At 49.6% G+C, this 275038-nt stretch overlaps 19 protein-coding genes, 3 long non-coding RNA genes, 1 other non-coding gene and 1 pseudogene across 65 annotated transcripts; 11 read left to right on the top strand and 13 right to left on the bottom strand.

The window, feature by feature from the left end:
- Positions 1 to 10033: 10033 nt before the first annotated feature.
- On the bottom strand, positions 10034 to 11515 carry LOC145514184 (interferon lambda-3-like). The gene is made up of 6 exons (XM_081511397.1): positions 11506 to 11515; positions 11215 to 11402; positions 10865 to 10942; positions 10409 to 10552; positions 10220 to 10303; positions 10034 to 10132 (listed from the first exon to the last, which is right to left on the bottom strand). The coding sequence occupies exons 1-6, from the start codon at positions 11513 to 11515 to the stop codon at positions 10034 to 10036; spliced, it is 603 nt and encodes a 200-aa protein (XP_081367523.1).
- A 2701-nt stretch (positions 11516 to 14216) lies between these two features.
- LOC145512292 (interferon lambda-4-like) lies at positions 14217 to 15682 on the bottom strand. The gene is made up of 4 exons (XM_081505893.1): positions 15635 to 15682; positions 15013 to 15084; positions 14481 to 14555; positions 14217 to 14315 (listed from the first exon to the last, which is right to left on the bottom strand). Exons 1-4 carry the CDS (start codon positions 15680 to 15682, stop codon positions 14217 to 14219), a joined length of 294 nt encoding a protein of 97 aa, XP_081362019.1.
- An 8540-nt stretch (positions 15683 to 24222) lies between these two features.
- LOC145513712 (interferon lambda-4-like) lies at positions 24223 to 25977 on the top strand. Its single transcript, XM_081510712.1, has 6 exons — positions 24223 to 24250; positions 24517 to 24695; positions 25110 to 25181; positions 25267 to 25410; positions 25639 to 25713; positions 25879 to 25977. Exons 1-6 carry the CDS (start codon positions 24223 to 24225, stop codon positions 25975 to 25977), a joined length of 597 nt encoding a protein of 198 aa, XP_081366838.1.
- Positions 25978 to 29557: 3580 nt separating this feature from the next.
- On the top strand, positions 29558 to 31039 carry LOC145514183 (interferon lambda-3-like). Its single transcript, XM_081511396.1, has 6 exons — positions 29558 to 29567; positions 29671 to 29858; positions 30131 to 30208; positions 30521 to 30664; positions 30770 to 30853; positions 30941 to 31039. The coding sequence occupies exons 1-6, from the start codon at positions 29558 to 29560 to the stop codon at positions 31037 to 31039; spliced, it is 603 nt and encodes a 200-aa protein (XP_081367522.1).
- A 39330-nt stretch (positions 31040 to 70369) lies between these two features.
- LRFN1 (leucine rich repeat and fibronectin type III domain containing 1) lies at positions 70370 to 82656 on the bottom strand. Of its 3 annotated transcripts, none has more exons than XM_081516464.1 (5): positions 82523 to 82656; positions 80046 to 80078; positions 77714 to 77768; positions 75858 to 77300; positions 70370 to 72119 (listed from the first exon to the last, which is right to left on the bottom strand). In XM_081516464.1, exons 4-5 carry the CDS (start codon positions 77261 to 77263, stop codon positions 71213 to 71215), a joined length of 2313 nt encoding a protein of 770 aa, XP_081372590.1. In that variant the 5' UTR covers positions 77264 to 77300; positions 77714 to 77768; positions 80046 to 80078; positions 82523 to 82656; the 3' UTR covers positions 70370 to 71212. The 3 variants fall into 3 exon arrangements, with proteins under 3 accessions (XP_081372590.1, XP_081372591.1, XP_081372592.1); XM_081516465.1 differs by lacking the exon at positions 82523 to 82656 and adding an exon at positions 80497 to 80806; XM_081516466.1 differs by lacking the exon at positions 82523 to 82656 and having other exon boundaries at positions 75858 to 77028.
- A 3976-nt stretch (positions 82657 to 86632) lies between these two features.
- LOC145515015 (large ribosomal subunit protein uL16-like) lies at positions 86633 to 87360 on the bottom strand (annotated as a pseudogene).
- A 4257-nt stretch (positions 87361 to 91617) lies between these two features.
- On the bottom strand, positions 91618 to 107732 carry GMFG (glia maturation factor gamma). Of its 16 annotated transcripts, XM_081516445.1 has the most exons (11): positions 105697 to 105716; positions 100435 to 100471; positions 98862 to 99098; positions 98059 to 98208; positions 97470 to 97621; positions 95984 to 96080; positions 95836 to 95885; positions 95346 to 95395; positions 92699 to 92781; positions 92004 to 92077; positions 91618 to 91781 (listed from the first exon to the last, which is right to left on the bottom strand). In XM_081516445.1, exons 4-11 carry the CDS (start codon positions 98105 to 98107, stop codon positions 91710 to 91712), a joined length of 627 nt encoding a protein of 208 aa, XP_081372571.1. In that variant the 5' UTR covers positions 98108 to 98208; positions 98862 to 99098; positions 100435 to 100471; positions 105697 to 105716; the 3' UTR covers positions 91618 to 91709. The 16 variants fall into 16 exon arrangements, with proteins under 16 accessions (XP_081372571.1, XP_081372579.1, XP_081372570.1 ...); XM_081516453.1 differs by lacking the exons at positions 97470 to 97621; positions 100435 to 100471 and adding an exon at positions 107596 to 107712 and having other exon boundaries at positions 98808 to 99098; positions 105697 to 105877; XM_081516444.1 differs by lacking the exon at positions 100435 to 100471 and having other exon boundaries at positions 105697 to 106242.
- SAMD4B (sterile alpha motif domain containing 4B) lies at positions 102687 to 139334 on the top strand. Of its 3 annotated transcripts, XM_081516435.1 has the most exons (16): positions 103000 to 103115; positions 106307 to 106593; positions 106809 to 106981; positions 113911 to 113969; positions 116564 to 116966; positions 125805 to 126275; positions 130566 to 130805; positions 131365 to 131474; positions 131631 to 131717; positions 132465 to 132810; positions 133545 to 133630; positions 134124 to 134242; positions 134816 to 135014; positions 135209 to 135332; positions 136824 to 136907; positions 137118 to 139334. In XM_081516435.1, the coding sequence occupies exons 5-16, from the start codon at positions 116771 to 116773 to the stop codon at positions 137144 to 137146; spliced, it is 2091 nt and encodes a 696-aa protein (XP_081372561.1). In that variant the 5' UTR covers positions 103000 to 103115; positions 106307 to 106593; positions 106809 to 106981; positions 113911 to 113969; positions 116564 to 116770; the 3' UTR covers positions 137147 to 139334. The 3 variants fall into 3 exon arrangements, with proteins under 3 accessions (XP_081372560.1, XP_081372558.1, XP_081372561.1); XM_081516434.1 differs by lacking the exons at positions 103000 to 103115; positions 106307 to 106593; positions 106809 to 106981 and adding an exon at positions 102687 to 102828; XM_081516432.1 differs by lacking the exons at positions 103000 to 103115; positions 106307 to 106593; positions 106809 to 106981; positions 113911 to 113969 and adding an exon at positions 102687 to 102828.
- A 149-nt stretch (positions 139335 to 139483) lies between these two features.
- On the bottom strand, positions 139484 to 144435 carry PAF1 (PAF1 component of Paf1/RNA polymerase II complex). 6 transcript variants are annotated; one of them, XM_081516436.1, is made up of 14 exons: positions 144118 to 144435; positions 143564 to 143614; positions 143373 to 143465; positions 142940 to 143061; positions 142780 to 142846; positions 142594 to 142695; positions 142408 to 142513; positions 142245 to 142313; positions 142058 to 142161; positions 141853 to 141969; positions 141627 to 141755; positions 140308 to 140413; positions 140109 to 140199; positions 139484 to 140027 (listed from the first exon to the last, which is right to left on the bottom strand). In XM_081516436.1, the coding sequence occupies exons 1-14, from the start codon at positions 144162 to 144164 to the stop codon at positions 139618 to 139620; spliced, it is 1614 nt and encodes a 537-aa protein (XP_081372562.1). In that variant the 5' UTR covers positions 144165 to 144435; the 3' UTR covers positions 139484 to 139617. The 6 variants fall into 6 exon arrangements, with proteins under 6 accessions (XP_081372562.1, XP_081372563.1, XP_081372567.1 ...); XM_081516437.1 differs by having other exon boundaries at positions 143564 to 143593; XM_081516441.1 differs by lacking the exon at positions 142940 to 143061.
- A 281-nt stretch (positions 144436 to 144716) lies between these two features.
- MED29 (mediator complex subunit 29) lies at positions 144717 to 148121 on the top strand. Of its 2 annotated transcripts, none has more exons than XM_081516461.1 (4): positions 144717 to 144944; positions 145474 to 145532; positions 145809 to 145893; positions 147889 to 148121. In XM_081516461.1, the coding sequence occupies exons 1-4, from the start codon at positions 144729 to 144731 to the stop codon at positions 148102 to 148104; spliced, it is 576 nt and encodes a 191-aa protein (XP_081372587.1). In that variant the 5' UTR covers positions 144717 to 144728; the 3' UTR covers positions 148105 to 148121. The 2 variants fall into 2 exon arrangements, with proteins under 2 accessions (XP_081372587.1, XP_081372586.1); XM_081516460.1 differs by having other exon boundaries at positions 147819 to 148121.
- Positions 148122 to 153155: 5034 nt separating this feature from the next.
- LOC145515617 (uncharacterized) lies at positions 153156 to 157423 on the bottom strand. The gene is made up of 3 exons (XR_014060941.1): positions 157261 to 157423; positions 154990 to 155155; positions 153156 to 154653 (listed from the first exon to the last, which is right to left on the bottom strand). It is a non-coding gene; the product is annotated as an uncharacterized LOC145515617 (long non-coding RNA).
- Positions 154568 to 157129, top strand: ZFP36 (ZFP36 zinc finger CCCH-type). Its single transcript, XM_081516442.1, has 2 exons — positions 154568 to 154660; positions 155491 to 157129. Exons 1-2 carry the CDS (start codon positions 154637 to 154639, stop codon positions 156442 to 156444), a joined length of 978 nt encoding a protein of 325 aa, XP_081372568.1. The 5' UTR covers positions 154568 to 154636; the 3' UTR covers positions 156445 to 157129.
- A 2756-nt stretch (positions 157424 to 160179) lies between the features above and the next one.
- Positions 160180 to 160272, bottom strand: TRNAI-UAU (transfer RNA isoleucine (anticodon UAU)). The gene is given in 2 exon segments: positions 160180 to 160215; positions 160235 to 160272. It is a non-coding gene; the product is annotated as a tRNA-Ile (tRNA).
- Positions 160273 to 161557: 1285 nt separating this feature from the next.
- On the top strand, positions 161558 to 174146 carry PLEKHG2 (pleckstrin homology and RhoGEF domain containing G2). 4 transcript variants are annotated; one of them, XM_081516431.1, is made up of 18 exons: positions 161558 to 162261; positions 163044 to 163312; positions 163391 to 163491; positions 164535 to 164601; positions 164736 to 164782; positions 165020 to 165170; positions 165505 to 165642; positions 165823 to 166023; positions 166736 to 166828; positions 166949 to 167035; positions 167637 to 167670; positions 167762 to 167863; positions 167958 to 168005; positions 168084 to 168122; positions 168284 to 168300; positions 168470 to 168646; position 169915; positions 171281 to 174146. In XM_081516431.1, exons 1-18 carry the CDS (start codon positions 162159 to 162161, stop codon positions 171334 to 171336), a joined length of 1731 nt encoding a protein of 576 aa, XP_081372557.1. In that variant the 5' UTR covers positions 161558 to 162158; the 3' UTR covers positions 171337 to 174146. The 4 variants fall into 4 exon arrangements, with proteins under 4 accessions (XP_081372557.1, XP_081372556.1, XP_081372555.1 ...); XM_081516430.1 differs by adding an exon at positions 168764 to 169685 and having other exon boundaries at positions 169769 to 174146; XM_081516429.1 differs by adding an exon at positions 168752 to 169685 and having other exon boundaries at positions 163041 to 163312; positions 169769 to 174146.
- A 1203-nt stretch (positions 174147 to 175349) lies between these two features.
- RPS16 (ribosomal protein S16) lies at positions 175350 to 178127 on the bottom strand. Of its 2 annotated transcripts, none has more exons than XM_081516462.1 (5): positions 178028 to 178127; positions 177792 to 177893; positions 175823 to 175919; positions 175667 to 175714; positions 175350 to 175544 (listed from the first exon to the last, which is right to left on the bottom strand). In XM_081516462.1, the coding sequence occupies exons 1-5, from the start codon at positions 178073 to 178075 to the stop codon at positions 175399 to 175401; spliced, it is 441 nt and encodes a 146-aa protein (XP_081372588.1). In that variant the 5' UTR covers positions 178076 to 178127; the 3' UTR covers positions 175350 to 175398. The 2 variants fall into 2 exon arrangements, with proteins under 2 accessions (XP_081372588.1, XP_081372589.1); XM_081516463.1 differs by having other exon boundaries at positions 177843 to 177893.
- A 98-nt stretch (positions 178128 to 178225) lies between these two features.
- LOC145515608 (uncharacterized) lies at positions 178226 to 183588 on the top strand. The gene is made up of 6 exons (XM_081516427.1): positions 178226 to 178244; positions 181040 to 181197; positions 181328 to 181372; positions 182372 to 182515; positions 183018 to 183079; positions 183171 to 183588. Exons 2-6 carry the CDS (start codon positions 181087 to 181089, stop codon positions 183241 to 183243), a joined length of 435 nt encoding a protein of 144 aa, XP_081372553.1. The 5' UTR covers positions 178226 to 178244; positions 181040 to 181086; the 3' UTR covers positions 183244 to 183588.
- A 2718-nt stretch (positions 183589 to 186306) lies between these two features.
- On the top strand, positions 186307 to 212934 carry SUPT5H (SPT5 homolog, DSIF elongation factor subunit). 10 transcript variants are annotated; one of them, XM_081516408.1, is made up of 30 exons: positions 186307 to 186358; positions 186624 to 186701; positions 192107 to 192272; positions 195641 to 195706; positions 196247 to 196258; positions 196766 to 196835; positions 196952 to 197020; positions 197129 to 197194; positions 197483 to 197513; positions 198393 to 198461; positions 201260 to 201511; positions 202670 to 202759; positions 202867 to 202937; positions 204525 to 204630; positions 204860 to 204953; positions 205042 to 205178; positions 205602 to 205757; positions 205857 to 206003; positions 206850 to 206996; positions 207083 to 207208; positions 208082 to 208166; positions 208493 to 208612; positions 208694 to 208796; positions 208880 to 209007; positions 209099 to 209204; positions 209672 to 209830; positions 210149 to 210317; positions 210433 to 210636; positions 212343 to 212438; positions 212513 to 212934. In XM_081516408.1, exons 2-30 carry the CDS (start codon positions 186627 to 186629, stop codon positions 212654 to 212656), a joined length of 3264 nt encoding a protein of 1087 aa, XP_081372534.1. In that variant the 5' UTR covers positions 186307 to 186358; positions 186624 to 186626; the 3' UTR covers positions 212657 to 212934. The 10 variants fall into 10 exon arrangements, with proteins under 10 accessions (XP_081372534.1, XP_081372535.1, XP_081372539.1 ...); XM_081516409.1 differs by lacking the exon at positions 196247 to 196258; XM_081516413.1 differs by lacking the exon at positions 209672 to 209830.
- A 1836-nt stretch (positions 212935 to 214770) lies between these two features.
- TIMM50 (translocase of inner mitochondrial membrane 50) lies at positions 214771 to 221941 on the top strand. 4 transcript variants are annotated; one of them, XM_081516419.1, is made up of 11 exons: positions 214771 to 214902; positions 215821 to 215977; positions 216506 to 216537; positions 216753 to 216774; positions 218474 to 218532; positions 218627 to 218746; positions 219118 to 219222; positions 219322 to 219420; positions 220064 to 220220; positions 220562 to 220668; positions 221730 to 221941. In XM_081516419.1, the coding sequence occupies exons 1-11, from the start codon at positions 214795 to 214797 to the stop codon at positions 221829 to 221831; spliced, it is 1068 nt and encodes a 355-aa protein (XP_081372545.1). In that variant the 5' UTR covers positions 214771 to 214794; the 3' UTR covers positions 221832 to 221941. The 4 variants fall into 4 exon arrangements, with proteins under 4 accessions (XP_081372545.1, XP_081372547.1, XP_081372546.1 ...); XM_081516421.1 differs by having other exon boundaries at positions 214771 to 215213; XM_081516420.1 differs by lacking the exon at positions 216753 to 216774 and having other exon boundaries at positions 216506 to 216541.
- A 3637-nt stretch (positions 221942 to 225578) lies between these two features.
- On the top strand, positions 225579 to 235510 carry DLL3 (delta like canonical Notch ligand 3). Its single transcript, XM_081516418.1, has 9 exons — positions 225579 to 226903; positions 227031 to 227312; positions 228470 to 228527; positions 229443 to 229685; positions 230601 to 230818; positions 231655 to 231877; positions 233643 to 234222; positions 234730 to 234814; positions 235304 to 235510. The coding sequence occupies exons 1-9, from the start codon at positions 226835 to 226837 to the stop codon at positions 235307 to 235309; spliced, it is 1764 nt and encodes a 587-aa protein (XP_081372544.1). The 5' UTR covers positions 225579 to 226834; the 3' UTR covers positions 235310 to 235510.
- LOC145515606 (uncharacterized) lies at positions 229149 to 233805 on the bottom strand. Its single transcript, XR_014060936.1, has 3 exons — positions 233621 to 233805; positions 232203 to 232366; positions 229149 to 229658 (listed from the first exon to the last, which is right to left on the bottom strand). It is a non-coding gene; the product is annotated as an uncharacterized LOC145515606 (long non-coding RNA).
- Positions 235511 to 236485: 975 nt separating the features above from the next.
- Positions 236486 to 239618, bottom strand: LOC145515607 (uncharacterized). The gene is made up of 3 exons (XR_014060937.1): positions 239318 to 239618; positions 237111 to 237173; positions 236486 to 236740 (listed from the first exon to the last, which is right to left on the bottom strand). It is a non-coding gene; the product is annotated as an uncharacterized LOC145515607 (long non-coding RNA).
- Positions 239619 to 239721: 103 nt separating this feature from the next.
- Positions 239722 to 247465, top strand: SELENOV (selenoprotein V). 2 transcript variants are annotated; one of them, XM_081516423.1, is made up of 6 exons: positions 239722 to 240560; positions 242023 to 242047; positions 242178 to 242231; positions 242344 to 242418; positions 242514 to 242613; positions 247347 to 247465. In XM_081516423.1, exons 1-5 carry the CDS (start codon positions 239773 to 239775, stop codon positions 242601 to 242603), a joined length of 1032 nt encoding a protein of 343 aa, XP_081372549.1. In that variant the 5' UTR covers positions 239722 to 239772; the 3' UTR covers positions 242604 to 242613; positions 247347 to 247465. The 2 variants fall into 2 exon arrangements, with proteins under 2 accessions (XP_081372549.1, XP_081372550.1); XM_081516424.1 differs by having other exon boundaries at positions 242514 to 242618.
- A 3021-nt stretch (positions 247466 to 250486) lies between these two features.
- LOC145515605 (alpha-ketoglutarate dehydrogenase component 4-like) lies at positions 250487 to 252520 on the bottom strand. The gene is made up of 2 exons (XM_081516426.1): positions 252436 to 252520; positions 250487 to 250857 (listed from the first exon to the last, which is right to left on the bottom strand). Exons 1-2 carry the CDS (start codon positions 252518 to 252520, stop codon positions 250616 to 250618), a joined length of 327 nt encoding a protein of 108 aa, XP_081372552.1. The 3' UTR covers positions 250487 to 250615.
- Positions 252521 to 266253: 13733 nt separating this feature from the next.
- Positions 266254 to 267578, bottom strand: LOC145513064 (EP300-interacting inhibitor of differentiation 2). The gene has a single exon (XM_081508180.1). The coding sequence runs from the start codon at positions 267454 to 267456 to the stop codon at positions 266806 to 266808; it is 651 nt and encodes a 216-aa protein (XP_081364306.1). The 5' UTR covers positions 267457 to 267578; the 3' UTR covers positions 266254 to 266805.
- Positions 267579 to 275038: the final 7460 nt, after the last annotated feature.

Below are 275038 nucleotides of genomic sequence, written 5' to 3'. Positions count from 1 at the left end.
AAGCCAATTTCAAGAGGTAAATTTAATAGTTATATAAAATGCAGATTTATTATCTGACAGATATGGAGATCAGAAATCTAGAATGGATCTCCCTGTGCTAAAATCAATGAATCTCACTGGGCTAAAATCAAGCCTTCTCCTAGAGGTTCTAGAAAACAATCTGTTTCTTTGCATTTTCTAGTTTCTAGAGGCCACCTAAATTCTTTAGCCTGTGGCCCCTTCCTTCTTCAAAACCAGCAACATAGCATCTTCAAACCGCTCCCTGACTTTGAAGGATCTTTGTGATGACACTGAACTCACCCAGATAATGCAGGATAATTTCCTTATTGTAACGTCAGCTGATTAGCAGCTTTTATTCTGCCACCATACCTCCCCCGTTCCATGTAATATAACATATCCACAGAGACTAGGGACTGGGAAAGGGCATCTTTGGGGGGATGTTATGCTGTCTATCACAAATTAGTATTTGATTTTCCTGAAAATAAGTTTTCTTCTCTTTTATGTGAAGATAGGTGCTACCCAAGCTGTCTGGGGCTCCACAGTGCGAGGACCCAAGCTTCTTCTATATTGTTGCTCCATCATCAATATGTGGCTTCCTCTTCATGGTCCAAGATTTCTTGAACTCCATCCTTTGCATCCTTACTCCAGACAACAGATGGAGAAAAGCAGAGAGGGAAGAAGAGAATGTTCCATTCTTTAAGAGCTCTTTCTAGAAGTGACACATGATACACCTGTCTCCACCCTACTGTCAGAACTTGGTTATAGGTGAGCATACAATGCCATAAGAAGTTGAGTTGTGGCCTTCCCTGGTGGTCCAGTGTTGAAGAATCTGCCTGTCATTGCAGGGAACACCGGTTTGATCACTGGTTTGGTCCAGGAAGATTCCACATGCAATTAAGCCCACATGCCACAACCACTGAGCCCGCGTGCCCTAGAGCCCAAGCTCTGCAACGAGAGAAGCCACCGCAATGAGAAGCCTGTGCACTGAAACTAGACAGTAACTCCTGCTCCCTGCAACTAGAGAAAGCCCATGTGTAGCTATGAAGACTCAACACAGCCAAAAACTAATTAATTAATTAAAATTTTAAAAAAGATTAACCATATGCCTGGTGGAAAGTCAAGTTTCCTGTTCCTGAAGGAAGATTAGATATTGATGTATTAGATACTGACTAGATATTGAGGTATTGTCACATTGCTTGGGTAAGAGGCAGGTTGAGGGATGAGAGTCTACAGTCACATAGGACACAAATCTCCAGGGGGAAAAAGGAAATTCAGCCTTTCCACCACCTGGGTACAGTAGTGGGAATTTTGACTGTGGTAGGCTGATCAGTATCAGTATCAGTTCAGTCACTCAGTCTTGTCCGGCTCTTTTCGACCCCATGGACTGAAGCACGCCAGGCTTCCTTGTCTATCACCAACTCCCGGAGTTTACTCAAACTCATGTCCATCGAGTCAGTGATGCCATCAAACCATCTCATCCTCTGTCGTCCCCTTTTCCTCCTGCCTTCAATCTTTCCCACCATCAGGGTCCCACCTGGGTACAGTAGAGGGAATTCTGACTGTGGTAGGCTGATAATGGCCTCAAAGGATATCCAGGTCCTCATCCTGGAACCTGTGAATGTGACCTTTTCTTGGCCAAAGAAACTGCACATGTAATTGAATTAAGGATTTTGAGATGAGGATATTGTCCTGGATTAGCTGTGTGCCTGCTAAGTCAGAGACTGGAGTGATGTTCTTTGAAGATAGGTAAGGGGCCATAAGCCCAGGAATATAGGGGGCCACTAGAAGTTGAAATAGGCAAGGAATCGAATTTTTCCCAGAACTCTCCCTAAGGAATCAGCCGTATTGATACCTTGATTTTGGCCCTCCAAGACTCGTTTCGGGGACTTTTGTGGTGGCCCAGTCGTTAAGAATTCCCCTTGCAATGCAGGGAATGCGGATTCAATCCCTGGCCCGGGAACTAGGATCCGACATACTGTGGAGCAACTAAGCCCTCACACCACAATTACTGAGCCCCAGTGCCGCAACTGGAGAGTCCATGCAGTGCAACAAAAGGTCCCACACGATGCAACTGCATGCTTCAACTAAGACTCGATGCAGCCAAATAAATAAATAAAACATTTTTAAAGGACTCATTTTGATGCAAATGACCAATAAGCAGGTGAAAAGATCGCCACTAATCATTTGGGGAAACAGTGGAAACAGTGTCAGACTTTACTTTTTTGGGCTTCAGAATCACTGCTGATGGTGACTGCAGCCATGAAATTAAAAGACGCTTACTCCTTGGAAGGAAGGTTATGGCCAACCTAGATAGCATGTTTAAAAGCAGAGACATTACTTTGCCAACAAAAGTCCGTCTAGTCAAGGCTATGGTTTTTCCAGTGGTCATGTATGGATGTGAGAGTTGGACGGTGAAGAAAGCTGAGCGCCGCAGAATTGATGCTTTTGAACTGTGGTGTTGGAGAAGACTCTTGAGAGTCCCTTGGACTGCAAGGAGATCCAATCAATCCATCCTAAAAGAGATCAACCCTGGGTGTTCATTGGAAGGTCTGATGTTGAAGCTGAAACTCCAATACTTTGGCCACCTCATGCGAAGGGTTGACTCATTGGAAAAGACCCTAATGCTGGGTAGGATTGGGGGCGGGAGGAGAAGGGGACGACAGAGGATGAGATGGTTGGATGGCATCACCGACTCGATGAACATGGGTTTGGGTAGACTCCGGGAGTTGGTGATGGACAGAGAGGCCTGGCGTGTTGCAGTTCATGGGGTCGCAGAGAGTCGGACATGACTGAGCGACTAAACTGAAACTGAAACTGAATCATTAGGAAAAATGCAAATCCATTTGGTTTTTTTCTTAGATTGATTTTACTTCGGCATGTATATCATTAGTTGGTTTATTTATTCATTGATCAATGGACACACTGTGAGTGAGATGGAGCCAGAAGCGTGCTCTGGGTAGGGGAGGGGTCTGGCTTGACTCAGGTATTTACAGATTCCCTCTGGCTTCATGTGGGGATCAGACTAAGGGTTCACAGCAGGACTGGGGAGCACAGGGAAGAGGCTGCTGCCATGGTCCAGCTGAGAGAGGGTGGACAGGAGCAGGGTGGGGCTGGTGAGGGAGTAAGCAAGGGTCCAGTGCAGCGTATTCTTAAAAGTAGCATCAACTGGACTTACTAACTGGATGTGGGAGATGGGAAAAAGAGAGGAACCAAGGATGATTCCAAGGTCTTTGGCTTGGGGCTCTGGAAACATGGAGCTTCCATTTACTAGGATAAGAAAGATTGTAGAAGAAACAGGCTTAGGGTGGAGAAGAGCAGGAGTTACATTTCTGGCATGATAAATTTGAGAAGCCCTTTAGATATCCAAATGAAATTGTCAGTAGTGAGTTTGATGTATAAGCCTGGAGTTCAGGAGTGAGGTCTGGAGAGCTAAGTTTGGGAGGTGTATCAGTCAGTGCGTGCTGTGTAATAAACAACCACAAAAATCTCAAAAACACAATAACCTTTGACTGAGCTCAGCTCTCTGCAGATGAGCTGGGGATGGCTCTGCTGACCTCTGGGGTTGGATGATTCCGATCAGGTTCAGTTGGGTGGCTCTGATTCAAGCTGAGGGTCTGGATGGCTCAGGTCTGAGGCCAGACTAAAGGAGAGCAACAAGCCAGGAGAGCTCATCTCATCTTCAGAGCAAAACCCCAGGAGAACACAGGAAACCCTTGAGGCTTCTTGAGGACTGGACTGAGAACAGGCACATTGTTGTATATCGTTGCATATAAATACCATTGGCTTTAAAAAGTCACATGGCTGGGTCCTAAATCAAGGGACAGAGAAGTAAACTCTGACTTCAGTGAGGCCATGGGAAGGGTGTAAATGCAGGAAAGGGGAAGAATATGTACCAAGAATTCAATCTGCCACAAGAGCCATGACTATAGAGATGGGATTGGGTTCCAAGCCATGAGAATAGATACATGCATCACAGATAGATGAGAGATAAGCACTGTGATGAGCCCTGGATGTTTCAGGAGATGGAAAATCAGAAAAGAAACTGACAAGGAGCCACCAGAGAGAGAGGGAAAACCAGGAAAGTGGGAACCAGAGAAGAATGTGTTTCATGGATCAGAGAATGATCACCCATGTCAATTACTGCTGAAAAATCAGGAAACATTGGTCTGAGTATTAACCATTGGGTTTGGCAATGGAAGGTGGATTCTTAACCACTGGACCAGAAAGATCAGAAAGATCCCCTGGAGATGGAAATGGCAACCCACTCCATTATTTTTGCCTGGGAAATCCCATGGAAAGAGGAGCCTGGTGGACTACTGCCCATGGGGTCACAAAAGAGTTGGACATGACTTAGTGACCAAACAACTATATCTATATCTGTCTATATTGTCTATATCTATATCTGTATCCAGTCAGAGTTCTGTTTCTCTGGAGAATCCTGACTAATACAAGGAGGCAGAGAAATCTGGTAGCTGAAGTGGGTATAGGATTGAGCTGGAATTTCTTTATTTTAATTTTTAAAATATTTATTTTATTTATTTGGCTGTGCTAGTTCTTAATTGCAGCACGTGGGACCTTCAATCTTCATCTAAGCATGGGAGATCTTTAGCTGCAGCATCTGAGGTCTAGTTCCCTGACCAGGAATCGAACTTGAACCCCCTACACTGGGAGCATGGCGTTCCAGCCACTGGACCACCAGGGAAGTCCCTATTTTTATTTTTTATTTATTTATTTTTTGACCACATTATGGCAAGTGGAATTTTAGTTCCCCAACCAGGGATCAAACCCATGTTCCCTGAAGTGGAAGCTCAAAGTCTTAACCACTGGACTGCCAGGGTTCCAGTAAGTAAGCACATTTACGATATGTTAGGAGGAGATATTTGCTGGGAGGCGAGGTGGAAAGTCGAGCACTGGGACATCAGGACCACTAGGGCTTCCCTGGTGACTCAGTCGGTAAAGAATCTGCCTGCAATACAGGAGACCCTGATTTGACCCCTGAGTTGGGAAGATCCCCCGGAGGGGGACATGGCAACCCACTCCAGTGTTCTTGCCTGGAGAATCCCCATGGACAGAGGAGCCTGGTGAGCTACAGGCCATGGGGTCACAAAGAGTCAGACACAACTAAGTGACTAAGCACAGCACAGAGGATTTGCAAATTTTAAAAAATATTTACTTATTTGGTTGTGTCGGGTCTTAGTTTTGGCCCACAGGATCTTTTGTTGTGGTGCATGAGCTTTCTAGTTGTGACTCGCAGACTCAGTAGTTGCATCACACAGGGTCTGAGATATTGTGGGATCTTAGTTTCCCAAACAGGGATTGAACCCACCTCCCCTGCATTGCAAAACAGATTGTTAATCTCTGAACCACCAGGGAAGTCCTGGGATTTGCTATTTTTAATGGGTTGTTGATGTGGGGTTTAAGGGAAGTCTACAAGGGGGCTTCTGGGAAAGGTCTTCCTTAGTGATAAGCAGGACACATGGATATTTTTTCCTTTTTCTTCCCAAAGGATTTAACATCTGGAACTGTGGTAGCCACCTTACGACCTGAGATGATCAAACCTGAGGATGCAGCTGAAATGCAAGGCTGAAAGATGAGAAGAATTTGAATTATTAGTAACATTAGTGTGATTTTCTGAATTAGCCAACTCCTGATCTATCTTACCATCAGGTTTCTTGTTGTATGAAATTACAAAGTCTTGATTGTTTAAGCAAGTTGAGTTGAAGTTTTCTGTTATTTAAGAAAAAAAAAATCCCTGTAAACATATTTGCATTTCATACATAGTAAGATTGTTCCATTTGTTCTACAACCACATATGATGTGACAATATTTCATTTAAAAAAATCTGTAAGTCCTGAAGAAGTTAACAGGCATTCACCAAGCTCCCAGCAATGGAAGAAACCACCCTCTTCTAGCTGTCAGTGGTGTTCAGAACCATGGAGAGTGGATGCTGATCCTGCCTTCTCAACCCTGGGTACTAGCTCTTCTTATGGGAGTTTCTGCCAGTCAATCCCTTTCTAAGGACCATTATTCAAAAGATGGCAAGGGAACTTTTAGGGACAGAGTCTTTGTTGCTATTGACTTATCAGCTGGTCCAGTTTGGATCTGAACTTGAGCTGGTTTCTTTGCACAATGATAACGCTAATTTATCCTGTCTTTAAAGTCAGAGTTGGAGGTAAGAACTTAAGATGTTTTATATTGCCTTATCATTCAAAATATCTTCTTCCAGGGGACTTCCTTGGTGGTCCAATGATTAAGAACCCACCTACCAATGCAGCAGATGAGGTTTCAATCTCTGGTCTAGGAACTAAGATCCTACATGCTGTGTAGCAACTAAACCTTCGCTCTGCAAAAGAATAGCCCTTGCACCACAACTAAGACCAGACACAGTAAAAAATAAATAAACATATCTTCTCGTCTTCCAAAGAGAGGAATCCATTTCTTGTAGGAAATTATTAATCTCTACCCTATTGACCTCAGACATGGCTGTGTTACTTGTTTGGGCCAATGAAATGGGAATGGAAGTGAAGTGATCTGTATCATTTCTGAGCAGAAGTTCTATGAGCCAGTGCATAGTCCATCATGTACTCTTGTCTCTCTATTCTCTCTAAGACCATCAAAGTCCAAGATAGAACTGCGCTTTCATCTTGGATCCCAGTGAGGAGCTGAGAGTCAACCTACTCAAGATGGTTGCATTGCATGAGTAAGCAATAAACCTTTGTTGTTATAAGCCTCTGGTTTGAGGGTCATTTGTTACTGAAGCATAACCCAGCCTAAGCAGACCGATACAAAAGTAGTCAATGAGAATATAGTTGGTGAATCCATGAGGATTTGTGAGAAGACCCCAAAGAGAGTATAGAGAAGAGAAATGAGAATCTAGGACAGGCCCCCGAGACACTCCAGTATTCAAGAGATAGGAAGAAGAAAGAGAACCAGAAAATGTGACTGAGAAGAAACAGGCAGACATGGAAAGAAGACAAGGAGAGGGTGGTATCACAAAGGTCAAAGTAGGAGAGAGTTACAAGAAGGAGTTACTGAGGAATGGGTTAGATGCTGCTGAGAAGTCTTCTAGGGTGAGAAATGGAGAAGCAATTGCAGGATTTAGCTATAAGGAGATTGTTGTTGGGGAGTGCAGATCTGGGGACAGAAGCCAACTGTAGGGGTTACAGAGACTTGGACTCGAGAAGGAAGTGAAGCCAGAAAAGGGAGATGGAGAAATAGTTTCAGAAAAGAGGACAGATTAAGAAAGGGATTTAATAAAAGAGGAGACTACTGATGGGCAGGTACTTGTAGAAAGGAAGTTTTGGAAAATGGAGGCTAAGAGAAGGATAATTTATGGAGGAAGGACATAAGAGGGACCAGGATCAGGCACTGGTCCAAGTTAGGAAGAAAGGTGGCTCATTGATCTTGATGTGGAAGCAAGAGGAGGGTGGGGACAGGTAGGGTGTGGTATAGATGTTGTGGAATTTCTACCTGGTAGCTTCTGTGAGGAAGAGAGCAAAGTAATCTGTTTGGAGAGAGAGAAAAGACATGATGGAGTCACTGATAAGAGGAAGCAGAGAAGACTTGGAAGAGTTGGAGTGAAACTTTCAAGAAACAGAGGTTTGAAGGAATAGTTATGTCATTGGGATTGGGGTAGGCAGAAGACCCTGTTTCCCTGGATTGAAGCCCCAGGTTATTCATCTTCCTGCCCCCCTTCCATGGATATTGATTATGAGGACTCTTTGCAGCTTTGTATCAATGACAGTCTTGGGTATGGTGGAGGCATAACAATCCCATGCAGCCAGAATTCGTCAGCTCTGTGGGAAACCTGCCTTTCATTTCCATGTGTATCATTAAGGATGCTTTTGGCTGCACGTAACAGTAAGTTTTGGGCTTCCCTGGTGGCTCAACAATAAATAATCCGCCTGAAATGCAGGAGACACAGGAGATGTGGGTTCAATCCCAGGGCTGGGAAGATCCCCTGGAGGAGGGCATGGCAACCTACTCCAGTGCTCTTGAATGAAGAATCCTATGAATGGAGGAGCTTGGTGGGCTACAGTCCATAGGGTCGCAGGGTCAGATATGACTGAAGTGACACAGCACAGCACAACTGTAAGTTTTAAGTCGACTGGCTTAAAAAATAATTTGAACTTGTTATGTTACACAAGGTAAAGTAATGCATATAGACACAAAAATCCTTAACAAAATGTTGGCACATAGAATTCAGCAGTACATCAAAAGAATTATACCCTACCACCTAAGGGATTCATTCCAAGGATACAAGATTGGTTCAACATTTGAAAACCAATCAATACAATTCACTAAGACAGGCTAAAGAAAAAAAACACGATCGTATCAATGAAGAAAAAACATTTACCAAACACAAACATTCACGTATGATTTTTGAAAACTCTTAGAAAAAATAGGAATGAAAAGGAACTTCCTCAACTTGAAAAAGAGCATCTTGGGACTTCCCTGGTGGCCCAGTGGCTAAGACTCCATGCTCCCAATGCTGGGGGCCAGGGTTTGATCCCTGGCCAAGAAACTAGATCCCACATGCAGCAACTAAGACCTGGCACAGCCAAATCAATATATAAATTTTTAAAAAAGAAAGAAAGAAAAGAAAAGAGCATCTACAAAAAAACCACAAAAAACCCTACAGCTGACATTTACACTTAATGGTGAAACTGAATGCTTTCCCCCTAAGATCAGGAAGAAGGCAAACATAAAAGAGGAGACTACTGATGGGCAGGTACTTATAGAAAGGAAGTTTTGGAAAATGGAGGCTAAGAGAAGGATAATTTATGGAGGAAGGATATAAGAGGGACCAGGATCAGGCACTGGTCCAAGTTAGGAAGAAAGGCGGCTCATTGATCTTGATGGGGAAGCAAGAGGAGGGTGAGGACAGGTAGGGTGTGGTATAGATGATGTGGAATTTCTACCTGGTAGCTTCTGTGAGGAAGAGAGCAAAGTAATCCTCTTTCACCCTTCTTACTCAACATAGTAGTGCAGTCCTATCCATGGCAATAAGGCAAGAAAAGGAAATGAAAGACACATAGATAAGAAACAAAAATGATTTGTAGCCAACCCAATTGTCTACACAGAACAATGCTTACAGTGGAACTAAATAATTTTTGGTGATAACTTCCTCTGTGATATTTCTCCCAGCAAATCTCCAATCTGACAAGCCATCCCAGGTTCAGAACCTCAGGTGGTTGAGGTGAATGAACCATAAACACAATTTTAACACATATCCTTAGAAATACTCACAGATACAGACTGTAGGTCCATGATAAAGACATTGTCCCACTGATCTGACGCAGACACAGCCACCTCTAGATATCTTATTTCTTAATGTAATGACAGTTGTGGTGCAATAAAATCTTCCCTTGTTGTGGTTGGAAAAATCCTTAGTGATTCTTTCACTCCTTGCTCATTCATTCTTTTATATTCTCTTTTTAAAAATTATTTACTTCTTTATTTTTGGCTGTGCTGGGTCTTTATTGTTGCATGCATTATTTCTCTAGGTGCAGAAAACGGACTACTCTTTGTTTCAGTGCATGGGCTTTTCATTGCAGTGGTCTCTCTGTTGCTAAGCACAGGCCCTGCGTGCATGTACTTCAGTAGTTGCGCCTCAAGGGCCTACAACATGTAAGCTGTAGAGTGCTACCTCAGTAGCTGTGTCCCACAGGCTTAGCTGCTCCATGGCACGTGGAATTCTCTCCAACCAGGAACTGAACCACATTCCCTGCACTAACAGGCAGATTCTTTTCCATTGTGTCACCAGGCAAGTCCCTGTTCTTTCATATTCTCTTCATTTCTCTCTTCCCATTCCCCCTGCCACATATGCAGTCACATATTCAGACACATATAAACAAGGTCAATGTCATGAGCAACTAGTTTATTTTCACACATTGTATAAAAAGTGTAAGAATAAATATAATTTAGGGGCTTTATAAAAAAATAGGAGTCTGGAGCCAATAATCCAGTGGAGGTAGTTGGTGCATAAAAAATATCTAAGAAGGTAGGACAGGTTGCAGGCGGGTCTCCGGGGTCAGACACACTGGTCTCCACTGGCAACACATTTCAGGTCCCGGGTGAGGAGGCGGAAGAGGTTGAACATCACAGAGGCTTCGAGGCAGTCCTGGGACTCCTGAGGGGAGAGAGGGATGGCTCAGTATCTCCCACGCCTGGGATCCCAGCTGCCCCAGACATCAGTTTGCCTTCTCTGCTCACTCACCTTCTTCTGGGCCTCCTGGAGGCGGTGCAGCCAGTGGTGGAGGCGGCCCCGGGGCCTGGGGCCTGCTGTGGGCTGAGCTGGGACCTGTGGGCAGAGCAGAGAGGGGTGAGGCTGTGAGGCGGAGCCGGGGACCGAGGGGGACGTCCGGCCGGTCAGAGCCCAGACCCGGCCCGGGGCCCCAGCACTCACACAGGCCTGGAGCTTGGAGTGGATGTGCTGCAGCGTGAGAAGGGGCTGCTCCAGGCTGGGGCCCAGGGATGAGTTAGCCATGGCCTCCAGGACCGTCAGTGTCAGGGCCAGCTCTGCCTCCAGAGCCACGGGGCGCTCCCACACCTGAGGAGGAGACAGAAGACACGTGAGAGCTGCACGTGAGAGAGGGACAGGTGAGGGGACAGGGGAGGGGACAGGGGAGGGGACAGGGGAGGGGGGCAGGGGAGGGGACAGGGGAGGGGACAGGGGAGGGGGCAGAGGGAGGGGAAAGTCAGGGTCAGGTGACAGACACAGTCCACGTGGTTGGCTGAGGGGAAGCGGTGGGTGAGGACTGGGGAGGGCAGGGAGAGAAGGACAGGTGAGAAGGAGGAGGTGAGGGGGCACCTGCAGAGCCAGAGCAGGTGAGGGCAGGCGGGCCTGACTCTCCCAACTCACCTGCAGGTGCTTCAGGTCCCGGGACCTGGGGAACAGGCGGGAGCTGCAGTCCCAGTCCTTCTGCAAGGGCGAGTCTTCCTAGAGAGCAAGGACAAGGTCGGATCACAGCGAGAGGGACGGAGGGGGGACCCCAGGGAGACCGGAGGATGGTCAGCAACAGAGGAGGGGAGGTCAACTTCCCAAAGGGTGGTAGAGGCTCATCCAGTGCAGGACAGGAGATCGCCCACTGCAGGGAGGGGGGAGGTCAGCCCCGTGGAGGGAGGGCAGACCCGCCTGCAGCCCAGGTAGTCTAGGAGCCCACAGGAGGGGGATGGGGGCTCACCCACTGCAGGAGGGGTGGGGAGACTCACAAAGGCATCCTTGGCCGTCTTGAAGGCCTGCAGCTCTTGAGGGGACAGAGACTTGAACTGGGCCATGTGGCAGCCCCTGGCAGGTGGGAGGGCCCTGGGGGCAGGGGACACAGGAACTGCTCCTGCCCTGCTCAGGGCCACGGTCATCAGCATCAGCACCAGCATGAGCGTGCAGTCCGGGGCCATGTCTGGTTAAGGAAGGGTAGAAAGGTGAGGGGAGGGAGGGCGTCAGGGAGTGAGGGTGCAGGCTCTGGGGAGGTGAGGGTCCCAGACAATGACGTGGGGGCTCACCCAGCTTCATTCCTGCTCTCTGGTCTCTGTCAGAATGGGGGATCAAGTGTCCACTCTGGGGCTGTTGCCTGGGATCTCAGTCTTGTCTGGCGTCTCTGACTTCAGCCTCCTCTTCTGGATCTCGGCTCGTTGCTCCGTTCGTGTCTCTGAACTTCCAGCTCCGTCTGGTCTGAGGTGTAACTGCTGCCTGAGCTCCATGGTGGAGCTTTTAGCCTGTGCAGCTGGGCAATCCCAACTGATGTAGGAAAAGTGAAAACACAGCTACAGGCTAACACTGGGAAAGCCCAGAGCAGGGTGGAGCCAGTGAGCCAGGTGAGCAACTGAGCGAAAGAGAAACTGACATTGATTCGTACTCACCTCCGAGGAAGTGAGTAATGAAGACAAAATCAGGACTGGAGTAGCTTCAGCCCCACAAGGGCGGGTCTCCTGCAGAGACCAGGCTGATTTAGGACTGGGGCGGGGGGGGGGCGGGGAACAGAGGGATTTTCTCTTTTGCAGATGCCCCAGTGCAGGGAGTAGAAGGAAAAGGCACTTGTACAAGGTGTTACCATGAACAACCTGGATCTTCCAAGAGGGAGGCTGTTCAGAGGATGGGAGAAGATCCAGGGGTGCTGTTGAGGGTGGGGAGAGGGGGTCAGAAAGGCAAAAACACTCTGGAACTAAGAGAGGAGACCAGCTCCTCCCCACCTATTGATAGTGATAGAATGGGGGAGGGATGGAGTCTGCACTAACCTGTTCTCTGTCAGTCACAGAGGGAACTGGGTTGTGACTAAGACTTCAGAGAAATCATCTGGGTTTGAGAAAAATGCCTTTATTCACTAAGTAATTATTCACTCCCCACTTTCGGTCAGACCCTCTTTAAGGTGCCAAGGAAACAATATTGAAAAAAAAAAAAGATGTAAAATAATCCTTCACGGAGCTATTTACAAGAAAAAGGTACCAGAGAGTATGGGTTGAGGGGATTAGGCATGTGGGGTGTATTATGTTAGATAACATCAGATAATGGAAAATGAAAGAAATGAACCAGGGTTGAGAGTAGAGTGGAAGAGAAAGTTGACACTAAATCAGGTAATGAAATGACACTTCAGGGCAGACCTAAAGGAAGTGAGGGAGGGAGCTCTGTGGAAATCTGAGAGGGAGCCTTCTAAGAAAAAGGAACAGTCAGTGCAAAAGGAAAAGAGAGAGAACCTCCTCCTTTCGTGAGCCTGTCTCTCTCTGCTGCAATGTGGTCTTGAATACTCGTGATAGCACCATGTACTCGTGTAAGCACCATGCTTACCTACATTTTAAATACAGAAGATACTGCAGGGACTCATAGAGGTTAAGAAAGTTGTTTAAGGTCACACAGCAAATACCTAGTGAGGGCAGGATGTGAACTGAATTTTGTCTGACAGCAGACAGGTAACTACTGCACTCAACAGCCCCAGTATGGCTAGATCTGGACTTGGAGGGAATGGATTTCTCCAACAGAAAGTGTGGAGTCCTGGAGAGGGTGGACCACAGCCCTCATCTGGGAATATCTATGAGCTCCAATGCATAATCATGTTTCCAATGCAACCACAGGGATGTGCCTTGGGCACCTACCAGTGTTCTGGTCAGTTTCTGTCAATTGCATGCACCTTATATCAGGGGAGAAGATATTCCTACAACAGTGAATCATGAAAATTGACTGTTCATCTGAAAATTCCCAAATACTGTTTCTCTTAGAAAGGAGGTTCAGTGGAGTGGTTAGGAGCATTGGAGCTGGAGTTAAATATTCTGGGTTCAAACCTGGTTCTGATCACTACCTATGTGACCTAGGGAAACAGCCTTTGCACTTGGCTACAATAGTTGCCCATCCACAGGTCAGGACAAATGAAAGAAGTACAGTTTTTGTGCATTTGTGTGTGTGGTGATTTAACAGAGACCAATTATTAAGACCATTCTGTGACTTCAGCTGGAAGCTTCAGAAACATTATGTCAATGTATATTACGGCAAGGGAAGTGTAATAATGTCATGGCATAGATGAAAAAACTGAGTCTCAAAGAGAAGCAATTTGTCCAGACACACAATTATGCAGTGGCAGGGACAAACCGAAACTCAAGTCACCTGATCCCTGTCTCAGCATTTTGTGAAAAACAGCCCTCCTCACAATGATCACAGGAGAAACAACCAATAGAAATGCAAAAAATATTTAATAATTGGCAATAATTTAACAACAGAAGACAGAATAGCAAATACACACAGAAGCATCATCAATACAAAACACACAAGTTACAGAATTTAAAGAAAAACAAAAAACTGCTTCTCAAGACTTTTGGCCCCTTCACTACCCAGTCCCTCAGGGAATGAGGCCTCCCCAGCTGGAGCTCCAAAAATCACATTCATGGACTCTCAAGGCGACCACTGAAGGTTCAAAGCTGGGATTGGAACCTATCATTGACAGGGGTTCCTGTAACTACAGAAGTAGAACCTGGTCCATGGTCCGTGGTGGTGGTCAGCGACCAAGGCCGACACAGACTCCAGTCTTTTCCTGGGAGGTTCTTAGGGCAACGCATCCCACGGGAATACCGCTGGTTTCGGGGGGAATCCTCCTGTCTTTAGGGAAAGGGAGCTACTGGCACCAGCGCAGGCAGCTGAGAGACCCCCTGGTTCAGTGAGACCACGGAGGAGGGAGCGCCCGCAGCCAGGCGCTCTGAGCGCTCCGGGTCCAGGCGGAGCGGCGGCGGCATTACAGACAAGGCCCCGGGCGCGCCACTAGCCGCAGGTCCCACGCGAGCAGGTGCAGGAGGTGGAAGATGACGGTGGCTTCGTGGCACCGAGGCGAGTCCTGCAGCCCGGGAAGGAGACAGAGCGGGGTTGAGTCAGGAATTTCCTTCCTGAGAGACACCCCCCCTACTCCAGACCCTCAGGGCTGCAAGCCCGGCCCCTGCCCCGTCTCCACCTCCCGCGGTCGTCCCTGCGGTCCAGCCGCGCTCCCGCCGGCTCCACTCACAGCTCCGCGAGTCTTGGGACGCCTCCCGGGCCGCCGCGGGGACCTCCTCCAGGAGCCTGGCCGGGCCAGCTCGAGCTGGAGCGGGGAAGGAGGTCAGCGAAGGCGGTGGAGACCCGAGCCTCCCCTCCCCTCCCCGGTGACTCGGGCCCTCACCGGCCGCAGAGCAAAGCCGGGAGGATGCGAATCGTGTCCGTGCCCGTCTCCGGGCTCAGTGGGACAGATTCGCAGTGGGGGTCGTGGCCCTGAGACCAGGGGTGCAGAGCGAGCCGGGAGCGGCGCGGGGCCAGGCTGCCGAGCACTCACGCAGGCCGCCACGTCCCGCTCTGCGGCCGCCAGCAGCTCCAGGGTCTGCCCGACGCCAGGGAAGAGCTCGGGGCTCGGCAGGCTGCTCAGCACGGCCTGGGCGTCGGCGAGGTCGCGGGCCATCCGGCGGAGCATCGCACAGGACTGCGGGGACCGGGCTGGAGTTAGACGGGGCGGCGCCCGAGCCTCCCCCCACCACACACACAACCCTGCTGGCCTCGAGCCTCACCGATGGCCAGCGAGGGTTCCTCTTCGGGCGGATCGAGCAGTTTTGGGGCCCCCAGCTCAGCGTCTCTTCTTCCTGCGGGACAAGAGCTAGGGTGAAGCAGGGCCTCCTGGCCAGGGCCCCTGGAGCACTGGGACGTCGAGAATTCCTGGACGTGGATCAGGACTAGTCGGGACGGTGGTGTTTTTCGTGTCCCGAACCAGGCTGCTCTCTGTTCAGCGAGCGGAGCTGTAATGCTCCTGCCTTCCCTGTGTGGAGCCGGCGCCTTGACGTGGAGCTAAGTCCTCCTGGAAGGGGCGCCCCTCTGTGACCCTCACCAAGGCCATACGGCCAACCACGGGACACCCGGGAAGACGTCAGAGTCACAGCTGTGGACCCTGAAATCAGAGATGTGCCTGCTGGACGCTAGAACACGAGCGCCCCTCGGGCCAAAGTCTGGTGTCTCTGAGCCTGGAGGGCCCAGGTTCGGGGGGTCCGGGGGGAACAGGGCCTCTGAGCATCACTCACATATGGTCCCTCAGTGCCTTGACAGCCAGCAGCGCCCAGGGGTCCAAGGAGCGATAACGTGAGAAGAGGCAGTGCCGGGCTCAGTCACGTCGGGGTATGCCACCACACCCACAGTCACCAAAACCCACAGCCCGACGGGTGCTATGGCTGTGCCACTCCACCCCATCTCTGCTCCTGCTAGAGGACACAGGTGTCAAGGAGCCCAAAGAGAATGCCCTGAGTCCAAGCCCCTGCCTCTGGTTAGACTGGCACAGGGGCTGCCCCTCACAGCATGGACGCTGATCACACCCAGGGGTAGAGACAGGGAGGGTCCTGACACCCCTCCTACCCTCAGCTCTCTCCCCTCACTTCTCACCTGCACTGTGTCTTGGGTGCCTGGCACTGCAGCAAGGCCTGTCTTCCACTGGCCTCTGGGTGGTGTCCAGAGTGGTGCCCACCTGGGTCAGCGGTGTCTGCACCCTCCATGGTGGCTTTTAAGTGTTTCAACTGGGACCAGTGAACAACCGGGCTTCCCCAGTGCACGGTAAGCTTTCCCAACATCAGTGCTGGCCACTGGCCAGTGGCCAGTGTGTGTGGACTTTACCCATCTTTGGCCAGTGCCAGCGATGACTCTGCCTGACCCTTGCTCCTGAGCCAATTGCTACTGTTTGCTTTCTGGACTCTGTCTTTTCTGTGTGTTTATCTTTCTTTTGCTCTCTAGTGATGAACTGAAAGCACTCCATTGCCTTCAATTGGAAGTTGCAAGCTTCGCAGAGGTACCAATGCAAGTGCCTGCCCTCCAGGAGCTCATACTAGGGTTTCTAACGCTTGGTCTTCCATCACTCTCTTTTGTCATTACATCCTGTCTTCTCTCTGTTTTTTCTTTCTCTTTCCTTGCACAAATATCCCTCCCTTCTGTTTTTCAGCTTTTTCCCCCATCTGAGTCTTAGAAAAATTCTGTCTTCCTTAGAGTATTATTTCGTGTGTGTGCGTGTTAAGTTGCTTCAATTGTGTCTGACTCTGTGATTCCATAGACTGTAGTCCGCCAGACTCCTCTGTCCATGGGATTCTTCATTCAGGAAGTGCTCAGCTGTATCAGCTATAATTATTGTTAACAATGGTTGAGAAAAAAATGTCTGCAATTCCAATTTTCAACAGCAAATGAACAATATTTTATAATTAGTAAATGAATAAATATTATTTAATAACATTCTATTAAATGATATGTAGTCCTTTACCAACTACCAACTAACAGGCTTGGTTGATCCACAGTATGTAGGATCTTCCCAGACCAGGGATTGAACCCATGCCTCCTGCATTGGGAGGTGGATTCTTTACCACTGAACCACCAGGGAAGCCCTGCATGTTTAGTTTTTTAAGAAATGACCAACCTTGTTTTCCAGAGGGGCTATACCATTTTGCATTTACACCAGCAATGAGTGATCAATTTCCCGTATCCTCACTAGCATTTGATGTTGTCACTATTTTTTTAGGCATTCTGATAGCCGTATAATTGTATCTCATTGTGGTTTTAATTTGCATCTCTCTAATGGCTAATAATGTCCAACATCTTTTCATATACTTATTTCCCAACTTTCACTCTTTGGTGAAATGTCTCTTAATGTCTTCTGCCCATTTCCCAAATGGATTGTTTAATTTTTCTACTGTTGAGTTTTGAGAGTTCTTTATCTATTCAAGATACTAGTCCTTCATCACATGAGTGGTTTGCAAATATTTTCTCCCAGTCTTTAGCTCATCTTTCTGTCTTCTTTTTAAATTAATTAATTATTTTTGGTTGTGCTGGGTCTTCATTGCTTCACAAGGGCTCTCTCTGGTTGCAGTGCTCTGGCTTCTCATTGCAGTGGCTTGTTGTGGAGCACAGGCTCTAGGCACATGGACTTTAGTAGTTGCAGCACTTGGGCTCAGTAGTTGTGGCTCACTGGATCTAGAGCATGGGCTCAGTAGTTGTGGAGCACAGGGTTAGTTCCTCCCAGGCATGTGGGATCTTCCTGGATCCAGAATCGAACCCATGTACCCTGGATTGGCAGGTGGATTCTTATCCATTGTACCACCAGAGAAGTCCTTTCTATCTTCTTAACATGGTCTTTCACAGAGCAAAAGTTTTTGATCAAATTCAGTTGATCAATTTTCCTTTTCTGGATTAATCCCTTTGTCTACCTCTAGACCCTGAAGATGGTCTTCCTAAATTTTTCTAAAACTTCTATAGCTTTATGTTTTACATTTAAATCAGTGCTCCATATTGAGTTAATTTTTATTTTCTTGTGAGTTTCAGATCAAGGTTCATTGTTTGCCTTCAGTTCAGTTCAGTCAGCTCAGTCGTGTCCGACTCTTTGCGACCCCATGAATTGCAGCACACCAGGCCTCCCTGTCCATCACCAACTCCCAGAGTTTACCCAAACCTATGTCCATTGAGTCAGTGATGCCATCCAACCATCTCATCCTCTGTCGTCCCCTTCTCCTGCCCCCAATCCTACCCAGCATTAGGATCTTTTCCAATGAGTCTACTCTTCGCATGAGGTGGCCAAAGGACTGGAGTTTCAGCTTCAACATCAGTCCTTCCAATGAACACCCAGGATTGATCTCCTTTAGGATGGATTGATTGGATCTCTTTGCAGTCCAAGGGACTCTCAAGAGTCTTCTCCAACACCACAGTTCAAAAGCATCAATTCTGCGGTGCTCAGCTTTCTTCACCGTCCAACTCTCACATCCATACATGACCAATGGAAAAACCATAACCTTGACTAGACGGACTTTTGTTGGCAAAGTAATGTCTCTGCTTTTAAATATGCTATCTAGGTTGGCCATAACCTTCCTTCCAAGGAGTAAGCATCTTTTAATTTCATGGCTGCAATCACCATCAGCAGTGATTTTGGAGCCCCCCAAAATTAAGTCTGACACTGTTTCCACTGTTTCCCCATCTATTTCCCATGAAGTGATGGGACTGGATGCCATGATTTTAGTTTTCTGAACATTGAGCTTTAAGCCAACTTTTTCACTCTCCTCTTTCACTTTCATCAAGAGGCTCTTTAGTTCTTCTTCACTTTCTGCCATAAGGGTGGTGTCATCTGCATATCTGAGGTTATTGATATTTCTCCCAGCAATCTTGATTCCAGCTTGTGCTTCTTCCAGCCCAGCGTTTCTCATGATGTACTCTGCATATAAGTTAAATAAGCAGGGTGACAATATACAACCTTGACGTACTCCTTTTCCTATTTGGAACCAGTCTTGTTCCATGTCCAGTTCTAACTGTTGCTTCCTGACCTGCATACAGGTTTCTCAAGAGACAGGTCAGATGGTCTGGTATTCCCATCTCTTTCAGAATTTTCCACAGTTTATCGTGATCCACATAGTCAAAGGCTTTGGCATAGTCAATAAAGCAGAAATAGATGTTTTTCTGGAACTCTCTTGCTTTTTTGATGATCCAGCAGATGTTGGCAATTTGATCTCTGGTTCCTCTGCCTTTTCTAAAACCAGCTTGAACATCTGGAAGTTCACAGTTCACGTATTGCTGAAGCCTGGCTTGGAGAATTTTGAGCATTACTTTACTAGCACGTGAGATTAGTGCAATTGTGCGGTAGTTTGATCATTCTTTGGCACTTCCTTTCTTTGGGATTGGAATGAAAACTGACCTTTTCCAGTCCTGTGGCCACTGCTGAGTTTTCCAAATTTGCTGGCATATCGAGTGCAGCACTTTCACAGCATCATCTTTGAGGATTTGAAATAGCTCAACTGCAATTCCATCACCTCCACTAGCTTTGTTCGTAGTGATGCTTTCTAAGGCCCACCTGACTTCATATTCCAGGATGTCTGGCTCTAGGTGAGTGATCACACCATCGTGATTATCTGAGTCGTGAAGATCTTTTTTGTACAGTTCTTCTGTGTATTCTTGCCACCTCTTCTTAATATCTTCTGCTTCTGTTAGGTCCATACCATTTCTGTCCTTTATCGAGCCTATCTTTGCATGAAATGTTCCTTTGGTATCTCTAATTTTCTTGAAGAGATCTCTAGTCTTTCCCAATTGTTTGCCTATGGATGTCCAATTTATCCAGCATTGTTTTTTTAATTAATTCATTTACTTATTTTTAGCTATGTCTGGTCTTCATTACTTCACGGACTTTCTCTAGTTGCAGCAAGTGAGATCTACTCTTCATTTCAGTGCATAGGCTTCTTATAGTGGTGGCTTCTGTTGCTGTGGAGTAGGGGCTCTAGGGGGCTTCAGTGGGGGCTTCAGTAGTTGCGGTTCCTGGGCTCCAGAGCACAGGCTCAATAATTGTGCACAGGCTTAGTTGGTTTGGGTCATGTGGAATCTTCCCAGGCCAGGGATCAAACCAGGTGTCTCCTGCATTGGCAGGCAGATTCTTCACCACTAAGCCACTAAGGAAGCCCAGCCTTGTTTTTGAAAGAGCTATTTTTTTTTTTTTCTCCAGTGAATTGCTTTTGCATGTATTAGTATATCTAAACACGAGGAGTGTCATACCATGTGTATTGTTCTCAACAATTTCCTCTTTTCACTCTATGTCTTGAAGATTTTTCCAAGTCAATACATATAGATCTACTTTATTCTATTTAAAGTCCGGCTTAAACTGGGGTTCATGAACCACCCCTACAGTAGGATTCAGGGGAGGGTGAGCTTGCATGGGAGAAAGTTACATCTCCTTCTTCACTAACCTCTAACTGAAATTTAGCATTTCTTTCCCTTATGAATGTAAGCAACAAACTACAATAATATTAGCAGAACTTGTGACTTTGTCATAAAAGAAGGCACAGATATTTCATAGCATATTACAGATATGACACATGTCTTGCAATATCGTTTACTCCTATTACTACCTCAAAAGTATAGTAGTTGTTAAACCTATTGGTCTATCTTGTACTTAGATCATTGATAAAGAGGCATATGTATCACTTATTGCAAATTTACTTCAATGTTTTGGTAACTGTGTTTCAATATAATCAGTTTTCTTAATAGTCCTGTGTATTTAATTTTATGTCTTTAAAAACATGTTTCTGGGAAAAAAAACACATTTCTGAATCAATAAGCGATTACAGCAAGGTGGCAGGATATAAGATTAATACACAAAAGCCTATTACTTTCAATGAACAATTTGAATTTGAAATTAAAAATACCGTTTACATTCAGCATCCCCAAAAATGAAATACTTAAGTGTTAATACAAATCTAACAAAATATAAACAAAATCTGTATGAGGAACACTATAAAACTCTGATGAGAGAAGTAAAAGAACATCTAAAAATAGAACTCTTCTATGAATATGGATAGGAAGACTCAATATTGTCGAGATGTCAGTTCTTCCTAACTTAATCTATAGATTCAATGCAATCCAATCAAAGTTCCAGAAAGATAATTTGTGGATATTGACAAAGTGAAAGTTTAAACAGAAACTCAAAAGACCCAGAGTAGCTTTCACGGTATTAAAGGAGAAAAACAACATTGGAGGACTGACAGTCTCACATTAAGACTTACTATAAAGCTATAATAATCAAGACTCTGTTATTAGTGAAAAGATAAATAAATCAATGTAACAGAAGACAGTGCCCAGGAATAGACCCACACAAATGCAGTCAATTGATTTTTGAGAAAGGACCAAAGGCAATTCAGTAAAGAAAGGAGTCTTCCCACAAATAGTATTGAAACAACTGGATAGGGAATTCCCTGGTGGTCCAGTGCTTTAGACTCCGAGCTTCCATACAGGGGGCAAAGTTTCAATCCCTGGTCCGAGAACTAAATCCTGCATGCCTCAGAGTGTGGCCAAAAATAAATATAAATAAATAAACCTAGATGCAGACTTTGCACATTTTCACAAAAATTAACTTAAAATATATCAGAGACCTAAATGTAAAGTGCAGAACTATAAAACTCCTATAATGTAGTATAGGAGAAAATCTAGGGAACCGTGGTGATGATTTTTTATATACGCTGAAAGCACAAGACACAGAAGAAAAAAAAATTGATGAATTAGAAAAATTCAAAATTTCAGCTCTATGACAGACACCATTAAAAGAATGAAAAAGTTACTCCCTTTCTCTCCCCTAGTCTTAAGAAGCGTGACTTTAACAAAAGACTGGAAAGAATATCAATGCCCACCAATAGGAGTTTGGGATTGGTTATTCAATAATCCCATTAGATTGGAAGCCTTGCTAGTAGTACATGCAAATTTTCTTCCATCTGCCCCTCCAAGTTCATTCTTCTCACTTCTCTAGCCTCCTTTGGGCCCCAGAAGCTGGCCTTTGGCTTCTGTTGAGTGCAGCCAGTGGGGAGCCTGGTAATAGGGCCTGAGAGTGGGGAAGCAGAATAGTCACTGTATTTACTTCTCTTTTCCTCCACCTGTGTGTATGACTCTCTGCTTCCCAGGGCAGGTAATCCCTCCCTCCCCTATCCGCTTTCTTCAGGCTTGGGGATGACAGCCCCACACCGGCTGGGCCCCAAGACCTTGAACTACTCCTCCTCTGCTCCCTTTACCATCCAATCCCTTGGTAAACACTCCTGGTATTAAACCACTTCAAATTAGCCTAAATTGATTAGGCCATCTGTTTCCTGCAGGGGACCTCACTGATACAGTATAATTAAAGATGTGGGGGAATGCAAATGAGAGATAATGGCAAGACACATTACATTACAATGGTAAGCAGGCTACCAAACTGTATACAGACTAGCTCCAACTTAGCAGAAATTGTTCATAGAGGAAAAAAGAAAAAAAAAAGGAGGATTAGCAACTAACTGCTAAAAAGATTACCTCCAGGCAGTGGGATTAAAGACTTTTTTAACTCTCCAAGTTGTATGTTTTTTTAATTGTCTGAATCTTTATAACAAATGTGTTACTTCAATAATCAGAAAACATACACACAAATCAATATATGTAACATTTCTATACATTGGAAAAATTGTTCCAGAGCTGGGGTGAGAGGAGACAGGGTGAGGTGGGTGGTGAATTTACAGATTTTTCTTTTTCTCCCTTACGCATGTCTCTACTTTTCAGGCATTATCCAATGGCCCCGCATTACTAATTTTACCAGGAAAAGTAGTAGGTTTTATTATTTATTTATTTAATATTTTTATTTTTTTATTTGGCTACACCAGGGTCTTAGCTGTGGCATGTGAGACCTAGTTCCCTGACCGGGGATCGAACCCAGGCCCCCTGCATTGGGAGCCCAGAGTATTAGCCTCTGGATCACCAGGGAAGTCCCTTTTATTTATTTTTATTTTGGCTCTGTTGCGTTTTTGTTGCAGGCCTTCTTCAGTTGCAGCCAGTGAGGGCTACTCTCGAGTTACAATGTGCAGGCTTCTCATTGCAATAGTTTCTTTTGTTGCGAAGCATGGGCCCTAGAGCCCTGGCTCAGTAGTTGCGGTGCATGGGCTTTGTTGTCCCTCAGCATGCGGAATCTTCCCAGACCAGGGATGGAACCCACATCCCCTGCATTGGCAGGCGATTCTTTACCACTGAACCACTAGGGAAGCCCAGTAGATTTTATTTTTAAATCAAAACAGAGACTGACGGAGACACACAGAAACAGAGATACTTGAATGTTTGTGATGTTGACTAAAAAACTAGTCACAACCTAAAAGTTGAGTTACATTTTATTCGGTGGAAATTTTCAGGACTTAAGTCCAGGAGGTAGCATCTCAAGTAGTCCTGGGAGAACTACTCGGAGGAGGTGGGAGGGGGAGGGAGTCAGGTTACATTGAAATTTGCATCAAGGGGCAGGTAGTCTGAACATCAAAAGTATTCTTGTGAATTAAAGAAAATCAGATACCACAAGTCAAGGAATTTAGCGCTTTTCCTTGTATGCAAAGGTGGAAGCGTCTGGACTCTCTGAAACCATTCCTTTCATATGCATCTCCACTATCTGGGGTCTGTATTCCTAGTTCCTCAGAGTTCACTGTAGGGAGTGTTTACAGCTTGATGGCTGTCGGATGTTTTTCTCCTTCCTGGGCTCAGAAATTCACATTTGGAGGGCCGGAATCACCGATGGCTATGACATCCTTGTCTATTGATATGGCAGGAAATACTCCATTTCTCTGTGAGAAACAGGAATAAGAAACAAATGAAGTTCCTGACAGAGACAAAAACAGGACCAAAGAGGTGGAGACAAAAGGGGAGGTGAATAGAGTGGGAAGAAAGAGGAACAGAATTAAATGAGGACAGAAAAGGAAAGAGAGGAGGCACTAAATCAGATATTGGTGGTGGGGGGCGGTTAGTTATGGCTTAGAGATCAAGCTTTGAAGCTGGTTTGAGAATGGATTCAAATTCTGCCTCTGCCGATTATGAACTGCGTATCTTGGAGAAGTTCCTTCGTCTTACCGTGCCATAGTTTTCCCATTTGCAGATTGGAGGTATAATAGAACAATTTTTGCAGTGTCATTTTTTGAACATTAAGTGAGATGAGTATGTATCAGTACCTTGAAACAGGGCCTAGTAACTGTATAAGAGCTAATCGGCATTATAGAAAAGAGATAACGACACCCAGGGTGATGAAAGTGAAAGGATACAGGAAGGGACTGGAAGTGTTGGCAGTCAGCTGGGGTGGCATCATTGCTGGCATTGCCCCACTGTGGGTTAAAGTCCTCACATCCCTGCCTACAACCCTCTGGGCCGATCAATGGCTAGCACTGACGTTGGGAAAGCTTACCCTGCACCAGGGAAGCCCGGTTGCTCACTGGTCCCAGTTGAAACACTTAAAAGCCACCATGGAGGGTGCAGTCACCAGCGACCCGGGTGGGCATCACTCTGGACACCACCCAGAGGACAGTGGAAGACAGGCCTTGCTGCAGCGCCTGGCACGGAAGACACAGTGCAGGTGAGGAGTGAGGGGAGAGAGCTGAGGGTAGGAGGGGTGTCAGGACCCTCCCTGTCTGTCCCCGCCCCGGGTGTGATCAGTGTCCATGCTGTGAGCGGCAGTCCTTGTGCCAGTCTAACCAGAGGCAGGGGCTTGGACTCAGGGCCTTCTCTTTGGGCTCCTTGACATCTGTTGCTTCCAGCAGGAACAGAGATGGGGCAGAGTGGCACAGCCGCAGTGGTCGTGGGGTTGTGGGTCTTGGCGACTGTGGGTGTGGCTGCCGACCCCGACGACGTGACTGAGCCTCAGCGCTGCCTCCTCTCACACTATCGCTTCTTGGACCCCCGGGCGCTGCTGGCTGTAAAGGCGCTGAGGGACCGATATGTAAGTGATGCTCAGAGGCCCCCTGGCACGGTCGGGCTCAGAGATGCCAGTCTTTGTCCCCAGGGGCCCTGGCGAACTAGAGTCTAATAGGTCATGGTGGATCTCAGAGTCCAGAACTGTGACCCCCGACCCCTTCCCTGAGGCTCTGCTGGTCGGTCATACAAGACCCTGAAGAGCATCACAGATGGGACGCTCCCTCCAGGCGGACTCGGCTCAACGTCGAGGCGCAGGCTTGGCACACAGAGTGCGGGTGCCTTTCAGCTCAGCTCACTCATCAGAGAGCAGCCTGGTTCGGGACACGAAAAACACCACCGTCCTGACCAGTTCTGATCCACGTCTAAGAATCCTCGACGTCCCAGTGCTCCAGGGGCCCTGGCCAGGAGGCCCTGCATCACCCTAGCTCTTGTCCCGCAGGAAGAAGAGACGCTGAGCTGGGGGCCCCAAAACTGCTCGATCCGCCCGAAGAGGAACCCTCTCCGGCCGTCGGTGAGGCTCTAGGCCGGCAGGGTTGTGTGTGTGGTGGGGGGAGGCTCGGGCGCCGCCCCGTCTAACTCCAGCCCGGTCCCCGCAGTCCTGTGCGATGCTCCGCCGGATGGCCCGCGACCTCGCCGACGCCCAGGCCGTGCTGAGCAGCCTGCCGAGCCCCGAGCTCTTCCCTGGCGTCGGGCAGACCCTGGAGCTGCTGGCGGCCGCAGAGCGGGACGTGGCGGCCTGCGTGAGTGCTCGGCGGCCTGGCCCCGCGCCGCTCCCGGCTCTCTCGGCACCCCTGGTCTCAGGGCCACGACCCCCACTGCGAATCTGTCCCACTGAGCCCGGAGACGGGCACGGACACGATTCGCATCCTCCCGGCTTTGCTCTGCGGCCGGTGAGGGCCCGAGTCACCGGGGAGGGGAGGGGAGGCTCGGGTCTCCACCGCCTTCGCTGACCTCCTTCCCCGCTCCAGCTCGAGCTGGCCCGGCCAGGCTCCTGGAGGAGGTCCCCGCGGCGGCCCGGGAGGCGTCCCAAGACTCGCGGAGCTGTGAGTGGAGCCGGCGGGAGCGCGGCTGGACCGCAGGGACGACCGCGGGAGGTGGAGACGGGGCGGGGGCCGGGCTTGCAGCCCTGAGGGTCTGGAGTAGGGGGGGTGTCTCTCAGGAAGGAAATTCCTGACTCAACCTCGCTCTGTCTCCTTCCCGGGCTGCAGGACTCGCCTCGGTGCCACGAAGCCACCGTCATCTTCCACCTCCTGCACCTGCTCGCGTGGGACCTGCGGCTAGTGGCGCGCCCGGGGCCTTGTCTGTAATGCCGCCGCCGCTCCGCCTGGACCCGGAGCGCTCAGAGCGCCTGGCTGCGGGCGCTCCCTCCTCCGTGGTCTCACTGAACCAAGGGGTCTCTCAGCCGCCTGCGCTGGTGCCAGAAGCGCCCTTTCCCTAAAGACAGGAGGATTCCTCCCACCCCCACCCCCTGCCCACCCGCCCAAACCAGCGATATTCCTGTAGGATGCGTTGCCCTAAGAACCTCCCAGGAAAAGACTGGAGTCCGTGTCTGCCTTGGTCGCTGACCACCACCTCGGACCATGGACCAGGTTCTACTTCTGTAGTTACAGGAACCCCTGTCCCATGACAGGTTCCAATCCCAGCTTTGAACCTTCAGTGGTCGCCTTGAGAGTCCATGAATCTGTGACTCTTGGAGCTCCGGCTGGGGAGGCCTCATTTCCTGAGGGACTGGGTAGTGAAGGGGCCAAAAGTCCTTCTGAGAAGCAGTTTGCTTTTTTTTTATTTTAATTCCATAACTTGTGTGTTTTGTATTGATGATGTTTCTGTGTGTATTTGCTATTCTGTCTTCTGTTGTTAATTTATTGCCAATTATTAAATATTTTTTTTGCATTTCTATTGATTGTTTCTCCTGTGATCATTGTGAGGGGGGCTGCTGATCACAAAATGCTGTGACAGGGAAATCAGGTGACTTGAGTTTCAGTTCTGTCCCTGACACTTCATAGTTGTGTCTCTGGACAAATTCTGTTTGTTTCAGTTTTCTCATCCATGCCATGGCATTATTGCACTTCTCTTGCAGTGAGTAATATACACTGAAATAATGTTTCTGAAACTTCCAGCTGAAGTCATGGAATGGCAGTAATAATTGATCTCCATTAAATCATCACACATATAAATGCAAAACAATTGGACTTTAAAATATTGTCAAGGAACTTCCTCGGTGGTCCAGTGGTTAAGATGCCGGGCTTCCTGTGCAGGGGGCTTGAGATGGATCCCTGGTTCGAGAATTAAGATCCTATTTGCCCCACTGTGGGGCAGTATTCTTGCCTGGAGAATCCCAGGGATGGAGGAGACTGATGGGCTGCCAACTATGGGGTTGCACAGAGTCAGACATGACTGAAGCAACTTAGCAGCAGCAGCAGGGGCAAAAAAAAAAGTCTGAACCTGTGGATGAACAATCTTTATGGACAGCTACAAAGCCTGTTTCCCAAGGTCACACAATTAGTGATGGTCAGAGCCTGGTTTGAACCCCAGAATCTTTATCTCCAGCTCCCAGCTCCTACCTGGTGTCTCAGAGAGTAAAGAATCTGCCTGCAACAGACGAGACCCAGGTTCAGTCCCTAGGTCAGGAAGATCCCCTGGAGGAGGAAATGGCAACCCACTCCAGTATTCTTGCCTGGAGAATCCCATGGACAGAGGAGCCTGGTGAGCTACAGTTCAAGAGTTCAAAAAGATCTGACGTGATTGGACTAACACTTTCACTTTCTTCCCAAGCTCTTAACCACTCCCCTGAACTTCCTTTGTAAGAGAAGCACTGTGTCGTTTAAGAATTTTGAGGTATTTTGTCAGTTTTCAGGATTCCTTTTAGCAATGTCTCCTCCCCTGATATACTGCTACTGCTACTGCTAAGTCGCTTCAGTTGTGTCCGACTCTGTGCGACCCCATAGACGGCAGCCCACCAGGCTCCGCCGTCCCTGGGATTCTCCAGGCAAGAATACTGGAGTGGGTTGCCATTTCCTTCTCTAGTGCCTGAAAGGGAAACGTGAAAGTGAAGTCGCTCAGTCGTGTCCAACTCTTAGTGACCCCATGGACTGTAGCCTACCAGGCTCCTCCATCCATGGGATTTTCCAGGCAAGAGTACTGGAGTGGGGTAAGGTCCCTGCAACTGACAGAACTGACCAGAACACTGGTAGGTGCCTTGGGCACATCCCTGCTGTTGCTTTGGAAACATTATTATGCATTAGTGTTCAAAGATATTCCCAGCTGAAGACTTTGGTCCACCCTCTCCCTGGAATTACTAATGAAGGAAAGAGTGGGTGGGAGGAATAGTCAAAAGGACTCCACACCTTCTATTGGAAAAATCCAACTCCCTCCAAGTCCAGGAGACCTAACCACACTGGGGCTGCTGAGTGCAGTGGCTATTTTCTGGTTTCAGACAAAATTCAGTTCATATCCTGCCCTCACTGGTTATTTGCTGTGTGACCATGAACAACTTTCTTAACCTCTCTGGGTCCCCCAACCCCACCCTCTGTCTTCTGTATTTGAAATATAGATTAAAGCATGGATGTCTTTGGTGCTATCGTGAGTATTCAAGACCACACTGCAGCAGAGACATAGACAAGCTCACAAAAGGAGGAGGTTCTCTCTCTTTTCCTTTTGCACTGACTGTTCCCTTTTCTTAGAAGCCTCCCTCTCAGGTCTCCACAGAGCTCCCTCCCTCACTTCCTTTAGGTCTGCCCTGAAGTGTCATTTCATTACCTTATTTAATGCAAACTTTCTCTTCCACTTGGTTCTCGACCCTGGTTCATTTCTTTCATTTTCATTATCTAATGTTATCTAACATAATACATCCCACATGCCTAATCCCCCCATCCCATACTCTCTGATACCTTTTTCTTGTAAAAAAAAAAAAAAAAAAAAACTCCATGAAGGATTGTTTTATGCCTTTTTTTTTTTTAGTGATCTCTTCCTGGCACCTTAAAAGGGTCTGACCCAAAGTGAGGGAGGGGGTGAGTAATTACTTAGTGAATGAATGAAGTCATTTTTCTCAAACCCAGTTGATTTCCCTGAAGTCTTGGTCACACCCCAATTTCATAGCAGATCCTCCTATTCCTGTGCCTGACAATCAGAGAACAGGTTAGTGCAGGCTCCGCCCCTCCCCCATTCTGTCACTGTCAGTACCAGGTGGGGAGGAGCTGGTCTCCTCTCTTAGTTCCAGAGTGTTTTTGCCTTTCTGATCCACTCTCCCCACCCTCAACAGCACCCCTGGATCCTCTCCCATCCTCTGAAAAGCCTCCCTCTTGGAAGATCCAGGTTGTTCGTGGAAACACCTCCTATAGATGCCTTTTCCTTCTACTTCCTGCACTGGGGCATCTGCAAAAGAGAAAATCCCTCTGTCCCCTCCCCACCCAGTCCTAAATCAGCCTGGTCCCTGCAGGAGAACCCCCCACACACACATCCCTTGTGGAGATGAAGCTGTTCCCGTCCTGATTTTGTCTTCATTACTCACTCATTACATCATTACTATGAATCGATGTCATTTTATCTTTCGCTCAGTTGCTCACCTGGCTCACTGGCTCCGCCCTGCTCTGGGCTTTCCCAGACTGGGCCTCCCCTGGTGGCCACTGTCAGCCTTTACCTGTGTTTTCACTTTTCCTACATCAGTTGGGATTGCCCAGCTGCACAGGCTAAAAGCTCCACCATGGAGCTCAGGCAGCAGTTACACCTCAGACCAGACGGAGCTGGAAGTTCAGAGACACGAACGGAGCAACGAGCCGAGATCCAGAAGAGGAGGCTGAAGTCAGAGACGCCAGACAAGACTGAGATCCCAGGCAACAGCCTCAGAGTGGACACTTGATCCCCCATTCTGACAGAGACCAGAGAGCAGGAATGAAGCTGGGTGAGCCCCCACGTCATTGTCTGGGACCCTCACCTCCCCAGAGCCTGCACCCTCACTCCCTGACGCCCTCCCTCCCCTCACCTTTCTACCCTTCCTTAACCAGACATGGCCCCGGACTGCACGCTCATGCTGGTGCTGATGCTGATGACCGTGGCCCTGAGCAGGGCAGGAGCAGTTCCTGTGTCCCCTGCCCCCAGGGCCCTCCCACCTGCCAGGGGCTGCCACATGGCCCAGTTCAAGTCTCTGTCCCCTCAAGAGCTGCAGGCCTTCAAGACGGCCAAGGATGCCTTTGTGAGTCTCCCCACCCCTCCTGCAGTGGGTGAGCCCCCATCCCCCTCCTGTGGGCTCCTAGACTACCTGGGCTGCAGGCGGGTCTGCCCTCCCTCCACGGGGCTGACCTCCCCCCTCCCTGCAGTGGGCGATCTCCTGTCCTGCACTGGATGAGCCTCTACCACCCTTTGGGAAGTTGACCTCCCCTCCTCTGTTGCTGACCATCCTCCGGTCTCCCTGGGGTCCCCCCTCCGTCCCTCTCGCTGTGATCCGACCTTGTCCTTGCTCTCTAGGAAGACTCGCCCTTGCAGAAGGACTGGGACTGCAGCTCCCGCCTGTTCCCCAGGTCCCGGGACCTGAAGCACCTGCAGGTGAGTTGGGAGAGTCAGGCCCACCTGCCCTCACCTGCTCTGGCTCTGCAGGTGCCCCCTCACCTCCTCCTTCTCACCTGTCCTTCTCTCCCTGCCCTCCCCAGTCCTCACCCACCGCTTCCCCTCAGCCAACCACGTGGACTGTGTCTGTCACCTGACCCTGACTTTCCCCTCCCTCTGCCCCCTCCCCTGTCCCCTCCCCTGTCCCCTCCCCTGCCCCCCTCCCCTGTCCCCTCCCCTGTCCCCTCCCCTGTCCCCTCACCTGTCCCTCTCTCACGTGCAGCTCTCACGTGTCTTCTGTCTCCTCCTCAGGTGTGGGAGCGCCCCGTGGCTCTGGAGGCAGAGCTGGCCCTGACACTGACGGTCCTGGAGGCCATGGCTAACTCATCCCTGGGCCCCAGCCTGGAGCAGCCCCTTCTCACGCTGCAGCACATCCACTCCAAGCTCCAGGCCTGTGTGAGTGCTGGGGCCCCGGGCCGGGTCTGGGCTCTGACCGGCCGGACGTCCCCCTCGGTCCCCGGCTCCGCCTCACAGCCTCACCCCTCTCTGCTCTGCCCACAGGTCCCAGCTCAGCCCACAGCAGGCCCCAGGCCCCGGGGCCGCCTCCACCACTGGCTGCACCGCCTCCAGGAGGCCCAGAAGAAGGTGAGTGAGCAGAGAAGGCAAACTGATGTCTGGGGCAGCTGGGATCCCAGGCGTGGGAGATACTGAGCCATCCCTCTCTCCCCTCAGGAGTCCCAGGACTGCCTCGAAGCCTCTGTGATGTTCAACCTCTTCCGCCTCCTCACCCGGGACCTGAAATGTGTTGCCAGTGGAGACCAGTGTGTCTGACCCCGGAGACCCGCCTGCAACCTGTCCTACCTTCTTAGATATTTTTTATGCATCAAAACCAGTTTTTTTAATTTATTGCCTCCAAACAATTATTTATTTATGGATGACATTTCTTAAACTCAGACCCAGTATGTTTATTTTTCTACTTTTTATAAAAAGTGTACAAATAAACAATGAGAAAATGATACTTCCTCTGGTGTGTGTCTCTGTGTTTCTGTATGTGAATTTTTTTATTTTTTTATTTTTGCTGCCATAACAAATTCTCACAAATTGAGTGACTCCACAGAACACAAATTCATTATCTCACACTTACAAAGGTCAGGAATCTGGGTGGGCTTGGGTAGTTTCTCTGCTGTGAGACTCACAGGCTAAGTCGAAGTGTGGCTGGCTGGGTAGTTTCAAAGGCTCAGGAAAGGATCCCCTTTCAAACTCATTTAAGTTGTCAGCAGGATTCTGTTCCTTATGGTTGTCAGACTAAAGTTCCATTTCCTTTGCTGTGATGGCCCATCCTTAGCTCTTGGTCCATTAATGAGGACCCTAGATCTCAGAGTCAGCAATCGTGACTCAAATCCTTCTTATGCTTGCAGTCCCTCTCATTTCTCCCTTTGCCACATTTCTCTTCTACCTTCAGCCTGAGAAATTTCTCTGCTTCTAAGAACGTGTGTGTAGATTGAGTCTACTCAGGGAATCCAGGATAATCTCTCTATTTCAAAGTCCACAAATCTTAATTACATCTCCAGATCCTTTAATTACACGTGCATGTGTAATAGGATTTATTCATAGGTCAGAGATGGGGGGGTGGGCGTCTTTGGGGGCCATTATCGATCCTCCCACAGTACCTATGTGATGGTGTGACAGTGTCACTAGAAAGCATTCTTTTTTAAACCTCTTCTTTTTAATTTAATTTATTTTAAATTTTCATTATTATTAGTGTTTGTTTTTTTTTTTAAGCCATGACTCGGCATGTGGGATCTTAGTTCCCCGACCAGGGATCACACGTGCATCCCTTGCATTGGATGCACAGAGTCTTAACCACTGAACCACCAGAGAATTCCCTAGAATGCATTTTAAGTAAAGTAATATTAACTAAAAATGCCTTAATAATGAGAACATTCATTACTATACAGGATGAGAAATCTCAAACAGTGGGGTCCATTTAAGCTGAGCTGTTCAGTATGGTCTCCAGATCACATGTAGCTATCGTGTATTTGAGAGGTAGCCAGTACAAGGGGAGCTGTGCTCTAAGTACATGATATCCTCCAGAATTTAACGACTTCTTGTTTTTCTTATTTTTATTTTTTCAGATGGTGCCTGCCAAGTTTCTCCACTGTACAGTTACTACTTTTCTCTTTGGAGTAAATAAGGATGTGGGGAGACTTTGATACCATGTAAATCCCTTTCACTTCTCAAACTCTGACCCATTTGTTTTAGCATCTATTGATGGAGTTCGCCTTACTGTTACTGTGCTGATAAGTCGATTCAGTCGTGTCTGACTCTTTGCGACCCCGTGGACTGTAGCCTGCCAGGCTCCTCTGTCCATGGGATTCTCCAGGCAGCAATACTGGAACGGGTTGCCATGTCCTCCTCCAGGGGATCTTCCTGACCCAGTGATAGAATCCGCGTCTCTTATGTCTCCTGCGTTGGCAGTTGGGTTCTTTACCACTAGTGCCACCTGGGAAGACTGAAATAAGTGCTAGTTACTCAGTTGTGTCCAGCTCTTTGTGACTCCGTGGACTGTAGCCCACCAGGCTCCTCTGTCCTGGAATTCTCCAGGCAAGAATATTGGAATGGGTAGAGCACCAGCAGATGGCTTCTCTGCCACCATGGACTGAACCTTGACCCACCCACAGTGGGTACAAGAGACACTAGTTCTTCCCCAAGACCAGAAGACATTCCCTGGATGCATCCATTTGTGCGGGATGCACGGCCACAGAGTATCATCTCGGGTGGTCAGCAGAAGACTTGATTCCTGGGTCGCTTTGGTCAATGACCCCCACATACCAGGAACCAGTCTTACTTCATAATTGCGTGGGTTCCTCTGACCATTACAGGGCTGGTCCTCTGATTTGAATCTTCAATGCCTTTGGGGGATTCTATGAATCTGTCACTCTTGGATCTCCCCACCTAAGCAAGTCTCATTCCCTGAGGGATCTGGGGATCACACATGTCAAAGTTCCCAGTTATAATACTCTGGTCCTGCCACTTATGAGTCCCCATGTTTGCAAACCCCGTGACTCTGGTGGTATTCTTTTCTCCTGGTGTCAGTTCATTTTCATTTATTAAGTAGTGTTACACTTACTAGTGGGAGCAATCATTCTGAGATAGTGAGAGTAGAGGAAGTCTGACTTTGAACTTGGACCTGAATTTGATACCCAGATGGGACATTTATCTGCTGAGTGACTTGTTGTAATATATTTACCTTTCCTGGCCTCTAGATTTCTTCATCTGAAAATAACCTAAGGGGACTTCCTTGGTGCTCCAGTGACTAAGACTCTTTGCTCCCAATGCAGGGGGTCCGGTTTTGATCCCTGGTCAGGGAACTGGATCCCACATGCCGAAACTAAGAGTTCGACTGCCACATCTAAAGATCCTGTATACTCCAACGAAGATAGAAGATCCATGTGCTTCAACTAACACCCAGCACAGTCAAATAAATAAATAATAAAAAATTTTTAAAAATTTTTTTAAAGAAAAGAACTTAGGGATACCTCTCTTCGAAAGTTTCATTTATTCATCTCTGCCGCCATTCATTCGTCCACTCATTCGACACAGATGGTGTTTCCTAGTTGCCTGTTATTTGCCAGTATTGTGGATACAGAGCCACAGGCCCCCGTCCTCCCAGGAACTTCAGTCTGGGGAGGATGCTGGTTATTAAAATTTGAGAAACAGAAAGAAGGCCAGTGTGCTGGAGTCCAGAACTCCTCAGAGGGATGGCTGGGAGTGAGAGGTTAGACAGGCAGATCGGGACCAGGGCCTTGGCCTTTGGTGTCTATGAAATTTTTAATTTTGGATTTTTCTGTAAGACACACAGGGAGTCATTGCAGAGTTTTAATCAAAGATACAACTGCTCAGACTCATGTTTCTACAAGTTCAGACCTCAGAGGAGGAGAGCCCCCTGGAGTACCTAAGAGCGGATGAGGGAGTTTGGGTGAGAGATGATGGTGACATATATTCAAGTAAAGAGGTTCTTCCATAGATTAGAAACAATATACGCCAAGAGATTAGCATCTCATCTGATGGACAGAAGTATCTCAAGTCTGAGAAAGGATGATGGTCGTGGTTGAAAATGCAAGCTCTGAGGTCAGAGAGATCTTGGAATCTTCACGCTCACTTAGTTACCGTGTGACCCGGGGCAAGTCAGTTAAGCTTTTAGTTTCCAATCAGTAAAATAAATTATAATATCCTGCCCCCATTGGGAGGTAGTGGGAATTAAATGTGTTAAATCATGTCAAGTACCAAGACACAATCCCTGGCATAACATAAGTACTCGTTATTAAATCAATTTATCATCATTAAAATTTTTTTTCTAACGTGTGAACTGTCGAATAAGAGAAGAAGCTCTATCTTAACGCCCTATCTCTAAAATGGTTAAAGGAGACACCGTTGTGGGCAGCCCAACAAAAATTTCTCAGGTCATCCTTTTTGGCACAGCCCCCTCCCCTCATTATTCTTTTCTTAAAAAATAATTTCTATATTTTTTTATTTTTGGCCGCGAAACGTGGCTTACTGGGAACTGCATCAGGGATCAGGGATTGAACCTGTGACCCACGCAATGGAAACATGGAGTCCTAACTACCGAACCGCCTGGGAATTCTTCTTCCCCCTCCGCTCCATCAAAGTTATTCTTGAGTGACATAACCAGCCTGCACTAGTACTCCTGCTGAGGACTAGCGTAGGCTTGACCAGGTGACTGTATCAGCCACGATCCTCTCAACCCTCTAGGGAGACCAAATGATCAGATGGGGCAAGGGATTTATTGAAGCAACAACTGTGCAAAGATACGGGTGCATAGCTAAGGGAAACCAACAGAGGGCAGCACCCCCGGCCCAGCCAACAGCCGGAAGCTACCACCGTTCCTAAACCTCCAGAAGGGACCTGGGAGGGAGTGATTCCCAGTCCCCTGACACAGATTCTTGCAACATCACTGCTGCCAACCCAGCCGCGAGCTAGTCAGGAGAGTCAATATCCACCTGCTCTCTTTTCCTCCTTCCAGTTTTCTGCTAATACCTCCCATGGCTGAACCCAGCTGGAAGGCAGAAGGCAAGGGAGTCCCAACGAATGTAATCCACACACCCCCACCTAGAGCAGAGCGGAGAGTGAATCTAGAGGGAAAAGAGAGGACGTGTTTTGGGACTTCCCTGGCGGTGCAGTGGTTAGTACTCTGCGTTTCCACTGCAGGAGGATGGAGTCCTCCTGGTCGAGAAATTTAAGATCCCCTCATGCCACAGAGCACGCAAAAAAAAAAAAAATAAGAAGCAAGACAAGACACTTTTCACAGGGGTTGGATTCTGACCCATGCTGAGGGAAATTTGGCTTGAGAGGAGGTGACTGCTCTAAGAAAGATTTTATGATCTTTCTTGTGGTAGGCTGAAAAGCAACTCTCCCAGAGATATCCACAGCCCAACCCTGGGACCTACGAAAGCGACCTTACTTGGGGAAGGAAAAAAAAAGATTTTTTAAAGATGTGATAATTAAATTAAGTATTTTGAGATGAAATTATCTTGAATTATCAGGCTGAGATGGAAATGCTCAGGCAAGCATCATCATAAGAGAGATGTAAAGGGAGAGCCCCTAGGAGAGATGGTCCAGTCACTGTGGGACCCCAGAAGTCATCAAGAAATGTCCTCCCAAATAATTTTGTCCACTTACTCAATTAACATCTGCTCTGTGCCAGGCCCCGAACTGGGTGATGAGGGGACATCGTGATGACAAAGAGAGGCCAGGTCTTGCCCTCACGGAGTTCCCAGTCTGGTTACTCTCAAACTCGCCAGCACTTGATTTTTGTTTATTTTCTTTATTTTGTTTTGTTTGTTTGTTTGTTTTGGGTTGTATTGGGTCTTTGTCATGGTGCTCTGGCTTCCCTATTTCAGAGCATGGCTGCCATGTGGGATTTTAGTTCCCTAACCAGGGATCAAATCTACATCCACTGCATTGGAAGGTAGATTCTTAACCACTGGACCACCAGAGAAGTCTCAGCACTTGGTATTTTTAATCCTTCTGTTTAAAGTCATTCAGGTGGATGAATAATGGTGTCTTATTGTGATCTTGTTGTTGTTGTTTTTCACTCACTATGTCCAACTCCTTATGACCTCATGGACTGTAATACCCCAGGCTCCTCTGTCCTCCACTATCTCCTGGAGTTTGCTCAAACTCATGTCCGTTGAGTTGGTGATGCCATCCAACCAGCTCATCCTCTGTCACTCCCCTCTCCTCCTGCCTTCAATCTTTCCCAGCATTAGCATCTTTTCCGATGAGTCGGCTCTTCGAATCAGGTGGCCAAAGTATTGGAACTTCAGCTTCAGCATGAGTCCTTCCAATGAATATTCAGGGTTGATTCCCTTTAGGATTGACTGGTTTGATCTCCTTGCTGTCCAAGGGACTCTCAAGAGTCTCCTCCAACACCACAGTTTGAAAGCACCAATTCTTCGATTTTAATTTACATTTCCCTAATGACTAACAATGATGAGCATGCTTTCCTATTGTTATCTGCAATCCATATATCTTTGTTGGTGAAGTGTCTGTTCGAACGTTTTTTTTCTCAGTTTTATCGGGTTCTTTGGCTTATTACTGAGTTGCAAGTTTTCAAAAACATATTCTGGATAAAACGCCTTTATTCAAAACTAGTTTTGCAAATATCTTCTCCCCTTCCATGGCTTGTCTTTTCATGTCTTCACCTTGTCTATTTTTTATGTATAGTTTATAAGTATTCTTGAGATACAAATGACATATAGTAAATGGCACATATTTAAATTTACAATTTGATCACTTTTGATACATGAACTCATCTGTGGAACCACCACCACAATCAAGATAATAATCGTATCACCAGCCTCTCTAGTATTGTCCTGCTACTTTGTAATTCTTCCCTTCCTTGCTAATTTTTTTTTTTTTTGCGTCCCTCAGCACCCACCCGCACCGCTAATTTTTTTAAATAATTAATTTATTTTATTTTTGGTTGGGCTGGGTCTTCATTGCTGTGCATGGGATTTTTCTAGAGGCTACGAGCGGGGCCACTCTGAGCTACAATGCATGGGCTTCTCATTGTGGTGGCTTCTCTTGTGGAGCACAGGCTGTAGGTGCACAGGCTTCAGTAGTTGCTGCTTGTTGAGTTCTAGGGTGTGGGCTCAGTAGTTGTGGCCCACGAGTTTAGTTGTTCTGCAACATGTGGAATCTTCCCGAAACAGGGATCAAACCCATGTCCCCCTGCATTGGCAGGTGGATTTTTATCCACTGTACCACCAGGGAAGGACCCGCACCCCCCTTGCTTATTAACCGACTTCTGAATAAGTCAGAAAAGGATCGCATAGTGGGTGACTCACTTAAATCATTAGGACTTGGGCCCCAGAAACCGCTCACACTGGACCAAGCCTTCCTCTGCAGGCTGAGGCAACACACATGGACATCATTAGGCAGAGAAACTGTTCATCTGGGGGGCTTTTTCTCTCTTATTTTATTTTTTTATATTTTTGTTGCTTCCATGATACATTACCACACATTTATCCATTTAAACTAACATGTTTATTGTTTTACAGTTTCTGTAGATCGGAATTTTGAGTGGGCTCCACTGGGTCCTCTGCTTAGGGTCTGTCACCAGGCCAAAATCAAGGTGATGTCAGGGCTGCCTTCCTTACTGGAGGCTCAGGGGAAGAATCTGTTTCTAAGCTCAATCACGTTGCTGGCCGAATTGTCCCCACAACTTTAGGGCCGAGGTCTTGCTTCCTCCTTGGGTGTCCCGCAGGAACCGGTCTTTACTCTTAGAGGCTGCCTACATTCCTTCTGGTGCTTTCTATGCAGGCCCCTTCCAGCAACCCTAGGTGGAATCCTTCTCACACTTTGAACCTCTCTGATTTCCCCTTCAGGATCAATTCTCTGACCTCAGCCACAGAAAGTCCTCTGATTTTATAGGGTTCATGGGATTAGACTGAGCCCACTCATATAAGTCCCCTGTCGGCTCAGACAGTAAAGAATCTGCCTGCAGCGTGGGAGATCCAGGTTCGATCCCTAGGTTGGGAAAATTCCCTGGAGAAGGGAATGGCAACCCACTCCAGTATTCTTGCCTAGGAAATTCCATGGACAGAGGAGCCTGGTGGGCTACAGTCCATGGGATCGCAAAGAGTCAGACACAACTGAGTGACTACCACTTTCGCTGAGATAACCCAGGATAATCTCTCTCTTTTATTGCCTGAAACATCAATTACATGTGCAAAGTCCTTTTTGCATGTAACATACTTCTGTCACTTTTTTTTTTGGCCATGCCACTCGGCTTGGGGTTTCTTAGTTCCCCCACTAGAGATTGAACCCAGGCCCTCGGTGGTGAAAGCGTGAATTTCCCTGTCATTCACTTCTGTCTTATCCATCCAGCAACTGTCTTAGGCCCTGTTATCTCTTCCAATCGACCTGCATTTGCTCAAACTACCTCAGCCTCTCAGTCTTCTAGATTCACCACAATTCTTCACTCAACCCCTACAATCTGGCCCCCAGCCTCACCTGCCTACCCTGACTGCCAGTGGTGAAGTTTTGGGGCAGCCTTTTGTTGATGGGGCCAGAAGAGTTAATTGGTTAAGAGGCATCCTTTCCAACCTCCTTCCACTGTGTCATCATGAAGCTGGAAACCAAAAAACCTTTCTCAGACTCCTTTCCAGTTAAGCTCTGGATGCAAGTTAGTTTTGGCCAATGAGGTGTAGTCTAAGAGAGTTAAAAGAGAGGAGTGAGACATAGACCTTCCTCCCACTGTCTTGATTTTGTTCTGCAGCAGGATCCCAGTTGGGCTTCCCAGGTGGCACTAGTGGTAAAGAATCTGCCTGTCAATACAGGAGACACGAAAGACTTGGGTTCCATCCCTGGGTTGGGAAGATCCCCTGGAGTAGGAAATGGCACCCCACTCCCAAATTCTTGCCTGGGAGATCCCATGGGCAGAGGAGCCTGGAGGGCTATAGTCCATGGGGCCACAAAGAATCAGGTACGACTGACCACACACATGCACACACACACAGCATTCCAGTAAATTTCTACCGATTCACAAGTGTCAAGAATCAGTAGGTCAGGACTTCCCTGGTGGTCCAGTGATTAAGACTCTGTGCTCCCAGTGCAGGGGGTACAGGCTCAATCCCTAGTCAGGGTTAGATCCCAATGCCAGTGGCTCGACCAAACAAGAAGCAGTAGAAAAACCTCATAATCACTGAGTCCCAACACAGGGTATACGGTTGAAGTCATCAGTTTCAATGATAACCTTGTGATCTTCCTTCCATCTCCACCTGTTTGTGACAGAGGGATCAGTCAGGGTCCAGTCAGGAAAATGGAACCACTCTAGGTTATTTCAGGCAAGAGGGTTTTAAATTCAGATATTTGTGCAACTGGAGATGATCACTTGACTACTGAGCGAAGTAAGTCTGAAAGTGAAAGACAAATACCATATCACTTATATGTGGAATCTAAAATGTGACACAGATGAACCTATCTATGGAGCAGAATCAGGGACATAGAGAATAGACTGGGGGTTGCCAAAGGGGAGAGGTGTGAGAGAGGATTGGATTGGGAGTTCGGGATTAGCAGATGCAACCTGGTATATACAGAATGGATAAATAAGATCCTAGTGTATGCACAGGGAACTATATTCAACATCCTGTGATAAACCATAATGGAAAAGAATATGAAAAAGAGTATATATATATATATGTTCTCTTTTGTATTCTTGTATATGTATACATATATACATGTGTGTATATATATATATATACATGCATGCATGCTAAGTTGAACCCACATCATATATATACATATATATTAATAACTAAGTCACTTTGCTGTAAGCAGTAATTAATACAACATTGTAATTCAACTATACTTCAATAAAAAATAAATTTTAAATACATCAGTTCAGTTCAGTCGCACAGTTGTGTCTGAATCTTTGCAACCCCATGAACCACAGCATGCCAGGCCTCCCTGTCCATCACCAGCTCCTGGAGTTTACTCAAACTCATGTCCATTGAGTCGGTGATGCCATCCAACCATCTCATCCTCTGTCGTCCCCTTTTCCTCCTGCCCTCAATCTTTCCCAGCATCAGGGTCTTTTCCAATGAGTCAGCTCTCGCATCAGGTGGCCAAAGTATTGGAATTTCAGCTTCAACATCAGTCCTTCCAATGAACACCCAGGACTGATCTCCTTTAGGATGGACTGGTTGGATCTCCTTGCAGTCCAAGGGACTCTCAAGAGTCTTCTCCAACACCACAGTTCAAAAGCATCAATTCTTCAGTGCTCAGCTTTCTTTATAGTTAGATTAATTGGTTGCATAGGTGTTGCAAGCCTGGATGAGCAAAAAAAAAAAAAAAAAAGATGTCAAGATAACCCAAAGATAGTAATGGAATAAATCCACTATCACCCCTGGGTCTGAAGGAGCAAAGGAAGTTGGGTGGTACTCCCAGAATCCAGGGTCTTAGAGATGAGACCCCACTTGGTGGATTCCAAGATTACCAAGAGCTGGGGCTGGGACCTCCAAGGAGGCACCAAGGCAGTTCAGCTCTGGCCTCTGAAGGGAGCCCCTGCAACAGATGCCCAAGCTCCAAAAGGAGAACTGTGAAGATGATTTTCTGATGTCCAAATGCAGGTTCCCTGCAGCTGGTTCTTTGATCATCCAAGGTGCTTGACATATTATCCTGCTGGTATATTTGTGGCGGGAGGAAATGTACAAAGCAGCTAGGACTGGGAACACTGAAGTATTCCAGCTGAGACTAGAGCTATCCATTGTATAGTAGATGCCATGATAAATGACCCAAACTCCCATTCAGGAATGACGAACTTACTTCTCCAGGTGTTAGGAATGCTTAGCCGTCAGCTCTCTTTAGGAATTGCCTGGGTTGAATAAAACTGCTTTGCCTAAATTCACACCTCACTCCAGTGTAGCCAATGACTAATGAACAAGGAGATGTAAAGATCCAGGAGTCCAACAGGAGTCCAACTCAATACAGGAGTGCAACTCAAGACAATTTGAACAGCCATCCAGAGCCTCCGGAAGGTCAAGAGAGGTCTTTATTGGGAATACATCACAGCCCAACTTCTTCTCTGCCCAAGCCTCGTTCAATCCCCTTGCTTTCACAGGTGTTGATCTCAAGAACCCTCCCTAGTGTTCTCCTCAGGCCCCCAGCCATGATACACAGAGACTGAGAGGATGTGGACCTGAAGGAAGTTCCTGCTCTCTTCTCTCATTGGCAGAAATTAATCAGAAGATGGCAAAGGAGTCTAGGCAAATGTAGTTTGTAAGCTTTCAGCCCTATAATCACAGAGCAGAGTAGAGACAAATGAGCTTGAGGCTGAGACTACAGATGAATAAACAGTCTTCCCAATATGCTCTTGAATTCAACAGTCCTGCAATAGTCTCTTGAATCCCATCTTCTGTCTGTGGCAGAAATAGCAATATCTGGTTCAGTTCTGCAGCATTGTTTGAGAATCATTTCTGGAGGCCAAGCCTACAGCTTTCTCTTCTGAGCCTTTAAATGATTTTATAAGTGTATTAAGGTTCTCCAGAAAAGCAGAACCAATAAGAAATACAGATACAGATTTAGATATAGATAGAGTCAGAAAGAGAGAGACAGAGATTTATTTTAATGAACTGGGTCACATGACTATGGAAATTGGCTAGTCCAAAATCTGTAGGGTGCACTGAAAAGCTGGATATCCTGGAAAGAAGGGATGTTGCAGTTCAAGTCCAAAGACATTCTGCTGGCAGAACTTCCTCTTGCTCAGAGAAGGTCAGTTCTTTTTTCTATTCAGGCCTTCAACTGATTGGATGAGGCCCACCCTCATGGTGGAGGACAATCTGCTTTACTCAAAGTACACTGATTTAAATGTTAACCTCATCCACAAACACCCTCACAGAAACATCCAGAATAGTGTTTGACCAAATACCTGGGCACCATGGCCCAGGCAAATAGACACATAAAATTAACTACCTAATTTTTACTATTACACTCCTTTCTGTCTGGAATAGCTAGACTGGTTTATTCCTTCTAGAAATGAACCCTGACTGATATCAGTATTGGTCTTTTCACAAGACACTTGTTAACTGCTTCAAAGTCTTTCTCTTTACAAAGTCTCTTTGTTAAGGGCTGAGGCGAGTCAGATGGATAATCTCAGGTGAGATCACTGGATTCAGGACCCAGATCTGCCACTGACTAGGTATGTGCCTTTGATCAAATCATCTAACCTCTCTGTACCTTGCTTTCCTCTGAAATAAAGGTAAAAATAACACCTAACTCATAAGGTTGTTGAAAATCTATGGTTATTTAACACATCTAAATCACAGAATAATTCTCAGCACATCATCTCTGCTCGATAAATGTTAGTTATCATCATCACGAGCATCATCACCTATCCATGTTCCTGAAGTTTTATTGTCCACTTGAGTTTAATGTTTTCTCCATAAACACTGGAATATAAGGACTCTTGGCCAGTCTTTCCAAGAAGTTCTGAACCAGAAGAGGGAAAAAAATCAGTAAGGGTGGGAACAGAGACAAACAGATAAATAGATTCAGGCTGGGGGCAATCCAGCTACAAAAAGACTTCAAGAAAAAAGCAAGGGCAACTTGTTTCTGTGGAAAATCTGCACTGTTTAAGCTAGAATAAAGATGGATATTTCAAAATCTTCAAGGCATTTTGTAACCACCAATGGAATAATTTATTCAGAAGAGGATCAGCAATGGACACTAAAACCTTTGGGTGAAAAGTTGTTGGATGGGAGTTCTCTGGTGGTCCAGTGAGTAGGACTCTGACCTTTTACTGCAGGGAGCATGGGTTCAATCCCCAGTTGGGGAACTGAGATCCCACAAGCTGGGTGGTATGGCAAAAAGTAAACTAAATAAAATATTTTAAAATTTATTTTTTAATTGGAGGAAAATTGGTTTACAATGTTGTGTGGCTTTCTGCCAACAACAATGTGAATCAGTCATAGTTATTTATATATATATATATATCCCCTCCCTCTTGAGCCTCCCTCTCCTCCCTCCATCCCATCCCTCTGGGTCATAAAATATTTTTTTTAAAAGAAATAAAAGTTGTTGGAGCACAAGATATTCACACAGTCTCCAGTATAATCCCACCGATGACTCATTAACTAGAAGGAAGGAAAGAAATCTTTACAATGGAGAAATCTGGTGGACTCCACCTAAACCCAAGGACTTCCCAGGTGGCACAGTGGTAAAGAATATATCTGCCAATACAGGAGACACAAGAGATGCAGGTTCGATCGTTGGGTCAGGGAGATCCCCTGGAGGAGGACATGACAACCCACTCCAGTATTCTTGCCTGAAAAATTCCATGGATAGAGGAGCCTGGCGGGTTACAGTCCATGGGGTCACAAAGAGTCTGTCGCGATCGAGCACAAACACACACACACCTTAACCCAATCAGCAAAAAAGGAGATAAACTGACAGCATGTCCCTCGGGATGTGATATACCGAGGACACAACATCATCTCTGAATTATTCTGGCCAAAACGTTTAACTTGAATTGAATCATGAATAAAGAATTAAACAAACCCAAGCCAAAATACCCTACAGAACAACTAGCTTGGAGTCTTCAAAAATGTCAATGTCATAAAAGAAAAAAAAAGGCTTGTGGAACTGCTCCAGATCAAAGGACGGCAAGAGAGATGACATTCACATCAAAATGCAACGCACAGTCCTTGACTGGATAGGATCCTGAATTTGAAAAAATATGAAGAACAAAGCTATTGTTGGTATAACTGGATACATTTTAACATGGAGTGCATATTAGGTAATACACAGCTGATCCTGTTACTGTAATGTTAAAATTGTAGAGTATTGTGATTTAGGTAGGAGGTGTCCTTGTTTCTAGGAGCTTCAAAGACAGTGTTTAGGTGGGAAGTATTGTAATGTCTGCAACTTACTTTCAAGTGGAAGAGAGAAAGGAAATTAACAGTGGTGAATCAAGGTGAAGGGTATATGAGTGCTCATTGTGTTACTTTTGTAACTTTTCTATAAGAGTGAAAGTTTTCAAAATAAAAAACTGGAGGCAAGTCAACAAGTATATTTTTTTAAACTTCTTCCACATTCCAAATGATTTTAAGTTTTCTTTTTGCTCCTTGGAGTGTTAGCCAGAAGCACATTCATTCAATTCTTATTGAGAGCTTATTGTGTGCTCGGCATTATTCTTAAGGCACTGGGGGAGCAGTGGTGAACAGAACACCTAAAAATCCTTGCCCTCATAGAACTGTGGCAGTCTAGTGGAAAATGCTTCTCAAGCTGACATTTCTGTCATTCTCCACACCAGCACACTCACCACCTGGCTACAGGTGTGTGGCAAAGACTGCTACTGGCCTAGGCTATATCCAACCTCTACTTCTTTAGTAACAGAACCCTGATTTAATGGCAGATGGCAATGCTGCTGCTGCTGCTAAGTAGCTTCAGTCGTGTCCGACTGAAGCGTGTCCGACTCTGTGCAACCCCATAGACGGCAGCCCACCAGGCTCCCTCGTCCCTGGGATTCTCCAGGCAAGAACACTGGAGTGGGTTTCCATTTCCTTCTCCAATGCATGAAAGTGAAAAGTGAAAGTGAAGTCGTTCAGTCACGTCCGACTCTTCGCGACCCCATGGACTGTAACCTACCAGGCTCCTCCATCCATGGGATTTTCCAGGCAAGAGTACTGGAGTGGGGTGCCATTGCCTTCTCCAGATGGCAATGGTCCAGGCTAAAAGATATTTACCAGTCTCCCTTGCAGTTAAGACAAAAAAAAAATTCCTCAAGTCAAGGAATTCCCTGGTGGTCCAGTGGTTAGGACTCTGAGCTTTCACTGCCAAGGGTGCCAGTTCAATCATTGGTCCAGGAACTAAGATTCCACAAGCCTTGTGGTGCAGCAAAACAAACAAAAACTCTCGTCATTGGATGAGGCTTCCAGGAAAATTTCTTAAAGGGAATAGGCAGCTGGCAGATACCCTTTATGCCCTGTATCCTTCCATGTAATCTCTACTTTGAATATGGCCTGGGCTCCAGCAAACACAATGAATGAAGAAATTTTTTTTTTAATATTTATTTATTTGGCTGCCTCGGGTCTGTGGCTTGCAGGCTTAGGGATCACTAGTTGCAGCACAAGGGCTTAATTGCTTCTAGGCATGTGGGATCTTAGTTCCCCAACCAAGGATCAAACCCACATCCTCTGCATTGCAAGGCAAATGCTTTACCACTGGGCTACCAGGGAAGTCCCAAGAAATGATCTGAAGATTGGAATACATTGCTGAGACCGGCAGAGCAGAAGGCTGAAAGGAGCCTGGATCCCTAACATGGAGCTGAAATACTAGCCCTGCCTCTGGATTTGTTTTGCATGGGACAGAAATAAACTTCTATCTTGCATAAGTGACCTCTGTTCTAACAGTCAAATATAATTTACAACTGACACAAGAGCCCTTAGGAACACCAACAAACTAACCAGAGCTGATGGGGAAACTGTTAATGATGACACTGTTTATTGAGTGCTATCTACATGCCAGGTATGGATTTAAGTATTTTGCATGCATTGATTTTTCTAATCGTCGCATCAACCTATGAAATTGTTGTTCAGTCATTAATTCATGTCCCACTTTTTGTGATCCCATGGACTGCAGTGTGCCAGGCTCCCCTGTCCACCACCATCTCCTGGAGTTTGCTCAAATTCATGTCCATTGAGTCAACAATTCTATCTAACCATCTCATCCTCTGCTGCCTCCTTCTCCTTTTGACTTCCATCTATCCCAGCATCAGGGTCTTTTCCAATGAGCTGGCTGTTCGTATCAGGTGGCCAAAGTGTTGGAGCTTCAGTTTCAATCTTCTTTATGGTCCAGCTCTCACCTCTGTACATGACTATCAGTTCAGTTCGGTTCAGTCACTCAGTCATGTCCGACTCTTTGCAACCCCATGGACTGCAGCACACCAGGCTTCCCTGTCCATCACCAACTCCCGGAGCTTATTCAAACTCATGTCCATTGAGTCAGTGATGCCATCCAACCATCTCATCCTCTGTCGTTCCCTTCTCCTCCTGCCTTCAATCTTTCCCAGCATCAGGGTCTTTTCCAATGAGTCAGTTCTTCCCATCAGGTGGCCAAAGTATTGGAGTTTCAGCTTCAGCATCAGTCCTTCCAATGAATATTCAGGACAGATTTCCTTTAGGATGGACTGGTTGGATCTCCTTGAAGTCCAAGGAGCTTTGACTCTATGGACCTTTGTCAGCAAAGTGATGTCTCTGCTTTTTAATACACTGTCTAAGTTTGTCATAGCTTTCCATTCAAGGAGCAAGCATCTTTTAATTTCATGGTTGCAATCACTGTACACAGTGATTTGGGAGTCCATGAAAATAAAATCTGTCACTGTTTCCACTTTTTCTCCATCTATTTGCTGTGAAGTAATGGTACAGGATCCCATGATCTTAGTTTTTTTAATGTTGAAACAACATTGAAGCAAGCCAGCTTTTCACTCTCCTCTTTCACCTTTATCAAGAGGCTTTTTAGTTCCTCTTCACTTTCTGCCATTAGAGTGGTATTATCTCCATTATCTAAGGTTGTTGATATTTCTTCCAGAAATATTGATTCTAGCTTGTGATTCATCCAGCCTGGCATTCTGCATGTTGTACTCTGCATATAAGTTAAATAAGCAGGGTGACAATATACAGTCTTGTCGTATTCCTTTCCCAGTTTGGAACCAGTCAGTCACTCCACATAAGGTTCTAACTATGGCTTCTTGACCCTCATACAGGATTCTCAGGAGACAGGTAAGGTAGTCTGGTACTCCCATCTCTTTAATAACTTTCCACAGTTTCTTATGATCCACACAGTCAAAGGCTTTAGCATATAGTCAATAAAGCAGAAGTAGATGCTTTTCTGGGACTCCTTTGCTTTCTCTATGATCCAGCGAATGTTGGCAATTTGGTCTCTGGTTCCTCTGCCTCTTCAAAACCCAGCTTGTACATCTGGAAGTTCTCTGATGCCTAACTTGAAGGATTTCGAGCATAACCTTGCTAGCATGTGAAATGAGCACAACTGTACAGTAGCTGGAACATTCTTTGGCATTGCCCTTCTTTGAGATTGGAATGAAAACTGACCTTTTCCGATCCTGTCATATTGAGTGCAGCACTTTAACAGCAGCATCTTTTAGGATTTGAAATAGATCAGCTGGAATTCCATCGCCTCCACTAACTTTGTTCGTAGTAATGCTTTCTAAGGTCCACTTGACTTCACACTCCAGGACGTCTGGCTCTAGGTGAGTGATCACACCATTGTGGTTATGCGGGTCATTAAGATCTGTTTTGTATAGTTCTTCTGTGTATTCTTGCCACCTCTTCTTAATATCTTCTGCTTCTCTTAGGTCCTTACCTTTTCTGTCCTTTATCATGCCCACACAAAAACTTGTACATAAATGTTCATAGCATCATGATTCATAATAGCCAAAGAGTAGAAAACAACCCAGAGGTCCACCAACTGATGAATGAATAAACAAAATGTGGTATATCCGTACATACGAATATTATTGGTCATAAATAGAAAACAAGTATTGATCCATGCTACAATATGGATGAACCTTGAAAATATCATACTAAGTAAAAGAAGCCAGACACAAAAGATCATATGCTATATAATTCTATTTGTATGAAATGGCTGCTGCTGCTGCTGCTAAGTCGCTTTAGTCGTGTCCAACTCTGTGCGATCCCATAGACGGCAGCCCACCAGCTCCGCCATCCCTGGGATTCTCCAGGCAAGAACACTGGAGTGGCTAGAACAGGCAAATCCATAGAGACAGAAAGTAGACTGGAAGTGTGTTAGTCACTCAGTTGCGTTCATCTCTTTGCAACCCCATGGACTGTAGTCCATCAGACTCCTCTGTCCATGGGATTCTCCAGGCAAGAGTAATGGAGTGGGCTGCCGTTTCCTTCTTCAGGGGGTCTTCCAACCCATGAATAGAACTGGGGTCTCCTGCATTGCAGGCAGATTCTTTACCATCTGAGGCACCAGGGAAGCCCTAGTAAGTAGACTAGTGGTTGCCTAGGGTGCAAAGAGTCAGAAACAGCTTAGCAACTAAACCATCACCACCAGGGCTGTATGTGAGGGGAAGAGATTGAGAAGAAATGGAGAGTGACTGACAAAACATACAGGATTTCTTTTGGGGGTGTTGAAAATGTTCCAAAATTGATTGTGGTGATGGCTTTGCAACTCTGTGAATCTATAAGAACCATCGAATTGTACTCTTTTGTTTTACATTGAAGTATAGTTAATTTACAATGTTGTGTTAGTTTTGTTTTGTTTTTTAGGAATTTTTATTTTCCCAATTATACTGTCAACACCAAGATTGTTTTGGGGAGAGAGGAACAGCCTCCTCAGATGAAAGGAGATGTTTCCACTGGCCAAGGAGACTAGGTTGAGGTGATGTAGTCGCTGTTTAAAGGACCCTTTTATTATATTTTTTTAATTTTCTTTTTTAATCTGACTAGGCTGCACAGCATATGTGATCGAACATGCATCCCCTACATTGGAACCGTGGAGTCTTAACCACTGGACTGCCAGGGAAATCCTAATGTTGTGTTAGTATTGAACTGTACACTTTAAATAGGTGAATTACATGGTGTGTGAATTATATTTCGATAAAGCTGTTACCAAAAAAATATGTAATATAATGTCAGGTAGGGATACAGACTCCTTGCCACACCATCTGCCAAGCTCCTGTGTCCATGGAATTTTCCAGGCAAGTGGGTGGGCATTTTTTACTCCAGGGAATCTTCTCAAACCAGGGATCAAACTGTGTCTCCTGCATCTCCTACAATGGCAGACAGATTCTTTGCCACCGAGAATCTGCAGTTTGAAGTACATAAGACAGACTTGAACATAAAGCCTGGAGCCACATAATAATTGCTTGCGTAGGTTGCTTCACCTTGCTGATCCTCAGTTCCCTCATCTATATAACTGGAATAATAATTATATCTACTTCATGTACTTGTTGTGAGAATTAAATAAAGAAGGTAACAATATCTGGGAGATAAAAAGTGCTCAATAAATCTTGGGTTTTGTTGTTTAAAAAAGGAGAGGGAGAGAGCTACAAGAGGTGGCCACAAAAATGGAAAGCAGTCATTTGGTGGCCTTTGCAATAAAATGCCTCTTGGAAAAGAATCTATGGAACTTCCCCGGTGGTCCAGTGGTTAAGACTCTGCACTTCCAATGCAGAGGGCATGGGTCTGATCCCTGGTGAGGGAACTAAGATCCCACATGCCTCCTGGCATGGCCAAAAAAAAAAAAAAGACTCAAAAAGAGTCGGTATATGTATATGTGGGCTTCCCAGGTGGTGCTAGTGGTAAAGAATCTCCCTGCAATGCAGGAGACACAGGAGATGCAGTTTCAATCCCTGAGTTGGGAAGATCCCCTGGAGGAGGACATGGCAACCCACTCCAGTATTCTTGCCTGGAGAACTCCATGGGCAAAGGAGCCTGGTGGGCTACAGTCCATGGGATCGCAGAGTCAGACACGACCAGCGACTAAGCACAGCACAGCATACTTCAGTAAAAATCTATTTAAAGCCTCTGGTTCTTTGGGGGATGTTGTGAAGGACGTTCCTGGAGGCTGGTCCTGACCTTTAGCGATTCTAAGCAGCAGGTACAGGGTTTTTCTCCCCAGAGAGGCCCTCTGGTGTGGTTGGAGATTATTCCAGGCTTTTGGCTTCCCTGATAGCTCAGTTGGTAAAGAATCGAGACCCCGGTCAAACCGGGTCTCGATTCCTGGATCGAGAAGATCCCCTGGAGAAGGGATAGGCTACCCACTCGTTTTCTTGGGCTTCCCTGGTAGCTCAGCTGGTGAAGAATCCACCTGCAATGCGGGAGACCTGGGTTCAATCCCTGGGTTGGGAAGATCCCCTGGAGAAGGGAAAAGTTACCCACTCCAGTATGCTGGTCTTGAGAATCCCATGGACTGTATAGTCCAAGTGGTCGCAAAGTCAGACACCACTGAGCGACTTTCACTTTCACTTTGCCTTCATAAGCTGCCACTCTGCCCTCTCTGATAATCTACAAGCTTCCCAAAGTCTTTAACTGAATGTCTTTACTGCTCTAGTCAGCATGGATTCTGTTGTTTGCAACTAAGAGCCCCGACAGTTATAGACAGGAAGGGGTTTATTGAAGGGACAGTAATAAGGCCATTTGGTAGAGGACAGAGGGGTGAAGAGGGAGATGAGGTTAGGAGACCTGGAGGGCCAGCCCTCACAGGGCTCTGTAAAACGTGGTAGGGGTTTGGATTTGCTTCTGAGTGAAATGGGAGCCATGAGAGGCTCTTGAATAGAAGGGGGAGGTAATCTCTATATGTGGGAGACAGACTAGGGTGACAGCGAGCACCAAGGAGGAGGCTGCTGTGATTGTCTGAGCCGGAGGTGAGCATAACACGACCAGGATGGGGGGTGTGGAAAGGATGAGAAGTGAGTAAATTTGGAAACACTTTGAAAGTACCAGCCAGCAGGATTTGCTGATAAATTGAAAACAGTATGGGCTAGGTGTGAGAAAGAGACAGACAGACAGACAGAGGGAGAAAGAGAAAAATCAAGGATGACTTGATGGATACAACGAAGCCTCAATTTTATCAACAGGAAAAGGAAAGCAACATTGCATAGGTTCATCTCAGGGAATCTCTCTAATGATGGATATAGAGCACTTAGCACATTTCATATACCACCCTCATCATTATTTATTATGGGAGGTGTTTGAGACAACTCATCTAAACCCATCTTCTTTATTCTGGCACCCCCCCCCCAAACCCTACATATGTCCCCTGGGATTCCAAGAAAGCCCTCTGCCATGCTCCAATTTATTCAAAAACATCTATTCCCTTATTTTGTGCTCCTCACAAGGAAAATAGGGGAGACTCAGGGCAACGTCCTCCCTTCCCACCATTCCATGGATTCTAAGGATTGGCCTGTCCAGGGTTCTCTTGGAAGGATCCCGGGATCCCTATTCTAGCCTCCTTTCCTTTTTATTTATTTACTTATTTGGTTGCTCCAGGTCTTAGTTGCAACACAGGGGACTTTCAATCTTTCTTGCAGCATGCGGATCTTTAGTTGCAATATGAGTAATCTAGCTCCCCCACCACAGATCGAACCCTTGTACCCTGCATTGGAAGCATGGAGTCTTAGCCCCTGGTCCACCAGGGAAGTCCCTAGCCTCCCAAATTCAGCTTTTCTGGTACTCTCCCAAATTCAGTGTTTCATCTGTCATCTCCTGGCCATGCCCACCGAGGCTTCCCCAGGCTGGACCAAACTCTGACAGCAAATTCCAATGCAGCTAGCGTGTTTGTTTACTTACATAAACTAGGATTGTCCCTCCAGCCAATCCAGTGGTTCAGGGTCTTTGTTTGCTTTACAATCACTTAGGGAACTGTAAAGACACCAGTGTCTGGGCTGCAGTCCCAGAGATTTGATTGGTCTTAATTGTTACACTCATCAGTGGTGCTCTCAAGCTTTAATGTTTATCAAAATCAGCTGGAGTTCTTGCTAAACGCTAGGAGACTGGACTCCACGACCAGAATTTCTGATTCAGTGTAGCTCAGAGAATTTGCATTTCTAAGAAGTTCCCAGGGGACTTCCCTGGTGGTCCAGTGGCTAAGAAGCCACCTGACAATGCAGGAGATATGGGTTCAATCGTGGTCTGGGAAGATTCCACATGCCAAGGGGTAACTAAGTCTGTACGCCACAACTGCTAAGCCCACGCACCTTAGAGCCTGTGCTCCACAACAAGAGAAACCACTGCAATGAGAAGCCCACGCACCACAACTAGAGAGTAACCCCCGCTCGCTACAGCTAGAGAAAGACTTTGCAAAGCAACAAAGACCCAGCGCAGCCAAAAATAAATAAGTAAATAAAAAATTTTTTTAATTAAAAAAAGAAGTTCCAGGTGAAGCTGATGCTGCTGGCCCAAGGACCACACTTTGAGAACCACTGCTCTATACCAAGAGGTGGTAACTTATAATGGTTAAAACTCTTGCTCCTCAAGTGTGATCCACAGACCATCAGCATCACCTTGGGAGAGTGTTAGAAATGCAGAATCTCAGGCCCAACCCCCCCACCTACTGAATCAGAAATCTGCATTTTAACAATATCCCCAGGTGATTCATACATATGTTAAAGTTGAGGGAGTACTAGGTTCAATCCCAGTGCTGCCTATTATTAACTATGAGATTAGGAAGTGGCTTCTTGAGGTCTTATTTTCCTCATCTGTAAAATGAGAGTAATAATACCTACCTTATAAGGACATAATCAGGATTAAATGAGTTAACCTAACTATAACAGTGCCTAGCATCAGATAAGCACCCAATAAATATTTGCTATGTTTGCTATATTATCAACTTCCCAGATGTTTCTAATGTGCAGCTGAGGCTGAAAAACACTGAGCAAAGCTAAAAGCGGGCCCCCCTGGGGGGCCTCAGGAGCCATGAAGATATTGATGAAATATGAAAACAGATTGAAATGGAGATGCATACACCCAGATAGAGGCCAGAGCCGGAAAACAGACAGTGGCAAAGAGCCAGAGTCTGAAACCCAAGAAGTCAAAAGCTGAACCGAGGGACTTCCCTGGTGGTCCAGTGGTTAAGAATCCGCCTTCCAATGTAGGGCACACGGGGTTCGATCCCTGGTCTGGTCAGGGAACTAAGACAGCTAAGCCTGAGAGCCGCAACAAAGACCCAGTGCTGTCAAAAAAAAATAAAAAGCCGAACCCAGGCTCACCCAATGAGGGAGACAGAGATTCCAGGAGAAAAACACCCATAGAGAAGAAGTACCAACCCTTTCCACAGACAGAAGTTAGAAGCAAAGCTGGGCGAAGCCGACCTCCCTCCCCTGATCAACATCCTTCTGTCCATCCATCTATCCCTCTGTCCAATCCATGGCCCAGCCATGACTGTCCTCTCCCTGCCATGTCCTTATCCCTTCAGCCTGTCCATCCAGCAGGTAGGGCCACAGGTCCAGCTGTAGTCCAAGTGGCACATTTAGGGGCACACACCTGGGAGATACAACTGTGTTGTGAGGTTTGAGTCCCCAGGTGTTCAAGAGAACAGCTCAAGCTCACCATCTTTGTGAGCCTCCCCCCCTTGAATGTTGCTTCCCAGGTGGTGCTAGTGGTAAAGAACCTGCCTGCCAATGCAGCAGACATAAGAGACATTAGTTCGATCCCTGGGTCAGAAAGACCCCCTAAAGGAGGGCATGGCAACCCACTGCAGTATTCTTGCCTGAAGAATCCCATGGACAGAGGAGCCTGGTGGGCTACAGTCCATAGAGTCACACAGAGTCAGACACAATTGAAGTGACATAGATGCATGCACCCATGAGTGTTAAGCAAGTTCTCAAGTCAGGCACACCTGGGATTGAGTCGGACTCCACCACTTATAAGCTGTGTGGCCTAGGGCAGTTTGCTTTGCTTCTCTATGTCTCAATTTCCTCATCTGGACAATGGGAAATAGAACTAATATGTCTGACTTAGGTCCTGAGACTGTCCTGAGGATTTAGGGGGATAACACAAGTGATGCGTTTAGAACAGGGCCTAGTATAGGGTAAGCATTCAAACATCACCACCGTGGTTTATGACTTCCTATTTGTCCTGCTAAAAGCTTACCTCCAGGGCTCCCACTCTCAGCATGTCTCTCTCAGGTCCTCTGTGGACTCACACTCTCCTTCACTGGGAGATAACAGAGAGAGCTCTTACTATTGAGGTCTATCCCCCCTCCCTATCCCACATGCTGTGGGCTGAGACCCCCTCCCACTCTGCCCATGGTACAGGTTCATTAACGTATGACGAGAGAGGGACTTCCCTGGCGGTCCAGTGATTAAGAATCCCCCTTACAGGGGAAGGGATAGTTAGGGACTTTGGGAAGGTAACGTACACATTTCTATATTTAAAATGGATAAGCAACAAAGACCTATTGTATAGCACATGGAACTCTACTCAATGTTATGTACCAGCCTGGATGGGAGGGGGGCTTGGGGGAGAATGGATAACCGTATATGTATGGCTGAGTTTCTTCAGCCATACACATACAGGTGAACTTTCAGTTCACCTGAAAGTATCACAACATTGTTAATCGGCTATACCCCAATACAAGGGGCTTCCCTGATAGCTCAGTTGGTAAAGAATCCACTTGCAATGCAGGAGACCCCGGTTTGATTCCTGGGTCAGGAAGATCCCCTGGAGAAGGAATAGGCTACTCACTCCAGTATTCTTGGGCTTCCCTTGTAGCTCGGCTGGTAAAGAATCCGCCTGCAACGAGGGAGACCTGGGTTCGATCCCTGGGTTGGGAAGATCCCCTGGAGAAGGGAATGGCTACCCACTCCAATATTCTGGCCTGGAAAATTTCATGGACTGTATAGTCCTTGGAGTCACAAAGAGTCGGACAGGACTGAGCGGCTTTCACTTTCACCCCAATACAAAATCTTTTTGGTGTTAAAAATAAAGAATCCCCAATGCAAGGGATGTAGGTTCAATCCTTGATCGGGGATCTAAGATCCCATATGCCATGGGGTAACTAAGCCTGAGCTCCACAACTAGAGAAGCCTGCACTCTGCAAGGGAAGAACCAGCACAGCCAAAATAAACAAACAACATACATATATAATGAAAGCATCCTCAGGGAGTTGGTGGACATAGCTCCTGCTCGCCCCCCAACAGGATGGGAAAACTGAGACCTGCCGCAGCAAGCGAGGAGTTGGAGGAGCCTAAAGATGGGTATGTGTGAGGGTCAACGCTGAGCAGGACAGTGGGGTCAGGTTAAGGGGGACAGGAGACTCTCAAAGTCAGGTTGAAGACAGAGAGATGAGGAGACACATCTGAGTGGCGCAGGTGGTTGGTGCAGGTGGCGGGCACGAGCAAGGAGCAAGTCAGAGAGGAGAGTCCAATGCAAGTCCTAACTCTCCTGCCTCACGGGGGCGCTGCCTCACCTGGCCCTTTCATCCGACTCTTCTCCCCAGCCTGTCTAACCTGTCTCTCCTCACTTTTCTCCCTCCCCTAACTTCCCCTCAACTCCCTCACGGCCCCAACTCCTGCCCCCTTCACTCCGCCTTCTCACAGGTTCTTATCCAGCTGTGGCTCCCCTCCCCTACCTTGTCCACCTGCCCCTCTCAGTCACTCCTCACAGATTCACCTTCACCCTCTTCAGCTTTATCCTTCCGCCTCCATCTTTTCCCTCTGTCCCCTTTCACTTGTTCTCCACTCGTCCCCTCTTCTGTATCCTTTTTGCTAACATGGGCTTCCTGTTTCCCATAGAGGGGTCCCCTCAATGCCCTCAGGGCTTCTGGGCACCCTGGGCAGGGCTGAGCAGGGCTGGGGACCTGAGGGGGCAGAAGGGATGTGGGGTCAGCGGGTCTTCTCAGACCTGCGAGGGAGGGGTTGGCAAGAGGTGGGGATGAGCGGCTGCCTAGGAGATGGAGGCCCCCGGGGCTGGAATCCGGTGGTGGGATCCGAAGTTCCTCAGGGCAAGTAGGTAGAGCCAGTCTACCTCCCTTACCCCAGTTGACCCGAAGTGCCCCTTCCTGCCATCTCCCAGTCTCTGCCCGTGTTCGCCTCTTGGGTCCCTCCACCTGCCCCGTCGCCGCCGCCCAGCCTGCAGTGGGGCTCCTGAGAGACTCACCAGAGATTTCAAGGTGGCTCCGTGGGCACCGAGGGAGGGGTAGGCAGTGTGAGGTGAGCTGAGACCACAAGAAATGTGCCCTGACTCAGCTCTTCCCACCCCCAACCTGGGAAGCCGTGCCTTCCCCTTCCTGTTTCCCAACCCTGCCTGACCACCCAGGACAAAATTGGCCAGTTTTCGGAGCACTGTGAAAGGAGAAAAGCAAACTGCAGAGAAATACGTGACCGATGCCACTTTTGTAAAACAAAAGGAGAATATGTGCGTGAGTCCGCATTTCATATAAGTGTATAGAAAAGGCTGTGAGTTAATGGTTATCTAAGACAGTTGGAGTGGGGCAGGGAGGGGCGGAAAGGGAGGTAAGGAAGAAAGCGGAAAAGCTGAATGGAAAAATACTCATGCAATCTCTTGTTCTCCTTTTAGTACATTTATTGCGTAAAAAATTTTAAATTTCACGATACTATAGACTTACAAGAAGTTGCAAAAGTACTACAGAGAAGCTCCTTGGACCCACTGTTACCTAATTGTAGCACTTTCCCAAAACTAGGAAACTGACATTGTCACAATGCAATTAACTAGACCACAGACCTTATTGGGACTTCCTCAGTTTTCCAATGCACATTTTTTTTTAACTTGTGTATAATTTGGTGACATTTATATCACATGTATAAGATGCATAAGTACAAAAATCAAGATACAGAATTATTCTGAATTTCCTGGCAATCCAGTGGTTAAGACTCTGCACTCTTACTGCCAAGGGCCCAGGTTGGATCCCTGGTGAGGGAACTAAGATCCCACAAGCCCCAAGATGTGGCCAAAAAAAAAAAGATACAGAAATAGAGTCTCACCACAAAGAAACAACCAAGTGCCATTATATAGTCACACCGTCCCTCCTGTTCTGTTACCCTTGACAACTACTAATCTGTTCCCTATCTCTATAATTTGTCATTTCAAGAATGTTATATAAATTGAATCCTATAGCATGTAACCTTTTGAAATTGTCTTTTTTCATTCAGCACAGTGCCCTTAAAATCATTCAATTTGTGTATCACTAGTTTCTTTCTTTTTATTGCTGAGTACCGTTCCATTGAACGGATGTGCTGATAATGGACTATTAACCATTCACCAGTTGAAGGACATAAGGATTGTTTCTAGTTTGGGGCTACAACAAACTAATCATATTAACTAGTTTAGCTAGTATTAAAAGGGCTAAAGAACTTCCCTGGTGTCTCAGATGGTAAAGCATCTGCTTACAATGTGAGAGACCCGGGTTCAAACCCTGGGTTGGGAAGATCTCCTGGAGCAGGAAATAGCAACCCACTCCAGTATTCTTGCCTGGAGAATCCCATGGATGGAGGAGCCTGTAGGCTACAGTCCATGGGGTCACAAAGAGTCTGACGCGACTTTCACTTCAAAAGAGCTTAATGGGCTTCCCTGGTGGCTAAGTGGTAAAGAACCTGCCTGCCAATGCAAGAGAGGAGGATTCGGAAAGATCCCTTGGAGAAGGAAATGGCAACCTACTCCAGTATTCTTGCCTGGAAAATCCCATGGACAGAGGAGCCTGGCGGGCTACAGTCCATGGGGTTACAAAAGAGTCGGACACGACTTAGTGACTAAACAACAACAGTTTAATGAGCTATTGAAGCTTCCATGAACATTCACATCAGATTTTTATGTGAACATGCATTTTCATTTCTCTAGGATAAATGCCCAGGATCGTGACTGCTGAGTAATGCAATGTAAGTGTATGCTTACTTTTTAAGAAATCTCCAACTGTTTTCTAGAGTGGCTGTACCATTTTACATTCCTATAAGCAATATATGAGTTCTAGTTTCTTTTAATTCTCACCAGCATTTGGCTCTCTTATTGTTATTATTAGGATTAGCCAGGCTAGTTCGGTGTGTACTGCATGATGGATCATCATTTTATCATGATTTTAATTTGTATAATTTTAATTTACATCTTCCTAATGGCAGGGCTTCCCAGGTGGCTCAGTGGGTACAAAATCTGCTTGCCATGCAGGAGATGAGGGTTTGACCCCTAGGTTGCCAGAAGATCTCCTGGAGGAGGGCATGGCAACCCACTCCAGTATTCTTGCTTGGGGAAATCCCATGGACAAAGGAGCCTGGCGAGCTACAGTCCATAGGGTCGCAAAGAATCAGACACAACTGAAGGGACTGAGCATGCACAATGACAAGTGATGCTGACATCTTTTCTATGTTCATTTGTCAACTGAATACACCATTCAGTGAAATTTCAATGTTTTTGCTGCCTGTTTTCTAACTGGATTTTTGGATTTTTTTCTAATTGATAAATTTTAAGGGTTTTGCAATGTATTCTAGACACTAGTCCTTGTCAGACATGTCGTTTGCAAATATTCTCTTTCAGCTGCTTATTTTCTCATCATTTTAACAGAGCCTTTCTCAGAGTAAAAGTTTTTTAATTTTGATCAAGTCCACTTGATCCTTTTTGTTTTTTCAAGGATTGTGCTTTTGGTGTCAAGTCTAAGAACTCTGCCGCACCCCAGATGATGAAGATGGTCTTCTATATTCTCTTCTAAGTTTACAGTTTTACATTTTACATGAAGATCTATGACCTGTGTTTGTTTTTTTAATGAGATCCTTTTAATTTTTTTTTAATTTTATTTGTTTAATTTTGGCTGTGCTCAATCTTTGTTTCGACACAGGTTTTTCTCTAGTTGTGGTGCACAGGCTTCTCATTGCAGCGGTTTCTCTTTTTCCCAACCACGGGCTCTAAGGCACGGAGGCTTCAGTAGTTGTGGCACATGGACTCAGTAGTTGCAGCTCCCAGGCTTTAGAGCACAGGCTCAATAGTTGTGATGTTTGGGCTTAGTTGCGCCACACCATGTGGGATCTTCCCTGATCAGGGATTGAACACCTCCTGTATTGGCAGGCAAATTCTTTACTACTGAGTCACCTGGGAAGACCTGACCTATTTTTTTTTAATTAATTTTGATTGGAGTATAGTTGCTTTACAATGTTATGTCAGTTCTGCTGTACAGCAAAGTGGATCAGCTATACATATATTATGTGTGCTGTGCTCAGTCATGTCTGACTCTGCGACCCCATGGACTGTAGCCCGCCAAGCGCCTCTGTCCATGGGATTCTCCAGGCAAGAATACTGAAGTGGGTTGCCATTTCCTCCTCCAGGAGATCTTCCCAATGCAGGGATCAAATCCTCATCTCCTGCATTGACAAGCAGATTCTTTACCGCTGAGACACCAGGGCAGCCCATATGTGTGTGTATATATATGTATACATACATACATACATACATACATAGATATATACCCTCATTTTTTGATTATCTTCCCATTTAGGTCACAGAGCATTAAATGGGGCTTCCCAGGTGGCGTTAACATTGAACAGAGTTCCCTGTGCTATACAGTAGGTTCTCATTAGCTATCTGTTTTATACATAGTCATGCACATATGTCAATCCCATTCATTCATTGCATCCCACCCCCTTCCCCTCCTTGGTATCCATACATCCATTCTCTATGACTTTGTCTCTATTTCTGCTTTGCACTATGACCTGTTTTGAGTTAACCTTTGTATGGGGTATGAAGTTTAGGTCCATGTTCATATATTTGCCTACTAATATTCAGTTGTTCCAGCACCATTTGTTAAAAAGACTATCCTTCCTTTATTGGATTGTTTTTCAGTCTTTGTCAAAATTCATTTGGGCATACTTATGTGGCCCCATTTTGGGGTTCTCTATTCTGTTGCATTAATTGATGTGTCTGTGCTTCCTCCAGGATCACGCTGTCTTGATTACTGTCACTATCCAATAAGTCTTGAGATTAGGTAAGGTGAGGTCTCTAATACTTTTTCTTTTTTAATATTGTTTTAGCTGTTCTTTTTCTTTTCCATATAAATTTAAATATAACAATCCATATAAGTTTTAAGATAAGTATGTGTGTATATATACCAAAAAAAAAAAAATCTTGTTGGCATTATGAGAGGAGTTACATTGAATTATAGATCACTCTGGAGAGAACTGACATCTCTACTACATTGAGTATTCCAGTTCATTAACACCATATGTCTCTACCTTTATTTATTTCTCCTTTGATGTCTGTCTGTAAAAAAGAGAACAAACTTGATTCCAATTGGATCTATGCCTTTAATGCTAACCCTCTGTGCTCTGTTGCCACTGCTTCCTCATTCTGGCTCCGCATCTTTGTAAAAGAATGTTGCCTCTAGCCTGAAACAGACATGACAGGCCATTCTCAAGCCTCTGATCTTTAAAGATATAATCCTTTCCCTTTCATATAGAGATTAAAAGTTGCAAAAAGAGAAAAACATTTGTCTTGTTGGAGGTTTATAGGATTGTTGTAATTAAACCTACAGTGAACAGCTGCAAGAACAAAGGATTCCCATACCAAGAAGCTTGTAACAACCAACCTTACTCAGCTCCCCTTTTAGTATAAAAGGAGCTTGAATTCTAACTCAGGTAAGATGCTTCTTTGGGGCAGTACTCCACCATCTTTTTGGTCTGCTCACTTTCCGAATAAAGTCACTATTCCTTAACCCAACAACTCATTTCTCAATCTATCCACCTGTGGTGAAGCAAGCAGCATGCACATGGACTCTAACATTTCATCAGAATTTTGTAACTTTTAACATACAGGTTCTATTCATATTTTGTTGATTTATAGCTAAGTGGGTTTTTTTTTTAGCAATTATAAGGGGTACTGTATTTTTAATTTTGGTTTTCAATTGTTTCATGCAGCCATGAAATTAAAAGATGCTTGCTCCTTGGAAAAGAGGCTATGACCAACCTAGACAGCATATTAAAAAGCAGAGACATTACTTTGCCAACAAAGGTCCATCTAGTCAAAGCTACGGTTTTTCCAGTAGTCATGTATGCATGTGAGAGTTGGACTGTAAAGAAAGCTGGGCCCCGAAGAATTGATGCTTCTGACCTGTGGTGTTGGAAAAGACTCTTGAGAGTCCCTTGGACTACAAGGAGATCCAACCAGTCCATCCTAAAGGAAATCAGCCCTGAATATTCATTCATTGGAAGGACTGATGCTGAAGCTGAAACTCCAGTACTTTGGCCACCTGATGGGAAGAACTGACTCATTGGAAAAGACCCTGATGCTGGGAAAGATTGAAGGCAGGAGGAGAAGGGGATGACAGAGGATGAGAAGGTTGGATGGCATCACCGACTGGATGGACATGAGTTTGAGTAAGTTCCGGGAGTTGGTGATGGACAGGGAAGCCTGGTGTGCTGCAGTCCATGGGGTCACAGAGTCAGACACGACTGAGCAACTAAACTGACTGATCATTTTGAATTAGTGTTTTGGGCTTTCTTTGGATATATACCCAGAAGTGTAATTGCCAGGTTATATGAATGATAGTTTTATTTTTAGTTTTTTGAGAAATCTCTTTACTGTTTTACACAGTAGCTGCACCAATTTATACTTCCACCAACAGTGTAGGAGAAATCCCTTTTCTGTACATCCTCTCCAGCATTTGTTATTTGTGGTCTTTTTGATGATAGCTAGTCTGACAGGTGTGAGGCCATATCTTATTATGGTTTTGATTTGCATTCCCCTAATCAGTCCTGGGTGTTCATTGGAAGGACTGATGTTGAAGCTGAAACTCCAATACTTTGGCCACCTCATGCGAAGAGTTGACTCATTGGAAAAGACCCTAATGCTAGGAAGGATTGGGGGCAGGAGGAGAAGGGGACGACAAAGGATGAGATGGCTGGATGGCATCACCGACTCGATGGACACAGGTTTGGGTAGACTCCGGGAGTTGGTGATGGACAGGGAGGCCTAGTGTGCTGCGATTCATGGGGTCACAAAGACTCGGACACGACTGAGCGACTGAAATGAACTGAATGGTTAGCAATGTTGTGCATCTTATCATGTGCCTGTTGGTCATCTGCAGTTTCTCTTTGGACAATGTCCATTCAGTTCTCCTGCCCATTTTAAAACTGCATTGTTTGTTTTTTATGATGTTGAGTTGTATAAGCTATTTATATATGTTGGATGTTAATCCATCATAGGTCACATCATTTGCAAATATTTTCTCCTATTCAGTAGTCTGTCTTTTCAGTTTGTCAGTGCTTTCCTTTGCTGTGCAAAAGCTTTTATGATCACCTAATTTTTTTTTCTTTAGTCTGTTAATATGGTGGATTCCATTGATAGATTTTCAAATATTGAACCTGCATTCAGTTCTTCAGGAACTGACTCATTGGAAAAGACCCTGATGCTGGGAAAGATTGAAGGCAGGAGGAGAAGGGGACACCAGAGGATGAGATGGTTGGATGGCATCACCGACTCGATGGACATGAGTTTGAGTAAGCTCTGGGAGTTAGTGATGGACAGGAAAGCCTGGCATGCTGCAGTCCATGGGGTCCCAAAGAGTCGGACACGACTGAGTGATTGAACTGAACTGAACCTGCATTCATAGAATAAATCTCCAGTTGGTCACTGTATATGGCCTTTTTAAAAATATAAAACATTGGAATTCCATTCTTCCAGTAAGGTTATCTTTTTCCTCCTTAATTGTGGTAATATATACACACATAGTAAAATTTGCCACTTTAAACTTTTTTTTTTTGTCCATACCTCGGAGCTTGTAGATCTTAGTTCCCTGACCAGAGATCAAATCTAAGCCCCCTGCAGTGGATATGTGAGGTCCTAACCACTGGACTGCCAGGGAATTCCCAACATTTAAACCATTTTTGAGTGTATAATTCAGTGGCATTAAGTAAACTCACTATATTGTAAACCATCACCACTATCTGTTTCCAAAACTTTTTCAACATCCAAACAGAAACTCTGTACATATTAAGCAATAACTCCTTCTCCCATGCTCCCAGTCCTGGGTATCTGCTAAACTATTTTCTGTTTCTATAAACTGCCTATCCTAAATATTTTCTATAAGGAGAACCACACAATATTTGTCTTTTTGTTGTTGTTGTTGTTTAGTTGTTAGTCATGTCCAACTCTCTGCAACCCCGTGGACTGTAGCCCACCAGGATCCTCTGTCCATGGAATTTTCCAGGCAAGAATACTGGAGTGGGTTGCCATTTCCTTTTCCAGGGGATCTTGCTGGCCCAGGGATCAAACCTGTGTCTCCTACATTGTCAGGCAGGTTCTTTACCACTGAGCCACCAGGGAAGCCAAGTGTAGGGCTTGTAGGCCTGCAAGGTACAACCCAACAAAGATCAACCCAGATTGAAGGAAGTAAGACAGGCCCACTTCCCGGTAGGGAAAGCGTCAAAAATCTTGAAGACATGTTTCAAAACTACTACAATCTGCTTTCTGGCCATCAAATATTTACATTCCTTCCACATGCAAAATTCACTCATCTCTTTCCTCAACCTCGAGAGTCTCATCTATTTTGCATCAAGCTCATAGTCAAAGACTAGGACCTCATCATCTAAGTCAGAGCCAGATGCTGAGGAGTCCACCCTCTTACAAGGACACAGGGTCTCTCAAGCATCTCTGAAGGGAATGAAGCAGGTGCAACTGTTTGGGAGAACAAGATGAGTATTTAGAACTACCCGTTATGATAGCCAACAGCCACATGTAGGAATTAGATTTAAATTAAAGAAAAATGAAAGAAACTGATATTTCACTTTCTCCATTACACTAGCCAAATTGTAAGCACTCAACAGCCAAATGTGGCTAGTAACTACCATATTGGACAATGCAAATACAGAACACTTCCATTATTGCAGAAAGCTCTATTGAATGGTGCTAAATAGACAATATAAGCACAGATGTGCCCTGTAGTGACTCAGAAATCCTGCTCCTGAATAGGGATCAGGATTTAGTTGGGGGTCTCCCAAGGGCATGCCCTGAGCCAAGGGTACAAGTAGTTTATCTGGGAAGTAGCCCCAGGAAATTCAAGGCAGTGGGAAAATTGGGATCCAAGAAGAAAAAGCTGAGTTCCCCAGTGGCCTAGTAGTTGGGATTTACTGCTATTCCTGCTGGATTCAATCCATGGTCGAGGGATGAAGTTCCCATAAGCTTCGTGGTGTGGCCAAAATATTTTTTAATTTTTAAGAAAAGAGAAAAAAAGGCAATAAATGGTGCAGAGTGAGACACTTTGGGTGACCCCTTAAATTTTGCACCCTAGCTATCTTGCTTCCTCACGCTAGTCCCAACCCCCAAAGGGTGACCACCATGAACAACTAGAGGTCATTCCTACCAGGGACCCTTTAAGGAGTTTAGGAATCATGTAATGCACACCTCAGAACTGACTCACCAAAGAAAAGGAAACAGAAGTACTTCATCCCAAGCTCCTGACCCCCACTGGTTGAAGACTGCCCCTGGAGAATTAATCTTAGCACTTCCTGTCCCACATGCAGACAGAAGAAAGACTTCAGATGGAGAAGCAGAAAGACACAGGGCACATGAGGTGGGAGGTTGTCAATGTGTGTGGGAACCCACTGGATGTACAAGTGAGGGAGAAAATGAGCTGAAGGGATACAGTTGGGGCACCAGGTCAGGGCTACAGTTGTTCCTTTTCATTCTCTAAGTCCTGTCCAACTCTTTGCAACCCTATGGACTGCAGCACACCAGGATTCTCTGTCTTTTACCATCTCCTGGAGTTTGCGCAAACTCATGTCTGTTGAGTCAGTGATGCCATCCAACCACCTCATCTGCTGTCGTCCCCTTCTCCTCCTGCCCTCAATCTTTCTCAGCATCGAGATCTTTTCCAATGAGTCAGCTCTTTGCATCAGGTGGCCAAAGTATTGGAGCTTCAGCTTCAGCATCAGCCCGTCCAATGAATATTCAGGACTGATTTCCTTTGGGATTAACTGGTTTGATCTCCTTGCAGTCCAAGGGACTCTCAAGAGTCTTCTCCAACACCACAGTTCAAAAGCATCAATTCTTTGGCACTCAGCTTTCTTTATAGTCCAACTCTCACATGCATACATGACTACTGGAAAAACCATAGCCTTGACTAGATGGTCCTTTCTCAACTAAGTGATGTCTCTGCCTTTTAATATGCTGTCTAGATTTCTCGTAGCTTTCCTTCCAAGGAGCAAACGTCTTTTAATCTCATGGCTGCAGTGATTTTGGAGCCCAAGAAAATAAAATCTGCCACTGTTTCCATTGTTTCCCCATCTATTTGCCATGAAGTGATGGGACTTCCATGATGCCATGATCTTAGTTTTTTGAATGTTGAGTTTTAAGCCAGCTTTTTCACTCTCCTCTTTCACCCTCATCAAGAGGCTCTTTAGTTCCTTTTTGCTTTATGCCATTAGAGTAGTATCATCTGCATATTTGAGGTTGTTGATATTTCTTCCGGCAATCTTGATTCCAGTTTGTGAGTCATCCAGCCCGGCATTTCACATGATGTACTCAGTACATCCTAGAAAACCTCCCACAGAGAGGATGTGTGTGAGCTTCATGGTAATGGAGAGCTAAAGGCAACCTAAGCGTCCTTCACTGGGGAAATAAATAAGTGACAGACTGTTGCGGGCACACCATGGAACACAATGCATCAGTTAGAAACAGACAGCTTGATGTACACTCCTATATGGAGAGATCTCAGAAACATACTATTAAGCTAACAAACAAACAAAAAAAGAGGGGGAAGAAAACAGAAGATTTATAGCCCAATCCCGTTTATGCAAATTGGAAACATATACAATTCAAAACCACTAAGTATAAAGCTACATCTTTGCAGCTATATATCAAGGGCATTAAAATGGGTGTCTGTGAAGGGGAGGGAAGGTAGGGATTGGGCATGAAGCTGGGGGTAAAACCTTAGAGGGTCTTTCATGGACCAATGGTGATTCTATATTATGATCTGAAGAGTATGATTAATATCTTTCTGCACCTAAGGGCCAAGAAAAAAATAAAGGAATGAAAAATATGAAGTTCCTGTACATCAGAGCAATTCCCTTCTTGCTGCACAATGTTTATTACCGCAAGGGATGATGACAGCAAAGCAACCAGACTCTGCCTGCATTCCGAAAGCCCTCCTCACTGCCTGCTTTCCAGGTAGCCCCAGCAAGTGCTCTTGCCCTGCAAACAAGGAGCCCTCTACCCTTTCATGCTACCCAGAGGGGAAGAAAGGAAAGCTAGGCATCTTGAGCCCCAGAGATTTCTATCTTCTACTTTGGCTGTACACAGAGTAGGGAGTAAGTGCATGGAACTCCATTCAAACCCCAACTCTGCCATTAAACACCTGTGGGACCTAAGGTTAAGTCACTTTATCCTCCCGTGCCCCTGTTTCCTCACCGGTAAAATGGGAGTGATCATAAAAATAACTACCCACGGGAATCTTTGGGGCATAAAATGAATGGGTTCATGGAAAACACTTAAACCAATGGAGGAAGCTTCCTCTCTGCCACTCCAGCAGCCTCGCCCACACCCACCCCACTCCAGCCCCTGCCCTGTTGTGACAGCTTCCCACCTCTCATACTGCCTCAGCCTCCATCAGGGGCTCCCCAACATCCCAGGGATTCATAGGAACGTCTCCGGAGCTCTCCTGGGATTTCAGATTCTCTTTCCTTCTGGGTATAGCGCTCAGCTCACCTTGCCCCACCCATACCCATCAACTCACCTGGCTCAGCCAGCTGGCCCTATCCCCTCATGCCTTTCAAGTCAGAGCCATTTGCCTTTTCGCCTCACAAACTTCAGCCAGGATGGCTCATTTAGCCTGGCTAAATAGCTGAGCTATGCAGCTGGAGAAGCAGTGGAAATTTGACCATGGCTGCAGCATGGACGCTGGTTCTGGTGGCCATGGGGCTGGTCTTGGCCAGAGCACGTCCTGTCCCCACCACAACCAGGAAAGGCTGCGACACTGGCATGTTCAAATCTCTGCTGCCAAGGTGAGCTGGTGGCCTTCAAGAAAGAAAAGGATGAGAATTCCCTAGTGATCCAGTGACTTCCCAGATGATGCTAGTGGAAACATGAGACGCAGGTTCGATCCCTGGGTCAGGAAGATCACCTGGAGAAGGGAATAGCAGCCCACTCCAGTATTCTTGCCTGGGAAATCCCATGTACAAAGGAGCCTGGTGGGCTGCCGTCTATGGGATCACACAGAGTCGGACAGACTGAAGTGACTTAGCAGCAGCAGCAGCAACCTAATATTTTTAGTTCTCCCCTCTTTTCCCAGAGCCACACAATCGGAACATGTGACCCTAGTCAAACCAATCAGAGCCCTTCCTTGGGATTTACTTTTATTTAGGACTGGAGGAGATTCTGCCATTTTACCTCTGGGCTATGGTGCTAGGACTGAGTCTGTGTCTGTAAATAAAAAGCCATTTTCCCCACTACATGCAGTGGAAGGGGACACATCTGAGCTGAGACAAGTGGAGAAGAGAAATGAATGGGAAGAGTGTCGTGATGGAGTTGAGCCTCGGTTCCAGTCTCTAAGGTCAAATTCCTTATAGTTTTGCCCTTGATTGCCTCCTTTCTAACTCTAGGAGCCAACAAATGCACACTTTTTAGACCTAATCAAGTTAAGCTGACCTCCTGTCACTTGCAGCCGAGACTCTGGCTAATACACTTCTCTGAAACTCTGGGCAGGGTCAGGCAACTCTTCTGTGCTCTGATAGGCTTTATGTTTCTCCCATCACAGCCCTATTGCCATCTGTCTGTCTGAGCTTCAGGAGGGCAAGGACTGGAGCTGTCTGGGTCACTTTTGGATCTCCAGTGTCCAGCACAGGGCCAGGCACAGAGGAGATGCTCCAACACTCCCCTTGAATGATATCATGCCCTGTCTCACCTAATGTACCTATTTCTTGGGTTTAAAGCTCTCAGTTTGGGCAGGGGGGTGGGCTGGGAGAATGTTACTGCCATTGATAAATACTTCTCTGTTAAATGAAAGGCCTGATATTACAGAGGAAAGTGGGGGCTATCATTCAAAGGGCTGACCTAGGGACCATGTGGGCCCCAAATATGTCAAAAGGTGCATGCCAAGTTCTGAGGTGGCAGTTCCTGATTTTTCTGTGAAGACAGGCACACCTCAGTCAAAGCTGAGTTCTTCACAGAAGTCAAGCCAAATACTTCCCCAGCTGAAACTCACAGCTGAGAATAAAATCTTGACTCTTGACCACAGCCCACAAGGCTCGGCAGAAGCTGCTTCCTGCTTGCCTCTCCCACTTGCTCTCCTCTCACTCTCCCCCTTACTTCACTCCAGACACACTGCCTCCAATATACTAAGCACACTCCTGCTTCAGGGCCTTTGCACATGCTATTCTCTTTGCCAGGAATGCTCTTCCCTGGCTCTTTCCATGGTGGATTTTTCTCAGCTCCAATATCACCTTCCTTCATCTTCCAGTCTAAAGTAAGTCTTTCACCCAGATATAGAGAACAGACGTGTGGATACCGGGGCTTGATTGGGGGGAGGGCAAATTGGGAGATTGGGATTGACACATGAGCACAGCCATGTATAAAAGAGATAGATAGTGGGATCTTGCTGTATAGTGCAGGGAGCTCAGCTCAGTGCTCTGTGGTGACCTAGATGGATGGGATGGGGTGGTGGGAGGTCCAAGAGGGAGGGGATGTGTGTATACTTGTAGCTCATTCCCTTTGATGTACAGCAGAGACTAACACAACACTGTAAAGCAACTATACCCCAAGAAATAAATAAAATAAACCTCTCAGTCATTCCATCCCATCACCCTGTTTTTTTTTTATTTTTCCCCTGTACCTGCAGCCTACAGGTTAATATCTTTGACCAGGGATTGAACTCTGGCCGCCTGAATTGGGAGTGAGGAAGTCTTAACCACTGGTCCATTAGGGAAGTCCCCCATCAAAATGAGAATGTTTTCATTCTCCATGTGACACTTATTCACTACCAGACACTCATAATTTACTCGCTTGATTCGTGTCTCCTGCCTCTAGAATATAAGCTCCATGGGGCAGGGGTCTCTTGTTTCATCTATTTTGTTCACTGCGGTATCCCCTGCACAAAGCCAGGTACATAGCACATGCTCAGTAAAGCTTTATCTGGTGGAGCAGAGACAGTACAGTTAGACAGTTAGGTGTGCAGGATAAGAAGGCAGTAAATTCTCCAATCATGGCTCTGCCGTTTACAGACTGCATGATCTTGGGCAAGCTGCTTACCTGTCTGAACTTGTTTCCTTGTCTAGAGAACGGGGTGCACAAGGCCTCTCACCTTCTGAGATAGCCCACACTCCATGGAGTGCGTTTCCCTCTAAATAAATCAACTTACCTAGTCTAAAATAAATAAGAGGGTGCACACACTGCACACATCTGTTTTGGAGTATAGACGTGATCACGCTTCCTCTCTGAGTAAGTCCGTTTTGTGCTTTGTGCCAGGGGCTGAGCTGCACGCTCTATTCATGCTTCAGGGAGGGTTTGTGAGCACCACGCCTGGTGTGTGGGAAGCCCTCAGTACCCAGGAGTCGTGATGACTGACACAGATAAGTGCGGCTGGGCCACTGGGTGATGCCGGCCTGTGATTCTCTGGTGCCTCTGTCCTTGCTGCCTCCCACCCTGTCTGCCCAGATCCATCCCCCTCCCTCCTGCTCCGTTTCTATTTCTGTCTTTCTCTCCTCCTCCCCAGGCCTCAGGAGGCTCCTAGCTGGCGTGAAGCCTTCTTCCTCCTTCCCCAGGATCAGAAAAGTTTTCACTGCAGGACCCATCCACCCCCCGCAAAAAAAACTTCCCTTCCCCAGCCACAGCCCACACTTGTCTGAGAAACTACCCCCCCTCCCTGACACCAACCTCTGTGCCCTCAAGTAGACCCCTTCTCTACCTCCTAAGATCCCTCAGGTTTCAGCCAGCGTGACCTGTGAACCCTTTCCCATATCCCCTCTCCCACCAGGCTGGCTTTCGATACCCAGGCTCAGCTAATTAAGGTCCTTGGGGCCATTCCCCAGCCTCCAGACACAGACATCAGAGGCTACATTTTGTAGTCGAGTGGAACAGATACTGAGGTCAAACTGCCAACTCTCCTATTTCTTCACCAGGGGAGCATTGGACAAGTGACTTCACTTCTCCCTGGTGTAGATTCCTGTCTGTAAAATGGGGCCGAGTGTATTGACCTCCAACAGCTGTCCAACCTCAGAGAGATGAGCTGTGCTTAGCACAATGCCTATGTGGAAATGAACACTCACTAGTTGCTCTGCACTAAAGGCTCAGAAGGCTGCCTGCCGTTTTAAATCCCAATTTTGTTACCTTCTGGTTATGCGACCTGGAGCAAGTTGCTTTAATTCTGGACCCGTTTTCTCATCTATAAAATGGGGTCATGGCACTGATGTCCTAGGGTTGTTGTGAGGATTAAACGATTTAAGTGCTTGGCAGTAGTAAGCACTCATTAAACCTTAGCTATTGTTTTTTTTTTTTTTAATATATTATTCCCCACCTCTAAGTCTCTCAAAGGGTAGGAAACTGCAAATCTCCCTGATCGCAGTCAGCCGTCCTACCTTTAGTCTCACTTTAACAGTCCTAATGCTGTAATCTAGGCCACGCCCCCCCAACCTCCCAAGACACAGGAACGCACACAGAGGTCAGCAGAGCGGCCTCAGACACAGAAAAAAGTTTAATTCTCCTGCGGCGGAGGGTCCCGGCTCCGGTAGCGAGGGGGATTTGGTTTTGGATTTTGTTCCTGTGGGGATTCACCTGGGAATAAGAGGAAGGAGTCGGGGAGAGTCTGGTCCTTCCGGTGGGACCTGCCCGGGAGAATTGTGTACTGGGGGAGATAATCTGGTGAGACAAGGAGGCTGGACGCCATACGGGAGGGCAGAGGGAGAACAGACGACGGGACAGAGAAAAGAGAGACGAATAGGAAAGGACGTAAGACAGAGACGACAGAGGGCGGGACAGAGACAAACGAAGGGAACAGAGAAAAGGGGACCCCAAGCCAGACCCGACGACGGGACCAGGGAATTGAATGGGGGGTGGGGGGCTTTGGAGGCCGCCGCGGGACAGAATAGGATCTAGTCCAGCCAGATACGTGAAATGGGCCCCTCGCCCCTGCCCCGGGTCCTGGGCGGGGGGAGGGGGCTCGTGTCTCAGTGCTGCAGTGTCGAGGGGGCCCTGCCCCTCCCCGCGCTTCGCTGTGTAAGGCACCGGCTCCAGCGAGGTCCGCGAGCGCGCGGGGGGAGGGGCAGGAGGGGGGCTTGGAGTCCACGGGGGAGGGGAGCCCGGCGGCCCGCCCTCAAACCCCCCTGAGCGTGGGGGCATGGCCTCGAGCCACAGCCCAGGCAGTGCCCCCCTCCCTCCAGGGAGAAGGGTGCTTCTCCCCTCCGGTCGGACGACGTGTTGGCTCGGCGCTTTCACCCCCGAATCCTGCCCTAAATGTCAGGGCGGCTGGGCGTTTGTCCGCGGCACCCAGGCGTCCCGGCGCCCGACCGCCCGCCGCTCACACGGTACTTTCCAGCATCCACTCGGTGCTGGTAAAGGCCAGGCGCGCCCTGGCGGAGCCCAGCCCCAGGTCTCCGTCCTCCCCGGCCGCGCCCCCTCCGGCCCCGTCCAGGTGCGGCGTGGACCGGTGGCGCTTTGTCCGCCGGGCGCGGCGCGGGTAACTGTGGCTCTGGAAGAGCGCCCCGTAGTCCCCGTCGAACGAATAACGCTGCTGAGGCCTTGGCCGGGCCAGGGCTCCCCCAGGAACCAGAGCTAAAGTGAGGGGCGGTGAAGCTGGCGGTCCCAGGGCCCCGGAACGGCTCCTCCGAGGGCCCGCCGTGGCCCGGGACTCCTCCCCGGAGGTTTCCTCGGATGGCAGCAGGCACAGAGAGGTGGCCGAGCCGCCCAGGGAACGTCCAAGGACCGCCTCCGTTTCCGCGGAAGCCATGTCGGGCGCCGCGGCCTTCGCCTCGACGGCCGCCGCCACAGCCGCCGGAGCCGCCACCTCTCGCAGCGCCTCGTAGCGGTCGGGCGCCGGCGGGGGCGGGGCCTGCGTTGCGCCTGCGCCGTTGGTCTGCGAGCACACGTGGCTGACCCGTGGAGGCGACCTGGAGGTGCCCTTGACCCGGCGGCCATCCCCATCGCCGTAGACCTTGTAGCGGATCATGAGCAGAACGATGAAAACGAGGACGGAGGCGACAATGACACCCCCGATGGCGATGATCATGGTGCCGCCCAAGAAATGGGCCCTCAGCGGGCGACAGGGTGCTGGATCCCCAGCGGTGGTAAACTGCACGCAGCCCACCACTCGGGTGGCCGGCAGCGCCGTGGCCCCATCGTCGTAGACGGCCAGCACGCACAGGTCGTAGGCGCGGCCCGCTGCCAGATCATTCACCAGGAAGGTCTGGCTGGTGGATGGGATCATCCTGCAGGAGGGGGCGGGATCAGCGCGGGGTTAGCTCCACTCTGAACCAGGCTGCTTCACTTGCATGCCCCCACCACCCATGGGGACCTATCCTTGCCTCCCTACCAGTCCTTTACCCCCTACTGGGACAACAGCAGCCACTCAAGGAACAAATTCCCACCCTCTCAGGACCTTTGGTATAGGCCACGCCCCTTATCTGCATGCCCCGCTGTCAGACCCACTCCCCACCCGTGTTTCACGGTAAATTTCAGCCATTCGTCTTCCCTTATCTATATATCCTGGCCCCTGCCAGGGAGGAATGCTACAGCTTGTATGCCCTGCTCTCAAGGGGCTTGCTCCCTAGCAATGTCTCATTCCTACTGGGACAAGTGTCATTCAAGCGCTCTTATCTACATATTCCCACCCTTTAAGGGGATGGATGTTACAGGCCATGCCCCCTTACCTGCAAGCCTCACTCTCACTGGGGTGGAGTAGGAGATTAACTCATACTCCTAGTCTACTCCTACTGGAACAGTGGATGCTCTTCTAGTTCCTCTCTTCTACATGTTCCTGCCCCTTCAAGGAAACCATGATACAGACCACTCCCCGTCATTTGCATATCCCACACTTGGGTATACATACACCTCTCCTGGCAGCATCTATCTTATGGGACAATTTCCAAGCCCCTCCACTACATATTCCTGCCCACCAAGGGGCTAGGGCTAAAGGCTACTTCCCTTCTGATTGACAAGTGCCTTCCAAGCCACACCCCACAATGGCCCAGGGGAGATGGTTCCCCTACTGGGCCTAGGACCATGTCCACTCTTTGCTGTCATGCACTGTACCCAGATATCAGAGGCAACCACTTTATGTGCATGCCCTGCCCTATACTACCCGAAGGCACTATACCATGCCCCCAGGTAAGTTTCATCCATAATTGGGGCAAATGTAGCCAAGAAAGCATGCCCCTTTCTTGCCATGGACCCCTGCCCTCAAACAAGCGGCAGTGTAGAGAAGTGGTTAAGCTGACAAAGTCTGAGAGCCATGATGCCAGAGTTTGAGTTTCTCTTCTGCTGCTTGCTAGCTCTGTGACCTCAGGCAAGTTTTTTAACCTCTCTGTGTCTCATTCCCCCACTAGAGGTTATTAAGAATTCCTACCCCATAGAGATGGTGTGAAGTATGATGAGTTAACATCCCCAAAGCCTGGCACTTAATAATTTCATTAACAGCTGGCATCCCACCCGATCCTGGCTTTGCTGTGGCTCACACTCTCCTACCAGTTGCTTTCCTCCCTGTCTATGAGAACCATTCCCCCTGGGCCTTGCCCCTCTTCTGTTGGGCACATCCCTTCCATGTTTGATGTTGGCTAAGCTGGGACTGCCACACCCACACAGATTTGCATGCACTCAATCTTACAGGCTCTCCTCTCCCACAAAGCTCTTAGTGGGTCATCAGAGACATGAACCGCCTCTTCATCTGCGTGGGGACCATGCTGCAGGAGCACCATCTCCTCTAAAGGCCATGCCCCCACCTCCTCACGCCTCTTAACTCTCAGAAGCATCACCTTCCCTCCAGCCACACCACCTTCTGGTCCTGAAACCCACCTCAGTTCTCCAATTCCAGAAGTTTCTGCCATCACCAAGAGCCATCCTCCCCCCAAAAGACTACACAGCAGGGGGCCCACCACCTCTCCTACTCTCCCCCCTGCCTGCCATTTCCCAGACCACTGCCCCCCCCCCTCCTCCATCCAACCTTGGGCCCCTGGCTGCAAGTCTTCTTCTTCCTCTCACCTTCCCTCTCAAAGAGTCTTGGGCTCCTTTTGCTCCTTCCCCTAAAATAACTAGTTGCTAGGGTCTCCCCCCTTTTCAAGGACAGAAGCTGGCTCCTTAAGAAAGCTTGAGCCCATGTGTCTCTAATTGGCTGTAAGGTCCAAGCAAGCCGCAGAGCAGGCTTCTGGTTGGCTGTCAACTCCTCCCATGGCAGCAGTGAGGGAGTTAACCCCTGCAGTGCTGTAGCACAGGCGCCGGCAATGAGGGACAGAGGACTGGGACTGTGTGGCCCTGAGGGGAAGGGAAGAGTCCTAGGGTATGCTGCCCAGTTGGAGACAGAGGGCCATCAACATCTGCAGAAATGCTGGGTCTGGGGGCTCATGAACCTCCCTCTACCCCACCATGTAGTGACCATGGGTTAGAGAAAGAAGGAAAAAGAGGAAGAGGTGGAGAATCACAGAAACCAGGAGCTGTTTACACAAATCTATTATCTCTCTCCCCTAATCCCTGCCTGGCAAACAGTAGTCACCTGATAAACAAGTGTTCAATGTAAAAAGGGCAGAATTGAGAGTTAGAAGGGTAAGAGCTGGAATCTTGGTTTGCTTTCTGTGTGACCTTGAACAAGTGACTTCTCCCATTGAGCCTCAGTTTCCCTGTCTATAAAATGGGAGGGGGTATCATAGCTGCCTCACAGTGAAGCTGGGAAAGTCAAATGGAGTAGTATCCTTTGGTGGTACCTTATAAAAGTTTTTGTTTTGTCCATTTGTTTGCCCTATGTTTTAAAGACTGGGCCAGTGTCTTATCCATCTCAGTAGGCCCAGGGCCCAGCATGGAACTGGCACACAGTAGGCATTTATTCAGTGTTTGGTGACCAAATTCAAAACAAGAAGAAAATGAGCATGACAGAGACAAGAGAAAAGGAAGGCATCACCTCATTCAACCAATGATGGGAAAGCGCCTACTGTGTGCCAGGACGGTGGCCAAGAGAACACTGGGTGAGGTGAAGATGGAAGCCAAGAGGCAGGCTTCTTGGTGTGGGTCTAAGCACCCACAAGATCAGGAGCTACCCACAGATGGGGAAATGGCTCCACCCCCTCTGGAGCACCCAAGATATGTCATACACAGGATTAAACATTCAGCAAGCACTCTGCAACGTGCCTAAGGGAGGCAGAGCTGGGACAAAGCAGAGACACGCATGGAGCCCACAACCACTGAGCAAACGCTGCTGTGTGCCAGGTCAATTGCTGTGAGCCACACTACCGAGATGGAGAGACAAGGCAAGGCCAAGACTGAAACTCATCATATACTCTCTGCCTCCTTCCTCTGGGCAGGGCTTGGTCTCTTGGTCTCCTTGTGTCCCTCGCGCCCAGCTGAGGGTCTGGCACATGGCAGGGGCTTAAGTTCCTCATGAGAGCAGGAGGGAGAGAAGGTCCAGACAGACAGACAGAAGTGAGAGCAAGAGAAAATCAGAGATGATGGGGAGAAAGTACCTCTTTAACGTTGGTCTACACCATAGGGATCTGTCCACGCCAGGGCAATGGCTTCTAACCCAATGGATGGTGAAAATAACTTACATCCTTTTCTCATACTTTTCTGTTTCTATATTGTACCCAGTGTGTTGATACAGTAGCCTTGTATGTGATTTCTAAATATAAATGCAACTGTAACTATATATGTGTCAGTATATTTCCTGCTGACAAGGTATGTGATCAAACACCTTTGGTAAGCAGTGATGTAGACCCTGGGCTCCATGAGAGCAGGGACCATGCTGGGTGCATTCATGGTGATAAATGGCTCATGTGGGTGCTCCAGGAGGATTTGCAAGATGTGTGAAAAACAAAGACAAGAAATAGAAAGAGAAGGAAATAGGGCAAATGGGAGCCAGAGACCACTCTACAAGCCCATCTAGAACCCCAGCTGAGCAAGAAGGCCTAGGGAGGCGGAAGGAGGGCCCCTGAAGCAGGAGGAGGTCTGGGGAATCTAACACCCACCTGTAGACAAGGGAGTCGTCTGCGGAGCTGTTGTACTGCACCTGGTACATGCGGATGCCAGGCACGGGCCTCTGGGCCGGCCAGCGGATGAGCACAGAGTTGGAGGTAAGCTCGGCTGCCACGAGCCGGCGCTCAGCCGCCGACTCATTGGCTCCAGGTCGGCCAGGTGTGGCGATGTCCGAGGAGCCAGGCTCCGTGAGAGGTGGCGGGGCAGCAGGCGGGGGTGCCATCAGAGGCAGCGGCACCACGCACACCTCCACGGGTGCGGTGGCTTCCCCGGCGGCGTTGGAGGCGATGCAAGTGAAGGTGCCGCTGTCCCGCAAGGTGGTGATGGTTACATCCAGGGTCCCATCCCCCCGGACCCGGGTCCGGCTCGAGTTCCCCAGCAGGCGCCCGTCGGGTGCCACCCAGTGCACCACGGGCTCAGGGTCCCCCACGGCGCGGCACCGCAGGCTGACCGCCTGGCCCTCCACCACCAGGGCCCGGCCGCCCGCCTGCCGCGTGATCAGCGGAGGCTCACACAGAAACTCCTCCTCAGGGATGGACCAGAAGTAGCGGTCGGTGAGGTGCTCCGGCGTGGCACACGTCTCCAGGTCGTCCTCCCTGGTCAGCCGCCGCAGCCACAGCAGCTCACAGTTGCAGTGCAGGGGGTTGCCGCCGAAGCTGACCGTGAGCGGCGTGGGCGGCTTGGGTCCGGGACCTTGGGACCTCAGGAAGAGCCCATCAGGGGGCAGTTTATGCAGGCGGTTGGAGGTCATGTCCAGGCGAACCAGTTTGTGAAGCTGCACAAAGGTCCCTTCGGCGATGTGGTCGATGAGGTTGTGGTCCAGCGTGAGGGTGTTCAGGTTCACCATCTGGCCCACAGCCTCCCAGGGCAGGGCCTCGAGGTTGTTGTAGGACAGATCCAGGTCCTCCACGGTGGACAGGAAGGCGTCGAAGGCAGCCGACTCCACCCGGCGGATCTGGTTGTTGCCCAGGATCAGGTGGCGGAGGTTGCCCAAACCCCGGAGCTGGTCGCCTCGGACCTCTGCCAGCCGGTTGCTGTCGAGGTGCAGGGCGCGGAGGGCGCGCAGGTCCGCAAAAGCGCCGGCCGCCACCTGGCCAATGGTGTTCCGGGAGAGGGTGAGGTGTACCAGGCTGGTCATGTTGGCGAAGTCTCGGCGGCGAATGGCTGCGATAAAGTTGTCGGTGAGCCGCAGCTCCACCACGCGCCGGTCGATAGCCGGCGGCACGAAGAGCAAGCCAGTCTTGGCGCATAGCATGGTCAGCGTGGGCGCCACGTTCTGGCAGATGCAGCGGCCAGGGCAGGGCTGGCCCCGTGATGCCCCCGCCCAGAGGAGCAGCAGAAAGGGCAGGGCAGTAGGCGGCAGCGAGAGGAGCGCTGAGGAGAAGGGGCCCGGAGCCATGGTGCAGTGGGGAGGCGCGAGGAGCGAGAGGTGAGACCTGCAAGGAAGGAGAAGGGTCAGCCAGGCGTAGGGCTTGACCACCCACCTGGCCACCCTGGGATGTCCTGCTCAGAGCCTGACCCACATACATCCCTTCCTGACAACCGAGTCCTATAGGACAGGGACAGGACTGACCATCAGCGGGCATGCACTTGTGAACAGATCATATCACTTCCATGTTGTGTGGTAAATTACCACTGCCCCACCTCTGAGGGTCTAACCCCCACCTCTGCCCCTCTTCCAGGAGCTCCCACACCTCTCATGACCTCTCAAACAGAGTGATGAGATCTGGTGTGGCCTGTGCCTTCTAGTACCCACTAAATATTTTGAAAAATCACTGCTGACTAGGGTTTAAAGTCATGGATTTCAAAGCAATACTCCCTGGGTTCAAATCCCAGCTCTGACACTTACTAGCTGTGTGATCTCTGACAAGTGTCTGAACCTCTCTGAATCTCGGTTTCTTCATCTGTAAAATGGAGACAAAAACAGGCCTTACCTCTGTGAGGATGAACTGGATTAATGAGCATAGTATACTCAGAACAGTGCCTGGCACACAAAATGTGTTCAATACATGTTAGTGTATAACTATTATTATCATCATCATCGAGTGTCCAGTAGGTACCATGCATAGAAATGTGCACTATTATTAAGAGCAAGGGCTTTGAAATAAAATAGATTCGGGTTCAAGTCCTGGCTCCCCAACTTGCTAACTCTGTGACCCCAAACCAATGATTTGCCCAAACTAGGCCATAATTTCCTGATTTGTAAAGTGGTCTGATAATTGTACTATCGTCATTGGGTTGTTGCAAGAGTTCAGTGAGCTCATTCATAGGGGTCATGGAGCATAGGGCCAGGCACACAGTACATATTCAATAAATGTTAAGGGTAACACCCTCCCCCACCTTTGGCAATGGGGAGGGGGGATTGTGCTGAAGGTGGGAGAGGCTGAGAAAACAGCAGTCTCCCTGCTCAGTCTTGGGAAGTCCTTCTCTGAGCCTGGTTTCCTTCTGGCCTCTGTTGAGGGCCCAAGCAGGGGGCAGACTTTCATGCTCACATTAATGGGGACAACACAAGGCCCTATACATGCCTACACACACACACACACACACACACACACACACACACAATCAGGCTGTGCCTCTGCTCCAGGCGCACACACACACACACACACACACACACACACACACACACACACAATCAGGCTGTGCCTCTGCTCCAGGCAAAACCTTCCGGCTGGGATTCCCCCTGCAGCAGCTGCAGCCCACGACATGTCAGCTCTCATCACAACACAGGGTGGGTGGGGGGTGAAGAGGAAAGGATGGGAAGGGGGTGTCCCTGACACTGTTTTCACCCCACCCCATGCCCCAGTCCCTGCTGGCCCACCTCCCGGGAATCTGCAGTTTGGGGCTGTGGCCTCATGTGGCTCTGATCCTTCAGCCCACGGGCAAAGGGACCGAGAGAGTCAGAGAGAGAGAAGAGACAGAGAGAGACAAGGGGGAGGGAGGGATGAACTGGCAGACACAGAGACAGAGTCAAAGAGAGACAGAGAAAGAGAGAGACAAAGAGACAACAAGAGAAAGAATCTGAAAGACAGGTAAAGAGACAGGGAGCAAGTTGGAGGCAAAGAGAGAAAAACTGAGTGGAGGAGACCCACACAGAAAAGAGAGACTGAGACATCGAGATGGAGAGACAGGAAGAGAAAAGAAGAGTGTTACACAGACGAAGACCAGAAGAAAGAGACTGAGGAAGACAGTGATGGGGCTGAAAACAGAAAAAGAGGCAAAGTCAGAGCATCGCTTCATGTCTGAGCAACCACCACCCCCCCCTCCCCACTAATTGCCATGCACTCCCTCTGGGACACTCACTGCTCTACATCCGACAGAAAATCCGGGCCTGGGAGGTGGCGCTCCTGAAGTAGGAGGCTCAGCTCTGCACCTGGTGGCTGTAAGCTCTCTGGGGCTCAGAACCTCTATCTATGAAACCAGAAGGCCCACAGCGAGTGTGGGACTCAAATTGAAACAGTGTAATACTAACAATGAAAATAGCTAATGTTTATTGAGGCAGCATGGCATTGCCGGACACAATCTGGCCCCCAGCTGCCCAGGTTCACGCTCCAATTCCCTGCCATGTGACTGCCTCTCTTTGGGCCTCAGTGTGTTCATCTGTCAAATGGGGATGACAGCACCTACCTCATAGGATGATTGTGAGGATTAAATGAGACAATCCGCTGTAACATGCTTAGAGTAGTTGCTGATGGAGTAAACACTATATACATGTTAGCTGCTGTTAGTGTTAAATGATCATTTGCTCTGGCTCTCTCTCAGCCACCAGTAGGTCGGATTAGCAGGAGATGGCCCCACATACATGCACATACACACACAAAATGGTAAACTATATCCACGCCACCATCCAAATGCAGGGTCATTTCATGTCAGGAAACTCTTGCCTCCTTTACTAACAGGAGGAAACTTCCCTTTTCTGACCACTTTTCTCAGTCTAAAAGGGGATATCTCCAGGCCTGAGAGCCCACCTACCACCCACACCATCGTTCTACAAAGCTCTTACCTAAACAAGACATTCCTGACCTTGTCACCAACCCCCAGCCTGGGGGACACCTGGCCCCTCAGGACACTGCCATACTTGCCACTAAAATTCATACAAGGCAGCACTCCAGGCCTCTGGCTCTCTCAGAGTAAACCCAATCACTTCACATCGCTCTCCCAGCTGGAGGGACCCCACTCACCTCTCTTCAGGCAGTTAGGGCCTGGGCCAGAACCTGCAAAGGAACAAAGCACACTGTTAGCATTCTTCTGGCTCGGCTCCCCAGACCCTCCTCAGAGACCATCTCAGCCCAGGAAGCCCCTGCCATGACCACTCTCTCAGCCCTCCTGCTGTAGGTTCTGCAGGGTCTCAGGTGGACCCAGGAAGTCACCTCTGGAAATCAAGGAGTCTGAGCCCCAGACTGTTCACCCTCCAAATCCCAAGAGCCTAGGACTTTAGTCTTTTGTCCTCTGGGGGCTCAAGAGGCCGAGATACGCCCCCACCTTAGACCCAACAGTCCAGGTCTCAGTTCCCTCCTTCCTCAAGATCCAGGAATCTGGTCCCTCAGCTCTCCTTCTCCTTCAAACCCAGGATGCTAGGCTCCCAGCTTCCTCCTTCTAGAATTCACATCCCAGTCCCCCAACTTCAAAGACCTGAACAGTAGCAGGAGCTGGGGGACGATCAGAAGTTCCCATCTTCGCCATCAGACCATGGTCACCCCAACACATGTGGACATGCCAAAACCCACATGGGCCCACAACCCATGACTCTGTATCTGAATTCCCATGGACACAGCAGCATGATCTGTGTGCCCCCACCCTCCGGAGGCTCTTGGTCCAGCATGTGGACACACTTGTGTCCAGGGATCCCAGCATACCACAGGTCATGCCACGTGGGCCCCCATCTCGCTGGGCCCAGAAGTGGGGTCAGCCCATGTCAAGGACACAGGCACATGTGCACATATCATCCTGCATGTATGTATCTGAACATACACAACCCCACTCTTCAGATACCAACACAAATGTGCAAATGGACTCAGAGTACAGACACAGACCCTCGAGGTTGACACACCTGCACACAACCACACATACAACATTGCCTTTTCCCTTGCACACTCACACACAGAGGCACACACACAACTGTGAAACCCATGTGTCCCCTGGTGCATGCATCTATAACAAAGCTACCCTTGCACACTCACCAACACACATGTAAAAGATGCTCACTCACACAAAGATACACAGGTGCACACTCTTAAATACCCAACACACTCATGCAACTTCATGTACCCCCAGTATGCACGGTCACAAAGCTGGTACATTCCCACACCAACAGATGCACAAATGCACACACTAGCCTATACACACCTCACACACATGCACAGAACCACAACTGGAACAGACACTGACAAGGCTGATACACATTCAAACAAGCACATAGGTACAAAAAGATCCACCTTTGCACAGACACTCAAGAGATGTTCACTCATAACAGGCACATGCTCACATAACTGCCCTGTAAGGGATTTACACACTTACAAATACACACAAAATATTGAACCCCGCTGGCAGAGTCAACAGATAGGCAGAGAATCACACTCACACACAGTCATGGACACACATCCCTCCCAGCCCTGAGGCACCCCCGCCCCACCTACTTCCTAGGCCAAGGAAATCCTAACACCCCTCCCTCCCAGCACACCCCCTTCCCCAGCCAGGTCAGAGTTCAGAGGGTTGGGGGCCTGAGCTGAAGAGCACCTGGTCAGAGGCAATCCTCCCACCAGCAGCCCAAAGGTCCCCCAGCCTGGCCATCTGGATGTGGGCACCTCCGGCCCCATCTGCAGAGATCTGGCCGGTAGGGGACTGAGGTGGGATGGATGGGAGAGGGCCGGGTCTGCGTCCCTCCCTCGGGCCCATCTGTCCACCCCTCGGCCTCTCATCCCTCCATCTGTCCACCTACCGGCTGCCCATCCCCCCTCCCCCAGCCACCAGGAAGGGGAAGACATGGCCGTCTCCCCCAAGGACCGCCGAGAACCCCCCCCACACAGTTGACATGGACAGAGGGAGCGGCAAACTCCCCTCTCCCAAACCCATACAGAGGCCCCACCAGGCGCTGAGCCTCAGCACGCCTCCCACCCCCCGCCGCCGGGAACCTGACATGGACGCACAGACACACACCCTTGGAGACATACAACCCGCAGACACACACACACACAAATGGACACCCGAGCGGGCACACCCGGCTCCACAGACCCTGGGATGGACATCCAATCCGGACACAAACACCCAACGCAGCTAACCGCGCGAACACACTCACGCGGGGGTGGGGGAGGGGGAGAACCCACACCTGGGCACACAACCCACGCACACACACCTGCACACAGCCCCTCCGATGGGCGCGCGACAGCCCCCCAGACACACAGCCGAAGGGGCAATCACCCGGGGGGACACACACGCACGGCCGGACACAGCACCTCGGCTCGACACCCGGCACACACCCGGATGGCCACACAAGCAGGGCGCCGCACACGCCGGCGCCGGGCACACACAGGGCCGCGCGAGCGCACGCCGGGCCCGCCGCAGCGCCGCGGACACACACTCACACGCTCGCACGCTCACACCCGCGCTCACACCGGCGCCCCCGCCCGCCGCCTCCCCGGCCGCTGCGGGCCGCGCTCACCCAGCCCGGGGGGGGCCCGGGCCCGGCCCCGCCGCCGCCGCCTCGCTCCGCGCCATGGTGGGGGGAGGGCCGGGGGAGGGGGCGCGGTGCCGCGGGGCCGCCTCCCTCCCGCCTCCCGCCTCCCGCCCTCTCTCCCGAGCCGCCGCCGAGCTCCGCCCTCCGCGCCGCCCGCCGCCCAAGCCCCGCCGCCGCCACCGCCGCAAGGGGGGAGGGGGCGCAGACCCGAGGGGCCGGGCGCGGCGGCCGCAAGCCCCCGACCCCCGCCCCGGGGCCCGCCGCAGACCCTTCTCCACTGCGGAGCCGCCGGCCCGCCCCCAACCCCTCCCCAGCCCCACCTCCAGCCCAGCCGGCTTCCCCAGAGACCACCAGACCACGCCCCGACTGGCATGGGGACACTTGCAGCCCCAATGAAGACCTCGGATCTTGTCCCGATACCCAGAGGGACTCCAGATCACGTCTTACCGCCTTTGAGAACCCAGACCATGTTTCTCAGCCACCCAGGACCACAAACTACGTCCTGCTCTCCTTGGCGACCTCAGACTGGGCCCCACACCCATCAGGGACCCTAGACCAGACCTCCCAATCTAGGGGGACCCCAGATCGTATCTCAGCATCCAAGATGGTGTACAGCACCCCTACCAGGGACCCTAAATCATACCTCAACATTCAGGTGGACCCCTAGACCACACTTCATCCCTCAGGGACCCCAGATCACCCCAACATCCAGAGTGGATCCAGACCATATGTCAATATCTGGGGAGACCCCAGATCATGCCTCACTCCCTTGGGGGACCCAAACCATGTTCTATAGCCACTCAGGACCACAGACCATATCCTACTTCTTCCTGAGGTGCCTCTATGCCCCTCTACCCTCTCAACCTCAAACAATTCTCTGGCCCCCAGTAGAGACTCTAGACCATGTCTAACTTCTAGGGGTGCCAAATATAACTCTTTTCCTCATAGGAGACTCTTAGACTTTTCCAGTTAACCCCATTAGATCCCAGACCATCCTCCCCTCCAAGGTAATCCTTGGTTGCCAGAATGCCCAATTTGCCCCAAATTCTTGATCATCTTCCCCACCCATGCTGCCCTCCTGAGGACCCTGCCTCACCCCTGTTCTTATTCTCTCTCTTGAACCCTCCAGGCCCTTCCCCCTCCCTGTGACTTCTGTGGAACTGAGAATTCTTTGTTCCTTTCTTGTTCAGACCCCTTTGCCTAACTCCTACAGAACAGCTAACCCCCAGAAGGTGAAGACAGGGGTTGAGATGGTTGGATGGCATCACCGACTAGATGGACATGAGTTTGAGCAAGCTCCGGAAGTTGGTGATGGACAGGGAAGCCTGGCGAGCTGCAGTCCATGGGGTTGCAAAGAGTCGGACGTGACTGAGCGACTGAACTGAGCCCCTCTTCCACTGGCTATCTCAGACCACTCTCCATCTCTTTTTGAGATATTCTGGCCTCTAGACCCAGCAAGCTCTCCCCTCAAAATCTTATTTCATGGGACTTTCCTGGTGGTCCAGTGGCTAAAACTCTGGGCTTCCAATGTAGGGGGCCAAGTTCGACCTCTGGTCAGGGAACTAGATCCCGTATGCTGTAACTAAGATATAAGGATCCCACATGCCACAACTAAGACCCAACGCACCCAAATAAAAATAAATAAATAAAGGGGAAAATCTTAAAAAAAAAAAAATCTGTCTTATTGCAATCCCTTAGGTCCCTGGTGGCCCAAATCCCTCCCATTTTGGATCCCATTTGGATTCCAAGGTCTTCCCCTAAACCCCTTCTCTAAATTCTTCCTACTCACATCATCACATGGAGCCTGCCCTGCATCCCCAGATCCAGGACATCTCTGCAGAGCTTCCCTCTGGGGAACCTCACTTTAGTGAACCCCTCACAACCCTTAGATCCCCCTGAGGATACTCACAGTACCACTCCCCACCCCCAAGTCTCTAGATTTCACTCTCTGCACCACCATCACTGGCTTCCCTGGTGGCTCAGTGGTAAAGAATCCGCCTGCCAATGCAGGAGACTTGGGTTCCATCCCTGATCCAGGAAGATCCCCTGGAAAAGGAAATGGCAACCCACTCCAGTATTGTTGCCTGGAAAATCCCATGAACAGAGGAGCCTGGCGGGCTACAGTCCATACAGTCCATAGGATTGCAAGAAGTCAGACTTAGTGACTAAACAACACTAACCACCACCATCACCTCCACCACCCAGGCACCATTCCCACCTCTCACCCCGATACTGGGTGCTCGCTGCCGGGACATGGAGGACTAGGGCTGGAAGGACAGATGTGGGAGAACAATAACAATAATGGCAAAATTGGACAAACGCCCAACCCTACTATGTACCAGGATTGGATCTAAGGGCTTCACATATATAACTGCACTCCTTTTTTTGGTTAAGTTGCACACTTTATTTTTTAAATAATTAATTTTTGGTTGCGTTGGCTCTCCTTTGTTGTGCATGGACTTTCTTCAGATGCAGTGAGCAGTAGCTACTCTCTAGTTGTGGTACACAGGCTTCTCATTGATGTGGCTTCTCTTGTTGCAGAGCACAGACTCTAGAACACGCTGAGGGCTTCTATAGTTGTGGTGCACGGGCTTAGTTGCCCTGAGCCATGTGGGATCTTCCCCCACCAGCGATCAAACCCATGTCCATCCTCCCCCCCACACACATTAGCAGGCAGACTCCCAACCACTGGACCACCAAGGAAGTCCTCCATTCATTCTTCACAGAAACCGAATGAAGAGGTCAAATGACTATGCCCATTTTACAGATGAGGAACATTGAGCCACGGAGAGGTTGAGTCACTTGCCTAAGATCACATAGATAGAAAGTGGCAGAACAAGGTGGAGGCAAAGAGGAAAGAGGATGGGGCAGGTCTGAGATGGATGGGAGTGGAAAAGGGGGGTGGGGTGAGAAGATAATAAAAACAGAGACAGGGACATCCCTGGTGGTCCTGTGGTTAAGAATCTGCCTTGCAATGCAGGGCACACTGGTTCAATCCCTGGTCTGGGAAGATCCCACATGGCTCAGGGCAACTAAGCCCATGCACCACAACTACTAAACCAGTGCTCTAGAGCCGAGAGCCACGAACCGAAACTACTGAAGCCCTAGAGCCTGTGCTCCACAACGAGAAGCCACCGCCACGACAAGCCCACTCTCAGGAACTGAAGAAAGCCCTTGCACAGCAAGCAAGACCCAGCACAGTCAAAAAAGAAACAGAAGATGCCACATGCCTCGAAGCAACTAAACCTCTGCGCCACAACTAATGAACGCACGTGCTGCACAAAAGATCCCGCATGACACAACTAAGAACTGTTGTTCAGTCACTAAGTTGTGTCTGACTCTTTGCGACCCATGAACTGTAGCACACCAGGCTTCCCTGTCCTTCACTATCTCTCTGAGTTTCCTCAAACTCATGTTCATTGAGTCAGTGATGCCATCCAACCATTTCATTCTCTGTTGCCCCCTTCTTGTCCTGCCCTCAATTTTTCCCAGCATCAGGGTCTTTTCCAATGAGTCAGCTCTTCCCATCAGGTGGCCAAAGTATTGGAGCTTCAGCTTCAGAATCAGTCCTTCCAATGAATATTCAGGGTTGATTTCCTTTAGGATTGACTAGTTTGATCTCCGTGCTGTCCAAGGATCTCTCAAGAGTCTTCTCCAGCACCACAATTCAAAAGCATCAATTCTTCGGCACTCAGCCTTCATGGTCCAACTCCCACATCCCTACGTGACTACTGGAAAAACCGTAGCTTTAACAATACAGACTTTGTTGGCAGAGTAATGTCTCTGCTTTTTAATAGGCTGTCTAGGTTTGTCATAGCTTTTCTTCCAAGGAGCAAATGAATATGATAATAATAATAGAGACAGAGATAGAGAAATAAAGAGCCTGAGCCCAGGCAGAGATAGCCTCACTCACAGAGCATGTCTCACCCTGTGATCTCTGGCTCCTGCCCACCTTTTGACCTCATCCCTGACCACTGTTGTCTTACAGCCTCAGTAATGAATTTTCTCTTCCTCCAACATAACATGTCATTCCAGCCCCTGGGCCTTTGCACTCCTCCCCTTCCATGGCTGATTTCTTCTTTTCATTCAATTCTCTTTTCTTTATTTTGACAGGAAATAGCATTTATTGGTGAGTATGATTAAGGAGGGGACAGCGCTGATGCTCATGAGTGCAGGGCCCGCCATTTGTCCAGGGGACCACGATTTGTATTTGACCCCACAGCCATCCGGGATGAGCTGCTTTTCTGCCACCATGTTTTCAAATTCATCGGCGTTGAACTTGGTAAATCCCCATTTCTTGGGGATGTGGATCTTCTGGCGGCCAGGGAACTTGAACTTGGCCCAGCGGAGGGCTTCAATCACATGCTCCTTGTTCTGCAGCTTGGTGAGGATGGATCTTATGACCTAGCCAATGTGGACCCTGGCCACTGTACCCTGGGTCTTTCCAAAGGCACCGTGCATACCTGTCTGCAGTCTATCAGCTCCAGCGCAAGACAACATCTTGTTGATGCGGATGACACGGAAGGGGTGGAGCTGCACTCGGATGTGAAAACCATCTTTGCCACAGCTTTTCACCATGAACTTGTTGGCACAAATCCCGGCAGCCTCCAGGGCTTTAGAGGAGAGCTGCTCATATTCATCTGACACCATGTGGCCACAGAGTGGGAACTCATCCACTTTGGCCTTCTTATGCCCCACGTTGAAGATTCGGATCTTAGCATCAGGGACACCTCGGCAGAAGCGGGACTTTGGGTTGGCTTGTTCTTACAATACCGGTAACACCGGGCGGGCCGGCGGCCCATGGTGACACCAGGATCTTCAGTGGTGTGTTGAAGGGAAAGAGAGCTTCATTCAATTCTTAATTCAAATGTAATCTCTTCAGAGAGCCCTTCCTTTACCATGACCAAGTTATATCCTCACTGTCACCAGTTGTCCCGATGTCTTCAGCTTACTTTGAAATACTTTAAAAGTAAAAATAGATTAATGAATGGGGAACTTATCTAGTGGCTCAGACTCTGTACTCCCAGTGCAGGGAGCCTGGGTCCGATCTCTGGTCAGGGAACTAGATCCCACGTCCCGCTACTAAGACCACGTGCAGCCAAATAAATAAATAATTTTTTAATGAATTAATGGATGGATAGATGGATGGCTATGTGATAAAGCAAGAACAGTCAAAATGTTATTCTAGAATCTAGGTGGTAGGTATATGGGTGTTCACTGTAAAACTATTTCAGCCTTGCTACATGTTTGAAATTTTTCACAATAAATGTTGGCGGGAAGAAACTGGAGGACTCTTCTAGAGACTAAAGAAGCAACAACAACAACAACAACAACAACACCCAAACAGGTCCCACCCTGTTTGGGATTTCTGTTGTCCCATCATCTCATTTTATTTCCTTCATAGCCTTTATCACTCTTGGTAACATTCTTGCTTGCTTGTTTGTTTACCTATTTATTCATTTGTTGCCTATTGTCTCTTAATTGAAATGAAAGCCACCTGACATGTGGCACGCACACCAGTTTTCTCCAGTCCACCAAATTTCTCCAATAGTCTTGGCACCAGTTGTTGTTTAGTAGCTAAGTCTGTAGCCCACCAGGCTCCTGTGTCCATGGGATTCCTCAGGCAAGAATGCTGGAGTGGGTTGCCATTTCCTTCTCCAGGGGATCTTCCTGACCCAGGGATTGAAGCCACGTCTCCCACATTGGCAGGTGGATTCTTTACCATGGAACCACCTGGGAAGCCCAATAGGTGCTTGGTAAAAATGTGTTCTTGAATTCCTCTTAGGAGAGGGCCTGGGAGCTAGAGCTGCTGCAGACTCACTGTAGAGCCTACCCTCAGGAATAAACACGATCTTCCAGACTGGGGCCACTAGAAGGGGAAGGATTTACCCCAGAGGCAGGGGGATGCCCCATGAGGTCAGGAAATGTGAGTTGGCCTGAAAAAGAAGGCGACAGATGAAAGCATATAGTGTGATTATTTCTCTCTGGCCTTAATTCCTGACCCAGACCTCCTAAATAGAGATCCAATCTAATGCTCCGAAATTTAGGCCCCACCCTGAAGCATAGGCTCCACCTCTTGTCTCTAAAGCCCCATCCCACAGCAAAATCCCTGCCCTATCTGACCTAAATAAGTAACACCCCTCAAGCCTAGGTCCCACCCTCACAGCCTGAGCCCCACCCTTTACCTTAGACACCATCTTAAAATTTGTAATATTCATGTTTCTTCAGTCTGGGTCCTGCCACCACCCAAGCCCCACCCCTCTATCCTAGCCCCACACCTCCACCTTAGACTCCACTCCAAAAGAGTCAAGATTTCAGCCTAGGCAAGGGCCCTTCAGGACTAATTTAGAAGCCCCATTCTCAACTCTAACCTAAAGTCCAGTCTTCACCTATTCAACATAAACCCTGCTCACTTTCAAGGGGGAGAAGTGCCCCAGGGAAAACCTAGGGAGCCTGGATCTGTGGGAACCTAGAAGGGAGGTTTACTTTTTTGGGCTCCAAAATCACTACAGATGGTGACTGTGGCCATGAAATTAAAAGACGCTTGCTCCTTGAAAGAAAAGCTATGACCAACCTAGACAGCATAGTAAAAAGCAGAGACGTTACTTTGCCAACAAAGGTCTATCTAGCCAAAGCTATGGTTTTTCCAGTAAGTCATGTATGGATGTGAGAGTTGGATTATAAAGAAAGCTGAGCACCGAAGAATTGATGCTTTTGAACTGTGGTGTTGGAGAAGACTCTTGAGAGGCCCTTGGACTGCAAGGAGATCAAACCAGTCCGTCCTAAAGGAAGTCAGTCCTGAATATTCATTGGAAGGACTGATGCTGAAGCTGAAACTCCAATACTTTGGCCACCTGATGGCAAGAACTGACTCATTTGAAAAGACCTTGATGCTGGAAAAATTGAAGGCGGGAGGAGAAGGGGACAACAGAGGATGAGATGGTTGGATGCCATCACCAACTCAGCGGACATGAGTTTGAGCAAGCTCTCGGAGTTGGTGATGGACAGGGAAGCCTGGCGTGCCGCAATCCATGGGGTCACAAACAGTCGAACACGACTGAACGACTGAACTGAACTGAACTGAATTGAGAAGGGAGGTTGGTGGAAAGAGAGAAAGAGGTTCCCAGTTTGTATTACCCCTCAAAGGTGTGGCCGCAAATGAAAAGCCACAGCCCCGTTGTGCCCACTTTTCATTGTATAGCAGTATTCTGTTCTGACCTCTCTGATTGGTCCCTCCGCAAGCCCTCTAGTCAAACCTACTGTGCATTGGACTGCCCTTCAGAGTCACCCTCTCTTATTGATGCTTGCTTTCCAAACTCCCTGCTCCTGATTGGGCAAATCCTTGTACATGCCTGTCTCTGATTAGAGCATTTGTGAATGAACCTGGAGGCAGACAGATGTTCAACTGTGAGCGAGTAGTAGTGAGAAAAAGAAGAGATAGAGGAGGAAGAGGGGGTTCCCTGAATCTCCTGTCTAAGAGAGGGAGTGACCATTGACCACAGGATAGCCTTGGGTTAAAGTTCTGACCGTACAGACCACTGGTTGTATGACTTTGGGCAACTCTTTTTGGTTTCTGTGTCTCAGTTTCTTCATTTGTAAATTGGAGATAATAATGATACCTTCTTCAAAAATAATTGTAAGAATTAAATTAGTTGTAAAATGCTTATAGAAGTACTAAGCACATAGGAAGCCCTCAGAGTATTAGCTATTATTACCCATTTCATTGTGTAAGTTCATGACCTTGGACAAGTCCTTTTGCCTCTCTGACCTTTGCAGACCAGGAGTTGCTTGACTTCTTCATTCAATGACCCCTCCCATTCCCTCATCTTTAGCCTTCAGGGACTGAGGCTGTGAACAGAGGGAGGAGTAGAGACAACCCTAGCAGAGAAATGGGGTGGGGGGTACCAGCATAGTGAAAGAGAAGGGTTGAGCACCTCAACCCAAGCCCCACCCCCAGAAAATTGAGGACCATTGGGATCTCTCTATGGCCCAGTATAGAGTAATTCTATCCTGAATCCCTCAGGCAAGGGGCGTGTCCTGATTGGAGACGAGGGGGCAAGGGATGGGACAGGGTGGGGCAATTGATGGCTGGTGTGTTCAGGCTGGGAAGCTGGAGGAAGGGTTGGAGCTGGGCTTGTGGCCCCTCCCCCAGGAACGACAGGACTGGGGGAGGGGCAGCCGGGGCCCAAGGTCACTCTGTCATTGTTACCATGGCAACAGCCACCTCTCAACTGGGAACCTGGAAAGGGGTGGGGAGAGGGAGTTCCCAGATCCCTGAATCTGGGGGTAGAGAGAGGAACACTCAGAGATCTGGAGGGAAAGCAGAGCGAGACAGTGATTCAACTCCTTGAAGACCTACCCATCTCAGAATCCTCAGAGCCTGGTACACTGTGGGTGCTCAATAAATGTCCCTCAGAAACAGAAAGCCTGAGAGAATCAAGTGACCAAAGATGAAGAAAGAAAGAAGAATCGCCACAGGGGGAGGCAGTGTCCCTTTCCTGCCTCCTCAACTTTTCATGCTCCTCAGGGGTCCTCTGAGAGTTCTGATTCCTCTTAATCTTTCCCAGACCTGGGCCCACAGGCCCACCCAACCCCGCAGATCACTCACCCCCCAGCAACCCCCCAGCAACTCCCCAGCCCCTGAAGCTATTATATTTGACATTTACAACAACTGCAACAACTTTTCTGCCTTCAAAATCTTCCTGCCTGGGGGATCACTGAGAAAACTAGCATAGGTGCAAACTACTGCCTGCAAGGGTGGGAAGGTGAGAGGTGGGGAGACAGGCCCTCGCCTCCTTTACTCTCAGGGTAAATGTGTCCTTGTTCCTCTTGGAACAAGGCCCCTCCACAGATTCAGATATTCCCCCAATTCCTCTAGGAGACCCAGGCCTCCCTCATTTCTCCTTAGGAAACCCTACAGGCCCCTCCCTTTCTTTCAGAGGAACAGGTATGGTATCCTCCTTGTCCTCCCAGAACTCAGCAGGCGTCCACTGGCTCTGCCTGCCCTCTGCTGGTCTAAGACTGGTACTGCAGGACTGCCACCTAGTGCCCACAATGAGGAACACAAAACTGAAGCAGAGTTGAGGGTCTCTGAGATGTTGCATTTTAATTTCTTTAAGGTCTGGGGTATTCAGGCCCTAGGGGGCTTGAGTTCAGGTTCCCGGCCCAGAGGTCAACGAAAGAAAGACAACTTCTCTTTGAGCCAGGCTTCGGTGAGGTCATCAGTGGTGCGGATTTCAAACACCTGCAGAGAGAGAGGGTTCAGTTTTATAATCCACTCAGGAACTGACACAGTAAGGGCTCCAGCCCTCCTTCAGACCCAGAAACCCAGCTCCCTCCTCCCTCGGACCAGGAGTCCTGACCCGCAGTGGAGGAGCTCCAGGGGTGGAGTCCCCCACCCTCCATCAGCCCTCAGATCCCAGACTCTCCTCCCTCACACTCAGGAGCGTCAGCCCCGGACCCAGACCTTTGTGAGCTCTGCTGTCTGTACCAGCCTGTTTTTGCTCCCTGCGTACATCATCTGTTGTTCAGGCTTGCAGCCTGTGTGAAAAATAGAAGAGGAAAGCATAACTGGGGGATGCCAAGGTGTTCTCTAAGGCCCTGGTAATGTCCTACCCTGGAAAAGGAAATGGTAACCCACTCCAGTATTCTTGCCTGGGAAATCCCATGGACAGAGGACCCTGGTGGGCTACAGTCCATGGGCTCGCAAAGAGTCAGACACGACTTGGCGACTGAACAATAGCAGTGTCCTACAGGCCCCGGAATTTTCTAAGAGTCCCAGGAATTGTTCTAAGGAGGTCCCTGGAGGCTACAGAGTCTTCAGATTTGTTTAGGGGCTGGAAGTTATTCTAGGGTCCCTGGAGATGGTTTAGGGGCCAGACAGCAGTTGCCAGTAAAAGGAAGAGGTGAATGTGCTTACACACCTCAAAACTAATGAAGATGGGGGTTTGGTGCCCTCACCTCCACCCCACTGCCCTCTCAGCATTCACTCATCACACACACCACACCCTCACACAGGCATCTATACACACACACACAGTCACACACACAAAATCACCAGTCACGTGCACATACACACACTTACACTCAAACACACAAGCTTACACATCCCCACAAAGAATCTAAGACCCCCTTCTCAGGAGGAGTAGAACTGTGTCTCACCCACGGGGCTGGAGAAGATGAAACACAAGGGGTAGGACACTCGGCCATCGGCGTGCACGTACTTGTAGCTGTAAACCACGAACCTACAACAGTGAAAGGGAATTCAAGCTCAGGACTTGGCCTGGAGCTCAGGCCTAATGCTCATTACCTGAGACCACAGCCTAGAAATCTTGCCTGAGTCTGAGAACCTAGGGCTAACAACTGAGACCGAGAGTACTGGCTTCAAACACAATAAATGATTTAAAAAATAATAATGGGGGAAAATAATAATAATAGGGGAATTCTTTGGTGGTCCAGTGGTTGGAAATCAGCCTACCAACGCAGGGATCGTGGGTTCAATCACTGATCCGGAAAGACCAGTGCTGCATGCCACAGAGCAGTCAACCCTTTGCGCCATGGCTATTGCGCCCATGCTGCAACCTACTGAGGTGCACATGACTAGAGCCTGTGCTCTGCAACAAGAGAAGCTACCATAATGAGAAGCCCCCGTACTGCAGCTAGAGAGCAGCCCTCACTCACCGCAGCTAGTGAAAGGCTGTGCATAGCAACGAAGAACCAGTGCAGCCATAAATAAGTTTTTAATTAAAAAAATAATAATAGTAAATGCTAAATAGAATTACCATCTGCTCCAGCAATCCCACTACTGGGTATTTATCAAAGAAAATGAAAACAATAATTCAAAAAGATATATGCACCCCATATTTATTGCAGCATTATTTATAACAGCCAAGAAATGGAAAAAACCTAAGTGTCCATTGACGAATGAAAGGATAAAGATGATGTGGTACACACACACACACACACACACGCATATGCACACAATGAAGTACTATTCAGCCATTAAAAAAGAATGAAATCTTGCCATTGCAACATGGATGGCTCTTGGAGGCCATTACGCTAAGTGAAATAAGTCAGACAGAGAAAGACAAATGCCTTATGATTTCACTTATATGTGGAATTGAAAAAATAAAAATAAAGAAACAAACCATCAAGTTCATAAAGAGAGAGAACAGATGAGTGATTGCCAAAGGTGGGAGTGGGTGAAATGGGTGAAGGGAGTCAAAAGGTACAAATTTCCAGTTATTTTATTTCCAGTTATTTATTTTAAATAAGTCCTAGGGATGTGATATACAGCATGGTAAGTATAGTTAATAATGCTGTATTATATATTTGAAAGTTGCTAAAGGAGTAGATATTAAAAGTCCTCATTGTAAGAAAAAAAAATTTTTAGAAACTACATATGGGGACAGATGTTAACTAGATTATCATGGTGAACATTTTGTAATACAGTATATACAAATATCAAATCATTATGTTTTACACCTGAAATTAATATATTATATGTCAAATATAACTCAACAAAGAAAAAAAGTTTAAGAAAAAATGGTTTTGGAACTTCCCTGGAGGTGTAATAGTTAAGACTGCAGAGGCAGGGGTTCGATCCCTAGTTAAGGAACTAAGATCCCACATGCTGAGTGACATGGCCAAAAAAAAAAAATAGTAAGTGCTTATTTGATTATTCATAACAACCCTATGATGTAGGCACTATTATTATCCCCATACTACATATGGGAAAATTGAAGCCCAGAGACTAAAGCCATTTGCCCAAGGTTCTATGGGTAGATTTGAACCCAGGAAGCTGGCTGGTAGAGTATAAGTGTTCAACCATTATGTTTTACTGTCCAGTAGTCTAGAATCAGGGGCTGAGACCAGGGTCAGCTATATAATTTCCCAAATCCAGTACAAAATGAAAATGCAGGGCCCCTTGTAATAAACACAGGAGAAAGCCTTTTTCCCTTTCTTCTGCCGTCTCTCTCCAGACTGATCTTGGTCTTTTAAAATTTCCTATTTCAAGTCATGCTATCTTGGCCATGGGGACACTCACGGAGGGAGTGAAAATGCTCACGGGCACACCCTGGAATTTATCTTTCAGGAGTGAGTGCCACTCCCCTATCCCTGACACTCCCTGAGTCTGCAATTAGGCCCCCTGCCTAGGGCAGAGGGCACCAGCCATCACTGGGCAATGTGGGAGTGGGTAGCTGAGAACCCATCTAGGGCTGGAGGTGTGAGCTGAAGGAGGCTCCAAGCCCCCAGCACAGGCTCCACTGTCCTGTCAGATTTCACACAAAACACAGATTCAGAGAGAAAACTATAAAGAATTTCAAGACAGCAGGCATCAAACCCTGCCTTCAAGGCTCCCTTCTGGGTATGGGGCCCTGTGTGATTGTACTTGTCAGATGCCAAGAGACCAGTTTTCATAGAAGTGTCAAAAAACTCTTCCACACACAAAAAGCACCAGGCTCCTCTGGCTTCACACAGGATTCTCCCCAATCATTAAAGGTCAAATAAATCCTTTCCTACTCAAAGTCTTCCCAAGCACTGAAAAATAAGGAAATTTTAACTTTTTTTTTTTTTAATGAAGCAAGTGCAATGTTGAGACCAAAACCTGACAAAGTATGTACTAACATCACGTATGACTATTAGCGTAAAATTCTGCAATAAAATTTTGGTATACAAACCAAAAGTCCTGTGACAGGAACTCAAAGACATAGTTTCAAAGTCCATGAACAAGACTGGACCCCAAGTAGTCCCTCAGTCTGTATCCCTCCATGGCCTGACCTTCCCCTTCCTTTTTGCCCCAGGATACCTGGGCTGTCTCTCAGGCAACTCCATTTTTAGTTCCTCTGGAGAAATATTCTGTGAGGGGTGGGGGGAGGAGAGAAAAACAAATAAAAGACTGCCATTAAACGAACATGTACTCTGTGCCAAGGCACTCATCCAAGAAACACACGTGGATTATTAACCCATAGATCTCTCCCAAAACCCAAAGGGGTAGGTCCTGTTATTATCCCCATTTTACAGGTGAGCAAACTGAAGCCCAGAGGTGTTAAGACACTTGCTTTTTTCTACACAAACTACAAGGATTAAATCACTGTATTTACAGACAACCCGTAGAGGTAAGGACTGTTATCACCATTTCACAGATGAGGAAACAAGAGACCTATACAGGCAGAGTCTCTCGCCTAGGGTTTCAGCTAGGGAACTTGACTTCCTGGTTTTTCTGGCTCCCAACGCCAGGCTCTTAGCATCAGTCACAGTCCTTTGGGTCTCCCAGGCCCATACCCCCAGCCCCTCACCTGAAATTCTTCCTCCAGCACCACCATCTGCCGGTCTTTGTCCACCTTCACTGAGGAGGGAAGTCATACGTGGGTTAGACACCCCTTCCATCTGTCCCTATGCTTCCCCCGCCCCCACCATTCGTTCAGGAGGGAAGATGACACTCACTTATTATGGCTGCATTGTCCGTCTCTTTTCGGAAGCGGAATTTCCTCAGCTTTTCCTTTAGCTCTGGGTCCACCTCACACACCACCAGGGAGTCGGACTGCCAGAGGAGCCCAGTTAAAAGCTGAGTTGTCTGGCCTCAGCCCTGCCCCTTTCCCCAAACCTCAGTTTCTCCATCTACTAATAACGAGGAGGGGCCCATAGCCCATAGATTGCCTTTGTGAACGTTGGGAAAAGGCACCCTTTCCTCTGGGGGGATGCCGCCCCTTGATGACCAGAGGCTGGACTCGAGCCCTCTTGGCAGGTGCCCTTGGGCAACGCCCAGGGAGACTCGGGGATCTGCTTGCCTGGGGCTAAACCCGGAACCGCCATCTCTCTTCCCCCAGCCTTGACCTCCCATCCACAGCCTGACCTTCACCCCAGCGTCCTCCCAGCCCCAGTCCCACTCCAGCCCCTAGCCCTTCCCATACGACCCTGGCCCCCGACCATGACTTTTCTGTCCAGGGGCCTCTTCTTTTCTTGGTTCCGCTGTCTTCTAGGGGTGGGGACCACAGCTACAGGGGGCGGGGTGTGGGGTAGGGGAAAAGTTTCATCCAACACCACATCCTGTTTATGCCCATTCTGAGACAACTGTCACAGATGGCTCCTCCCTCTCCTTCCTTCCCCTCATCTGTTGGGACCTCCCAGGCTTTGCAGTTACCCAGATTGGGGTTCAAGTGCTGCCTGACTGTGTGGCTCTAGCTAAGTAACTTCACCCCTCTGATTCAGAATTGTTATGAGGATAAAATAACTTCACATGTCTCCCAGCATGGTGGACAACACCCAGTACACCATAGGTAGTGATGAGCTCTTTTTTTTTTTAATTTTTATTGGAGTCTAGTTGATTTACAATGTTGTGTTAGTTTCAGGTGTACAGCAAATTGACTCAATCAACTATACATATTTGCACTCTTTTTTAGATTATTTTCCCAAGTAGATCATTACGGAGTATCGGGTGGAGTTCACTGTGCTATATAATAGGTTACTATTAGTTACCTATTTTATATACAGTAGTATATACATGGGAGAAGGCAATGGCAACCCACTCCAGTACTCTTGCCTGGAAAATCCCATGGACAGAGGAGCCTGGTAGGCTGCAGTCCATGGGGTCGCTGAGCGACTTCATTTTCACTTTTCACTTTCACGCCTTGGAGAAGGAAATGGCAACCCACTTCAGTGTTCTGGCCTGAAGAATCCCAGGGACGGCAGAGCTTGGTGGGGTCGCACAGAGTTGGACACAACCGAAGTGACTTAGCAGCAGCAGCAGCAATATATACATGTCAATCCTGATCTCTCAATTTGTCACCCTCCCTCTTTCCTCCCTGGTAACCATAAGTTTTCTACATTTGTGATTCTTTTTCTGTTTTGTAAATAAGTTCATTTGTAACATTTTTTTATATCCCACATATAGAAATATCATGTAATATTTGTCTTTCTTTGTCTGACTTACTTTACTCAGTATAACAATCTCAGGGATGGTCCATCTGTGTCGTTGCAAATGGCATTTTTCATTCTTCTTTATGGCTGCATAATATTCCATTGTATATATTGATATGTACCACAACTTTTTTGGAGTGTACCACATGTTCTTTATCCACTCCTCTGTTGATGGACATTTAGATTACTTCCATGTTTTGGCTATTGTAAACAATGTTGCATGTACCTTTTCAAATTATTGTTTTCTCCAGCTATATGCCTAAGAGTGGGATTGCTAGATCATGTGGTTGTTCTATACTTAGTTTTTTAAGGAAACTCCACACTGTTTTCCATAGATACTGTACCAGTTTACATCCCATCAACAGTGCAGAAGGGTTCCCCTTTCTCCACACCCTCTCTAGCATTTTTTTGTTTGTAGACTTTTTTGATGATGGAATGATAAGCTCTTTAACTGTTCCTCCAGGAAGCCTTCCTGGATTCCACTACCCCCTAATCTGGAATATTTTAATTCCAGAGCTAAAAGGAGGAACTTAGAAATGTTTGCTGATCAAACTGCCACTTATTAGGTTGATGGGAAAATGGAGGAGAAAGAGGAGACTCACCAGCACTCAGATAATAGTGCATTTTTTTTCTGCAGTTATTCAACCTCATGGGCCTTATGATGGGCACTCCAACAATGGTGTTTAATACTATCAGACCAGTACCTCCTTTATTATGAAGAGCATTTTGTGTTGTCCTCTCCAGTTCCCATCCTGGAATGAAATTCCTAGATAAGGCAACCTGTTTATACACATAAATTCTCCCTAAAATCAATATAATGTCCTAACTATCATATAAAGTAGAAATAAAAGGGAAGTAATTTATGAGAACTCCCTCTGTATTTCTATGAAAAAATACACACAAACAATAGAGAATGTTCAGAGGACCTAGCTTCATGATGCCTGGCCCGCTGTGCTGAGTTCCCTCCCACAGCAGTAGGCAGATCCCACCCTCTCTAACCTCCTCAAGGGCATCATTGCAGCTACCCTGCTTCTCCCTGTATCACCAATATCCTTATCTCTACTGGATCTTTCCCCTTGGCCTACACACCATGATAAGTCTTAAAAACTAAAATCCCTGGGACTTTTCTGGTGGCCCAGTGTTTGAGAATCCACTGCAAAATCCCTGTTTCCATTGCAGGGGACACAGGTTTGATCCCTGGTCAGGGAACTAGGATCCTGCATTCCATTTCAGCCAAAAATAAATAAATAAATAAATAAAATTTAAAACTAACCTATAAACTTTATCTTTCCTGCCTATTCACTTCCTTCCCTTTTCAGCAAGACTTTTTGAAAGAATTGTCCACACTCACTGCCTCCAATATCTCCTCCTAATTTGCTCTTCAACTCTCTCCCAGCAGACTCACTCGTGTCTCTCTCCAATGACAAGGACCACCAACGACCAACGTCAGAGGGCCACCAAGGAGCTTTGTGGCACTGGACCCAATAGTCAATTCTTAATCTTCATCTGCCGTGCCCTGTCAGCTGCATCTGATATCATCCATCACTCCTGTGCCCAAAACACTTTCTTCACTTGGCTTCCAGAACACGACCCCAGCCTGGATTTCCTCTTGCTCTTCTGGCTGCTCCTTCTCAGTTCCTTTCTTAAAATTTTATAGAAGCATAGTTGACTTACAATGTGTTAATTTCTACTGTATAGTAAGGTGATTCAGCTAAACATATATATACAATCTTTTTCATTTTTTTAGTTACACCATGAGGCTTGTGGGATAAAAGTACCCAGAGTAGGAATTGAACCCGTGGCCTTGGCAGTGAAAGTGCGAAGTCCTAACCACTGAACCACCAAGGAAGTCCCTCATATTCTTTTCCATTACAGTTTATGACAGGATTTGAATGCAGGTCCCTGTATTATACAGAGGAGCTTGTTCTTTATCCATTCTCCATGTAACAGTTTGCATCGGTTAATCCCAAACTCCCCATCCATCCCTTTCCCACTGCTCTCCTCCTTGGCAACCACAAGTCTATTCTCTATGTCTGGGAGTCTATTTGTTTCACAGATAAGTTCATTTGTGTCATGTTTTAGATTCTACATATTAGTGGTATCTTATGGTATTTGTCTTTCTGACTTACTTCACTTAGCATGACAATCTCTAGGTGAACCCATGTTGCTGCAAATGGGATTATTTTATTCTTTTTTATAGCTGAGTAGTATTCCATTGTATATATGTACCACATCTTTATTCACTCCTCTGTTGATGGACACTTAGGTTGCTTCCCTGTCTTAGCTATTGTAAATAGTGCTGCAAAGAACATTGGAGTGTATATATCTTCTTGAATTATAGTTTTCTCTGAATATATGCCCAGGAGTGGGGTTGTAGGATCACATATCAGCTTCCTTTTAAGAGTCATGTGTTCCAGGGCTCAGCCCTCAGCCTGCTTCTCTTTTCTATCCTCCTTCCCATCTTCCTGAGAGCATCAGTCTTTTAGTATTCAAAGGGGGATACCCTAATTATTTCCCCTGGGCCTCTCTAGGCTCTTATGTCCGTCCAACTGCCAGCATGACTTCATCTGGATGTCTTGGAGTCATCCTTGACCCATCTCTTTCCTCTGACAATGTACCTACCTTAAAACCTGCCAGCTCCGAACTTCCAAATATAACCAGAACTGGCTCACTCCTCCCCTTCCACAGTGTATATTCTGCCCCTGCCACCTTCAGCTTCTGCCTAAACTCTCATAGTAGCTTCCTCACTGTTTTTTCTGCTCCCACCCCCCTCCCCACACTCTGTTCTTCATAGGACTGTCAAGAGAGATCCTAATAAAACCCAAACCAAGCCAGGAATTCCCTGGTGGTCCAGTGATTAAGACTCCATGCTTCAACTGCAGGGGGTATGGGTTCAATCCCTGGTCAGTGTGAACTTCACACACTGTGCATGAAGCCAAAAAAAAAAAACAAAAAAAACCCCAAACCAACTGACATACCTGTTCACTCAATACTCTCTCATGCCTCCAGTATTATCTGCGTAAAAGCAAAAGTCCTTATAGTGGCCTTAAAAGCTCTTAATTATCTGCCACCACCCCTCCTCTGTTACCTCCTGGATCTTGTCTTTCAATACTCTCCTCTTTGCTCACTCCTCTCCAGCCACACTAGCCTCTTTCTGGTTCTGTGAGTGATCTTGACAACAGGCCTTTTCACGTGCTGGCTCCTTTTTCTTGAACCCTCCTTCCTTCATGGTTCACCCCTTCACTCCCTCAGATTTCTGTTCAAATGTCACCTGATCAAAGAAGCCTTTTCCTTATCTAAAATAGTGCTGATCCCACCTCTCCATCCCCTTAGCTTGCTTTAATTTTCTCCATAGAACTTATCACCAAGTTACATTGAAATATACCAAATAAACATTGAAAGTATTGTCAGGCAAGTGTAGGTAGTTAGAATAGGAAACAGTATCATTTGTTTCTGTCCAACTAGAATGTAAGCTTCACGCCTGCCTCATTCGTTGTTGAATTTCTAGTACCTTGAGCAGTGCTTAGCACATATTAGATACTCAAGAAATATTAGTGAATAAATAAATGAACCATTGTCCTTGGAGCCCAACCATTCCATATGGCATTGAAGTTGTTGCTTAAATGGAGGTGGCAATGCTTGCGGTTAGAGATGTACCCCCACCGTCTTTCAAAACGGCCTATCCTCACAGCGCCAGAGATGCCCAGTTTTCCTGGTTTACCTCCTCTCTCTCTCTGGCTGCTGCTTCTCACTTCACACTTTGTTGAAAGTGTCAATTTCTTGGCTCAAACCTTATGTGTCTCCTCTTCTCAAGGTTCTATCTGGTGTTTGTTTCCATTAATCCTTCATACCCTCCCGAGGCTAGGTCACTAACTCCCACAGCTTTACTTACTATCTTTGATCATCCTCAAATATAAGCTTCTAGCCCCCAATATCTCTCTTAAGCCCCAGACCCAGGGGTTGTGGAGCCTCCTAAATCCTGATGCTGGGTAGCCAACACTGGACTCAGCAACTTCTTAACCTGCTTCACCTCTGGGTCTCCTTCTCAGGGAAGCCCTCAACCCCTCTCCCTCAACCTTCCAGCCAGAGGGCCTTGTCTTGAATTTCTCCCTCCCTCACCATCTGTGGCCTCGGAATGTCAGAGCAGGTTCTCCGAAGCTCCTGGGAATCGGTCCCTGGCACCTACTCCTCCTCCTCTTCCCTCCTCCCCTGATGCAAACGCCCCTCTCCCACCCCAGCTGGCTCCCCGACACCCAGCTCCAGTTCTATTCCCTCCAATCCATCCTCCATATAGAAGCCAGGGACAGCTTTCCAACCTCCCTCTTCCCCCAACCCCCCGACTCTTTTTGGGGTGAAGACCTTCCATGGCTCCTCAGTGCCCTCGGGACAAGTCCAAACTCTTTCAAGTGGCCAAATTTCTGACCATGGCTTATTCCCCACCACTCCCTGCCTTAAACTCTACATTCCTCTCCGACTCCCTTTCTTTGGGTTCCTCTAACAACCATGCCTCTATCACCTGGGAGCCTTCAGTGAGTGCCCCCGCTATGCTTAGTTCACGCTGCTCCGGGGCAGTGTGTGAAATGAATAGGTTTCTACTGGCAGACCAATGACTCCCATTTATTGACCGCCTGCTTTGTGCCCAGCGCTTTGTATGCATCGTCTCTTTTAGTCCTATTCCCAGTTGAGAGAAGCAATAGACTCAGAGAGGGTTGCGATGGAGAAACTGAGACTCCAGCTGCCCTAGCGCCTACCCGCAACCTGGATGATCAGGGCGTGGCGGGGCCCAGGCCTAGAGCCCGGCTTGCGGGCCAGGCGGACCACCGGGCCTTGAACGCCAGAATCAGGAATTGTGACTTAGTTGCAAAGCTGAGGTAGACAAGCGCGAGACTGCCCCCTGCGGGCCGGGAGGCCCAATCCCGGGCGCCGCCGGGCCCGTTGCCCATGGCAACGCCGCGCGCGCCCCGCCTCCTCCCCCCCACCCCGCAGGGCCCACTGCCCGTCAGCTGAGCAGCCGACCAATCCGACGGGGCGGGGGGTGGGCCTCGTGGGCCTCGTTCAACCCCCGCAGCCCCCCTGTCTGTCGGGACCCCGCCTTTCTCCGCGCACACCTCCCGCCCTTCGGACTGCCCTCGCCGCCCGTTGGCGAGAGCGCCGTTCGTCACCAAGGCGTCAACTAATGCTGGCGCGCGGCGGTCCCGTCGGGGAGGGGCCAGGGGCGGTGACGCACGGCGCGGTGACGCAGCGCGACGGCGGCGGTGGCGGCGGCGGTGGTCGGTGCGGGAGGAGGGAGGGGAGCTCGCGGGCCAGAGAGGGGGCGACGGCGGTGGCGGTGGCCTGAGGAGGCCCGGGCGGCGGCGGCGGCAGCCGAGGAGGTGAGTGGAGAGCAGAGCCGGGCGGACGCGGGGCGGCGGCGGGTCGGGGCGCTCGGGGCTCACCTCAGGGCGCCCCAGGCCGCGCGGGCGGCCCCGCCCCCTCAGGGACCCCGGGCGGCGGCGGGCGCGGAGCGCGGGCCTCACGGGTCCCGATCCTCGAGAGAATCCCTCACAGCCGTACCCGGAGTCGCCCTCACAGGCCTCTTCTCGAGCTTCTCCCCGAATTCCTCGCCCCTCGGGGTGGCCTGGGAGCCCGGCCAGCGGCTCATCTCGTGACCCCCCCCCAGGTCTACCTCAGACAGCTCCCTAGAGGGCACGCCCACAGACCCCCCCGAATCCACTCGAAGCCCTCCGTCCCCTCCCGCCGTGCGCAAGGCTTCTCGAGAGACCACCCCTGATATTTCCACGTCTGCTCCAGACCCTGTCCTACGCCTCAAAAATCTTCCTCAGAGAACCCTGCTCTGGCCCCAGATCCCCCATCCTCCTCCTCAGTCTAGAAATATTCCCCCGGGGCCACTCCTAGTATTCCAACAATATGTGTCAGATATCTTCTCCAGGAGCCTCCCTCATAAGCCCTAAAAATCTTCAGATCAGAGACTCCCCGAAATCCCCTCCAGACCCCGTGCATTCCAGAAATCTCCCCCGGCGACCTACTTCGCACATCCCAACAATATCGTCCAGACTTCCTTCTCACACATCCCAAGAATTTTCCCTCCCACCTACCCCCATACCAACAATCGCCTTGGAGATTTTCCATTCATGGTCCCCAAATCTCAGAGCCCCTCCCCCTGGAATGCTCCAGAATGCCCCTGATGTCCCCTGGAAAATCTTTCGAAGAGACCCTCTGAAATGGCCTCGGATCCTCAAAACTCACCTGGAGCCCCACCCCTCCCCCAATTCATCTCCCATATACACTCCCCCTTCACACATCCCAAAAGTCATCTCTTTGGACCCTTCCACAGGTCCCAAAAATCTCTCCCCAAGATCTCCTCATGTTCCTCAAATCTCCCCACCTTGAAATGCTCTAGAGCACCCTCACATACCCCAAAAATCTTCCCCTGAGACCCTCTTCACTTATGCCAAAAATTTTCTCCAGAGATTCCCTGAATCTACAGAGAACTCTTCTTCCACATTCCACAAGCCTCTTCCAAAACCCTTTTTATGTATCCCAAATCTTTCCCAGTAACCCACACAAAATGTTCCAAAAATTGCTTCCTCAGGATTCCAAAAGGTTTCCCATAGTTTCTCTCTGATATTTTCTTCAATTCCCCTTAGAATCCTCCTTTCAAGTTTGCTCCTTATACACCCACTTTCTGATGAACTTTCCTCCTCACAACCCATGTAAACCCTAAGACCCTTTCTTCTCAACCCCTCTGAGATGCAGTTTTTCAAGGCCTCCTCATACCTTCTCACAGACCCCAGCAACCCTCTCGAGCCCTCTAAGATATGCCCTTGAAATCTCTCCTAGAGACCCTTCCAGTAACCCTTGAATCACTGCTTACAGACCTCTTGCCTTACTGAGAGTGGAGAAGGAAATGGCAACCCACTCCAGTATTCTTGCCTGGAGAATTCCATGGACAGAGGAGCCTGGGGCGCTACAGTCCATGGGGTCACAAAGAGTCAGACATGACTAAGTGACTAACACTACCACTACTACTACTTACTAAGAGACTTTTCCTAGATAATTCCCTCCCTGAACTCACCCTCACAGCTTCCCTCAAATCCTCTAGAACCCTCTGTGGAAGACACCCAACACCATGCAGTCTTCCCTCAAAATAACTCTGAGCTTATTTTCTTAGAAAGTCCCAGAATTCTTTCTGGAAAACCCTTTACTATGACATTCCCACATTCCCCCTCAGAAGAACCACCTTCCCCATATACCTTATTGAAGACTTTACTTAGAAATTTCTCATCTGAGCTCTTTGAGAATTGTTCCTAAAAAGACCTCTGTCATCCTGCTCCAGTAAATCTAAGATCTCACAGAAGACCACACATCCACAGACTCCTTTTAGAGAATTTTCTCCAAAATTGCTGTGCATCAACAGCCTCACCACTTTGTGAGACTTCCTCAGAACACACTCTTAGATTCCCCCTCTGACATCTCCAAGAAACCTTATTCAAGGCCTTATTACATATCCCTTTTAGAACCTCCATTTATACCCTTTTGTCTCCTCCATTCTCTTTCCTGTGAAATCAACTTAGAGATCCTTCTCAGATCTGAGCTTCTTTCCCCCATTATCCCACCATAGGCCCCCAGCATCCTACAGACTTCCCCCATCAGGAGCCTCTGTGTTCCTTTTTATTAAAAGGTCCTCAAGAGATACCCTTACCCCTTGAAGTTTCAGCCCTCATAGCTCTTTCTCTCAGGACACTTTTCTTTGGTTCTATCTTCATAGACCCCTCCTCCTTTCAGATCTTCCCTTCAGAGATAGACCCTTAAAACCTTCCTTAGACTTTTCTTGAGGACTCCCTCAATTTTCCTCTCAGAAGTTTTCTCCTTCCTTTTCCACATTGAGAGCTTTCTCACAAAAGAATCCCTCCCCCTATAGTAGTCGTTCTCAAAGTGTTGTCCCTGGACCAGCAGCACAAGCATCACCTGATAACTTGTTAGAAATGCAAATTCTTGGGTCCCAACCCAGACCTACTGAATCAGAAAACCTGGCAGTAGCTATCTGTTTTTAGAAATCTTCCTGGTGATTCTGATGCATGCTCAAGTTTGAGAACCACTGCCCTCTAAGAGGATTTCCCTTTCCCCACATAAAGGCCCCTTGAAAGATGCCTCAAGATATGCCCCTGTGCCCTTCTACTCACCGCCATTTTCCTGGGAGCCCCCTTTGTGAAGTCCCCACCTTCCAGAAGATTCCTTACCTTCCTCGACCGGTTTCTGGCTTCTCCACAAGGTTACCTCACCCTCTGAGCAGTTACTTCAGATTCTGCCTTTGAATGGTTCCCTTTCAGATCTTCCTCAGCATTTTCTCCTTCTGGCTTCCCCTCTACTGCTCCATACCGTCCCATATTCTTCAGTGCTTCTGCTTCAAGTTGCTCCCTCCTTGAACACACATGTCCATCTCTTCTTACCTATTCCTCATCTGTCCTTCACATCAACACCCTTCCCTTAAGGCACCTTCCAGTCTTCATTCTCTTACTACCCAGAGCCTTTCATTGTACTTCATAGAGCACCACTCATCGTCTCCCTTGTAGTTTTTCATGTACTTGTCCACTCACACTGACCAGACTGGGAGTTTGGAGAGTACTGGGATATAACTTGTTCTTCTCTGAATTCCACAAAGTGGGCTCTTCCCTCTGTAAGTTGTAGGGAATCATTGGCTAACCGGCAGCTCTTCCTGCATTTGGTCATAAATCTTTTAAATTCCATAGATCTCACTCCCCATTCAGGTTCAACATGCCTTCCCCACCCCCTCCTCACCTCTTACCTCCCTTAAACACTCAACCTAGCCCCTTTTGCCTTTCCTCCTAGGAGAGGCCCCACCTTCTCTCATCTGGAACTTTTTGTGCTGTCTCCTGATTCTGAGCTACCCCATGTCCTATTCCTGGGGATATGCCACACCCCATCCTAGTTGGCTTCTCAGCCCCCCTCAGCCTGTATAGGTCTGGGGCTTCCATAGGGCTCTCAACTTTCTCCAAGGATTTTTGTTTCTAAGTTCGAGAAGTATAAACAGATCACAAGGGTAACACTGGGGACTGCCTTCAGGGAGCTCACAGCCCAGTAGAGAGGTGGATCAAGTGCATGGGACACAATGTGAGGTAAAAATTATATACTGTGGGAATGTGACAGTGAGAAAAGGAACCCTCTATCTGGAAGGACTTCATAGAAGAGGTGGTAAGACTGGGTGCTGTTCCACAAGAGTTGGGACAAGGATGATTGGCCTTCCAGGCAGAGGAAGCAGCTTATGCACTTTGTCAAAAGCAAGACAGACTCTTCACCTCTAACCCATGGCATCTCTTCTCTTCACCTGAAGGACACAGATGAAAGAAAACAGATTTCCTCCATCTGCACTGTATTTGCCAGGTGCACTTTAGTGACCCAAAGAGTAATAATGATCATTGTTTATTGAGTAATTATTGTCTACCAGTCACTGTTTAAGTGCTTCCCGTGTATTGTCTCATCTCATATTCACAGGAACTCTATGAGGTAGGTAAACTATGATTATCCTCATTTTACAAAGGATGAAATTGAGGACAAGTGGCTCAAATAGGTTTCTGGCTCTGTCCATCCCAGGATGATGGTGTCTGAAGTCAGAGTTGGATTTTCTCTTCAGGTAGACAGGATTTGCATCCCACTCTGTGCTTACCCGTTTTGTGACCTACAACAAATTACTGAATTTCTCTAGTCCTTAGTTTCCAGAGTTAAAAAAATGAAGGTAATAACGATACCTTACTTCAAAGAATTGTTAGAAGGCTGAAATAAGTTAATATGTATAGAGTACTTAGAACAAGGGCTTCCCTGGTGGCTCAGATGGTAAAGAATCTGTCCACAATGCAGGAGACCAGAGTCGATCCCTGGGTTGGGAAGATCCACTGGGGGAGGAAATGGCAGCCCACTCCAGTATTCTTACCTGGAGAATTTCATGGACAGAGGAGCTTGGCAGCCTACGGTCCATGATATCACAAAGAGTCGGACACGACTGAGTGACTAACACACAAACGCACACTTAGAACAATGCCCTGTATATGAAAGTGCTCAGTTTCAGCAAAAAAAAATAAAGCTCGCGTCAGCCAAGACTCTAAAGATGTAAATGGCATTACCTTAGCTCAAGTTGTCTTAATAAAGAATTAATTGCCTCATGTTACTGAAAAGTCCAGAACTAGGATGGCTCCTAGATAGACCTAGCTGCATCCAGAAGTTCAAACAGTCTTCCTAGTAGTCTCCTCATTTCTCCACTGACTTAACTTCATCCTCAGCTGGGTTCTGCTTTGTGACAACAAAATGGCCCTTAGCAGTCTCAGTGGAAAGAGAACTCTTTACTGAGAGCCCCAGTTTGAAAACAGTTTCTTCTCTGAGCTAAGTGTGAGACGGTGACAGAAGATCCTCAGAGACATGTTTAGGTGAGCGGTGCTCTTAGAGATTCTCTTACTTGATGAACCAGATAGAACTGTGATTCCATCCTTTGACCTTTGAGTGTTGATGGTAGTCCCCTCCTCACGGTTCCCCAGCCCCAGTCATTCTCTTCTCTATGATTGTTTGGATCCAGAGATTGTTTGTGGCTAGTCTGACCCCACCAGACTTGGCTTTGGGATCTCACTGGGAGAAACAGAGCTTCCCTGGTAGCTCAGCTGATAAAGAGTCCGCCTGCAATGCAGGAGACCTGGGTTTGATCCCTGGGTTGGGAAGATCCCCTGGAGAAGGGAATGGCCTCCCACTCCAGTATTCTGGCCTGGAGAATTCCATGGACTATATAGTCCATGGGGTTGCAAAGAGTCAGACATGACTGAGTGACTTTCACTTGGGAGAAACAAGAATGAGATGACTGACTTGGTTTGGTTATAGCCTTGGGGTAGTAGAATCCAGGAGTACTGGTGTTCAGTTCCCTACTTCAACTTTGGGTTTCCAATACTCAGAGCTTTAGAAGAGGGTTAAATAGGTTACTGTGAGTAAGTTTTGTTTTGTTTTAGGGTAAATTTGTTGAATGGAGTCTGCTTGAGGGCAACAGAACAACATTATTATATAGAGTATGCACATCTCAAATGTCTCCAGCAATCAAACAGTTTATGAAGGCACTTTTTAGGTACTGGAGATACAGCAGTGAATGAAATAGTCAAGGTCTTAGAGCTCTTGGATCTTATATTCTGATGAAAGGAAGATAGGAAGATATATAAACAAGTCAGATAGTGATATGTGCTATGAAGGAATTAAAACAGATTGAACGGTGTAGGGGGTTGTCCACTCTACACAGGGTGGTCAGAATTTGCCTTTTTGAGGAAGTGACAGTTGAGCTTGATAACCTGAAAGATGAGAAGGCACCGGTTGTGGGAGGATCTGAGATTTGGGCATTCTAATCTAACCATTGTTAACATGTGAAGAAAAGACTGCTGCAAGGTGGGGAAATTTTTCACAGATATTTATTAACAGTCTGTTATGTTCCAGGCACCTTGCTAGAAATTAAATATATAACAGTGAATAATACAGCCATAGTCTTCCTTTCCTTCATGGATCTTCCAATCTAGGTGTTTCCAGAAGAGCTATAGCCTTAGAAGAAACACTTTTTGACAATGATATCAGACCAAAGACTCCTTCCTACTGGGGAGATGAGGAAGATTGGGGCACACATGAACCCAGATCTGATTGATGAAAAGGAACCAGCCATATGATGACCTGGGGAAGGACATTTCAGGTAGAGGAATCAGCCAGCACAAAACCCGAGATGTGTAAGGAGGTCAGTGTGGCTGAAGCATAAGTGAGGCAGAAGAGGCAGGGGCTTGGAGTGGTTCACAGAGGCCAGATTATCTGGGGCCTTGGGGGCCATGGTAAGGAATTTACATTTTCACTTACAAGCATTTGGAAGCTCTTACAGGATTTCTAAAGCAAGACAGTAACATGATCTATTTGTTTTTAAAGAAAGTTTGGTTTCTGCAAGGAAAATGGACAAGAATGGAAACAGGAGGCAATACATTCATCCAGCTGAGAAAGGATGATGACTTGAATATGGTGGTAGTAGTAAAAATAGAGATACAGATACATGTTTGGTGTTGAGCAAACAGGAGTTGATGGTGGGATTGGAGAGAGGAATCCAGGATGATGATACTAGCTAACATCTCTGTGAGAGTATTTATGCCTCACAGCTCTGTGAGAGTAGGTGCTATTATTAAACCCATGTTACAGATGAGAAAACAAGCACAACAAGGTAAAATCACTCCAAATTATGCAAGTTTCCCATAGCTCCCCAGGCTGTGTTATCTTCCAGGAGGCCCTTCCTGGCTTTTCCCCTCCTCTCCTTCCCTTCTCCAGGACTGTTCATACAAAAGCCACAGTCTTGGTTGAGGCAATAATATATATATTTTGTATACATATTTTAGGAGTTTCTGAAAATAATGGTTAGTTTTCACAAGACAGAAGTTGGGCTCCCTTGGCTTCTGACATTCTGCTATTCTTCTCAAGTTGAGATAGTGAATTAACCATAGGTAACTAGCCTATTACCTTATTCATGAAATGAACAAGTTCCTCCAGGGCCTACATGGATGTTCTACAAGGGCTAGGGATAGGTGGGAAGGCTAATAGGACCCTCATTTGTCCAGAGAAGTTGGCATTAAAGGGTGTACACTTTGGTTGAACTTTATAGGCAGTAGAAGGGAACATACAGGAGGCTGTAGCATTATACACAGGAACAAGCAAGAACTCTAAAACCAGACTGCTTGGCCTTAAAAATCTCAGCTTAGCTGTGTAATCTTGGGTAGGTGACTTAACCTCTGTGTGCCCGTGTCTTTATCTGTAAAATAAGGGTATGTATATATGTGTTCATAGTTCTTGAGATCATACAAGCTCATCAGTGGAAAGCTATTAGCATAAGGCCTGACACATAATACAATATGTGATATGTGAAGATGTGAAACATCATGCTAGGTATCTTATGTACATTGTTTCATTTCCTTCTTATAACAAGCTTCACTGAGGAAGAAACTGAGTTACTTGTGGAAGATCAGCATAGCAAGTTAGTATCAATAGGAGAGCTCTGGTTCAGCCAGGTCTGACTGACTCTGCAGTGCTACTTCTGAGAGAGGATAGCTGACCTCCAGAGTAGCTTCCTGTATGTGGGCTGCTTTTCACTGTTTGAAGAAAGAGCCAATGACTAGTTTTTCCTGGAACATCTTAGCCAGTTTTTGACTCCCATTTCACACCTTCCAGGGTTGGAAGATGCTTCTCAAGAAGGTTCCTTGGTCTCTTAGAGACCAAATATGGTAGCCATATTGTTGGATAATTTAAAGGACTTAACCAGAGGGGTTCCCTCTAGTGTCTTTTCTCAAAGACAGGGAGTCATTTTTGGTCACCAAAGGATAAAGAGACCAGAGCACTGGTGAATTCTGTATGGGAACAGTCAAGGCTTAAAGTTGACACTTTTAAGTGGTAAAAACCCAAATCAGACTGGCCTCGGCCCAAAAGGAATTTGTTGGTTCACGTAACTGAAAAGTCTGGGATGGGGAGGTGCAGTGAGAGGCTTCCAGCTAGCTAGAGACAGGCCTTCTAACGATATGAACAAGTCTCTCTTTTCCCTCCACTTTTGACTTTGCTTTCATCTGTATTGGCTTCATTCTGAGATGGGCGCTCCACTGTGAGGTAGCAGCAGTAGCAACTAGGAATATCATGAGATAATGTATAATCTGAGCAGCCCTAACCAAGAACTTATTTTCGGAGTATTTACAACAAAGTCCAGGGAGGGCTTTCCTTGGCCAAGTTTTACTTTATGTCTACTCCTGGATCCAAGAAGGACAGTTAATTCTTCGAAGGAAATTTAGGGGCCTGGTACCAGAAGATGGGTGTGGATGTTTGGCAGGCCAATCCACTGAATCCATCATAGTAATTTGCTACCACAGTAAGATGCCTTCAACTAGTCAGTACTGATACTTCTTCCCTGGCTAATCTCACCGAGCCAAGTCATCCTTTCTCACTGTCGCCAAGCACCCAGGAGAGAAGCTGGAGGCCTTTGGCCCTTTGGTGGAAGAAAGCCATCCAGTCCTCGTCTCCAGTCACCATGCAGACCAAACACCCAGCATTCTTCTTCTGTCTAAAACATAGGAACACTTCCTTTAGGGGTTATTTTTATTTACGCATTTATTTTTATTGAAGTGTAGTTGATTTGCAGTGTTGTGTTAGTTTCTCATGTACAGCAAAGTGAATCAGCTATGTATGTGTAGTCTTTTTCATATTCTTTTCCATTATCGTTTGTTACAAGATATCAAATATAGTTCCCTGTGCTATACAGTAGGACCTTGTTGTTTTATCTATTTTATATATAGTAGATTGTATCTGCTAATCCCAAACTCCTTATTTGTCCTTCCCCTAATAGTGACCGTTTGTTTCCTAAAGCCCCAGGGTTTCATGTGGAGTCTCCAAGCCTTCCTTGGACACTAGGTTCTCTCTCCCCATCACGTTTCCTGAGCAGTGGAGTGGCTTGAAGATGTAGGACCTTCTCTAGGCCCTTGAAAAGTGTTAGCTGCTCAGTCGTATCCAACTCTTTGCAACCCCATGGACTGTAGCCCACCAGGCTCCTTTGTCCATGAGATTTCCTAAGCAAGAATACTAGACTCGGCTACCATTTCCTTCTCCAGGGATCTTCCAGACCCAGAGATCGAACCCCGGTCTCCTGACTTGCAGGCAGATTCTTTGCTGTCTGAGTCACCATAGAGGCCCTTGAGAGGGATATATATCAGACTTGTGATCTTTTCCCAGTTTGTGTCTATCTGGTCTAAGCCACAGGCTTTCTTTGTTCTATATAGGGTTCATTGTTGCTGTTTTAATATGAATTCGTTTCCAACATTTAAAAATAGGGGAGGACTTCCCTGGTGGTCCAGTGGTTAAGAATCCACCTGCCAATGTAGGTGACATGGGTTCGATCCCTGGTCCGGGAAGATTCCACATGCTGAGAGGCAGCTAAGCCCGTGTGCCACAACCACTGAAACTGACACACCCTAGAGCCCATGCTCCGCAACAAGAGAAGCCACTGCAATGAGAAGCCCGGGCAGCGCAATTACAGAGTAGCCCCTGCTTGCCGCAACTAGAAAAAGCCCACGCACAGCGATGAGGACTCAGTGCAGCCAAAAATAAACAAATAAAAAAATAAATAAAAATAAAAATAGGGGAATTTTATTTAAAAATCTAGATTTCTGGCTCCTCTTTAAAAAAAAAAAAAATCTAACAACACTGAACCCAAATTCCTACATGGCAGCAGTTGATTAGAGCTCAATAGTAAATTCTCCCTTTAGACAGTGTGTGTGCTTTTCAGCTCTCCATAGCCCTCACCGGCCTGCTCCATCAAAATCTGGCCTTGTAAGCATCATGTTTGAGATCCTACTGTGTCCCAAGGCTTTGCTTCTAGCATTTGGCTTGGGGAAGAAGCTGGTTTAATGTTCAGTCAGTGGTTTATTTCAGGGGCATAGTGCTGTTGCTTAGGAAAAGTAGCCACCCAGTAAAAGTGTTTATAGGAACGGGTGCACAACTTAGGTCTGTTTGTGCATTTGGTCATCTTTTTGCTGTAAACACTGTTGGCATAGCAAACCTCCCATCACAAATGTTCCCTCTGAAATAGTAACATGTCCTTCTATCTTATGAGTTGCCATCCAGTGAAGGAATCCCTCCCACTCCCAAGGGATGTTCATCCAGCCTTTGCTTGACCACTTCCAGCAGCCAGGGAGCTTATTACCTCCTCACATGGCAGCCAGTTCCATTCTTGGACAGATACATTATTTTAAAATTCTTCCTTATGTTGAGGCAGCTGCTGTCTCCTTAGGACTGAAAGCCACAAAATACTGGAGCTGGGAAGGGAAACTGACTTTTTCAGGCACATGAAATACCACTCATCTGTCCGGTATCCAGGGCAAACATTGATAATCAATCACAGCACTCTTTTTCACTGAGCCAGAAAGTAGAATGCTGCCTTAGATTTCTTTAAAATTAAATTTATCTTTAAAAATTACAAAAGTAATTTGTGTTCTTATGGAACTAGTGAAATAGCACAAAGTTATATGAAGAGAGTATAACTAATTCCTCCTTCTCCCCAAGGTAACCGATGTGAACAACACAGGGTGTATCATTCTACACATTTCTCTCTATACACAGATGCATAGACATTCATATATAAGATATATAAGGGGTTTATATACGGCTTTTTTTTTCCACTTTACAAAAATGGCATCACTGAACATATTACTGTGTACTTATGGACAAACCGTAACACTCTACATTGTAGTTAAAGATCAAACACTATACATAGCTATAACCACATTGTTTGTATTTGGCTGTCAGAACCAAGCACATTTTTAATTACTACATAATATCCCCTTGTATGAGGTATTCTCCAATTTATTAATCATTCTCCATTGATAGATATTCCTATTGCTTCATTTCTTCAGGAGCCTTCTCACCAGTGTTCCAGGCAGCTACTACCGATCGATTGGAGTTAGCCTGTGAGGTAAAACCCACTTGTCATGTCTGACCAGTCTAGCTCCTTATCTCACACATTCTAGAGAAGGGAAACAGACTAGCTCAAAGATTAAAGTGACACAGTGGCTGGGGCAAGACTGAATTTTCTTGACTTTCAACATTTCTTATGTCTCAGGTTGCCTCTCACTTAGAGCCATCTATCTTGATTCTCCTCTGGAGTAAATAAACAACTCTAATTCTTCTGTGTGCTACCCCTTCAGGTATTTCAAGTCAGTTTTGCCATTCCTCCTGAGTCTTCTCTTCAGGGGAAATTTCCCCAGTGCCTTCAAATTTTTCTCTTAGGGCAAGGTTTCCAAATCACTTTACCATCCTTTTGGTCATTCCTTCTTTCATCTTTGCCCCAAGGGCTGTAGAAGCCCCAAGTGTGGCTTCCATGCTCACCTTCATCCATCCATTCATTCAGTAAATATGTATTGAACACCTTCTAAGTGCTAGTCACTATTCTGGGCCCTGGGCAACTGTGTAGCTTGCAATTGTTGGGAAGAGAGAAACAACAAACATAAATAAGATATCTGAGGGTGCCAAACTATATAGAATAAATTCAATAGAGTGACAGAAATTTCTTAGATTTGGATGATCAGGGAAGATCTCTCTGAGGAAGTGACACTGAGCTGAGACCTGAGTGACAAAAACCAGCCATACATGGGTTGGGGGAAGCTGAGGATAAGTCCAAGTGAACAAGAACTTGGTACACAGTGAGGTTGGAGAGGCCACCAGAGTCTTGCAGGGAGCCCTCTAGGCATTTTATTTAAATGCAGTGAGAAGTCATTGGAGGATTTTAAGCCAGGGAGGCAGTATTTGATTTGTCATTGTTTTTTTTTTTTAATTCATTTTATTTTTGGCTGTGCTGGATCTACATTGCTGCTCGGGCTTTTCTCTAGTTGCAGGGAGCAAGGACTACTCTCTAGTTGTGGTGCTTGGGCTTCTCATTGCAGTGGCTTCTCTTGTTGCAGAACATAGGCTTAAGGGCCCACAGGCTTCAGTAGTTTTGGCACTTAGGCTCAGTAGTTGCAACTCATGGGCTCTAGAGCACAGACTCAATAGTTATGGCACCCAGGCTTAGTTGCTCTGTGGTCTATGGGATTTTCCTGGACCAGGGATCAAACCCATGTCACCTACATTGACAAGCAGATTCTTTACCACTGAGCCACTGGGGAGCTCCTGATAGGTCATTTAGAAAGATTTCTGGGAGGGCTGTTTAATTGGGAATAAGGTTTCATTTCCCCCTACACTTTGTCTTGTTTATTGTACCCAAAGGGATCGACAGCCAGGCCAGTTTGCTCTGTTCAGGTGACCCATGAGGATCTGTAAGGTGAATCACAGCCATTGTCAGGTGCACCTCACAGCTGTCCTCAGCAGGAGCTTGGACATTCAGGGAGATGGCAGTAGCTCCCTAAGACCTAGCCCAGCAGGTTCAATGAGTCTTTGTATGGAGTTCTCAGTACTCTTGGCAGCCAGAGGGAGATGGAGCCAAATGTGGCTTGGGGATGGAGCCAAGGGCACTGGTTGCAGGAGAGACGGGAAATGTGAGTGGAGACCTGGATCAGAAGCCACTTAAAGAAAGGCTTCAGAGTAGTGTCCAGAAACCAGTCAACTGAAAAATAGATCTGTTGTCTGCCCAGTTGACACAGCTCCTGTGTGGTTCCTGCCTAAGAAAGGAATTTGGACACTTTCTTGCTTTGGAGTTTTTAACATTTGATGTATCCGTTTCTCAGGTTAGTATCCTCTTGGCTTTTAGGAAAATGGATGACAAGCTGGCATCTCTGAGAGTCAAGGGGGCATCCCAATATAGAGGACTTGAGTCAGGAGTATCCTTAAGGGAATGAGGAAGAAGGGTGGGAGAGATTCACCTCAGAGCAAGAGTAGATGGGATCTTAGAGATCAGAGTGGGAGAGCTGGGTTGGAGGGGATGGGATCCCCCCCTGCCCCACCATCATGTTAGAGATCTTTGAAAAGACCTCCTACCGTTAGGCACCCGATTGCTGATCAGATAGCTATCGATGTACCTGAGATCTCCACTGGGGTCACCACTCACCCATATCCCAGCTTTGTGGGTCTTAGTTTGAAATAATACACAGACTCCATAGGATCCTTTTAGCAGGCAAGCAGTGACTCTGCCCAGCCCCCTAGAGGAGGTGACCAGAGATCAGCAAGGTCAGGACATGTGCTCAGCATCACATGTCCGCTTAGTCATGTCACCTGGGGCCAGATCTCCATTAATTCACATCTTTTGCCATAGTGTGTGCTGTCTCTTGTTTCCATCTAGAAAATCTTACCAACTTACTCTCTCCTTTAAATCCACTTCCTTTGGCCCTGTGACAGCCAGACGTGAGGGGCAACATCTCCTTTGTCTGAATCTCTGAGTCCCAATCAAGCCTTTTCTTTGGCTCTGAAGATTGGAGGGAGAGTTGGCTTAGTATCTGGTGTTGGCTTTGTCTTTCTCCCAGGAGCGCAGCAGAGTTGAGCTAAAGGGGAAGACATGAGGCCTCCTTAACCCTTGAACCCACACTCACCAGACCAGTTCCAGCCCCTTCTCTCTGACCCCCTTGCTTCCTTTTCCAGGAGCCTGGAGAGGCGTGGCTGGACCAAGACCTCCCCCGATGTGAGCAGGTGTCCTCTTCCCTGCATCACCCATTGCCACTACGCCAGGGAACGTCCTCAAGCCCTGGCCCTCAGGGGAGAGGTAACAGGAGCCCGGAGCCGAGACCATGTGACGGCGCTGGCCCTCGCCACCGCCGTCCCCCCCACCCTGGCCCCAGGCCCGGCACCATGATGTTCCGAGACCAGGTGGGCATCCTCGCTGGCTGGTTCAAGGGCTGGAATGAGTGTGAACAGACAGTGGCCCTGCTGTCACTTCTGAAGCGAGTCACCCGCACCCAGGCTCGCTTCCTGCAGCTCTGCCTGGAGCACTCACTGGCAGACTGCAATGACATCCACCTGCTGGAGTCAGAGGCCAACAGTGCTGGTGAGTCTCCACCCCCGAGATGGGACCAAAGCGGGAGGGAGACCTGGGATGGGAACAGATGTCAGGTGGCTGAGGAGGCCTACCCAGCAATGGTGCTAAGAAATGTGGGTTCTAGGCTTGTTGGTAGGTGAGGGATCCCTGATCTCTGAAGTCATCATCATGTCTCTTCTGGGGCTTTGCTGCCAGAAATCCTCAGACGTGGAATGGGACACTCCTAGGGGAGGGCAGTACAGACTAGGAACTACTCAGAGCAGAGGAAGGATCACATAGGGCAGCTGACAAGAACAGACTGAAGCCATTACCTATGAAAAGGGGATGGAAGGTGAGCATTAATTCATTTCTCAAGCTCCAGGACATCAGAGCTAGGAGGGAACTTTAGAACTCTTCCAAAAGTTACAAGTCATATTATTCTTTACCCCCTCAAAGGTAGGTTGCACCTAAGGCATAAACAGTTTCAAGAGGGTTTTAAATTTACTTGTAGTCCGTATCAGTTTCCTGAACGCTCAGTAAAGAAGTACTCTCTGTCTCATGAGGGTGACACTGGTGTGGGTGAGCAAGGCTTCTCTAGAACCTCTCCCTCAGACCCCAAGTGTAGGTAGAAGTCAGTCCAGAGAACTATCTCACAGGGCACGGCTGAAGCCATTCAGGCCTCTGGGACTCCCCAAAGCTGGATGGAGAGGTGTTGACCTTGGTGACAGGTGGGAGAGATGGAAACCAAAGTGAAGCGAAAGTCGCTCAGTCATGTCCGACTCTTTGCGACCCCATGGACTATACAGTCCATGGAATTCTCCAGGCCAGAATACTGGAGTGGGTTGCCTTTCCCTTCTCCAGGGGATCTTCCCAGCCCAGGGATTGAACCCAGGTCTCCCTCATTGCAGGCAGATTCTTTACCAGCTGAGCCACAAGGGAAGCCCATGGAAACCAAAGAGAGGGATTATATGCATCTGAAAGCTAGCTGGATGGGGGTGGTACCCAGGGACCCAAGTAGAGTGTACCCTAACCTTTCCACCTTCTTCCTCATGATAGCAGTTCACACTGAGTCCCTCCAACAAGCCAAGTACTGACTTTACTTATATAGTAACTTTGAAAAGTGTTCTTTATGACTCTAGAATCAGACTGTCTAGGTTTAAATCCCAGTTGTCACTTGCTGTATAATCAAGTAACTTCACCTTTCTGAGCCCTGGTTTCCTCACCTTTAAAATCAAGATGAAAACTGTGCTTACCTTCTAGGTTAGTTATGAGCCCTGAGAACAGTGTATGGCATGCAGTAAACACTCAATAATGTTAATTGTTGTTTTTATTGTCGGTAACTCGTTTAGCCCATATAACAACCCCTTGAGATAAGTAATGTTGCTCTCCTCTTTTTATAGGTGAGAAAAATCAGCATGGGATGCTAGGATTGGGATTTGGGTACCCTCAGAGCTGCTTCCTCCTCTTCTCAGGCCTACCCACCTTAGCAGTCACCTTTACTTTGAGTTTTTAATGTACAAATCACAGAAGTGCCATGGTTATGGGGGAAGTCAGGCCAGGGGTCACCAGCTTATGTTCCTGTCTCAGACAGTGAGCAGCAGGAACCCAGCTTGGCTGCAGCAGGCGCAGACCTCAGCTGTTTCACAGTACTCCCACCCTCCCCACCAGGGAGGGTTCTTCTCTGCTCTAGCACCAGGGCAGGGGATCTGTGGTTGTGGTATGGCTGTACCCCCAGCATAGGGGCTCCTTTGGGGCAGACCGATGTCTTAAGCAGCTTGGTCATGCCTCCCCACCACCCCATTCTGAGCAGAGAGTTGAATGAGCACTGGGTGCCAATCCTGGCCATCTATCAGAATCACTGGTTGCTTACTGCTGTTTATTTAATAGAGCATTTTTAGTTTTTGCTTTGTTTTTAAAATTTGCAGTAAAATCAAACCATGTGAAAGATGAAAAGTGAGGTCTCCCAGACTTCCACATTCCCAATTTGTATATGTTTTATGAGATTCTGTGCACATTGAAGCACATTCTGCACTTGAGTACATTCAAGTTCTCCCTCCAGCCTTTTCATTGTTTTGATGGTTTTAGCACATAGAACAGAGCATCACACATATTAATTTATTTGGCTTTTTTCCACTTAAAAATGAAACTTGAAGATCATTCCTTTTTTAGCATATACACATATACCTCATTATCATTAATGGCTGCTTGATAGTAAGAATAGTAAAGTAACAGAGAGCCTGACCTGTGTATCAAGCAGTGCTTTACTTATATTATTCATAATCCTCACAACATCTCTGTAAGGAAGATCTTATAACTCCCCCATTTACAAATGAGACAGGTCTGTGACTTGTCCTGGATTGTACAACTGGTCAGAGGTGGAGCTGGAATTTGACTCTATGGGTCTTGCTCTTAAAAGGACTGCTGTATTGAATACCCTTTAAGCATCTCTAGGATAAATTCCTAGGATTCTGTGGGACTGCTAGTTTGAAGTTATGTACATTTAAAATATCTGTTGTTACCACATTGCCCTTGAAAGACATGATATACCTTATACCAAGAACCTGAGACCCATCTCAGACAGTTGGCCTTAAGATGTTGTGGTTAATGCCCGTCCTTGAGAATTGCCTTGCAAAGACTTGACTGGTGAATGGATATATGAATCAAGGTCTTTATCCCCAGCTCCATGTCGGGTGGTAAGAATAAAACAAGTTGGTACTTAGGTGGATGGAGAGTTAGGGAAAACTTAGAGTGAGGAAGAGAGGGAGGGCTATGATGTGTTCCAGAGTCAGCAGGAAGTCTGCCAGGATTAGAGCAAAAACATGACTGGAGAGAGAGGTGATCACAGAGATCAGTTCTTTGGACCTTGAATGCCTCTTCCTAATAGGCATGGGAGCTCCAAGCCTGTGTTTCCTGTCTCACTCCCAACCTCATTGGTGAAGGCAGGAGCTGCGCCCTGGACTTGGAAACCTGCCTTGTAGGAGGAGCTCTGCATCCTCTTGTCCATTATGGCTTTCCCATCCTGTTGTGTTTCCCAAATTTGCATCATCATCAGAATCACCTGATGGGGGAGAATGTGACCTAAAATCAGATTCCTGGGTCCCTGTCCCAGACCCACTGAATCAGAATCCTTAGAGGATAGGCCTGTTAATGGGCACCCTGGTTCTTCTGCTGACTAGGCAGTTTGAGAGATGATTCTGTACTGATGATTCATTTGTCATGGGACATGAGAACAGGAATCAGAACACCCCAGAGTTCTAGATCAAGCTCTGCCACTAACACCTCTTGTGACCTGGGCCTGCCCCATCCCTCTTGGGCCTGAGGATTCTCATCTAGACAAGGAAGGGATTGTTCTAGATACTCTCCAAGTACAGCAGTAGTTCCTAGTATTTTATGGAATGGGCACCTCAGAGAACCTGTCCCTCCTTCCCACCAAGATGCACACTTACCCTGCAAACCAAATCTTGAGTTCAGTAGGTCTACCTTTTCTTGGATAAGGATTACCTATTACAGGGTCTGATGCTCTTTTTCAGCTTTTTTCCAATCCCTTTGGGCCAGGAGAGCAGAACAGTGAGGCAGATCCTCTGCCTTTTTCTGGGGGTTTGTACTTCATGTCTCACCCACCCAACCCTGCTGCTTCTTTCAGTTCTCCCAGGGAGATCCTGGGTTCAAGTTTGGGTCTGGGTCAGAGCTGCTTACCCTCCCATATCCTCCTCAGAAAGGGCCAGAGAGTACAGAGAGCTGAATTTTGGTAAGTGAGTCCCCAAGGTGGCTTCATGTCAGAATCACTTTATAAAAAGAACCTGAGGCCTAGGTCCTATCTCCAGAGATTTTGGTGTTTTTTAAGCTTGCTGTTTGGCACTTGTGTGCATTCAGTGGAGAACTGCTGGTCTTGTTGACACTGACTCTGGGTGAGCCCATTAAAGTGGTGAGGGTACTGTCACATGACCTACTGGAAGTGGAGAGTTGGGAGGCGTGGAAGAGGCACTGGTCTGGGCTGTCCCTTCCTCTCAAGCAGCTAGAAGGGTAGACGGAAGTCCCCCAGCCCACACAGCCAGTGTTGGTTTCATGGGAGCAGAGTCTGAGATAAAACCTGGAAACAAAAGCAACACCCCAAGGGTCTCTGGAACCAGGGAAGGAGAAGCCCCAGGTTTCCCCTTGTCATTATCCCTGATCCTGTCTCAGTGCTGTCTGCCCTGCCTACTTGCAGCTACAAAGTAATCCTATCACCCCCCCCCCCCCCATGATGACTTGGAGCCCAAGGGTGGGGCCAGGGAAGCTGAAGTCTCCTTGTCTCCCTGGTCCTCTGGCTTCCTGGGCCACATTTCCTGCATTTCTTCTCTCCTCCTGTTCTCTGAGTCAGAGTCCCTGTATCTAGCAGGTTTAAGCCCTTCCCTCCTTGGCTCATTGAATCTGGGTGGGGAAACTGAGGTCAAGAGGGGGCTGTGGCTGAGTGAGTCACCCAAGCTCAACTCTGATGCCTCCACCCTCCCCTTTCAAGCTCTACTAACACAGTTCATCAAACAAAAATGTGAGCCCCTTTGCCCTCCCCTACATTTGTGTGAGATGGGGTGAAGCATAGAAGGGCATGTTGGAGCCAAAACCCAGCCCCTCTGACTAGTGCCACAGGCTGCCACGATTGTTTCAACAGCCCAGCATGTAAAAATGAGTTTCTTCTTATGGCAGTCTCCAAGATATATTTGGCTCCTGTGATTTGTAGCACCCAGGGTCATGACCTACTTAGCTCTGGTCACCTGGCCAAGGAGAGCACTCTTACACAGTCTCCCTCATCCTCTCTGGAGTCCAGGTTTGCAGCTTGGTGAGCTGCAGTCATTGACGTCATGGCATTCCCCAGTCCCCTCCCCCATCCACCCACCTCCAGAATTTCATCACTGCTTATTGTGCCTCTAGCTCAGAGGAACCAGAAATGTGTCTGTTTTTGGTAAATAACTGCATGAAATTCCCCACCCTTGTCGGGAATCTTAAGGGGGAGACCCAGATGTGCTCTCCTATGTGAATTGCTCCCTCCAACCCTGAAATAGCTTGAGCTCTAGATCTTCAACCAGCAGCCAACAACAATAATAGTTGAAGTGCATGGAGCAGTTAACACAGATCAGATGCTTTGCACAGTTATCTCATTGAATCTTGAAAACAACCCTGTGTTGTAAGGGCTTTTAACTACCCTCATTATACAGAAGAGGAAACCAAGGCTCAGAGAGGTTAAAGGACTGGTCCACAGTTGTACTGATCTGTGTCTTAGAGACAAAGCTAGATTTTGAATCCAGGCAATTTTGCCTCTTGAATTTGTACTCCTTACACCATATAATCTGCTAGGACATGAGACAGAGTGACCTGAGGACAGAGTGATCCTAGACAGGGTACGTTATACACACATAGACACCACTACCTTCCAGGGGACCATCTGGGTTCAGCTGTGCAGGTATTCATTACGGCTCTGCTGTGCCTCAGCTCTGGGCCAAACTCTTCTGATCTGGGCAGGAACCTAGAAGTTTCATCCCCACCCATCATCTGCAGCCCCCGCTGGGCTTACCCCAAGGGCCCTGAGGCTGTGCAGATTCCTTGGACCAGCTCCAGTGCTCACTGATGCTTTCCAGTCTTGAGAGGCCCACCCTTTTCAGCACATTGCCGCACGGATACATGAACACACATTTCCCTAGGGTCAGCCTCCACTCATCTAAAACCACTTTCCCCTTTCACTGCAGTAGAACAAGGTCCTTCATTGAGCCTAACCCTTGGGGCTCTTCTGTCATGTCCCCTGGCAGTACCAGAGGAGAAACTGTGTCCCTTAGCCCTGGAGTCCTGGCAGTACTCGGGGGTGGGGGAGGGACTAGACAAGGCTTTTCTCTGTCCCAGATGCCTCCAGCTACCCTGTAAGGCCTAAACAAAAGCAACTGAGAGCATCAGGGTAGGACTAAAGGGGTAGGCCAATGTGCTGGAGGAGAAGGGAGAAAATCACCTATCACTGAGTCACATACTGAGTGTTTACTATGGGCACACTCTGTCAGGTGCTTTATGTGGATTGTTTTCCCGAAATCCTCTTAGCAGCCCTGTGACCCCTCTTTTACAGAGGAGGAAGCACATTGTCCCAGCACCTGTACCACACAGCTGGGGTGCAAGTCCTTGACTTTCTGTTCCTCATCTTCAATCACTGTATTTCTTCTTCCTTCTCATCAGGAACTGAAAACTCAGGGACTTAGTCAAGGAGGTAGAGTGCCAGGGAGTTCCTTTCCCTGTGATCCAGTGCCATAAGGAGGTGGGAGAACTCAAACAGTGAAGGCTCCCTGAAGTCAGGAAGACTTGTCCCACCTTGAAAAGATCTTTCTATATGTAGATGACCTAAGAGACAGCTTCATGGTCATGGGGAGCTAGTTCAGGAGATTAAGGATGGAGGGGATGAGGTTTCCTGGCCTTGTGTGCCAGGTCCTGAAAGGGATCTGGAAAGCCAGGAACAAGGGGAAGAAGAAGATAATAGCATTGGAGAGATATAGTAGAGGGTTGTGGGATTATGCATTAGTACTGTCATTGTGTAGTTAGTTCTGTTTTGGCCAGTACTGTGGATAAGCATGAACTGATGACTCTGAATAAATGGATGGACCCTTGAGCACTTTAACAGCTTGGGGTAGAGAGGCCAGGCAAGAAAATGTGCACTGATATGGCCAGGAATTTGGACTTGTATGTGTTTTGTTTTCTTAGAGCTACAAATGTAAGAATTAAAAGTTCATATGAATTCCCAAGCCACAGATTTCCAGACACATCATTAAGAGAAAGAAATGTGTAAAAAAGGTATTTCTCAGGTTTTTATGCCATGTTCCCAGTGGCCAAGTGTCCAGCGTGTAGTGTGGGCAGAGGTGACCAGAGTGCTTAGAGTATTAAGCCTTAAGGATATTGAGTTGAGACACCATTGGAGGCAGAGGGATCCAGATCAGGGCTCACTTGAAATCCAGATGCCTGAAATTGTGAGGCTCTCCTGTACATGCACATTCCTACCCTCTCTGTTTCCTGGTCTGGGAGTTAGCTTATGCTTTGAGAATCTCTGTGGGTATTCAAAAGGAAGAAGCCCCTGTAAGGTATAATAACCATGGTGTTAGGAATGACAGCTGATGTTTACTGAGGACTTACTTCGTGTCCTGCTTTGTGCTGTGGTCTCAATTCATAGCAACCATGCCAGATAGGAATGATTCTAAGTCTCTCTTTAAGATAGAGAAAGTAGAGCTCTCTGCAGTGATCACGTTTATATCAGTAAGTAGGAGAGGAGGGACATGGGCCACATCACTACCTGTTCTTTTTCATCACCCACCCTTCTGGGGTCCTAGCTCCATTCAGCTCCTTTGTGCCTTTCGGAGACCTTACCATTAGCCCAGTAACTCACTCCCTTGTTTATTGTTGGAAGATCGCCACTGTGGATGCAGGTATGAGTTCAGTTGCCCAAGAGTGAGAACAGAGTTTATCCTGATCATTGTCTTTTTTTCTCAAGTGTTGGTATTCTTTGTCCCTTTCCCTTTTTCTGTCAGCATTACCTGCCATCCTCCACTCCATTGAGCTAGTCGTGGAAGTGGTAACAAGGTTTTTAAGGGGGGGACAGTCAGTCCTATAACAGTTCCTTCCCAAGGCCTCCTTTGTGGGGCTAGCTTGGGGCCCTATTCTTGGGGAGCTCACTTCTGGGTAGAACAAGGAAGCTGCACTCATCTTCACAGGGCAGATAGGCCCTCGACTATAGGTTGGGATAGAAAGGAGACATCACCAGATCCCCAAGGTGTGGAGTAGCCAGGGAAGACGTCCTGAAGAAGGACAGGTTTAGGCAATCCATAAAAGACTTATAATTTGGATAGGAAGAAGAAGACTGTTGCAGACTAAAACCTTGATTCTCAGCCTGAGTGTGGAAATTTGGATGAATATGGCATTTAGAGAGCCCCAGGGAATATGGGGTATCCTAAACCAAGTCTTTATCTGGAAGAGTGCCCTAGAAATGAAGGTGTTGTTGGGCTAGGAGCTCTTGAACTTGAGTCTATTGGTGCTGGTTGCCATTATAAGCTTCTGGTCAGGAACATGATATCCTGGTGTGCTTTAGGAAGATAAATCCATCTGGTGTATGGAATGAACTGGAAGGGTAGAATCTACAGGCTGATTGCAGTTTAAAAAGCAACCATCAGCATTTATTAGATATGTTCTATATGCCAAGCCACATTCCGTTTTTTAGTAACTCATTGAATCTCAGAGAAACGCTATGAATTGGGTACTGAATTTTTCAGGTGAGGAAATCAGTGCTCTGTGAGGTTCAAGTGACTTTTCCAAGGTCAAGCTGGTAAGTTGGGAGAGTCCAAACCATCTGATTCCCAAGCCCAAGCTTTTTTTTTTTTTGGCTGCACTACACAGCATGTGAGATTTTAGTTCCCCAACCAGGGATTGAACCCTGCCCTCCGCACTGAACCGCCAGTGAAGTCCTGAGCCCAAGCTTTTAACCAATATATTCTGTTGTCTTCCAAGTCAGGATGAAGGCTGTTTTGATAGGGAAAGAGGGTAGAGGCCATGAAGGTAAGGAGTAGGGATATAGCAAGAAGAGCAGGCCTGGGGACAGCAGGAGAGACTCAGGTTCCAGAGTAGCACATTTGGCTGATTAGGAGCCATAGCAGGTTTCTGAGAGTAGGAGTGATGAACCCGGAAAAAAGAAAATTACCATGGAAGCAGGCAGAGTATGTTAGATATCACCTATATGAGGGACAAGGTTGGAGTCATGAAAGGAGAAGGGAAGTGAGATTGGAGCTGAGGGAATGGACTGTAGACACCTTTCCTGGTTTTATGGGGGGTCCACCACCCTGGCTCCCCTGACATTCCCTCTTGTCCCCTCTGCAGCCATTGTCAGCCAGTGGCAGCAGGAGTCCAAAGAGAAGGTGGTGTCCCTCCTGCTGTCCCACCTACCCCTGCTTCAGCCGGGCAACACGGAGGCCAAGTCGGAGTACATGAGGCTGCTGCAGAAAGTGCTGGCCTACTCGATCGAGAGCAATGCCTTCATCGAGGAGAGCCGCCAGCTGCTTTCCTATGCCCTCATCCACCCGGCCACCACACTGGAGGACCGCAATGCACTGGCCCTCTGGCTCAGCCACTTGGAAGAGCGGCTAGCTAGCGGCTTCCGCACCCGACCTGAGCCCGCCTACCACTCTCGCCAGGGCTCGGATGAGTGGGGTGGCCCTGCAGAGCTGGGCCCTGGGGATGCAGGGCCAGGCTGGCAGGACAAGCCACCCCGGGAAAATGGACATGTGCCCTTCCACTCACCCAGCTCAGTGCCGCCAGCCATCAACAGTATTGGGAGCAACGCAAATGCAGGTGAGGAGATGGGAGTTCCTGGGGGGCCATGCCTACTTGAAAAGGGTCAGACTGGGCTCTGTCTTCACTCACTCTGTCCCTGGTCAAGTCACATAACCAACCTCTCTGGGCCTCAGCTTTATGAGGCAGTGTAGAGGTTGTGAACTGGCATTCCCAGAGCCATTTCTCACACGCCGACATGCTTTATTGAGCCCAAACTCAACAAAACTTTGGTTTTATTTTGTTACATTTTTAAATAAATCAGCAGTGTAAGGAATTTTCCCCTAAAAATCCAGATTTCAGCTTTTCTTAAAAAAATGAAAAGGTCTTGCAAATCAAGGCCTGTGGTCTGGTGGCAGTCATAAGATGGAGTTAAATATTGGTCACCACCGTTAGACCCTACACATGTCCCAGTAGGGCTCTGCTGCAACCATCCGACTTTGGGCATGTGTGATAACTGCCTGACCTCTGAAAGCATTGAGTTAATGACTGTAATTTGAAGTTCTTTCTAGCTCAGACATTCTGGATTTTTGTATCTGGCTTCAGCTTACAGACTCATTTCTGAGACGTGTATGTTTGTAAGCCTGTTCATATAAGATGTAACTCATACTGCAAGGCATTAGTAATAGTAGGTAACATTGTTCAGCATTGACTGTGCTAGGTGCTCTATTTTTGAAAGCACTTTGTAGGCATGATCTCTTTTAATCTTCACCACAACAATATCATTAGCCCGATTCTGCAGATGAAGACACTGAGACTCAAAGAGATGAAGTCTTGTATTCAGGGTCACAAAGCAAGTAGTGAAACCGGCCAAGGTTTAGACCCAGGCAGCCTGATACCAGTGCTTGCCTCTGACCACTATGCTATCCTCCAACTAAGTGGTCTCAAAATGACTCTCCTAGTTTGCACCTCCAGAAGCTGGGGTGAGCAGGAGGGTCTGGTATTCCAGTCAGGTTTTTGTTTTTTTAATTTTTATTAGAGTATAGTTGCTTTCCAGTTAGTTTTTAAAATGTTAGTTGAAATGAACAGGATAAAAGAGATTGACATTTCCAAGGATTGATGAGGTGACGGTCACGTGACCTGACTCAAGGCAAAAAGTTTCCAAGATTTAACCTCAAGGTGCCGGCTGCCTTTTGCAGGCCCTGGTTAAAGCAGGCCAGGTGAGGGTGACAATAAAAATGTTACCTGTGCCAGTGGTAGAATGAACCTTGGGTCTTTGGTACCCAGCTGTATGGCACCTGGTACATATCAGTTACCCGTGAGCCTCTTTCTTCCCCAGTTGAATATGGATATCCTCTAGTCTCAGAGCATGACAGTTTCTGTGTCCAAATTGGGAGGATATATTAATGATAATTCTAGCTAAAATATATTCAACATTTAGTCTTTGCCAGGAGCTGTTCTGAGAACTTTATACTTAAAAATTCATTGGCTGAGTCACAGAAAAGTCACTTGCCCAAGGTGATGTAGCCAGAATTTAAATCCAAGCAGTCTGGCTCCACAGCTCATATTCTTTATTACTGTGCTACACTGTCCCCACCTAAAAGTGACCCTCCCGAAGATGCTCATCAAGGGGAGGGGTCACACATGCAGAGTGCCCATACTTGCAGCAACTTTAAAAGACCAAGCTGGAACAATATTGGATAGGGGATTTGAACCAGAAGAGAAATTGGACATTACAGTAGAGGGCATAGCATAGATTGAAGGTATAGGGATGTCAAATTGGAGGGGACGGTATGTAGACAGGTCTGGCAAGGATGAAGAGGTGCAGGGATTTAAATGAGTAATACTCATGTTTACCATGAGCCTGCCCCTGTACCAAAGACTTCACATGAAGTGGAAACAGGAGGAAATGAAGTGACTTGCCCAGGATCATGAAGTTAATAGGTGGCTGAGCCAGAATTTGAACTCAGGTCTGTCTTGACTCTCAGATCTCAGTATGTTGGAGTCACATTCAGGGGCAAGGGCAGGGGGGCTCGAAGGATAAGATGAAGCTTTTCAATTTCAGGCAATTGCAGGAAACAGGAAGTCATTAAAATATTTTTGAGTGGGGAGCAAGGATTGGCCTGTAAGGGCAGGCAGGGTGGGTTTGGGGTTCTGCCAAGGACAGACCAGGGTTTCTTGGAGAGTGCGAGGCCCTGGATCTCTGGCCAGCATTCCTGTTTTTATAGTTCTCATGCTGTGGCCAGCCTCCACCCTAGTGCGGGGCCAAGCAGGGCTTCTCAGGAACTACACAATCGTTCCAATCAGGATAATTTCCTGTCCTCTCAGCCTCGCCTGCCCCCTTCTTGGCTGAGAGGGGAGAAAGGAGAAAGCCAGGGGTACCAGGACAAGCCAAAAAAAAAGGCCTGCATTAAGGGTTCTCCAGCGCCCCGCGCCCAGAGGGTGACATCTTTTAGGAGTCCAGAGGCTTTGGATTTGCCCCATGCAGAGGACCCCAGAGGTCACAGATAGTGGGTGGAGGCTAGCCTTCATGGGTGGGGTCAGTGCACTGCCCTCTCCCTCAGGTGACTTCCTGGCTAGGAGCGTAGATAACTGTCAGAGATGAGGGAAGGTGCTTTGGGGGCCTGTACCAGGGTGGGTGTCCTGAGTCTGGGTGTCAGTGATGCACTCACAGGAAACCCAGCCATTCCATCAGAAATGAGGCTAGGGTTCTTCTGTCTCTGCCTCCTAGCTCTTTGTGGGAACTGGGGTGAAGGACTTCTGTTCCCCAGGCCTTGATGTTCTCACCTACCCAGCGTGAGGCCTTTTGACTCTGTTTCCTTTTCCTTTTTGACTTGGGGTACTTCTAGATTTCCTGTGTCAAGCTCAGAGGCCCCCTTAGCACTCTTAGAATGATGGGTGCCCTCCTTTTGAAGTCAGTGAATTTTCAGGCATTCCTGTGTCTTGGCTTGGCTTGGGGATATAGAAATGGTTGGGCAGGCTTGCCCCCATCCCCCACAAGCCCAGATTCCAGTGGGAGGCAGCCTAGGGGAGGGACAGGAGGGCTGGACTTGAGATAGCAGCACAGGGGCCCGGGGCACATAGAGGAGACAGTCACAGGAGAGGGGAGACTTGAGCTAGGAGTGGAGGCCAAAGTGGCTGGCAGTTAAGGGTAGATGACTGGTGAGCTAGGGGAAGGGAGTAGCATGCATAAAGGTCTGGAAGCTCGTGGGAACCTGCCTTGTCCTTAGAATGGTCAAAAATCAAATTGGATCCCTTTTCCTATCCCAGGAATGAGATGGATGGAGGATATGAAACATCCTGTGGATGAGGGCCTGGATTCACCCTGGTTTGGGCTCAGAACAAGAAAAGATCTTTTGGGAGGTGGTGAAGCCCAATAATAGATGTTGAGGAAGCAGTTTATGTACCTCATTCGCTTACTTTACACGTAATTGTGCAGAACCTCCTCTAGTAGAAACCCTCTTGTAATTACTGAGTTTAATTAATAATGTTTAAGACAGGATGGGGCCCTGTTGTCACAGATCTTGAAGCAGGGGGGTACAGTTATAAACAAGTGAACAGATAATTAGATAAGGTCATTTCAAGTTGTGATCAGTGCTGTAAGAAAGACAGGACATAGTAATATGATAGGGGGTTGGTGAGGAGGAGCTGCTTCTGACTGAGGGTTCAGGGAAAGCCTCAGAAGGAGTGATGCTTTTTTGAGAGGAGACCTGGAGGAGCCAGCTGCCAACATCAGGAGAACAAGGAGGAGGAGCAAGCTGAGAAGTCCTGAGGCTGGAACAAGCTCCACTGTTCCAGGAACAAATTGGGGTCAGGGGTGCGGCAAAGGCTAGAAAAGCTTGAACCATTGGGATGAGTTACGAGAGATGAGACCTCAGAGATGAGCAGGGCCAAGGTCCTGCAGGGCCTTATAGGTGTTGGGAGGAGGGTTTGAATTTTATTCTTCTTGTAAAGGGAAGCTACAGGTAGGATTTAATCAGGGACTGAGTGGGTCAGATTTACATTTAAAGGGAAGATCAGTGTGGCTGTTGTGAGTTGAATAGACAGTAGGGGGCGAAGATGAAGGCAAGAAACTTGTGAGGAGGCTGTGATGGCAATTCCAGCTAGGGACTCCAGTGACTTAGCCCAGGGTGCTAGCAGAGAAAGTGGAGCAGTTCAGAGAAGTGGCTGCCAGCTTGCTGATGGGTTGGGCAGGTGGGGGAATGAGGGAACTAGCAGTAGCTGGTAGGTGGTTCCCCTCAGACCCCAGGGTCCTTTCGCCTTGTTGGGTTCCGGGGCCGAGCTGCCATCCATGGCATTGACCAAGGGAGCATGGTCTCCTGTGGTCAGAGTCCCAGTCCTGACCTCTTGTCTCTCTCTCACTCCGGCCAGGTCTCCCTTGCCAAATCCACCCCAGCCCGCTGAAGCGCTCCATGTCGCTCATCCCCACGAGCCCCCAGGCCCCTGGTGAGTGGCCGAGTCCAGAGGAGCTTGGGGCCCGGGCTGCTTTCACCACGCCCGACCACGCACCCCTCTCACCCCAGAGCAGCGTGGCCTCCTCTGGCAGTGAGCAGACGGAGGAGCAGGGCTCCAGCCGGAACACTTTCCAGGAGGACGGCAGTGGCATGAAAGGTACAGTTGGGGAGACTAGCACTAGGACCTCCTCAAGAGGCTGTGCAGAGCTTAAAAGGACAGAAGAGAGCTTGGAGCTGCCACCCCTCCCCATCCAATTCTTCCTCTTCCCCCCCACCCTGAGAAGGGGCTACAGGTCTGAGGAAAGTGGACAGTACCTGCTCTAAGGGCTCAAGACTGAGCAGAGAGACTCCCCACAAGTCCCAGTCTGATTAGGGAAAAGCCCCTGCACTCAGGCAGCCCAGTCTGACTAAGAAAGCCAGGACCTAGAGGTAACTGATGGAACAGAGGTTCCAGGAATACTTTTAAGGACATCAGAGGTTATCCTAGGACACGTCCAACCCAGCAGCTCAGAAGGATAGGGTGTCCTGACCAGGGAAGGCCACCTGGAAGGGTCTGGCTGGGCAGAAGAAAAGTAGCATATGGATACTGGGCTTGTCCCTACCTCCTTCCAATGTCCTACAGTTTTTAAGGCTGCCTATGATTGATGCCTGGTCCTTCCCCACAACTGTCACCAGGACCAGATTCCTGACCTTATGCCCTCCCTTCTTTTCCACAGACGTGCCCTCGTGGCTCAAGAGCCTCCGCTTGCACAAGTACGCAGCCCTCTTCTCACAGATGAGCTATGAAGAGATGATGACACTGACTGAACAGCACTTGGAATCTCAGGTGAAGCCGAGGGGACCATCAGGGCAAGGTTGAGGGCAGTACCATTTTGACATGACCCTTGCAGTCCAAGCCTCCTCTCTTTGGGCCTTGTTGGGGCACCTTGAATACCTTAACCTCTCATTTCCAGCTTCCTGTCCCCTTCTGCCCCCTCCACAGAATGTCACCAAAGGTGCCCGCCACAAGATAGCCCTGAGCATCCAGAAGCTGCGTGAGAGGCAGAGCGTCCTCAAATCCCTGGAGAAGGTAAGGACCTGGTATCCCCATCTCCAAGGTCAGCTACTGCCCACTGGTGCTAATGGCTGAGGGCTCTGGGTCAGCCTTGCTGCCCATGTGGCCCCCCACCTCGGGATCTCCCCAACCCTAGGGATCCAGGCTCTGGGAACCAAGTACAAGTCAGATCACAGGGCTCACTTGCTTGTGGCTAAGCTCAGAGGCTCTCCTCCCTGTCTGTCCTGGTCTGTGTCTCCGGAATCTTATCTGTTGACTCAACCCCTTCTCTTCCATATCACCTTTCCATTTCTAACAGCTCTTTCTGATAGAGCAGAGTGTCTCCCTGTGCACACGATCTCTCTTTCCAGTTGGTTATTTCTTATCTGCACCCTATCCTTACATATCTGCCTTGATTTGCATCACTTTTCCTCTTTCCCTGCCACTTGCCTTCTGGTTTTTGCTCCCTTCAGTGTCTTAGTCCAAATCTGTGGGTTTGAATCTGGTTCCATCCTCAGTGGGACCCTGAGACCCCAGCATTAGCCTACCTTCTCCAGATCTCCATGGGACTCCACCTTGAAGTGGGGAAGAGGGAATATGTATGTACACATGTGTGTGTATGTGTGTGTGCACACTCCAGCAGCACCTTTACCTGCCTTCTCTGTGTGGTGGAACCCAGAGTCCCGCCAGCTCTTTGCAGGGGCTGTTTGACCCCATACGCGTAGTCATTCTGCAGAGCTGTAGAGATTGGCATATGACCCAGGCTGTGTCTTCCCCACTCAGGATGTGCTGGAAGGCGGAAATCTGCGAAATGCTCTACAGGAGCTGCAGCAGATCATCATCACCCCCATCAAGGCCTACAGTGTCCTCCAGGCCACTGTGGCTGCCGCCGCCGCCACCACCACCTCTACTGCCAAGGATGGGAGCCGGGGGGAGCCGCCGCTGCCAGGTGCTGAGCCTCCCCTGGCTCACCCTGGCACAGACAAGGGCAGTGAGACCAATGACCCTCCAGCTGCAGAGAGCTACCCCCCTCCACCAGCTCCGGCTCCCAATGATGGCAGTGAGCCAGCCCCGGCTCCCGTTGCTGACGGAGACATCCCCAGCCAGTTTACACGGGTGATGGGCAAAGGTGAGACCACCCAGGGCCCAGCAGGAAGTTCTGGGCCAGGGTATCAAGTGAACCCAGGCATCAGGGGTCAAATCCAGCTTAAATGATGGGAGCAGAACTTTTCAAAGCACCCTGGGGACTAGAGCACTAAAGAAAGGGACTAAGACTAAGGATGACAAGGCCCTTGCCCTCTGGCATGTCCAGGCTGATGATGAGAGACAGCCCTTACCCTCAGAGCATCTCCAGCCTGAGCAGAAGATGGGACATTGTGTCAGTGGAAACTGCATACAGTAAACAGATAAGGCGAATCCATTGGTTCTTTCAGAGGGGACTGAAGTCCACGGGATGGGTATCCTGATGCTCTTAATGGGCTCACCTTTTCCTAAGGCAGCACAGCGTAGGCAGGTTTACACTTGGGTCTGAATTATTTTAGCTGTGTGATCTGAGGCAAGTGACTCAACTTCTCTGAGCCTCAGACTCGTCAGGCTAAAAATCCCTCCATTGATGAGACTATCACAAGACTTAAAAGGAGAAAAAGTATCATTGACTTCATATCTGCCATATGCCAGGCAGTACGGTGGGCCCTTTATATATCCTCGTAATAAGCCAGGTGCAATACTTGGCACATAGCTCGTACTAATCCGGCATGAGTTTCCTGACCCACCTTCTCTGCCACCCACCTGGGGCCAGGGGAGCTGAAACATGGCAGAGGGCATTCTGGGGGCTAACCTCCCACCTTTTTCCATGTCCCCAAGTGTGCACCCAGCTGCTGGTGTCCCGACCAGACGAGGAGAACATCACCAGTTACCTCCAGCTCATCGAAAAGTGCCTGTCTCATGAGGTGAGGCCTTCCCTAGGGCTCTCAGGAATGGAAAGGCTGCCCCTGTCCTCTCAGACCAACACTCCTATGTGTCCAACAAGGCCCCCCCAACTGGCTCCTGCCCGCCTCTCCAGCCCTCATCCTTCCAGTGTTGGGTTCAGTGGATGCCCTGAGCTCCCATTCTCAGAGCCTTAGTACATAATTCTTCTCTGGGGAGTAAGTCTCCCTCTCGCCTGCCGATCCCTCAGCTCTCAGTAAAACAGGAATGCCTTCACCAGCCCCTCATAACATCAGGTTTCTTGTGCCTCCTGTGCTGCTTCCTCACAGCATTTATCACAGTTACAATTTCGCATGTATCGTCTCCCCAGCTACATTGTAAGCTGTGTGAGCACAGGTCACCTCTGTGTCCCAGGGTTTCCCAGCACAGGACAGGCAGTTAATAAATACTTGAGCAAATGGATAGAAGGCAGATCTGAAAGAAGCACACACACCTCTTTCACCCCACTAATTCTAGGCTTTCACGGAGACACAGAAGAAACGACTGCTGTCCTGGAAACAGCAAGTGCTGAAGCTCCTCCGGACCTTCCCGCGCAAAGCTGCACTAGAGATGCAGAACTACAGGCAGCAGAAAGGGTAGGCGGATGGCCAGGGCACAGGGACCTTCCTTTCATAGGCCCTTGTTGGTTGACAGACAGTGCTTAGAGGGATGATTGCGTCCTGGGCTGGGAGTCCAATTGTCCTCATTCAGTAACTGAGTGGCCTTATATGTCACCCAGTGAGGACTCTCCCATTAGAAAATCAGGTGGTGCCTGATTTTCCATTAGAATAGAGCACTGAACTAGCAGAATTAGTACCCATCTTGATAGCTGGCCCCTTGCTTGTCCCTTGTTCTCCTCACCTGTGTGCAGAGGGCTCTGAAGTCCCTTCTCATCCCAAACAAACAACAGAAATATCACACTTGAGATTTGAAGTTAGAACTGCTTTGAGTGGAATGGAGGAAACCTTTGGACTCTCCCCATCTCCATCTTAGGAGTCCCCTTAGGGCAGAAGAAGACAGAATTACAGTGCAAGGACTTGGACAGGGAATCCCTGCTCATGCTGGTCTATGTTCTGTCCTACCACAGGGGTCGTGGGGGGTGAGAGGAAGAGGTGAACAGATGGGCCCCATACACCTAAACTGATACCCTGCCTTCTGCTCTCTCACAGCTGGGCGTTTGGCTCGAACTCACTCCCCATAGCTGGTTCTGTGGGGATGGGAGTGGCCCGGCGGACCCAGCGGCAGTTCCCAATGCCTCCCCGGGCCCTTCCACCTGGCAGGATGGGCCTTCTGAGCCCTTCGGGCATTGGGGGCATCTCCCCTCGACATGCCCTCACCAGCCCCAGCCTTGGGGGCCAGGGCCGACAGGTGAGCCAGCTGGAAGCAAAGAGCCTGGCACTTCTGGGGTTGGGGTGGTGGTGCCTGTGATGTGTGTGTCCATATCTTTGTGTCCGGGCGGGCCCAGCTTAATGGGGAGGGGACTTCTGCCAACTCCGCCACTCCTGGGTCTGGGCCTTTTCCCTACCCACCCTCTGCTCTCTCTCTTCCCATGCCCCATGCAGAACCTGTGGTTCGCCAACCCCGGAGGCAGCAACAGTATGCCCAGCCAGAGCCGCAGCTCTGTGCAGCGCACCCACTCGCTCCCAGTCCACTCGTCACCCCAGGCCATTCTCATGTTCCCTCCAGGTAAGGTGCCCACCCTTAGGACTCTGCCTCAACACTACCCTTAGCTGGCCTTTCTTTTCTCTTCTTGGTCTTATACACACTGTCCCTTGCATATGTTTGTTCTCTCTCTCTCTCCCTCTCCCCATCTTCTCTCACTCCTTACCCCCACCCACCCCCCATCTCTATCTGTCTCCCTCCCTGCGTCGTAATCTTAGTGCTCATACTGGTGTCTGCATCTTTTTCGAGGATTGTTAAGTATTCAGTTTGAAAGGAGTGGAGGGGATGAGACAGAGCAGCCAGGTTTCTGTAGAAGGGAGTCCTGCCTATCAGTCCACTAGTGTTCTTTCAGAAGCCAGGTGACCAAGCAAGAACCTGTAGACTTCAGCTCTTTGAACAGGTTCTACCCTAAGGGCTGTCTTCCCTCTGCTTACAGATCAGCCTAGAGATGGGAGATCAGAAGGAGGGCAAAGTAGGCAAAAGGGAGGTTAGTGAGTGAAAGTGAAGTCGCTCAGTTGTGTCCGACTCTTTGCGACCCCATGGACTGTAGCCTACCAGGCTCCTCCATCCATGGGATTTTCCAAGCAAGAATACTGGAGTGGATTGCCATTTCCTTCTCCAGGAGATCTTCCCGACCCAGGGATTGAACCCGGGTCTCCCACATTGTAGGCAGACAATGCCGTCTGAGCCACCAGGGAAGGGAGGTTAGAGATGCGCTAGCCCTGCCTTGCTCAGCAAGTCAGGGGTGACTCCCATGTGCCAGCCCCTGTGCTGCTAGGCACTGAGGCTGCAGAAGCAGAGAAGGCTGGTCTGGAAAGGGCTGCCTCTAGAGAGAGCTTAGATTTGCTTGTGACCCCAAACTCTTTATGTCACATAGAATTCTTTTATGAGATTATCTGAGAGGCAGGAGACCCCATTTGTCCTGTTTATCCTAGCACAGGGCTTGGCACATGGTAGGCATCTGTAAATGCTATTAAATGACTGGATGGTTGAATTGCAGGAGTGAAAAATGAGACCAGTTCTTTTCACCAGTATGCTATGTGTCAGACAGCTTTCCTGCACTGTTCAGTCAAATCCTCCCAGCTGCACATGTGAAGGCACTGATATTCCCATCTTATTAGTCATGAATCTGAGTCTCAGAGAGGTGACTTGCCCAAGGTCAACATTTTTTTTAAGGAGAGACAATTAGATGGTCTGACATGGCTTGTGGATTTATAGGGGACATCATGAGAGGTGAGGCTGGAAGGTAAAAGCAGGGTCTTCTGAACCCGGGTAAAAAGCTGAGAGTTCCTCTAGAAGCAGTGAGGAGCCCAGAAAGGCTTTTAAGCAGTGAGTGGTGTTAGGTCTGCCCAGTACCAAGTATGTGTATGTCTTACAGGCTCTGTGTCTGTTTCTTGCCTCTCCTTTCCTTCTCGTCCCCCTCAGCCTCTCCTTCACGCCAGCCTCTGTCTTCATGACTCTACCCTTCACCCCAGTCCAGTCCTCACTGCTTCCGTTCTCCTCTCTCCCACCCAGACTGCCCGGTCCCTGGGCCTGACCTGGAGATCAATCCCACTCTGGAGTCTCTGTGTCTGAGCATGACAGAACACGCCTTGGGTGGTGAGCATTTCCTCTTTCCCTGACCCAGCTCCCACCTACCCAGCAGCGTCTCCACCTCTGAACTGAGCAACTCAGAGTCATCCTGAGGGGTCCCTAGGGGAGGCCGGACTCCAGGGAGGGCCTGACTGGGATGACAGGCTACCTGAGCACCTTTTCTTGGGCCTCCCACCAGCTCCTGATCTTCCTCCCTTCCTCCCTTTCTTACCACAGATGGGACAGACAAAACCTCCACCATCTGACGGGACCCACAGCCCAGCGCACCCATAGGCTCCCCGGGCGGCGGGCGGGGGCCAACCCCCAACGGGCTTCTCTGCGACAGCGAGAGGGTGGGCTGGCTCAGCTATACATTCTAATATTTTTCTACTCTCTCATCCTTTTAACTTTTGTTTAACATTGGCACACGCCTTGCTCACTCCCAGGCCTGTTGAGGGATCTCTGCTGAGGCCCAGGGAGGTAGGGGGCAGCCAGGATAAAGGGGGCAGGGACTGGCCAGCCTGCCTGCCCCCTCCTTCCCTCCTTCACCCCCCACTTGGCCCTGTCCCACCCCTGCCTCCTCTATACTGCTGGCCACCTGCCCCTCCCAAGGAAAAAGTCTCCCCCAGACTCACTGACCCACTCTCTTGTGGGGCCTGCTCAGAATCATCTGACATTTGGGGAGAGATGAGTGGGGTAGATAATCTGCTCTCCTGAATGTTATTTGAGAGGAGCTGAGGCGATAAAGGCGGGTGAGGAGAGGAGCATGTCTGTCTGCCTGTCTCTCTCTCCCTCTCTCCCTCACCTCCTTACACCTTCTTCCCCATTCCCATCATTCCCCAAGGACAGGAGCCACCCTCCTCTCACTCACCTCCTTTTGTCCTGTTTATCAGAGGTTCTCTGCAATTAATTTCTTAGGTCTATTTAAGATACATATTTATATAGTTCTTAACGGTTTTTCTCTCTGATCATTCCCTCTCATTTTTAGAATCCTCAGGCCTCTCTCTGAGCCAAGAAAGTGGTAGGGGGAGCCTGAATTTTACGAGGGGAGAGGGCAGAGCCCCCTCCTCCACACCCCCTAGCCCTTCCCCACCCCACCCCTAGCCCTGGCTCCGCAGATGCAGAGGTCGAAGGCTGGGAGCCAGGGCAGCCAGTGAGGTCAGGAAGTCTGTTGCCTTAACGTCTCCTACCCCCACCAACACAAATTCTTCTCCACTCTCAAGTCTGGCTGCTGAAAGACTTGGGGGTAAAGAATAAGGGAAAGGGGATGGTTTTTGGTTTCCTTCCCCACCCCTATCCCCTTTTCTTTGACCCTTCCCCCACCCCACCTCTCATTCTGTCATGACCTCACTTAAGTGAAACACTATATATCATAACCCAGAGGTTCGTCCCAGCCCCAGAGTCATACCAATCTCTGTTCCTACTGAGGGGTTGTACTGGGGCCCAGTTGGAGGGAGGGGATTTGGGGGTTCAGGCTATGGGGAAGCCAGGGTCCCCTCTTCCAACCCCATCCCCTCAACCCCCCCTCACTGGGACATTCTCAAGCTTTTCACACCGAAAAGGAAAAAATGTTATTTTTAGATACATTTTATGAATAACTTTTGTTATGAATATGGCTGGTAACCATTGTGTATGTTATTAAAGATACAAAATGTTGGGAAAAAACAAAAAACCAAAAAAAAAAAAATTTTAAACCACCACCCTCCCTGCACTCACCCATTCCCCAGACCTTCTTGCCTCTGCCCTCCTGGTCTGGACCTCCCTCAACTCTGACCCAGGGTGGGGGAGGAAGCCAGGGGGTGGGGTGGCCCTGGGGGCCTGCTCTAGGTCCCTACCTCCTCTCCCAGTGCCGGGCTGGGTGGGGTGTCAGGTTTATTTATGTACCTCTTGCACACTCATCAACCTATGCAAGTCCCCCATCCCGGCCCCTCCATGTTTCTGTGCCTTTGCTCATTCCCCTCCAACTCCCAGGGCTTCTCCAATCCTCCTCCTAGCCCCGGGAAGTGGGATGGACAGGGGCCACCTCGTTTTCTGGAATCAGCAGGGTGTCCCTCTTAAGAGACCCTCACCTCCTCCCAGCCAGTCCTGTCTTGTTCACTACCCATCAGGGTGAGCTGGGTCTGCCTGGCACTGGGAGGTGGTGAGGGACACCCCCCACATAATGGGAGGCAAGAGCTGCCCCCTTCCCCCCACCTGTCAACAGAGTGTGCAGGACGCAGGCGGCCCCACTCTGATGGGCAGGACCCTGACCCACTCCTGCCCCTCCCCAGCCCCCGCCCCTCCACCATGATTTCACCCTTCCTTCTATTCCCAGCCCCACTGGCAGAATCAGCTTTGAGTAACTGTACAGTTTTTCTCGCTGTTGGAGAAGACTTATTTGTTGGAGTTTCACTTGTTTAATGGTCTGGGCTTATTTTGGAAAAAAAAAAAAAAAAAAGAACAAACAAACGAAAAGGATTCTGATCTTTGTTATGCTACATTTCCTGAAAAACCTAGTGACCCTGCCTTTGTGGCCTTTGCTTCTGTGCCTTAAGCACCTGGGGTGGTTCAGGGGGGTACGCGGGGGGCAGGCAGAATGAGACCATGGTGCCAGGGAGGGGAAGTGAAGTGAAGCTGGCTTTATTAACAGCAAAGGTTTGGAGGAGAGGAAAACAAAGCAATAGGCTCACAAAGAGACCACTCGAAAAGTGCCTTCCTGCACAAAATAACTATGCGCCAGGGCTGAAGGCTCTGAGACTCAGTCACTGTCACTGTCAGCTTCACTGGAATCCGAAGCTGCAGCTTCACTGCCATCCTCCTGAGCAGAATGCTCGCTGCCACTGGGGAAGGGACTTGCGCTCCGGCTGTGGCTCCGGCTCCGCTGGCCACCCCCATCACTGCCACTGTCTGAGTCATTGTCACTGCCATGAGCCCGTCCTCTGTCCTCATCATCAGAGTCAGCGTCATCCTCCGAATCAGCATCACTGCCGAAGATCTCCTCTTTGTCTCTGGCGGCCCGGGCCTCATCCTCACTGCTTTCATCCTCGCCGCTGCCGCTCTTGTCACTCGCCTCGTCCCTGTCACCCTCCTCCCGTTCACTCTCACTGCCAGAGCGCTCATCCTCGCTGCCTTCCTTCTCACTGCTGCTGCCCTTCTCTCGTTCCTCATCTGCAAGGGAGCAAGAAGTGAGACCCAAGTTCCCCACCCACCCAGACTCCCAGAGTCAGAGTATGGTCTGTCCAGCTTTACCTGAGCCCCCAGCTTCTTTCTCTTCTGTCTCCATTTCCTCCTCTTCTTCCTCCTCGGGTTCATGGTTCTCCAGCTGAGCCTTCCGTGCCTCCTGGAAGCAGGACAGTTGAGGGGAAGGAGAATGTTCAATCTGGTTCCTATGCCACTCCACCAACTACCACCCTCCCCATGGGAGACCTGGGTCAGTGGTGCTTGTTACCTGGGCTTCTAATTCCTTCTCATTCATGTCCCGGTGTTTGACCACAAGCAGGGCATTGGTACCCGACTGAACCCCGGCCTTGGCTCGGCGCTTACTCAGGCGAACCCTGCAGTGGTAGAATTGGGGAGAAGTTTATGAGATTCAGTTAAAAGACCCCTGTGGGGAATCTGGTCTAACTTGGTTCTTACTCATTTTTACTCATTTATGCTTAGCCCAGAAAAGACCAGAATAAATACAGACTGAATAAGGGAAACTAAATTTGGGGTAAGGGATAGGCAAGAAAAAAAGAAGCCCCTGCTGGCTCAGATGGTAAAGAGTCTGCCTGCAGTGCAGGAGACCTGGGTTCGATCCCTGTGTCGGGAAGATCCCCTGGAGAAGGAAATGACAACCCACTCCAGTATTCTGGCCTGGAGAATCCCATGGACAGAGGAGCCTAGCAGGCTACAGCCCATGGGGTAGTAAAGAGTCAGACACGACTCAGCAACTTCCCTTTCACAGGCAAGAAAATAGACAGCTCCAAAGGTATCAGTTTGAGTGCCCTGTACTTTATATATGTGTATATGTATGCCCTTTACATAAACACATGAATGTATAAAGTAGATTTTAATGTGAATTAGATACCCACACTTAAAAAGAGAATCTGGATTTCTGGTTTTTAGAAAATAAGATTCTGTAACTCCACTGGGCCTCTGATTCCCACCCCACCCCCCAACATAGCAGCAGTGGGTTGGAGCCCTTTGCTGTGCTGGGTCAAGTGTCCCTTGAAGGTTGCCAAGGGCTCCAGGTCACCTAGACCCCAACAGCCTACTGTGCATTACATTTTTTACCTGGCTTAATGGGATCAGAATTTGTGATCTCTGCTTTAGACAGAAACTCAAGGTCACACTTTCCCCACATTTACACCAAGGGTCCCAGCACAGCAGTAAACTTGTAACCATCAGGGAAGTTTTGGGGTCATGTTTTTTAAACTTGGGTATCTAGCATTTCATTTATTTAAAACATTAATTTTAATTTTACATATTACTCCATATTTTGGCTATGTTTACTTTTACATGATGTCTCTTATTAACATCAGGGGAAACTTGGCAGTCCTACCCTACATGAAAGCTCCAAATACCTCCAGTGTTAGGTGGAGATTTTTCTTCAGGTTCTTGTGTTAGAACTGGCTCCAGCTTTATGGGCTTCCACTCTTACAAATGCACGTGGCAAATCCCTAGATACAAATTACCTCCAAGGTGGCTCTTCTTGCACACCCCAAGATCCTGATTCTGAAGTACAAGCCCAAGCTAATCTGAGTGAGGTAGGACTGTGTGGAGTACCTGGTCTCCAATTCATTGTAGTAAACACCATCACCCTCTCGGAAGATAAAGAAGTAGTTTTCCTCATAGCCCTTGCTAGCCTTGTTCTTCACATTCCAGTTGTACTCTCGAGCAATCTTGTAGTCATACCTGAGGATGAAGGGGACAAGGTCAGCCCCATTTCTTCCCTACGAGGGAGGAAAGGAGACACTTCTCAATACCCAAAACCTAACCCCTACCCACGTACACATCATCTGGTGCATAATCCATCTCCTCTTCCTGGTCCCGTTTTCGTTTTTTCAGTGTTTCCTCCACAGGCAGAAAGTAAGCCACAAACTGGTTCCCTTCCTCATCCATCATGCCCCTGTTTGAGGGAGAAAGAGGAGCAGTTAAGACTGAGTGAGGACAAAGACAATAAAAAGCAGGCCAAGGTGGACAGCAGGGCCACTTACCTGATCATGGCCTGAGACATCATCTCCAATGCAGCTGCACCACTTGTGTCCTTGGGGGCGGGGTCTGAGTCAAAGATTACCTGAGCGCAAGGGTTGATCCACATCTGGGGGATGGAGGCACTGGGGTTAAACTAGGATAGGCAGGGATGGCAGGCTGTCCCTCTCTGCCCCCTGCCCTGGATCTGACCTTAAAATCTGGAAAGACAGGCATGACCTCCACTGGTGTCACCCGGGGCTTACTATAATGCTGGGAGATCTGGCAGAGGCAAAAAAACAGGGTAAGAAAAAGTACAAAGTGCTCTGGAGCCACACCTTTACCCCCCCTTCCCGTATCCCAGTCCTTCAATTACAGATTTCTGGGCATCCTCAAAAGTCTTCTCAATAGCTGTGATCTGGCTATCCCTGTCTTTGTATATTTCCTCCTCAGTGAACTGCTGCTTCACAGAAACCCCAATCCTGGGGAAAAAGAAAAACATTTAGAGGTCACTGGACACACCTGAAATCTCCACCTTCCCTCCCTACCCGCCACAACTTACTTGACCTCAGGTTTCTCATTGGAAATGCCATAACGGTTGAACTCAGTGGAGATGTACTCTGTCTTCCGCATCCATGGCACCACCTTCGCATGCTGCTGGGATCTGGAGTGGGAGAATCAGGCACCTCAGAACCCCACTGCCTTCCCATCAGCGCCAGTCCTAAGTCCCCACTCAGCACCCCCTCACCTCTTGGAACTGGTGGGGGCCTGAATCTCCTCTTCCAGAAGCTTTTCATCAGCTGGGTCTAGGAGTACTAGAAAAAAGCAAGGTGAGAGGAGGACTCTGAGGGAGGCCCAGAACTGGCTCTCACTAGCCTAGAGCAGGCCCTCCCTGTCTCCCAACACACCATTGGGGTCGATGCGGTAGGTATCAGGGTTGATGAGGTCAATGGTAACTCCCAGGTCTGGCTCAGTCAAGAGATCATGTTTGTGCTGTTTTTCCAGGGAAGTTGCTTTGTACTGAACAAACCTAGGTAGGGAAAACATGCCCATTATAGTTTCCTGATTCCAGCCTTACCCCTCACAGCCCAGCTTCCTAGAGGCTCAGGTACTCCAGGGAGGAATTCAGAATGAAATAACCGTCACGTTGGAATCAGAAGGCTAGCAGCTCTTAAGTGTAAAGAGACTTGGATACTGCTTGCTTCTTAACAGATAGCTATGGAGCACCTACTATTACAGGTTAACTAACATTCTATGCCCTGAACCGTCAGAAAAAGCAATCCTTACCCTCAAGGAACTCATATTCTAAGGTGTTTCCCAAAGCCCCACTCTTCGTCTCACCTGTTCTGGTCGAAGGGATAGGTGATGAACTTCGGGTCGAAGGGGATGTCAGGGAGGCTATTGCAGTACTTGACTCGGCAGACCACTCCAGACCTGGGAACACAGTGGCTCAAAACCTGGCCCCTGCTGCCCCACCTCTGCGCCCAGCCCCACCTGGCCCACCCGTCCTGGGGAAACACGACAGAGCTCACCTCTCAGGCAAAGTCCGGTGAGAATTGGGCCTGGTGGGTAAAAGAGAGACACTGACAAAAGATGGAAAGAACAGGATTGACAGGAGAACGAAGGGGGCTTTTCCAAGCTTTTAAAAGGGAAGGAGAGGGTGACAAATGATAATTTCTCTTGGTAGAAGTACCTCAAGTACTCCAATGGAGGGAGACAAGTATGCCTCTTAGGTAGACTGTGTCCCTAAATGTTTTTAAATCCCTTTTGAAGGACACGTCTTCAAGTACTTTAATGATAGAGTCAAATAATTGTTTTTTGGGGAAAGGGGTCTCCAAACGTTTGACTGGAAGAATAAAAACTTCAGCGTAATTCCATAATTCCATGGCAGGGAAGGTGTGGGGGGAGCTGGGTAACACCACGTCCGGGACCCGCCCCCCTGAACGGGTGTGCGCTCCGTGACGACACGGGCAGACCTGGGGGGCTGGCAAGGTTGTAGACTGACAAACCCACATGACCCTCTCACCTCGCTGACGCCCACCCTGACCTAGAGAAAAGCGGTACAGTCAAGGGGCGGAGTGCCTACCTGTGGCCATCCTCGCGCTGGGCCTGGGTCTGGATAGTGGGCGCCATGGCGATGAGGCGAGGGCAATCCTGACGAGAGCCTCACAGAGCCACGGCAAACGGCGTGCCGACTCCGCGGGCGCCCAATCCCAGGCAGGGCTCTGGCTGGCACCGCTCTCCTCACGGATAGGGCCGGAGTGAGGTGGGCTGGTGAGAAGAGTTCCCGCAACACTGGAGTACTACGTAGTACTCAGGTAAACGCGCAAACAACGCCAAAGACTGCCCCACAGCTCCGTCTCCACCAACTGCCGCCAAGACTCTGAGGACCGCAGGTCGCCTCAGCCCGCTAGGCCTTCTGGGAAATAGAGTCTGATTGTATCCACGCCCGGATTGGCCAGCGACTGTGCAAAGGCCGGAGCGAGGCGGAAAGAGCCTCTTTTGATTGGTTTATCGATATCTGATTGTAGCCGTCGGATTTGAGAGTCACGAGTTAGAGGGTGGGTTCTTTCCTCTCATTGATTGTATTGTCTGGGAGGCGGAGCTAATCAGCAAACAAGGCCCAGAGACGGAGACGCTAAGAAGAAACCGGGAAGACGAACCTGTGACGCATTTCCGGTGCGCGAGGCGGAGAAGATGGCTGCATCCCAACAACAGGCTTCAGCGACTTCTTCTGCCGCTAGTGTGTCGGGTCCAGGTTCAGCTGGTGGGTCGGGTCCCCAGCAGCAGCCACAACCACCAGCACAACTTGTGGGACCTGCCCAGAGCGGGCTTTTGCAGCAACAGCAACAGGACTTCGATCCTGTGCAGCGTTATAAGATGCTCATCCCGCAGCTGAAGGAGAGTCTACAGGTGATGGGTTGGGAGATTTGGCTCCCTGCCCTCCGGGAGGTGGGCGGAGGGATTGTTTAGTAAGGGAGAGAAGAAAAGAAGCGTTAAGAAGGAAAGAGGAATGAGACTGTCTTCGTGATGCCAAAGCGAAGTTCTGTGGATTGACAGTGTAAGGTGGGATCAGAGAGAATCTTGAGTTTGAGACTGACCGGAATTCGGGTTGGAGGGAATTTAAAGAAAAAACCTAGCTCTGGACGTTAAAGCCTGAGGAAAGGACTGGCCTTGACTGACCATGACTGGTGGGTGAGGGAGGACCCTAAGGTATGTCTGGGAAATTACTGGCAAGAGAGAGCGGGCCTCTGGAAAAATACAGACAGTAATTGCTATAAAGGAATGGAAGTTGGAATTACTCTGCAGTGATAGGAGGAGAAGTAACACCTGAAGAGGAGGCCTGAGATTGGGTGTATCTTAAGGAAGAGTGTAGATCTACCAAGAGTGTCCTCTTCTGTTTCTTCATCTCCCACACCTTTTTTTTTCTTTCCCTCTTTAGACCTTGATGAAAGTTGCAGCCCAGAATCTGATTCAGAACACTAACATTGACAATGGACAGTGAGTACTCCCCTTTCTCCAGGATGTCAGTATCTCCATCCTAGTCTCAGAAACATCCCCCTTGTACCCCACCCACCCCTCTTTTCTCTTTATTTTGAAGCCTACTCCCTATCCCCTGGCCTTGGCCTTTCTGCCCCTTCTACTATTAACTGTCCCCTAGGTCTTGCTTTGGGTCTCCTGGGCCTATACCTAGTTTTCTGATGGATACTTGGTTGGGTAGTCACTTAGTCCCAGAGACTGGAACTCCATCTCCCACCTTCTTTTCCTGGACTGTAGAAAGAGCAGCGATGGACCCATTCAGCGCTTTGACAAGTGTCTGGAAGAGTTCTATGCACTTTGTGACCAGCTAGAGCTCTGCCTGGTAAGGGGCCTCGTAGCCACCAGGTGACCACAACTACCTCAGTTCCTGTGCTTCAGGAACCTTCATTCAGTCAGTTGACACATGCTCACTGAGCACCTCCTGTGGCCCGGACCTGTGTGGATGCTGCACCTGATACTGGGGACAGAAAGTTGCCCAGTCCTTGCCCTCACAGAGCTTCCAGTTCAGTGGGTGACAAATATATCCTCCAGCAGTGATAGCTCAGAGAGTCAGGGCTCTGACAGGAGAAGCTGAAGACATGGAAGACCATGAAGGGGGAAACTTGGGCAGAAGGCTCAGGGCTGGGATGTGGGGGTGGGGGCAAGGTTAAAATAAGGGACTCTTAGGGGGCTGCAGACGTCCAGAGATGGCACCTGACTCCACCTAGGGTGGGTCTAGGGAGGAAGTGGCTCAGGATAGACTACTAGTAGAGAGCACATCTGAGCCAAGGCTGGAACAAAAAGGGAAGAAGGGCAGAAGTTGAGAGGAGGGCAGATGGCTCAGAGCACAGCCTTTGGAGTCAGAGGGACCACTGATCTCTACCTCTGATCCTTGGATTCCTCCTTTGGAAAATGGATTTTGGGGGAGCACTCGGCAATATCTTGCATGTAAAGCACTTAACATGGTACTAGACAAATGGCAAATGTTTTATCTTATAGCGTCATCATCATTTTGAACTGGATTTTGAAGGAAAAGGCAGTTTGAGGAGCTTCGTAGTGGTAAAAAGATGTTCCAACCAAGAGGAACAGTTTCTGCTTTAAGTTCTCTTTAAGAATGTCATGATGGAGAAGGAAATGGCAACCCACTCCAGTACTCTTGCCTGGAAAATTCCGTGGACGTAGGAGCCTGGTCCATGGGGTCGCAAAGAGTCGAACACGACTGAGCGACTTCACTTCACCCCTAATAAAATTTAAAAAAAAAAAAAAAGAATGTCATGAAATTCAGTCAGGCTGAGGTGTGGTAGGCACTGGGGCTTGTTGGATTTTGAATATAGCCTGGAGGTTGCTAGGGAGCCATGGAGGGTTTCAAGCAAGGAAAAACATCGACCCATTTGGTTTTTTAGGGGTATGCCTCTGGTCGCCAAATAAGGGATGGGTTCGGGGGGCTGAGAGTGGAGGCTGGGGGCCCATGGCAGGATTCAAGAGCCACTGGGTTTCACCAGGGTGGGGTCTTGAGGAAGTGAGGAAGGGCAGGTGGGAGAGATACTCAGAAGGCTTTGTGCCTGGGCAGTGGGACTGATGGGCTCTGGGAGGAGTCTCCCAAGATGAGGCCCAGGGGTCTGGTTTGGATGGTGGGACCGTCCCTGAGACAGGGACCCAGGAAGGGGAGTGGTTTGGGGGCCGAGTATAGGAGCTCCGGAATTTTAGGGGAGGTGGGTACATCAGTGCCGAGTTCGGAGCAGAGTGGTGTGTATGTGGGTGAGACACCTCTTGGAGGGCATGAGAATGAGAGGAGGAGACAGGATTCGGGAATTGCCACACTTAAGGCTTAGGTAGTTTAAGAAGCATCTAGAAGAACCAGCCAGAGAAGTAGAAGGAAAACTAGGAGGGGCAGGTGCCACCAGAGAAGCCAGTGTCAATGCCAAGCCTAGGGTTAGGAGAGTCACAATAATAGTAGTTGACATCCATCAAGTAGCACTTAAATAACTTGCCAGGACCTGTGTCTATGTCTCACACACTGCGCTCACCATTCTCATTTTATGAGGTAGAAGAAGTAGTTATCAAACCCATTTTCCAAAGGAGTTAACAGGCCCAAAGAGGAGAAGCCACATGCCTGAGGTCACCCAGCAAGTGAGTGTTAGGGCCAGGCTCTGACTCCAAGACCCCAGGATTCCAGAGGCTGAAAAGCCTACCCCAGGCTGGCCCTTGAGGTGGGATTGGCAGTACCCCAAGTGAGGCTAATGCTGCACCTTGCTTGCCTGTTCACAGCGCCTGGCACATGAGTGTCTGTCACAGAGCTGTGACAGTGCCAAGCACTCTCCGACATTGGTGCCCACAGCCACCAAGCCTGATGCCGTCCAGCCTGACAGCCTGCCCTACCCGCAGTACCTGGCAGTCATCAAAGCCCAGATTGCCTGTGCCAAGGACATTCACACTGCCCTGCTGGACTGCGCCAACAAGGTCACAGGCAAGACGCCTGCACCACCTACAGGACCTGGGGGCACCCTGTGAGCCAGCAGGGCTGGGAGTGGGGGAAGGGACAGGGAGGGAATGAAGAGTGACTTCAAAGCAGCTTTGTCTCTGGCTTTTCTTCCTTCCTGAGCACTCCGGCTGGTGCCAGCAGGGGGCAACAGAGGCCAGCAGGGCGCGCGCAGGGCGAGGCCTTGCCTCTGCCGGCTGCCTTCTCGACCCTGGCTGAGGGTGGACTTTGGATTGTACCCCTTGGTGATCTCTTCCAGGGGGTCTCCCCCTACCTAGCCTGGTTGTGGAGCCCTGACTGGGCCCCTCTCCCTCAGTCCATTCTTGATTCTGTCCCAGTTTGGGGGGGTCGTCTCTGTGTCTGCTTCTTTTCCTAGCTGTTTCTCTTGGTGTCTTCTGTCATTCGATCTCCTTGTGTTCCCATCTCCCTGTCTCTGACCATCTCTCGCCCAGTGCCCCTTTGCTAATTGGGACTGTCCCCAGCTCCTAACTGGGATTCTGTGTCTATGCACGGGGCCAGAATGGAAGCCAGAACCCCAGGGTCACCTGGGGCTAGAAGGAGCTTTGTTTCCAGGGGCCATAACCACACCCAGCAATCCCCAGCACCTCTCATGTCAGCTCAACCCCCAGTCTGCTTGACCCAAAAAAGGGGAAGTGGAAGGTCTGGGCCCTGACAGCACGCCCAGTCCCAGTCGGGGAGCAACCCAGCATGCCGCCCCCCCCATACCCAGGGCCTGCGTCAGCAGCACTCAAACAAGGGGTGTTATGCAATCCGCGGTGAAGCCGGCCCAGCTGAATGCCTAGGTCCCTGTATTTTTAGCCCCAAAGGAGAAGTGAAAAGGCCCCAGCAGGGATGAATCATCAGTCCTGGGGAAGAACCCAGGCACCTTGGCCCCAGCTCCGGGAAGCAGACCTTGAGGAGGAGGCTTCAGGAAGAGTGTGCCCCACCGGGCTCCCCACTTCCCCGAGAGGGAGCTTCAGGGAGTTCAGCCATGGCCGTCAGGCCTGGGCAAGTGTAGGGCGGAGCTACCAGCTCAGGCCCAGCTGGTGGGGTGTGAAAGGCCCAAGTGACTCAGCCTGGTTGGGGGATGGATGGCCCCACCCAGAACCTTCTGTACCCTGGTTCCCATGGCACCGCCCAGAGGTCTGCTGTCCTGGACCCCACATCAGTGCGGAACACCCGGGACCATGGAGCCCTGCAAATCACCCAGAGCCCAAGTCCCCACACTGGAGTTCTGGGAAATGGCCAGCTCTTTTGTGTATGTGTTTGTACATCCCAGCAGTTTCTTCCCTTTCTCCTTGACCTTCCTTGAAGTGCCAGGCACACAGGGCAAGCTCCAGGCAGGGCGGCAGACCTCTTGGGCGCGAGCTAAAGCTGCTGTCTACAGGGAGAATTTCTTCTGAGAGGAAGCCACAGCTCTTCCATTTATCTGACGAGATCAGTCCCCCACCCATGTGACTCCCCACATCTTCTAGGATAATCTGCTTAAAGTCAACTGATTATAGACTTGAATCACATCCACAAAATACCTTCACAGCCTCATCTAGATTAAATAACTGGGGGCTGTAGCCTAGCCAAGTTGACAAGTAAAACTGACCATCATAACCTTGTCAGTTTGGCATCCCTACACATCTCCTTAACCACACTTAATCTCCAAATCAACACAAAAACAAAGTCCCAGTTCCACCTAACATGATAACAATTACCTGCCTACAACACTCTTTCCCTGTGAGAGCCTGCTGGCTTCCAGCCTGGGGGCACACAGCACATAGTGGTAGAGATGTGTCAGTCCACAGGCCCACACACTCATGAGGGACAGCTGGCCCTGTGAGGTGGCAACACAGCATCACACACAGATGGGGGCAGGACATCCCAGCAGCCCTGACCCGGACCCAGCAGTGCCAAAAACACATCTCAGCAGACAGACGGGAGACACCTGGTGGGCAGCGGGGTGAGAGATGCACAGTTCAGCCGCACACACGGTGGGGATTGTGCACCAGGAAGCTGAGTTCATGCGACACACATTTGCTACACATCTGTTTGGGGCCAAGCCCTGTATAGTGTGAACCAAAGATCCCTGCCTTGCTGGAGCTGATATTCTAGTGACAGTTAAGTGTGATAAAGTAAAACAGTGTGTCAGGCAGTGAGAAGTTCCAACAAAGAAAAGAAACCAGAGAGGTGAGACCAGAAGTAGAAAGAGTGTGTGTGTGGGGGGGTGTTTAGGAATAAATCTGAAGGTGTAAAGTTTGCACATGGAGAATATGTTACTTTATTGGAAAACATGAAAGTTTGCGAGTTTAGGTTGGGGGGGTAAATAGATGTTACATGTATTTTGTTGGTTCAGTTGCTCAGTTGTGTGCCCATGGGTGTATTTATTATTTGTTAAATGGATAACAAGGTTATTTTTAAACCTTTTCTAATCCTTGACCCAGGTTATGAAGGCTTCCCTGAGAAGGCAGTACTGGAGTGAACTTAAAGGAGAGGGAGCAGGTCCTGGACATTCCAGAGGGAACAAGTTCAGAGGCCCTGCCTGAGGCAGAACTGTGTTAGTGCATTGATGGAATAACGTGGATGCCAGGACCACAGTGAAGAGGCAGGGTGGGAGAAGACATTAGTGAAGGTTCTTACTGGATTAGCAGGCCCAGAGGAAGATTGTACAGCCTGGTGCACAGCCACCCACTCCAGGGAAGGGTGTACATGAGATGCACAGCTACAGAGGGCAAACCAGACCAGGGAGAAACACAGGCACACACAACCCCTTTTCTCTAGTACTCTACTAGAGAACAGCATGACGCGCCATCCTGCAATCATGGTGTCTTGGCCCCAGGGACAGTCCCACAAACAGACTCAAGGAACAATCCAACCATGTGAATACACAAACAACCGTCTAACTACCACTTAAGCCACTATCTCCTACCCCATCGCAGACTTTGCCCATCACCAGCTGACTCAGCCCTGCCCTCTGCTCAACGTTATCAAAAGCAGTGAGGCTGGCTTTAGATAAGGCTTCTCAGGTTCAAGTGTGTGTGCCTTTTTGCCCCTGCTCTGCCCACGGAGGCCACCACAAAGAGCAGGAGTGCGCCAGCCACCCTCCCCATCACGCGCGCTGCAGACGTCAGGAACCAAAGTTCACCAGTTTCACTGCCTTGTGATCCGGCCACAGAGGAACTGCTTCCAGACACTGGCCTCCTGGGTGTTTTCAGCTACACTCCAAGGACACAAACACAGGAACAGTATTCACACACCTGATAACCACACAGTTCCAGGGGTCTTGAACACAGCCAAGCCACCGACAGCCACACAGGCTCTCACACACACCCTCAGCTCCCAAGCTGTGTGCTCACAGCTCCTCATCACCCCCAAGGACACACAGTCACCCTCAGCGGCCTCCCTCAAGGAGTTACCAGCTCTTAGTCACTCCAGATCCCATGGTGGTTCAGAGCTACACACAGATGTACAGGTAGGTGTGGAAGTCGCAAGTTCTCATGGGATGCCACTTCAAAGGCAGTTGTTTGAGTACACACTCCCTCACCCAGCAATGGTGACAGTAAACCTAGAATGGTCACGCAGGCAGAGGCGGTTTCCCGTATTTATTCTCAGAGCGGTGTCAGACGGGTTGTAAGGACACGGGCCTTGACATAGGACAGTGGGCTCATTTGTGTCCCACACCTACTTGCCCCACTGCACACCCAGGGGCTCCAGGGCAGCCCCCCTTCGCACATGCGGCGCTCATGCGGTCCACACGCACCGCACGGCACACCCGCCGCTGGGCCTGCGCAGCTGCGCACACGGCTCCCTACAGTCAATCACGCCAGGAGCACACGGGCCCAGGTCACACGTGCCGCGCGTACACAGTCCCCAGCTAGCCCGCGCACCCGCGCCGGCTCTCACACCCCCGCGTTTCCCGTCCCCGCTTGTTTTTCTGGAAACTCTGCTCTCCATTCCCCTCCCCCTAGGCCGGAAGCGCTCGCTGTATTTTTAGCCTCTCTGGTTTCCGCCCCTTTCCCCTCGGCCAGCCAGCCCGGGACCTGCCCCCCTGCGCCCCGCGGGGGACCCCGGCCATCCCCTACCCCACCGTCATTCCAGAGGGGATTCCCGGCTTTCGCCGAGGCCACGGATTTTCCCGCTGGCTACGTGGGGAGCGGGGCGGAGTCCTGCCCTGAACTTCCTCCTGGGCTGGGACGCCTGAGGCCTGGACAGGGCGGAGGGGGGATGGGAGCCAGGCTCCTCAATCGGAGAGAGGGGTTGGCGGGGCTCGGATTCCTGCGTTTGAGAGACATGGTGGCTGGAAACCAGGACTCCTGAGTCTGGTGAAGCCACGGCCTGGGAGCCGGGTCTCCTAGGTCTGAGCGAGGAGGCGGCTTGGAAACCCTAACCCCTTGATCTAAGCAAGGAGGGGCAGAGGCCGGGGCTCTTAGTACCCCCTCCTCTGTCAGTGTTTAGATGGGTGGTCAGTCCTTCGGCGCGCAAAGCCCCTTCCAGTCTCTTCGAGAATCTCCCAATCCGAAGCGCCCTGGCCCTCGGGCCGATGACTCAGCAGATGGGAGAGGGGAGGGGGTCAGCCTGACTCAGGGATGGGAACTGCTCCCCGTCTCCAGGGAATCGAAACTGGTATTCCCTCCTCCAGGATCGCGGCCAGAGCCGAGCCGGCCCCTAGGGACCCCAGAATGCCTCCCACCTCTCATTCTCCCGCCCCTTAGTCCTACTGCGGACACAGGGATTTGGAGCCCAACTGGGCGGCGGGTGCCGGGCATCTCCCTTTTCCCCCCTTTTCCCGTAGTCCTCAAGTCTCTGTTTACAGGCGACCAAAACCCTGGTTACAGAGAGGAACCCGGGCGTCCGGGTCGAGCCTCCTCGTCACGGCTTCCAGGAAGCCCCCCTCCCCCGCCCCTTGCGAGTGAGTCACTGGCGAGAGGGAGGCTGCAACCGTGCCAGAGCCGCCCGCAGCCGCCTAGCTCACGGGACCGGCCGGGAAGGCCCCTCGGCCCGAGAAAGCGCCGCACCAGGGATTCCCCCGTGCTCTGTCGGACGAGCAGATCAGCGTGCCTAGCAGAATCTCCCCACCTCAATACAAGTCCGCAGTCCGCAGTCACAACCTCCAAGAATGAACTTTCCACCATAATAACTGCACTCCGTGGCAATGATTTATTTCTACCACCGTATTTTCAGTCAGGGCAGCCAGCTCTGGAGACCCCCTTTAAAAATTAGTGTTTTCACTGCATCTTAAGAGAGCATCACTCAGGGCAACTCCTTGACAATACAAGACTTGTCAATGAGGGGAGTCATTTCTGCAAACGCAGAGTTCTTTGAAGGCACATCCCTTTATGAGAGACCCATGCCACCATCAGTTAGGGATGATCCGTTTCTTCCATTTGAGACAGCTTTCCAGCAAAGAAACCCTCCACCATAATAAAAGATCTCCCCCATAATAAAAGATCTCCGCCTTTCCAATCTTGAGTTTTCTTGAGTGCAAACTCTTTTTAACATGATTTAAGGCCCTGGTATTAGGATACTGCCATTCACTAACAGGAGAATAACTTGGCCTCTTCATGCCCCGGGTTTCCCTGTGTGTAAAATGGGCATAATACCTCGAGTTAATGTATGTAAGACACTTTCTGCAATTGTGCTTAGCCCAGAGGAAGCCATCAGAAGCGCCATTATTTGTGTGAGGGTGAGAGGACACAGCGGTCCTGTAATTGGGAAATGAGGCCCCTTTCCAACCTCACCAGGTGTGTGGGACCCCACCTCACCCCCAATCCTCGTGAGTGGGGACGAAGAGGGCGGTCCAGGTCTCCGGATCTAGGCAGTTTGGGAGCAAGATCGTGCCAGGCCGACAGCTCTCAGAAGAGATTTCTTCACCAGGACGGGGGTGGGGGGGGGTCCTTCTCTCACTGTTTTGCTCCTGCGGATTTCTGTCTGTGGATGTTTGTTTCTTCCAGTTTTCGCCCCTTCTCTGTTCCTGTGACTCTCCCTCCCGCTTCTCGCTCTGATGTTGTCTCTCTGGGGACTGTCCACGTCTTTTCAAGCTCTGCCTTCCCACCTCTCCTCCTCTCCTCACCCCGTCTCTCCCCCTCCGTGCACGTCTTCCTGTGTGTGTAGCTCCCCCCGTGTGTGTCCCCGCGTTTTTCTCTTTGCGTCCCTCCATTTCTCTCTTGCTCTCGGTTCGCCTCTCCCCGTCCCTGTCGGTCAGTGTCGCACGCGCACGCCCTCTCCGCCTCTGCCCTTGTCAATTCCCCCGGGAGCCCTGCCCCCACCTCCGTCCCAGTTCCCTTCTCCGCGCCTCAGTCTCCAGCCTTGAAAATTGGGCCGACACTCCCACCTCCCCACCCCAGGCACTGTCCGCGGGGTCGCGACCGCCCGCGGGCCCGGATCAGGCGAATTCGGGCCGGGGTCCAGCGGAAGGGCTCCGGGCCCTGGCCGGCCGGGCTGCGCAGGGGGCGCGCGTCCGGGAAGCGCCCCTCCTGGCCCCGCCCTCCCGGGCCAACTCCCCTTGGCCCCGCCCCCGCCTCTGGTGGAATAAAAGTGGCGGCTCTTCCACTCCACCGCAGCGTGACTTCAGCGCTCCCACTTTCTGCCGGCTCCACATCCTTCGGCCATCTGCGCCGCCATGGATCTCGCCGCCATCTACAAAGTGAGTACCCCCACTGATCGGTACCCCGACGTCCGCAACACCTGACTCCCTTCTCAAACCAGGGCTCTCTAGGGCCGCAAACAAATTCCCGCCCCGGACCGCTCCCCGGATTCCCTTCTCAAACTGGAGCCCCTTAGCGCTTCACACTGGCCCGGGGTTCCTGCCTCCCTTATCAGATCAGTGTGATCCTCTGGGGATGAAAATGGAGCCTGTGGCTTTCTGGTCTCGGCCCCAACACGAGTGGGATGGCCCTCGGAGATGGAAAGCTGGAGAACTTTTCTCAGACCGGGGCGCTCTGGAGGCGGAAATGGCCCCCACACCTGGCTTACCCGAGTAGTTGCTGAGGGCGCGGTTTTGCGCGGAGGCGTTTCTTGGGCTGGAGTCTCAGGGTGAGCGGGAGCCTACTTCTGTCTCTTCGCTCCCTGCCCCAGAGGATCTTGGAACTCTAAACCCGAAGAGATCCGGACTCCTGGCTTAACTTTGCCCGCTGTTCCACTTGTGAAATGGGAGAAACCGATGAGCGGGGTCAGATCCCGAGAGGCCCAGCGGCTTAAAAAATTGGAGGACAGCGGTCTGTCCTGACTTTAGGGCCCCTCTGATCCAGCCGGGGGAGCCGCGATTCTGGGTCCCTCGGGATGAGCTTAAGTCGCGAATAACCCTCCATATCGGGATCCTTGAGATCCGGAACCCGAGTTGTTTTTTTTCCTTAGGGCGGGTGGGGCTGAGGCTGGGAGCCCACAAACCGGACTAGCAAGCCCTTGGTTGCCCTGCAGCTGGGGCGGGGCGTCACCCTGTCTTTTCGGTGTCTTAACCGATCGTTGTTCCCACAGAGCCTCTTGTCGCTGAGCCCTGAACTGCCATCCGACCTCGGAGAGACTGAGTCCAGCACCAGCTGGGCTTCCTCGGGACCCTGGAGCCTCAGCTCATCCGACTCCAGCCTGCCTGGGGTCTCTGCCCGCCTGCCTGGCCGCTCCACCAGCCTGGTGGAGGGTCGCAGCTGCGGCTGGGTGCCCCCACCCCCAGGCTTTGCACCCCTGGCTCCTCGACCCAGCTCGGAGCTGTCGCCCTCACCCACCTCGCCTACCGCGACTCCCACCACCTCATCCCGCTACAAGACTGAGCTATGTCGGACCTTCTCAGAAAGCGGGCGCTGCCGCTATGGGGCCAAGTGCCAGTTTGCCCATGGCCTGGGTGAGCTGCGCCAGGCCAGTCGCCACCCCAAGTATAAGACAGAGCTCTGCCACAAGTTCTACCTCCAGGGTCGATGCCCCTACGGCTCGCGCTGCCACTTCATCCACAACCCCAGCGAGGACCTGGCTGCCCCCGGCCATCCCCATGTGCTGCGCCAGAGCATCAGCTTCTCAGGGCTGCCCTCGGGCCGCCGAACCTCGCCACCACCAGCAGGCCTAGCAGGCCCTTCCGTGTCCTCATGGTCCTTCTCGCCCTCCAGCTCCCCACCACCACCACCCGGGGACCTTCCACTTTCACCCTCTGCTTTCTCTGCTGCCCCAGGGACCCCTGTGTCCCGAAGGGACCCCACCCCAGCCTGTTGCCCTTCCTGCCGAAGGGCCACCCCCAACAGCGTCTGGGGGCCTGTGGGTGGCCTAGCTCGGAGCCCTTCTGCACACTCCCTGGGATCTGATCCCGACGAATATGCCAGCAGCGGCAGCAGCCTAGGGGGATCCGACTCACCTGTCTTTGAGGCTGGGGTTTTTGGGCCACCTCAGCCACCTGCCGCCCCCCGGCGACTTCCCATCTTCAATCGTATCTCCGTTTCGGAGTGACAAGTGCCTGCCTAGTACAGATCAGCTGGATCTTAAGGGGGGGCCATTTCTCTTGTGCACGGGTTCCACAAGGGGTCCCGGGGCTGTAGGGAACTGAGGGACTGTAATCATGTAGTTCTCCCCACCTTCCAAAGTGCATTAACTCACTCCCCTGACCCCCGGGCTGGGGCAGGTCCTCAGCGTGCAGGCTGTTCGGGAAGGAGTGTTCTATGGGGTCTTTAAAAAAAATGTAGCAAGTTTGAGGGAGGTAGTAAGCCTCTTCTCCCACTTCACCCTGCCCAATGCTGTGAATAATAAGCCCTCAATGCCCCCTTCCAATTCTTCCTAGATCCTGAGGCTCCAGTGTCTGGTGATTGGAGCCTCACCTGAAAGGGAATCCTGGTGCTCAAACTTCCCACCAAAAGCAAGTAGCCAAAGCCATTGCCAACGCCCGGCTCTCCCACCCCCGCCTTTGGGCCCTTTATTTATGACGACTTTATTTATTCTAATAGATTTTATAGTATTTATATATATTGGGTCGTCTGCTTCCCTTGTATTTTTCTTCCTCTTTTTGTAATATTGTAAACGATGGAATAATTATTGTTATAAGTACACTATAATATATTAAGTAATATATATTGTTAAAAATTTATTTTTGTGGTTTTTTGGAATTTTTAAATAAAAGAAATCTGTGTGTAAATTGGAATCCCGGCTGTTGTGCGGTCTTGAGGCAGTGAGATGGGAGGGATGAACGGTGTGGCCTTTTTTAGAAACGGTGTGGAATCTGCCTCGGGTGATTCCAAACCTACCCAGAGCCCAGGCGCTGGCGGCACTTACCTGGCAGGAAGTGACGTCACCGGACCCAGCCATTCACCTGAGAGGGCGGGGCCAGGTGAGATCACCCGAGAGGTGCCGGGAGAGCCAGTTCCCGGGGCGTGGGGGGTTGCTGAATCTCCTGTCCCGCCGGACTCCTCGACCCAGCTCTCGGCAGGGCGCGGGCGGGGACGAAATGTTTCCGTCCATACGGGCTCGAGGGAGGAGGGCGGGGCGGAGTGGGGAGGACGGAATGTGCTGGGGCGCGAGCCCAGGGCGGGCGAAGGCAGGCGGCCGGCGGCGGGTGGGGGAGGGGTCGCCCCGGAAGCCGGGGCGCCCTGGGGTCCCACCGCCCGGCCTTCCTTGACCGGAGAGTGTGGGGATACGCAGGTTTTCGGAATCCCGGGGGAGGCATCTTGAAAGCCTCAGGATTCTAGAATCTCAACACTGTGGAATCTCAGACTTGGTCTTCTGGAGATCTAACACTAGAACGTTTAAGAACCGCAGAATCTCAAATACCAAAATCTTGGCCTGTCGAGATTCGAGAGGCTCGGGATTGCGGAATCTCGCCTTTTCTGAGCCGTGGAAACGCGCGGTCTCTCGCATCAGGCGGGGTGGGAGTCGCGATCGCCAGGCCAGGGAGGGTGGGTTTCGGTCGGGGCGGGGCTCCCGGGAGAGCCGCGTCCTCGGACCATACATGGCAAGAGGCGGCGGGAACCACCCTGGGGCGGAGGAGTCCTGCGCCCCGAGCCCGGAAGCTGCCTATCGTCAGCGCCTGCGCCCCGCCCCCTTCCGCCGCGGCCTTCTCCCCTTTCGACCCCTGTTCCTCTCCTTACCCCTGGTTTTCCTCTACCCCATCTTCCCTCTCCTCTCGTCGCCTCACCCCTCCTACTCCCTTTCAGTTCCTCCTCGCCAGACCCGCCTGCGCCACCCTTCTCCTCCCTTACTGCCCCCACCCTCTCCAGTTCTTCCCTTCCCCCCAGCACTTCTCGCCCCTTCCTCTTTTTACTTTCCTTTCCTTCTTGCCCCCCATCCTCTGTTCTCTATCCCTGTTCTCTTTCCTTCCAATTCCCTCCCCCTTCTCGCTCCCTTTCCTTCCCTCTCCACTCCTCCCTCCCTGCCCGCACTCTTCGTCCCCTTGGTTCCACCTCCCTCCTCACCCCATTTCTGCCCCTACCCCATTCCCTCCTAGAGTGCTCGTCTCTTCCCCTCCCATCCTCATGCCTCCTTGACCTCTCACTCCTTGGCCCTCTTCCCTTGCCCGCTGGTAGGCCCTAGCCTTTGATCTCGCCCACGAAGCCCTCCCATCCCCCGCGCTCCGTTTTGGGAAAGGGCTCGGAAAAGACAGAGACAGAAACCCAGAAATGTTGGAGAGGAAGCGCAAGCTACGCAGATATATACAGACACTGAAAGAACAAGAAGTAACACAAAGGGTCCTTCCCTTTGCAAAAAAACAGATACTCTGCCCCTTGGAAATAAACTAATAAACCCTTGTTTGAGAAAACAGCACCTGCTACTAGCTACCAGTGCGGAGAGCCGGTCCTCTTGACTTTTTTCCCCCTCAAACCCACACTCCAAACCAACAGCAACTTTGTCTGATGCACTTTCCAGAGATGTTACAGCCCACCCTCCTGACTCCTCTCTGGCTCTACCTGCCCTTACCTTCAGTCTCTTCCCCACTCCCCCCACTAGACAACCAAAGGGAAACTATCATGACACCTGAGTCAGATCACATAAATGCCAAAGTCCTAAGTCCTCAACCGCCTACACAGCCTGGCGCTCAACTTTGGTCACTCTTGCTCTAGTCATTATGGCTTCTGCTGGTACATCTCAGCCACAGGGCCTTTGCACTGGCTGTTCCCTTTGTACTCCCCAGAGTATCCCAACAGCTTGCTCCCCTTCTTCAGGTCTCTGTTCAAATGTTTTCTCAGAGATGGTCCCTGACTACTATTATTGCAACCCCCTTCCTCCCTACCTTCCTCTACTTTTTCCATGATGTTAATATCACCATCTAACATATAAAATTACTTAGATCTTATGTTTATGGCAATCTGCCGCCCCCCCCAACCCTTCACATTCGAGTGTCAAATCCTCAGAGGCAGGGACTTTGTCTTGTTCACTGCTGTATCATTCACATCTAAACCCCAAACAGGAACCAGTTACCTAGTGGTCACAAGCTTCAGAATTTGCTGAAAAAAATAATCGATTCAGAAACGAGGAGAGAGAGAACTCCAGCACACACACAGGGGATAGTAACTGTGAGGTAACTGATGTTAATTAAACATTGTAATTATTTCACAATTTACATGTATCTAAAAATCCCATGGACGGAGGAGCCTGGTAGGCTGCAGTCCATGGGGTCGCTAAGAGTCGGACACGACTGAGCGACTTCACTTTCACTTTTCACTTTCATGCATTGGAGAAGGAAATGGCAACCCACTCCAGTGTTCTTGCCTGGAGAATCCCAGGGACGGGGGAGCCTGGTGGGCTGCCATCTATGGGGTCGCACAGAGTCGGACACGACTGAAGTGACTTAGCAGCAGCAGCAAAATTATTTTGTTCACCTTGAACTAACAGCGATTATATCGCAATAAAACTGGAAGAAAATCCAAGATAGAAAAAGATGGACAAAGAGACAGTGTCACTTACACAGTTTGCTGAGGACCTGACACTGCCTGACACATCTACAAAATTCTTAAACTGAGATTTAGACTCAAATTCCCAGACATCTAAGAGGCAACACCACCCCCTGGTGATGAAGAGGAAAGCGGCACCTCCCCACAATAGAAAACACTCCCTAACCGATCTTCGGCAGAGTCCCACGATTCTTTTCCGGCCTAAAAATTCCGACGATCGAAATGTTTATTCTTTTAAGTGACGTTAATGTTTCGGTTGATTAATAAGATGTATAAATTTATAAACCGGTAAGAGAAAATTAAAAGTTGCTCCAGGTGAGGATCGAACTCACAACCTCGGCATCGCTCCGCTCGCACTGCCATATAAGTACCGCGCGCTAACCGATTGCGCCACTGGAGCTTCGGCCGCACCCCTGCGCCGCGGAGTCCTTCAGTCATTCATGGCCACGTGACCTTGCAGGCCAGCTCCGCCTCTACTTTGTATATACAAATAGGAATCTTTGAATTGGCCGATAGGAGAAAGTGCGTTACCAGTTCCGGCTTCTCGCGCCTGGAAGGCTCTTGCTGTAAAAGGGAAAAGTCTGCGAGGCTTTTGGTATGTGGGGGTGTAGCCTGTCCGGGACCGCCTTCTCATCAATATTCAGAATCCAGAGAGGAGGGGTCTTAACCCTTTGCGGGCTAGCCGGCCGGAAGGCAGCCCCTCCCCCCTGCGGGCGGGAACAGGATATGAGCCCGAGCCGGGGGGGAGGGGAAGCCCCAGGCGACCGCCCCCTGCCCCACCGCTGGGACCGGACTCTCCAGTCACAGATGTGGCGCCGCCACCGCCGCCAGATCCTGGTGCCATCCATCCCGAAGCCTGAGGGGTCTACAGTGGCAGACTCCAGCCGCCCGAAATTCTGCACCGCGTCCTGAGAGACCCCGAAACCCAGGCCCCAGCGTCCAGGCAGGCTAAAAGACCCCAGATATTCAGGTGCCCAGCGCCCCCTCCTGGAGGAGGAGCCAGGAGTCCGGGACATCAGCCCCGCGCGACCCTGGAGGCCGAGCTTCCTGCACCCGGTTTCGAAGAACTTAAGATCTCAGACTGGAGATTCCCTCCAGAGTTTTTCCCAGAAAGCTGAGCCCAAGACTCCCGGGACTGGAGGAACTTGGGATACGGACTCCTAGAGCCCCATCCAGCCCGTTTGGGGCTGAAGAGCACTCTTCTTAAAGGGGACCCTGGAATTTGGGACTCCCTTCGCTCCCGTCTGGAAGTAGTTTAACCCCTGCTCTTAGAGTTAGGGAACTCAGGAATCCAGCCCTCCCCCCACCCCACGACCCCGTCTAGAAGACTCAGGAATTTGGGTTCCCAGCACCCCCATCTGAGACTCGAACGTCAAGGCTCCCAGCATCTTCCATTTAGAGGACGAAAGAAATCTGGACCACTGCGCCCGGTTCTCCGAGAGACCCCGGATTCTGGTTCCCGGAGCCGGGGAGCCCGAAGTTCACACCCCTGACTTGCAGAGACCCGAGAGTGCCGGCTCTGCGCCTCCCCGGGGACCGTGCTAGGGTCAAATAGGAACCGGGCTGCCTCGGTTCGGGGCTGGAGACTCCCGGGGAGGTGAGGGGGGAGGCAAGGGGCCCCGAAGGGCTGGGGGAGGGGGCGGCGCCGCAGCCGCTGAACAATGAGGGGGCGTGCCGGCGGGGGGTGAGCGGAGGCGCCGGCGGGAGTTGGGGGCTAGAGGGCTGTGGGGAGGCGCTGCGGCGGTGGGGACAGTGAGCGGATCTCGGAGGGACTTGACTGGAAGGGGTCGAGGACTCAGGGCCAGCGCCCCGACTCGCAGCCCTCCGCGGGGGAGGAAGCCGTCTGCAGGACCCTGGCATCCGGTCCCCCAGCCTCCTCCGCCCTCCCCTGGGACCCCGCGGCCTCCCGCCCACGGCTTTTTCCCAGCCCTGCCCCTCGCCCTCGGCTCCAACCGGAGCCCAAACGTTCCCAGGATCCCTGAGCCTCCGGCCCCAGACACACCAGACTCACAGCTTGGGCGACTCTTGCTCGCTTTACTCTTCTTTGTTTCACCCTTTCCGTTTTTTTCTGTGTTATCTCTCCTTGCTCCCCTCTTTTTATCACTTTGCGACTGTCTCCCCCATTAGTTACTCCCAGGGCCCTCTCCCTGGATTCAGACCATCCTCCTAATTTTCAGCCCCCAGTCTGTGAGTCGGGGGTGGGGGCGGTGTGGAGGCAGGAAAGTCTATGGGGTCCTGGTATCCCAGAAGGGGGTCTTTCTGCAGAAGCCGCTGAGCCACTCAGCCATGCCCGAGGGAGCCCGTGGACTGGGCCTGTCCAAACCCAGCCCTAGCCTCGGCCACAGAGGTGAAGTGTGTGACTGTGCGGCTGTGTGTGACACTCGGACAGGTGAGCCGGTGAGGGAGGGGTGGAGCCTGCTGGGCATTCATTCTTTCATTCAAGACACTGCAGCCTCCCAGGCTGACCCAGTGCAGGCAACACAGGCTGACCAAGACAACCCCGGCCCTCCTGCACAGAGCTCCAGGTCTAGTAGGGAGAGGGACTCATCCTGAGGGAAGCCCAGCACAGAGTGGTCAAGGCTGGCTGGGATGGGGAGAGCTCAGAGGGCCGTGGGAACCCTGTCTGGGAGATCAAGGGAGTCTTCCTGGAGGAGGGGGACATCTAAACTGAGAATTGAAAGATGAGGCGGGGTGAGTTGAGAGAGGCCAGGAAGTGTTCTATGCAGAGGCACAGAGGTGAGAACAGGCTGCTTATTTGAGTAACCCAGAGAAGCTGAGTGTGCCTGCAGCCAGGAGGGTAAGAAGTGGTGTGTCTTGGGAAGAGAACACACTGGAAAGGTCTCTAATGGCCACCTTGCAGAGGGCCCTTTGGATCTCAGGAGTTTGGGCTTTACCCTGAGGGCAGGAATGGGATTATCCCGTGAGAGTAACAGAGTCAGGCTAAATAATAAAGTTCTCCCAGGATGACACATGGAGGTGGATTCAAGGAATGGGGGCCAGCAGTTCAGAGAGGACCCTGCTTGGAGAGGACAGGGCTGGACCCAGGCATCGAGCGCAATGAGAGGAGGCAGCCCTGGGAGAGATGTTGATCAGGGGTGGGTGAGTGGGGGGGCTGAGTGCACTTACTCAGTTGGGGAGCCCCCCTGATGGCTTGTTCCACAACCCCAGCAGCCCCTGCCACCCCCGCCATGGCCTCCCCCAGAGGTTCTGGGAGCTCCACGTCCTTGAGCACTGTGGGCTCCGAGGGGGACCCGGCTCCGGGCCCCACCCCAGCCTGCTCAGCCTCGAGGCCAGAGCCCCTTCCAGGGCCCCCTATCCGCCTGCATCTGTCGCCCGTGGGGACCCCGGCTTCTGCGAAACCCTCGAGGCTGGAGCGTGTGGCCCGTGAGATTGTGGAGACAGAGCGGGCCTACGTCCGGGACCTCCGAAGCATCGTGGAGGTGAGGCGGGTAGGCACCCCAGTGCAGTGGGGACCTGGGCCAGCCCCTCCACCCTCATAACCCCAGTCATCCCCACAGGACTACCTGGGCCCTCTGCTGGATGGCGGGGTCCTGGGGCTGAGTGCGGAGCAGGTGGGCACGCTGTTTGCCAACATCGAGGACATCTACGAGTTCAGCAGGTCAGGGACGGGTGGGGTGGGCAGAGGGGTGGGCTAGGGAGCTCAAGGAGACAGGCTGTGTTCTACCCCAAACCTTGGCGCCCCACATTGCCCTGTCCAGGCTGGGACATAGGGTCTTATGATATTGGGCAGGGATCATGATGGGGAATGAGGACCCAGATGAGGTCCAGATATCAGGATGGATCCAGGCAATGAGATGGGGCTGGCTAACGTTATGTCAGGTCTCGGATCACAGTGAATCAAAGACTCCTGTGGGGCCTGAGGATCATGACTGTGAGCATTTGTGTGACTCGTCCTGGGAAACCCCGCAGTCCCAGACAAACCAGGATGGTTGGCCACCCAGTGGGGAGGGTGCTAGAGTTCAAGGAGAGTATGACACCTCCGTGTCTTGATGACGCTTTTGTTGTTGTTCAGTCACTCCGTCATGTCCGACTCTTTGCGACCCCATGAACTGCAGCACACCAGGCTTTTCCTGTGCTTCACCATCTCCTGGAACTTGCTCAAACTCATATCCACTGAGTCGGTGATGCCATCCAGCCATTTCATCCTGTGATGACGCCTAATTACACTTCTTTTTCTTTGGCCTCACCACTTGGATTTCAGGATCTTAGTTCTCCAACCAGGGACTGAACCCGGACCCATCAGTGAAAGCACTGAGTTCTAACCTCCGGACCACCAGGGAATTCCCTAATTACACGTAAAGTTCTTGCAGGAGGTTTGTGAGTCACAACAAGATTTCAGGGTCACAATAGTATCTTAATATTATCACAGCTCTGAGAGTCCTGACACCCTCTCCCGGGTTGTGCCATGAGACTCCTAAGGCTCATGCTGCCTGTGACAAGATCTCAGGCCGAGGAACATGATGCTGCCCAAGGACAGCATCTGAGCAGGTTGTGATCTCCCATGTCGTGATCAGAGGACCCTTCATGTGGACGTGACATCCCATCCTGGCAGCCCACCAAGGCCCAGCCTCCAGGTGTCCTAGCAGGGTGGCGATGTGGGGGCAGGGTGGTCCTTCACCCTTTCTCTCTGCCCCTCCCCAGTGAGCTCCTGGAAGACCTGGAGGGCAGCAGCAGCGCCGGGGGCATCGCTGAGTGCTTCGTGCAGAGGGTGAGGCGAGGGCCTGGGCTGGGGCCTGGGTAAGGGGGGTGGGGTGGGAGGGGAGCAGGCCTGGGCGAGGCTTGGGGGGAGGGGTCACGAGGAGTTGGGCACTGAGGTCTCCCTGACTCCCTTGTCGCCCACAGAGCGAGGATTTCGACATTTACACGTTGTACTGCATGAACTACCCAAGGTGAGGGCTGAGAAGCACCTGCTGGGCCCAGGCTGGGCCCCACAAGCTGATGTGCGCTAGCTGAGCTCCCCCTACCCCGACCCAGTCAGTTCCCAACCCTGCCAGAATGTGACCATGTCCGCCTTCTCCCTAACCCCGACCAGCCCCTGAGGGTTCCCAAACCCTGGTCACTCCCTGACCCCTCCCAGCTTGGCCTGCTCTAGCTGCCCATCCCCCTGACCTGTGCTGTGTCCCCAGCTCCCTGGCCCTACTCCGGGAGCTGTCACTGTCCCCGCCAGCAGCCATGTGGCTGCAAGAGCGCCAGGCCCAGCTCCATCACTCACTGCCCCTGCAGAGCTTCCTGCTGAAGCCTGTCCAGCGCATCCTCAAGTACCATCTGCTGCTGCAGGTCAGCTGTGGGCCCCCGGGGGGCTGCCTGGGGAGGGGCAAGGTCCTATCCATTGGCCACCTGGTGGTACATCTGGAGTGCGGAACCTGGAAAAGCTGGGTCAGGACCGGGGAGGCCTCTGGTCCCTAGAAACTGGGCCAGCGCTGGGGCAATGTCTTGTTAGCAGTGGGGGCTGGCACCAGCTGACTTCACTTCCTGTCTTTGCTTGCCTGTCTCTCTTCATCTCTGGCTCTCCACCTCTGCCCTTGCCTTTCTCTCTCTCTCTCTCTCTCTCTCTCTCTCGTTGTCATCCTTCCTCTGTTCGCCTTTCTCTCCTTGGGCGCCTGCTCTCCAGGAGCTGGGCAAGCACTGGGTGGAGGGACCAGACGCCGGGGGCCGCGAGATGGTGGAGGAGGCTATTGTGTCCATGACAGCGGTCGCCTGGTACATCAATGACATGAAACGCAAGCAGGAGCATGCTGCGCGCCTCCAGGTGACCCTGGGGGAGGGCTGGGACCTGCCATGGGTGGAGGGGCGGTGTGGACATGAGGGCCTCCCGTTGGGGGTCGGTCAGAGCCTTGGAGGGTGGGCTGGGACAGCATGGTCTGCTTGCTAACCTCCCTGTCCTGATGTGCGTGCACCGCCTGCCTGTGTGTTCCTGGGGTCCCAGCAGGAGGTGCAGCGGCGGCTGGGCGGCTGGACTGGTCCAGACCTCAGTGCTTTTGGGGAGCTAGTGCTGGAGGGCGCATTCCGAGGTGGTGGAGGGAGCGGCCCCCGACTTCGAGGGGGTGAACGGCTGCTCTTTCTGTTCTCACGGATGCTGCTCGTGGCCAAGCGCCGGGGACCAGAATACACCTACAAGGGCCACATCTTCGTGAGTTCAGGGATGGGCACAGGGCCAGAATGTTACCTGCCAGGTGTATTCTATACAAAGCTGTAGAGCCAAAGGTGTGGCTGGGGGCAGGGTATACATGGGTGGGCAGCTCACTTAAAAGGACCACGTTTCCTTGAGTCAAGGAGAGGTGGGCAGGGTCAGAGGTATACAGAGGTGATGCGGACCTAGAAGGGGAGGACCTGGATTTGCTCACCAGGAAAGCCTCTACACTACCTTGCAGTCACATCTTCTTGATCCAGATGAGTTGGGGAGGGCTGATGAGGGAGAGCTGAGCCCAGCCTGGTGGGGAGGGTTGACAGGGGAAAGGGGACATCTTTTATGTACTTATGGATGTGCTAGGTCTTCGTTACTATGAGGGCTTTTCTCTAGTTGCTGTGCGGTGGCTTCTCTAGTTGCGGAGTATAGGCTCTAGGGTGCGTGGGCTTCAGTAGTTGTGGCATATGGACTCAGTAGTCACGGCTTGCAGGCTCTAGAGCACAGGTTTAATAGTTGAGGCGCGTGGGCTATTTCATGGCATGTGGGATCTTCCCTGATTAGGGATCAAACCCAGGTGTCCTGCACTGGCCAGCAAATTCTTTACTACTGAGCCACCAAGGAAGCCCGAAAGGGGACATCTTTTAGGAGGAGGGGGCTCAGATACACTTGAGGGGTACATGGATGAGTCTGAGGCCTCTCTCTGCCCCTCACCCAGTGCTGCAACCTGAGTGTGAGTGAGAACCCTCGAGACCCTCTAGGGTTCAAGGTGTCCGATCTGACCATTCCCAAGCACAGGCACCTGCTCCAGGTGAGCACAGGGTGGGGCTGGGCAGGCAGGGATTTCCCCCCCCAGCCCCCCTGCCAAGTCCCTAGACCTCACACCTGGCTCCCCATTCCACCTCCACCCCAACCACCCACCCCACCCCAGGCCAAGAACCAAGAAGAGAAGAGGCTGTGGATTCACTGTCTCCAGCGCCTCTTCTTTGAGAACCACCCTGCCTCCATCCCTGCCAAGGTACAGCTCCTGCCACCGCTGGGGGGATCCTCAGGGTGCTGGGGACCCATGCATGCATGCTCAGTCGTGTCCAACTCTTTGTGACCCCCCTGAACTATAGCCCACCAGGTTCCTCTGTCCATGGGATTTCCCAATCAGGAATACTGGAGTGGGCTGCCGTCTCTAAGGGATCTTCCCGACCCAGGGGTTGAACCTGCATCTCTGCATCTCCTGCATGGGCAGGAGGATTCTTTTACCACTGCACCACTTGGGAAGCCCCCCCCCCCCGCCCCAACTCAATAGCATTGAAAGACCCTGAGTGCCAGGGACGGGGGTGGGGGTGCTGTCTTAGAACATGATAGTTACATTCAAAGTTGGGTTGCTGGATTTCAATCCCGGTTCCACCACATCCCTGCTCTGTGATTCTGGGCAAGTAACTTAACCTCTCTGGCTTCAGCTTTCTCACCTGGAGGAATAATAGCACCAACTTCATAGGGTTGTGGGGAGGATTAGTCAGTATCATTCATGTAAGCCACCTGACAGGTAGCAGCACCCTTTAATCAGACCGAGCCTGGGGTTCTCAGGGCCCACCCCCCTCAACCCTCATCCTTATCTTTTTCAGGCAAAACAAGTTCTCCTTGAAAACAGCCTGCACTGTGAGTCGGGACCTCGGGTTGGGAGGATGTGACAGTGAAGGAATCGCTTCAAAGAAAAAGTAGATTATTAGCTCCAAATCTCTCCCTGTAGGTGCTCCTAAAAGCAAGCCTATCCCAGAGCCCCTTACACCCCCACTTGGGTCTCCCCGACCTCGAGATGCTAGAAGTTTCACTCCTGGACGAAGGAACACAGGTAAAGGAGATGGAACCCTGAGGTTCCCCCTCATCTCTCCCCCAGGAACCTGGAGGGGGGTCCTAACAGGGTTCCGATCCACCTCTCCCCACAGCTCCATCACCAGGACCCGCCACTACCCGTCGTGGCCGCAGACAGTCTGGTGAGTACCCTCCCCTAAAGGTGAACTCGGTCTCAAGTGGGGGAGCGGGCCCCTGACATCACTGTATCTTCCCCTTAGAGCCTCTGAAGGACCTTTATGTCATGTTTCCACACAACGGTGAGTGACTGCCCAGCCCAGCCTGATGTGTCCCCATCTGTCTGTTCCCTGGGACACCTGGGCGTCGCGAGGGAGGGGTGATGGGGCCGCTCATCAATGACAAGGAATAATGCTTGTTCCTACATCTCACTCTTTCCTCTTTCTCATCTCTTCCTCCCCAGCTAAGCCTAGACTCAAGGTGAGAAACATTCTGGGACCCAGACTCCTGGGTCTATTGGGGGACGGAGCTTGAGTTCCCAAGTCCTGGGTCTGAAGAAGAAGGTGGTGGGGCCTGGATTCCCTATCCTCGGAGGAGGAGGGGATTGAGGCCCCCAGACTCCCGCCCTCCATCCTTGCCTTCCTCACAGCATGCCGGCAGTGCGGGGGAGCTCTACCCGCCCCTGGAGCCTCAGCCACCGGGTCCCACTTCTGGACCCCCTGAGGACCTGGAAGACACAGGACCCCCCACGCTGGACCCTTCTGGGACCTCAATCACTGAAGAAATCCTGGAGCTCCTGAACCAAAGAGGCCTCCGGGATCCGGGGGTGAGCCAGGTGTCCCCTCCCAGTGTCCTTGGGGCTCTGGTCCTGGGTGGGCACAGCCTGGGATTCAGGGGGCCAACCCACCCTGCCACCTTTTGGCTTCCTCAGGGCCCACTACAGCCACCCCACCATGACGTTCCCAAGTTCCCCGGAGACTCCCAGGTGCCAGGCGACAGTGACACCCTCACATTCGAAGGCCTGCCCAGCCGAGACTCTTCAGAAGAGGAGGAGGAAGAAGAACTGGACATGGATGAACGGGAGCCTTCCCCACTCCACGTCCTGGAGGGGCTTGAAGGTTCCAGTGCGGCTGAAATTGCCGACATTCCCAGCCTTTCCAAAAGCCCTGACAGACCCAGCCTCCCTGAAATGCCCAGCCTTTCTGAAATTCCCCAGATGCCCCGCCTCCCCAGCCTCTCTGACATTTCCAGTGTTTTTGAAATGCCCTGCCTGCCAGCCATTCCTAGCGTCCCCGACATTCCTAGTCTTTCCAGCGCTGCCCCCCCACTCCCTTGTGACTCCTGGCTCCAGGGACCCCCGCAGGAGCTGGATGAGACTCTAGCCACCCGGAGAGAACTTTTCCCCGGAAACACTTCTGGAAAACTGGGCGAGCCCTCCTCAGAAGGCAGAGCAGGGCAAGAGGAGGATGAAGGAGGATCATTCCCAGAATTCCAGCCCCCAGATGTCACCCGGGATCAGGGATTCTCACATGAGCTGGAGTTCCGCTCTTGCTCTGAAATCCGGAGTGCCTGGCAGGCACTGGAGCAGGGGCAACTGGCCCGGCCAGGTTTTCCTGAGCCACTGCTGATCCTGGAAGACTCGGACCTGAGTGGAGGCAGTGGCAGCGGAGGAGGGAAGGCAGGAGTCCCGACTTCGGAGAGGTCAGCATCCCGAGTGCGAGAGTTGGCCCGGCTTTACAGCGAGAGGATCCAGCACATGCAGCGGGCTGAGACCCGGGCATCGGCCAACGCCCCCCGCCGCAGGCCTCGGGCTCTGGCCCAGCCGCAGCTGTTACCCGGCTTGCCCCAGGAGCAGGCCCAGCCAGGTGAGGTCCAAGTATGTGGTCAGCAGAGGTGGCCCCACCTGGGGGATCCGTCCTAACTCGACCTATCTTGTCTTTGCATGCAGGACCCCTGCCTGCCTTTGGACACGTGCTGGTGTGTGAGCTGGCCTTCCCTCTGACCTGTGCCCAGGAATCTGTCCCCCTCAGCCCTGCTGCCCGGGTTCAAGCTGCCACACCTTTGACTAAGCAGGGAGGCTACCAGGACAGCCAGGGTCTACGTGTTTCAAGTTTGCCTGAGCAAGACCATCTGAGCCTCCAGGTTCCAGCTGCTACGCCCCTGCCTGAGCAAGGAAGCCTCTGGAATACCCAGATTCCAGCCGCCACACCTTTGCCGGAGCAGGAAGGCCCCCCAGACAGCCAGGCTGCAGCTATTACAATTTCGCCAGATCAAGGCCACCTGGAAATCCAAGTTCCAGCTGCCACTCCTTTGCAGGAGCATAGAGACCATGTGGATACTCAGGTTCCTTCCAGCACCTCATCTCCTGGGCAAGGAGGCCACTTGGACCTCCAGCTTCCCACCAACCCAGCTTCACCCAAGTGGGGAAGTTCCTCTGATGTCATGGTTTCAGCCACCAGTCCTGCGCCCAAGCGAGAAGGCTGCCAGGACAGCCAGAGCCCAACCAACACCCTGGTAACTAAGCCAGGAGGCTCCAGGGATGTTCAGTTCCCAGCCACTGCCTGTGGGCCAGCCGTCGATCCTTTGCTTATACACCGAAGCAGCCTGGACCCTCAGATCCCAGCTGACACCCCACTGCCCTTGCAGCATGACCTCCCAGACATTCAGGTTCTGGGTACCTCACCTTTGCCTGTACATGGAGGCCACTTAGACCGTCAGATCCCAGCCGATGCCCCGCCCTCCTTGCCCCAGGACCTCCCAGACTTGCATGTTCCAGCTGCCACACCTTTGCCCCAGACAACAGGCCTCACGGATGCCCAGGTCCAAGCCCTCCCACCTTTGCCCCAGCAGGGAGGCCCCCGAGACAGCCAGGGTCGTGCCGCTGCACCTTGGCTTCAGGAACAAAGCCTCACAGACCTCCAGGTTCAGAAGCTGACACCTTTGTTGGAACAGAAGGGCCTCATGAATGACCAGGTTCCAGCCGCCACGCCGTTGCCTGAGCAAGGAGGCCCTACGGACACTCAGGGTCCGTTACCCACCCCAGTCCAGACCACCGTGCTTTTGGCCAAACAAGGAGGCCACTCGGTCTCTCACGCTGCCAGATCAGAGTCTTCAGACTTGACCCCACCCCACAGTCCCCCACCCCCGACACGGAAGCTCCTGGGCCCCAATGCGGCTGCCCTTTCAAGATACCTGGCAGCTTCGTACATCAGCCAGAGCCTGGCTCGGCGACAGGGGCCTGGAGGAGAGGCTCCCCCAGCCTCCCGGGGCCCTTGGTCCTCCTCTGCCCCCACGTCACGGGCACCTTCACCACCACCCCAGCCCCAACCCCCACCACCCCCAGCGCGGAGGCTCAGCTATGCCACCACGGTCAACATCCATGTCGGAGGTGGCGGGCGGCTACGGCCAGCCAAGGCCCAGGTCAGGTTGAACCATCCTGCTCTCTTGGCAACCCCCCAAGAATCTGTGGGTCTCCGCAGAGCCCAGGGCGGCCCTGATGCCCCTTTCCACATGTGAGTCAGGATGTCGGGCTTCTTGAAAAGCAAAGACTTCAACCAGATGCCAGAGACCCTCAGAATTCACCCGGAAGTCCAGACACTGGACACAGGTCTAAAAATTGCTGCAGCTTTCTGACACCTGGAATCTTTGGCAAATGGTCCTTGTTACTTACCTGGATTAACCCAACAGAGATGGGGAAGGGGATGTCATTAATATTTTGTTAACTAATATGGAATTATGTATCTTTTCCCATTCTGGAGGCAGTGGGGATGACAGAAGGCAACAATGAATAGGGAGGTGTGATACTGCACAAAGCAGTTGTTCTGAAAATTTGGGGAATCTCAGACTCCTTTGAGAATTACTGAAAACTGGACCCATTACAGTTGGGTATATGAATTCAGAGGGTTTATAAACTGCTTGATCCCTAACCAGGAAAGCCAAATTAAGAAGTTCTTCCCCCCCACCCCCCAAAAATTTTTCCCAAGCAAATCCCTTGAAATTTCTTCCCTTAGCAGTTTATTCAGTTTATGTGTCCCACCATCTTCCATTCATCTCATCTTCATAGCGAATTCTATCCACCCAGCTGTCTCTCCATCATCTCCCTCTCTGTCCATCTGTCTTCAGATCCGTTATCCTACTCATAGACTGCTTTATTCAACTATCTTCACTCTTTTCATCCATCATCCTAGCCCACCCCCCATCTAGCACCCATTCCTCCATCAATCTACTCATCCATTACCCCACCTGTCTGCCTTCTCCAGCCAACTCTTTTCATCCATTCTCCCTCCATATTCCCATTGCTGTCCATTCATTCATATATCTCATCACTCAGTCATCTAATCCATTAAGCCAACCAGCCAGCCAGCCATTTTAATCTCTTTCAGTCCATTCTTCCTTACCTGGATGCCTCTGCGTCTTGGTACTACAAAACTTCAGCGACAGTTCCATGCTAACACCAGAATGGATCGGGTTTGGGATTCTGGGAGAAGTGTCCCACATCTGCCTGATTTCTCTTGGCAATCACTCTCCACCCTCCTAAGTATTTCAGTTTTATACCCACCCATCCAGTTCTTGTATTGATCCTTTTACCCAGCCTCTATCTAGTTGGGGGCCCTCTACAGCGCCTCAGTGAACCCCCACCTCCAAAAGTCATTCAGGTCTTAGAGACAAAGGCTTTTATTCTAAGATCGTTCTGTCTCCCTCACAGCAGTGGAAGGCCCAGTGAGCAGCACAATTTGAAAGTTTCTTTGCTAACATTAGCTTCTTTCACTGAGCACTTAACCTCTTGTGCTCTAGATCTTACTCAGTCTTCCCTGGAATTTTCTGAGACACCACAGCATCATGGCTGAGTTGAAGCCTCAGCTTTTCTAGTACTCAGTGTGAAATTACCCCCGCAAGCCTGGTTTCCTCATCTGTAGGATGAGGACAGTAGTATCCACCGTTACAGGATCATCATAAAGATCCATATAGTGATATGGGCCCATATAGATCATAAAGTGAGCATATGCTTATTTCCCAAACATGTTTAAGCCTGATTCTTTACCAACTGAGCTATGAGGGAAGCCCCCTGACTTGCTAAGGCCCTGATCAAATCAGATGCCCCAGGATCTAGTCCCAACCCATGAAATCAGAACCCCCAAAGCAGGAGCCCAAGAATCTGGTTTTAACAATCAGTTAACAACAGCAAAAAATGATGTTATTGAGTTCTAAACTGCATACCACAGGCATTAGTCACTATTTCAGCTCGTTTCCTTCAATTCCTCAATATCCCTAACAGGCAAGTGAGGATCTGTAATCCCCACTTTAGAGATGAGGAAATTCAGGCAGAGAGGATACTTGCCCAGTCACGTGAGTGGGAAGGGGCAGAGATGGGATTCAGCCACACAGCCAAGCCTGAGTCAGCACTCTTGACTGTCTTTGTCAGGTGCTATTACTGCCCCTGGGGGTACAACAGGGAACAACTCCTTGCCCACAAGACGCTTGCAGCCTGGTACTCCAAAGGCCCTAGGTAATTAATTGATCATTAGCTAGATAAAGTGAACAAGGCCTGGCTCAGTAAATGTTAGCTGCTGGCTTCTATTCAGTTATTTATTGAGTGGGTACCATGGCATACGCCAAGGCATGGGCTGAGTTGGGCTCCTTGGCCTGGACCTGCTCCACTGCAGCCTCCCAAAGGTCAGGACTGAGGCTGGCCCTCCCCGCTTCCGCCCCCAGCTGCACATTCCCAGCTTAAGGAAAGTTCCCAGCCTGGCCCAGGCTCCCAGCGGCGCCGGAATTCCCGGTATTTGAGGAGGCGGCAGCAGGGAGGGCGAAGGGGGCTGTCTTCGCCAAGGCCTGGAGCAAGGAAGGAGGCGAGCCCCCTCGGCCACTTCCAGATGTGTCCCAGCTGTGCCTCTGGGAGGGAGCCAGGAGCCTCAAATAAGGGGGTCTCTTGACCCTGTGGGAAAACCCTGGGTACTAGGCCTGCCTTGGCCCCTCCTGGTCCCTGCCCCCAAATTCCATCCTGCCTGCCTACCCCACTCCTACCTCTGCTTCATGGCCCCAGCTCCAACGCCTCCTCATGAATACCTTTCTTGCTGGTCTACTACAGCCTGCCTTTTGTAAGCTGTAATTAAGACAGGCTTAAAGAGGGAAAGTAAGGTCGGCTGTCCGTGGCGTGCCTTGGGACAGTGCTGCCCTCCTGGGGATGTTTACGTTAATGCCAGTCAAACCCAGTTAAGTAGAGTTATTAGTAACTCCAGCTTCAATGCAAAACTTGGTGAGGTGGTCATTTTGCCACAAAAAGGGCAAAGAGTCAGTAAATCCCAAGTTCCTTTTTAAAAAAAAAATAGTAAAACTCCCAGTTTTTTGACTTTCTCTAGTTGCAGAGAGCCGGGGCTACTCTCTAGCTGTAGTGCACCAGTTCGGTAGTTGCGGCTCACAGGCTCCAGAGCACAGGCTCAACAGTTGTGGCATACGACTTAGTTGCTCCACCCCACATGAGATCTCAGATCAGGGCATCAAAAGCCATGTCTCCTGCATTGGCAGATGGATTCTTTACCAGAGCCACCAGGGAAGCCCTCCCAGCTCCTTTTATAAAGAAAACTTGTGAAACTACTCCTTGATCAAGTGTGTAATGATGTTCTTACCAGTTTGCTCAGCAGGAAGTAGTGAGGAAGCCCACTTGGGGGCAGATCGCTGGCTGCAAAGGCTGTTACGGAAGCACAGATGCCAAGGGGTGGGAGATGCCCTTCCCACCCCAATGATGCTCACTACCTTCCTTTAAATATGGGGAAAGAAACCGAGGGGAACTTAATTCGCAAACAATGCTTTACTTCCCTATACATGTACCAGCGCCATCCCACAGAACTTTCTTCCATGATGGAAGTGCTCTAAGGTCTCTCTAGCCCAGGGGCAGCAACTGAGTTCACCTACGTCAGCTCTTATCACATGGCAGGCACAAGAGATGAACGTGTCCTCAGACCTATGTACTCCCGGGCCCGTAAGGACGGTCATATTGAGCATAACTGGGACTTGCTTTAAGGAGGCCATGGGGAGTGGGGGTTACAGTCGACATTCTGAAGGATGAAACCAGTCAGGGGAAATCATGCACCCACCCCCAATGGGGATTAGACTCCTGCCCAACCTCAATCCTATCTACACTACAGGCTGGCATTAAAAAATTTCCTTTCCCAACACGTGTGGATGGCCCTTAGCTGCTGACTTAAGATCTCTCCTCACTTTGTATTAAAGATGACTGATCTTACACATTTCCCCTGCTCTTCTCTGATATGCCATTAAAACAGCAAAAGGACTGAAAGAGATAAAACCGGTAAGGACACTCACATGACCAATGACCAGGAACTATGCCCACCCAAGCTGTGTTCACACACTCGACTCTACTGGAAGTGCAGAGAAACTGAGACCAGGTCTGGTTCCACCCATCTCTCCTACCCATGTCCTAATCAGAGTGGTAGCTTCTAGAAAGGCTTCTAGGGGTGTTTCTTGCATTCCTTTTAGACAGAGACCCACCAAGGAAGACCACAGCATAGTTCCTGAAACCTTAAATCCCAGAGCATTTATTATATCTTCACAACGGGCTCATCGGTAGGATTTCTGATAACGGGCACGGGCACCAGGACCTCCAAACTTTTTGGATTCGCAGCGACGGGGATCGGCTACCAGCAGGGTCCGGTCGTACTGGATGAGGATGTCTTTGATCTCCTTCTTGGAAGCCTCATCCACATCTGGGGGTGAAAGGACGGGAGAAGATTTAGATGCCAGCAAGTGTCCTCCTACTCTTTGTGGCTAAACGCAAGCCCTTGACATGCCCCCAACCACCTGCTGGGAAGGACCCACCCTCACTCACATTTCTGGTAATAGGCCACCAAGGCTTTGGAGATGGACTGGCGGATGGCTGTGAGGAAGACACAGACAAAAGGTACATCAGCTTTATGAACACCCAGGCATGGGGCCTTGCCCTCAGACCCACCTTCCACCTATGTGCCCAGTGTCCGGGACTCACCATAAATCTGGGCTACGTGACCACCACCCTTCACTCGGACGCGGATGTCCACACCAGCAAATCGCTCCTTGCCCAGGAGCAGAACAGGTTCCAGTAGCTAGGGTAACAGGAGATGTTACAGGATTTTAGATCACAACCTGCCACTGAGCCACCTCACAGAACATTCCTCCACAGCTCTCAACAAGTAGCTCTTGCCACTGCTGGCCTCAAAGTATTAGTGGAAGAGGGTTGGGCTGTTACTCAAAGCCCCCTATACACAGCCAGCAGAGCAGGGAGATTTCTAAGACAGAAGAGTTTGTTGAAGTCAAATTGAATCCTGCCTGAGCAGTTCCTCCTCCTGTGTTTCTCTCTGGACATCAGATCACCTATTTTTTAAACCTGATTCTTAGAATGTGGGCACCTTAGCCCAATAGTAAGGAAAATCTTTGCAGCCACTAAGCCTGCTCCAAATGGTGAAAAAAACCACTCCTGGGCTATGTCAGGTGCTTTCCTCACTTGAGCTCTCTGCCCTCCCTTTGCATCGCACAGATTTCCAGAAAAATTACAATGCTATAACCCTACTTTGATTTACCTACTTTAGGCCTCAACTCACAAGTCTCCCCCACCCCTGCTCTGACCCTTCCACCCGAGTTTGAGCCAGAAACCTTCTCTAGGCACCTTTGCCCCAGTTCTGACTGCTTCGGAGCAGTGTCTGGTATTGGGTCGTCTGTGTCCCCCACTGGATTCTAAGCTCTAGGAGGGCAAGCCCTGGAACCATCCAGGTCACTGCTTTGTTGCCAGCAAGCAATACAGGATGCACACACAAAGCCTTTGAGTAAACTGTCAGTGACAATAAGCCACAATACTCATTTACTTGCTCTACAAAACAGTTTCAGACATTGTCAAGTTCTAACTAACCCTGCAATGTAAACAGTTCTTCACCTTCTCACACACGCCAACAACCTCACACGGAGAATCCAATTTACCCTCACAACAGCCCTTCAAGGAACAACCTATTTCCATTTTACAGAGAAGGGAAGTTACTGCCCCAAATAATACAGCTAGAAAAGGCAGACGGAGAAGGCAATGGCACCCCACTCCAGTACTCTTGCCTGGAAAATCCCATGGACGGAGAAGCCTGGTAGGCTACAGTCCATGGGGTCACTAAGAGTCGGACAATTGAGTGACTTCACTTTCACTTTTCCCTTTCACGCACTGGAGAAGGAAACGGCAACCCACTCCAGTATTCTTGCCTGGAGAATCCCAGGGACGGCGGAGCCTGGTGGGCTGCCGTCTATAGGGTCACACAGAGTTGGACACGACTGAAGCGACTTAGCAGCAGCAGCAGCAGCAGAAAAGGCAGAAATCAAACTCAGACATCTTTCCAGTCTGAGCCAAAGAAACTGAGACTTTCCAATAAAACTCTAACCAGGAAAAAAAAAAGAAACTGAGGTTAAAATAGGGAGGGGAGAGGAACTCCTTTCACAGCCAAGCACTGCAAACCCAACTTCTTGTTCTTCTAATGTTTACTGAGTACCTAGTACCTACAATATTCAAAACCTTATTTTAGTCACAACGTTTTGAGGAACAAAACATTGATTCCTGTCCTCAGAGTGCACAGACTACTGTAAAACGTCCCCCATTAACTTACTGCAAGTCATCAGGCCCCATAAACTTTGGGAGCCCCCATGCCACGTCGTCCCAAATGAGTGCCTTTCCAAACAACCCAGTTAAGCACCTGCTTAAACATCCACGTTTCCACTCTTTCCACTCTCAATTCAAGCTTTCATAATACCGCCTGAACCCCCAACACCCAGCCCCATCGTCAAATATCCCATTTTTCTCTTCCCTACTCAGCCTCTAAACGTCTCACTGTTGACACCAGACCTTTCAGTTCCAAGATCGACGAACTTCAGGAACCCATTTATTTCAACATCTCCGTCTCCAGAGCCCTCCACTCAACCCAAACGCTCGTCTTCAATCCCAGCACCTTGTATTGCAACGTGCGCGGTTCGATCATCTCCAGGGGTCGTCCGTTCACTTTGATGAGGCCGTTACCTCTTTTGCAGTGCGCCACGGCCGTGGCCGTCTTCTGTGGAAAGCGAGGGAGAGACAGCGGAGCCACGTGAGCTCTAGGCCTCGGCTCCCAAGACCCTAGATTCCTGCCCACAGACTTCTCTCCGACACGGGCCTCCCCTCGTCCCTACCATCGGGCGCTCGTCTCACCTTGCGTCCGAAGACTTGCACCGACTGCAGAGGACCCTTGGACGGCATGGCTGCAGACGTAGAAGAGATCCTCACCGCGCGGCGCCGCAACCGGAAAAGGAAAGCGCGGGGCCACCCTGGCCGCTTTTCAGGGTCTGCGCAGGCGCGTTGTGCTCAGCGTTGCGACGGGAAAGAGCTTTACGGCTTGTGGGCGGGACTTTGGATTGGCGGCAGGAAGGTGGGTCCGGGGAGCGGAGGGGACGGGACCTGGGCGTGGAAGGGACTGGCCTCAACGGTGTCCGGGGCCGGCCCGGAAGGGCGAGTTGTTCAGTCACTCGGTCATGTCCGACTCTTTGAGACCTCGTAGACTACAGCCAGCCAGGCTTCCATATCTTTCACTATCTCCCGGATTTTGCTTAAACTCATGTTCATTGAGGCGATGATCCCATCCAACCATCTCATCCTCTGTCGCACCCTTCTCCTGCCTTCAATCTTTCCCAGTATCAGGGTCTTCTCTAATGAGTCGGCTCTTCGCATCAGGTGGCCAAAGTATTGGAGCTTCAGCTTCAGCATCAGTCTTTCCATTGAATCTTCAGGCTTCATTTCCTTTAGAATTGACTGGTTTGATCTCCTTGCTGTTCAAGGGACTCTCAAGAGTCTTCAGCACCACAGTTCCAACGCATCAGTTCTTCAACGCTCAGCCTTCTTTATGGTTGAACTCTCACATCCCTACATGACCACTGGAAAAACCATAGCTTTGACTATACGGACCTTTATCGTCAAAGTGATGTCTCTGCTTTTTAATACGCTGTCTAGGCCTGCCACGGGTTTTCTTCCAAGGAGCAAAGAGGGTGAAGACAGGCCATAATTCACATCCTCAGTTCTCATTGGCCACCGCCAGCTCTCACTTGCATTTGGACTCTTCATTCATCTACCTTCGCTCCCATCCTCAATAGATTCCTCACACACGCACCCTCACTGCCCCCACCCAACCCCGTCCCCCATTCCCACCGCCAGGAGGTTGCTTCACAGTTGGCAGTCTTCCTCTCCTAGAATTCCTCCTCAAGAATTCTGGTAGGATTCAGAATCCCCCTCCTCCTAGAACCCATGTCCTTAAAGCGTCCTCCCCAGAATCCTTTTCCTCTTAGAGCCCCTTCCCCAGAATCTTTCACCAAAACTCCCTTTTAGGGACTTCCCTGGTGGTCCAGTGGCCAAGACTCTGAGCTCCCAATGCAGAGGCCCAGTTTCGATCCCTGATCAAGGAACTAGATCCCACATGCCCCAATTAAGATCTGGTGCAGTCAAATAAATAAATAAATATTAAAAAAAAAAACAACAACTTGCTTCCTTTTAAAGTCTGCTTCTCCCAAATTCTCTCAGAGCCCTCATCTTATGTCGGGACCGGCCGACGAGTCAACGTAGGCACAAACGCGGGATTCCTCGGCTGAGAAGTAGATACAGACACAGCGGGGGTTGAGAGGATCACTGCAGTCAGTGATGCTAGTGATGTTTGTTTATTTTTACACACAGATTTTTATACCCTTATACCAGGAGATTCTTATACAATACAATCTATGCACCAAAAATCACCTAGGGAACATAAAGCGATCAATCAAGATCTCATGACTCTGTTTCTCAAGACTCAGGTCATAAAAGCCATTTGTCCTGCGTCAGATGCGCTCCAGGGGCTGCAAGAAGTTTCCTTAATGATTAATAAGGGGTGGCGGGACAGAGAGCTATGTCTGGACTTGACCCTTGAGTCAACAAGGCAGCTCCCAAAGCAGATCCTGCTTGTTGTCAGGCTGCCCCCCACAATCTTAGACTCCCTTTTTGCCTAAATCTCCCTCCATTCAGAGTCCCCTTACCCCTTTTTTCCCCTAGAATCTTCCTCTCCTCAGAACCCACAATGCCTAGAATCCTCCTCCTTCAGAAGCTTTCTCTCCCCTAATCCACTTTTCCCAGAACTGTCCCCTGCCCCCCCAAAACCGTTTTCACAAAATCTTCATCCTGGGACTTCCCTGGTGGCTAAGACTCCTTGCCTCTCTCAAAATCTACCTTTCCCAAGAATCCCCAGTCCTCCCACCCCCATCTGAGGAACCTCAAGATGGGGTAGCCCCTTGCTCCCCATTGCTCAGGAAGCTCCCTTCCCAGCCAGGAGCTTCCCTTCAGGTCCAGACAGCAGTCGGCTGCCTCAGTTTCTCTTGCAGCACCGGGTCTGGGGTCCAAGGTTCAAAGGGGTGTGGTGGCTCACGAATGCCTGGAGGGCGGAAACAGAGTGGTGATTGGTGGGCGGGTCTGGGGCCAAAGGGAGGAACCTGCAGCTCGGAGTCCAGCTCCTAAAGGGTGAGAGAGAGAGGGGGGCGAGGGGCCGGGGAGACAGGCAGGAAGGACCCAGAAGCCAACCTGGAGGGACCTACAGACCTACAGACACACAGCACCAGAGAGAGAGGCGCACATGGAGGAGAAGGCAAAGATTAGACCAACGGAGGAGAGGAAAACAAAGAGAGACGTCGGGTCAATCAGAGATGGAGCCAAAAGTCACAAGTGACAGAGGCAGGCCAACGCTCAGAGAAAGAAGTCAGCAGGTACAGGCAGGCATGAAGATTCTAAGACACTTGTGGCAGAAATAGGAGAAAGGACAGCAAAAATTCCCAGATAAGCACCTGCATGATTAAAGCTAACTGGTGTTTTCCAGTGGGAAGACAGATAGGCCATAGAATGCACAGGCTGGACACACTCTAGACTGCCTCTTGGGGCAGTCTGGGGGACAGGGGATGCTTCTAAACTCTCCAGTCTCTCCAGGATGATCCTCATAGCCTTGGTGAGTCTGGTATCTTGACTGGGGGAAAGGAAGGGAGGAGAGTTCTCTGACCCATGACCTCCCTACTCTAGGGTCACCATCTCCCCCTGCCTCTGGGAGTACTTCCAGGTATCTGTGGATTGAGTAGAGATGGAAAGGCAGGGAAGGGGCATTTCCTCTCCCCCATTCCCGTTTTCCAACTTGCTCCTTCTCTCTGTACCTCTTGTTACCAGGACCCCAGGCTGGAACCAGAGAAAGTCTGGGGGTGGGCAGGGTGCCCATGTGGCCTCTTTGGACCACCCTCCTACTGGTGCTGCCCTTGGGAGGCCTAGGACCAACCCTCTGCCCGAGGGAGCCTTTCTACTTCCTCGTTGCCATCACGAAGATGCTGGTGAGGAGGGAGGGGAGAGCCAGCAGACAGGGGCAGGCTAGTTAAGGAGTGGGGTGGGTGGCGTGTTTGGGGAAGAGTCAGTCTCTTCCCCCTCCAAGATCTGATTTTCCTCCCTACCCCACAATTATAGGAAGACAAAAATGATGGCAGTCTCTACACCCCAGATAATCTATTGGTGAGTATCATGTTTCCTCTTTACTGAGGTTGGACATTTAGGGAGAATCCACTAGCTCAGGACACATAGGAGGCCAGGAGGCAGGCGGGCTGGTATTCTGGCTGTCCAATTCCTGATCCACCCCCAGCCTTGACAAATGTATTTTGTTCACAGCTGTCTGTAACACCTAGTACAGTGACTGGCACATAGTAGCAACAAAGGATGATAATGACTACAGCTATTATTTTTAAAATATATATTTATTTATTTGGCTGCATTGGGTCTTAGTTGTGGCACCTGCCATCTTTCATTGTGGCACATAGGCTCAGTAGTTGCCTCTCAGCATGTGGGATCTTAATTCTCAGACCAGGGATGAAACCCCCATCCTCTGCATAGGAAGGTGGGTACTTAACCACTGGACCGCCAGTGAAGTCCTAATAACAGCTGTTTTTACATAGTTTCTTACTCAGTGCCAGGTACTGGTCTAAATGCTTTAAGTGTATTGGCCTTTTTCTTTTGGGGGTGGTGCGCCATCTTAGTTCCCTGACCAGTGATTGAACCTTGGGCCCCCAGCAGTGAAAGAGCAAGTGCGAGTCCTGACCCCTGGACCACCAGGGAAGTCCTAAGCATATTAGCTTAATTACTCTTCACATTGACCCTACAACGTAAACAGGGCTGTCATGTATGGATGTGAAGGTTGTCCACTGCACAAGGGTCCCACATCTACAAGGACAGCATTCTCATTCTGGATGTATTTGTCAGTTTCTGGCAGATGGCAGTAAAGTATCTTGTTCTAACAAAATCAGTACGTGGAAGCGTTAAGGAAGGAAGATCTTTTTCTAACTTACACAGGTGCACTTCTAGTAAAGGTAGGGATTATTCAGAACTCCATTTACAGACGAGGAAACTGAGGCTTAGATTGGTGAAGGGGCTTGTCCCAGGCTACAAGTCAGAAACTGTGGGAGTGAGGACTTGGGATCAGCCCTTGCCCAGAGACACCAGATCACTCTGTTTCCACAGGTGTGTCCTGCTGAGACTCGCCGATGCTTCCAGCTGGAGCTGTCTGTGATTGGGTTTGAGGAGGGCCCATCCATGGGGAGGAGAAGGCAATGGCATCCCACTCCAGTACTCTTGCCTGGAAAGTACCATGGACGGAGGAGCCTGGTAGGCTACAGTCCATGGGGTCGCTAAGAGTCGGACACGACTGAGCAACTTCACTTTCACTTTTCTCTTTCACGCACTGGAGAAGGAAATGGCAACCCACTCCAGTATTCTTGCCTGGAGAATCCTGGAGATGGCGGAGCCTGGTGGGCTGCCGTCTATGGGGTCGCACAGAGTCGGACACGATTGAAGCGACTTAGCAGCAGCAGCAGCATCCATGGGGATCACTGTGTTCCGCCTACAGCGCTTGCTGGATGCCCTGGGGTCCCGGCTGTGGGTGACTGGTCAGGGCCCTTGTCCACCCTGCGAAGGACACCCTTAGAGACCAGTCCCTCTTTTTCTGGTCAAACTCTTGGAGTTATTACAGGAGACTTGTGCTCGGGACCTGCCCTCAGCATCAACTTCAGAGGAAGTCTCCCTGGTTCTCCCAAAGAGGCCAGGTGGGGAGGGAAAGGAGACTTGATCTCCAGCCCCAGTTCCTAAACCCTTAGCCTTCTCCTTCTAGGCCAGAAGACCTTACCTGGAGCCCCAGGAGCCAGGGGAAGAGGTAATAAGGAAGAAAATAAGGTGAGATGTGAAGCCTGAAATCTCTGACCTACTGGGGCAGGAGGTTGGATAAATTACCCCACCTTACCTCATTGTTCTCCCTCTCTTTCAGATACTTCCTCCTCTCTCTGCTTCCGGGAAAGGACAATGCACACTTGTCCTCTAACCTCATCTCCATCCCTTGAGGAGAGGAAGTCTTGTGGCTCATATCCCTGGCTACAAATAATCACCACTTGGAGAACTTTTAAATACTGCTGGTGGCAAGGTCCTAGTCTGGAGAACTTGACAACTGGTCTCTGGTGAATCCTGAACATCTGTATTTTAAAAGTCAACTTTGTTGAGGAATAATTTACATACAGTAAAAGGAGAAGGAAAGGCAGAGAGAAGGAAATAGCAGCCCACTCCAGTACTCTTGCCTGGAAAAATCCCATGGATGGAGGAGCCTGGTAGGCTACCGTCCCTGGGGTCACAAAGAGTGGGACACGACTGAGCAACTTCACTTTCACTACCCATTAAAAAAAAATTATTTATTTCGTTGTGCCATGTCTTAGTTGTAGCATGTGGAATCTAATTCCCTGACCAGGGATCGAACCCTTGCCCCCTGCATTGGGAGCATGGAGTCTCAGCCACTGGACCACTAGGGAAGCCCCAAAGGAACCCATTTTAAGTGTACATTTCAAAGGGTTCTGACAAATACATGTATATATGTATATATATATATGTATATATATATATATATATATAGCCACATTTCAATGACCCCAAAGCATTCTTTTATGCCTCTTCCCTATCCGTCTCCATCTCTAGCCCTAGAGACTGACTAATCTGCTTTCTGTTTGTATAGATTGGTTTTGCCTGCTCTAGAATCTCATATGAATGTAATAATACTGTACATATCCTAGTATCTGGCTTCTTTCACTGAGTGTTTTTGATATTCATGTGCGTTATCAGTGGATTGTTATCACTCCAGTGCATGTATGTACTGCAACTTGTTTATTCCTTCTCCTCATGATAGACATTAGGTTGTTTCCTGTTTGAGGCTACTATGCATCTCTCTTATCTTCTCAACTGTTCTCATGTGCTGCCAGATGGAGAGTTGAGAACCACTGATACAGGAAGAAAGAGTTTTCCACAGGGAGAAAATGATGGTTCCCTCTCTTTCCTGGAGTGAATGTCTTCCTGCAGAAGAGTCAATAGGCATTTTTATGTGGAATCCTATTCTAAAGAACTGCTGTTTAAAGGAACCAAGCTTAGGGACTTCGATGGTGGTCCAGTGGCTAAGACTCAATGCCCCTCGTGCAGGGGGCCTGGGCTCCCTCCCTGGTCAGGGAACTAGATCCCACGTGCCTCAACTAAGAGTTCACAGGCCAGGACTAAATATCCCACATGCTACAACAAAGAATGAAGACCCCAAGTGCAGCAACTAAGAACCCTGTGGCCAAATAAATAAATAAATACATATTTAAAGAAGAAAATAAAAAAGGAAGCAAGCTTATAGGAAAAGAAACTTTTTTGTGTGTGCCACTGTCAGCCTATCACTAACTCATTCCCCTGTAACTAACTAGGTATATATTAAATTTCTGTAAATTGAATCCAGATGTCTCATCGCTTACGTGGGAATTCTAGCAATGTGTTCTAAAAGCTCCCGATTTTTTTTTCCCTCCATCAGGTTAATTTTTATCTCTCCTTGATGCCTGTTCTCTTTGCCATCTCTCTGACAAATAGTTCAGTTCAGTCACTCAGTCGTGTCCGACTCTTTGCGACCCTATGGATTGCAGCATGCCAGGCTTCCCTGTCCATCACCAACTCCCGGAGCTTACTCAAACTCATGTCCATCGAGTCGGTGATGCCATCCAACCATCTCATCCTCTGTCGTCCCCTTCTCCTCCCGCCTTCAATCCTTCCTAGCATCAGGGTCTTTTCCAAGGAGTCAGTTCTTCGAATCAGGTGGCCAAAGTACTGGAGTTTCAGCTTCAGCATCAGTCCTTCCAATGAATATTCAGGACTGATTTCCTTTAGGGTTGACTGGTTGTATCTCCTTGCAGTCCAAGGGACTCTCAAGAGTCTTCTCCAACACCACAGTTCAAAAGCATCAATTCTTCAGCGCCCAGCTTTCTTTATTGTCCAACTCTCCCATGGATACATGACTATTGGAAAAACCGTAATTTTGACTAGATGGACCTTTGTTGGCAAAGTAATGTCTCTGCTTTTTAATATGCTGTCTAGGTTGGTCAAAGCTTTTCTTCCAAGGAACAAGCATCTTTTAATTTCATGGCTGCAGTCACAAATAATTACTAACACATAAATTCACATTTCAGCCTACTTAGGGAGATTGCAAAGCAAAACAAAGGCTTTGAGGTTACCTAAACTTTGGGGAGGAGTCTTAGGTCTGCTGCTTTCCAATTTTTTTGGTTGTCTAAGTCCCTAAGTCGGATCTGACTCTTTTGAGACCCCATGGGCTGTAGCCTGCCAGGCTCCTCTGTCCATGGGATTTCTCAGGCAAGAATACTGACATGGGTTGCCATTTCCTTCTCCGGCGTATCTTCCCCACCCAGGGATGGAACCTGCATTGCAGGAGGATTCTTTACCGCTGAACCACCAGGGAAGCCCATCCAGTTCAGTTCAGTTCAGTCGCTCAGTCGTGTCCGACTCTTTGCGACCCCACGGACTTCAGCGCACCAGGCCTCCCTGTCCATCACTAACTCCTGGAGTTTACTCAAACTCATGATCCATTGAGTTGGTGATGCCATCCAACCATCTCATCCTCTGTCGTCCCCTTCTCCTCCGGCCCTCAATCTTTCCCAGCATCAGGGTCTTTTCAAATGAGTCAGTTCTTCGCATCAGGTGGCCTATCCAGTTATATAGATAATTTTTCTGAGCTTAGGTTACCTCGTCTGAGAAATAGGAGTATCTATCGCCTAGGAATGTTTCAGAGGCTGTGAGATAGAATCTGACTTATTTGCAAATTTGTTACTATTTGCTAATTCCCTGCCTCATCACGGCTTAGCACACCGCGTTAGACATCTGGACTAAATTACTTCTGGCTAGAAAAGGCCGATCAGAGAGGAGTTAAAACACGCCCATTTAACCCTCCGAAAATGTCGGCTCCACGCCCTACTTTAAGAAATCTCTGCCACTCTCAATATGGCGTCCTGAAGTACGTCATCGGGGACGAGCCTCGGAAGTCTCGCGTTAGGTGGGCGGGACCAAGGGGTAGATTCTCGCGAGAGGTCACGTCAGTCCCAGTTAGGCGTCGTGTGAACAGCAGCTGGTAGCGAAGGCTAAGGAGTCGCTAGAGCGGTGAGGGAGTGGGTTGGAGGCCGCGGTGGCAGGCCAGGGGGTTGCTGGGGGCCAGGGAAACGTAGAGACTGTATTAGGAGCTCGGGAGGTATGGCAGGTGGCGTTGGGGGGGGTTCTCTTTCGGGTTCATGGTTACCAGAACAAGGCTGCCGGAAGTGTGTTTAGGGGTTTTTCTTCTCCCTGGGAATCCTAGGGGAAACTGAGGCTCGGGGTGGGATTCCGAGCTGGGGGTTGCACTGAGGCCGCTGTCTTTCCCTGCGAGCAGAAGATGTCGGACAGCGAGGACAGCAACTTCTCCGAGGAGGAGGACAGCGAGCGCAGCAGTGACGGCGAGGAGGCCGAGGTCTGTGGCCGGGACGCTGGGGGAGACATGGGGCTTGGGGACAGGACCAGGGCAGAACGGCTCCTATAGGAGCTTAGAGAGGATTGGGACGAGCTCTGGTCTCTGGGAGCTTACAGGTTGTCGGGAGGGAGAGAGAGAAAAATAGGCAAGCCCAAGTCAAGCAGAAGCACAGGTGCTGGAGGCCTTGGATATTCCAGGTACCGTGAGATAGCAAGTGGTGTTTTTGAAGGACTTGACATATAGTAAGAAGTACTAGTTTTTATTTTTAGGTATGCTCGGTCATTGGAGAAATATACTTTTAGTGTTTACTACGTGCATGATTCTTAACCCTTGGGCTAAACCAGTAAACAAAGCAGATTTTTAAAAAAATCTTTCTTTGATCTGGTGAAGGTAAACAAACACAGCTAATCAGTAAGTCATTTATTAAGCTAGAAGACACTGGAGAAACATAGAATAGAGAAGGGGACTAGGGAGTCCTGGTTGAACTTTCAGTAGGACCATGGTGCCCCTGGGAGGGTGATGTTTGGCGCTGATGGAGTGAGTCATGTCATATGCAGGAAGAGTGTTCCTATAAGGGAAAAGAGCAAGTGCAAAGTTGGGAGCATGTCTGTGGTGGTCAGAAAGTAACAAGGAGTCCAGTTTGCCTGTATCAGAGAGCAGCATAGCACTAACAGATCATGTCAGATCTTGAAGGCTGTGGTGAGGAATTTATCCTTAACTGAGTGAGATGAAGCCATGAGAAGTTTTTGAGCAAAGGAGGCGTGTGATCTAATATTTTGAAAAGATCACTGTGGCTTTGGGTCTGTTGAATGTCCGTGTTACAGGAAGCATACAAGCATTTCCTGGGACATATCTAATTGTAGATATTCTTTTATTCTGCTATTAGCCTCTTATTTATTTTTGATTTATTTATTTGTTGAACAAATGAATATTTGAGCACCTTCTGCTCTGTTCCAGAGACTTCCTAGATGTTAGGGAGAGTGGAGCAAGGCAAATTTCTGCTTCCACAGAGTTTACATTTAGTAGGCAATGATTACAGACTAACAAAGAGATGACACTATGATTACAGAAATGCCAGTTTATTGTTAAAGTTAGTTGCAACACTTGTAAAAAATTTTATGTAAAAATCAGGTGAGGCCCACAGCAGTTCTTTGCTCAAAAAGTGGCACTCCCCCACCTTTTTTTTGGCTGTACATGGCATATAGGATCTTAGTTTCCTGCCCAGAGATCAAACCTGTGCCCCCTGCAGTGGAAGCTCAAAGTCTTAACCACTGGACCATCAGGGAAATCCTGACACCCACCTTTAAACCTGGGAATTTCTCTAGTTCCCAGAGTATGTTAATTGCCATTTGTCATCATGCAGATTTAAGAAAAGGAAAATTTCATAACCTTGGTTCTGGAAAACATCAGATCGATGGAGAGTGCCATAGGCTTCCCTTGAACTGCCTCATTTATTTATGTTTCCTGCTTGCCCACTTACAGGCATTTGATTGTCAATCCTTGTTGTGCTCTTTGAGGAATCCTTAGCTTGCCAGAATGGGGATGGCGCAAATGGAAAGATGACAAGAAAGGCCTTTGCTTCAAGCTGTCTCACTGGGTCTTTGGTCCTCTGACTCATGGCTTCAAGACACTGAGCTTGTGGTTAAAGCCTGGTGGTAATGAGACCAGGATCCCCAGTTCCTTTTCCTGGCTGAGGTAGTGTGGTTTGTACTGTGCAAGTCTCACTTCCCTAACACCACATCAGGCTTTTTTTTTTTCCACATCAGTCTTTTAACTCACCTGCTGGCTCACCTGCTCTCCTCAGGAAAGTCAGGAGGGCAGTGTGAGGGCTTTCCTCACCTCCAGAGATAGGTCTGATGGGGCTTTATATTTTTATTTTAGTTGTGCTGGGTTTTCATTGTGGCACAGGCTTTCTCTAGTTGTTGCTCGCGGGGGCTTCTCTTGTTGCGGAGCGTGGACTCTCTAGTTGTGGCACATAGGGTCCGGTGCATGCAGGCTCAGGAGTTGCAGCACTTGGGCTCAGTTGCTCCCTGGCATGTGGGATCTCGGTTCCCTGACCAGGATCGAACCTGCATGCCCTGCTTTGTGAGGCTGATTCTTAACCACTGGACCACCAGGGAAGTTCCCTGGCTGGGCTTTTTAGACAGCCAAGTGTTGACGTGGTCCTTAAAGAACTGGCTCCTGTGAATAGACAGGTGTGTGTATTCTAAGTCTCTAGTCATGTCCGACTCTGCAACCCCATGGACTGTGTATAGCCCACCAGTCTCCTCTGTCCTTCTCCGGGCAAGAATCCTGGAGAGGGTTTCCATGCCCTCCTCCAGGGAATCTTCCTGACCCAGGGATCAAATCCAGGTCTCCTGTGTTGCAGGCAGATTCTTTACCATCTGAGCCACCATGGAAGCCCTAGATAGACAGGTAGAGATGCCAAATAATGAGCCACCGTTGAGGCAGTTATCTGGTTCATTATTCAGCTTAGTTCCATCACCAGGGATTAAACCAGTACCCCTTGCAGTGGAAGCAGAGTCTTAACCACTGGACGACCAGGGAAGTCCCTGAGTGACCTTCTTATTCATCCATTCAGCAAGTGTTCCTTGAGTTCCTGTTGTGTTAGGATCACAGTCTCCCTCATGAGCTCTCTGTTGATGTTGAGATAGTTTATAAGCTGATGGTTACTCCAGGGGATGCTGAGGATGGACTGTCAGAGCATGTTCAAGCCCTGAGGTAACAGAGATAATAGTGAGAACTGTCTCCTCAGAGAATGGGTTTGGAAAGAAGACTGCTGGAACTGACCCAGGGCGATGATACAGAGTTCTGGAAATCAGGCTGTGGTCCTGATTTGAGTTAAAATAAGCGGTACTATGGGCTAGTCAGAATTCTGTTTTGAGCAAATACAATTGACCCCTGAACACAGTGGGTTTGAATTGCTTGGGTCCAATTATATGTGGATTTTTTTTTCAATAATGTGTTATACCCCAGGTCCAAGATGGGTTAAATCCCGAGATGCATAATGGTGGATACTGAGAAACCCTGTATTTGGAGGGCTGCCAATAAGTTATGTGTATATTGTTGACTGTGTAGAGGGTCAGAGCCCCTAACCCCCATATTATCTGAGGGTCAGCTGTATTTTTAAAGTCATCTTCTGTTCTCAGACCTGGGCTAGGTGGTGTTGAGGACCTAGGAGTGTCTGAGCTATCTTGGACCTTTCACTCAGGGAGCTAGCTCACGTGGTCAGGGCTGTGATGGTGGAAGCCTAGAGGGTTGTGAGCCTAGAGAATGTGCTTGACTCTCCCTGGTGGGGAGAGGACAAGCATCACTTCCTGAAAGAGAGAGTATTTTGATAGAAGGATGAGCGAGAGGTGGAGGAAGAGGGCTTTTGATGCTGAGGACGGCTGGTGGAGAGCGCTAGGAGAGCATCCTGTGAGAGGTCCAGTGGGTTTGGACCTAGTGTTTAGGAGGGCAGCCTGGGGAGGTGGCACGAGAGGGAAAGGCAGTGGGCACAATGTGCACTGCCACACCAGGCTGCCAGGGAGCTGGTCCTTTGCCTGAGGGCAGTGGGGAGCCCTGGCTGTTTTAAGCAAGGGACTAAATGATCAGATTCGTGTTTTAGATCATAGTTTCCCAAGCCTGTAGGATGCTTTCCAGGTGGGGAGTAATGAGAAGTGCTTTTAGGTGGAATAAAAATAAGACCTGAGACCACATTGAATCATTTAGTAAGACAGTTATTTCCTTTTTATTTGCACATCTTATCTTTTAATTAGGTCATAGAGAAAGTTTCACTTTAGTGCTACTGTGTCTTGAATACCTTTCTGAAATTTGCTAGTGTCTGTGTTTGGCAGGGAGAACAGGCTTTAGGCTTAGCCTGCAGGAGGCAACGGTATCATGTTGGAACTTAGTTAACGTTTTCCTTTTAACTTTATGGTTACTTTCTATTTATAACAAATGAAGTGAAAGTTGCTCAGTCCTGTCTACTCTTTGCAACCCCATGGATAGTCCATGGAATTCTCTAGGCCAGAATACTGGAGTGGGTAGCCATTTCCTTTCTCCAGGGGATCTTCCCTACCCAGGGGTGGAACACAGGTCTCCCACATTATAGGTGGATTCTTTACCAGCTAAGCCACAAGGGAAGCCCTATTTATAACAAGCTAACCTTTAGAGTTTTAACTTCTGAAATGTTTAAAAGCAAAAGAAGTGCCTCTTCAGTAAAATTTCCAGTGAATTTAAAGAAAAATACCAAATTGGTTGTTCTGATGTGGAGATGGTGAGAAGTCATGAAGTTAATGAGGGAAAGGTTAATGTTTGAGGACACTTTTTGGTATGAATCATTTCCTTTTGTGATTTGTATGAAAAGAGGGATTGGAGGTCAAGAGACAGGAAAGGAGGCTGGGGCAAAGATTCAACTTTAGAGGGCAGTGTTCTGGCCTAGGCTAGGGGGCTCTGGGGATGGAGAAGGGACAGATTGAAGAGAGAATGTTCAGAAAGTAGAAAGATCAAGAGGTTGGTGCCTAGCGGGAGCTAGAGGAGACTAGCACGGGTCTAGGGAAAGACCCTGAGGCCAGTTTGTGACATGGTGGATGTGAAGGGCTCAGAGGACATCGGGGGAAGGTATCCAGGGGGCTGTTGGCACTTGAGGGTGTCTAGTTCTGGGAGAAAGTTGGGGACTGGAGACAGATGGGGTTGTCATCTATAGAGACAGGAAGTGAGGTTGTGGAAGATAAAAGGGCCAGAGAGAGAGAGTGCATAGAGGGAGAAGGAAAGTGGGCCTTTGGCTGAACCCTGGGGATTGACACCAGCATTTGAGGGGTGAGCCCAGTAAGGGGAGCCTGCAGAGGAGCAGGTGGAGAGGTTAGAGAAAAACCAGGAGAGAATGATGCGGCAGATACCAAGGGTAGAGCATTTCCCTAGGGAGAGAGTAGTCAGTGGGGTGAGAAGTCTTACAGGTAAGGACCAGAGACTGTCCACAGAATTAGCTGTGGAAGGTGATCAGTGACCTTGGCAAGCAGTGTAGACTGGAAACAGATATGGGAGTCATTGTCACAGAGATGTCACCACAGCCAAGGGAGTGGATGAGATGGCCTGGGGGAGTCGTAGTATAGAGAAAGACAGGAACCAAGGATCAAGCCTAAAGGAGAGATAAGTGTTCAAAGGCTCAGCAGAGGCTAGCAAGGAGGTCTAGGGGAGGGGGAGCCCAGGTCGGCTCCCAGATAATGGTTGGGTGGATGGTGGTGCTATCACTGAGATAGGATGATTACCAGGGAGGCCCGGCCAGGGTGGAAGGGCGTGTTCGCAGAGCAGAGGGGGCGGTGATCGGCCAGGTAGAGCTGAGGTCAGACTTAGGGATGGAGAGCAGGGTGTCTGGATTTGGGGGGTTCAGAATGCTGGTTCCCCAACCCTCCCTGACCCTGCAGGTAGAGGAGGAGCGGCGGAGTGCAGCGGGCAGTGAGAAGGAGGAAGAGCCCGAGGAGGAAGAGGAGGAGGAAGAGGAGGAAGAGTATGATGAGGAAGAGGAGGAGGAAGATGACGACCGGCCCCCCAAGAAACCCCGCCATGGCGGCTTCATTCTGGATGAGGCTGGTATGTGACAGGGCCAGCGAGTGCTGAGCAGACGCTGGACTTCTACCTTCGGTTCTGTTTCTCCAGTGTATTGTACCCGTTAAACTTTTTCTTTGGTAAATGTCAGACACTCAACAGTAGGATAGTATCTGGTGCCCTGTGTGCCACCAGTAGTGAACAGCTCAATGCTGCACTTGTTTTGTGTATTCCTCCTCACTCCTACCCACTACCAGAAGATGTTGAAGCAAATCTCAAATACATAATTTTACCCCCAAATAGTCCTCTGAATAACCTGTAAAATAGATCCTTTTAAAACACAGAATTAAAATACCATTGTCATGTTTTTAAAAACTAATGATATGTTGTGCTAGTCCTGAAAAGCTCAGGTGACCTAGAAGTAGGCAGCTGGATAGGGCAGCGGAAGTGGACAGATCCTGGCCTGGCTCTGCTCTTTTCCCCAGGGGCCCTGGGCAAGTGGCTGCCTGTCTCTCTCAGCCTCTTTCCTGTTCTGTACAAGGCAGCAGGCAGGTCCGCCTACTTCAGCAGGGATTTTTTTCAGGGATTTGGGGGATCAAGCATGTAAAGCACATCAAGTTGGTGGCAACCCAAAATGTAATAGCCAGCCTGCAGTAAGCCCTCGGAAAACAGGGTTGTTATTTATTCACATTACGTGGGCCCACATCATATCTAACTGTTCTGTAACTGCTTTTCTGTTCAACGATTGTGGAGGTGTATATAATGTAGATAGCTTAGGTTAAATGAGTTAAGTTAAATGTAAGGAAAGTTTTCTGAACATTTGGCAGGTCCTCAATAAATTTTAACTGTTAGCATCATCATCATAGAAATATGTTTTTTCTAATGGCTGCTTAGTGTTCCATTCTAAAATGCGCTTTATGGAACCAGTCTCTTGGTGGACGTTGAAGTTGTATATAATTTTCAGTAGTGTAAGCAGCATTGCCATGAATACCTTCATATATATTTAAACACATATGCAAGTTATTACCTTGGCTAGGGGTTCTTAATCTTTTTTTGTGCTGTGGCCCCTTTTAGAGTCTGGTGAAGCCTGTGGAAGTGTGAGTCCCCGACCCTTCTCAGAATCATGTTGTGAAATGCATTAAAAAAAAGTACATAGGATTCCAAAGAAAATAATTATAGTGGAATACAGTATCTAAATGTTAAAGGAACATTGTAATGTGGATTCCTTTGGTGGACTAATGGTTAAGACTCTGCAGTTCCACTGCAGGGAGCGTAGGTTCAGTCCCTAATTGGGGAAGTGCTGTGCAACGCAGCCCCAAAAAAGAACACTGGGATGTATGTGCTGCTTTTTTTTAGCACGTTGAAAAAGCAAGGTTTAATGGAGCATCTGTTAAGAATCTAATTTTGAAGTAGCAGTGACTGTGAGTAATATTTTGAGGTATCTGTAGTTATACTATGCTATGAAAGTACCAGACTTCACTGTTTAACACTGCTGTGGTTTGTTGCCATTGTTCATGATTGATGTAAATACTTAGAGATTAGTGAAAATGAAGATGCAGTTTTTTCATCTAACATAGACCCTGCAGAGTTTCTACATGGTAGATACCTAGATCAAACTGCTGGACAAAGGGGGTACATTATTTTTAAAGCTTTGTGATACCTTTGGCCAAATATAAGCCCCCAGAAAGGTCACACTACTTGCTACTCCCACCATCTGTACAAGCGATGCTTGTCCCTGTGCTTGTTGCCTACACCCAGGCAAAGGGGAGTGACTTGGAACACCACCCCTCATTTTCTTGGGACCCTCTTACCAGAGAGGAAACCAGGGAACAGAAGGGCAGGAGATGCCCTGGGTATTCCTGGTTCTCAGAGAGCTTCAGGCCTTTTCTTAAAGGCTGAAGGGGAGGGAGTCCTTGCTTAGAGAAAAGGTCTTAGCAGATGGGTTCAGATCAAGAGAGTGGATAACAGGCCATCTGACACAGATGGTGGTCACGAGGGACACCCACTTAGTGGTGGTGGGAGTGTCCCTGGGTATTGCCTGTGGGAAAGCTACATGGCAGTGCCCGTTAACATTCACCATGCAAGGACCCTTAGAACCAGCAATTCCCTCTGAGGGAATTCACCCCCAGGTACATAAGGATACAAGAACAGATGCTTGCTGCAGTCTGGTGTGCAGTTGCAAATGTTTGGTGACCTCAGTGTGCACTGATGATTAGGGCCTGGTATAATGAACTCCAGGTTTCCCTGGTGGTTCAGCAGTAAGAATCCGCCTGCAATGCAGGAGCCGTGGGTTCGATCCCTGGGTCAGGAAGATCCCCTGGGGAAGGAAAGGGCAATCCATTCCAGTATTCCTGCCTGGGAAATCCCATGGACAGAGGAGCAGGGCAGGATACAGTTTATGGGGTTGCAAAATAATTGGACATGACTTAGCAACTAAACAACCACAGCATAATGAACTACAGGGCTGGTAATCGGGTAGCATATGAGGCATGTGCTGCTGTGGAAGAGCTCCAAGCTAGTATTATTGCTTAAAGAAAGAGGGTAAGACAGAACAATGGATTAAAAAATTGTGTGGAGGGAAAATAGTAGTGGGGAGGTTTATAAGCATTTCTTATGTGTGGCCAGATTATCTCTAGACTAGAAGCTGGTCACACAGTTGCATCTGGGAAAGGGGACTGAAAGGGCTTAGAAATGGGAGGGAGACTCACTGAACACTTACATTTTCTGTACACTTTGGAATTTTTTGTCATGTTAAGTTTTTAGTGTAGTCTTTGATACATGCAAAATATATGTAACGTAGCAAAGAGGTTAAGTGCATGGACCCTGGAGCCAGACTGCTTCTCAGGTACCTGTTGAGCACCTTTGGACAAGTTAGATGACCTCTCTGTGTCTCGGATCCCTTACTGTGAAATTAGAAGGATGGCAGTACCTCCCTTAGGGTGGCCAGGAAGATTCAGTGAGTAATCTGGCAAGTACTCAGAGGAGGGGCAGGGCACTTGGTACCCTCGCATTAAGTGTTGGCTGTTAGAAATGTAAGAGAATAATAATAAAACCAACAAACCATGAACCCTGTCTTTAAAAAAAAAACAAAAAACTATATACCAGTCTTCCCTTGATAGTTAGAAGGGAACTTTTTTGCTTGCTTATTTGGATCTTGTTAAAATGAATCTGTGGGTGGTGGGAGGGAGGGATGACTTTTAGAGTCAGGTGGATCCACATGCGACTGACCCTGGGGCTTAAAGCAGCTCTGAGGCCTTGGGCAGGAGCCTCGCCTGTCCGAGCCTCAGTGTCCTGATCTGGAAGCTGAGGGTCCATAGTACCTGTTGTCCGGAGGAGATGTCTTCTGGGAGCTGGTGTTACGAGGTCACCTTTGCCCTGGCTGCACCCCTGACCACTCGGCATTCCCGTTTCAGATGTGGATGATGAGTATGAGGATGAGGACCAGTGGGAGGATGGAGCAGAGGACATCCTGGAGAAAGGTAAGGGGGGGGGCCCCACCTCTGGGAGACCACCGGGGGTGTGGCCGAGAGGGTCTTGAGAGCCCATCTCCCACCCCCTGCACTATCCTACCCCACACCCTCCTCACCTTGCTTCTTTCTGTCGTTGCCAGAGAGACCAGCTCTGCACCCTTTTCCTTTTAGGCCCATGAGTTGGGGGGTTGGGGGCTGTGGGGAGAGGACTCTGGGATCCCAGGGCCCCAGTGAATCCTTTGTAGGGGTTGTGTGTTGGAGGGGGCAGGCTGTATCCCAAGATACCCCCCACTTCTTGGGCCAGTGCCACCCCTTCCCTGTTATTTTCCGTTCTGTGCGCCTCATACATTTCGGCTTCTCCCCCAACCACCTGGTGCCTGGCCTTTACTTTTGATTTTCAACCTTCTTGTGTCCCTCCCTTCCCCTTTCCCCAACCCATTGGTTGATTTTGCTGCTATAATTTGGCTCATACTTTGTCTGCCCTCGCCCACCACCACCACCACCACCTCCACCACCACCACCACCACCTCCTCCTCTTCCTCCACGTAGAAGAGATTGAAGGTAAGAGTTTGAAAAGTGTGATTCTCCACCCTCCTCCCATATCCTGACATCTCCTCCTTCCCTGCCCGTGACACCCTCCCTCACCCCTGACCCCTGTCCAGCCCTGGGGGCTCTGACTCATGCAGGGTCCACAGGCAGGGGGTTCTGGGGCCAGATCTGGCCTGGGAAAGTATGTGTGTGTTTATGTGTGTGTGTATGTGTGAGTGTTGTGGGGTGCAGGGGTGAAGGGCTGGGTGAGTGGTGTGGGATGGAGTTCAGGGTGTGCTTAGACAGTGCTTGTGAGTGGCTATGAACAACTGGGTGTCCCCACCTCCTGGGCCCCACCCCCAGGAGGACACTGATAGCAGGATGCTGAGTGGGCCAGAACAGGGGCTGAGGGTTGGGGGTTTCCTCAGTGAGGTGTCTCCTGCCCCTGTACCCAACTCTGACCCCCAGTCCCCCACCGCTTTCTCCAGGCCCCTGCTCTTCATCTCCCCTTACTCACCCTGTCTGCCCATTTCTTTTCAGCCTCCAACATCGACAATGTTGTCCTGGATGAAGATCGGTCTGGGGCTCGCCGCCTGCAAAACCTCTGGAGGTGAGCTGAGATGGTAAAGGGTGAGACTGGCTTCCATGGGGAGATCTGGGGGCAGGTCATCCCACCCTCCTCTCCTCAGCCTTCCATTCTCATTCACTTTCTCTCACACACCCCAGGGACCAGCGAGAAGAAGAACTGGGCGAGTATTACATGAAGAAATACGCCAAGTCATCTGTGGGAGAGACGTAAGGGCGTGTGATGGGCCAGGGTGGGGCTGGGAGCATGTAGTCCCTTAGAAGGGCCGGGGTCTGACAGACCCCTTCCTGCCTGCCTGACTGCCCCTCTTTCTCCAGGGTGTATGGAGGGTCTGATGAGCTCTCAGATGACATCACCCAGCAGCAGCTGCTCCCAGGAGTCAAGTAAGAGGGTGGGACAGGAGGGCTTAGGTGGGAATTTTTATGGGGTGATGTGCCCACCTGGCTCACTCCTTGAAGTGAATCAGGTCACAGAGTTGCACAGACAGACTGGTGGCTGGTGGGGAAAGAGGGGAATGGCAAGTTGGTGCTTTTCTCCTTCCTTCTGCCTGCGGATGTCAGGATGGAGAAGGGAGAGGGTGTGGAGGGAGAGGAAGAGGGGTGGGTGTGGTGATTTGTATGTTTCCCATGAGGAGATAGTTTTACTAAAATATCTTTTTCCTCTCCTGTCAGGGATCCCAATCTGTGGACTGTCAAATGTAAGGTGTGTGCCCTGGCCTCATGGCTTGAGGGAGGCAGAGGAATGGAGAAGCGGCCTTGTCGGGGAAACTCACTTTCTGTCCTTCCTGGGTCTCTTTGACCTGTCAGTCTCTTGGTCCTTCTTTCTCTGCCTCTACATCCTTCTCTCTCCTTCCCCCACCCTCTTCATCCCCTCCCCTCTCCCTCACTTAGTGTCTCCTGCCAGGTTTTCTTGCTGTCTATTCCTCTTGCTCTGTAACACCTCCATCTCTCTTGTTCTTCTCTCTCTGCTGTTTTTGATTTTTTTTTCTTTTTTTGACCACACTGTGTAGTTTGTGCAGTCTTAGTTCAACCAGGGATCGAACCCAGGCCCCCGGCAGTGAGAGCACCGAGTCCTTTCTAACCACTGGACAGCCAGGAAAATTCCCGCTGTCTTACTTTATCTTTTGCCCAATGACACTGTCTGTCTTTATTTTTTTAATTGCGGTGTAATTGACTGGTGTAATTGACTTACGATGTTATGTAAATTTCAGGTGTACAACATAGTGATTTGCAATTTTTAAAGATACTGCTTTCATATATAAAATATTATAAAGTTTTAAATTATAAAGTTATTATAAAATATTATAAATATATAAATATTTATTATAAATAAATATATAAAGTTTAATATTATAAAGTTTTAAATGATAAGTTATTATAAAATATTGGCTATGTCCCTTGTGCTGTGCAGTATATCCTTATAGCTTTATTTTATTGTATACATAATAGTTTGTAGCTCCTAGTCCCCTACCCCTATCCTGCCCTCCCTGACTCTGTCTTCCTTGCTGCTCTCTCCTGCCCACTTTTCTATGTCCTGTTCTCCGTCTTGTCATCTCTCTTAAGCCTGCCTTTATTCTTCCAGATTGGGGAGGAACGGGCCACAGCCATTTCCTTGATGCGCAAGTTCATTGCCTACCAGTTCACAGACACGGTAAGTAGGATAGGCAGGCAGCTTTGGGGTGAGAGACGGGTAAAGCCCAGAGTGAGAGACAGAACAGGTTCAGGGGTACCGGGTACCCCAGCTGAGCAGCACTGCCTGTTAAGTGAGCTGCTTCGGCTAGAAAATGACCCCTTTCTGGGTTGAAGGGTTCTTTTGTGCCTGTCGAGGTGCTGTCTTTATTCTCTGCATTTCTGGCAGGGTTCCCCAGCCCCTGCACCCCTCTGAAAGTCAGCCATCTAGCTTCCTGAGCGTTTTCTGCCTGAGAGTGAGTTCTTCCTGTTCACCACCAACCCTGGTGGGCAGCTGTCACCCTCTTACTGTTTGCTGGGGGTCCTGGCACAGGGCAGTGTGACTAAGCGCATCACAGAACAGGCCTGTCAGGAGAACTCCTTCCTTCTCCTTTCAGTGTTAGCAGAGTCCATTGAGCCCCTCCTCTGGGCTGCTCCCGGCATTCGGAGATGCTCAGGGTATAGCAATGACCAGTCCAGAGCTGGTCCCTGCCCCTTCAGGGCTCACTTACATGCAGCACACAAAACATGAAGTGATGCTGACTGCATGCAGGGCAGCAGATGCTGCAGGAAGGGCACACATCTGTCTTTAGACTGTTGAGTTTTGAATCCTGCCCCTGCGGCGTCCTCACTCTATGACCTTGATCGAGCCGCTTCCCCTCTCTGTGCCCTTCGCTTGCACCTCACCATCTTTAAAATTAACTTATCTTTGAACATGTCCAGCTCTAAGCCAGGGCTTGTTCTACAGCTTGTGTTCAGTACATGTAATTGTTTTCAGAGGCATAATTGTTAGTTTTGGAACCAAGGCGTGCTGACTGGTAACTTTCTCACTGAATGTAATTTGTGTTAGACCAAGTGCATTGCTTTTACCTGCCAGAGCAGTGGGTGTGTGTCAGAGGGCCCAGTGGACAGTTGCAGGATGTGCAGATTGTGATTTTAAATGTGCTCAAACTTCTGCTCTGTACCCTGGGTAAGATTCTAGTAACCCCATTTGAGATAGGACTGAAGTGGTACATGTATATCATAAAAGCCAAAATCTCTCCATACCCGAGTCCAATTTTCCAGAAGTAATTATTGTTGGTTTGTGTGCCTTGGCTTCATTGGTGGCTCAGTGGTAAAGAATCCGCTTGCCGATGCAGGAGCCACAGGAGATGCGGGTTCGATCTCTGGGTTGGGAATATCCTCTGGAGGAGGAAATACAACCCACTCCAGTATTCTTGAGGGGAAAATCCTATGGACAGAGGAGCCTAGTAGGCCACAGTCCATGGGGTTGCAGAGTCAGACATGACTGAGGGACTGAGCACACAATCTTGTGTGTCTTTCCAGACCATCTTCTCTGCATACTGAAAAATGTGCTGTGTGCTAAGTTGCTTCAGTTGTGTGACTCTTTGTGACCCCATGGACTGTAGCCCGCCAGGCTCCTCTGTCCATGGGATTCTCCAGGCAAGAACACTGGAGTGGTTGCCATGCCCTCCTCCAGGGGATCTTCCCGACCCAGGGATTGAACCCAAGTCTCTTACGTCTCCTGCATTGGCAGGTGTATTCTTTACCACTAGCACCACCTGGGAAGCCCCATTTTGGGTATGTGTATTGTCAAAACCAGGAAAACATGGAATAAAAACTTGAATTTCTATGTGTAAATGATTATTAAAATATCTAATACCTAAGAGGTATTTTAAAAAATAAAGTAGTATTATATACATATCATTCTGCAGAGAGCCTTTTCTCAGCACCATGATCATCTTTCCATGCCCAGGAAATGTAACGTTGTTTCCATTTTTCGCTATTAGGAACAATACTGAAACAATCTAGTTGCTTTTTTAAAAATTGAAATGTAATTCACATACCATAGGAAAATATATTGCTGATGTTCTGTTTCATTAAAGGTTTTTGCATCTGTGTGTATAAGGGATTTAGTCTGTAGTTTTCTTATGTTGTCTTTGTCTGGTTTTGGTATCAGGGTAATAATGGATTCATAGGACTGATTGGGAATGTCCCCCTTCTATTGTTTGGAAGCTTTTGTGAAGGAGTGGTAATTTTTAGATGTTTGGTAAATTTCACCAGTGAAGCCATCTAATCCTGGGCTTTGGGTGAGTGGGTGGGTGTGCGTGTGTGTTTTTTGATTATTAGTTCAAAATCGTTACTTTGTATAGGTTTTTTAAGATTTTTCTATTTCTTTTTGAGTCAGTTGTAGTAGTTTATGTCTTTCTACAAAAAAAAATGTTCATTTCATTTAGGTTATCTAATTTATTGGCATGCAGTTATTCATAGTATGCCTTAAAAGTCTCTTAAGTTTGGTTGGTAGTAATGTCCTTTCTTTCATTCCTGATTTTGGTAATTTGAGTTTTTTCTCTTTTTTTCCTTGGTCAGTCTGGCTAAAGATTGGTCAAATTTATTGATCTTTTCAAGCAACCACCTTCAGTGTTCTTCCCTATTGTTTTTCTAACCTCTGTTTCACTTATTTCCAGTCTGATCTTTATTGTTTCTTCTTTCTGCTTGCTTTGGGATTGATTTCCTCTTTCTTTTCTATTTTCTTAAGGTGGAAATTTAGGTTATTGATTTGAAAAAATTTTTAAGTTGGTGTTTACAGGTGTAAATTAACCTCTAAGCACATTTTTTTTTTCTGTGATAATAACTGCAAGTGAATATCCTTGTGATGGAGTCGTTGCACAACATGTTTCTGTGGGATAAATCCCTAGAAGAGAGCTTGCTGAGGTGGCAGTCGTTCCTGGTACTAGCAGTCATGTCTCACTGTCTCTGCCCACTGGCTTGGCCCTCCAGCCCCTGCAGATCAAATCGGTAGTGGCACCGGAGCACGTGAAGGGTTACATCTACGTGGAGGCCTACAAGCAGACTCACGTGAAGCAGGCCATCGAGGGCGTGGGCAACCTACGGCTTGGCTACTGGAACCAGCAGATGGTGCCCATCAAGGAGATGACGGATGTGCTTAAAGTGGTGAAGGAGGTGGCCAACCTGAAACCCAAATCCTGGGTCCGCCTCAAACGGGGCATCTACAAAGATGACATCGCTCAGGTGCCTGGGGCAGGCTGGGGCAGCTGAGGAGGCCAGGGCTCTCTGTTCTATCCTCCTTTCCCTTTGCTTTATCCTTTCTAGCCCTCTAATTAGTCAGAGAGCAGAACCCCACTCAGGTCAGCTGAAGCAGAGTCTGGACTTTGTTGTGAACACACAGGAAATGGAGGACCATCTTCTGTGGGTGTTCGATGAGTATTAGGTAATGATCTGAAGATGGTGAGGAAGTGAGCCATGTGAAGTTCTCAAGTCAGAGGTGTGGCAGAAAGCAGCATGTGAGCCAGGACCATCCCTGGATGAAGCAGAGTGAGCGAAGGTGAGAGTGGCAGGAGATGAGCTCAGGGAGGCAATGGGCACCTGTGGTCCATCCGAGAACTTTGCCTTTTACTGGAGTAAGATGGGAGGCTCCAAGGGAAGCTTGGATTTTAGTAGGATTACTCTGCTGACTATATGGAGATGAGACCACTGATTCTCAAGCAGGGGTACCCCCAGGGGACCTTTCACATAGAATGGAGACATTTCTGGTGGTTTTAACTGGGAAGTGAGTTAATTCTAACATCCAGTGGATAGAAGTCAAGGATGCTGCCAACATCTGACAAGGCCTGGGACAGCCCCCCACAACAAAGGATCACCTGGTGAAGGAAACCCTTCAATAGACAGGATTGGGCCATAGGAGCAGGAGGCCAGTGAGGAGACTGCTGTCTGGGTTGCAGGTGATGGTGGACAGGTCCGAGGTTGCAGTAGTAGAGGGGGGAGAAGAGGGCAGAACTGTTGAAGGCAGAGCTGACAGGTTTGCTTCCAGGTTGGATGTGGAGGTAAAAGAAAGATAAGAATGAAGAATGCCTCCCACGTTGTGTGCCTGAGCAAAAAGGAAGAATGGATGGGACCTGTGGGGAGAGGAGCAGGTTTGGAGGCAATCAGGAGGTCAGCTGCAGTTATGCTGGGTTTGACGGACCTTTTAGACATCCAAGTGGAATTGTCATGTCGGCAGTGGGTACTTAATTTCAGGCTGGAAAATGAGTCTGGAGGAGTTGTCAGCAGTTTCATTTCCTCTCATCATGCTCTGTCCCTGGCCCTCCCTGGCATCTCCTCGCCCGCCCTGTGTCTGGAGTTGGGGAGGGAAGGCTGGGGCCCTGCTGACCTCCCGACTGGACTTGTCAGGTGGATTACGTGGAGCCCAGTCAAAATACCATCTCCCTGAAGATGATCCCACGCATCGACTACGACCGCATCAAGGCCCGCATGAGCTTGGTACTCTGGGGCTGTGCCACTGGGGGCGGGGAGGAAGTCCTTGATCCCTGCTGGTGGCCAAGCCCTCGTCCCTCACCCTTCCCATCCATGCCTCTTTTCCTACACAGAAAGACTGGTTTGCCAAAAGGAAGAAGTTTAAGCGGCCCCCACAGAGGCTGTTTGATGCAGAAAAGATCAGGTGAGTGTCCTTGGGCTGGGCTGAGTGCCTAGATCTGTAGTGTAGTATGTCCCTTTGCAGGTTCTCCTGTAGAGCTGGGCTCCCAGAGCCGTCGAGGGTTTAGTTTATGAGTGGTTAGCTTGGCAGTATAGCCTTAGCCAAGTTATTTAACATACCTGTGCCTCAGAGTTTCCTCTGCTGCAAAGATCAGTAAGAGTAACCCCCGCTTGCTAGGATTGCACTGAGACTCAAAAGAATTAATATGTGTGTGTGTCCAAAATAGCACTTGGTACCTAGTCAGTGTGAAGAATGGTATCACGTATTGATATGAGATTTATCGACACATCAGGCCTTATAAAGTCTCTTTCCCGGATCTCCTAATGCCTGGACACTTCAGATGGAGGTACAGAGCCCCTTCTGCTCAGGACATCTCTGTCCCCCTCCTCCTCCCCAGCTGGGTGGACCTCTGGAGCACCCCAGTGTTTCCAATGTCCCAGGGCTGCTGGGGGCTCCATCAGGGAGGGCAGGCAAGGAGGAGACAGAGAAACAAAAGCAGGTAGTGACACTTGCCCTCTGGTCCTGCTCTGGAACACATCGTGAGAGTGAGCAGCCAGTTTTTCATTCTGATAAAGGCTGGATTGTCGAATGAGCCTTTTGATCTGCTAGGCTGGGCTAATGCCTCCAGGCCAGGCCAGATTAATACTTCACATGCCTGAATTGGACTCATTTACAGCACTGGTCTCCCCCTAACTGGAAATCCCCTTATTGAGAACAAACCAGAGTGACCTTTCCTTGCCCCGCAGCCATCAGTCTGACACAGTGCCCAGACCTGCCCAGCTGAGCACACTCGAACCTCTCTCCCCAGATGCACCGTGTGCATGAGAAGATGATCGGCAGGAGGAACCCAGCCTGCTCCGCACACTCCCCTTTTTGAGAAGTGGACAGGCTTTCCCTCCCCACTCTAGCAGCATGAGGCAGGATCTGAGGGTCTCCCTGCCCCACCCCACATGCAGGCCAGTAGAGTTAAAGCACAGGCTTGGGAGTCCTAACCCCTGCATTTGAACCTTGACTCTTAGACTCATAGGCTTGGCCACCTTGGCCATATCGTGTACCCTCCCTGAGCCTCATTCTCTCACTTCCCTGGAAATTGAGGGTCCTTTGGAGAAGAGTCAGTGAGGTCATGTGTGTGTGAGTTTTAACTGTTAGCACGGTCTGATACTTTGTCTAGCTTGTACTCACCGAGTGAGTGCCTGCTGTGTGCCAGGCACTATTGTAGGGTAAATAGTGAATAAAAGATGCTAAGTCCCTGCCCTTCTGGAGCTGCCATTCTAGGGAGATAAATCAAACAGGAGCTCATCAGAGGGTGTTAATGAGCTGTCATTAAAAATAAAGCAGGGAATGGGGCAGCAGAGTGCAGAGGGGCGGGAGTGTGTACCCTTCCATCGAGGCAGGGCCTTCGGGCTTTTTGAGAGGTCACTCCCCCCCAGAGTGGGTGTTTGGGATGGGATGGCTCAGGCATCCCATGTCCACTTCCCCCTTTGCTAGCAGAGGAGACTGAGGCCCAGCAAGCCTCTTAACACCCTCTTCTTTCCCCTGCAAAAATCCCAGATCCCTGGGGGGTGACGTTGCCTCCGACGGTGACTTCCTCATCTTCGAGGGGAACCGTTACAGCCGGAAGGGCTTTCTGTTCAAGAGCTTTGCCATGTCTGCTGTGGTAAGGGTCCCAGAGGGAGTCGTGCTAAGGGTGGTGGGGAGTGGGGAGGCCCAGCTTTCTCCCTCCTGCCATCCAGGCTCCAGAGCAGTGGGTTATCTGGATTTGTCCCAGGTAATCCTCAAAGGAGTATCCCCAGGAGAATGGCCTCACCATCTCTCCAGCCCATTAAGCTGGGCTGTGCCACTGACCTTCATCTGCTTCCTTCTCTTCCTCTTGTTTCGGGGCTCAGATCACAGAGGGTGTGAAGCCCACACTCTCTGAGCTGGAGAAGTTTGAGGACCAGCCAGAGGGCATCGACCTGGAGGTGGTGACTGAAAGCACAGGTATGAGGTCATGGTTGGTAACCCAGTCCAAGGAGAGGGCGGCCCACGGTGAGCAGCCCCCAGGTTAGCCCTGTGTCTGCCCCCGCAGGGAAGGAGCGGGAGCACAACTTCCAGCCCGGGGACAATGTGGAGGTGTGCGAGGGCGAGCTCATCAACCTGCAGGGCAAGATCCTCAGCGTGGACGGCAACAAGATCACCATCATGCCCAAGCACGAGGACCTCAAGGTGGGGGCCATACCACCCGTGTGTACGTGCTGGGTTGAGAGCATGATGAAACCATGGAGTATTCTTGAGGTCACTGGTTTTAGTTTGCTTGGGGGTGGGTGCGTCTGACATTTGTCCAGGCCCAGTGGTGTGTGTCTAGGGTGACGCTGTCTCCAGGTGGGTCTGAGGAGGAGGTGTCTGTAGTCTGGTGTCATATGTCTTGGGGATGGCCCAGGGTTAAGGCTTGTCCAGGCTGATATCCTGGGTCTCTGGGGCAGGCTGAGGGTGGTCCCAGTGGCCTGAGGTGGTCTCCAGTTGGGGGCATGAGCCTGGCATGCGTTGTGGCCCGGACTTTCTGGGAATACAAGTGGAATCTGAGGCAGGTGGGCACATGGTATGTGGTGACTTCCCTAACCTGCTTGCTGTCCTCACCCCTATCCCCAGGACATGCTGGAGTTCCCGGCCCAGGAACTTCGCAAGTACTTCAAGATGGGGGACCACGTGAAGGTGATCGCTGGTCGGTTTGAGGGCGACACAGGCCTAATCGTGCGGGTGGAGGAGAACTTCGTCATCCTCTTCTCCGACCTCACCATGCACGAGGTAGCTGGTGGGGGGCCGGGAGCGGGATGGATGTGCATGGAGGAAACCCCGGCCAACGAGCCACATGGACCCTGCTTCACCCACTCCCATCTCCTACAGCTGAAGGTGCTCCCCCGAGACCTGCAGCTCTGCTCGGAGACGGCATCAGGTGTGGATGTCGGGGGCCAGCACGAATGGGGGGAGCTGGTGCAGCTGGACCCCCAGACTGTGGGCGTCATTGTGCGACTGGAGCGGGAGACCTTCCAGGTGTGTGTGCTACACGCAGGGGTCTCCTCTCTCTACAGCTCTTCATCCTGGGAGGTGGCAGAGCAAGGTGGCTGGGAACCCAGACTGCTCTGGGTGCAGACCTGGCTCTGTCACGCAGGGCCCGCTGTGTGACATCTGTTGGGCTAGTGCGTGTCAGTTACCCTCTCTGTGCCTCAGTATCACACCTTGTGAAAAGGAAGTAGCAGCGACATATGCTTCATTAGCTGTGACTGAATCCCTGAAGTCAGATATGTACCTGGGCACTGGGTGCTGAGCTCAAGGGCTGGGTCCTGCCAATGTCTTCCTCCCCTTCACTGAGGATGTGGCAGCCAGAGTGTAAATGCTTAGGGCCCTGGACTCTGGATTCACATCTCAGCTTTTTTACATTCTGCTCTGTGACCCTGAGCTAGTAACATGCCCTCTCTGGGCCTGAGATTTCCCCTCTAAAATGGGAGCTGTGACAGCATCCATCTCAGGGAAATTTTGAGGCCTCAGTGGAATCTTGTGTGAAGAGTTTAGCACAGGTCTGGCACAGAGTGATGGACAGACATTTAACTATTATGTTAACATTTGTTCCTCTGCTCATCTCAGGTCCCTGATGCTCAGTCAGAAAGGAGTCTCCTTCTGGAGGGTGTTTTGGAGTGATGGGGGACATTTTTGGTTGACCTGGTGCCCAGGGGGTGGATCCTAACATCGCCTGCCCCAGAGACAGGGAGTCTAGACATCCTGCAGAGCTTGGGACAGTCTCCCATAGGAAGAACCATCCCACTGCAGGGAAGCCCTGCCCCACATGACCCCTTTCCACTCTCAGCCGCTCGGTATCCCCTCCCCCCACCCGCCCCGTAGGTGCTGAACATGTATGGGAAGGTGGTGACTGTCAGGCACCAGGCTGTAACTCGGAAGAAAGACAACCGCTTTGCTGTGGCCCTGGACTCAGAACAGAATAATATCCACGTGAAAGACATTGTCAAGGTCATTGACGGCCCCCACTCGGTGAGTATAAGCTTTGTCCATCTGTTAACAGCTGAGAGATTTGGGATCGGGCATGGCCACAAGCTGACTGTCCTTCCCCCGTCCAGGGCCGGGAAGGCGAGATTCGCCATCTCTTCCGCAGCTTTGCCTTCCTGCACTGCAAGAAACTGGTGGAGAACGGCGGCATGTTTGTCTGCAAGACCCGCCACCTGGTGCTGGCAGGGGGCTCGAAGGTGAGGCAGGCATGGTGGCACCCTGTCTACTGGCTACCTGGCTCAGTTCTCTGGTCTTCTCTGGCCTCAGGAGTGACACAAATGGGCTTGTGGAGGATTAGGAGGGCAGATATCAGTGTTAGGTCCTTGGCAAATTGTGAAAAAAAGGGTTTTGAGATTCTGATCTATTTACCAAATCATTTATTCATTCAGTTTTATTGAGCACCTGTTAGGTGTTTGACACTGGAGTTGCGGTAGTGAACAATACAAAAAAAACTCTGTCCTAGTGCTGCTACTCTGGAGATGAACAGATAAATAAATACATGCATAATACAACTTGGGCTGATGATGAAGAAAAATAAACCAGGATAAGGAGATAGAGAGTATGGGGGTTGCTGCTTTAGAGAGGACGTTAAGGACAGACTCACCTCCTTGAGGAGGTGGCATTTGAACCAGAGACCTGAAGGAAGGGTTGGGGTGCCCCATGAATGTCTCAGGAGACAGCACAGTTCCTGAGGTGGGATTTGTAGGAAGTTGTGCAGAACCAAGTATCCGAAAGGAAATCAGATGTGGGATCTGGGGAGCTGGGATCAGGAGATGGTTTCCTCAGGGCCCTGCAGATGGAATGCTGAATCCCCATGGATTGCAGTTGGTATGTCACTAGAAGTTTAAATTCCTGACCACCACATGGTAGTCCACTCCTTGCCTCTTGATTGACAGGCCCACAATGGCGTAGGGGTGGCAGTTTTCCTAAAGGGAAATTGAGGCATTGTCACCAGAAGGAGGGAGGGATGGCTGCTGGGCAGGTTCAAACAGCAGACGTGGGATGTGTGGGGCCTGGGAATCTGTCCCTTGGGCCCTGGCTGCCAGTTCACTTCTTGTCCTTCCCCCTAGCCTCGAGATGTGACCAACTTCACAGTGGGAGGCTTCGCCCCTATGAGCCCCCGGATCAGCAGCCCTATGCACCCCAGTGCTGGAGGTGAGGGGGGTCTGGGGGGTGGATATATCTGGGGGGTGGAGGAGGGAGGTGGTTCAGCCTGCACTTGCTGTCTGCTCCGGGCTGGCCTGTACATGGTGAGACTCACAGCCCAGGGGAGACCGACCCCCAACCCCCACCAACAGTGACAGCCCAGGGTGGTCAGGGCTGTGAAGGGAAAGCCCAAGGCTCTGGTGGGGGGCCCCCAGAGGAGGCTCCTAACCCAGAGGTGGGGGGGAGTCAGGTGAAGAGGGGGCAGGAAGGGACCCTGGCTATGGGCACAGCATATGGGGGGTGGACCGGGGACTAGTGGCATTCTTCCTTCCCAGGTCAGCGCGGTGGCTTTGGCAGCCCAGGTGGTGGCAGTGGTGGCATGAGCAGGGGCCGAGGGCGGAGAGACAACGAGCTCATTGGCCAGACTGTGCGCATCTCCCAGGGGCCCTACAAAGGTGACCTGCGGAGCCATGTGGAGGCCTGGGGAGGGGCGTGGGGAGGAGAGCCCGCCTGCTGACCTCCTGCCTCCCCACCAGGCTACATTGGTGTGGTGAAGGACGCCACGGAGTCCACAGCCCGTGTGGAGCTGCACTCCACCTGCCAGACCATCTCAGTGGACCGCCAGCGCCTCACCACCGTGTACGGGCCAGGGCAGGGCTGGGAGGAAGGCTGTTGGGCGGTGCGAGGGCCCTGCTCACCCCACTTGTTCTCTGTGTCTACAGGGGCTCACGGCGCCCAGGCGGCATGGCCTCGACCTACGGGCGGACACCCATGTATGGCTCCCAGACACCCATGTACGGCTCTGGCTCCCGCACGCCCATGTATGGCTCTCAGACGCCCCTCCAGGATGGTGAGTACTCCCAGCAGACAGGGATGAGGGGCGACATGGAGGGGTCTGGAGGCAGGACCGAACTGATGGACACACCTCTCTTCCGTTCCAGGCAGCCGCACCCCGCATTATGGCTCTCAGACGCCCCTGCATGACGGCAGCCGCACTCCTGCCCAGAGTGGGGCCTGGGACCCAAACAACCCCAACACACCGTCACGGTGAGCTGGGGCTGGGGGCAGGGTTCCCTGAGTGTGTGTGCCCGTGTGCATGCCTGTGTGCATGAGTGGTTCCACTGGGTGTCTGTGGAATGGTCAGGTCTGTGTGACCTACCCTGTGTCCTCTGCTACCAGCCTCAGGCTGGTCATGTGAAGGAGGGTAGGCCTTGCTGGGGCTGGGGACAAAGTAATTTCCCCGGCTCCCATCAGAGGAACGAGCTGGGATTAAGACCTGGGCCCGAAGACAGAGTGTGTGACTGTTGTCATGTGGCTGGTTGTGTGACGTTGGACGGGCAACGTCATCTCTGTTTCCCAACTCTGCTCACCTGTGAAACGGAGGCCTCTGGATGGGGCTGTTTGTGAGGATGAAGTTGCCTTGGTTTTGCCTGGTGTTCCGTGCTGTCCTGGAGGCATTTGCTATATTGTTGTGATCACCATAGTCATTCTCAACAGACCTCTCTCCCCAACAGGGCTGAGGAAGAATATGAGTATGCCTTTGATGATGAGCCTACCCCATCCCCACAGGCCTACGGGGGCACCCCCAACCCCCAAACACCTGGCTACCCAGACCCCTCGTCCCCGCAGGTCAACCCACAGTACAACCCACAGACTCCAGGGACACCAGCCATGTGAGTCCATTGGGGCTAGCCCTTATCAGCTGCTGCCAAAACCTTCCTGCTGCCAAAGCCTCCTCACTGCCATCACCTCCTTCTCTCCTCCTAATATTTATTTATTTGGTGCATTGGGTCTGTGTTGCATCATGTGGGCTCTTTCATTGCAGCATGTGAACTAGTTGTCGCCTGTGGGATCTAGTTCCCTGACCAGGGATCGAACCCAGGCCCCCTGCATTGCAAGGCGGATTCTTAACCACTGGACCACCAGGAAAGTCTCTTCTGGCCCCTTCTAATGCCCCCAACTAATACCTGCTTCGCTTCTTGTCTCTGCAGGTACAACACAGACCAGTTCTCCCCCTATGCGGCCCCCTCCCCGCAAGGCTCCTACCAGCCCAGCCCCAGCCCTCAGAGCTACCACCAGGTGGCGCCAAGTCCAGCAGGCTACCAGAATACCCACTCCCCAGCCAGCTACCACCCCACACCCTCGCCAATGGCATATCAGGTACTGGTCAACTTACACGCCCTTGAGTGTGGTGGGCTAAGATGGGCCTTGGGCCTGTAGGGACACCCAGGCCAAATGACCTGTTCCAAGCAACCGCATCGCCTTTTCCCTACAGGCCAGCCCCAGCCCGAGCCCCGTGGGCTACAGTCCGATGACCCCCGGGGCTCCTTCCCCTGGTGGCTACAACCCGCACACGCCGGGCTCAGGCATTGAACAGAACTCCAGCGACTGGGTGACCACTGACATCCAGGTGAAGGTGCGGGACACCTACCTGGATACACAGGTGGTAGGGCAGACGGGTGTCATTCGCAGTGTCACGGTGAGTAAGGCCCCAGCGGCGGGTGGGCAGGCATCCTCCCCTTTGGGGTCCCCAGTCTCTGTGGTTACTGGTTTGTTCTGGTGTTCATTGTTTGTTTGTTTGTTTTTCTTACTATCTATCCACATCTTCCAGTAGCTGTTTATAGCTCGAGACATAGATGTGGAAAGGTTTGGCTTGTGAAACTTCACAAGGCAGGGAGTTCTGCCTTTTATGCCCCTTGCCCCCATCAGCCTGGGAGATCTAGTGACTGGCACCCAGGAGTATGGTTACTTTTTGACATACTTTTCTGAGATCAGTTCAGTAACAAGAACTGAGTGCTCCTCTGTGCCAGGCTTTGGCTTAGCACCAGACCCCCATGCCCCATGGGCGCCCCCTACTTCAGCTTTGCTGCCCCTTCATTCTTCCTAGTCATTGAATTTTCTTCAGCCTCAAGGCCTTTGCTCACTACTTTCCTTTGTCTAGAACTCTTTTCCCTCCATTCTTTGTCTAGTTAACTCCTACTCATTCTTCAGAGCTACACCTGGGCTGTCCCAGGTCTGTCTCTTGCAGGTCCATGTAATTCTTTTTCATGTTATCTACCTGCTGCCTAAAAGCTTCAAGTTTACCCATATGAGATTCTTTGATTACCAGATCTGTATTTTCTTCCTAAGTAGCCCCAGTTTCTCAATGAGGGACTGGCACTTTGTTACAAACACTAGAGATGAAGACAGCTCCAGCCCTACCCTCACAGATCTCACATTCCAGTGGGGGAGACAGACATGCCCCCAGACAGCCTGAATGGCCAGAGTTGGGATATGGGAAGCACAGAGGGAAAGGGAGCTATGTGAACCCTAGGGAGGCACCTTACACAACTTTAAGTGTTCAAGGAGGGCTTCTGGGAGAAGGTTATGTCTGCACCGAGACCTGAAGAATAAACAGGAGAAAGCCAAGGGAAATGGCCGGGGAGGGAGTTGAGGGTGCTCTAGCTAGAGGGCATGTGCAAAGGCCCGGAGGGGAGGAAAAACCTGGCACATTTGGGGAGCTGAAGTCTATTCATTGTGGCTGGAACTTAAAGAGTCAAGGGGGAAGGTGAGTCATGAGGCCAGAGGAGTGGCTGGAGCAGGTTACATGCCAGCCTGGAGAACTCGGATTGTGTCCTGAGGACACTGGTGGGTGGGCATCTCAGCAGAGATGGGATCAGATGTGTGGTTGGGAATTAACTCACTGGTTGCTGTGTCATAGACAGATCAGGTGTGGTGAGACTGGATCAGGGGCTGGGAGCCCAGGGGGAGGTCAGGTTGCACTACTGGGCTGTGGGAAGGAGGGAGGTGGGAGATAGCCTAATTTAGCTTCAGGAGCCTAAATGGACAGGCTGGGGAGCTTGGGGCCATCCTTGAGACGGGCCCAGGAGGAGGAGCAAGTGTCGGGGAGAAGCTGAGGCCAGTGTGGGACACAAGTGAAGGGCCTGAGCAGCAGTCTCCCTTTTGCCCTAAGTTAGTTTCATGCAGATGCTTCTCTTGCCGGTCTGATCACCCTGCCCCCCATCCCCTCTACACCACAGACCCCAGGCCTTGGAACCAGGCCCAGCCTTCCCCTTTCCTGCCCCTGTGTCACCTTGGGAAAGTGACTTCTTAGAATGAGTCCTGATCCTATGTCCCTTGAGGGCAGGGGAGTATCAGTCCTGTGTTGGGAGCTGGTCAGGCTGACTAGGCTGTCCCCACCCCCAGGGAGGCATGTGCTCTGTGTACCTGAAGGACAGTGAGAAGGTTGTCAGCATCTCCAGCGAACACCTGGAGCCCATCACCCCCACCAAGAACAACAAGGTAAGGGAGGGCAAGGGGACATGTGGGCATGGGGCTGCTGCTGTGGCCCCTGACCGTGTGTTGTCCTCCTCCAGGTGAAGGTGATCCTGGGTGAGGATCGGGAAGCCACAGGTGTCCTGCTGAGCATTGATGGCGAGGATGGCATTGTCCGCATGGACCTTGACGAACAGCTCAAGATCCTCAACCTCCGCTTCCTAGGGAAGCTCCTGGAGGCCTAAGGCAGGCAGGGTGGACTTTGGCAGATAATCTGGCAGATGGAGAGCATCCCACTTTCCTTCTCTGGCCCTTGGCTCTGACTCAGGATCCAAGGCCGGGAGCAGGACTAGCCTGGTGGTTCAGGATTTCTTTTATTTTCCTTTCTGCATTCCTATCTCCCTCCCTGATACTCATGGGAATCAGAGTAAAGTCTGGGGGAGGGTCCCCACCTTCTTATTCCCCACCTTCCCCAGCTTGCTTTTGTGTTATGGTCTTTCAATAAAAAACTGTTTGGTCAAAAGTCCTGTCTGTTTGTGTTCTGGTTTGTAAGTGGGGTCACTTGCAGACCCCACTTAATACCTTGCTGTGGGGTCTTCAGCAGATAATGGTCCTACTTAAGCCTCATCTTACTCAATGAACATGAGTTTGAGTAAACTCCGGGAGTTGATGATAGACAGGGAGGCCTGGCGTGCTGCAGTCCGTGGGGTCACAAAGAGTCAGACACGACTGAGTGACTGAACTCAGTTCAACTCAAAGCCTCATCTAGAAAATGATACTCCCTGCCCCAGAGACTATTGAATGTATTAGAAGACACTGGACAGAGATTTTAGAACAGAGACTGCCATGTGATTGACAAAGTTACATCTAACTCATGCTTGAGTTGTGTTAAGTGAAAATCAGTCAGTATCCCTCTGCAAGGAGATCAAGCCAGTCAATTGTAAAGGAAATCAACCCTAAATATTCATTGGAAGGACGGATGCTGAAACTGAAGCTCCAATACTTTTGCCACCTGATGTGAAGAGCCGACTCAATAGAAGACCCTGATGCTGGCAAAGATTGAGAAGGGGATGACAGGACAAGATGGTTGGATGCCATCACTGACTCAATGGACATGAGTTTGAGCAAGCTCCAGGAGGTGGTGAAGGACAGGGAAGCCTGGCGTGCTGCAGTTCATGGAGTCACAAAGAGTTGGATACGACTGAGTGACCGAACAACAATCCCGCCACAAAATCTAAATAGGAGGAGGATCTATGGTGCAGCATTTGATGGTCCTTTCCCTTGAGTCCACCTAGCAGTAACATCAAAATTGCTGTAGCTTGTCTAAGGGCTTGGGTGTGGGGCTGGGGAGCAGTGTAGAGAATGGGACTTAGTACCTGAACCACCTTCGCTTTTCTCATTTGTTCACATGTCTTTTTACAAATGTAATATAACTTGTATTATATTAAAATAGTTCAAATGTTTTAAAAGATATGTCAGGAGCACCCATGTCTCCACCACGCAACTTAGGAGCCATCTGTGTACCAGATAAGAAGGACCAGTCCATTCCCCTCCAGAAGTAACATAACCCGAAAATTCTGTGTCTTTCGCCTAACTTCGTATGTTTACTACCTTAGTTGTTGCTGTTGTTTAGTTGCTCAGTCGTGTCTGACTCTTGTGACCGACCCCATGAACTGTAGCCCAGGTTCCTCTGACCATGGGATTTCCCAGGCAAGAATACTGGAGTGGGTTGTCATTTCCTTCTCCAGGGGATCTTCCCCACGCAGGGATGGAACCTGCGTCTCCTGCTTGTCAGGCGGATTCTTTACCACTGAGCCCCCGGAGAAGTCTTACTACCTTAGTATTTATCCCTAAATGCTGTGTGGTGATTTACACGTGGAAGATTCATCACGGCTCCCGTAGCCTCTAATTCACGGATTTCCTCTCAATACCCTAAGCCCGCAGCCGTTCGTCTGGTTGAGCCTCCATGAAACTGGCTGACTTTCCAGACCCAGTTTAAGAAACTCACGCAAGAAAGAGCTCGGAGAAGGGGAGGGAAGGCGGATAAGGCCTCTCGGTCGCTCGTGAGGAAGAACGTGTGTGAAGCTGGCTTTTAGTTTTTAGGACAAATCCAGCAGCAACTGGGTCCCTTCTTTATGGCCTCCGCTTGACCTTGGGCAGCGGGTGTCCAGCCCCGTCCTGTGGCGTGGGCCGTGGAACGCCCTCCGGCCTGAACAGGACGCCGCTCCGGGTGACTCCCAGCTCTAATTGGAGCGCCCGCAGCCCTTTGTCTCTCTCGAGCTCCCGTCCACCCGCCCCGCCCCTGCATCGCCATTGGCCGCGGCCCTGGCCTGGGGCGGGGAGGAGAGAGTGAGGAGGCGGGGCCGCGTGGCGTCAGCGCAAGATGGCGGCCTCGGCGGCGCTGTTTCTGCGATTGCGGAGCGGACTCTGGCAAGGCACGCGGGGGCTGTGTGCCAGGCTCGCGACGCCGCCCCCTCGGGCCCCGGACCAGGTGAGCAGGATGGGGTTGGCCCCCGGGTGCTGGGGCTCCTTCCTGGAGTTCCGGGCGGACCGGGGCCGCCCGGAACTTCTGGGACGCAGCACCTCAGGGTGCTGAATGGAACGCCACTGGCGTTTTGAGTCTTCCCCCCTTCCTGGGGTTGGCAGCCCTTGCTTCCCCGGGATAGATGCTTGGGGACTCAAGTGTGTCCTCTGAAGCTTACATCCTCTGGATCCCACCTCTTCTGGAACCCACCTTCTCGACCCCACGTGGGCGCCGGGGGAGGAGGGGTCACCTGTTCTCCTCTCTCGGTGGCTGTTCAGGTAATACTTGAGGGGGAGGGGCCCGGGACACTGGAGTCCCAGCCTGGCCTGTGTTGCTCGGGCTTCTGATTCGACCTTTCTCCATCTTGACAGAGACCCTGTCTTTCTGATCTCCGGGTCCATTACTTCTGTGTCCTGCTCCCCAGGTCCCAGCAAGAGATTGCCCCTCCCATCCGTCCCCCTCGATACGCCGCTACTGTGAGCTCCAGGCGTCCTGAGGACTTAACTCCCCGTCCTGTCTCCTTGTGTGTCCTTCAGTGCCTTGCTCCAGGAATCTTAGTCAGTGTTCAGTCTGGGTCCCTGGTCTTATCTCTCTGCCCTGCTTCCCTGCCCCCGCTCCGGGCCCTCCAATTTTCTGCCTGTAGGATCCTGGGCACTGGGCTTGTCATCTCTTGAACCCCAGGGGTCCTAGCTCCAGACAGTTTAGTTCTTGATCCTTCCGAGAGACCCAGTCTCCTGCCTGCCCCTCCAGGGACACAACACCTGGAGGCCATGTGGGTGTCCTCTTCCTGGCTCTCAACCTTGATTCTTCTCAGACCAGGGTGCTGGAACCACCCTGACCTTGTTTCTCGCCTGTCTTGGCCAACCTACCCCCTCTCAATTGCAGGCTGCAGAGATTGGGAGCCGAGCAGGCACTAAGGCCCAGATCCAAGGACCACAGCAGCAGAGAAGCTCAGAGGGTCCCAGCTATGCCAAAAAAGTCGCACTCTGGCTTGCTGGGCTACTCGGGGCTGGTGGGACCGTGAGCGTCATCTATATCTTCGGTGAGGGACATATTCCTGTCCCCCAGTTATGTTCTGTTGGCCCTCTAGTCTGCTGCGGGGACTTCCCCCTCTTTCCCCCTAAGGGCTTCACCCATCTTCGTTCCCTGGCTTCTCCCTCAATAAGGCAGCCTACTGGAACTTGAAAATGAGGGAAGTCCCCCTACTACCCCTCTACTCAAGGTTCTACTCTTTCTAGTTGGTTCCTGTACTAAGCTATAGGGAGTCAGTTTGAAGAGGGGAAAGGAGAGGCCTGGACCAGCCCCCTAAGCTACCTCTTCCTTTAGCACCCAAAGCTCCAGTCCTCCTTCTAGTCCCTTCATTCCTCAGAGGCCCAGGAGACCCTGCCCTAGCCCTCCTTGTCTCAGAGGCCCAGGTATTCTGGCTACCAGCCTGGTCCTTTCTCTCAGGAGACCATGCCTCTAGCCCCCTTCCCTCAGACCCAGGAGGCTAGGCCCTCTCCTCTCTTCCTCCCGTAAGTCCCAGGAGACCAGGTCTCAAGCTTCTCATTCATCACTATCTCCTTTGCAGGAAACAACTCTGTGGATGAAAATGGTGCCAAGGTGAGTGGGAGAGAGACCCAGAGGCCTTACCAGGGGTCGCATCCTGTGGATCTCCTCCCATCTGGTCTGTTCAGGCTCCTTTCTGGTCTGGAGTGAACCCTCCCTCCCAGGGACCTTTGCCTGCTCCTCCCAGGGCCCCAGAGATTCCTTGTCTGGATGTGATGGGGTTCTGCCTCTGCCATCCCAAACCTTTGTTTTTTCTCTCTACCTCCCAGATTCCCGATGAATTTGACAACGGTGAGTATACAAGCATATATTCTGGGGTCCCCTGATCCTCCCAACTGTGCCCTCCCCATTTGGTGGCCCCCCACTTCCATTGGGAGGTGGGGGAGTCAGCAGCTGTATGGCTTGCGGGGGAGGGGCATACAGAACTCCAGTCCCCTTCCCTGGCCCCTGAGCCCAGGAGCAGATGGTCAGGGACAGGGTGGGGAGGGGAAGAGGGGAATCCTGGGTAGGTGGGACTGCTTGGGGGAGAACTGGGCTTTCTCTGCCAGACACATGGCTTCCTGTGCCTTAGATCTGAGCATCTGCAGCCCCTCACCCCCTTCTTTATGACTGCCTCTCTTTCCCACCAGGCCTACCCCATCCAGCTCCTCATTTCCAAAACAATGCCTCCTTCCTCCCTCCCCTCCTTCTGATTAGCCGGCTTTTAGGGAGTTTCTGACAAATTGGATAGCAGAGGGGAGCTGCCAATTCTATCACACCTGGTCCTTCCCAAGAGAAATATAAAACTGGTAGGCCCAGAAAGCCACTTGTTTGTGCTGGGGATGTTAACAAGCCGGCATGTTATTATGTTGGTGTTTTAAACTCGGCAGGTAGGTAAGTATGCTATTTTAACTGGGCAGATGTAGAGTCATACTACTTTAAACAAGTCAACATATTGATTTAAGGTGGACAGGTAAACCTGTAGATTTAAAGTGTGTGTGTTCACTAGCTTAAGTGGTGTTTCAGTGTTTTGGTTTCAAAGACAGGTCTAGAGATAGTAGTTTAACTACACTAAGAATACCGTATTGAAATAGGGAGTCATGTAAGATTTCTGTTTTAAACTGGACTTGGTGTATTCCTTTAAACCAGGATTTGCTAACCTCAGCCATATTGATACCTTGGGTCATATAGTTCTTTGTCATAGAGGAGCGTTCTGTACATTGTAGGATGTTTAGCAGTGTCTTGGGTGTCTGTCCACTAGATGCCAGTATTGTGACAATCAAAAATGTCTCTAGACATTGTGAAGTTTCCTGGGAAGCGAGGAACAAAATTGCTTTTTAGTTGAGAACCAACTAGTTTAAAGTATATAGATGGTGTGCTAAGTTGCTTCAGTCGTGTCCAGCTCTTTGCGACCCTATGGACTGTAGCCTGCCAGGCTCCTCTGTCGATGGAATTCTGCAGGCAAGAATGCTGGAGAGGGTTGCTACGTCCTCCTCCAGGGGATCTTCCCTACCCAGGGATCGAACCTGAGTCTCTTATGTCTCCTGCATTGGAGATGGGTTCTTTACCACTAGTGCCACCTGGGAAGCCCATATAGATGTGTGTGTATATTTATCGTGGCTTACCTAGATTCCACATACTTGCTTAAAGTGGGCACACCTGGAGACCTAGAGGTTCAGAGTTGACAAAATATACTGCCATAATGTTAGCAGATTTATTTATACATATGTGGGACTTAAGTGGGCAGATACAACATTCTATTTTATACCTGGGGTGATGTGCGGATATAAGTATTCAGATTAAAACTTGACGGGTGAATAAAAACATTTGTTCCTACCTGGCAGTGGGTTATGTCATTCCCTTTTGCCTTGGTTCTTGGAAATGAGCTGTTTCAAACCAGGTGGGTGTTTTAGGCCTGTTTGTATCTGGTAGATAAATAAACCCCTGGTTTGCCCAGGGGGTTGAGCAGCGGCTTATCCTGGAATCCCTTTTTGCCCTGGTGTTCTCCTAGATCCAATTCTGGTACAGCAGTTGCGCCGGACATACAAATATTTCAAAGATTACAGACAGGTGAGCAGGAGCCCTAGGCCGCAGCCCCAGCCCACCCCTACCAGCCTCCCGCCCTCCTTGTCTGAGTGCCCAGACCTGGTCTCTCTTTTCACAGATGATCATTGAGCCCACCAGCCCCTGCCTTCTCCCAGACCCTCTGCGGGAGCCATACTACCAACCCCCATACACACTGGTCTTGGAGCTCACTGGCGTCCTCTTGCACCCTGAGTGGTCGGTGTGTCTTGGGGAAAGCAGCGGGTTGGGGACACCGCATAGGCCTGGGTGGCTGGCTTGTGGTGACATGGTCAAGAGCAGAGATGCTGGAGCCAGGCTGGGGTTCAGCCCCCGTTCTGCTCTGTGGTCTTGGGGAAGAGATGTCACCCCTCCTTGCCTTGCTTTCCTCACCTGTGCTGCTTCCCAGCCCGTAGGTTATTGCAAGTGTACCTTGGCACACAGTCAGTGCTAGAAGGGGGTCAGCTGTTATTGTGGGACCCAGACCTGCAGACTCCTAGACCCTCAGTCGTGGCCCATGGATCCCTCCACGAGCCACAGAGACGGGAGGGGATGCTCCGGGTCTCAGTGTGTCTGTTCTCACTGCATTTCCAGCTGGCCACTGGCTGGAGGTTTAAGAAGCGTCCAGGCATCGAGACCTTATTCCAGCAGCTTGCCCCTCTGTATGAAATTGTCATCTTTACGTCGGAGACTGGCATGGTGAGGGCCCGGGGCTGGGATAGGGTGGTTGACGTGGTAAGAGGTGAGGGAGAGCTGCAGGGCCTGGGCTCAGCCTGACCTCGTTCTTCCCACCCCCAGACTGCCTTTCCACTCATCGACAGCGTGGACCCCCACGGCTTCATCTCCTACCGCCTGTTCCGGGACGCCACGAGATACATGGATGGGCACCACGTTAAGGTGCCATGTGGGGGCCATAGTGGGCCTCTGGGATTTGGGGGAAGGCTGGCACTTGTTTGACTTGAGATCTGTTGCTGTGACTGGTGATAGGGGGTCCAGGAGTCTGTGGGGATGTGAAGTGGGTCTCTTTATGGGTCATTGTCCGAATACCCATGGGTCTTGATGTCTGTTGGGTTTCTGTCTTGGTGGGTCTAGGGGTCTGTGGAGTTTGTCAAGGTTCAGAGGGACATGGGTTGTAATGGAGGCGCGTGGAGGGTCTGTCTGGGTGCCTGTCTTTGTGTGACTCCATGTGTGTTGCTGTGGACCAGTCTGCACCTCTACTTGTGAGAGGTTCACAGACTTGGAGCCTGTTACAAACACCAGGGGCCCGTGGTTAAATGCACCAGTGCCCACCTCCCTCCCCAGGGAACCTCCGAATCAACCTGTGTGCCCGGCCTCGGGTCCAGGAGTCTGTGTGACTTGCTCCCCGCTCCCTGGAAGGTCGGGTGTCATCACCCCAGCCTGGTCCTCGAGAGGCCCTCTTGTGCTCTCAGCATGTCATACCAAGTGCACGTGTGGTCTGTCTGCCCCTCTCCCCCTCTTTGGTTTTCTGCCTGAAAGAGGAGGAGCACAGGCCTTGACCTGACCTTTCACCCACTTCCAGGACATTTCATGTCTGAATCGGGACCCGGCCCGAGTAGTGGTCGTGGACTGCAAGAAGGAAGCCTTCCGCCTACAGCCTTACAACGGCGTCGCCCTGCGGCCCTGGGATGGCAACTCCGATGACCGGGTCTTATTGGACCTGTCTGCCTTCCTCAAGAGTGAGGCTGACCCTTGACCTCCTAGCCCCTGACCCTGAAGCCCTTGACCCCCAAGAGGAATGATCAGTGCTTGATCCTGGCTTGTTTTTTATGGAAAACTGGGGATTTAAGATGCAGGAGATCCATAAGCATCTTGCGGTCTTTAGAAGCTTCCTAGAATGTTGGGGATGCTCTTCTGGAGTGGTTAGAGGATGCCCAGGAATGTTCAGGGGAGCCCTTTTAGGCTACTGAGAAGTGTGCATGTAACTCCAACCCCCACCCCCAAGTCTGCCCTTTACCCTTATGGGCCCCACCTCCCTCTGGCCTTCAGCCTGGCTGACCCCCACCTGCTGTGTCTGCAGCCATTGCTTTGAATGGTGTGGAGGATGTCCGAACCGTGCTGGAGCACTATGCCCTGGAGGAAGACCCACTGGAGGCTTTCAAACAGCGGCAAAGCCGGCTAGAGCAGGTGGGTGCTCAGATCCCCAGTGTGGGTGGGGGACGTCCCATCAGTTCCCCAGGCTCTTGATAGAGGAGCCCTGAAGCAAGATGTCTCCACTCTGGCTGTGTGACCTCATTACAAGGGCCTTCTCTTCCACACCACCCTTCCCAGAAGGCCGTTGTAATGAGGGGTGAATAGATCCTACAGGCTTCTCTGAGGATAGAAGGCGGGAAACAACAGGCATTTGAGATAGGTCCAGAGACCTTGAGGATTTCCCTGGTGGCTCAGATGGTAAAGAATCTGCCTGCAATGCAGGACTCCCAGTTTGATCTCTGGGTCAGGAAGATCCCATGGAGGAGGGAATGGCAACCCACTCCAGTATTCTTGCCTGGAGAATTCCATGGATAGAGGAGCCTGGCGGGCTACAGTCCACGGGGTAGCACAGAGTTGGATATGACTGAGCAACTAACACTTTTGTCTCTCTTTTCAGAGACCTTGATGTTCTGGGGGCCCTGGTATTTTGTGGGGTGGGAGTTTGGATCAGGTCTGAGAAGAGGGCTCCTTGGACACTTGGCCCGAGGTTTGGGCAAGTTCTGATGACCTTGGTATGATCCTCCTCATTTGTAGATGGGGTTAAGAATATAGATTGAGGAAGAGATTCCCAGGTATCTCGGCTCAGGTTTACCAGGTTTGGGGTTGTGTTCCTGGCTGGTGCTCCTGAGTGCACAAAGGAGGGATCCCTGGAGATTTGGGCGTGGCACCCCTCAGCATCCAGACAGGGGTCTTAGGGCTCAGGACTGGGCACCAGGCGCTCAGGGAGCAAGATGACCTCATCGGGGTAGGGCCTGGGCTAGGTCCCCAGGGTTCAGGGGACGGGGATCATGAGAGTACCTGGGATTTGAATCTGGGCTTCTGTGGCTCACAGCTGGCTTTTTCCAATGTGTGACCTCAGTCTTTGCAGTCTGGTCTCATCCTATGTCTGGGCTGGTGTTCTGAGATTGTGGGTGAAGGAGTCTGGGCTGGGCAGAGGTTTAAGGAAGGAGGTGGCCCTCAGGCTGACTCTGCTCTCTGTCTGCCCCCAACCCCAGGAGGAGCAGCAGCGCCTGGCCGAGCTCTCCAAATCCAGCAAGCAGAACCTCTTCTTCAGCTCTCTCACCAGCCGCTTGTGGCCTCGCTCTAAACAGCCCTGACCTCGGGGCCTCCGCAAACTCAGTGCCTGGGTTCCAGGCCCGAGGCCCAGCGCTCCCAGACCATGGCTTGGGCAACCACGTGTCCAATAAAGTTAATCCCAGACGCCACACTCCAGTGTCCAGAGGTCTCCAGATGGGCGCGTCAGGGTGCACTGGGGGACCTCATCCCACAGTGGCTGATCAGCTGCTGAGCATAGAGTGGGTGCTCTGGTGGATCAAGGTTGGTCTTTGACCCTGGCCTGGGAATCTGAAACCCTGGGCAGCACCCTGCCCTGCCTGTGTCTTCCTGTGTGCCGTGTGGTCTGCGCAAGTGCAACTGCCTCTTTGGCCCCGGACTCCCTGCGGAAAAAAGAGAAGACAGGATGGCACTGTGGGGTTGGAAGACAGGGAGCCGCCAGGCTGCTGCGTGAATGTATCAAGTGTGGGCTTGTGGGGCACCGTGGACCAGAGACGCCTCATGTCCAGCAGGCAGCTGCTGCCTGGCTCTGCCGGCTGGGGCCCTAATGTGGGCCTGGAGTTGATTGATCTTCTGATTTTTCAGTAGAAGCCAGGAAAGGGGATGTTTATGTTAAATCTCTCGGTTTTAAAATGTTGGCTCCTAACTCAGACAGACTGTAGCAGAACTCTGCAGGGGAACTTTCCACCATGTTTACCCCATGTACTGTCCATTGTAGCTGCCAGTGGCCATGGGGCCATGACGAACTTGAGATGTGGCAAGGGTAACTGAAGGATGAGATTCTTGTTTCTTTTTAATTAATTTAAATAGCCACCTGTGGCTCCTGGCTCCTGCATTGGACGACACATTTGGGTATCATTTAAGAGTATGAATTCCACACTTTGTTTTTGGAAGCACAGAGTCTCAACCACTGGACAGTCAGGCAAGTCCCTCCAGACTCTTGAATAATACCCAGATCCAAGTTCAGATCCCAGCTCGACCACTCTCTGACTTATGTGGTCATAAGCAAATGAGCAAGTTAACTTCTGCGCTCAGTGCCTCAATTTCCACATCTGTGAAATACTAGTACCTACCTCACAGGCTAGGCTTGAGGGTGGACTGAGACCCTTCACATAGACACTCAGATGGTAGCTGTGGGAACCTCGGAAGCACCTTTCTGCCTCCCTTTCCTCAGCTCTAAAGTGGGGGCGATGATAACACCTGTCTTAGTAGAGTGGTCGTGAGGAGTAAATGGGACAGCTCATGCTCAGACTGTGTGGATATTCAATGGAGCTTATTGTTGCCAGGCCATATTGGTTCTTCACAGGCTGAACTATCCTGTACCATTTTGGCAGGCCCCCTAGCCTCCTGCTCCAGCCAGCGTTTAGTGCTAATACTAGTTAAATACTTTTAGAAAGCCCTTCCCTGGTATTTGTTAAAATAATTAAAATGTATTTGAAACTGTGCGGGCCAGATTGAACTTCTGAACTCGAGTAGATTTTTTTTAAAAGCTCACAGATGTCTATAAAGAATTAAAAATTGCAATTCCCCATCCCCACCTTCAAGTATTACCATGAGATACACCATTTGTAATCCAAGAGAGAGTTTCCCAAAATCCAGGACACCCTAGCTTGAGGGCATCTGCAAGACTGAGGGAGGGCCTGTGTTTTTACACGTAGCTTTTGAGAGTCGGAAACTCCTAACTGAATGCAACATATCTGGGGCTTGTGGTCCTGGGGGGAGAGGATTGTGGACGGAGGGAGCCATTGCAAGTGAATGTTCACCTACCACAGGAGGTGACAACAGAACCTTCTGAACTAAGACTCAGATCTGTCCACCCACAGGGCATGAAAGGAGGAAGTACCTCTGTTCATTGGCCTTTAGCTCCTGAGAGTTAGGGCTAGCACTCTGTGGGCAGTGCTTCGGTCCAGTGGATTCTCCTAGGTGTTTTCCCCACCGCTGTGCTGGTTTGGGGATGGTGTGGTCAGTTCACACCTGCTCAAAGCTGGAGGGGAGGAGAGGGCATTTGACTCATGCCAGGTGGTCTCTGCCAGGAGACACTGCTCATGCAACGTGGCCTTGGGTGTTTATATTAAATGCTGGGGCTGCATTAGGGCATCCTTCAGTGGGCAGGTCTGGGCCAACATTAGGGCAGAATTCCCAGGTTGCACACCACTCACAAGCCATGTGACCCTGGGCAAGGTCAGCTTGCTCATTTATAAGAGGTTAATAATAGGACTTCTCTCAGCAAATCTGAGTACCAACTGCCAGGCCTCATTTTAGGCACAAGGGTACATCAGTGAACAAACAGAAAAAGCTCTGCTTTCTAGGTGATGTTTTCATGGAGAAGACAGAAAATAGTCTGATTGCTTGGGGTAAAATAAGTGCATAAAGAAAAGTATGATAAGGAGACAGAGTGGTTTGGGGACTGGAGTACTGTTTTAGATTGAATGGAACAGTCAGGGAAGACCTCCTGGAAGGGTGTATTTGAGCAGAGATCAGAATGAAATGAGGCAAACCATGGAGAGATCTGTGCCAGGCATGGTTACCCCAGGGCCTTTGCACTTGCTATTCTGTTTTCCTGAACTTTTTTTCTGAGATCCATAGGGCTCACTCCTTCCCCTCCTTTAGGTCTTTGCTCAGATGTCACCTCAGCATGACCTGTGCGCTCTAAGGTGGGCACATAAGGGAGAGTCCTAAATAGCTAAGAAGGTGCTTGGAAAGCCCTTAAAGTACACACGCAGACCTGAGAGAATTCACAGGAGACATGCCTAGCACAAACCCTCAATAAAGGCTGACGATTTTTACGATCTTTAAAATTTTTGAGCTGAATCAGACCTGGAATCTGTTACCTTTCTCAGTTATGATGCAGGCAGGAATTTGCCTTCTTCAGCGGCTTCTAATGGCTGTCCAAACTATTTGAATATCTCCTATGATGGGAGGCTCACTGCTCTACCTATCCCAGAAGAGGGCCTGATTTGCCTCCCAGTAACTGTGGTCCACAAGGTTCTATGACTTTGGGGCCACAGAACTTGTTGAGTAGGGAGAACGTGTCAGTCGGTCAGTCATGTCCAACTCTTTGCAGTCCCATGAACTGCCAGGTTCCTGTGTCCATGGGACTCTCCTGGAAAGATATTGGAGTGAGTAGCCATTCCCTTCTCCAGGGGATCTTTCCAATCCAGGGATCGAACCCAGGTCTCCTGCATTGCAGGCAGATTCTTTACCATCTGAGCCATCAGGGGGATGTGGTGGGAAGGCCTTAACTGTCAACCTTAGAATCTCAGAGGTCTGAAGGCACTGGGGAGCCATGGAGAGTCTGTGTAGGAGAGGGCCATATTCAGATGTGTGCTTAGAAAGACCTTATTAGCCAGAGTGGTTGGGGCTGGTATAGAGGAGTCATGGGGGGGGGTGGGTGGGCTGTGGGAACTCAGATGAGGTGCCTGATCCCCTTGGGGAGTATTAGGGAAGCCGTCCTACAGGAGAAGTCTGAATGGTAAGAACAGAATTAAATAAGGAAGTTGAAAGCATACACAAGTAGAAGGAAAATCTGTGCAAAGAAAGCTGGGATGTTCTACACAATTGACCTTGGCCCTCCCCTGCCCGGAATTGCCCCATGACTCCCATCCTCAGGATGAGGAGCAAACTGTTTAGATTGAGTTCTTTCATTTGTTAAAAATGACAGAGCCCTCACTGTATGCCTGGCTCTACTGAGCTGTGCTGGATTGAGCACGTTTTCCAAAAGAAAATTATGTATGTATATAACTGAACTTGTATTTTCCTCTTTAATTATTAGCCTCTAAGTATGATTTTTTGTTGTTTTTTTTTTTAATTCTGGGGGGAGGAAAAAGTTTACTACATCTAAAGGGCTTTGCTCAGCACCTGGCACGGAGTAAAATGATTATGGCCAGAGGGCTGGAACATCTGCTCTAACTGGCTTGCCTTGCAGGTCCTGGAATACTAAGCGGCTTCTGGAGGACGCGGGGGTGGCCCCCTCTTCCATTCATCCTGGAGTGGAGGGAGCGGGCCCCTGATCCGTGAGGACAGAATTTCCTGCCCATTTGCTGCTCACACCTTCCGGAGGCCAAACGGGCAGCCCAGCTGCGGCCCTAAGGGGGAGGGGCGCGGCCGCCCGGCAGATGGCGGCATTTACATACAGCTGGGAGTCCCCTCTGAGGCGGGGGCTCCTCGCCTGGGCGTCTGGTGCGTCTGTGATGGGGTGTGGGGAAGGTTGGGAGGGTGGCTTTGTTTTGGGGAGGGGAACATACTTGAGCATGCAGGCACACACACGCATATGCACACACGGGTCCACAAAGAGCATTGGATCTTCATCGTATCCACACAGGGCTACACCCCTGCACCTTCCACGCCCAGACTCCTTCACACACAAATCCTCAGTCATTCACAGCCTTGTGCAGACGAACACAAACACAGCCACCGAGAGGCACCTGCACAGGCCACAAAGTCACAGGTTCCTACAACTATACAGGAGCTCACATTCAGGCATTCACCTGCACGGAGACGCATCTACATAGCCACGGCAATCTCAGAAAGTCACACAACCGTGAAATCATGTTCGTCGTCATTCTCCCGTGCAGGTGTATGCATGTGACCACCCCCCCACACACACACAATCTTAGAATTATTTACGACTTCACGAAGAGGTTTAACCATACACAGTTTCAGGCGCACATGGAGCTACACAATCTCACCTAGGCGCACAATCACAGTCACGTGTACCCTCTCCTTCCTGTAGCTCTTACTCACACCACACACATACTCACCCGAGTCTTAAAGTCATATCCAACCTTATACACGAGCTTAACCCCCAGCCCCACCCTGTCCTCAGTCACACAAGGTTGTGCCCACAACGGCATGTAAGATCACACACTCGCTACATTGCCTGTGGTCAGGACAGGATCTCACTGTCGCTCCAGCGCGCTCTCCTTCCCGTGCGACCTCCTCCCCTGGGGTCCCCCGAAGCCCGCGGCTGCCCGAAGGGGCGGAGCCGTCCTCTCAGATATAAGGCTCCGGAGCCCGCAGCTGCGGCTCCCAAGACCCCCGGGAGGCCATGGTCGCCCCGCAGATGCTCCAGCTCTTCTCCTCGACGGTGATCCTGGCGCTCTTTTTCCTTCCCCAGGTCAGAGCCAGAGTGGAAAGGGGGGATGGGGGGAGGGAGACCCGGGGGTCTTGGGGACGGGGCGCGGGGCGGATGAGACGCCTGGTTCCCCGTGGTCCCCCTCACGCGGTTCCCCTCTCCGCCCCAGGCACAGCCGGCCGGCGTCTTCGAGCTGCAGATCCACTCTTTCGGGCCAGGACCAGGTCCGGGCGCCCCGCGGTCCCCCTGCAAGGCCGGGAGCTCCTGCCGCCTCTTCTTCAGGGTCTGCCTAAAGCCAGGGCTCTCCGAGGACACCGCCGAGGCTCCTTGCACCCTGGGCGCGGCGCTGAGTGCGCGCGGACCGGCCTACACTGCGCAGCCGGGAGCGCCAGCGCCCGAACTGCGGATGCCAGACGGCCTCCTGCGCGTGCCCTTCCGGGACACCTGGCCGGTGAGACCCAGCCCCGGGTCATTCCCGTGTGGGGGCCTCACCCGAACCTCGGCTGCCATCTGCCCTCCAACTTCCAACACCCTGCCCCCGTGGGACTCCAAATTCCCAGAACCTCTATCTCCAATTCCACATTCTCACACGCAGAAACCCTACCCATGCGTGCGTGCTCAGTAACTAAGTTGTGTCCGACTCTTTGCGACTCAATTTTCTGACTCCAACTTGCCCCTAGGGATCCCAAATCCACCCTCCCCTCACCTACATCTCGAAGCCCGAATTCCCAGAACCCCATGCTAACCTGGAAATTCTCAATTCGCAGAACCCTCCCCATGTTCCTTGGGGATCCCTAAACACTGGGATCCTAATCTTTATCCCCAAATTTCCTTGCACCTGGGGACCCTTCCACACTCTGTCTTGGCTACCCTCAATATCTTCTCACCTTATCTCACACCTTTCAGTTGGGGCCTGTATCCATGACTTTTTCACCTCCAAAATCCTATTTCCCATCTCACAACCCCCAAAGCATAGGGGTGAACACAGGTTTTTTAAAATTCTAGACCCTTGTCTTTTTGGGGAAGTGACCTTCGCTTTTCCAGCCTCAGCTCCCTCATCTGTAAAACAAACGGGGGAGGGACCATCATGGTACATCACAGCAGTCCCTTTTGAGGGATTCAACTAGGTATCTTGAGTATAGTGCTTTCCACATAGTAAGTGCTCAATTGTCATTGTTCAGTCACTCAGTTGTGTCTGCCTCTTTGTGACCCCATGGACTGCAGCACACCAGGCTTCCCTGTCCTTCACCATCTCCCGGAGCTTGCTCAAACTCATGTCTATTGAGTCGATGATGCCATCCAACCATCTCGTCCTTTGTCGTCCCCTTCTCGTCCTGCCTTCAATCTTTCCCAGCATCAGGGTCTTTTCCAATGAGTCAGCTCTTCGTATCAGGTGGCCAAAGTATTGGAACTTCAGCATCAGTCCTTCCAGTGCTCAATAAAGACAGCCAAAACAGTCGTTCCTTCCCTAGGCCAGTCCCTCTGGGAACTGTCCGTGTCTGGTGTCCAGCACAGTCATCACTCTTTACGCCTAAAGTCAGGCCTTGACCAGTACCTGCCCTGACCACTGTCTTCTTTCTCTCCTCCCACCTCCCTCCACCCAACCAGGGCACCTTCTCTCTCATCATTGAAACCTGGAGAGAGGAGTTAGGTGGACAGATTGGAGGTGAGTGTCTTCAGTTCTGGGTCTTTGCTGCGGAGTGTGGGGGCTCCAGTGAGTTGGGGCATGATGTGAGGTCAAGGAGAGTGAGACTGGGCTGTCCGTAGGGTGGGGTGTTCACAGAATTGCTGCCCCCACGGTGTCGTCCCAGTTCTGGAGCGTGGCTGGGGCGCCGACAGCCCCAGGACTCCTGTGTGTTGATACAGAAATGTCCTGACATCAGATAAAGTGGGTTGGGGGCCGGGGGAAGCTTGCTCTCTTGGAATTGAGTCAGTGGAGCAGGATATACTATTTAACAGTCCTGCTCTGTCACCATCTGATTTTGAGAACCCAGGGTCCAAAATGAGTTACTTTCTTGTTCTTGTATGGAAAGCTCTTTCACCTTGTCCACATAGAGGGCCCCAGGAGCCCTTTGGGACGTTCCAGTTTCACCAGAGAGGTTTCAGGGAGGGAGGGTGATCTTAACCTTAATTGGAGGGGAACTTTGGTGCTATCTAAGACCCACAGTGGGGGTTCTGTTACCATTTTCATATAAGAAGATCCTGAGACACAATTTGGAGGTGTTTTGACCTCACTTCAAAGACTGTCATTGTCCGTTGACCATAAAGGGGTATCATACGTCCCAGGGTGGATAAGAGGTCTCTTAACTACTTTAATATACAAAGATCCTAGGGCAAAATACAGGTGCATTTCAGATACGTGAGAACCGTTATCATGATGGTCATCGGGATCGCGTCATCAAAGATCCCCAGGGCACACTGGCGGAGTTTGCAGCCTTGCTGAGTAACTGTCATCCTCAGGACTCAAAAGGCCTGTTTTGACCTCCTTGAGATGGGCAGGCAGAGTGCGAGCCTGCGCCCTTCGTCTCCAACCTGCGACTGAGTCGGGCCGCACCCCAGCACATCTCCCTTCTCCCCGCAGGTCCCGCCTGGAGCCTGCTGGCGCGCGTGGCAGGCCGGCGTCGCTTGGCGGCCGGGGGCCCGTGGACCCGGGACGTGCAGCGCGCAGGCGCCTGGGAGCTGCGCTTCTCCTACCGTGCGCGCTGCGAGCCGCCGGCCGTCGGGGCTGCGTGCGCGCGCCTCTGCCGCTCGCGTGCCGCCTCCTTGCGGTGTGATCCGGAACTGCGCCCCTGCACGCCTGTTGAGGACGAGTGCGAGGCACTGCGTGAGTCCTGCGTTCCACCTCACCCCATCCCGTCACGGCCTCCAGGCCCCTTTCACAGCCTGGTTACCCGCTTCAGGGAACTGGGGACCCGAGAACCCCCCCCTCCCCAGCTCCACTCAGGGACTTCAGCCCACTCCCAGGATCCAGATACCACCTTCAGGGAAAGCTCTGCCTGGACACTCCAGCCCTGTTCTCTCTTCCCAGCACTCTTGTCTCCCCCAGTTGGAACCCCACACCCATTTCCCATTTTGTATCCTCAGTTCCTCCCCTAATCCATACTCACGCCCCCTTCCCGATGCTCGGACCCCAAAGCTCTTCTAATTCTGGGGCTTTCCTACTCCCACTCAGGAGTTTGGGTAGCTCCACCTATTCCCTGCTGCCCCGCCCCACCAATCCCCGCTCCCCGAGATTGCACTCCAGACCCCACTGTGTTCTAAAGCTTGGGATCCCCACCCCTACCTGGATACCCCAGTGTCTGAGCCCCTAGAACTCCCAGGCTTACCATATCCTCCCAGACCCGCCCTAATCCAAGGCCCTCCCATTTCCCCTGAAAGGCCAGGGGGCAGGGGTCCCTCCTCAATCCTGTTTTCCTTTCTTCTCCTCTCTCCAGGTTCAGACCTGGGAGCTCCCACTCCTTTCTCCTTCCAAGAGCACGGACTCTGGAACTCATTGATCTGGGTTTTAAATCCTCACTCTACTGCTTCCTTGCTGGGTGAATCACCCTGCCTCTTGGGGCCTTAATTTCCCTGTCTGTAAACTGGGGGTCTCAGTACCGTGTAGCCCAGAAGGTTGTCAGTCACAAAGATCAAACGAGGGATGCAGGCAAAGTGCTCAGAATTGTCTCTGATTTCCTATCCTCCTGACTCTGCCCTTCATCAATATTCCTCTTCCCTCTGCCTCTCCTTCCCCCCACAGCGGTGTGTCGAGCAGGCTGCAGCCCAGAGCACGGCTTCTGTGAGCAGCCTGATGAGTGTCGATGCCTAGAGGGCTGGACGGGGCCCCTCTGCACGATCCCTGTCTCCAGGAGCAGCTGCTTCAGCTCCGGGGGCCCATCGTCTGCCACCACTGGATGCCTTGTACCTGGGCCTGGGCCCTGTGATGGGAACCCGTGTGCCAATGGGGGTAGCTGTAGTGTCAGTATCAACCCTCCCACCTCATCCTGGGCCATACTTTACTTGGGGAATCCCCTGTCTGGGGCTCCATGACACAAGGAGGCTGGTGGTAGCTATCAGGGAGGGCTTCCTAGAGGTCTCCAGCCTGCATCTGAGGCCCTGAAGTAGGATGAGGTGACGGGGGTTGGGGAGAGCAGACCCAGTGGGTGGCACCTAAAGCTGTGGATGTGGGAATGCTGAGGGATCCTGTCGGGTAGGGAACAACTCAGGGCTCAGGTAAGAGTGGTGGGACCAGGTGGGTTGAGCATCAGAGAAGACTTCCTGGAGATGGGCCGGGGCTGGGCTTCTGAAGTTCAGTTTGGTGGATGGGGGGTGATTGGAGAAGCTAGACCAGATGAGTGGCCTGGGGGAAGCAAAGGTGGTGGTGGGGGTGAGCCTGGGATGAAGCAGAGCCCAGTGAAGGGGACAGTGACAAACACTCAGAGTTCAAGTTAGTGGGAGAGTGTGAGAAAGGGAGACCCAGGGAAGGCTTAGAGCTAGCACCTGGAATTAGGCCTGGGCCATGCAGGCAGCACCGGGGAGGGCAGACAGGGTGGGCATTTGATTGGCAAAGGTGTAGAGGTGGGAATGGAATCTCTCTGGGCCTCCAGAGCCTCCCCTCTGTGGGGCTGGATGGGCAGACCCAGACACATGGAACAGAGGGGTTGTCTTGGCCCAGGGACTTCCCCAGGAGGTCTCTGTGACCTGAGAGGTGGGACTGGACAGGGAGCAGCCCCCTCCAGTGGCCCAGAGTGAGGAGGGGGACGGGGTTTTGCTCCAAGGGGATGCTGATCCCAAGTCTTCTTGCCTGTGCCCAGGAGACCCTGGGATCCTTCGAATGCACCTGTCCCCGAGGGTTCTATGGGTTGCGGTGTGAGGTGAGCGGGGTGACATGTGCGGATGGACCTTGCTTCAACGGTGGCTTGTGTGTGGGAGGCACAGACCCCGACTCTGCCTACATCTGCCACTGCCTGCCCGGATTCCAAGGCTCCAATTGTGAGAAGAGGGTGGACCGGTGCAGCCTGCAGCCATGCCGGAATGGTGAGGTGGGGAGAACAGAGCGGTGAGGGATGAAGGTGGGGGTCCCTGCATGGTCAGTGGGCAAGAAAAGGGCTTGGCTCACACAGTCCCGGGGCGGGGGAAATCCTGACTTTGCCCTGAGGCCTGAGGAAGTGATCCTTACCCCACTGCCCAGCCCGTTTGTTTTGTGAACCAGGTGAAATGATATTCCTATCTCAGAAATATTTGTTGAGCATCCACTGTGTGTCAGGCTAGGCTGTGTTCTGGGAATACAGTAGGAAATGAGATGAAAACCCCCACCCTCAGAGAGGAACTTCCCAGGTGGCGCTAGTGGTAAAGAACCCACCTTTCAATGCAGGTAGACATAAGAGACGCAGGTTTGATCCCTGGGTCAGGGAAATCCCCTGGAGGAGGGCACGGCAACTCACTCCAGTATTCTTGCCTGGAGAATCCCATGGACAGAGGAACCTAGCAGGCTGCAGTTCATAGGATCACCCATGACTGAAACGACTTTGTATGCACACACACACACACACACACACACACACACACAGTGAGTAAATAAAGGTTAGATGGTGATAAAAGCTAAGAAGAAGACAGAGGGGGAGTGGGGAGTAGTGTGTATGGGTGGCAGATTGACATTTTAGCTAGAATGGGTAGGGAAGGTCATGCTGAAGGTAGGGAGGGAGTCATGTGGGGGTCTGAGGGAAGAGTATCTTCCAGGAGGAGGGATGAGCACATGCAAAGACCTTGAGGCAGGAATGTGCCTGGTGTGCTGAGGACTGTGGGGAAGCAAGTGTGGCCGGAGCAGAGTGAGTGAGGGGAGAGTGGTGAGAGATGAGGTCAGGGAGGTGACGGGGACAGAGCCTGTAGGGCTTCATGGGTTACGGGGAGGGTTTTGGTGTTACCCTGAGGGAGACAGAGCCACAGGAGACTGACCAGTGGAGAGACCTGATTTGATATAGGTATTAAAACATTAAAGGAGATCATGAATGTGAAGGGCTCAGCGAGCTCTTCTTATAATACTTGTTGTTCAGCTGCTAAATCGTGTCGGACTTTCTGTGACCCCATGGTCTGTAGCCCGCCAGGCTCCTCTGTCCTTGGGATTCCCCAGGCAAGAATGCTGGAGTTGGGTTGCCATTTCCTTCTCCAGAGGATCTTCCCGAACCGAGCCACGAGGGAAGCCTATTATAAGCCTACTACTCTCCAAAACACTCGTTAAGTGTGTTTACTCTGGACTGAGTGGTACTGGGGACACAGCAGTGACCAGGACAGCTCTGAGCTCTGTCCTCAGAGGGGTATCAGTCCAGAGGGGAAGACAGAGGCGTCCTCAGACAGAGCCAGCAGTGGCTAAGGGAGCGCAGGGCTGGGATGGCGGAAGAATCAGAGATGGCTTCCTGGAGGGAGGGGCCGCCTGGGCCCACCTGAGAAGAGACCAGGGGAAAAGAATGGGAGAAAAGGAGGAAGAGAAACGGGGGGAGGAGGCAAGCGCAAAGGCTAGGTGTTTCCGACCCGTCGTTCTGGAACTGTTAACTATTTCAGTACGGTTAAAGCCGAGACAAAAAGAGACAAGAAACACAGAACCAAAGAGGTGTGAGGCTGTCAATCCAAGACCACTCGGGGGAAAAGGAGGCGGGCCGGCTTTCCAGGCAAACTCCCAGGGGCCTTAAATTTAACGAGATTAGAGGGGGGCCAGAGAAGAGGTGAGGGCGGGGATTTCCGAGCTGAGAAAAAGAAGCGCGGGCGGGTTGGGGAAGCCTCTACCCTGACGCTCCCTTCCCCACAGGCGGACTCTGCTTGGATCTGGGCCACGCCCTCCGCTGCCGCTGCCGCGCCGGCTTCGCGGGGCCGCGCTGCGAGCACGACCTGGAAGACTGCACCGGCCACACCTGCGCCAACGGCGGCACTTGCCTGGAAGGCGGCGGCGCGCGCCGCTGCTCCTGCGCGCTGGGCTTCGGCGGCCGCGACTGTCGGGAGCGCGCCGACCCGTGCGCCGCGCGCCCCTGCGCCCACGGCGGCCGCTGCTACGCTCACTTCTCCGGCCTCGTCTGCGCCTGCGCGCCGGGCTACATGGGCGCGCGGTGCGAGTTCCCGGTTCACCCCGACGGCGCGGGCACATTGCCCGCGGCCCAGCCCGGCCTGAGGCAGGGGGACCCGCAGCGCTTCCTTTTGCCGCCGGCTTTGGGACTGCTGGTGGCCGCGGGGTTGGCCGGCGCTGCGCTCTTGCTGGTCCACGTGCGACGCCGTGGCCCTAGCCGGGATTCTGGGCGTCGCTTGTTGGCAGGGACCCCGGAGCCGTCGGTCCACGCGCTCCCTGATGCACTCAACAACATGAGGACGCGGGAAGGTCCCGGGGACGGCCCGAGGTGAGGGGCTCGATCGCAGACGTAAGCCTTGTGCTCCTTGGCTGCTTTCATCAATCTCTATGGTGCAATTGGCCTGAGTCCTTGATGGACCTTCCTGATTGGTCCATTTCTCTCCAGCCTTTTTCTGGTTGGGTCGTTTCACAAGTCCCTTACTTGGCTTTGGGTTCTTCGGAGAAGGCAATGGCACCTCACTCCAGTACTCTTGCCTGGAAAGTCCCATGGACGGAGGAGCCTGGTGGGCTGCAGTCCTTGGGGTGGCTAAGAGTCGGACATGACTGAGCGACTTCATTTTCGCTTTTCACTTTCATGCACTGGAGAAGGAAATGGCAACCCACTCCAGTGTTCTTGCCTGGAGAATCCCAGGGACGGGGAAGCCTGGTGGGCTTCCATCTATGGGGTCGCACAGAGTCAGACACGACTGAAGCGACTTAGCAGCAGCAGCTGTGGGGGTGGGAAAACAGGATATGAGAATTTAAAGGGTCTGGATCTTACTTTTCTCCCCCGTAGCCTGTCCTCAGACTGGAATCACCCTGAAGATGGAGACGCCCGTTCAATTTACGTCATATCTGCTCCTTCCATCTATGCTCCAGAGGTAGTTAACCCACCTCTCCCTGCTCTGCGCACTTTGGGCGCAATGGACAGAGGCAGCCCCTGCTTTTCCTGTAGATCCCCTTTCTCTGTAAAATGGGGGTGGGGTGGGGGTGGGTAGAGTCTCTGGAAGATTCTAAAGGCCACTTTTCAGTTTTGACTTGATTTAGTTCTGTTTGCATCCCTTTTACTGTCCTTTTGAGCTCCTTGGCATCTTCTCTTTAGATGGACCTTTGGCCTCAAGAGGTGGCCAAAGCTTCAGGCTAGAGCTTCTCCACTGATTTCCACTCCCTGGAGAGAAGGAGGAGAGGCAGAAGGGCAGCCCCTCTCCCCCTTATTTTGGCCCTGCCCATTGGCTTGGGGGATCTTAGTCCTCGGTTCAGGGATGGAACCCAGGTCTCCGGCATTGAAAGCCTGGATTCTTAACCACTGGACCACCAGGGAAGTTCCAGAGGCCACCCTTTCTAATGCTTCCTACTTATTCTGTTTCTAGGCTTGACCTGGCCCTTCTCCATCAGCACGTGGAGACAGAACCTGAATATTTTTGTGTTCTCTGCTTCAGACACTTTGGAGTTCAAGCTGGAAGGGGTGATGGGGAGAATTTTGCCATTGGAAGTTGTACATAGTGGTTATTTATCTCCTGTCTCTCTTTCTCTCCCCATCCCTCCAGAGACATCTATAAAAGCTCTTAGTTCGATCAGCTTTGACTCATCAAGTTGAGTGCTTTGTATGTGGTGTTGGGGCTGAGGGAAGAGATTTTTGTCTCCTGAGAAGAATAGACAGGACTCTGTTGCAGAGGGTTGGAAATAACTCAAAGTTGTTTAAATAAACAAGAGAACTTATTAGTTCATGAAATTAAAAATCCCGTGGCAGGTGTCGCTTCAGCAGGACTGAGTTCAGAGGCTCAATGTTTTTCTCCAGTTGTCTCTGGGAGGACTTCATAGGTAGGATGGATGGGCTTTCACTGCCCCTGGCTTGTCACATGGCCTTCCTTGAACTAGTGGCCAGGCAAGTATGACTTATTGTGATTGGCCAGGCTTGGCCATTTGTCTGGTGTGTGGCAGGGATTAAGGTTAGCCTGTTCAAATCACATGGAATATGTGGGCAAAAGAGTGTCCCTTTTTCTACCAAAAGTCAGGATTTGTTATTAATACTAGATGTAAGTACTGTGTGTGGCAGGCAAACAAACAGAACCAGGTGGTGAGAACAGAAAGAACCTATTGTACAGAGGAATGGGAGGCTCAGAGAGTAGGGTAATTGTTGCAGCTCCTCCCTAATGAGATGGAGCAAGTCTAAGATCTAGTGGAGAGGGGGATACCTTCCTAAATTTGAGGACTATCCTAAAACAGTGCATCATACATCTAATACTACTTCGACCACTGAAGCTATTAAAAGTCTGCATCGGGACCTCTCTGGCTCTGCAGTAGTTAAGACTCCACACTTCTCCGTGTGGTGTGGTACAGCCAAATAAATAAATGAATGAATTTTTTAAAAAGCCCACATCAGCCAATTTCTGCCAGTCCTCCTTCCGCATATTTTCTAATGGCTGGGACAGTGCCCAAACACCTTTGGAAATGAGCAAAACCATAGGGGTGAAAGATGAGAGAACAGTGAGAAAAGTAACAACAAATGAAGGAGTCCTTCTATGAAGGACATCAGCCAAGAGATCCACATATTCTTTTTAAAAAATTTTTTATTGAAGTGTAGTTGATTTACATATATTCTTTTAATTTAGTCGACACATATCATATTGGATACATACCTATATGTACAAACTCCTCTTTCACGTTTCACCATATTGAACTTCTGTGTCATGAGGATTATCTGTACCATTAAGGAATGTGGACATTGAAGGACTTCCCTGGTGATCCAGTGTTTAAGACTCCACGCATCCAATGCATGAGGCTCAGGTTTGATTCCTGGTGGGGAGCTAGGATCCCACATTCCACGTGGAACAGCCAAAAAGTAAAAATCAAAGAAAAAAAAGGGGGAGGGAATATGGACATGGAAGCAAAAGCCTATCATCAAATAATATTTAAATTGAGATTAAAGGCAGACATCAACACCAGCCCCATTATTCCTTCAAAGACGAAGTTGCTATTCAGAGCCCAAGTCTTTGCTGCCTTGAACAAATTATGCCATCTGCCAAGAGTGCAGAACTCAGTTTAAAAACAAAGATGGAAAGATACCTTACCCTCATCACGTGTTTTTGATCAATGACGCCGTAAAATCTGAAAGTGGGCAGCTGAATCCCGTGGGCTCTCTCTTTGATGTAGTTCCTTGTGTTAAGGATGACTTACCTGTCTCAGAATCTTGGCAGCATCACTGTACACATCTCTGAGTCATCACAGGAACAGTACTGGCTGGATTATCAAAGAGCGATGGTCAGAGTTCTGATTCACCACCATAAGGGAAGAGTCCCACACCCGAGTCAGCAGGCCCTTTAAAACACAGGGTTTATTCCATGGCTTTGCCTCACAGGCTGCTGTAGGCTTAGCCTAAGCTAGCAGCTTCTGGGGCAGGGAAGACCATCTTGGATGATCAGTGCTTACAGGGAAGAGAAAGTTATTCTGGTCCAAATCCTTCACTTTAAAGGTGAAAGGAGGGAGAGCCCCAGAGGACTAAGGTGTAAGGTATTCCACACCAAGGAGAAACTGGTCCTTTTTTCCTCTTTTGGCAGAGCTTTAAATCTTTCAGGTGTACACTTACTGCATTTAGCACAATGGCAATAGTAAATAAAGTAACCTAAATGACCACTCCAAAAAAAGCAAAAACAAAGACAATTCCCCACCACCTCACCTAGCCAGGGACTTCCCTGGTGGTCCAATGGTTAAGAATCTGCCTTGCAATACAGGAGTTTGATCCCTAGTGGGAACTAAGATCCCATTTGCCTCAGGGCAACAAAAGCCTGTGCACCACAAGCTTACTGAGCCTGTGTGCCACAACTAGAGTTCATGGGCCACAAGGAAAGATCCAGCATGCTGCAACTAAGATCCGATGCAGCCAAAACAAATAAATAAAAAAAAAACCCAAAGCTTACAAACACATAGAAATCCGACTGCTTTGGTTCAGATCTTGGTTCTGCCACTTATTCAAACAAGTCACTTTACCTCTCTCTTCTGTAAAATGAGTCTAGTAATAGAATCTGCTTCAGAAGGTTGTGAGTAGTGAGTTAATAACTACAAGCGTTTTATAACAGAGGCTGGCATATGATAGATAGCTGCTCAGTAAATGTTAGTTCTCAATATTATGCTATAAGAGGAAAGCTTGTTTCAAGTTCTTTTCACAGAGGGGCAAACTGAAGCCCAAAGATGTGGTAGAGGCTTACCCAGCATCACACAGAAACTTCAGTCTTTCTTGATCCTCCTGGTTTTGGGAACCCAGGCCCAAAATTTAGCACAGGAAGGACTCTCAGAGGTTGAGAAGCACTGTAGGCTTCTGCTTGAAACTCTTCCATGAATCTGAATAAGGTCTGTACCTGACCTAATAGTATGGACTAGTTGGTTTTGATAATGTACTGTAGTAACTTAAGATGTTGTTATTGAGGAAAGCTGAGTGAAAGCTACACTGGGATTCTCTGTACTATTTTCCCAACTTTTGGTAAGTGTTACAACTGTTGCAGGAGCTTCCCTGGTGGCTCAATGGTAAAGAATCTGCCACTTGCCAATGCAGGAGACACGGGTTCTATCCCTGGTCTGGGAAAATCCTACATGCCATGGAGCAACTAAGCTCGTGTGCCACAACTTCTGAGTCCATGCTCTAGAGCCCGGGAACCGCAATTACTGAAGCCTCTGCACATCCTAGAGTCTGTGCTCCTTAACAAGAGAAGTCACTGCAGTGAGAAGCCAGAGCACCACAACTTGAGAATAGTCCCTGTTCACTGCAACTAGAGAAAAGCCTGAGCAACAACAAAGACCCAGCACAGTCAAAAATAAATAAAATTATATTTTAAAAGCTGTTTCAAAATAAAAAGACATTTATTGAGTGCCTACTGTGTGCCAGGCCTTGTTGTAGGAGCTGGGGATTCAGCAGTGAGCCAGACAAGTTACCACCATGGAGGAGCTCACAGTGTGATAGAGCCCTGTGCCCAGGGCTCTGTGTCGGGACCCTGGAGTCTGATGGCTGTGGTTTGAATCCTGGTTCTGCCACATACCAGCTATGGGCGTGTGCATAGCATTTAGCACTATGTGAATGTAAGATCTGTTGTTATTCTTCTCCAGGTCACCTCTTCTAGGAAGCCTTCTCTGATTGCCTCAGACTGACTCTAGCACCTCTGCTGGGATCCCACAAGTCCCCATGTTTCCTCACCATATCTCTAACTCCTCTGCCTCTGCCTCCTCCACCCTCACTCAGACATCACTGGAATGTCATTGTTTAGTAAGCGGTATATCTCCCCTGGGCTTTGCAGGTGGCTCAGTGGTGAAGAATCCACCACCTGCCAGTGCAAGAGACACAGGCTCCATTCCTGGGTCAGGAAGAACCCCTGGAAGAGGAAATGGCAACTCACTCCAGTATTCTTGCCTGGAGAATCCGATGGACAGAGGAGCCTGGTGAGCTACAGTCCCTGGGATCGCAGAGTCGGACACTCGCATATCTCCCCTGCTGGACATGGAGCCTGATCTCCGGACCGGGTCTTTCCTGACTGCTGTGTCCGAAGAGTCACCCAGATCAGGAGGGCCCACATTGCAGGCGCTCGATAAACATATAGTGAATGCCTGAACATTAAGGACATTGGCAACTGGAGGTAGGGATTCAGGGGGTGAGAGTTATCAGGTGAGATCCAGAGGTCCCCGCCCCATCCCCGGCTCAGAGCAGTAGAATCCGCGCGCCCAATGGAACCCTGCGCAACAGCGCCGCATTGTGGTCGCTAGAATCCTGTGCTGATGAGGCTCTTCCCGCCCCAAGGCAGGAGGGTCGGGCGGGATCCCCACCCTGGCTACCGGGGGTGCGCCGCGGAACCCCATGAACAAACAGCCGCGGACCCCAGCCCCTACCCCGGTCCGGGCCTCGACTCCGGTCCGGGGTTCGACCCTGCGCAAGACCTCCATCCAGGTTCGGACTCCGACTCCGGGCCCGGACTCGGGCCCGACCCGGATCACGACTCTGGTCCGGACGCCGGCTCTCATCCGGACCCTGACCCCCATCCGGACCCCAACGCCGGTCCGGACCCCAACTCCGGTCCCGCCCTCGACTCCGGTCCGGCCTCCGACTCCGGTCCGGCCCCCGACTCCCGTCCGGCCCCCGACTCCTGTCCGGCCCCCGACACCGATCCAGACCCCGACACTGATCCGGTCCCCAACTCCGGTCCAGATCCCAACTCCGGACCCGATCCCAACCCCGATCCCATCTCGGGTCCTGATTCCTGCCTTGGAACCCCTCCCCGACTCGGCTCTGCCTTCGGGCCCGCCCCTGGAACTTGAACCCACGCTCATTGTGTCACCTGCCAAGAATCTTGAGCCAACCCCGAGGGTGAAGCAGGTTTCACCAGCCGCCAATGGATTTCCTCCCATCCAAGAGCCCCTTCCTGCTCTTACTCCATTGGCCACCGATTTACGGTCCCCATCCTGCGGGTCCCCTCTGAGGACAGACCCATCGGCCACCAAGTTGATAGCTTCTTCTTCTGGACATGTCCCAGGGACGCCCATCCTAGGGGCCATCCAGGCCATCTTACCGGTTCCTGCCACCGCATTAGCCTCCACCAGCGGGAACCTCAAAGCGGAAAACAAGATCATGGTTCGAGTGGTCTACTGGTAAGGAGCTGTCCCAGCTCACACCTGCTTCCGCCTCTGGGCCTGCCATTCTCTTTGGGACCGGAGAGCTCTGGGTTCCTTCATTCACTCCCCTGCTGCTGCCGGGCAGGCCTTCAGGAGGCAGAGGGCTGAGCCAAGCCCTGCTTTCCTGGGGTGCGGGCAGGAGATGGAGGCAGGAAGAGGGAAAAGGAGGAATGGGAGAACTTCAGAGGCTGAGGGCTTAGAAACAGCCTTTCTTGGGAGGTGGGTCTTAGGCTGCAACTTCTCAGTGATGAGGCTACCAAGTGGGGTGGGGAGGGTCGGATAGAAGTAGGGGGACCCGGGTAGCAAGGGAAAGGGGGGACACCCAATACAAAGGCCAGAGGGGTCCACATTTGTGATCCCAGAGCGGAATCTTTGTGTCAATGACGAGAGTAAACAGCAGTGACCTTCCTTGACTTCCTTGAGACCCAGGACTGAGTGTGGCCAGGGATAAGGCTTTGTATTCCCCTCCAGTACCCCCCTACCTCCCCCCCCATGTGATGGTCTCTCTCTAGCTCTTTCTCCAACTCACTGCCTCTTTTCCTTTCCTCTTGTGATGTGTAGCTCTTTCTCCTTCTATCTCTCTTTCCCCCTCTCCCCCACCTCTCTTTCTCTGCCCATCTCCTCCTCCTTCTATTTTTTTTTGGGGGGGGGTCAAACCTGTGCTTCATGCAAAGTTTCCCTGACCAAGGATCAAAGATCAAACCCACGCACCCATCAGTGGAAGCATGAAATTTTAACCACTGGACCACCAGAGAATTCCCCATCTTCTTTCTCTTTCTCTGACTCCATGGATTCATTCATTATTTTATTTGCTGAACAAGTATTTATTCAGCACCTGCCATGTGCTGACCCTATTCTCAGCATCAGAGACACAGCAGTGAATAAGTCAGAGATGCCTGTGGCACTGACATTCTTATGTGGAGGGGCAGGGATGGGCAATAAACACAGTACATGGCAAGTTATCTAGTATCTTAGAAGGTGACCAGTGCTATGGACAAAAGGCATCTTGGGTGGGAGGTGTTACAGGTTAGCTGGAGTATCCTCAAGGAGGTGATAGTCGACCAATGATCTGAAAGAGGGGCGAGAAGGAGCCTTTGAGCTACCAGGGAAAGAGTGTTCTGCAGAGAGAACAGCCAGTACAAAGATCCTGAGGCAAGGCATTCCTGGAGTGTTGGAAGAAGAGCTAGGAGGTCCCTGTGGCTGGAGCCAGAGGGACAAAGGGAAGAGATGGAGCAGAGAGAGGTGATGGGGGTGGATCCTGTTCGGGCTTGTGGACCACGGGGAGGACTGTGTTCTTTTTGTGTTCAGATGCTTCTGAGCAGGGGAGGGACAAGATCTGACTTAGCTCTTCAGTGTCTCTCTGGACTTCAGGAGATTCTAATGATGTATCTTCCTTCCACCTCTCTCTGCCTCCCTCCTCTCTGCCCTCTGCCTCCAGTGGCCTCTGAAGCTACAGCCTGCGGGTAAGTAGTTTTAGCTTTGGAGGTGGGGGAGTGTGGACCATGATGTCTGGAAGAGGTTCCTATTTTCCCTCCTCTCAAGATCTATGACCCTGTGATCCCATGATCACATAATCCCGTCTCCTCCCCACAGTACATCCTACTGAGAAAGAGTCTGGAGCAGCAATTTCCAAACTCTCTAATCTTCGTGAGTGTGCTGATGGCTTGGGAGAGTGGGGGGCAATCAGGGCTCCAAGTCCCCCCAAGGGACTTGGAGGGGAGTTCTTTGCCTCTGCTGACCTCCACCATTCCCTCCCCAGGAGGAGGAAATATCTGCCCAGGCTACAGGGGAGTTTGAAGTGTTTGTGGATGGGAAACTGATGCATTCAAAGAAGGTGATTCTGAGCAAGGTTCCTGGACAGGGAGGGAGGCTGGAGCTCCCAGGGGGTGAGAGACCTACATGTCTGTGCTCTTTCCCTTCTGTGCCCAGAATGGTGATGGTTTTGTGGATGAGGCCAAGCTACAGACAATTGTGAACCTGCTCAGTGAGGAGTTCAAGAAAAAGGTAGCAGACAACTAGTGGGCTGGAGGTGAGGTGAGGGCAGTGAGGTGGGAGGGGTGGAGGTTGGACTATGGGTGGGTGGGGAGGCAGAAGGCAGGGCCCTGTCTTGGAGTCAAAGACACCCTAGCCCCAGTCCTAGCTGAACCAGTCCTCACTGTTATAATCAGGATAAGTTATCTATATTCTTTTCTGAGCCTCAGTTTCCTCATCTGTAAAATGGGGGTGTTAATTCCATAAGATGCGTCTTGTAAGGTAATAAATAGTGCATGACTCAGAGTATGTCAGAGTATGCTCAGTGTATGTCAACTATACAGTTTTTTTTTCAAATAACTTTTTTTTTTTTAACTTTTAGTTGTAAACCTGTGCTGTGGCAGTATGTGACAATAACAGCATGTGACTTTTCACCTTAATGGAGTTAATTAAATTAATACATTAAAAATTCAGTTATTAGTCCCACTAACCACATTTCAGATGTTCACAGCCACATGTGGCAGCTGTATTGGACAGTGCAGATACAGAACATGGAATAAATAATTGCAGAAAGTCCTATTGCTAACGTTGTCTTAATGCTGTAAAGCAGAGACACAACCATTTATTTTCCACCAATACTGGATTTTTAAAACCACTCTCTACATAGATATTTGTAAGCTGCTACTGATTTAATACTTTGTCTATTGTATATCTACTTTACAATTACTTCCAACTTTATTGAAGTGTTCAGTTCAGTTCAGTTGCTCAGTCATGTTCCACCCTTTGCGACCCCATAATTGCAGCATGCCAGGCCTCCCTGTCCATCACCAGCTCCCGGAGTTTACCCAAACCCATGTCCATCGAGTCAGTGATGCCATCCAACCATCTCATCCTCTGTCGTCCCCTTCTCCTCCTGCCCCCAATCCTTCCCAGCATTAGGGTCTTTTCCAATGAGTCAACTCTTCGCATGAGATGGCCAAAGTATTGGAGTTTCAGCTTCAACATCAGTCCTTCCAATGAACACCCAGGACTGATCTCCTTTAGGATGGATTGACTGGATCTCCTTGCAGTCCAAGGGACTCTCAAGAGTCTTCTCCAACACCACAGTTCAAAAGCATCAATTCTGCGGCGCTCAGCTTTCTTCACCGTCCAACTCTCACATCCATACATGACCACTGGAAAAACCATAGCCTTGACTAGATGGACTTTTGTTGGCAAAGTGATGTCTCTGCTTTTAAATATGCTGTCTAGGTTGGCCATAACCTTCCTTCCAAGGAGTAAGCGTCTTTTAATTTCATGGCTGCAATCACCATCAGCAGTGATTTTGGAGCCCCCCAAAATAAAGTCTGACACTGTTTCCATTGTTTCCCCATCTATTTCCCATGAGGTGATGGGACCAGATGCCATGATCTTAGTTTTCTGAATGTTGAGCTTTAAGCCAACTTTTTCACTCTCCTCTTTCACTTTTATCAAGAGGCTCTTTAGTTCTTCTTCACTTTCTGTCGTAAGGGTGGTGTCATCTGTATATCTGAGGTTATTGATATTTCTCCCGGCAATCTTGATTCCAGCTTGTGTTTCTTCCAGCCCAGCGTTTCTCATGATGTACTCTGCACAGAAGTTAAATAAGCAGGGTGACAATATACAGCCTTGATGTACTCCTTTTCTGCCGGAGTCCCGCTCCAGCTGGTCCAGGGGTCCCCAAGGGATGAATGGCGTCGGCGAAAGGAAAAGAGACAGAGTTTTTTTTTGATGGCCTAAAGACCACACTCTTTATTGCTTTAGTCTCTATTTATATAGCATATGATCTTCTACATAATGATTCTTACAATATTTTTCCATTTAGATCAACATCCCCTGATTCTAAGATGTGTTAAAAGTTTTTTCCTAGTCTATTGTCACATTTTGGTTACATGTTTACCCCGAAACCTATTTTTATTTTATTAAAACATAATCTATAAATCATATTATTCCATCTGTTTATTTTGTACAGCCTGCTACTACAGTGAGTACAGCATCTTGCTTCAATGACTAAAAACTATAGTGATGGCTAAGGGCAAAGTTTTTCATAGTACAGCCATTGTCAGTGGTGGCTTGTTTACCATCTACCCACATACCACAAGACTATTTCTGGCAAGGGGAAATCTTTTGCAGTTACCTAGAAACTATTTACAATACAATTTATATATATCTTTTCTGTTTGTGCTTAGATTTTGAGGGGAAAAGGCAATTGGCTTAGTTTCTGTAACTTTCCCTGATACATGACCCAAGTTTTCCAGTCATCAATAACAATTTCCTCATGAGGCCAGGTCACAATAGGCTTAGGGCTTGTTTTCCAAATGATCATGACCTTATTCCCTGGCTGAATGTTAGGGATCCACCAGTCAGGGGCCTCAGTAGGTTTAATCATTTTTGGAATGTTTTTCTGGGGCAAGGGATCATTTTTCTTTTTATTGAACTCTCATGATCTCATCATGGAAGCCCCTACAACTCCAGCCATCAAAGAATGAAACAGAGTTAGCCACAACAAAAGCATAGAAACAGGAAGGAGGGAAGGTTCCGATCCTGGAGAGAAACCGCTTTGCAGTTTCTTCTTGATTGGTGCCGTGACTTTGTCATCCGGCAATAGATCCAGAACGGCTCCCAACAGAGAGAAAGAAACACAGCTAGCTACAACAGAAGCATAGAAACAGGAAGGAGCAAAGGTTCCGATCCTGGAGAGAAACGCTTTGCAGTTTCTTCTTGATTGGTGCCGTGACTTTGTCACCCAGCAGTAGTTCCAGAACGGCTCCCAACACTTTTCCTATTTGGAACCAGTCTGTTGTTCCATGTCCAGTTCTAACTGTTGCTTCCTGACCTGCATACAGGTTTCTCAAGAGACAGGTCAGATGGTCTGGTATTCCCAACTCTTTCAGAATTTTCCAGTTTATTGTGATCCACACAGTCAAAGGCTTTGGCGTAGTCAATAAAGCAGAAATAGATGTTTTTCTGGAACTCTCTTGCTTTTTCGATGATCCAGTGGATGTTGGCAATTTGATCTCTGGTTCCTCTGCCTTTTCTAAAACCAGCTTGAACATCTGGAAGTTCACGGTTCACATATTGCTGAAGCCTGGCTTGGAGAATTTTGAGCATTACTTTACTAGTGTGTGAGATGAGTGCAATTTTGCGGTAGTTTGAGCATTCTTTGGCATTGCCTTTCTTTGGGATTGGGACGAAAACTGACCTTTTCCAGTCCTGTGGCCACTGCTGAGTTTTCCAAATTTGCTGGCATATCGAGTGCAGCACTTTCATAGCATCATCTTTGAGGATTTGAAAGAGCTCAACTGGAATTCCATCACCTCCACTAGCTTTGTTCGTAGTGATGCTTTCTAAGGCCCACTTGACTTCACATTCCAGGATGTCTGGCTCTAGGTGAGTGATCACACCATCGTGATTATCTGGGTCGTGAAGATCTTTTTTGTACAGTTCTTCTGTGTATTCTTGCCACCTCTTCTTAATATCTTCTGCTTCTCTTAGGTCCATACCATTTCTGTCCTTTATCAAGCCCATCTTTGCATGAAATGTTCCCTTGGTATCTCTAATTTTCTTGAAGAGATCTCTAGTCTTTCCCAATCTGTTGTTTTCCTCTATTTCTTTGCATTGATCGCTGAGGAAGGCTTTCTTGCTATTCTTTGGAACTATGCATTCAGATGAGAATATCTTTCCCTTTCTCCTTTGCTTTTCAAAGTGTCAGTGATGCCTAAGAAACAGTACATGTTTAAAGCACACAAGTTGTTGAGTTTTGATATACTCGTCATAAGTCTACCATAAATCCCGGCAAAGACTCCCATGGGCATGGATTAAGTTACATGTCCATCTCTGAATGAATCACTCAGGGCCAAGGGAATGTCACTACACTGCTATCATTGGCAGTGCTGTCATTGGCCCGTCTTGAGTCACGTGTCTTTAACCTCACTGGATTTCATTTTAGTCAAATATTTCCTGAGTACCTATGAGGTCTGGTTCTAGGTCCTGGGGATGATACAGTGGTGAACCAAATAGATACAAACCCTTGGCCTAGTGGAGCTGACAGTTAATGGAAGACAGTGAACAAGACTCTAGGTGAAGAGAAGGCATTTCATTACTATTAATTTCTTTTTTTGGCCAAACCATTCAGCATGTGCAATCTCAATTCTTCTGTGCTGTGCTGAGTCGCTCAGTCGTGTCTGACTCTTTGCAACCCTGTGCACTATAGCCCCCCAGGCTCCTCTGTCTATGGGGATTCTCCAGGCAAGAATACTGGAGTGGGTTGCCCTGCCCTTGTCTCTTAGTTTCTTTACCAGGGATCAAACCTATGCCCTCTGCAGTGGGAGCGAGGAGTCTTAACCACTGGACTTCTAGGGAAGTCCCTAGAAGGCACTTTAGGAGATAAGTGATGAGACAAAAAATAAAGTAGGGAAAGGGCTTTGGAGGCTGCTGGGGATTTTTTGCAACTCTTAAGTTGAGTGGTCAGAGACAATCTCATTGGGAAGGTGATATTTAAACACTTGAAGGATGTAAGGGACTGAAGCATGTGGATATCTATGGGAAAATATTCTGGGCAGAAGGGACAGAAAGTGCAAGGGCCCTGTGGTAGGAGTGTGTCTTGTGTGTTTCAAAAATGTCAAGGAGACTCTGGCAGGCATTATAAGCCATGGAAATGGAAAATCTTAGAAAGGTGCCCGAACACCGTAAGCCCTACAAATACTTTTTTTTTTTTAGAGTTGCTGCTGTTATTATTATTAATTTTTTTTCTTTCTTGTTTCCCCATTTCAGGAGCCTCAGCAGGATGGTGAGAAGGGCTGAAATGATGTCAAGTCAGGTCCTTTTCTGATGGTGGCTGGGACAGGGTCAGGGAGAAGTCAAGAGGGAAATACAGAGTCTGCCTCCCTGTGTTCCTGTCTGATTGCTACCGTCACTGCACCCACTTCTGACATCTGGGGAAGTTGCCTGCTACCGTGCTCCCAGCATCTCCTGGACCGGGTGGGTAGGGGCGGGGAGGCCAGCTTGGAACAGAAGGCTGCTCCTGTTGCGCCCCACCTGGTGTAGCCTCAACGTTCTCACACTGTCAAAGTCAATTTATTTCTTTTGTGGGATCTTTATTTCCCATGGCCTGGTGTGGAATTTGAAAGCCTCCCATTTCATTGGCATTTGTAGGGGTTGAGACAGAAATAGGAATGGTGGCAAGCCTCAAAAGATATTCCAAACTTCAATACATGTCAGTGTTCACTTTCTAAACCCACAGGTCTTAGAATGTCAATGCTGGGAGGGGTCTCAACTACCTGGGAGAAGACCATTCATGCATTCAGTAGGCATTGATGAGCCCCCTGCTCACCATCTGGCTCCGTGGGGTCAATAGGCACATGCCAGAAGGTCTAATGCAAGGCGTGGGAGTCAGACCTTTACCACGGAGCTGCTGTGTGACTCCCAACAGGGGACACTACCTCTCTGATTCTCAATTTCTTCTGCAAAATGACCGTCATACTGCTTAATTGTGAAATTTCCAAACTTTGATACAGGATACATAGGTTTCAGCTAGAAGTAAAGTTTTGAGGACTTTCCTGGTAGCTCAGCTGGTAAAGAATCCTCTTGCCTTGCAGGAGACCCCAATTCGATAGCTGGGTCAGGAAGATCCCCTGGAAAAGGGATAGGCTACCCACTCCAGTATTCTTGGGCTTCCCTGGTGGCTCAGAGGGTAAAGAATTCACCTGCAATGCAGGAGACCTGGGTTCAATCCCTGGGTTGGAAAGATCGCCTGGAGGAGGGCATGGCAACCCACTCCAGTATTCTTGCCTGGAGAATCCCCATGGACAGAGGGGCCTGGGGGGCTACAGTCCATGGGGTCACAAAGAGTCCAACATGACTGAGCAACTAAGTACAGCACTGGTGGTCCAATGTTTAAGAATCTGCCTACCAATGCAGGGGACCTGGGTTTGATCCTTGGTGTGGGAACTAAGATTCCACCTGCTGAGGGGCAACTAAGCCCATGAGCCACAACTATTGAAGCCTGCGTGCCCTAGAGCCCTTGCTCTGCAACAAGAGAAGCCACTGCAGTGACTGCACACCGCAACTAGAGAAAGCCCCCATTCAGCAACAAAGACCCAGGGCAGCCAAAAGTAAAGAAAGAAAATTTAAAAAGTAGACATTGGTTAGGATGGCTCTTGCCTTCAAGTAACAGCAAGCTGGACTGTCAGTGGCTCACAAAATATGTGCTCAGTCGCTTCAGTTGTGTCTGACTCTTTGCGACCCTATGGGCTGTAGCCCGCCAGGTTCCTCTGGGATTCTTCAGGCAAGAACCCTTGAGTGGGTTGCCGTTTCCTACTTCAGGGGATCTTCCTGACCCAGGGATTGAACTCGTGTCTCCTATGCCTCCTGCATTAGCAAGCAGGTTCTTTACCACTAGTGCCACCTCAGACAATAGAAACAGCAAATGATTTTGATTTCAAACTGGTGGGAGAGGGCTGAGTTCAGCCAGATGCCAGCTCTGCCATGGGAAGCCCAGAGTTTTTCTCCACTTCTTTTCTGCCATCATCAATGTGTGATGATGTGTTGGCTTTGGAGCTCATGCGTGTGGTTTCACGGTTGCGCCCCTACCGGTTATGTCTGTTTTCCAGGCAGAAGAGAGTAGAAGAAGGCAAGGACATGCCCGCTGAATCACTTTGTTAGGAGAGTAAAACTTTCCCAGAAGCCCCACTCAGTCTTCTTTTGTGACTCCAAGACAATGCCCTGCCCCCTGCCCACCCATCCACCCACAGCCAGCCTTCACCCCTCCCCACTCCCCTCCCTCACTGCACCTCCGGTTCACGAGTTGCCTACTACCTTTTCCTGATCTCATTAATAATGTGTACAAATTTTCTGCAGCCTGGCCTCATCCACAAAGCTGTCTGGATCATGAGAACGGGGAGTGATTCAACAGAGATTGAGTAGAGATAGGAGGCAACAGCTGAGGGGCGCCATGAAGCCCCCATCCTGATATATATGCTAGTACTGGGAGCATGTGATCAAGAGAGCAGTGGGTGAATCAAAGGGTTTGACTCTAGAGTTCTTAATGTCATAAAGTGAAAGTGAAGTCACTCAGTCGTGTCCGACTCTGCAACCCAACGGACTGTAGCCCACCAGGCTCCTCCATCCGTGGAATTTTCCAGGCAAGAGTACTGGAGTGGGTTGCCATTTCCTTCTCCAGGGGATCTTCCTGACCCAGGGATTTCTTTTTTTTTTCAAGTTTGAGAATGTTTATGATTAAAAGGATTTGTATACATGATCACAGTCAAAACAAAGAGATAAACCAAAGAACAAGACTTTCTTAACCCCCCTGAAAATGTAATAAATTACAATTTCTGGTCAAATGTTATTCCTATGCTATATTCATTTTGATCTCATTTTCCATTTTATACTCTGGCATTTCTTTTCTGAATACAGGTTACATATAATATTTTGTGTTAACTCCCTAGTCTTAATACCACAAAGTCACCTATTTTGCCATGGGTATATTTTTATCATTTAGAGTAGGATATGCTTGTTAATGAGCCTGTTATACTCCAGTAACTTTGTGAATGCAAAAACATTGAGAAGTAAGAACAAATAATGGAGTTATTATTTCACGGATCCTCATTCAAGTTCAGGAAAATTACTTCCAGAAAGCTGCAATTCTGCCAAATATATTCTATGTTTAAACGGAAACTGAAACAAAAGTGAAATTACTGGAAGCCTTTGATGGTTCACGAGACATTGTGTGTTTTCAATAGTTCAACACTTATGCTTGATAATCAAGAGTAAATTAATAGGCTAACATTTTAAAATGTATACTTTAATTAAGGTATAAAGTATATAAACAATCACGTAAGCTAATAGAGACGCTGACCAAGATATATAAATTAGGAGATATAAGTGTCCATCTAAATTTTCTATACTTCATCTTTTTTTTCTTTTTACAGAATATTTATTAAAGTTGTTTAGCATACAATTTCTCATTTGTCATTCTGGAAGTCCTTTTTTACAAAGACTCATCTTTGTCTGATGACAAACAGCAGCCACATTGTCAGTGATTATTCTGGACCTCCACGTTGGATAAATTCAATTTCTTCTTGAGACACAAGTTTCCCTCTGTATTTCTGAGGTAAAGTTTTTATTATCTCTGCGGTGTCTGGTGGACCCTGATGCATCAGCCAGTCTGGCGATTTACTTCCCTTAGAATGCTGTGAAAGTGAAGAAGTATGAGATGGTAGTCCCACTGATCTTAGAACTTCTGATACATTTGGTTTAGGATTGGCAAGAATACACAGAAGAACTGTACAAAAAAGATCTTTACGACCCAGATAATCACGATGGTGTGACCACTCACCTAGAGCCAGACATCCTGGAATGTGAAGTCAAGTGGGCCTTAGAAAGCATCACTACGAACAAAGCTAGTGGAGGTGATGGAATTCCAGTTGAGCTCTTTCAAATCCTGAAAGATGATGCTGTGAAAGTGCTGCACTCGATATGCCAGCAAATTTGGAAAACTCAGCAGTGGCCACAGGACTGGAAAAGGTCAGTTTTCGTCCCAATCCCAAAGAAAGGCAATGCCAAAGAATACTCAAACTACTGCACAGTTGCACTCATCTCACATGCTAGTAAAGTAATGCTCAAAATTCTCCAAGCCAGGCTTCAGCAATAAGTGAACCGTGAACTTCCAGATGTTCAAGCTGGTTTTAGAAAAGGCAGAGGAACCAGAGATCAAATTGCCAACATCCACTGGATCATCGAAAAAGCAAGAGAGTTCCAGAAAAACATCTATTTCTGCTTTATTGACTATGCCAAAACCTTTGACTGTGTGGATCACAATAAACTGGAAAATTCTGAAAGAGTTGGGAATACCAGACCATCTGACCTGTCTCTTGAGAAACCTGTATGCAGGTCAGGAAGCAACAGTTAGAACTGGACATGGAACAACAGACTGGTTCCAAATAGGAAAAGGAGTACGTCAAGGCTGTATATTGTCACCCTGCTTATTTAACTTCTATGCAGAGTACATCATGAGAAACGCTGGGCTGGAAGAGGCACAAGCTGGAATCAAGATTGCCAGGAGAAATATCAATAACCTCAGATATGCAGATGACACCACCCTTATGGCAGAAAGTGAAGAAGAACTAAAGAGCCTCTTGATGAAAATGAAAGAGGAGAGTGAAAAAGTTGGCTTAAAGCTCAGCGTTCAGAAAACTAAGATCATGGCATCTGGTCCCATCACTTCATGGGAAATAGATGGGGAAACAGTGGAAACAGTGTCAGACTTTATTTTGGGGGGCACCAAAATCACTGCTGATGGTGATTGCAGCCATGAAATTAAAAGACGCTTACTCCTTGGAAGGAAGGTTATGGCCAACCTAGATAGCATATTTAAAAGCAGAGACATCACTTTGCCAACAAAAGTCCATCTAGTCAAGGCTATGGTTTTTCCAGTGGTCATGTATGGATGTGAGAGTTGGACGGTGAAGAAAGCTGAGCGCCGCAGAATTGATGCTTTTGAACTGTGGTGTTGGAGAAGACTCTTGAGAGTCCCTTGGACTGCAAGGAGATCCAATCAATCCATCCTAAAGGAGATCAATCCTGGGTGTTCATTGGAAGGACTGATGTTGAAGCTGAAACTCCAATACTTTGGCCATCTCATGCGAAGAGTTGACTCATTGGAAAAGACCCTAATGCTGGGAAGGATTGGGGGCAGGAGGAGAAGGAGACGACAGAGGATGAGATGGTTGGATGGCATCACCGACTTGATGGACATGGGTTTGGGTAGACTCCGGGAGTTGGTGATGGACAGGAGGCCTGGCGTGCTGCAGTTCATGGAGTTGCAAAGAGTCGGACACGACTGAGCGACTGAACTATGAACTTCTGTCAGGGAACCTTATGAATGGAGTCTGTGGCTTGACTACCTGAACAACCCTGCTGGCAGACACCATCTTGCTGCCCATCATGACTGCTTCTGGGGCGCTGGCAAGCCGCGGTTATAACAGGAGTCCTGGGCGGCTGGGGGCCCTGACCCAGGGATTGAACCCGGGTCTCCCACATTGCGGGCAGATGCTTTTACCGTCTGAGCCAACAGGGAAGCCTTATATAAGATAAACATAAGCCTTATATAAGATAAATATAAGGAACCACTAGGTAGTGTTTTAATAAAGGTTTTTACTGTAAGCAGAATTCTAAGGTGACCCTCAAAGACCTACACTGTCATATAACCCCCATCCCTTTTTTACAAACAAACAAACAAGCATGTTTATTTATTTGGCTGTGCCTGGTCTTACTTGCAGCACAAAGGATCTTCATTGCTGCCTGTGACATCTTTAGTTGCAGTAACATGTGGAATCTGTTTTTTTTTTAATTGCAGCATGTGGGATCTAATTCCCTGAACTGGGATTGAACCCAGGCCCTCTGCATTGGGAGTGAAGCGTCTTAACCACTGGACCACTGGGGCAGTCCTGGGTTCAGTTACTGTATCCTTCATTTCTGGTGGTTCTTTATATTTTCTAGCTCTTTTGTTAAAAAAAGAATCTGATTTCTCACTCTGTATATCTGTTCTCCTCCTAAGTTCTTTATCATCTTTGTGATAATTACTCTGAAAACTTGCTCAGGTAGATTGCCTGTCTCCACCTAGTTCTTCTGGGGTTTTATCTTGTTCTGCCGTCTGGGACATAGTCCTCTACCATCTCATCTTGTGTAAGCTGCTGTTTGTCTTTTTATGTATGTGGCAGGTCAGTTAACGTATCTTTTTTTCTTTCTTTTTTTTAGTTTTTTGAATGTTGAGTTATTTTTCTTTATTTATTTTTAATTAATTAATTTATTTTAATTGGAGGATAATGACTTTAATACTGTGGTGGGTTTTGCCGTACATGACATGAATCAGCCATGGGTGCACATGTGCCCCCCCCATCCTCAACCCCCCTCCCCCCTCCCTCCACACCCCATCCCTCTGGGTTGTCCCAGAGCACCATAGTTACATTTCTTGACCTTGGAGCAGTGACCCTCTATAGGAGGCAGCCTATGTGTCCTAGCAGTACACTCCCCTCTCGTCAGCCAAGCTGTATGCTCTAGGGGTTTCCCCTAAGTGGGCTCTGTGGGGCTTTCTATAATGGAGGGCTCCCAGGGTGGGTAATCTGATAGGCTTGGTTGGCCCCTACTCTGGTTGGTTGCCAGGCCCTGACTTATGTGAGTGCTGCTGGCTGTTGTCTGGCGGGGAGCGGGGTGTAGTCATGAGGTGGCTGGTTGCAGACTACTAGGCGCCCCAGGGCTAGTGCCGGCTCACTGGCAGATGGAGTCAGAGTCCTGAGGACTCTGGGGCTGTTGCCCACCCACTGGCAGGTGAAGCTAAGTCCTGGGGTTAGTGCCAGACTACTGGCAGGTACAGCTGGCTCCTGGCATCCGACTGCAGTGCTCAGGGATCCCAGAGCTCATTTCAGATCATTGATGGTGCAGTAGGAGTGGGGGGTGGTTCCTGACACCGCTGGATATGGGGTCTGGGGTGTCCCAAAGGTTCATTGATCTGCTAGTGGCTTCGGGGGCCAGGGTGGGGTCCTGGCCTGCACTGGGAGATCAGAGCTTTTTCTCTGTTTTTTTGGCTGCACTGGGTCGTCATTGCTGCGTGCAGGCTTTCTCTAGCTGTGGAGAGCAGGGGCTACTCTCTAGTTGCGGTGTGTGAGCTTCTCATTGCGGTGGCTTCTCTTGTGGAGCACATGCTCTAGGGTGCACCAGCTTCAGTAGTTGTAGCTCATCGGCTCAGTAGTTGCTGTTGGTCCTACAGGTGCCAGGCTTTGCACCCAGGCCACAGAAGCAGAGCCCAGAACCAGGGTCACCTCCGAAGCTGACTGACCCCCCCTTTGTAAACTTTCCAAAAGCCCCCTGATCATTACTAACAAGCTGCCTGACTCCCAATTAGGCAAAGATGCCCACTCCAGTAAACACCCTATAGCGCACCATCCAATCACCTAAGGCAACCTTCCAGCAGGAATTTTCTTTGTCTGGAGGCTATGAAAGTTGTGAAAGCTAGTAGCCCAGGAAATGCTTCGCCTCTCCCTTGAGCTAAGCCCGCCGTTTTAACAGCATCTCCTGTTCAATAAACTCTCCTCTCCTCTCATTCTGCCTTGTGTCTGGAAATTCTTTTCCAACCGTAGTTCGAACCAAGACAGGTGGGACCATGCCCCTGACCCTCCAGTTGCCTGGCCGGAGGCATCCAGAATCCACGCCCCACAGGCGGCTGGGCGGGGCCAGGTTCCCGCACCAAGGAGCCAACATGGCAGCCGGCACGCTCTCTTGGCCAAATGCTCCTCAACGTCTCTGCTACTAATGTCTACGTTTTCCACCGGGAGCCACAGCCACCCCCACCTCTGCAGGAAACTCTCCAAGACCAGCAGGTAGGTCTGGCCCAGGCTCCCACCAAATCACCACTTTTGCCCTGGGTCCAGCGCCAAGTGCTTTTTTAAAGGCACCTCCCCAGGACCTGTGGGACTCCGGCAATCCGGCACTGAACTGAAGTGTCAGTTGCTCCATTCTGTCCGACTCTGCGACCCCATGAACTGTAAACCACCAGGCTCCTGTGTCCATGAGATTCTCCAAGCGGGAATACTGGAGTGGATTGCCATTCCCTTCTCCAGGGACTCTTCCCGACCCAGGGATTGAACCTGGGTCTCCTGCATTGCAGGCAGATTCTTAACCGTTTGAGCCACCAGGGAAGCCCTGCTGAACTTTAAAGCCAAATGCTCTGGGGGCTGGTCTTCCTGGTGCCGGTGTCAGGGGCTGGGGACCCGGATGTGTTGCTCAGAACTCTTACTCCTGAGGGAGAGCCTCCACAGTACATCAGTTCTCCAGCTTGTGAGTTGCCCACCCTGGGGTATGGTGTTTACATCGTGAGTCTGCCCTCCCATCTGTCTCGCCATGGTTCCCTCCCTAAGTCTTTTTAAAAGTATGTGTTTTTTTTCCTACTTATTTGGGTGTACCAGGTGTTAGTTGCAGCAGGTAGGATCTTTAGTTGATGCAGGTGGGATCTAGTTCCTGGGCCCTGGACCAGTCTTAGCCACTGGACCACCAGGGAAGTCCCCCTCCCTGGGTCTTTTTTTTTTTCCGGCCCCACCGAGAGGCATGTGGAATCTTAGTTCCCTCACCAGGGATCGAACCCATGCCCTATGCAATGGAAGCATGGATTCTTAACCACGGGGACCACTAGGGAAGATCCCCTTTGGTAGGCTTCAACTCGTTTTCATTGATGGCTGTTCTGCAGACAGCTGTGACCCCAGCGCGCTGGTGAGAGGAGGGGAGCCCAGGGCCTCTCCACTCGGCTGCCTTAGCTGCTCTTCGATCATTTCTTTTTCTTTCTCTTTTTGAGTTGGAGTAGACCCAGGGTTACAGTGGTGCCCCTTCCCAAGCCCATGTTTGTTATTTTGGTTTTGATGCTCTGTTCTGTTTGACAGAACCATTTCCAAATCTACATGAGGGGGTCATGGCCCATCAGAGTCATAAGGCTAAAGAGGCTTCATGTAGCACCTCGGCAGCTGGGGATCGAGCCTGTGGCCTGGTGTTCAGGCCTCCTCCGGAAGCCTGTCCTTTCTCCTCCTGGCTGAGCCAGAGCTGGCTCCCTGCCCCCCCCCCCATTGTGTCTTGTGAGATCTTAGCTCCCCAACCAGGGATCGAACCCCAGCCCTTGGCAGTGAGAGCATAAGAGTCCTAACTACTGGACTTCCAGGGAATTCCCTATTATTTCTTTAAATAAATTCTCTGCCCTCTCCTCTCTTCTCCTGAGACACCCACTCCCCTAATGTTGCCGTTGCTAAAACAGATAGCCCTCCTAGAATTTTCTCATTTAAAAAATCTTATTGCTATTTTCGCTTCTACTTGTATTGCTTATAGACTTCTATCTTCAAGCTTTCTAATTGTCTTTTTCAAACATGTGTGCTCTATTTCCAGTGCTTTCTGGTGCATTCGTCATCTCGTTTACTGAGTTCCCCGCTCCAGAATTTCTAATTTCTCTTTAGAGTTTCAATTTCTTTGGTAAAGTATTTCATCTGTTCATTAATTTTAATCCCGAGTTCACTAAACTACCTTTCTGACTTTGCTTGTAGCTCTTTGATTTTCTTCATAGAGCTATTTTGAATGCTCTACCAGTGAGATCTCAGTACTCTGCGACTTCAATTTTAGTTTCTGAAGGATCGTCATTTTCTTTTGTGTTAACAGTGTTTCCGTGGTTCTTCATGGCTCTTGATGCGTTGCTCCTCTGCCGTTGTATCTGCAGTACGGGACCCTTTTCTGCTTGATGCTAACGATTTAACAGGTTAGAAATTGAGGCGTTTCAGGGATTTCCCTGGCGGTCCAGTGGTTAGGACTCTGAGCTCTCACTGTCAAAGGCCAGTGTTCAAACACTGGTTGGGGAACTAAAGTACCGCCAGCGAGCGGAGACCTGCAAGAAAAAAGAGAAATAACATTGAGGCGTTTCTCCCGTTTTCCGGTAGGTGGTGCTATAGCACAAGGTTTGGATTTCTCTTTTCGGCGCTGCCTCTGGTTACACTGGCCTTTTCCACCCTCCATTGCTTTTATGGTTGCTCCAAACCCGCCTTATCGCTCCTTGTGCCTCTGGGGTCACTGATGCCTTGTTTCTGCCAGTATTGCTGGTATCGCCGCCTGGGGCTCGGAGACGGTGGGCTCTTCCCGTACTTTCGGGATCCGCGCTCCTTGCAGACTCCGCTCCTGCGGGGAGGGCGAGGGTGGCGGGGAGCTGGGTTGCACCTGGCTCCTCTGCTGTATGGTGGGTTGTACGGTTTGTCCCTGTACAACCCCCTCTAAGTGTACAGATGTGTGGAATTCTCTGGACACCTGGTCTGATGGACCGCGGTGCCTTTGTTGTGTTGTGAATGTTTTAGTGGTTGTAGATTGAAGAGGAGAGAGAGTTTTTCATCTGCCAAGTTGCTGATGTCATTCTTCTGAAACGGTTATTTTTCATGCCTGCGTTCTCAGTCGCTTCACTTGTGTCCAACGCTTTGCGACCCTATGGACTGACTGTAACCAGCCAGGCTCCTCCAGGGGATCTTCCCAACCCAGGGATCCAACCTGAGTCTCCTGCATCTCTTGCATTCTTTACCCACTGAGACACTTGAGAAGCCCAGTTATTTTTCATTAAATAGTTAACATGTAATTTTACTTTCTTTATTTATGGTGGCTGTGCTGCCTGGCTTGTGGGATCTTAGTTCCCTGACCAGGGATTGAACCAGGGCCCTTGGCAGTGAACTCGAAGTGCCCTAACTATGGGTTGTTGTTGTTTAGTTGCTAAGTCAGGTCTGAAACTTTTGCAACCTGGTGGACTGTAGCCTTCTAGGCTCCTCTGTCATGGGATTTCCCAGGCAAGAATACTGGAGTGGGTTGCCATTTCCTTCTCCAGGGAATCTTCCCAATCTGGGAATCGAACTGGGGTCTCCTGCATTGCAGGTGGATTCTTTACCGCTGAGCTACCGGAGACCACTAGGGACAGCTGAAGCTTCATCCTGCTGGGGGAGTTCTGGGAAAGAAAGTGAAGTTGCTCAGTCATGTACAACTCTTTGCGACCCCATTGACTGTAGCCTATCAGGCTCCTCTGTCCATGGGATTTCTCAGGCAAGAATACTGGAGTGGGTTGCCATTGCTTCTCCAGGGGATCTTCCCAACCCAGGGATGGAAACTGCATCTCCTGCATGGATGGGTGGGTGGGTGGATGGCAGGTGGATTCTTGACCACTGAGCCACCAGGGAAGCTCTCTAACCACTGGACCACCAGGGAATTCCCTAATGATTTTAAAAACATTTAAAAAGTGAAGAAGCAAATACATATTTTAGAAACCTTAGTCTTAGTTTCTGATACAATAAATATTGACAGACAGTGCACGTGAACAAGAGCTCTTTGGCATTGTCTGGCTTTGTCAATAACTTTTATGAGTCTAAAGAGGTTTTGAGACCAAAAAATTTCAGAACCACTGTCCTTGAGAATTCAGTAATACTTAGCTGAGCCCGTTAAGGAAGTCTCAATGTGACATTGAAAGGGCATGCAGCCATCAATTGTCTTACTTGCAGACTGTGGATAATTTTTCATAATGTAACCCTATGAGGCCAAGACCATTAACATCACCTCCATTTTATGGATGAAAGACTGAGAAGTTGAGTAGTTCCCTTCGTGCTCACTGCTGGTAAGAAGCAGAGTAGGGATATGAACCATGACAGTCCAGCGCCAGTACTGGAGTATCTCATTGGCTCTGCCTAGTTGAAGTGCCACCCTCGGTCAAATCGACTATCGTTGCGTGGGAAGTAAAGTCATAATGGTCCAATATCATTAAGCGGGTGGAATGAGATTCTTGGAGAAAGGAGGACGTAGTGGGTAGACATCTTAAGTGTCTTCTCAAGTCAGAATGGTGTCCTGGGAAAAAAAGTTTTCTCATCAGCACTCCAGTTCCTTTTTGAAGGTGGTGCACCTTTAGTTGTTGCACCTAAATGGACAGTAGCCCTGCTCTTCACAACTAGAGAAAGCCCAAGAGTAGTGATGAAGACCCACTGCAATGAAGAATAAAGAGTGAAAGAAAGAAATTTGGCTACAATGTTGGAGAGGAAGAGGGTTGGGAACTCCATGAAGGGAGAGGCCCAGCCTTCCAGCCTGCCCCTACCAGGATGACAGACCTGTGAGTGACATGTCCTGGACATTCCGGCCTAACTGAGCTTCTGGCCAACATCCCAGGAGCAGAACTACTGAGCTGAGCCCATCAACCTACAGAAGAGTGAACAGTGAAAAAATAGTTGTTGCTTAAAGCCACTAAATTTTAGGGTGCTTTGTTGCACAGAGAGATAACTGGAACATCAATCTTGGGACAGAGACTCTCTTCCCCCAGAATTCATAATGAGAGGCCAGTATTAGTTTGGAAGAACTATCATGTTAATTTGCCTGGACTTTGTCCCCGATTCCCAGAAGGTGTCATGTAAGTCTGAGGAATTTCCAGCGACAGTGTTTCTGAATGCAAGTCCAACGTACAGTGAAGTCAATTAACACCAAGACATTGGAGTTTGGAACAGAGAAATGTTTATTACAGAGGCACTCAAGGAGATGTGGCTCATGCCTTAAAAATTCCAAACTCGAAAGCTTTCCGCAAAGCCCTTTTACAGGCAAGGAAAGGGAAAGGCGAGGTTGGTTGTTGTAAGCTTCCCGGTGTCAGATCCTTTGTTCTTGAAGTTAGGTCAAAGGTCAGGTAATGATGGTCCTGTAAATCTCCAAACAGGTTACTCTCTATTCTGGCAAGAAAGGGCAAGATCCCAAGGCACAACTTTCACCCTCTGAATCCGGGTCCTGGCTAAGAGGAGGGGGGGGTCCCTGCAGGGGTCGTTACCCCGCTGGGGAGTGTTTATCCAGCACAGCACCCAGTCTGGGTCCTCCCACCAGTGCCCAGGTCTGGCTGAAGAGCCAGATCTCAGCTGGTGGTACCCTCCAGGCCAGGTCCCCAGGCCCTGCCCAGGTGTCATCTCTGAGGGGCTGGGTGCCCAGGATTTAACAGGCCCTCAGACTTCAGGCTGCCCAAACAGGGGCCGGGTCCCACAGACTGTGACCCATGCTGGCTGCCAATGCCATCAGGTCACGGTGGCCGGGATAGACGAGGCTCACCACTGCCTCAAGGCCTGGGCCCTGCCAGTGCCTGGGCTTGGTGAGGACCCTGGCATCCTGTTGGACACAGCGCCAGCCTGTTCCCTGGGCCTCTTAGCTTACCCACCAGCCTGAGGCTGGAGAGTCTGGAGGGCCCCTAGGAGAAGGTTGTGATCCACCTCTTACCTCAGTCTCCGCAGAAGAACCACCAACCGCAGGATCACTGGCCAAAGGAGGCCTCTAACCTCTGAGCTAGCAAGCAGTATGGTGATAACGGTTGCCTGGTAATGGTAATGGTAACGATGCGTGACTGCTAGCAGCTGTCCCTGTTATAATAGGAGTGTCTTTGTTATTCAGGTGGGGAGAGGTTTGGGCCACCCCGGAGTTTTAGGGAGTTTGAACCTTGCAATTTAAGTCTGAGCCTGGTGACCCAGACGGTAAAGAATCTGCCTACAATACAGGAGACCTGGGTTCAATCCCTGGGTCAGGAAGATCCCCTGGAGAAGAGAATGGCTACCCATTCCAGTTTTCTTGCCTAGAGAATTCCATTGGCAGAGGAGCCTGGGGGGCTACAGTCCATGGAGATGCAAAGAGTCAGATGTAACTGAGCGACTAACGTGTTCAGAGCTCGGTGAGCTTCGCTGGTTGGTAAATACTCTGCATGTTTTCAGGCTTCCCTCATATCTTGGTAAAGAATCTGCCTGCAATTCAGGAGACCCTGGTTCGATTCCTGGGTCAGGAAGATCCCCTGGAGAAGGGATAGGCTACCCGCTCCAGTATTCTTGGGCTTCCCTTGTAGCTTAGTTGGTAAAGATTCCATCTGCAATGCAGGAGACCTGGGTTCGATCCCTGGGTTGGGCAGATCCCCTGGAGAAGGGAAAGGCTACCCACTCCAGTATTCTGGCCTGGAGAATTCCATGGACTAGTCCATGGGGTCACAAAGAGTCGGACATGACTAAGCAACTTTTATTTTCACTGCATATTTTCATACATGAATGTGTTGGCAGGATGATGCGTCCCTGAGGATGGCAATAACGTCACATTTGGGAAACCCTCCCAGATCTGGCCCTTCTCGTCTCTTCCTTTTAGCTGAGGTTATGATTTGTATCCTTGGCTATCATGAAACTATAATCATAACTATGGTGCTTTCCTGAGTTCTGTGAGTTATCTTAGCACATTTTTGAACCTGAATGGGTAGTGAGAATCCTCGAACTGGAAGCCAGCTGGTCAGAAGTGGGAGAGGCCTGGGATCCCTGAACTTACAGCCAGTGTCTGTAACTGAGCACTGTGTCCTTGACCTGGGAGTTGGTGTCAAGTCACTGTACATGGTGACATTGCCACCTAAATTGTCCGGGCAAAAGAAAAGACTCCTTAAAATGCTTTGAGAGACAAAAAGAGGACTTGATTTTGCTTCTGAGATCAAAGGGGAAGAGGAGAGAGAGGAAAAAGGGTTGAGGTACAGAGAAGTTGAAAGGAGCCAGCCAGGTGGGGAGGACTGTCCTCCATGGGGTGACCCCAGCCCTGTGAACCGCAGCCCCCCCGCCACCAGATTTTCAGTCAAGTCTACCAAAGTGAAGGGGTCTGTTGTGAGAGTGGATTTGATTGGAAAGGTATGAAGGAACTGGTAGGGAAGGGGAAATTTCCCCCTGCATCTGTCCTGAGGGCTCCTGGCTGGACTAATAGTAAAATTAACACAAGACAGATTAACAGGAGAAAAAGAAACAAAATTTAGTTTCTGTGCATGCAGGTCTTATAGAAATGGAATCTAAGAAGTGGCCAAGGGAATTCCCTGGTAGTCTAGTGGTTAGGACTTGGTGCTTTCACTGCTGAGCCTTGTTCGGGGAATTGTTCCCCAGTTTGGGGAACTAAGATCCTGCCAACCGCTTGGCAGGGCCAAAAAAAAAGGGGGGGGGGATTATACCTCATTTGTAAATAAGAATCATTTGAAGAATGCATGAATTGCAAGAATGCAATCATGGTGGTAGATAGAAATATAATAGATTATGAAAAGGCCTTTGAGGGCTTCCCTGGTGGCTCAGTGGTAAAGAATTCGAGAGCCACTGCAGGAGACATGGGTTAGATCCCTGATACGGGAAAATCCCAAAATCCCGTATGCCAAAGGGCAACTAACTCCCTGAGCCACAACTACTGAGCCCAAGCTCTAGAGCCTGGGATCTGCAAAAAGCCACAATGAGAAGCCCGAGCACCACAACTAGAGAGTAGCTCCCACTCTCTGCAACTTGAGAAAAGCCTGCACAGCAATGAAGACTGAGCACAGTCAAAAAAAAAAAAAAAAAGCCTCTGACAAAATTTGGGATGTTTCACTATCATTCATAGTATTTTACATTAGAAAGTACTAGCCAAGGAACTAACAAAGGGAAAGAAGTCAGTGGTATGAAGATTATAAAAAGGCAATACTGTCACTATTTGCATATGATGTGTTCCCCAATCTAGGAGATTCAAATGAAAAACTATGGTAAAACAGTCAGAGAATTCAGTATGTTAACAGGCTATCAAATAAATATGCAGCAATGAATTATTTTCAAATGTACGGGTAAGCTTTTAGGAAATATAACACAGGGACTTCCCTGGTACTCCAGTGGCTAAGACTCTGAGTTCCCAATGCAAGGGGCCTGCGTTCGAGCCCTGGTCAGGGAACTAGATCCCACATGCTACAACTAAGAGCCTGTATGCTGCAACTAAAGATGCTGCCTGCTGCAAATAAGACCCGGCACAGCCAAATAAGTAAATATTAAAAAAGGAAGGAAATATAACACAGATAATCCTCATTTACTATAGAAAAACCATAAAAGATAAAATACCGACAAATAAATGGTTAGATCCATGAAAGACCTACTTTAGGAACTTTCATTTAAGGACAAACATTAATACTCTTCTGGAGGATACAAAGGAAGTTTTTAACAAATGGAAAAACAGGACTTACCTCCCTGGGGGCGCTGTGGATAAAAATCTGCCTGCCAATGCAAGAGACATGATGGGGCGAATCCCACATGTAGCGGAGCAACTAAGCCCGCGAGCCACAACTACTGAGCTTGTGCACCCAGAGCCTGTGCTCCACAATAAGAGAAGCCACCGCAATGAGAAGCCTGTGCGCCGCATCGAAGAGGAGTGACCCCTGCTTGCTGTAACTAGGGAAAAGCCTGCACAAAGCCACGAAGACCCAGTGCAGCCAAAAATAAATAAGTAAATAAAGTTCAATTTTAAAAAAATGGAAAAATGAATCATTTGGATATGTTAGAAACAGCAGTTATTCCAGATTTATTAAATGTAATGTGATTCTAATAAAGAACTTTGTTTGAAATAAGGTAAGTTGACTTTGAGGTTGATATAGTAATAAACATAAAAATAGCCAGAACACTCTGAAAATGGAGTATAATGAGATGGGCTTCCCTGGTGGTTCAGCAGCAAAGTATCCACATGCCGATGCAGGAGATGTGGGTCTGATCCTTAGATTGGGAAGACCCCCTGAAGAAGGAAATGGCAACCCACTCCAGTATTCTTGCCTGGGAAACTTCATGGACAGAGAAGCCTGGTGGGCTACAATCCCTGGGGTTGCAGAGAGTGGGACACAACTTAGTGACAAAGACCATTACCATTACATGTAAAATTAATTAGAAAATTTAAGCTACAGTTTCGTATATGATGAAGAAGTATCTTTAAACAAAGTTAGTAGGGAAAAGCTGGGCTAGTTAGTAACTGATGTTGGGGCAGCCAGGTAGCCATCCAAAAAAGAAAATTGGATCGTTACTGCATACTGTATGTACATCAGGATAAATTCCATATGGTTCAAATAAGAGACACAGATGCATAGAACAGTCTTATGGACTCTGAGGGAGAAGGTGAGGGTGGGATGTTCTGGGAGGATAGCATTGAAACATGTATATTATCATATGTGAAACAGAACACCATTCCATGTTCGATGCATGAGACAAGGGCTCAGGGCTGGGGCAATGGGATGACCCAGAGGGATGGGATGGGGAGGGAGGTGGGTGGGGGGTCCAGGAAGGGGAACACATGTAAACCCATGGCTGATTCATGTCAATGTATGGCAAAAACTATTACAATATTGTAAAGTAATTAGCCCCCAACTAAAATAAATAAATTTATAAAAAAAAAAAAGATTCAAATATGAATAATGAAACCATACACATACATACATACCAAGAAACCTTGAGATTCAAAATGTTGCAGTTTTCTCTATTTTTTTTATGGCCATGCCTGGAAGCTTGCAGAATCTTTGTTTCCCCACTAGGGATCAAAGCCACGCCCCAGCACTAGACTGGTAAGGAATTCCCCAAATCTGGCAGGTTTAAAAGAAAAGAGGAAACAAAAGTAAAAGTCTCCATGCCGAAAGGCTTTCAGGAAAATGAAAGACAAATGACAAAACAGGAAAAAACATCCATAACTCACATTATAATCTATTATCATATCTCATCTCACCATGTCATTAGTAGTTACCACAGTCAGTAAAGAAAGGACAAAATGATTCAGGAGAGAAATAGAGAAAAGATATGAACGGGGGCTTCCCCGGTGGCTCAGTGGTAGAGAATCTGCCTGCCAATACAGGAAACATGGGCTCAATCCCTGATCTGGGAAGATCCCAAAGGTCTTGGAGCAACTAAGACTGTGCACCTCAACTATTCAGCCTGTGCTCTAGAGCCTGGGATCTGCAACTGCTGAGCACACACGCCACAACTTCTGAAGCCCGCAAGCCCTAGAGCCCAAGCTCCTCAACAAGAGAAGCCACCACAATGAGAAGACCACACACTGCAACCGGAGAGTAGCCCCTGCTGTCTGCAACTAGAGAAAGCCCACTCAGCAAATGAAGACCCAGCACAGCCAACAATAAATTAATAAATAAAATTATATACATACAAAAGAGATGAACGGATAGTTCATGGAAAAGGGAATACATGCGAGTCAAACGAAGAGATATTTAACTTCACTCATAGTGAGAGAAAAGCAAATTAAAACTCTTGTGCCATTTTCTAGACTGGCAAAATTCAGACATTTGATAACACTGTTGGTGAGGATATAAGGGGAATGCCGACCACCAGCAATTGCTGGTGGGAGCGCAAAGTGGTACAACAAGGATGGAAGGCAACATAGCAATATCTATAAACTTTCAAATGGGTGCATTCAGCTCAGAATTCTCACTTCTGGAAATCCTACAAACCTATGTACTACAGAGAGCTTCCCAGGTGGCGCTAGTGGTGAAGAACCCGCCTGCCAATGCAGGAGATGTAAGAGACGCAGGTTTGACACAGGTTCAATCCCTGGGTGGGGAAGATCTCCTGGAGGAGGGCATGGCAACCCACTCCAGTATTCTTGCCTGGAGAATCCCATGGACAGAGGAGCCTGGCAGGCTACAGTCCATAGGGTTGCACAGAGTTGGACGTGATTGAAGCGACTTAGCATGCATGCATGTACTACAGATATTCTATATAATAAAGAATCTAAGATGTGCCATTATTTTTATGAAAGTGCTGTATTCACCATCAAATGTAAGATAGACCTCGATTTCAGAGATGTCAGTATATGAAAACTGCATTTAGAATCAGAGTAATACTGTATTTGTGCCCACGCTAAAAGATATGTAGACAAGATTAACTATTATAGCCTTTTATTTTTTGGCCAATAGAAAATTATGGGAAAAAACCTAAATGCCCATCAGTATGTTCCTGGTTATGTAAATTACAACATAACCACAGAATGGAATGAAATGCACCTCTAAAAAAGGATGAGGAGATATAGTGGTTTGGAATGATCCTTAAGTTCTTACTGAAAATGCAATGCATAAATCAATAAATATAATTTGCCAACTTCTGTAATGAAGAAAGCAAAACCAAAAAACCACCCAGCTTTGCATTTACTTGTGTATATATAGGGAAAACTGGAAAGACAGAAGTACTGTGGTTACAGATGGGAATTGTACTAAGCACTGGGTGGAGGGGGACAGAGATAGAAGACTTTTCATTGTGCATTTTGTATCTGGGGGGCTTTATAAATATTTACCAAAAAGGTATTAAAAAAGAAAAAAATCCAGAATTTTCAGATATTCTTGAATACACAATTTATCGTATAATATATACAGCATTGACTTTGCTTGTCCTTTGAAATGCCTCATAAAACACAAAACCAATCTTACACTAAAAACTTCTGTTGAAACTGACATGAAGAAAACTCAAGAAGAACCATCAGAACTGACAATTTCCAGTTCTCTCCATGGCCTTCCAGTCCTACAGGAATTCCTATTCCTATCACTGCTATTTGATGATTTCTTTCATCACCATGGGCTCTATTGGCAGTTTTTCTTCATCAAGTCTCAATTTTAGAAAACCATTCTTCACTTCAGTGAAGCAATTTGAAAAGACATTTCCACAATGCAGGGAAAAGAACCTGGATCAATCACAAACTCAAAGGACGTAAGAAGAGTCATAAGGTTTTGACCTTTTTTCCATTTCTTCTGAGTTTTTCTTGATAAGCTTCCTTTTTTTCCCCCAACTGTGCTTTGCCTTATTCTCACGTACTTTGACTGTAAAATCAAGTTACAGGAGTGGTCTAGAACACTGTCTTGAAGGCAGAGGTTCTTCTTAAAGTAGTTGCATCACTATTCTCTACTGATAAACTTATCACAACCAAGTTCTTCTATCAGAGGATTGATAATTTCAGATGCAGTCAGAGTTATACTAAATGTTAAAATATCAAAATCCATCCTCTGAGGATTCCGCTGATACTCGGCGTCAAACGCCGCTTCCCTGGCTCTGCAGGCTTCCACAAATCTCCTGCGGCGTCCTTCAAGCTCCTGAATTCGGCCAGGAGCAATCGGGTAGTGTTCCAGATAGTGGCGGAGGAACTGCTGGTAATTAATTCCTAAAACGCCAAGTGGGTGACGGAGGCGGAGATATGGCAACGCAGCCAGGCCTGGGCCGTTCCCGGGCCTGGACCGGGGTGTGCCCTCGGGACCCTCTTCCTCCGCTGGCTCCGCCAACAATCGGGCGACCTCTGCCATCCGGGCTTCCCTGGCCGCTGCCCCCAGGCCTTCTCTGGACGCCGCCATCGGACCTTCCCTAGCTTCCGGCACTGGACCTTCCCCGGGTGAAGCCATCGGACCTTCTCCGGCCGCCGCCATCGGACGGTCCCTGGCCTCCACAGGCTGCGCGGGGGCCGGCTCCCGCCTCCTGCCGCCTACCTCTGCCTGCCGGACGTCGTTTGCTGCGCCCGTCGGTGGGACACCTTTGTCCGCGGGCAGCTCGGACATCCCGGATCGCGGGGTCAGCTCGGCCGCTCCCACAAATACTGGGATAACGGCACAGCGCGGTTAGCGATGTGCACGTAAATGCGCGTGCGTGAGCGCTGTGCACACTGGTCCACGCTGTGTGTGCAAACCCAGGTGCGCGAGCGTAGGGTACGCGGCTGAAATTGAGCACTGCGCATGCGTCCTGCCCGCGCGACTGCCATCTTCCAGGTGCCACCTAGCGGCTGGAAGAGCCAACATACCTGAAATCTTCCCAAGAACATCTGAGGGCTGTGTGTTAAGTCGCTTCAGTCGTGTGTCCCACTCTTTGCGACCCTATGGACTGTAGCCCTCCAGGCTCCTCTGTCCATGGGATTCTTCAGGCAAGAATACTGGAGTGGTTTGCCATTCCCTCCTCCGGTGGACTACCTTTTGTCAGAACTCTTCACTATGACCTGTCTTGGGTGGCCCTGCACGGCATGGCTCATAGCTTCATTGAGTTCGGCAAGTCTTTTCACCACAAGACTGTGATCCATGAAGGTGTGCGCCACCAGGAAAGTCTTCTAAACCTTTTTTTTTTTTTTTGTACAACATACCATGCAGAAAAAAATATACAAAATATAAATATACAACCGAATGATTTATCGCAAAGTGAACGTCTGGATGACCACCACTCGACCACTCGGATCAAGAAATTATTTCTAGTATCCCAGAATCCTTCCTCCCTTCTTATTACTTTCTACGGGGGTAACTACTATACTGATGGTATAATAGTGGTAATGGTAATCATTTCCTTGCTTTTCTTTTTGTTTTACTACCTGGGGGTGCATGCCTTAATTTTACTTGTTTTTTGTGAACTTGATGTACTCTTGTGTCCGGTTTCTTTCGCACATTATTTTTACGAGATTCACCTATGTTTTTCATTGTAATTATAAATAGATCATTTTCTTGATCGTTACAGGTTCATTACCATTATTTTTATGTCTCATAATATTGCAACATGCATCTTAAGTACTGACTTTCCAATTATTTTTTCTCTATTCTAATTAACATGAGAAATATCTTATAAAGCAATTCCCCCTTTAATGTTGCTTGCGATAACCCCCATCATGATGCCATGATTCAGGGGCATCAGCAAATATAGTGACTCACTGTTTTCTGCCCTGTCAGGAGCAGTTATTTTGAGGCATTATGTCTCATCTGCAGATCATAAAGTTGAATTTTTATTTTCCTAAGCACTACATTGATAAAACACAGCATCCAGCCTGTGTTGCTTCAAACACAGCTTCCCCCCAGCATCTCTGCAGTCTCTTAAGTGTGTGTGGCTCCTTTAAGGTGCCCAGGCTTGGAGACTGAAGGTCCATTGCTGCCACCATCAGGCTGCCTGGAAAAATCACAAATATTTAATAAAAGAATTTCCAGACTTAGATGGGATAGGAATAGCTCTAAACAAAATCATGGTTTACTTGGGTCTTCCCTGGTGGTACAGCAGATAAGAATCCGCCTGCCAATGCAGAGGACACAGGTGCGATCCCTGGCCCTGGAAGATCCCTTGTGCCATAGAGCAACTAAACCTGAGAGCCACAACTACTGAAACCCGTGAGCCTAAAGCCTGTGCTCCTCAAGAGAAGCCACTGCAATGAGAAGCCTGTGCACTACAATGAAGCGTAACCCCTGATCGCTGCAAACACAGCAACAAAGACCTAGGGCAGGCAAATAGATAAATAAAATTATGATATATTGGGAATTCCTTGGCAGTTCAGTGGTTAGGACTGTGATCTCACTGCTGAGGGTGTAGGTATGTGGTACGGCCCCCCAAAATCTAAAACAACCCCCCAATTATGGTGTGTTTAACAAAAATGCTCATGTGGGGGAGATGAAAGCAAACGTTTGAGATAGATTCCAGGTTAGCTATGGCTCCCAATATTTTTCCTGTGTAGTGGCTGCACCATCCTTGTCTCTGACTCACTGCCAGTGTTTCAGAATCATTTGAGGACAATTTCAGTCATGCTGCAGACTAAACAATCAAGGGAGCTGATATCAGGGGCTCCATGCTGATCTATTCTTTACAGGAAAAATAAGAGAGAGTATAAGGAAAGAGACAGGATCTGCTTTTTCCAAAGGCTGCAAAGTCTGTGATAAATAGCACCGGTGGGAAATTTGTCCTTCCTTTGATCAGAGATATCCTTTGAAGGATAAATACCCACATTAACCTCGAAATTAAATCTGTACTTTTATGGATTTGGGATGAAACCACAACTCAGAATGTGCACTTGGCTTAGATAATTGGGGGAATCATAATGTTCTTCTTGCATCTGTTTTTCCCTAAAGACTATTTTAAAAAATTTAAATTTTATTTATTTGTGGCTGCGCTGGGTCTTCATTGCTGTGTGCAGGCTTTCTCTAGTTGCAGTGTGCAGGTTTTTCATTGAGGGGCTTCTCTTGTTGCGGAGCACAGGCTCTATGTGCATGGACTTCAGTAGTTGCAGTACTTGGGCTTAGTTGCTGCAAGGCATGTGGAATTTTCCTGGACCAGGGATCGAACCTGTGTCCTCTGCATTGACAGAAAGAAAGGAGAAGAAAAATGTAGCTCAGTCATGACCGACTCTTTGTGACCCCATGAGTGATACAGCCCATGGAATTCTCCAGGCCAGAATACTGGAGTGGGTAGCCTTTCCCTTCTCCAGAGGATCTTCCCAACCCAGGGATCGAACCCAGGTCTCCTACATTGGCAGGTAGACTCTTATCAACTGGACCTCCAAGGAAGTCCCATTCTTACATCCTTATTACCCCTGATTATCCTAGGTCTTACATCTGTTCACTAGATGAACTTGAACTGACCTAATGGTAGATATGACCAACCTAGACAGCATATTAAAAAGCAGAGACATTACTTTGCCAACAAAGGTCCATCTAGTCAAAGCTATGGTTTTCCCAGTAGTCATGTATGGATGTGAGAGTTGGACTATAAAGAAAGCTGAGTGCTGAAGAATTGATGCTTTTGAATTGTGGTGTTGGAGAAGACTCTTGAGAGTCCCTTAAACAGCAAGGAGATCCAACCAGTCCATCCTAAAGGAAATCAGTCCTGAATATTCATTCAGTCCTGATGCTGAAGCTGAAACTCCAATACTTTGGCCACCTGATGTGAAGAACTGACTCATTGGAAAAGACCCTGATGCTGGGAAATATTGAAGGCAGGAGAACGGGACGACGGAGGATGAGATGGCTGGATGGCATCACCGACTCAATGGACATGAGTTTGGGTAAACTCCGGGAACTCGTGATGGACAGGGAGGCCTGGTGTGCTGCGGTTCATGGGGTCGCAAAGAGTCGAACACGAACTGAGCGACTGAACTGAACTGAAATGGTAGACATAGGTGCCTCTTTCTCTAAAGGGCTTTTCCACATTTGCCTATCTCTCCTGAGCTACTTAATGCTGCGGTGAGACCTAAACATGATGTTACAAGCCTTGTCTCTTTCCCCAAGATTGTTACTGTGCTAGATTAACTGTAAAAGTAACCCCCATTCTCCATCCTCTCTGTTTCCTACACCCTTTGTAATAAGAGTTTGCAGCTCTTCTCATCAGAAGATGGATTGTTTTCCCCTATCCCTTGAATCTGAGCTGACCTTCTAACTTGCTTTGACCAGTAGGACGAGGCAGAAATGATGGTGTGTCAGTCTCGAGACTGGGCTTCAAGAAGCATTTCTTTCTTCCATTCTCTCCTGGACTCCTGTCTCAATCATGAGAACAACCCTGGACCAGCTTGCTGGATGGTGGAAGACAATTTGGGGCTGAGGAAAGTGGTCTCAGACAAGGCATATAAGACCAGCCAGTCCTTGGATTTCTTTTTTTTTTTTCGGTCTTGGGAATTCTGTCTGTCCAGTGCTTAGGACTCTGTGCTTACACTGCTGGGGCCTGGTTCAATCACTGGTCAGGGCGGGCAGAAAAAAAAAAATCAATCAGTCCCCAGCTGAGCTAGACTTAGGCTTCGTCTCATAGGCTAAATAAATGCTTGTTATTTTATGTTGTCATGATTAATGTAAATTGCCATGCAACATTATTATGACGACAGATAACTGTTCCAGAAATTGGTATCAGGAGTTAGGTAATGTCCTAAGAAAAGGCTAAAATATGTAGGGAAAGCTGTGAGGAAATTGTTAGTGGAGCAGAAAAAAATGATGACTCATGTTATGTTGTAGTGAAATAATTGGCCAACTGTTGCCTGTGAGTACCCAGAAATAGAAACAGAGATAGAAAATGGAAAGTATTTGGCCAAGGTGATACCCAGTCATAACGCTGGTTACTCATTGCCGAGTATCATAAGGGTTAGCAAGAAAGGGCCAACCTATAGAAGAAATTGACTGATTTCCCAGAATTTAGAGGAACTACAGAAGGCCTATGACTTGCTAGGTTGGGAAAGAAAAGCTTTTCTCATATCCAGTCTCTCCAGTCACAAAAGACAGTCAAAGTGAAAAAGCCTGTGAGTACTGATCAAATTAAAGGTGCGGCTTTATGACCCTTTATTAAGAGCTCAAAAATATGAGGCAGTGCCTCCCAATGAGCCAAAAGGATTTCTAGGAAGTTTATGGGCATGGTCCTGAAGAAAAATGATCTTAATGTAGGAAGAAGTCTAGAGAGCAAGGTGCCCCCAGCTTTATTGAGATGAATTGACATGTAATATTGTTTAAGGTTTGGGCCTCCTGGGTGGCTCAGATGGTAAAGAATCTGCCTGCAATGCAGGAGACCTGGGTTCGATTCCTGGGTCGAGAAGATTCTCTGGAGAAGGGAATGGCTACCGACTCCAGTATTCTTGCCTGGAAAATTTCATGAACAGAGGAGCCTGGGGGGCTACAGTCCGTGGGGTCGCAAGGAGTCAGACGTGACTGAGTGACTAAACACACGTGCCCACACATACATATTGTGTAAGTTTAAGTCGTGCAATGTGATGGTTTGATATGTGTATATATTTTCTAGTAATTACAGTGGGGTTAGTTAACACTTTCATCACCTCACATAACTTACCTTTTTTTTTTTTTGGTGGTGGTGGTAAAAGATATTTAAGTGCTACTGTCTTAACAACTTTGAAGTATATAATATAGCAGTGTTAATTATACTCACCATGCTGAATATTAGATCGCCAGAACTTATTCATCTTTTTAAAATTTTTTGTTTTTAATTGGAGGATAATTGCTTTACAACATTATGTATGGTTCTGCCATACAACAACGTGAATCAGCCATAAGTATACATATATCCCCTCCCTAGTGAGTCTCCCTTCCACCCCATCCCCCCCCATTTATTCATCTTAAAACTGGAAGTTTGTACCCTTGACCAATTCTCCCCACTTCCCCCACCTCCCAGTCCCTAACAACCACCAATCTACTCTCTGCTTCTGTGAATATGGATTTTTTAGTTTCCACATATAAGTGATACCATACAGTATTTGTCTTTCTCTGTCTGACTTATCTCACTTAGCATAATGCCCTCTAGGTCCATCCATGTTGTCACAAATGGCATGATTTTCTTTTTTCTCACAGTGGAACAATTTGTTGTTGTTCAGTTGTTGAGTTCTGCTCGATGTTTTGAGATCCCACGGATTGTGGCACGCCAAGCTTCCTTCTCCTTCACTGTCTCCTGGAGTTTGCTCAGATTCATGTCCAGTGAGTCGGTGATGCTATCTAATCATCTCATCCTCTGCCACTCTCCTCCTTTTGCCTTCAATCTTCCCCAGCATCAGGGTCTTTTCCAATAAGTCGGCTCTCACATCACATGGCCAAAGTATTGGACCTTCAGCTTCAGCATCAGTCCTTTCTATGAATATTCAGGGTTGATCTCCTTTAGGATTGACTGGTTTGATCTTGCTGTCCAAGGGACTCTCAAGAGTCTTCTCCAGCACCACAATTCCAAAGCATCAATTCTTTGACGCTCAGCCTTCTTTATGATCCAACTTTCAAATCTGTACATGACTACTGGAAAAACCATAGCTTTGAGTATACAGACCTTTTGCTGGCAAAGTGATATCTCTCCTTTTTAATACACTGTCTAGGTTTGTCATAGCTTTCCTTCCGAGGAGCAAGCATCTTTTAATTTCATGGCTGCAGTCATTGTCCAAGAAAAGAAAATCTGTCACTGCTTCCACTTTTTCCCTATCTATTTGCCATGAAGTGATGGGACCAGATGCCATAATCTTGGTTTTTTGAATGTTAAGTTTTAAGCCAGCTTTTTCACTCTCCTCTTTCACCCTCTTCAAGAGGCTCTTTAGTTCCTCTTCATTTTCTGCCATTAGAATGGTATCTTCTGAATATCTGAGGTTGTTATATTTCTCCTAGCAATCTTGATTCCAGCCTGGCATTTTGCATGACGTACTCTGCATACCTGGGGTTCCTAGGTGGCACTAGTGGTAAAGTGGCACAGTGGTAAAGAACCCATTTGCCAATGGAGGAGATGCAAGAGATGCAGATTCAATCCCTAGGTTGAGAAGATCCCTGGAGAAGGGTATGGCAACCCACTCCAGTATTCTTGCCTGGAGAATACCATGGATAGAGGAGCCCTGCAGGCTACAGCCCATAGGGTCGCACCGAGTTGGACATTACTGAAGTGATTTAGCATGCACGCACTCTGCATATAAGTTAAACAAACAGGGTAACAGTATACAGGTTGTCGTACTCCTTTCCCAGTTCTGAACCAGTAAGTTTTTCCATGTAAGGTTCTAACTCTTGCTTCTTGGCTAGCATACAGGTTTCTCGGGAGACAGGTAAGGTGGCCTGGTATTCCTATCTCTGTAAGAATTTTCCACAGTTTGTTGTGATCCACAGTCAAAGGCTTTAGCATAGTCAATGAAGCAGAAGTAGATGTTTTTCTGGAATTCCCTTGCTTTCTCTATGACCCGACAAATGTTGGCAATTTGATCTCTGGTTCCTCTGTCTTTTCTAAACCTAGCTTGTACATCTGGAAGTTCTCAGTTCACATACTGCTGAAGCCTAGCTTGAAGGCTTTTGAGCACAACCTTACTAGCATGTGAAGTGAGAGCTGTGGTATGGTAGTTTGAGCATTCTTTGGCATTGCCCTTCTTTGGGATTGGAATGAAAACTGACCTTTTCCAGTCCTGTGGCCACTGCTGAGTTTCCCAAATTTGCTGACATTGAGTGCAGCACTGTATCAGCATCATCTTTTAGGATTTTAAACAGCTCAGCTGGAATTCCATCACCTCCACTAGCCTTGTTTGTAGTAAGGCTTCCTAAGGCCCACTTGACTTTAGATTCCAGGATGTCAAACTCCAGGTGAGTGACCACACCATCGTGGTTATCTGGGTCATTAAGACATTTTTTTGTTATAGTTCTCCTGGTGTATTCTTGCCACCTCTTTTTAGTCTTCTGCATTTGTTAGGTCCTTACCATTTCTGTCCTTTATCGTGCCCATTCTTGCATGAAATGTTCCCTTGATAGCGCCAATTTTGTTGAAGAGATCTCTAGTCTTTCCCATCCTACTGTTGCCCTCTCTCTAGCTCTCTCTATATGTGTGTATATACATATATATATAACTATATATAGAGAGCATATATATAGAATATATATATATGGTATCTGTCTATCTATCTGTCTCATC

The sequence above is a fragment of the Giraffa tippelskirchi genome, chromosome 7, assembly GCF_054371585.1.
Source record: "Giraffa tippelskirchi isolate mGirTip1 chromosome 7, T2T-mGirTip1v1.2.pri, whole genome shotgun sequence".
Classification (NCBI taxonomy): Eukaryota; Metazoa; Chordata; class Mammalia; order Artiodactyla; family Giraffidae; genus Giraffa; species Giraffa tippelskirchi.
The sequence above is the reverse complement of the archived record's forward strand: the minus strand, read 5'-3'. Positions and strand labels throughout refer to the sequence as shown.

Excerpts from the sequence above, each read along its gene's own strand:
- LOC145514183 (XM_081511396.1), top strand. Across the intron at positions 30,665-30,769 it reads ACTCCAAGCTCCAGGCCTGT|GTCCCAGCTCAGCCCACAGC; the intron begins GTGAGTGCTGGG and ends CTCTGCCCACAG. Across the intron at positions 30,854-30,940 it reads TCCAGGAGGCCCAGAAGAAG|GAGTCCCAGGACTGCCTCGA; the intron begins GTGAGTGAGCAG and ends CTCTCCCCTCAG.
- LOC145513064 (XM_081508180.1), bottom strand. The coding sequence starts at position 267,456 with ATGTCCGAGCTGCCCGCGGACAAAGGTGTCCCACCGACGGGCGCAGCA.
- LOC145515605 (XM_081516426.1), bottom strand. The coding sequence starts at position 252,520 with ATGATGGGCAGCAAGATGGTGTCTGCCAGCAGGGTTGTTCAGGTAGTC. Across the intron at positions 250,858-252,435 it reads CATAAGGTTCCCTGACAGAA|TTCTTCTGTGTATTCTTGCC; the intron begins GTTCATAGTTCA and ends TTTTTTGTACAG.
- LRFN1 (XM_081516464.1), bottom strand. The coding sequence starts at position 77,263 with ATGGCTCCGGGCCCCTTCTCCTCAGCGCTCCTCTCGCTGCCGCCTACT. Across the intron at positions 72,120-75,857 it reads GACGACTCCCTTGTCTACAG|GATGATCCCATCCACCAGCC; the intron begins GTGGGTGTTAGA and ends CCCCTCCTGCAG.
- GMFG (XM_081516444.1), bottom strand. The coding sequence starts at position 98,107 with ATGAGGTTGAATAACTGCAGAAAAAAAATGCACTATTATCTGAGTGCT. Across the intron at positions 92,078-92,698 it reads CATCTTCTCCAGCCCCGTGG|GCTGCAAGCCTGAACAACAG; the intron begins GTGAGACACAGT and ends TTTTTCACACAG. Across the intron at positions 91,782-92,003 it reads AGACAGCAGAGCTCACAAAG|GTGTTTGAAATCCGCACCAC; the intron begins GTCTGGGTCCGG and ends CTCTCTCTGCAG.
- ZFP36 (XM_081516442.1), top strand. The coding sequence starts at position 154,637 with ATGGATCTCGCCGCCATCTACAAA. Across the intron at positions 154,661-155,490 it reads ATCTCGCCGCCATCTACAAA|AGCCTCTTGTCGCTGAGCCC; the intron begins GTGAGTACCCCC and ends TTGTTCCCACAG.
- DLL3 (XM_081516418.1), top strand. The coding sequence starts at position 226,835 with ATGGTCGCCCCGCAGATGCTCCAGCTCTTCTCCTCGACGGTGATCCTG. Across the intron at positions 226,904-227,030 it reads CGCTCTTTTTCCTTCCCCAG|GCACAGCCGGCCGGCGTCTT; the intron begins GTCAGAGCCAGA and ends TCTCCGCCCCAG. Across the intron at positions 231,878-233,642 it reads CCTGCAGCCATGCCGGAATG|GCGGACTCTGCTTGGATCTG; the intron begins GTGAGGTGGGGA and ends CCTTCCCCACAG.
- LOC145513712 (XM_081510712.1), top strand. The coding sequence starts at position 24,223 with ATGGAGGGTGCAGTCACCAGCGACCCGG. Across the intron at positions 25,182-25,266 it reads GGAACCCTCTCCGGCCGTCG|TCCTGTGCGATGCTCCGCCG; the intron begins GTGAGGCTCTAG and ends CGGTCCCCGCAG. Across the intron at positions 25,411-25,638 it reads AGCGGGACGTGGCGGCCTGC|CTCGAGCTGGCCCGGCCAGG; the intron begins GTGAGTGCTCGG and ends TCCCCGCTCCAG.
- PAF1 (XM_081516436.1), bottom strand. The coding sequence starts at position 144,164 with ATGGCGCCCACTATCCAGACCCAGGCCCAGCGCGAGGATGGCCACAG. Across the intron at positions 142,847-142,939 it reads CTACCGCATCGACCCCAATG|TACTCCTAGACCCAGCTGAT; the intron begins GTGTGTTGGGAG and ends GCTTTTTTCTAG. Across the intron at positions 142,162-142,244 it reads CTGTCTTTCCAGATTTTAAG|ATGTGGATCAACCCTTGCGC; the intron begins GTCAGATCCAGG and ends TCCATCCCCCAG.
- PLEKHG2 (XM_081516428.1), top strand. The coding sequence starts at position 162,159 with ATGCCCGAGGGAGCCCGTGGACTGGGCCTGTCCAAACCCAGCCCTAGC. Across the intron at positions 163,492-164,534 it reads GACATCTACGAGTTCAGCAG|TGAGCTCCTGGAAGACCTGG; the intron begins GTCAGGGACGGG and ends GCCCCTCCCCAG. Across the intron at positions 169,686-169,768 it reads CCAGGAGCAGGCCCAGCCAG|GACCCCTGCCTGCCTTTGGA; the intron begins GTGAGGTCCAAG and ends CTTTGCATGCAG.
- RPS16 (XM_081516462.1), bottom strand. The coding sequence starts at position 178,075 with ATGCCGTCCAAGGGTCCTCTGCAGTCGGTGCAAGTCTTCGGACGCAAG. Across the intron at positions 177,894-178,027 it reads TGCAAGTCTTCGGACGCAAG|AAGACGGCCACGGCCGTGGC; the intron begins GTGAGACGAGCG and ends CGCTTTCCACAG. Across the intron at positions 175,545-175,666 it reads GGTGGCCTATTACCAGAAAT|ATGTGGATGAGGCTTCCAAG; the intron begins GTGAGTGAGGGT and ends TTTCACCCCCAG.
- SUPT5H (XM_081516408.1), top strand. The coding sequence starts at position 186,627 with ATGTCGGACAGCGAGGACAGCAACTTCTCCGAGGAGGAGGACAGCGAG. Across the intron at positions 197,195-197,482 it reads CAGCTGCTCCCAGGAGTCAA|GGATCCCAATCTGTGGACTG; the intron begins GTAAGAGGGTGG and ends CTCTCCTGTCAG. Across the intron at positions 209,008-209,098 it reads TCAGACGCCCCTCCAGGATG|GCAGCCGCACCCCGCATTAT; the intron begins GTGAGTACTCCC and ends CTTCCGTTCCAG.
- TIMM50 (XM_081516419.1), top strand. The coding sequence starts at position 214,795 with ATGGCGGCCTCGGCGGCGCTGTTTCTGCGATTGCGGAGCGGACTCTGG. Across the intron at positions 216,538-216,752 it reads TGGATGAAAATGGTGCCAAG|ATTCCCGATGAATTTGACAA; the intron begins GTGAGTGGGAGA and ends TCTACCTCCCAG. Across the intron at positions 218,533-218,626 it reads ATTTCAAAGATTACAGACAG|ATGATCATTGAGCCCACCAG; the intron begins GTGAGCAGGAGC and ends CTCTTTTCACAG.
- LOC145515608 (XM_081516427.1), top strand. The coding sequence starts at position 181,087 with ATGTGGCCTCTTTGGACCACCCTCCTACTGGTGCTGCCCTTGGGAGGC. Across the intron at positions 181,373-182,371 it reads ACACCCCAGATAATCTATTG|GTGTGTCCTGCTGAGACTCG; the intron begins GTGAGTATCATG and ends CTGTTTCCACAG. Across the intron at positions 182,516-183,017 it reads ACCATGGACGGAGGAGCCTG|GCCAGAAGACCTTACCTGGA; the intron begins GTAGGCTACAGT and ends TTCTCCTTCTAG.
- SAMD4B (XM_081516432.1), top strand. The coding sequence starts at position 116,771 with ATGATGTTCCGAGACCAGGTGGGCATCCTCGCTGGCTGGTTCAAGGGC. Across the intron at positions 132,811-133,544 it reads TACACGGGTGATGGGCAAAG|TGTGCACCCAGCTGCTGGTG; the intron begins GTGAGACCACCC and ends CATGTCCCCAAG. Across the intron at positions 136,908-137,117 it reads GACAGAACACGCCTTGGGTG|ATGGGACAGACAAAACCTCC; the intron begins GTGAGCATTTCC and ends TTCTTACCACAG.
- MED29 (XM_081516460.1), top strand. The coding sequence starts at position 144,729 with ATGGCTGCATCCCAACAACAGGCTTCAGCGACTTCTTCTGCCGCTAGT. Across the intron at positions 144,945-145,473 it reads AGCTGAAGGAGAGTCTACAG|ACCTTGATGAAAGTTGCAGC; the intron begins GTGATGGGTTGG and ends TTCCCTCTTTAG. Across the intron at positions 145,533-145,808 it reads ACTAACATTGACAATGGACA|AAAGAGCAGCGATGGACCCA; the intron begins GTGAGTACTCCC and ends CCTGGACTGTAG.
- LOC145514184 (XM_081511397.1), bottom strand. Across the intron at positions 10,943-11,214 it reads AGACGGCCAAGGATGCCTTT|GAAGACTCGCCCTTGCAGAA; the intron begins GTGAGTCTCCCC and ends CTTGCTCTCTAG. Across the intron at positions 10,553-10,864 it reads GGGACCTGAAGCACCTGCAG|GTGTGGGAGCGCCCCGTGGC; the intron begins GTGAGTTGGGAG and ends TCTCCTCCTCAG.
- LOC145512292 (XM_081505893.1), bottom strand. The coding sequence starts at position 15,682 with ATGGGGTGGAGTGGCACAGCCATAGCACCCGTCGGGCTGTGGGTTTTG. Across the intron at positions 15,085-15,634 it reads CCGTCGGGCTGTGGGTTTTG|GAAGAAGAGACGCTGAGCTG; the intron begins GTGACTGTGGGT and ends CTTGTCCCGCAG. Across the intron at positions 14,556-15,012 it reads GGAACCCTCGCTGGCCATCG|CTCGAGCTGGCCCGGCCAGG; the intron begins GTGAGGCTCGAG and ends TCCCCGCTCCAG.